This window comes from Xiphophorus couchianus, chromosome 6 (genome assembly GCF_001444195.1).
Source record: "Xiphophorus couchianus chromosome 6, X_couchianus-1.0, whole genome shotgun sequence".
Classification (NCBI taxonomy): domain Eukaryota; kingdom Metazoa; phylum Chordata; class Actinopteri; order Cyprinodontiformes; family Poeciliidae; genus Xiphophorus; species Xiphophorus couchianus.
Window position 1 is genome coordinate 26370623 of NC_040233.1, and position 256746 is coordinate 26627368.

General features: G+C 38.1%; 6 protein-coding genes and 1 long non-coding RNA gene across 13 annotated transcripts; 4 read left to right on the forward strand and 3 right to left on the reverse strand.

The window, feature by feature from the left end:
• Positions 1 to 18540: 18540 nt before the first annotated feature.
• Positions 18541 to 27047, forward strand: LOC114146471 (Krueppel-like factor 6). The gene is made up of 4 exons (XM_028020535.1): positions 18541 to 18884; positions 22046 to 22628; positions 23505 to 23628; positions 24600 to 27047. The coding sequence occupies exons 1-4, from the start codon at positions 18783 to 18785 to the stop codon at positions 24649 to 24651; spliced, it is 861 nt and encodes a 286-aa protein (XP_027876336.1). The 5' UTR covers positions 18541 to 18782; the 3' UTR covers positions 24652 to 27047.
• A 64678-nt stretch (positions 27048 to 91725) lies between these two features.
• LOC114145821 (uncharacterized) lies at positions 91726 to 94358 on the forward strand. Its single transcript, XM_028019448.1, has one exon. The coding sequence runs from the start codon at positions 91877 to 91879 to the stop codon at positions 94109 to 94111; it is 2235 nt and encodes a 744-aa protein (XP_027875249.1). The 5' UTR covers positions 91726 to 91876; the 3' UTR covers positions 94112 to 94358.
• A 25522-nt stretch (positions 94359 to 119880) lies between these two features.
• On the forward strand, positions 119881 to 128534 carry LOC114146114 (uncharacterized). Its single transcript, XR_003595846.1, has 3 exons — positions 119881 to 119952; positions 124067 to 124165; positions 127241 to 128534. It is a non-coding gene; the product is annotated as an uncharacterized LOC114146114 (long non-coding RNA).
• A 13863-nt stretch (positions 128535 to 142397) lies between these two features.
• Positions 142398 to 156037, forward strand: pitrm1 (pitrilysin metallopeptidase 1). The gene is made up of 27 exons (XM_028021847.1): positions 142398 to 142429; positions 143287 to 143392; positions 143698 to 143804; positions 143955 to 144106; positions 144218 to 144332; positions 145078 to 145174; positions 145900 to 146060; positions 146146 to 146272; positions 146365 to 146453; positions 146541 to 146669; positions 146762 to 146875; positions 147994 to 148090; positions 148497 to 148631; positions 148778 to 148916; positions 149524 to 149640; positions 149727 to 149856; positions 151671 to 151791; positions 151906 to 151982; positions 152318 to 152483; positions 152611 to 152711; positions 152891 to 153011; positions 153101 to 153151; positions 153312 to 153424; positions 153628 to 153753; positions 154211 to 154356; positions 154617 to 154719; positions 155640 to 156037. The coding sequence occupies exons 4-27, from the start codon at positions 144064 to 144066 to the stop codon at positions 155731 to 155733; spliced, it is 2712 nt and encodes a 903-aa protein (XP_027877648.1). The 5' UTR covers positions 142398 to 142429; positions 143287 to 143392; positions 143698 to 143804; positions 143955 to 144063; the 3' UTR covers positions 155734 to 156037.
• A 949-nt stretch (positions 156038 to 156986) lies between these two features.
• On the reverse strand, positions 156987 to 186203 carry LOC114147236 (ATP-dependent 6-phosphofructokinase, platelet type-like). 4 transcript variants are annotated; one of them, XM_028021850.1, is made up of 22 exons: positions 185943 to 186203; positions 180088 to 180161; positions 178007 to 178084; positions 176163 to 176352; positions 175918 to 176083; positions 175783 to 175827; positions 175442 to 175550; positions 173305 to 173400; positions 172674 to 172766; positions 172461 to 172586; positions 171535 to 171599; positions 171346 to 171415; positions 169833 to 169979; positions 167544 to 167614; positions 167247 to 167334; positions 163338 to 163490; positions 161845 to 162009; positions 160625 to 160686; positions 159573 to 159684; positions 159302 to 159401; positions 159073 to 159178; positions 156987 to 157958 (listed from the first exon to the last, which is right to left on the reverse strand). In XM_028021850.1, the coding sequence occupies exons 1-22, from the start codon at positions 186049 to 186051 to the stop codon at positions 157802 to 157804; spliced, it is 2382 nt and encodes a 793-aa protein (XP_027877651.1). In that variant the 5' UTR covers positions 186052 to 186203; the 3' UTR covers positions 156987 to 157801. The 4 variants fall into 4 exon arrangements, with proteins under 4 accessions (XP_027877651.1, XP_027877652.1, XP_027877649.1 ...); XM_028021851.1 differs by lacking the exon at positions 173305 to 173400 and adding an exon at positions 173678 to 173773 and having other exon boundaries at positions 185943 to 186202; XM_028021848.1 differs by lacking the exon at positions 163338 to 163490 and adding an exon at positions 165658 to 165810 and having other exon boundaries at positions 185943 to 186200.
• Positions 186204 to 188833: 2630 nt separating this feature from the next.
• On the reverse strand, positions 188834 to 243151 carry LOC114146583 (nuclear receptor coactivator 2-like). 4 transcript variants are annotated; one of them, XM_028020802.1, is made up of 23 exons: positions 242855 to 243151; positions 231610 to 231664; positions 216510 to 216617; positions 215340 to 215512; positions 209996 to 210099; positions 207621 to 207798; positions 207161 to 207349; positions 205906 to 206007; positions 205393 to 205533; positions 205115 to 205262; positions 203689 to 204925; positions 200938 to 201157; positions 200621 to 200821; positions 200315 to 200494; positions 200120 to 200228; positions 199876 to 200038; positions 198773 to 199093; positions 196822 to 196899; positions 195673 to 195931; positions 194270 to 194507; positions 194044 to 194188; positions 193764 to 193838; positions 188834 to 193349 (listed from the first exon to the last, which is right to left on the reverse strand). In XM_028020802.1, the coding sequence occupies exons 3-23, from the start codon at positions 216596 to 216598 to the stop codon at positions 193338 to 193340; spliced, it is 4362 nt and encodes a 1453-aa protein (XP_027876603.1). In that variant the 5' UTR covers positions 216599 to 216617; positions 231610 to 231664; positions 242855 to 243151; the 3' UTR covers positions 188834 to 193337. The 4 variants fall into 4 exon arrangements, with proteins under 4 accessions (XP_027876603.1, XP_027876600.1, XP_027876602.1 ...); XM_028020799.1 differs by having other exon boundaries at positions 195496 to 195931; positions 242855 to 243149; XM_028020801.1 differs by lacking the exon at positions 231610 to 231664 and having other exon boundaries at positions 195496 to 195931; positions 242855 to 243149.
• Positions 243152 to 245217: 2066 nt separating this feature from the next.
• lactb2 (lactamase, beta 2) lies at positions 245218 to 249462 on the reverse strand. The gene is made up of 7 exons (XM_028021793.1): positions 249241 to 249462; positions 248319 to 248479; positions 248070 to 248190; positions 247765 to 247943; positions 246911 to 247059; positions 246224 to 246311; positions 245218 to 246126 (listed from the first exon to the last, which is right to left on the reverse strand). The coding sequence occupies exons 1-7, from the start codon at positions 249360 to 249362 to the stop codon at positions 246083 to 246085; spliced, it is 864 nt and encodes a 287-aa protein (XP_027877594.1). The 5' UTR covers positions 249363 to 249462; the 3' UTR covers positions 245218 to 246082.
• Positions 249463 to 256746: the final 7284 nt, after the last annotated feature.

Genomic DNA, 256746 nt, shown 5'->3' on the forward strand with positions numbered 1-256746 from the left:
ACAAACAAACAAATGGTTACCATTCTTCTAAGAAATCAAACATACACACACACACAGACTAGCACACAAAATGCTCCCACGTGTAATGGCACCAACACACCAGCCCACATACTGAGAAACAATCCCCAGAGCCCAATATAGAGTCCATTACTTTGGAATGCCACACTGCTTTCCTCCAGACTTGAGATGCACTGTACTCAGATTTTGCTGGGCCTGATTGGTGTGACTCACACAAAACAAGCTGACATTAGAGCTACCCAAGTGGTTGCGGTAACTACGTGTTTAAGGACAGAGTGAGTCACAAATGCCCAAGATTACCCTGACATTATAAAGCCGCAGCTCGTGTAAATGTAGTTCTGGGATTCCTGCTGAGTTTTCTCATTCACTGTTTATAGTGGAGTGATTCATAGGGACAGAACACGTGACCAGAGGAGAACCGCTGGATCAGAAAGAAAGCATTTGCACAGAGGGGGATTTCCCTGTAAAATGGACATCAGTGTCAGCCCTTGATAGACTTCATGTGATTTGTGCTGACAGTTTCTGTAGCTGTCAGCACATCAGATACTCAAATCGTAGCTGATGTTAATAACTATTAACATCAGCTACGATTTGAGTATAAGATTATTGCTACAGAAACTGTCAGCACAAATCACATGAAGTTTTTTATTTCTGCTATAGCGAAAAACAGGAGATGATGTTAATTAACATCATCTCCTGTTTTATAACGAATTTTGAGAATACAAGTAAAGGAACCAGTCTTTCTGGGTATGCTATTTGTTATTTATCAATAAAAGAAAGAAAATCCCTAAATGGTCTTATTCTCAACTGATTTGTGAGCCAGACTGTATCCAGAAATTCAATGAATTGGCTCACAATCAGGGTCTATGCCACCAACAATATGAGATTTGTTGGGATAATCATGGGAGGAGGATATATGGCAAAACTGTTCATAGCCATGTTGCCTTGCAGCAAAAGATTTTAGGTTCAAATATAGAAATAGTTTCCTCTGCATTCATTTTGCATGGTATTTTTTGCATGCAGAGACTTTCTCTGGGTACTCAGGCACCGTCCCACAGTCCAAAAATGTACATTTTAGCTTAATTACTCACTCTAATCTACATACAGGCTGTTGCGGTTTTGTGTTTTTGTATTGCCCCGTGATGAACTGGTGATCTGTCTACGGTGTATCATGAACAAGGATAGGTATCACTCCCAAGTACACATCAGCGAACTTTTGTTTTTTACTCCTTCTGAGACAGTTTGTGGTGATTAGACCTCCATCAGTAACCTGCCTGTTTCCTAATGAATGCACCATCAAGTCCTTCATCTCAGAGCAGATGAATAATTTTTAGTCTATTGTAAAATGTTTTTCTCTGAAGCTTCTTACAATCTTTTAAGAAAGATCACAGCAAGAGGCTTAACAGTTCTGCCGTGGTGAAAGACGGAATAGCCTCAGGGCGTCATGAGAGTGATAATGTCTGACAGAAAATAACATGAAATCCAGATTCATGCACAGACTGATGAAATTAACTCTCGTTAGGGTCACTGACCTCTAGGGGCTCTCTTCATCAGACAGCTCTCTCTTGTGTTGCAGGGCTACCTGGCTGCCACAGGTCAGATGTGTTGCAGCTCCATAAAGAGCTCTGTTTTCCCTGGGCCTTGATCTGCAGTGATCTTATCTGTGTGATGTACACTTTTGGCAACTTAATGTGAGGAATTTTAAGAGAACAACTAACAAAGACAAAAAGTGTGTTCACAGTGGAAGTTGGTATGGTTTTTCTGCCATTTTTGTTCAGGACCTTTTTGTGGATGGACAGGAAGCTCAACCTTTGTTCCTTTAAGTTTACTTCTACCAAGTGGTATTTTGTTTCATATAGTCGGAAGAGGCTGTTTTAAAGCTTCCTTGTGTTTATTTTGTTTTTTTCCTCTTATCTTTGATATTTTGCCTAAATTGTAAAATAAACTGTCCTTTTTACTCACATCAACTGTTTAGTGGTTACTAGTTTTTGTACATCTGGTGCCAGAACTGATCCTTTGTTTTCTTGGGGTGGGGTTGTAACAACACCTTTTAATAATTAGCTTTTTTTCTGTCCTGTTTCTTCTTTTTGGATTTTGATAACATATACATCACAATCTAGTTATAGTCCACTTGTATGAAATGTGGATATTTAAACTTTTTTGCCTCCACTACTAAAATTCTAACCAGGAGTGTTTAGTAAAAGCAGGTTCAGACAAAATACAAGTATAGTGGTGCAATTAAAAACCTTTATATTGGCTCTTGGAAAGTTAGAGCAGTTCTGGGAAAGTTCTAAAGCTGAACAGGCTCCGAACGGGCTGGAGCAAGCCGGGCTGCAGCACCTATTATTCCAATACCAGAACACTGTACTCTACCTTCTTTTATGAGATAATCAAGTTACAACATTTCTATCTAGTAAGCAGATATTTTATTGGTAGCAAAATGGAGCAGTGTGGTTAACTGCTGCATCTAGAAATGACAAAGGATTGAGTTGCTGAAAAATTGATGTTGTCATGATCAATTCAAATGGTTTACTTGGAAAATCTGGTTGGATTTGATGAGAATTAGGCCTGACAAGACCAGAACATGAAAGAATCAAATTTCCAAATAAATTTGAGTAATATGATACTGAAAAGGAAGTGAAAAACTCTGATTGAGCACAAACAAACATTTGCAACTTTTAAATATCCTCCACATTTATTTCCGACTGGCTTGTAAGATCTTTTTTGTTCACAGATTTGTAGAGACTCAAACTATGGAGCGAAGCAGCTGTCTGACAGAGTTTAACATTCTTTCTCTCCAGATATGAGTGCAAATTGCCTAAACCTTTGAAAAGCTCTGCATCATTCTCTGATCTCCAACATTCATTGTACTAGCTTTTAAGAAAAAAAAGACACCTCCCTGACTTAATTGCAAAGGAAAAATTAAACAACCTTTTCTAAATATTGGGTTAATATGAGGTTAGAATGTTATTTACATTCCTTTCTAACATGTATAGATGAAGACATGGTTTACTAATTGTCTAGTTATTAAGCAGATTTTTAGTCTTCAGACATTCTTTAGAAAAATGCAGCACTTCACTGCCAAACATGTTTGCAAGCATTACTGGCCAACATGTGTAAAAAAATTTAAATTAATTTACTATATTTTGGCAGTGTCAACTTTACAGCATTTTTTAAAATGTAATCTATAATTTCTATATATACATTCTGTCAAGAAAAACCTTCCATGTAAATTGCACAACAATTTCCTTAAAACAAATAGGACCAAAGTGGTTTTTTAATGTTATTTTAAGATTATCATTGTTTCTGTGTACATTTAATAAACATCAATGTCTTCCTGCTTTCCTAATGTTTGAATTTGAACTACGAGTAGGCAGGTTTGTATTAACCACTGACCATTAGCTTGGATTACAACATAACATATCTTGTCAAAAAAAACTAGGATGTTGTACATCTAATAACAAACCAAAACCTATGGCCAAATCAATACAGCATTTTTTCCCTAAGCACAAAATTCATCTTCATGTCATCATAATAGGTTGTTTTTGTTTGTGTATCCTTGTTATTTATTATTGTTGGTATGGCCATATTTCAGTTCTTTTCTCTGTCTGCATTAATGGTTTTGCCACATGAGTTAATTCCTTTGTGCAATTGGATTTAGTTCTTTTAGATCAGTGTTGCAGTTTTCACTCTTGATTTGTAGTTTATTTGTCTTTCTTTAGCTCCCTTGTGTTAATTAGTCTCCCTCCCTCAGCTTACTTGTCTAGATCTAACCACAGATGTTCTTTATTGCTCCTGATTAGCTCATTCCTTTCACATTTTCCACCCGGCCTCTGTATTTAAGCTTCTGGTTTGTCATTGTTCATTGCTGGATTCTTCCATTACTCTGCCTGCTTAACTCAGATCCAGTTCCCTCCATAACAGTCCTGGGATTCTTTGTTCACTGCAGAAACACAAACACTTATTTTGGTCTAGTTTTTAGAACAAATATTGTAGAACACTTGAAATAAGACAAACTAACTAAGTCACATTTTACCAAGATATATGAGCTTGATTTAAGTTCATAAGTACTAGCTACACTGACATGACATCTTTTGTTGTACATGAAATAATCTGTCAGTGGGACTAATACTTTCTCATCAATAGTTGGTGACTTAAAACAAGTGCCTATATCTTGCAGAAAAGTTACTTGCAAGTTAGTTTTGTTTTATTTCAAGTTTACTAAGATATTTGTAAAGTATCTTGGTACATTTATTATTTTTTTAAATGTCATCTAACAACTCTGTGCCTAATATTCTTTCATTTGGGTTCAACTGAAAACTGAACCATGACACTTTGATGATCTCAGTTTCTGAACCCAAGTCCTGTTGTAACCACATTGGCTGACCTGAAGAGAAGAGAGAACCAGGGATGACCAAGAGCTCTGGGTGATCCTAAAGGTTGTGCAAAGAAAAATGGTCAAGCATCCATCTCTCTGTATGAAACGTTATATTGGTCAAGAGTGTCCTAATTAAGTATTAGCAAAGCCACCTTTTAATTTTATTAGAGAAACAAAATCAAAAGTTGAACTTAAGAAAGTGTTCAGTGTGAGGCTGTGCTACTGCAATAAAAGTTACATCAATTTGAAAGCTTTGAACGCATCCCTGCCTTGGGGGCCAATAAATGTGGCCAGGAATGTATGCCAAAATGGCACACTGCAGACCAAATCTGGGCCTGATTCCCCCATGGAGCCTGTTAGGAAAATTACTGAATGTTCACTGTACTGTCAGCAAAGCTGATTACAGAATCACAACGCTGGGAAATGTTCACATTTTTTCTTTCTCTTTCGTGTTTACTGTGGCAACCCATGTCTTCTGTTCTCTTCACAGAAGAGTTATTCAGACAGGATGTGGAATGTTGCTGGACGGCTGGAGGATTCCCCTTGAAGTGGGGGGACGAGGAGGGCGGAGGAGTGGATTCCGAAGTGTGGGTTGCAGTGGGAAGGAAGGGGTTACGTTCCTGTTTGTTTGCGTTATGGAATGGCAGATTGTGAGGGGTCCTCTGGGGTCATTCACTCCCACATCACATTTGCAGCTGTCGGGGCTGGGCTGACGTGGGGAGAACAAGAGGAGGAAAGACAAATCTCCCATGATGTCCACTCCTTAAGTCTGCTGGACTTGGAGTTGAATTCATACAGTGAGGTGGATAATAATGAATGTGGCTGAGTTGCCGCCCTGTTTTCAATAAAACATCTTTAGAAAAAGGAACTCAACAAACAATAGTGTTGTTATAATGAAGCAGTATATCATCATATGATCCTTTTCCAATTCCAGTTTTATTTAGAGCTTAAACTGTACTACAGTTTGCAATTACTACACAAAACTTTGAATTCTGAAGGAATAAGAGCTAAAACAACTCCAATTAAAACTGGGACAAAGTTGAAACTACTGACATGTTTTTCTGTCTTGGCTGGAGACAGCTTTAAGTATCTTTCCACTCCATGCAGCTTCTCTGCATCAGTGCCATATCCTCTGCAACACTATTAAATGCTTGTTTCCACTACCTGTTTTTCCTATCCTTTCATCGCTGTCTTCTGAATTTCCCATTTGTCGGGATGCAGCAGTTTCCTTCCTCCGTAAGCAACAGGATGTGTGCTACTTGGACCGTACCTGCAAGATTTTGCAACCTACAAATCATTTTTAGCTCCACGTTTTGCTGCTGACTTCATTTAATCTGTGAAGCTGAAAATTCATTCCTGTTAAGGAATGAATACTAAACCATGACATTAGTTGTGCCTATTGGTATGTCTGGTCATGTCGATGTGTCGTTTATATATCATTTTTGAACAAGCCTTCTTAAAATTAAGACTCAAAAATGAAGAGTTGGCAAATTATTGTCTTTAACAAGCAGTACACTGGTGCAAAGCAACCAATTATGGAAAAACCATGTTTTATGTACCACCAAGATTAACAGACCTTGAGCACATCTCATTCGTATGATCCAGTCATAAACTCCCAAGGTGCAGTTTAGTCATTTTAAACTGGCGGTGGTCTGTTTTCTGCTTTGTCAGGTTCAGGTTCTGATGATGCGACTCATTAATTCAAAGTACTGTTGAAGCATAATGCTGACAATGACGCTGAGGAAGATAGCTGAACATGCTTTCTTCTCAGGTGTAGTGCTTGTTTTCATGTCCTTTAAAACATTTCTCATGTTTGCTTCTCTTTGAAGCGAAGCTGCTTTGCTTCTCCACCAAGGCTCAACCGTCCATTTATCTCTCTCTTGCTACAATTCAACTGAGGTGATACATTCACCACAACTAAAGCAAAGCTATAACCAGTGACCTCAGTGCTCACTCGTGATAAGAGCTGCACTCCCCTAAACTGAAATCAATACTTTATCTTTTACATTTTTTCTGGCGCATTTAGCTCACCGTGTGCAGTGAAAGGTTCGTTTTGTTCAGAGATGCTGGATTGTTCAATTTTATTTTCTGTCATCATCTATTGGAACTGTTTTTCTGCTCCATGTAAAGGAAAAATAAAACACAGGTAACAAAAGATGAATTTGAAATCAACCAGTGCCTTGCAATCATAGCTAAATTTCTAGATTTTGTCATCTTACAGCAAACATTATATTACGTTTGTATTTTATGGGATGGACAATTAATTGTGCATAATTGTGAAGCAGAGGGATAATGAAACAATGTTTTATTTTCAAAATAAAAAGATAAAAAGTTTAAGGTATATTTCTATTTAGCCCTCTTTACTCCAATACCCCTATATAAAATCAATTTCAACCAAATATCTTCAGAACTAATCAGTAAGCAGAGCCCAACTGAGTCAGAGGCTGCAGTAGACTTTTTGTCATTTTGACTGACCAAGTCAACATCAACTTGAATTGTGCTTGTGCAAAATCAAATGTCTCAAGTGAGATTCCTGCAGAGACGATTGTCAAGAGGTTTTGGACTTTTGCCCTGGACAGATGACCTCTCATGGGAGTTTTGATGTTTCGCTCTGCTGCCACACTGGAGACTGAAATTACAAGCACTATTTCAGCAAACGTTTAGTAGCAAAGGAAGATTTCTCCAACTGAAGTGATTGGAAGTCAGTAAAGCTCTCTGAATTGAAGGGTTTTCTGATCCTGCAAGTACTGTTTTCAGCAAGAGGAAATCCTGCAGCATGCTCTCCTTCTGCAACAGTAACAGTTGTGCTCTAAAGGTTCTATAACTCTTCAGTGTGTTGTCAGCTCCCAGATAACCAGGTGCATTGAGCACGGTGTTCAGGTCTGAGACGATGCTCTCATGGGAACTTTTTTAGTTGATTTAGTTGCCTGTAGTCTGTGCATAAAATTGAAAATGTCTGCACATCTGCACCACATGGTCAGGGGCATGATTTATGATCTTTACTGTCTTCTTAGTGAACAAACAGCACCATGAAGACGAAATAACACGTTTGCAGTTTGTCACAAACCATGTAGGGCATTGGTTATTTGAAATAGTCATACTATCTTCTCTGCATGCCTTCAAGAGCTGCAGGAGCCTGTGAACCACTGACGTACGGGACAAAGCAAAAACTATGGCACATAGGCTCTGATCGGATGAGTCTAATATTAAACTTTTTAACGTACATGCAAAATGTTATGCGAGACAAAACTTATCACACTGAATAAACAGTACTCACAGTGAAACATGTTGGTAACATCAGGCTGTGGAGGTGCATTTACTCAACAAGAAGAGGGGAGATGGACACCATCAAGAAGAAGTTGGGGGGGGGGGGAAACTGTTACAGGCTACAAAAGGCCTGAGGCTGAGGAATAGATTCACGAATCAATGGGGCAAATATCCTAAACAAGAGACAAAACATAGTTTAGTTTAACTGATATTTATATGGTAGAATGGCCCACTCAAAAACCTTCTTGACTTTGAAACATGATGTTCTCAGATATTCTCTGTCTAATCTAACTGATTTTGAGGTATTCTGCAAACTTTATAGATTTCCACTGTTGGTGAAGGCATGTCCCCACAGAGTTGCAGCTGCAACTGCAGCAGAAGGTGGAAATACAAAGTATTGATTCAGAGGACTGAATAGAGATGCATGCTAAAGGTTTCACATTTTTATTAGTTGAAGAAAAGGATCCCATTCCTCCCACTTCACAGTTGCTGAAGTGGGAGAAGTTTGGTTTGGCCTATCTTCCAACAGTCAAATAAAATACATTAAGGTTTATGGTTGAAAGTCCAAGAGGTCAGGGTATGTGACTCTTTTACAAGAAAGTATAGATTCCAGATATGCAGAGATTTAGTTCTTGAATATTGTCTCTTCCACTGTCATTCAGCAGGAATGTGTTGTTAGGACTGCAGGGCTTGTTTCCCATGGACCAAAACAGAAAACTGACACACTTCATGGTAAATTGGTTAAATTGGACTGGTGGCTCCTGTTTCCATGGAGAAACGGATCACGAGACAGACATGACTCACAGTCAGCTGTTCCTAAGTCTCAACAAGCATGACTAAATCTGGATGCCATTGGTGCACAGGTCAACACGTACGTTTTCACTAAATGGATGCATGACTTTCAGCAGTAAATCACCACTGGATAGTAACTGTATCAACAGCTCTTAGTGACAGAAATCAGGCCCCATCCAGATGGAATACATTACAGACATCAGGTTATATACTTAGGCTGTCCACTGGAAATGGAAAGTATGTTTGGTCCTAGGGTCCTAAATCTGTCTTAATTTTACTTTCTGATGTAACCAATACATCTAAATTTCTAATGATGCTTTCCAAAGCCAGAAACGTTTTATCCAATATGGCTGCTGTTAAGTTAGTGGGAGGCGCGATTGTTTTTTCTTTCACTTCTGCCAATTTCTATCACAAAAAATATTGGCATGCATGTTACTGCACCACATGTATTTGTGTGTGTTTTTCTTTAGTCTTTAGTAAATGTTCCAACCATAACTCAACTTGCTTTGTTAATTAAAGTGAGACTTTCTGTTGAGCAAAACAATTAGCAAACCCCAGCGGCTTTATAAACCAAAACTACTCGAGTTGTTGAATTTCAATTTATGAAACAAATAGAATAAAATAATAATGTTAAGTAACTGAACTCTCACTAATTATCTAAAAACATAATGAAGCAATTGCAAAAAATATGTAAATTCACCAGAAAAATAAGTGACAAATAATGTCCAAAGTGACAAAAACAGAACAAAAACACAAAAAGACTGGCATATTGGAGGACTCTACTTTATTTGTGACTTGCTGTATTAATTATACCAAAATGATGCAACAACCAATAATGACAAAAGAATCAGATTACTGAATTAGTGTCATTCTATATTTAAATAAGTCATCTGTTTCTTGGACCTTATCAATGTGCTCATGCCTCGGTGCTTTTTTTGTGTTCAAGTAATCCCAAAGAGTGTTAACTGCCCAGTACAACTCCGGGTATGAGTCCTAAATATATCACCCAACTGAAAATTATTTCCTGAATGCCTATGAGAACATGGCTAAGATCTGCCAAAGTGCTCGCCTGGGGTTTTAACAGTATAGGTTGAATTTAGTCAACATATGTTAGTCGCATTCAAGAACAAACCTCTTAGTACCTTCTATTTCAATCAAATTTAAAAGTGGGCACACTTACACATGCTGACTGGGCTGCTTTACCACAGTGAGAACAGGAGAGCATTGCACCAGGGTGAAATATATTACTTAGCATAAATTGTTTGAGTCATTTTGAACTCATTGACCTCATATAAAGGATGCATTTTTAGAATTTCCCTCAATACATAATCATTACCAAAGCCACAAGTAGCTAGTTCTTTTGTGAAAAGTAGCTTTTGACTGCTCAAAGTTATACAAGGCTGCCAAACGATGCCGCATATAAATTAGCACATCAATGCATTGGCTGCACCACTTTTGTTTTTGCCAAGCTGGTAGCAGGCAGAGAGCAGAGGAATGTGCAGGACAAAAAAAAGTCTTTCAGCTCACAATCAACTGCACCAATTTGGTTTTAGACACACTGGAACTTCCACACAAGGATCTCCCTGATGGCTGGGAAAGCGCTCTTGCTCTCACCCTTTTAAGTAATGATGTCACTGCTAACAAATTTACCCACACTTGCCAGCGTTTCACTTTGCATCAGTTAAAAGCTTTTCGTGCCTGCTAAGTTTCTCTTCCACTTTTCTCTGTCACGTATTGGCTCTCATTTGTTTCTTCTTTTTTTCAGCCTTGTTTTTATCACCACCCGGGGATTCTCAATCTAAATGTAACACTTTGTAAAATAGTTAACATGTAGTAGTCAGTTGCTTCAGTCATTAACTCTATTTTTTGGGGGGGGAATGGTTGAGATGTGAAGAGAAGCAGAGTCATGAGTCATCTAATGAGCATTTGATAGATATGAGAACTTCTGTGAATTTAGACCGACTTCCTGTGTTGAAGTACAAAGTACATTTGGTTAGTTTGGCAAATGCTTGTTGCTTTTTATAATATCACAATTTGTTGCTTAAGAGCTGAACTATGGGTAACAGGATGTGTAGAAACATATCTATTGACTCATTTGAAATGATCCAAGATTTGTTTGAAAAAGTAACAGATACAAAAACGAAACCCAGACACCACTCTCCCTGAGACACTCTCCAGCTCTTTTTAAGGCAGTGATGTATCCATTAGTGGTCCTTAATTTTATGCTATGCCATGCAAAAGCTCTGTCAACACTGATGAAGGTTCCCTGATCGTGGTACTCTGAGTGTTTCAAGTGGCTTATGTGGTAAATGAGTTTGCCAAATTTTCTGCTTAGTCTTCTTTCTTCCTTTTTGGACATACTTAGCTAGTATTTCTAAGATAGGGGATAAAAATGTGGCCGGATAAAAAGAAAAACATACAAAAAAAAAACCAGTGACATCCAATTGAATATTTATATCAGTTATTCCAAAGAGACACTATAATTGTTTGGTCAACAGTATTTGTTTCCTCTTGATGGCGTATAATAACTTCCTTGTCCATACGTGGTTTCTGGTTCCTGATATAAAGTCCCACACTGATACATGGAAAAAAGTTCAGTTCTTGGCAGAACAATAAGAATAAAACAAAAAAGGTTAAAAAAATATTTCCAGGTCTTACAAGTTAAACTGTGGTTGAATCTCTTCACTCATAAGGTCATTATGAAATGGTAAACTGTGAATATACACCCACATGAACTCATACAACCTTTATTTTATACATAAAGAGATTCCTCTGAAGAGAGGGAAATTTGTACAAGGAAGGAGTGAAAGTCTGAGTAAGAAAGCGAAGGGTAAGTTTTGGGTGTTTTTTTTTACATCAACAATGTTCATGACGTGCGCTGTGTTTATTATGGTAACTATGGCAATAGTGCTCCTCGGTTTATTTCCTGTTTTGTTCTGAAAATGCAAGTTTCTTCTTATTCAAGTGTTTCATTACCTCATCTGTGTTTGTTATCACAGCCACAACAAGGGGTTTCCCCCAGTCTAATCCCGTCCAGTTGTCTCAACAACCATGTTCTTGTATTTACACCTTTCTAAACAAAGGTAGGTCTACAACTCAACTGATATTCAGGCTTTAGGATTTGTGTTTTTTCATTGCTAGGATTTCGGGCCCTTAATTTCAGAATAACTTGTAAACATCAATTAAAGTCCTTTCTGATGTTCCTCCAGCTAAAGTGGACTAAGACTGCTTATTCATGCTCTCCTCACAAATCACTCTCACACTGAGGTCATCCAGTAAAGCTGTACTGACGGGAATTGAAAAGCCCTTTTTTAAAAATAGCACTTTAAGGGTAAGTGTTTTATATTACATGACAACCTCTCGGGCTGTTTCCTCAGAATTCAAAGTAGCATTCCTGTCAAGGATGGCTCCTCTAAACTGTTTTGTCCACTTTCTTTAATGACTAAAGTCTTATGATTTCGATTCATCCACAGCGTGTCAAAACCCAAGATCAGTAGGACATGTGATGCAAGGAGCCAATTAAATTAAGTCTGCTTTTTTTTTGCTACAGTCACCCCACTGTTTTGCATATTGTGCCCGCTCCTCTGCCCTTTAACAATCTATGCTTCTCTTCTCACTGAGTGTTTGCATCAAACTGAATACTTTAGCAAAATTAACTATTACATTTATCTAAATTTGCCAATCCAGTGGCATGTGTTTGGAACACAGTTAATCTAAAATACAGCGACAACAACAAGCACAGCTTTTAAATTAGTGTCAATCCTTATTATGCATTCTGAATTTTTCTTCTTAATGGCTACAGCAAAACTTTCCAGCCTAATTGCAGCTGTGGATTCCTAATCTTGGACCAGATGCAGTTTGCAAATTAAGAATTGGCCATTATCTGCAGTGCAAAGAGTTTTAAGACAGCTAATTAAAAGTGACTGACCATATTTTGGCAACGTTTCCAGATGCTGGATTTCTACAGTTTGCATAATAACAGTAGGTTGTTTTCTCTGTCTAAGTGCTGTCATTGTCTGTTGTTGGAACGTGTGGCCTTTGTGCCATGCTTCGTCTACAAGAGTTACACTTGATCAAATATTAAAGCTGTGGTTTTAGCATGCAGCGTGTACAACAACAAGCAAATTATATTTTAGGCTCAGTTTGATTATGGAGTATACTGCTCAAGTGACATACTCCACTGCACAAAACACTACATGACAAATACACAGCTATGCTGCAGATGTGTTTGTGCTCAATATTTTGTTGCTATGGATTCAATAATGCCAGAGATGAGCACTCTGCGGACACTGAAAGCTGTCTACGTATGAGGTTTCCGCACGGCCGTATGACTCATGTAATCTTGGCATCAGCATGGTAACACCACATAACACTCATTCAAAAAAGACAAATACAGACTTTGGTGGGAGTGGATTTTAGTGATGACAGAACTAAGTGTCCCTTTGTGAATACAGGCAGGTGAGTGTGCAGCATTCTTGGGATTACAGAAACTTGCTGATTTGCATCTCACTTAGGAACAGTACAGGTTTCATTTATTGTTTCTTATGACCTTACATAAAATTCAGTTGGTAATTTATAAAAGGAAAAATCATTCTAGGTGTTCTTTACAAAACTTCAAAGTCCAATCCGTATCCGATTATATACAATTCAACTTTAATTCAGGACATTTAAGTCATTTATAGAATTTGTAGAAATACCAAGTGATTGCACAGAGCCATTGACTCTGTAGTGGTTCTTCACTGTATACAAGCATGTGAAACCAGTAATCAATAAAACTGTTGTTCCTACAAGTCTGCCACAATTCTCAGAGATTAATACTTTGCTTTTCATATGTTGCTTGGCAGATTAATGTGGACACAATGTGGGCAAATTTCATGGAAAAGCTTTCATGAATATATGAAAAAGTAAGAAAGTGTGAGAATTTAAACTGAAAACAAAATAAATAAGTATTTTTGACTAAGTTAAACAACTGCAGCCACTTCCACAGATACTATACATCCACATAAAATACATAAGTATGTTTTGTTTTAGTGAGCCTCATCAACTGACTGCTATATGACATCAAAACCAAATGCAAATGAAATTATAGGTTTGTAACAATAAAATACTACAAACATTAAATTAGTAGTCGTTGCTTTGACCCTTTTCCCCATTTGTGGGCAAACGTGGCTCTTGTGAATATACTTCTTGTAACAGTGTCCCTGATTTACATGTTGATCTTTACAAAACACACAAATATTTGCTGAATACATCTATGTACTGGCTTCGACAACGGCTTTAAAAGGGCAATTTTGAGATAAATTAAGCAGCTAAGTCATTTGGTAGCAAGGTGCACCTTGCATGACAATAGCAATTATTTCATGGAAGGAGTTTTCAATAAAATCTACTCATGAACAGCTTTAAAAAAAATGTTATTATTAAGCCAAATATCTACAGTCTTAACCTTAACTAAAGTTAAGGTACATGGGGTCGATCCATTAGGTCAAACTGCACAAGTAGCAAAATCTGGGGATTGACTGCAAGCGTCGTGGTGTCAGAGAGCACAGAGCATTTCCACAGGCCATGCTGCCAGGCCAAACGTCTTAGACGATGATATAAAGCAGACCAGCAGTTCATTACTGTTTTACAGTCGGTCTGAATGTTGCTGATTGTTTGAAAATTGTTGGTCAGGATGTTACCCACTGACAAATAAGCACATGCTGAAGTAATAGTTATCAGCTGTCAAATGGAAAGTGGAAGCAAACACAAATATATGGCATCCTATTTTCATAACAGTGTGCATAAGCAATCATCTTTTTTCTGCTTCAAGACAAAAGAAGCACAAGTTATTTGTGTAAGAATTACAGAAGATTAAGTTCATATATATATATATATTGTTTTTAAAAACCAGATTTAGAGAAGGTGATTTTGTTCAGCCCTGTCAGTACAAAAAGAACCCACTAAGCATTTTCTCCAAAGTGACATTTTAAAAGTTTTGAATTTAGGTGGGATTTACAGAAAATAACGCATAAGCTAGGTTTTGCTCACTGAAGACAAATTCTATAGGGAGAAAAATTTGGACATATCATTAATTTCAACATTGTGTTACCCACTGCAGCCTACAAAAAGACAGATCTATTATTCTACCTGTCACAAAACATCATCTGCTCTTAATATATTGTACCATCATTATTCACTGGAGTGCATTATGCCTCGCTCTCTATGTAATATTCATCTGTGAATTTGTGGTCCTGGCATGTCATTCTGTCTTTCATCTGCCAGGAGAAAGAGAGAGAGATACATTCTTCGTCTAGATTTACTATTCACACTATTCACACTTAGATTAAAATGCAGAGGGATCCCCTTAAAACCTGTTGCATCAATGGGTGCATTCGACGAGTATGCAACACAAAGAGGAAAAATACAGTTTGAGCTCTATTGTAATGTTAATTCTGTCTTTTCCCCTGCTTATAAGGTCATAAACGAATCATTCGAGCTACAGGGAAACATCTAGCTTCCCTTCAACTACCAGTAATGCATATCACAAACGAGTTCCCATCAGTGTGCTCTCTGTCCTGTCCCTCAGACCCACAGAGTCATGTCCGAATGTGATGCTGCTGAGTGCTGCAAATGTGCCCACTGCCGAGCTCCCAACAAAAGAGACGCCACGGTGGAGGCGCTCGGCCGGCCCCACAGCTCAGACAATAGTCCTCTGTTCCAAATATGCTGTTTGTCACATCGCCTTCCTTTAACTTGTCAATAGTGCTGTTGTCATTCCAAACTTCAACTTTATCCCACATCCTATGCTGCAGGGTATGAGGTTTTACCTTAAGCTGGATTTAAACTGAACAGAGGTTTATGTTTTGAGTATGTATTCACCCATCTTCACTGAGATACTTTTAAATAAAGTCCAGCACAATTTCTAACTTGCCTTCAGAAGTTGTAAATAGTCTTTGTGTGATTTAATCTGTTTAAACATAGCTGTTCTATGAAGACCTGTGAGGTTTGCCAGAGAACATTTGTGAATAACATCATGAATCAGGTATGTCATGGACAACGTTGCAGAAAAGTTTTAAGCAGGGTGAGTTTAGTACATCATTTAAAAATGAAAGGGCACTTCACAACTGCTACCCAGACTTATCAGTCCACCAAAACGTATTGGCTGGACAAGGAGATCCAGTACGTTCTGGCTCAAGGAGAGCCAGAACGTACTGGCTCCACTAACTGAACCACTTAATGGATCAATTAGTGGTTACTAATTGGTCCATTAGTAACCACGTAGCCCTTGGTCACCCTGGAGGAGCGGCAGAGATCCACAGCATGTTTAGGAGAATCTGTTGACATGATAACTATAAGTTATAATAAATGTGTCTTTTCTGTCAGAAAGCTGTATGTCAGAGGTGCAGTTTAATAACTTAGATCAAAGCATGTACATGTGTTAGAATGGCCCAGTCAAAGTCCAGACCATTTATTGGTCACAAGCACTTTCCATCAAATCTGACTGACCTGGAGCTAATTTTAGAACAGATAACAGTCTCTAAATATTTAAAGAGATATAATCCAAAAGACTTGCAGCTGTTCAGAATTGTAGCTAAAGTTATAATTCAGGAGGTATTAATAAAAGTGCACATTTTTCAGATTATTTTTTTAATGTAAAGAATAAAAAAGGGAAACAAAAAAGAAAACATTTTTTTTACTTCACAATCATGTGCTACTTTGCGTTGTTCTGTCACATAGACTCACAGTGAAATATAAAAATGCTTGTGACTGTAATGTGATGCCTCTTAAACATGTTTTTCAAAGAACAAATTCTGAGCTAAGTGAGATTTTTAAATTAGTGTTTTAGTGCTGTAAACGTAAACAATTATGAAATTAACCACACATGAAGAATATGATTCTGTATGATATATAAATATCAACATTTACAATCTCTGATTAATATCCATGTTTTTTGGTTCTTTACTAATTACAGCAAAGCAATGATTATTTACATTCAAAGAGGCGGGAGGATGTGGGGTTTATATTTCCAGAAGTATGTCAGTGTGTATTTATATCATGTCATTCTAGAAATGTGAGAGATATATTACCATCTTTTAATAGAAACTCTCATCATGCACAGTGGGTGGCCACATTTTCCCCTTTTCTAACCTCTTATTTCGAGTGCTTCGACAGAAAACAAATGAAGCAGCAATGTGGTTTCCTGCATATCACAGAATGCTGCGTGTCGCTTTAACAGAGATAGCCACAGGTGATTGAGATTACAACGCACATGTGGACATTATCTCCAACAGAAGCAAACCAGTCCCTCCTGAAGCGCCTCAAGCTGCTGCCACTACAATAACCGCCACAGCATTTCTGTTTTTTTATTTTCTGAATTATCATTTTTATGGCTAGTCTATTATAACTTAATAGGTTATTAAATTGTCTGCACTGCTGTGGAGAGACTCATAATAATCCTCATGGATCTCTGGACAGTCATGAAAAGGAGAAGTCTATCAGATTTGTTTCATAGACCAAGTAGATGGATCAGACTTTTGATGAACCCCCTGAGCTCACTACTGCATCAGAATATTGTTCTGACAATTTGCACTTCGCAAAAAGAAGACAAGTACATCTTTCTTTGCAGCCACTGACATTGGCAGCTTATGTCATCATGCAAAGAGAGACATGGAGCTGTTTTTGACATGTGGAACATGGCTCTTCACTCGGAGCAGCTCTATGAGGAGGGTACAACGAGTACTTGGACTAAAATATATTTTCTGTTATGCTCCAAGCAAATTGCCTATTACCTATCTGTATGCAAACTTTAGAGGTTTGTTCACATGTGAGTTAAACAGAGGCAGAGCTGCGGATGTGCAGTAGAAATCATCTAACTTCTCACCAGCAGGTCCTGTGCATCCCATCCGACCCCCTCTCTTGCCTTCAGCACTGAGTGACCCTTTAAAAAGGTTTGTTGCTTCAGTTTATAAACTGTGTAGTTCAAACTACAGAACTCTGAAAAAGTACTAACCCACACCCAAAGATTAGTCATTTTTACGTTGACTTCATAGGCAGTTCTCCCAGCTTTCTGAACTTTTTTTTTTCTTTTGGACTTAATCTGTTTTTTCCGGTGACCATTTGGAAATAAATGACTGTGGGGTTTTTTATATATATATTGAGCTGCTTAACTCTGTCCCATGGATCATTTAGGCAGAAATCTCAAAAGATAAATCATTGTTCAGCTCAACAAAATACTTTGTGCAATTTCGTCAAAAAAGAAAGAAAAATGCTCGAGATAACAAAGTTAGCAAACACACAATATTATTTTAGCTCTGAGAATGTGATTCCCAAAGAGCAGTTAACTGAAACATTTACATGCAACAGATGATAAACAGAGGAATTATGTATATTTTAGGTCCTGTGTAAAGTGTGTGTGATTTTAAATTTCTTAGGGAAAGAAGATGTTCATTAAACCTTAAAGAACTAATTGCTTTCAAAGATCACAAAAACATATTGTTGCTTGTAAAGAACATACATATTAGATATGAAAACTTTTGGGAGGTATTGTGCATGTTATATATTTTTTAAAATCTTATTTATTCATTTTAAAACAACACTTTTAATATTGTCACATGTGCTTGTTGATTTTGTGATTTTTTTAAAAAAAGGTTATCATTTTAAAAATAAAAAAAGGTTTAACAAATTATTAACTGTGTTGATAATTTTCACTCAAAATATGTTATTGATAACTTTATATATATATATATATATATATATATATATATATATATATATATGTATGTATTCGCAAGTGGTCGTATGAGTGTCATGTCGGGTGATAAAAACATATTTAAATGACTCTATTAAAAGGCAGAAGCAGCCGCTACTCAGTGCCGCTCCAAGCCACCAGCAGCTCAAAATTTTGAATCGGCACTAAACTCCACTTCCTCGTTTTGCTGCTGCTTATATAGCGCTCTAAAAATAGCGCACCAACCACACCACTGAGGGCTGCGCCAGATCCGACAGCATTGGTCAGGCGCTGGTTGTAGGCGGGCCATGCGCTCCGCACACTGATTGGTTCGCGTTCAAAACGTAATGTAATCACATGGGGTTAGTCCGTCTGTAATTTTGAATCGGGGGGGAAGTTTACAGTGCGCTGACAGACTTTTGAGTGAGTTCAGTGTGGAGGGCTCCTCGGTGCGTCACACGCTCAGAGAGCCAGCAGTGAAGTGCGCGTCTATCCCAGGCTGTCATACATGCACATGCAGCAGAGAGCCCAGCTTCTTTCCAAATACAGCATTCTTCTTCTTCTTCTTCTTTTTCACACGCCTCACTTCGCTTCTTGTTTCGGCTGAGACTCGGGAAGGAAATGGATGTCATACCGATGTGCAGCATCTTCCAGGAGCTCCAGATTGTGCACGACACCGGATACTTTTCTGCTTTACCGTCGCTGGAAGAGTACTGGCAGCAGGTAAGGAGACAACACAACCCGCGGCTCATGCGTAACTGCTTAACAAGGAGCGCAGGGAATGTGCGTAATTAGATTTGTGGAAAGCGTGTTTTGCGGTGACAGCTGCCTGTCTCTGTTAAAAGTAGGCGGTTTTAGGGAAGTCATGCAAGTTCCCTTAGAGGCGCTGGACTTTAACTGAGCTAAATAAAGAACAAGCAATTTTCTTTTACAGGTTTACATGGCTGTAAAAGAAAAACACATAACAAAACTTTTCAAACCGTCATATCCACTGTTAAGTACAACGTAGCAGAAATAATCCGAATGTTTTGGAAATGATTTGCACGTCTGCTGTGTTTTCGCTCTGTTACACCATGCTTTATGTTTTCCTGCTGCGGTTTTGCTCATGCAAATATTCATGTAGACGATTTGGTCTCATCGGCATGCAACATCATGAAAACACGCCGTGCTGCAGATAAAACGGCTGAATGGCGAGCTGTGAGTCTTTGCGCGTATCTCCTCCTCCTGTCACGCCTTCTTTCCTTCTCTCGCTTTCTGCCTCTCTCTCTCTTTCTATCTCTCTCTCTCTCACCCGCACGCGTACACTCACAGCACTCACACACATTACTGGCAAAACACACATAAGAGTGACAGGTTGAGAGAGGGAATGACAGCGGAGACTGGTTTTGCTCCAGTGTGGCTCGACCAAGCGGACCCTGGATGACAGAGCAGCCGTTCGAGTTTCAGGCTGGAAAAAGTCTCGTCTTGTTCACGTTGAGACATGAAATGATTTAGCTTTGCTCTCCTTTTTCCAGTCTCTCCGTTTATCAGACCCTTTGCACGCTCCTCGTTCCAAGTCGCCCTCTCAGGCATTTAAAGCTCGCTTGGGATTTGTCCAGCGCTGCTGACAGGGACAGGGGCGCATCCAGAAAGTTTTGGAACGGACACCATTTTAATCTTTAGCTGGCACATCATAAACAAATCAGGGAGTTTGAAATTTAAATCAAATAAAAAAAAGAGAAAATACACAATCCTCCTTAGAAAAACCTACTCTTCATTTAGTTAATATTTTGTGTATATTCCCAAAATCAGCAAATTGACATTCTGCTTTTTAAGGCAAAATGTGCTGTTTTCAAATGAAAAACTGTAAATGCCCTAAATGTTGAGGTAAATATGTGATCCTGGTGTCATTTGAGGGTGGGGCCATGAGTGAGTGACAAGTGATAGACATTGAAAAATGGTTAAATGAAGGACTAAAGAAGAAAACATTAATATACACTAGCAATTGGCCAGAGACTTGATTAAGTTTCTTTCCTTATTGAAAGAATGCATGAAATTTTACAATTTACATATAAAAAATATATTAACCAACAAAATCACCTCAGTAAACACCAGAATAAAGTTAGAGACATACGTTTGATTCCATAAAACATATGAAATCAAAACAAAATCAATGAAATGAATGAATGAAATCAATTCATTGATTCAGCCCAAATCAATTCATTGATTTCATATGTTCATTGATTTTGGATTTTGAAACTACCACTTCTATCAGCAAACCTACAGCATATCTGTTTGTATTATATAGTCTTGGGGGGGGGATCAGAATTGGTCATTACGGGAAATTAGAATCAGCCAGGAAAACTCCCATTAGTGTGTCCCCTAGAGACCCAGAGACCAGTGAATTTCTATCATTAGCCATGGCTGATCTTTTTATTCCCTTGGTGGAGCCATTTGAATTCAGTTCATTTGTTTCCCTTTCTAATTTGCTCCAACCATGTTTGTCATTTAAACTTGGTTTATTCTTTATAGATGTATATTTGTAGCTTATGCCGATTTGAAACAAGACAAATGTAAATCACATCTGTACCATTGTAAAATCCACAATAGTCTTAGTTTAGTTTTTAAAAGTAATATCACATAAATTGGCTACACAAACAGATATGTTTGACCATTTCTTTGCTTATTTCAGTGCACTTTGTATGTTTTCGTACTACATAAAAGTCAACCAAAGAAAGGATCCACTCTTCTCAGTTGACACAGATAAAGCTTTTCCTAACAGATACCAAGTTCAGACTTTTGAAAATGCAGAAACTGTATCAAATATCATGCTAGTTGTTGATACATGCACAGGTTAAATTGTTGAGAGATCTTATTTCTGATGCAATCAATTAATATGGAAAAAAGTGAATGAAAAGATTCTTCATTATTTGGCGCTTTGATAACTGATGAGAGCAGATCAAGAAGAACAGCCAGTTCCCATCTCTGTCTCCCTCTCATTGTTTCTAATTGCTATAATTAATTTTCTATGAAATTCTAACCAAGTTCTCAGTTTGCTTGGACTCAGTCACAATTGTCCCATCCAAGTATGAGACAGAATCATTTTATTGAGTTCCACCAAAGTAACGTTTGACTGAAAACTGGAATGTGCCCCATCACTAGAAACTGCCTGTAAGCAGATGTCACTTCTAGCTTGTGCTCGCAAGCTGCACAGGGTTAAGGAAGTGCTCTCTCACTTCCTTTTTGCAAAAAAAAAAAAAAGCCTACAATCCAGAGCGGCTCTTGCAGTATTCATGCCAGGCTCTTTATGGACCTCCACGAACCAGACCTCCCTCCTCCCAGTCCCCTGTGTGCTATGTTATTTCTAGTGATGCCTCCAAATGCATTATTAAATCCACATTATGCTAAATAATTGATAGATTTAAAAGATCTACAAGCACTTCTCTAACTCAACGAGGGGGCGGCGGCTCTGTAGCATATGTAAATTTCATGACCAACCTCAGCACGCACCTACACACACACACACATCTCTGCGCGCTCGCGCCATCGTGCATGCGTTTACGGGCTAGAGCACCTTGTTCTTGCATGCTCTCAGGACGATACGTGGTGCTTGTAATCCTTGATACAGCCTCAGAGTGCACTTCTGCATAGGACATTGTGTCTTGTCTCATTCCTGCAAGCAGAGAGGAAGTGTAACCTGTAGCATTGCCACAGCGCATTTCTTCCTCCTGCTGCTGCTAAGAGAGAAAAAGCACAACAGTGGAGGACACCAGAGTTTCCTGTAAAAATAAACATAATTGTTGGCCGTTTTAGGAATTTTCCAGTTCAGTAGAAGTATTCCATTACAAGCCTTTAGGCTCTTTGCACCAGCAAACTCACTGCTATCTTGTCCTCTCTCCACACAGACATGCCTGGAGCTGGAAAGGTACCTCCAGAGCGAGCCCTATGTCTCGGCCACTGACCTCAAGTTTGATAACCAGGAGGACCTGTGGAGCAAGCTCATGCTCGCCTGCGGGGACAAGTCAAATGAGACGGACCCAAAGAGCGGCCACGTCAAGGAGGAGGTGGACAGTCACGACATCCAGCCTCTTGACGTCGGCGGTTTCAACTCCGACGCCAGCAGCGAGGCCTCGGACAGCTCGGAGGAGCTCTCCCCGACCCTTGACTTCCCCTCTGGCTCTTTGACTGACATGCTGGGTGACAGCGGAGAAGACTTGGGCTCTGCCATCATCAGCACGCCGCCCTCATCTCCTGAGCTCAGCAAGGAAGGCACCGTGGCCCAGGTGTGGAGTGGGATACAGACAGTGCTAAACTCACCGGGGAAAATAAGGACTGGGAGCACAGAGAGGTCAGTGGAGAGGTCAGGGATGACCAGCGGGGAAACGTCGCCTGACGGGAGGAGGCGGGTGCACAGGTGCCACTTCAACGGATGCAGGAAGGTGTACACCAAGAGCTCGCACCTCAAAGCACACCAGCGCACACACACAGGTAAATATACTCAACAATGAAACCATTGAATACAGAATTCTTGCTCAAATACTCCCACATAGTTTGAATAGTTTTTCAGAAGGAATGCCCTCAACTGTGACCTAATTCACACAGTGAAACGTGACTTGGTGCAGAAGGGAGGGGAAAGGCAAAAGGGGGAGGGATGTACTTTTGTGACCAAGCGGGACCCAGAGGATGTGGATCCTGAAAACAAATCAACAGTTCTCAGATTTCACCATGGGAAAAGACTCAGAAGCTTGGTTGTATGCATTCAGTTTAAAAATAAAGACACAGAGAGATGGCGTTTAATTATGGGAAGCTGACATTTGCAGTCTTTTGTAGGGGGTTCAGATGTTAGCGGTTTCCCTCGTCACCTCTGACCTCTGCCAGGCTGTTTACAGCTGTGCCGCCTATTAGCAAAGGAAGTCACATTCCGATCGTCTCTCTCCAACCGCACTGAGCTTATGTTTAAGAGCCTTCATAGCCTTTAGAAACGGACTCTGTTTTTTTTTTTCTTCTTTTTTTCTCGAACAGCTCCCCTCTATTACATAAGCCTTCCACTCAAGCAGCTCTGTGCAGCTGCATACCACAGATCCCGAGTCTTACAAGGTTGATTTTCTCCTCAGCTTACAGTAGTCAGCCCAGTCCACTTAGGGATCATACTTTCCCAGAAATCAGCATTTTATCAGCTCATGTACAGTAAATATTGGCTCACATTTCAGATGTATTCACTTACAAATACTAAACCATGAACATGCAATTATTATTTATTCATGAAACTGCCAAGAGTTATGCAAGAACTTTTGAACTCATTGACACTGAACCTCTTTTGTGAATGTTTGTATTTGACCTTATTTTGACTTTTTTTTTTTTTAGGTGAGAAGCCCTACAGGTGTTCATGGGAGGGCTGTGACTGGCGCTTTGCACGAAGTGATGAGCTAACCCGACACTTCAGGAAGCACACTGGAGCAAAGCCATTCAAATGCAATCACTGCGACAGGTGAGACCATGAATCAAAAGCTTTTTTTCTTGTTGCCCTTTCTGTTAAACACTCCCTCATTAACATAGAGAGCAAAACGTTGCTTGTAATAACAGGGTTTCTAAGAAGTGGAGTAAATGAAGACCGAATGGAGGTCAAGTTCGAGGAGTTGCCTGAAAACAGACATAGGATTGGAAATAGTTGAAATCATTAGAGCTAGCCGGATCCTAAAACTTGCTTTTCCATTCTGTGCAGTTCAACAAATGTTTTTTTTTTTTACTGAACTCATTCATTTGGATTAAAAGAAAATAAAGTTTGCTGTTAAATTTAAGGTTACTGTACTTTAAAAGCAAAAAATGCATTTCTAAAGTTTAGATTTTAGATGCTAATCACAGCTGACACTGCTGTTTATAACCGGAACCATCAAAATAATTTGACAATTTAAAACGTTTCATTGTTGTTAATTAGTTTTACTGCCTAATAAATTGATGTATATCTAAAGAAAAATGTAGACAATGTACGCATAAGTTCAGTATGTTTTTCTTTCTCTATATATAAAAATAAATTATTTTAAATTTGAACTATTTTAGCTTTTTAGCCTTGATATCTTAACTAGGCTAACATTAATGCTACACCAAATATATATTTTGTAACCATTAATAAACATGCATAAATCAATGTTAAGAAATTCAAATATTTCTTTAGTTTAGTAGTTACTAACTTGTGTAGCTATATTAGTTAACATTGATCATAATATTAATGGTGTTTACCAAAAGCAAATCTGGTATTTTTCATAAATTTAACATTTCTCTACCTATTATTTTTTTTCTTGATTCTTTTAAAATATATATACAGTATTTTTAACAGAGTAAATAAATGATCCAAAACTTGTTTTGCTAACTTTGATGGGACAACAATGGAAATATTTGAAATATTTGTAATTTTTAAAGTGAACATCTCTACATAATTTTTTTTATTTTTCTCTCTACTAGGTGTTTCTCCCGTTCGGACCACCTGGCGCTGCACATGAAGAGGCACATCTAAGATGGCCTCCATGTTGAGAGCTCTGAGGGATGAGTCTGGTTGATTGTCCCGACCAGTTGGGAATCAGCAAGGCCGGTGTATCCGGGGAGCGTTAACAGGGACACCGCTGTGTTCCAGTCAGTGGAACGACATGAAGCAACACAGGCTATTATTTGCACCATACTTTGTGCCTCCAACACCTCGCTGTGGTGATTGCTCTTAAAAGGCTTTTACAGAGGAGCAGGGGGTGAAAAGAGAAGACGGGAAAGATCTTGGCTGGAGTTGATGGAAAGAGACTCTTTTGTATGGTGTTAAATGCTTTTTTTGGGGGGTTTTCTGTTTTTCCTGGAAGATTATGGGACTTCAGGAGTGGGGGTGCTATTCCTCCACTGACAGTGTGTTTGCCTGTACACATGGGACTCTGAGTGCCTGTGACTGGATGCCTGTGCTGGCTTTATGGAGTGGCTGGAGCTTGCGAGTGAATGACATGAACGGGGCGATGTTATACAACCACGGTTTTCTTGTTGGGGAGGGAAGGGAGGAAAAGGGGCGATAGGATGACCTGATGTAAGAATGAATGCAAGCAAAGAATTCTGTCTGTGTTGGTCTGTTCGCTAAGGCAGGGAGTGAGGGGTTGTTTGCTGGAGTTGATTCCTTTTGTTCTTTTTTGGTTTCTTTGTCCAAAGGATGACCCCTTTCTGCCTGGAGGTGGAATTACAGCTCCCTGTCTGAACTTGGGAGGTTGTTTTGTTTAGTGCAGCTATTAAATGTGCAATGTATTACGTGGCCTGTCTCACAACATACACGTTATAAAGCTCATTTTGTTGTTCATTGTGTAAGCCTTGTATCCAAAAAGACAAAAACAAACAAAAAACTATTGTACACTAACACTTATGACCATTATAGCAGCCGTTGCATGGGATCTGGGGATGTCTTGCTCACTTGTGTGCATAGAGGACAACAAAATTCCATTCAAGTGCAGCTACTTTCATGTTACTTGGTATCGTACTATTGTAAAAAACATAAGGCGGTCTTGGTTTTTTGTTATTTTAAGAAATTGGGGATACCACTATTGCTTAGCAACTGTCTTGGTTGAGGGTTTTTATTTTGTTCCTTTTTCTTCACATTTGCTTTTCTCTTTTGTTCTGTCTGTAAATGCACTGTTGACCTTACTGATGCCTTATGTAAGTGGCCTTGTCCTGTTAAAAAGATCACTCCCTCACACATACACGCACCGAACGGCCATTGCTAATGCAATAGTGCGTTTACTGAATAGCTTTACAAAGGCTCTTATCCATGCACTTGCACCTTTCTTTTGTTTCCTCCAAACTTTTGAACAGTAAAAAGAAAACCTACAAAAAATACTATAATATTAGCTTCACAATGACTGCCGCCTTTCCATATCTGTCACTTCGTTTCCTTGAATACATCAGAACAAATCATATTCTAAATGATTCCAATTTGAGACAGAGTTGTGGAGCCTTTGGGCGAAAAAAAAAATCACCTTTATAGTGGTTTACTACTATGTAGTATAAGACGATGTGGATGCACTGCAGATAAACTGTAAGCTGCTGTTAAAGGTACAGAGCCTTGGAAACATGTTCTCGTGTGCATTTGGTCACATAAGCAGTGAGGGGATGGCATTTACAGCAAACACATCAGGGCCGTTTGTAATAGTTGATGTGTTCTCTGGTATAATAGATGTGGTATGAGATGATGACAGCAGTCTTAATCACGAGTCTGTTATTATGTGTGTTTTGTCTCGCTTTGCTCTCAACGTGAGTCAGTATTTTTCCTCAGTCCCAGTTCAAACAACCCTTAATCTGACTAAACGGTACCAAGACCAGTCTAACCAGTTCAGCTGTGCTGTGCTTCAGGTCAACGGGTTTCTGTCTCTGAAGTGGGGACTGAGACCAACTTCACTTGCACATTCAGACCTAAGTTAAAGGTATTTTTTGAGGTAATTTCATCCCCATTTGTCAACTGAGACAAAAGGTTTCCTCCTGGATTATGAACACATCAAACAAAGTGTTAAAAATAAACTTCATTTGTTTGTATCTTCATATCAGTTGGCATCACAGGTAGCCTTGTGACAACCTTTTTGCAGGTTAACCTGTTGTAGATTAATAAAAAAATCAGTTAGTAATGCTTCTTTTTTTACACTGAGAAATGTCAAAAGATGCAATTATGCATTTGTTGTTAAAAAGGCCATTTTGTAAGACAGCATATATTTTAACGGGTATGGGACCAAAAGCAAGCGCAGTGAGTCATTTCTAAATAAAACCGATAAAAGGCTGAAGAATTACTGTAAAATAGATGCACTCCATTTTTGTTTTCATTTGTTTGTGTAACTTTTTTGTCATGGGAGAACAATTAAGTAAGATTGAGTAATGCACATTATCAGATGGCATCAATAGCGCCTACACTTGTGGCCTGTCATTTTTCAAGAGAAAAAAAAACAACTTTATAGATGTGAATTGTTCTGGACACTTGAATTGTCACCATCTTGCATTCTGGTGCCCGTATAATTTTAATGAAACTGTTATTTACCTGTAATTTCTTTCTCTCAACTTTTGAAAGACTTGCAAATATATCCTGTCTTTAGCTAGAATTGAAAAAAAAAATATTGGATAATATGAGGCTCTATTTTTGTTTGTTTTATGGCATAACAAGATTTTTTTTTTCATTTGAAATTGTTTTGTAAAATAGTTTCTGTATGAATGTATTTTTTATTGAAAAATGGATAAAAGACTTTATTGGTTCTACATGTGTCTGTTATTTTTTCTCCTCTGCTTCTTTCATCACATGGGTCCGATGGGAATAACATGTTTATCCCACAGTTTCCATAGGTGGAGTTATTTGTCTCTCCTTCTCTTTACACATAGAGGTTAATGTCAGGGTTCACTGCAGAACTGGAGAAACTGGTAGTGGTTGAGTCACAAGTGTTGTAAAGGGCTCGTTTATGGAAAATATGGATACTTATTTTTAAACCAGCTTGATGTTAGCTTTAACAATGCATGTTTTTCTTTCTGTCTTATGAAATATCTGGAGACCCAATATTGATTTGTGGAATAATATGAAAAAATATTGGTAAAATAAAAGTACACAGAAATGCAGCCTTTTCAGACATAATCCTGGATAAGAAAAAAATACTGTGGGGATGATAGACTGAACACATTTTCCCTTTACTTTTATAAATATTAAAACATCCACCATATCATGCTGCAAACATTCGATTTCTTTGGTGTTTTAAAGTTCATTTAGAAGAACCAAACAACCAACAGCCCAAACAGATTTCATCTAACCTACTAAACCTTACCAACTAAACACGGACTGCCATGCAAAAGAAAAGTGTCTTTCTGCTTGAACGTAATCACATTTTATGCATTTTATTGGTAATATGTAACTGATCAACAGAAACTAGTGAAGAATTATGCAGTTAAAGAAAAATGATTCATGGTTTTCTTTGAATTTTTATCATCAGAAAGACATTCTGAAAATGTGACCTTGATTTGTATTCAGATCACATTGGAAAATAATTCAAACTCCATCCAGTTGTCATAAATTCTCTATTAGATTTAGGTCTGGACTTTGACTTGGCCATTTTAACACATAACTATAAACTGATCTAAAATATTCCATTGTAGCTCTTGCTGTATTTTTCAGTTTTCTGAAAACTTCCCTGACATTCCTGGGATAAAAGCATCCCCACAGCATGATGCTTCCACCACTGTGGGTCACTTTGGGGTTGCTGTGTTCAGAGTGATGTCCAATGTCAATTTTAAAACCCAATGCATTTAGTATGCTGGCCAAAAATGCAGATTTTGGTCTTATTTGACCAGAGGATATATTTTTCTTATTATTTTACACATTTACTGTATTTCCTAGTTTTGACAAAGTTTAAAGTGTATGTGTTTTAGCAATGGCTTTATTTTTGCTGTTCCTCCATAAAGACCCAATTTGAGTTAAGAAATGTTTAGTTTCTGTCATTTAGTCTGACAGAAAATAAAATAAAATTTTACAAAGATGTGTAAATGGTGACGAGGGGAGAATTTTATGTAACGAGTTGTTCCAAGGATAAAAACTGTTTTAAAGTTTGTAACAATTCATTGGACCCAAAGAGTGATTTGACACTCCACAGGGTTTATGCTGTCAAAGTTTTATCTTTTTTTTTCAGTATATAGTTAGTATAGTCTTCCTTGTATTTTCCACAAAAAAGTAACACCATTGCCAGTTATCTGAGGAAACGTAGCATAATGGGCAAAGAAAAGAAGAGGTTATAAGGCGTTCCTTTAAGTACCAAGGCTGTGTTCACAAATGCAACTGAAAATATTGATACATGTAAGCAAAGAAAAACAGTAGGCTGTTTATTCTTCCAGATATATTATTTATCAGGATGATGCATTGATATTTCTATCCCAGATTTAACATTGAACAAGAATACGAGCTGTGTGGAGGAATCCACGTTGCGAGGACAATCTGTTCCTCCTGTTACAGCCAAGAGTACAGAATTTTCATCAAACTCCCCAAGAAATTCATGCAAATGAAGTTGTGCCACAAACAAATCGCTGATAAGAGCTCTGCGCACTACAGAGACAAATAGCCTCTTCATCTCCAATTGCAAGCATAAACTGCCTAAGCTTAAACACTGCTCTGCAGGGCCCGCCGTGCGCCATGCCCCAGAGCTCCTGAATAATTGAAGTGCTCTCAAGAGACTTTCTTTCTTTTTGTGTATGTATTTATTGGTATTTTATTTATTTACACAAGAATAAAACCAGTAATATAGCACCCCAAAAAAGAAAAAAAAAAGTGTTTGCACTGTGTAAGTTAAATAAAAATGACCTCGAATTCAGTAATGATGGTGACTTAATATTTGGGAAGTGGCCAAAACATTTTTCTGCCCTTAGTTATCTAGTATGCAAAACACAGACATTTGTATCAATTAAAAAGTCATGACTGTGACACATTCAAATTGACCTTATTTCCTTCCTCCAGAGGTATTACACTTCCCACTGTGCACAATTAGAGACAGCCATGGTGTGTTAATTTGGTCAGTGTAGCAGAGAAAGTGAATCAGTTTCATTAAAGCAAACCTGAGCATTAGTGCTTTAAATACTTAGATAGCCTTATGTCACAATCACACCAACACTTTGTGCTCATGCTGTAAACTATAGTTACCAAACTGATGCTTTTTTCAGGACATGGAAAAAAGTATGATTTACATTTTTTTTACTTTAATCAAAATATGGCTGTACATTTTGTTTATTTATTTATTCTTTTTTCTCTTTCCCAAGGGAAGGATTACTGATAAGCCTTGAGCCCTTCATTTTTCCATTCCATCTTTAGAGGAAAAGCTGTTCCAAAGCTGTTATAATGATCTGGGATTAAGAAAAGGTTGGGATAACTGTGTAAACTTCACAGAATGGAGTTACACACCACTGCTTTACGTTTTATAACTGTCCCACAAGAGGTAAAACAATTATTAGCAGAAGAAATTTTAAAAATAGCCAATCCAAGCATTCAACATGCTGGAATGAGTGAATATTTCTTGCCATTAAAAGTGAATTGACCCTTTTCAATGTCATTACCTGCTTGTTCATAATAAGAGTTTGCTGCAATGTAATTAACTTGTTCAATTTCCACCATCCAATCAGCTATGAGATTCCAACAGGTAACTGAAGTTGACCCACCAATATTATTGCTCTGATCCACCTCACAAGGCTGCTGCAGACCTGTTACCATAATGAGCTGCAACAATGACACAAAGCAAAGCAGCAGACTCAGCAACCAAGTGTTTTAAGGGAAAAGTGCAGAGACACAGGATCATCCTCCTGGATCTGATCTGAGATACAGGGCTGTGAAAAAGATTTTTTTTTGTGATAATTAAATGTTTCCTATCATTAAAAAGAATTCATATTAGATAACGATAATGAGCGTAAATATAAAAAGCAGTTTTGAAATGATGATTTCATTCATTATTAAGAGGAAAAGCTATTCAAACCAGCCTAGCCCTCAGGGAAAAAGTAATTGCCCCCTTGTTAAATTATGAATTAACTTTAATTAAACATTTTCAAGAATGCTGAACTTAATTTCACAAACCAGACCAATGTCTTTTTATTATCTGACCTGCAGATGTGCTAAAACATTTAATAGAACCTCTCTGACGGCTGAAATGTCTCAGAAAGCAACAAATTATATAAAAGGATAAAAACAGTAGAAAATAAAGTCATTGATATCTATCAAACCATTTCAGTGATCAACCTTCAGGCTTCAGACCAGAAAATGGCATCCATGGGGGGTTTCAAGGCCAAGACCACTGCTGACTAAAAACAACAGAAAAGCACAACTTATATTTATCAGATAAATATATAAATTTTTTAGAAGGGGCGTATCATGTTACATCTGACATGACAAGGCATTTCAGAAAAAGATCCTGACAGCTAATCGTGGTACTGTTAGATGAGGGCTTGGGGCTGCGTTTAACACCTAGACAACTTACTGGAGTTGATGGAATCTGGACTTTTTCAGAAAATCCTACTGGAGAATGTGAAGCCATCAGTACAAAGCATTAAGCCCAGTCATACTTTGACTATGCAGCAGAACAATGATCCAAAGCACAATAGCAAGGCCACCTCTGAATGACTCAACTAAATGAAGTTTTGCAGTAGCCTCGTCAAAGTCTGAACTTAAATCTAACTGAGATTGAATAGTGTGACCTTAAACTGTCAGGTCATGCTGTAAAACCCTCTAAAGTGGCTGAATTAGAACCACTAAGTAAATGAGAGTGTGCCATATTCCTCAGTGAAGGCGTTAACAACTCATTGCCCGTTATCACAAACTCCTGATGTGTTATTGCTGCTCAGGGTAGCACAGCTAGTCATAAGGTTTAAGGACAATTACTTTTTCAGAGAGGGCCAGGTCGGTTTGGGCAAGTTTTTATTGTTAATGAAAGAAATCATTAAAAGTCAGATAACCAGAGGTTTGTGATTATGTGTTTATGGCAGAGTGAGGATCTGAAAAGCTCTGAAGAAACATTCAGAACAAATCTTTGCTACCTTGAGTACAAAAAAAGTCACCAGAATGTCAGATTTTGTACTCATGTAGAGGCAATCAGGATGATTTCAGCATTTCTTTGTTCTTACACTGGCGAGTATTGCAAAATGAAACTGGATTGTTGCATTGAGTTATAACACAAAAATGATTTACCCTCATTCCTCCAGATTGTTGTCATCCTGACAACAAGATTACAAACTTTAACAGTTAAGAAGTCTTACAGCTGTGAATGTAAAATTATTAAATGTTTCTGTACATAGCCGTAGTTTGGTTAAAAAATCCACCATGTGTTATAGGAATACAGTAAGAAACTGCTTGTTCAGTTTTGATTATGCTTCTATTTCCATTCAAGTAATTAATGTACCTGAATTATCTTTGTAAATGTATCAGTGATGCTGAACACTTCAAATAGAAACAAAAAAGACAAGATCTTATATTGGTTAGACATATGGCAATTCCCAAGAGCCAAGGTTACATGTCTCACCTGCTGCATAAATCTGATAAGGAAATGTAGTTTGTTGGGTTTAATTGGGTAACATTTTCTATATTTTCCTATAAAAGCTGCATGGTAGGTGGTATAGTTTACATGCAGCCTCAGTGGAATATAAACCCTGCATAAAGCTTAGCTCTATTTGAACACATTCTCTGATTGATGCTTCAGAAAAACCGCACCAAAGAGAATGTATTGACATTAAGGGTTATTATAGAAATGAATGAGAACACTCAAGGACAGCCAGGGTAGAAAGATCTTCCCCAGAGCAAGGTTTCACCACATGAACACATGTATACACGCACACAAGCACACTCCTCCTCCTCCTCCTCCTCCTCCTACGAGCTCTTATGCCCAGCAGCGCTCCAGGCTAGGGATGGATACAGTTTGCTTATTAAACCAGAAGTAAAAGCGGGGGTCAGTGACCCCACATGGGGATCGTGAACTGTCATATCTCCATCACCTGGAAACCTGAAGGCTATTTTTTTTTTGTTTATATTCAGCCACAAAAAGCTGAAAGCTGTTCTGCGGTTGATACAATCTAATGGGAATTTTGTTGGTCTCCAGTGATTCATAATCCTTCCACTCACATTTGGGTATTTACAGTTTATGATGCTGAGAGCCATTTGCTTGGAGAAAATACAATTAGTATTAAACACTGATGCTGAAGCTGCTGCCACACTGTTTGCTATTCTGAAACATATGTTGATGAAAAAATACCTGCTACAAGTGTCAAAGCTTAAGAAAACTTTGTATAGTGGATGTATATTAGGATGAAGGATGTAAACTTCACAGAGAGCTACACCGTTACTTTATGCTCTATAAGTGTCTCCAGGAGTTAAAACAATTATTAGTAGAAGTAATCAGAAAATAGCTAGTTCAAGTGTACGACATGCTGAACTGAGTGAATTTTTATGAATGCCAAATCCAACAGATGCCTTACATAGCACAGACTGTATTTTATACAATATCTGTGTAGCACTTTGTGTGTATTTGCATTAAATATTATGTCTGAAAGGAAAGCTGGTGACATGGAATATTTCCACATTTCCAAAAAAAAAAGTTGACTGTTTTTTTGGAATAGCCACTTTTGGCTTGTCAGAAAAGTGGGCATGGTACTGCTACAGTAAATACTTAGATAACTCTTTGCTTATCTTGCTGTGTCATTGAATTCCAACGCTAATACCTAGTAGTCAGTTGGACTCCTCCACTCCTTTGGTGTCACAACTGCCTTAATTTTTGTGGCACAGATTCAAGAGAGTATCAAAATATTTCTCTTATATTTGGTCCGTATTGGAATAAAACCCATCATGTAGTTTTATTGGCGCAGGTTTGTAGGATTCACATCCCTTTTGTCACCATACCAAAGGCACTCTACTAGATTTAAATCTGCTGCCTGGAGGTCATTTGCATATGGGGGCCCAATGAAATGTCCTTTGTGTGTTTTTTCTGCTTTATCCCATTTACTTCAAGATTCGATGTATTGTGCATTGGAACAATGATATTCTGCATACTTTGGTTGTAACATGTAGTTATTTGAGATGCTGTTGTAATTTCAGAATCTCAAACCAGTGTACTCGTTCTCATTTTCCTCAACACAACTGGAAAAAAAAAATCAGACCACTACATTAACCTTGGAGATGGTTGTGTCTGAATGCTCTGGCAGGTGAGCAGATGCTACAACCAGCAACAGTTTATGCAGTTTAGTGATGACCATGTTCAAAACAACCTAACTAAAACAGAGATGAACAAATGTAACAGGGTAAGTTGTCTTTATATTTAGAAAACTTTTTGTTTTCAGTTGACTAATCTGTAATTACTTCAAAAAGCCTGAAACATGTAGCAAATTAAAATCCATCATTAAAAACTGAAAACATTGTTAACGTGATGTTTAGGTGGACATTTGTGAGGGGACTGTGGAATGTGGTCTGGACAATTTCTTAGAAATCTAGAAATCTTTCACTTAAAATGGCTTCAGGGAGAAGATCAAGTTTGACAAGATTTGCTAGAAACTATTTTTATTTGACCCATGTAAAATACCCATTAACTTTAGGTGATGTTGACAAGTAATCTAAGTGTCACGCAAAACTACAGAGCTCATCCCCCTTGTGCATTTTATTCATTTTGTCAAATTTTGTGATTTAATAGGAAAAGGTTCCATTTTTAATCCATAGAAACTCTGCAAAGCTGCAGAGATCCACAGCTCAGGTGGGAAAAGAGTGACAAGTGGAAAACAACATGAGCAGTCCTATTTAAAGTTTTCCAGAAATCACAAAGAGGACACAAGTAACATGCAGAAGATGGTACTTGGCTCAGCTTAGACCAAAACAGCTGTTTGTGTCTTATCTCCAAATGTTTAATGAAAAGTATCGCAGCATATAACCCTCTATGTGCCATCCCCACTGCGATGTGACGCATTATGGCAGTAGCATCATGCTGTGAAGGTAATTTTCTTAAGCAGGAACAGGGAAGCTGGCCAGAGCGGATGGGAAGATGAATAAAACTAAATACAAGGTAATCCTGGTACAAAATCTGTTAAAAGTTGGGTAGAAGTGAAACTTTCAGTAGCGCTGTAATGGTTTTAATCATATGTTTTACAATCCAATCTGACTAAAGTTGAGCGAATTTGCATAGCTGGTTGAGATATTCCCCAAAGCACTTGCAGTTACACTCAGGGGCCCTAAATAAAAATATTTGCCACACTTTCCAGATTCTCATTTCCTCAACCCAATTTGTTTTATTCACTTAAAACCCAGCAGGATAAATTGAAGTTTGTGGTTGTAATTTGAAAAACTTTTACAAGAAATTGCATTTCTAACTTTATTTTCATAGTTTGCAATTTTTTTTTATTTTTACTTTTTACATGACTATGTTTCCTGTCTGTTTTCTATTCATCTTGGGATAAAATCAGTAGATTTTCTCTTGGTAATAGTGATCTTGGGTCTTGCTGTTCTTTCCATATATTTTAGAGAATGGCTAGTTAATGTACAGACATTGATAAAGAGGTTTCAATGTGGGAGGGGGCTGTTGCTCTGGCCAGGCTATGATTATGGTGCCTGATGGATGGCCGTTTCTCAGGGTCCCCCTCCCCTAAATCTCCCTCGTCCATACCCCTTTTCTCTCCCTCCCTCTAGGTGATGAACAAGCTCATTACTATGGTGGACTGATAAAAGGAGGCCATTATCTTTCCACAGCGCACTTTGAACTCTGGCAGAGGAATCTACTCCTTCTTGTCTCCTGGTTCAACTCACATAATGCAGTACTTCCTTGGTGTGGAAGGCGGCTCAGGGCCAAGGTGTTCATTCCATCTCACACTCGAGGCCCCCAGTATAACACACAGGACGCTAAATAGTGACATTTGTCCCTTTTCATGTTGAACTGTAACGCTTTGGTCATCACAGATGACAGCTTGTGGTTTTAATGTGAATTAACAGATCATTTTGAAGTTCGTAACAAGAAACTGTCATAAATGAAAAAAAATTGATCTATCCGTTGGATAATCAAGAAGCAGCTGGGAGGGGGAAGCCTTAAAGGGACACGAGCCACAACAAAGTTGAAGATGTTATAAAAATAAAATTATACAATGGGGAAATAATTGTGTTAGTCTGTCAGAGCAATATGAGCTTACTCTGTTTAGTGTACTGTTATTTGCATTTTTATTAAAGAATAAGTTAACTTTTTTTAAATACTGTATTTCGAGAAATGTCAGTACATACTGGTTTGGAGGCTTTAACTGGTTTCATTTTATATGCCATTTTTTTGCAGATCTAATTGTTTATGTGTCCCTTCTTTGCATATTAGTTGAAACATTTGTGAAGCTTTCAGGATAAACTGCAAAGATTTTGGGGGTTTTTTTTTACATTAAAACTCAAAGAAAGTTAAAAAAAAAACAAAAAACGATTTATCACCTCAACGACAGCCAAGGATGAATGAATACATTTTCACAGGACAAGAAGTCAAATACACAGGGGCAAAAACTCTTATTAGACAAAAGAAAAAGATATAATGCCAGTATATACCTGAGGAAAATGTCTGGCTCCAGCTCTGCTGTCGTAGGGACAGATACAGGAAATCCTTCCTGCCACATGCCATCTCACTGTACAATAAAAGCTAAATCATTGTCCTGCACTAATCAGTCCGATTTTGCACAACTGCACTGTGGCACACTGGCTGTACATATATTTACATATACATATCTGCATTTTTTTTTTTTTAATCTTTGCAAGGACTGCTCTTAAGTTGCTTTTTATATTAACAGCATTTCATATTTTTACAATTTATAGACAACTACTACTCAGTGGCTGTTGTTATTGTGTCTTGTCTCTATGCTGTAACTGCGAAGTAATTTCCCTGCTGGGATGAATAAAGTACTTCTATTCTATTCTATTCTATTCTAAACAGATATGTCTTAAAAGTATTTGTAAAAGATTTGAATGATTCAACTGAACATAACTTGCAGGTTGTTCCATCACCTCAGGGCAACGACCTTTACTCATCCTTTACTTCTCAGTCTTGACTGATGAATTTAGATCTTCAGAACAAACAGAACCAGAACCTTAATGTGCTGCTTCAGTTTCTGGTACATTTAAATTTGCACATTTATGAAGTTGATACCAGCAGTAATGTTGATTAAATAAAATAAAAAATAAAAAAAATGCAGACATCACATTTTCTTACCTGCTTGAAGGCAAATAATAAAATTACATTTCATCTGTACTTTAGTACTGCAGTCTGGGAAGATTTATAGAAACAAGTCACTTAAAATAAGCAAGTGCTTAAAATAGTAATACTAATTATTGGTATTGCCAATAATTAGTATTGTTAATACAAATTAATAATACTAATAAATTGTTTATTAAAGGCTGGGCATAAATAATTAAGTGGGGCCTCATTTTGTACCGATTCTTCAACATTCGTAACAAAGTTCCTTTCTCAAATGTGGATGTTTTATTAGCTACAGCAAGCAAACCCCTATGCTCAATTGTTAGTAGAGAACTTATTACATTAACTTATACGCTGTCAAGATTCAAATTAGTTTAGCACAGCAGCACACGAGTTCACAAAGCTAGAATGGTTTTATTGAAACAAAGTGAATTGCTGCCGTGGGCACAGACAAAGTATGATAGTCAAAGTTTGGGAGTAAATGTGGCGTTAGCTTGTGTGTTCCTTCTGGGTCAGACTGAAGGAGGTGACAGAAAGCAAACAGATGAGCAGAAGCATTTTCAGAAATGCTCTGACTAACTCTGAAGAATCCTGTCACTTAAAGGAGACGATGAAGCAAAACCGATGAGAAGCAAAACAATTTAATAAGAACATTTAGTAACCCAGACAGGCTACCAGTCCATAAGTAAGTTATCCTTAAGTGTTATGGTCAATTTACAGTGGCAAATTAACTTACTGGCTATTTTTAAAGTTACGGTTATAACACTCCCTCTAGTGGTACGCAGAATAAATTTTGCTAGTAAGTGTTAAAGGTTAAATTATAAAAATAATAAGCTAAAAGCCTCTTTGCATGTTTGTTCCTGGCCTGTATGTGAATTGTCAGCAAACTCTACATTCCACTTCCTCCCACAGTCCTGACACAAAATGTCAAAATGTCAGGAAATCATGCTTTGCTAATGAGAAAAGTGCTTGAACAATAATGATGTGAATAGGTCGAAGAGTTGGTGCAGTGGAGAGTTAACAGTTATACATGCTCAGTATAAATGTGTCATTTCACTTGTTGTGATTCCTGTTTGTGTGCATTATGTTCGCAGGCAACAAACTGACCTCAATGACAGTCCTCCAGACCAACAGCATTCATTTCTGTTTAATGTCAACCAACAACAGAGGCCAGCTGCGTCATGTTTGACTACAAACAACATGAATCACAAATGGTCAAAGAGATCTTCCTACATCCAGTTTTAGTTTTCCCCTTTAAAAAAATCCAAAAGCTTTACAATTTAATATCAGTATTATGTAACTGAATGTTAGTTTTTAATAAATGCTGACTGAATGAATGCTCTGGATGTTAAAAAATAAAAGAGCTTTCAGAATGGAGGACAAATTGAAAATAAAAGTTTTCTTTTAAACAATTTATGCAATATTTTGGAAACAGGCAGTTATTTGGACTTTGTTTGGCAACAGGAAACTGTTGGTTCCTTAACCCTTTGGTGTACCTGGACAGTCTTTTAAAATTACATGTTTTCTTTTTTTTCTGATTTGATGCAAAATGTTACAAAATTTGGCCAGGTTGTGTGTTTTGGATATTTTTCTGTAAGGTTTTCACATGCCTTTCAAACTAAATCATGATATTTGTGTCTCTTTTGCATTTGCTGTGCTATTAACTTCCCTTTCTTTTCTCTTTGTTTTGTTTATTCATTACAATTTAATTTCTTGGTGTTGAAATCCCTTCAAACTATCATGTTTCATTGTCTTCCACTAGGTGTACATTTAAATTTCATGAACTTCTTTTTACACTCCAAGTATTTAGATGACACTCGTCAGAATATTCCAATTAGCCTATATGAGAAACACAGCGTACCCCGACATTTGTGGGGGTTAGAGATCATAACTGCCTGCAAATTGCTGAAATCCACCAATAAATAAGACATCCTCTAAAAACACTTATGCCTATTTTAAATATTCAAACATCAAATATGCCGTAATATGCATTTATATGCACAGTGGAAACCGTCTCGGCACTGCCATGAAACATCAACGGCCTGCCTCATCTGAGCGGTACAGACCAATCAGCAGGAGGATGAATGCTGTTTCCAGATTGGCTGCTTTGCAAATGGCAGCAGTAGTGTGTGAAGTAGCATTGTGCCATCCCAAGTTGCATTGTCTTTCGAAAATGTCAGATAAGTTCTACAAAAACAGTCTTCGAATAGGAGAATTTTGTTTCACAAAAAACTCAAAGATCCATTCCAAAAAAAAAAAGAAAACTGTTTTGTCACTTTTAAATGTCTAAGAATAGTTGTTGCAACTGTTAAGACAACAACATTCAGAAATGTATGACTGTTTGCTATGTGTGGCGAGGACTGAAGTTCATAATGGCAGTCATAATTTTCCTCTGGAATTCATAAAGTATATGTATTCATTCATCAAGAAAGCAATATTTCTATTGCAATCCTGAAATGAGACATTGTTGTAACCAAGTAACATGAATGAAGCACAAAACGAAGGGGCCCCCAAAGTTTAGCACAGCTGGCTGTGATTGTTTCTAGGCCAGTCAGAACCAAGTATAAGCTGAAGAATTTTGAATCTTTAAATCTTTAACATTATGAAACACTTTCTTGTTTCGCTCAAGTAAAAGTTAGAATGTGGCTGAATGTAGTCAAATTGAAAGCACCTTCGATGTGTGAGTCTTCATCAAGGTCGGAACAACTTCTCTCTCCTTGTTCTCAAGAAGAGTCCCCCATCAGAAACCACTTCTCAACCAAGCACACACACACACACACACACACACACCCATGTACACCCCCACACCTCTTTCCCTAAAGGTTTGCAAACCCCTGTTTGAATTCACCTATCACCATGACAACTACTCTCTCTTTACTGGCTGTGCCCGTGGGAGGTTTTCGCCCAGCCTTTTCTAATTTCACACTGTGTGGATATCTCCATTCAGTAATTACAATCCCATCCATTCTCATTTTCCCTGTCCAGACAATGTGCCCTGGATATACACAGAGAAAAATAGTATCTTTTGCCTCTGTACACACACAAGGTACAAACTGTCCGTGAGGACCCCGCCGAACGCCCCTGTGGTCATGAGCACACAGGGGGGCACAGAGGACATACTTGTGAGTGTGCAAGAGAGAGATACGGCTGCAGAGAGACGGATGTGAACTGTCACAATTCCTAATTTGCCAACGTTCACAATCACATACAAGGGCATCATTCTCCAAATCCAATTACAAGCCAACCTGCAGTTTTTCAAAGTTAAGTCTATTGCTAAAAACTTTATAATTGCAAAATAACAGAAATCTCCCGTCAATATGATTTCTCCTGCAAAGAGGCAACAGTTCAACAGAAACGAAAATTGGTTCAAACATATATTGTTGAGGACGGATGAGACGTAAGCATGGACTTTTGACAAAGTTGTTGTCTCACATTTAATAAATATGCATGTCTTTTCCACTCTGTATTGGTACCACCATGTCTTTATTTTAACCTTCATATTTATTCAATAAGTTCTAAAGGTATAAAGGTCAGAAAAAAGACACAAAGTGAGAGCATCACATAAGTGAAAATTAAACATTGAATTTGACTTTCCACCCCATGCAGTTTTTATAGGAGAATGAGAATGAGAAACGCTAATTAAGTTATTAATATTAACTTGCTAATGCAAACGGCTTGATAAATGTTAATGACTTCACTTCTCATTTGTTTTGGATCAGATAAAGTCGGGCTGCTATTTGTTTTTATTTAGTTTATTTCATGTTTTGGACAGATTCTATTTAAGGGACTTCTTGATTCTAGAGGTCAGAGAGTCATCAATTATTGGTGTTGCTGGTGAAATTGAATGACAAAAATATTAATAAAGTTAGAAAAAACTGAGTTGTAGTTTCTGGCAGCAAGGTCACAGCATCAGCAGTTCAGGCAGGAATGCATCACATCCAGGAAGCGTTCTGAAGAAGCCGGTACAGTTTGGCCCGGTCTGGCCCAGTCTGGCCAGGAGCCTTTCCACCACCGGTTGGGCTCTCACAGGTTAAACTCAAACATCTAACATTGCATCAAAATAGTGTGACAACAAATGTGACGCACTAGCATGTCTTGTTGCAAGCAGTGACATTTTTCTGTTTCCCAATCAATGCTGTTGTGTGACACCAGAAGCTCTACCCTCGCTGAACCTGACCTACAGACCTACAACTGAAGGCGACCCAGTAATGGTGCTGTACGGGTTGGTTGTATGGGCCAGTTTTACAATGAAAACAGACAAAATATCGCACCGATTTGTACTGGTGAGTAGAAACGAGGTGTAACAGTCCTGCTTAAAAACAGGCAGACAATAACCCTGATCTGTTTCACCTGAACAACTCAGTTGCAAATACAGAAACAATTTTCTACAAAAGCAAACTGATGCTTCAGTCCTTGTCCAGCCTTATGTTTAGCCCGGTGGTCTGTCTGAATGAGGCGGATGATTACTGAATTCCCTCCAAGTGAAATAAACAGTCGATTATAATGTATGAAAGAGATGCGTTCCAGCACCATCATTAAAACCATTTAAGATAAAAATAAATAAATTATGGTGCTTCTCAACAAATCTACAACCAAAAGCTGAGAAACAATTATCGACTGTTAAAATAACTACAAAAATCAGTCTAAGAAAATGATTCTGGCTGTTTTTCAAAAGAAAGCAAGTCTACAGAGTATAAATGAAGAAGCAAAGACTTCCAGAGCTGCATCTTTAATTTATGATAATAAGCCCCAATAAAATCAGCCAGAATGATAAACATTCATTTGACCATTTTCTGACCAATGAATAGGCTTCACTATACACACAGTAATGACATCATAGGTTTGACGTGACACCTGGATGTCAGAGACAAACATTTTAGAAAACAGATGAAAGTGTAAGAGTCATCTGAAGCTGAAGTTCATGTTTGCATCACTTGCAAACAATGGAACACACAGGCCTCTATTTTTGGTTTCTCTAGGATTAGAAGGTTGCACAATCATTATTTTCCATGAGTGAGTACAGAAAAAAACATACCTAATCCTCTCCTCTAACACATTTAGTTTTTATTTTTACTTTTTAAACCTTTTTTACTTGAACATTTATATAAAGTAGAAACATTTAAGTGCTGGTATATAAGCACTCTTCTCAAAAGAGGCATTTTCTTCATTCTAAATGACAAAAGGGGGAAGGATATGACCTTACTACATCAGCTTGTTTTCCCAAGATCCCCTCGTTTCTTGTTTACAGCCTGACCCTGCCGTTCACAGGAATCCCAAAGGACTCGCGTTGCAAAAAAAACACTTTGCTACATATAAACACTGGCCCAGCTTAACTTGTGTTTACCCCAAAACTTGTTTAGGTCACTGTTGTGTCTGTCTCCTTCTCACTGAAACAGATGCCAATCCTGAATGACAAGTATGGATGAAGTTTAGGAAGAATTGCTGACTGGAGGTCATTTGCAAATAAAGTTTAGAGAAGTTGGGAATGATCTCATTTCATTCTCTCCCTTTAAGCCGAGGAGCCAATAATTACATGCACATGTCATCTGCTAAGAAAACAGTTTTAATTTTACAGTTTGAAGACGTTAAGTGGAAATAACTGAGGTAGATTTTGTGCTTACACACCATACTTATGATGAAGAATCTCTAGCTTACTCTGTCTGCCTTAAACTATTATTGGTTTCAACTGGAAAATATTGCTGATTGCAGATTTCTTTACACTGTACACTTATATTTGAGAAAAATTGTTCCAAATAATTGATTACGTTTTGGCGTTTTGAATCCAGTGTCTAGAAAAAGAAAAAACACTTTTAGTTTTCCCCCATACTTTTGCTTTTCTCAGGCTATTGCTATGTTGACCTTTGGCTACTATTTGTTACATTTTGCCAAATTGATGTAAATCAGGGATTTCCAAATCCAGTCTTCGAGAGATTTACCTTTTTATGCATCTCTGCTCCTACACACCTGACTTAAACGACTACATTTTCTCATCAACATGTCATGTAGGTTTGCAAAGGACTTTTGTAACAAGTCCTTCATTTGATTCATGCATCTTGGAGAAAGAATGCATCTAAAAGCAGCAGCATACGGAACAAAGGGCTGGACTTCAGCAACCTCCTTTCTGTTGTTTATTCCCTTTTAGACAATTGTTGCAAAATTGCAACAAAAAATAACCTGTTTGTCTATTAAACAAAGGGTTTCCATTTATCAATATGGTATCCTCAAATAAAGAGTGTTACCCCCCTTTGGCCATACTGTGTCATTACTGGAGGAAAAGAGCTTTAGTTATCTGACCAGAGTTCACAGAGGAGCCATCACTCCTTGGTACTAATTAGTTAGTTCAGCTGGCCTTCTTTAAGCAGAGGCTGATTGATGGATGGATGTTAAGATTTGATTATATTATTAATCTTTTCTTTTGAGGGTTTTGGGATCTTGCAATATAAAACAGCAGCTGTGTGCTCTTTTTATTCGCAAGGCCACATTGCAAATTAACTGGTAAGCAGCATGCAGTGAGACGCAAATTTAAATTGAATCAAGTTTGAGTTCCAAAGCAGCAAATGTATAAATGGATTAACCTAACTCATTTGGATCCTTCTGTATGCAACCTTGAAAACTCGCTTTTCTTCTGGGCTGGATTTTTGCTGCCAGATTCTTCAATAGAAACTATAATCAACAGATTGTTTTACAGATCCTCACAGACTGTATCAATAAATAAATAAACTTGTTTATTATAAAGAAACTGTCTAACATCTGACACACGGAGCTGGGCAGAAAGCAGAGCTTGAAAGCTCCTTAATCATCCATCACAAAACCAGCAGAGTGGCTCATCTGACTACAGGGACAGCTTCTGCTGCGCTCCTTTGTTCATGTGTCATATGGAAAATTAATCACAAACTTTCAGTCTGCTGTTATTTCCCTTGTTTCCAACAAGAGGGATGCTCTTATTCTGTTTTCTTGTTAAATTTTCTCTTTGCAACTTTGTCAGGTAGTGCCTTGTAACTACTATTTGTTTTGTTCTCTGTGGAATAGATACTTAGTATTCTTACCAGGTCAAAGGTTGTGACACGATTGTTTGGCCCAACAAATTATTAACCGTCACTTGCTCCCAGCATAATAGATATGCATGACTGACTGACATGTACAGAGGAAACAAGTTAATGGAGCATGAATTACGGCCATGTTTTCTTGCTTCCCTCCCATGATGCTCTGAATAGTTGACCTCCCCCATTCATAACTCCACACCAAAGCAGAGTACACATCATGTCATTTTTATGCCTTTTGAGCGCCTCTGAATGAACCTCCAGAGGTTTCGCAACAGCAGCTGCAAGGTGCAGAGGCAATGCTGTGGTGGAATTACGAAAAGACTCTTTCCACCATTCAGTTCTCTGCTTTACGTTATTAGGAATGAGGTTTTGAAAAGGAATAATAAAACAACGGTTAGCTAATTAGAGAGTGGAATGAACTGCGGAGGAATAAAAAAAACTACAAAGTGACTAAAAAGAAAGAAAAACACACACAGTAAGAACACACACGTAGACATCACAGGGCTTAAAGGGCATAGCAGAACAATCCCTTAGTGAGTACTTTTATGCTTTCAATGTTAAATTTTTTAGTTTTTATTTCAGCACAACACAGATGCTGTATTCGTTATTGAAAAGTAGAATCCTCTGAAAAAAAGTTAACATGGAGTAAAAGCTCTGGCTGATGCCATCAGTGCTGCTAGTTTAGGTTAGTTTGAGTTTTCCAGGTCATATCCACATGTTCACTTTGATAACAGTGATAACATAATATTCACCCGGTTCTTATTGGAAATGCAGGAGTGAAAGTTATATGAAAACTGTTCTGAGATTGAGTGAAAAGTCAAGTTGGGGAAAAAAGCAGCATCAAGCTTCAACGGCCAGAAATGCTTTGCAGCATTTTGAATAAGATGTGTGTGTGGGTTTTTTTTAAAAAAGTGAATAAAAAACTTTTTTCAAGAATATTGAATGAGCAATCTAATATAAAAAAAAGTTAATTTTCTCATAGTTTTTTTGTTGGAATTCTCCATCCATCCATCCATTTTCTGTTCACCCCTGTCCCTAATGGGGTCGGGAGGGTTGCTGGTGCCCATCTCCAGCTACGTTCCGGGCGAGAGGCGGGGTACACCCTGGACAGGTCGCCAGTCTGTCGCAGTGTTGGAATTCTCAACAAATATTAATGCAAGATTTTCTGCTCCTTCCACTTTATTCTACGCTTGTGTTTTAGATATATTTGCAAATATATAGACAAAAAGAATCACTCAACAGATGCACTGAAAGACGAGCACTGCCATATTTTTTCCTTTCGCAGTCCGTGCGACACAATCACATGGCAGGGGGCCACATATGCTCTCTTCTGGTCTGCTAATAATACGCTATCATCGGGCTGAACCACAAATGCAGCGCTCATGGCCATAATCTTGTTGTCAGCTGTCTCACACTGCGGATGACGTGCAGACACTCAAAGCCATTCGGCATGTAGGGCTGAGATCCCAGAGCTGTGGGATAATTGGATTTTGAAATGTGGTGCCTGGGCGCTCATCTGTGAGCGCATGCACATAAGCATCGGTATCCCTGCACATCTGAGTGTTTTCATATGTGTGCATGTGTATGTGCGCTCACGTCTGACAACATAAAACATCACTGTCAGGTGCTAACTTCGTAAATTGCATCTACTCAGAAGCACAGAAAAGCCGCCTTGATCTTAAACAGCCTAGGTTTGGAGTTTACCTAATTGGTTTCAAAAGGATTTCATCATCTTGGACTTTGTGATTTCCTTGCCTCATAGACTAGCAGAGAAACAACAAACCCCTAACCTGGATTGACTTTGGTTTAATCTAATTTCTCATCCACTGAGAGCCTTTTCATACAACCTGTTCAAGCCATGTTCTCTAACACTATTTCTCAACAATTTACAGCTAAAAGTCAACACTTAGATAAAAGAAACATGTTTCCAGAACTGCCAGAACAGAACAATGAGGAAACCCCTTTTCTGATGTTTTAAAGACTTGTGACTTATTTTATTATGTAGTAATAATTTAGGGCTTTAGTCTAAACTCTTCTTGTTCTTTGATTTGAGAACGTGACTTCTCTCGCTGCAGTGATCCTAGAGAGATTATTGTAATTGAGGTTTGGATGCTCCTAAAAGAAATAAAAATAACACTCTGGGGATATAAAAAAATTCAATATACCAATAATACTGATTTATGTACATTAAACATATTAAAATACTCTTTTGCCAGAGGCATCTTGTCTTCTTCACACACATATTTACTTGAGTTATAGCTTAATTTTATTCACAGAGTTTACAATGGAACCTCCTGCATAAATACTGAATAGATCCTTTAGAAATGCTAAGAACTTCTTCTTCTAATTCCTAAAGACAGCAATTATGAGCAATTAATTAATTATGAGCAATTAATATGCATTAATAAATAAAGTGAAAACTATCTTAGCACCACTGCAGAAACTAACACATTCCTTATCTGCACTCTTTGGCAGTACAGCCAATCAGCATGTCAAGTAGAACTGAGCCTAAATATACACGTTTTCTTAGCTGAATTTTCTTTCGAACATTTAGATGTGTCCTGTAAAAACAATATACAAATAGGCAAATTACACAAAATAATCTGCAAACAGGTGAATCTATGAAAACTGAACCGTGAATAGGCAATTGGTAATGGAATACGATCCTGATTTATCCTGTGGAGCTACAACAGCTTCAGCTCCTCTGAGAAGGTTTTAGGAATGTTTATCAAAATTTACCAATTCTTTCAAGATTGTATTTGTGATTTGTGAGGTCAGGCACTGATGTTGGACCAGGAACACCTGATCTGACAGCTATTGCTGTAATTCATCCCAGTATGTTCTGTTTGGTTAAGATTAGGTCTCTGTGTAGACCAGTCAAGTTGCCTTACACCAGAGATGCTCATCCACATCTTTATGAATCTTGCTTTGTGAGATCAACATTCATCCAGGAACAGGAAGACCATCTGTTCCCACAAAGGTGGGAGCATGAAATTTCCCACAGTCTGCTGAAGCATTGCACTCCTCGGCCGTTGGAAACCCATTCTATGAAGCTCTTGAGCTAATCTGAAGGACTCGGTAAGTTTGAAGGTATGTAGCAACTGGGTCTGCAAAACGTTTCCAATCTCTGCCATCTATGTGCCTCGGCATCCTCTGACTGTATGAGACAGAGGGTGCATGTTTGCAAGGTTCTTTTTCCTAAATGTAGAAAATCACATTAACATTTGTGGCCCATTGATTACATTTTATTTACAGACAAGCCTTAAGAAAGATCCAACAAAATAAAATCAGACTTTTACAAATCCATAATTCTTCTACTTTTTATACTTAATTCATTGAGCTTTTCAGTTTAACCATTCAATTGAAAGAGATTTGTTATAGAAATAAAGCACTGAGGTTTTTTTTATTACCTCAATCTCTGTGACATCCACAAAGTGAAATCTGCTTCTGCAGAGCAACTCCAGCTATGCAGAGGTATGAAAACAGCATTCCTCTTTGAAATGACAGATTCCTTCCTTTATTAGTTTAGATGCAGCCATCTACTTTTTCGCCCCTAAAAGCATGAAATCGCCTAAATTGAAAGCAGTTGCCGTACCAATAGCAATGGGTGTTTTCACTTTCCCATTTCCCATGTGCATGTGCTCGCTCTTGCATGCATCAGAGTTCATAAACCCTAAAATGAAAGGTATGAGATAGCTGGATGGAAGCTTGCCAGTGTGTGAGATAGAAGTGGACGCTCCGCTGCCTCTTGGAAAGACAAGGGAGCTGGCGTCTTGTCTGTATTCACCCAAACAGCGTTACCTGCTCTCTCCAGAATTCATTGTCCCTGTTGACTCCAAACAGTAGAGTGTAAGCCTACAGGAAGAGCGCCGATTACAGCTTTTCAGCCTGTCAATGCTCACACTGCTGAGAAATTTCTTTTTCTCCTGAATGAGAAATTTGCACTGAAAAAGTTATATATTTCCCATGAAAGTTTAAAATTCCATATCTCAGCTGAGAAAATAAAATCATATTCCTACTAAGACATTGGAAGAGACAGAGATGCGCATAATCATTAAACTATTTTTTCAGTCTATCATTCTTCGTATAAACAAAGAGAGCTGCATTTTTAAAAAATACTCAGCATCCGTTGAAAACTTAAGAGATGCAGATAAATCAAATGGTAGAGCTCTTCACTGACCTGAACTGAAAGACAGGGAATTACAATAACAACAAAAGCCAGGAAAAGAGGAAAAGAAAAAAACAATAAACATATAAATTAATACCACGACTATTTCTTTTTATACATGAATGTGTGATCAAGCTCACCTGATCCCCAGAAATACATAAATATATATTTTTTAAATATTTTCTCCATATCTACCACACAGACAAACATATCTTAACTGCAACTTTATTGAGTTATTTATTGCCTTTACTGCAGCAGTGGTTGTAACAATCAAACATGTAGTAAAATAAAAATAAATATTATAATATTTATCAGAATTCAATAGTCTAAAAAAATTAAATGTTGGTTAAAGTTTCATTTAAAAGGGAATTTAAAAAACACCTGGCTGTCAAATTTGTGGTGGAAATAAGCCAGTCCTTATTGTCAACTTGTTGAGTCTGTTGGTATCACTGGTTCTGATCCACCAACTACTTTAATAATAATACACAGGCTTCCACCCTCTGGCTGCACAAACTTCCTCAACAACTAGAGTCCATTTGCCCTGTGATTTTATGACTTTGGTGATGGATTCCCAGTCCACTCTGCTGCTGCTGTCTTCCATCTCTTCCTAAATCTTCTCACACATCTTCAGCTGCAGGTGGTTCAGACCAGAGCTCTCCACACTGCTGGCTACTCATGCGCTGTTTTCCCCTCCTGTTTTCATCTACAGCAACTCTCAAAAGTTCGTACATCACTGTTAAGGTGCCTGAAGTTTCAGACTGAGTGGGCGCCTCATTCAGATACAGATTAGTCTTCAGCGCAGCTATCCGGAGTTTGGTTCTCGACCCTGGGACTGTTTTCTTTCCTTCTTCTCTCTCTCAACATTCCCTGTTTTACTACAAATAATCGATATCAGTCAGGATAGAAATCTAATAGATCTGGAAAACGTCTTCAAGGTATTGTATTGACAGATTCCTATCAAAAGAGGCTGATAGAAAATGTGATCAAAAACTGCTTTATTAAATGATTAGTTTAAGAGTGTGCATATTTACTAAACAGAGGAGCAGATTGGTTTCTTTTTCGGTTCTCATGTAACAGTGTTTAGGTTTAAGTTGTAGAATCCCACTTGCTTTATATGGATCAGTGCAATGGGGAAATAGCGCCCCCCTCTTAGTGTGGCTGGTTAAATGTTGCTGGCTCCTGCACTCAGTGCCAGTCTGTGAAAGCTGCACGAGAGGTGAGTTGCGTTTTTCAGCACACAGTAGAAACGTGTTAGCAACATAATTTTCATTAACTTGGACAAATAGTGTGAAATTTATTAATTACTAGATGTGTGCCTAGCACCAATTTTTGTACTTTTAGTTTAGTTAAAATTATCAAACACTTCATGTGCTAAGCTAAAGGCTAACTTAACGCTCTGTTGTAGTGTGCTGAATGAAGCGGAGCCGTTGCACTGATCTGAACTCCCCATATGTTCCCATTCAGGTACATCATTTATTATTTTATTCTTCAATGTACATTGAAAATGTTAAATGTTGCTGGCTCCTGCACTCAGTGCCAGTCTGTGAAAGCTGCACGAGAGGAAATAAACTTGATAAACCAGAAACTTCTCGTCTTCATTAAAAATCTACACAACGCAGAGTCAAGGGGTTACTGGGGCCGGCCTGGTACAGTGGAGTGAAGCAGAACCCGGTTACATTGGTGCCGTGACCCGAGCTTCTGCGATCCTGTATTCAGCGGTGCTGTCTATTTCCTGGACGGTGGTTGGAGTCACCACGTGGACTGTGGGGAAACCCCGTGGGATTTCCCTCCTTCCCACCATTTGCTGTTTTCTGTTGGAACACTGAGGTGGGATTCTGTACATCTGGTTGTAAAAAAAAAAAAAAAAAAAGGAAAAAAAAAGACGAAGCAGATCTGCATCATGTCAGACTTTCCTGGTGTTGGCAGAGGGAGGGGGACAGTTAGTTTTAGCCCACTGCAGTCATTTGGCAGGGGTAGAGCAGGTTTGCTGGCAGCCCCAGTCTCATCCACACCTAGGCCCGTCTTTGCTGAGTTAAATGAGAAACCTGTTGATGGTGACTGTGATGATTCCCATCATTCTAATTCAGATACGAAACCTACCAAAGAGAGCCTTTATGCAGAGATAGCAACGCAAATTGGGGTTTCTATTGGAGAAAGCATTGCCTCTTGTATTGAGTCTCGCTTGGGCTGTGGACTGGGAAACAGTGTTCTTGGGTCTGCCAGTAATGTGCTCTCAGAACCGTCACTTTTGAATGTGATTGTGAAATCTGATGTTAAAGAACCTGTGTGTTTTAGAGGGGATGGTTGTGACACATGCAGTGTTCAGGAATGGGACCTATTTGAAGAAAAAAGGGGTACAGACAGCTGAACAAGCTGATGAAGTACTTAGTAAACTGGCAGGGAGGGCAAGAGAGATAGTCAGGGTGGGCATACGTAGTCAGCCATCCTTGTGTCTTAAGGAAGGCCCGGAACCTATTTTTGAGATCTTAAAACAGCACTTTAGTGACACTGCCTGTTCGAGCATGCCGTTGGCGGATTTTTATGCGACATTACCTAACTTAGGTGAGACGCCTTTCGATTACTGGCTCCGGCTGAACAGAGCCATGGAACTCACAGAGGACTGTCTCAAACGACAGAATAAATCATTTGCGTATCTGACAAAAGAACTGACTGCAATGTTCATTCGTCACTGCCCAGACTCAGAACTGTCTCTTATTTTCAAATGCAAGCCGTTGCAGCAGTGGACGCCTGCTGATGTGCACGAGAAGTTGCTGGAGCACAGCAAAGATCAGAAGTGTGGCCCTCAGCTGAGTGCATCCAGTGCTTTAAGTTTTCAGCAACAGGATGTGCAACAGGTGACATGCAGCAGTAAATGTACCACACCATCACCGACCTCTACCTCTACTGGACTTAATGCACCGGCGCCTGCTGATCGTCTTGATCATGTGATAGCTCTGTTGGAGAGAGTTCTGGAGGGTCAGCCTCGACAAGCAAAGTCACCTGCTAAAGATGATGTCAGAGCTCATCGAAACCAAACACACAAAGTCATGCCCTGTGTAATTTGTGGAGACACAGCACACTCTACCTATTACCACTGTAGAGCCAATCAGCTGTGCTTCATCTGCTATGCTGCTGATCACACACGGGCTCGGTGCCCCAGGGCCGTGTCTAACAAAACCAGAGGGCCTGAATCAGCTGCCCAGCAGCTGGGAAACTAGTTGGCCTACATGTGGAGGGGGCAAGTGTTAGGCCTGAAATTGCGCCCCAAGAGACTGATTTTGATGATTTGGAGTCGGTATACCAAACTGTCTGTGAAGAACGACAGCTTGGTCATCGACCAGTACTTCAGAACACCCAAAGACTGCAACAACACGATAAACTGTTCTATGAAAATGTGACCCTTGGTGGCAAAGTGTCTGTTAAAGCAATGCTTGATAGTGGCTCCATGGCCTGCACCCTCAGTACCAATCTGATGCCCCACCTCTTAGATCATGCAGTGCTGCAGTCCCCCACCTTGCAACCCACTGACGTTGTACTGGTTGGTTGTGGTGGTTCAAAGACAATCCCATCAGGTGTGTGTGACATTACAGTGGAAATGTATGACTGCAAAGTTGTTGTACCTATGCTGGTGGTTGCAGGACAAAGTGAGGACCTTATCATAGGCAGCAACCTTATGCGGCATTTGGTCAATCACCTGAAGACAAAAGATAATTTTGGGGTGAAATGCAGCAAGAGTTTAAATGCAGAAGATGTGTCTGATCACAATGTGCTAAGTTTAATGTCAGAAGTGGTGGTTCCAGAGAGTGCAGGTGATAAAATTGGAACTGTCAAGCTAAAGAAAGCCATAACCTTGGAACCTTTGACAGAGCACCTGGTCTGGGGCAGGCTGCAGCTAGGAGACAATGAGGAAGTCGGCAGTGCTGTAGTGATCGAACCCACAGCAGCAAGGTCAAGGCCAAGGTCAGTTATGGTTGGAAGAACTGTGGCACATCTTAATAGTGATGGGTGGCTCCCGGTAAAGGTGTTGAACCCCTTTGACAAGCCAATGCCTTTAAAACGAAACATGAAGTTGGCTGATGTGTTTACCTGTGCAGCAGTGGAGAGCTTCAGTCCCACTGGCTCCTGCTTACAACAGAATATTCAACGGCCAACTACTGAATCAGCACAGTGCAATGATGTGCAGAGTTTAGTCACTGATGTCTCTACCTTGCCTGATCATCCATCTTCGGAGAGAGCAATGGGGGACAATAGCTCCTTACATGCAGTGCTGCAAAATCTGGGGCTGTCTGACATTGATATCAACTCGTGTGAAGTGTCACAAGCTAGCAAAGAGAAACTAGTTGATCTCATAGCCCAGTTTGAGTCCATTTTCTCGAGAGACAAGCTAGATTGCGGCAAAGCTACAGGCTATCTTCATAGGATTCGAGTAGTTGATGACAAGCCATTCCGGTTGCCTTGCCGACGTGTGCCACCGACTCATTATGACAAATTAAGACAAGCTCTGAATGAAATGGAGGAACGGGAAATAATCCGAAAGTCTTGCAGTGATTTTGCATCACCTTTGGTCTTAGTTTGGAAGAAGTCGGGTGATTTAAGAATATGTAATGACTTTCGCTGGCTTAACGCCAGAACTGTCAAAGATGCCCATCCTCTTCCGCATCCAGCAGATGCACTGGGTGCTTTAGGAGGAAATGGATTTTTCTCTACAATGGACTTGACTTCAGGCTACTATAATGTGGAGGTGCATGAACAGGACCGCAAGTACACAGCATTTACATCACCATTCGGGTTATACGAATACAATCGTATGCCACAGGGACTGTGCAACAGTCCAGCGACCTTTATGAGGATGATGTTGGGCATTTTCGGAGACCAGAACTTCCTCAGTGTGCTGTGTTATCTTGACGATGTCCTGGTTTTTGCCCCCACAGAAGAAGCAGCACTGCAGCACTTGCATATGGTGTTCTAGAGACTGCAGGCTCACAATCTTAAGTTGGCCCCAAAGAAGTGCCACTTCTTGAGGCAGTCTGTGAAATTCCTAGGGCACATTGTTAATGCTGATGGAATAAGGTCAGATCCTGACAAAATTGCATCCATTACGTCCCTTGTGGAAGCAGACCTCATGGATGATGGTTCTAAGGTTCCATCCCAGCGGCGGATCCGCTCATTCCTGGGAATGGTCATGTATTATCAACAATTTATTGAGAACTGTTCATCCATTGCAAAACCTCTGTTCCGGCTGACATCTGGGGGCAAAGGTCCACGTGGTCCAGGGAGAAGGCGCCAGAAAGCACGTGCTAAGCTGTGTGAGGAGGACTGGACAGATGACTGCAGGATGGCGTTCTTCAAGTTAAAGCAGGCTTTGTTGGATCGAGTGCTCCTGGCCCATCCAAACTTCGAGGAGCCCTTCCTTCTATCGGTTGATGCCTCCAGCAGTGGCCTTGGTGCTGTGTTGTCACAAGTTCCGGCTGGAGCTTCAACATCAAGGCCAATCGCCTTTGCCAGTAAGACACTCAGTCATGCACAGTCCAAGTATCCAGCACATAGGCTGGAGTTCTTTGCCTTGAAGTGGGCAGTGTGCGATAAGTTTCATCACTGGCTTAGGGGTCATCGGTTTACAGTATGGACCGACAATAACCCTCTGACTTACATACTGTCTAAGCCAAGATTAGATGCATGTGAGCAGAGGTGGATTGCAAAGCTGGCACCTTTTCAGTTTGACATACAATACATCCCTGGTCCTAAAAATGTGGTTGCTGATGCACTGAGCAGGGAACCCTTTGCGCAACCAACTGCCTCCCATCGTCTCATAAGAGTGCCATACAATGATCTGCTGGTTGAGGCAGAGGTAGTTGCCACAGGCGGGGTGCAGGAGGCCTTCAGATGGACGGTTCACTCACCTGAGGAGACCCAAGGCGATGACCAGCCTATTGTTTCTCAGTGCACAGCTGTTGTACAGGCCGAGGGGCTGACATCTTCTGAGGTGGGCGCTGTTTTCCAGGTTCATACAGAACATGAGTCCAAGGTGTGGCCACATGCTCTCCTTCTGCCTCAGTTCTCTCAGACTTTGCTCACACCAAACCAAACAGATTCTGAAATCTTTTCGCATGACGAACTAGTGAGGCAGCAGCGGTGTGATGATACACTGAGTAGGGCAATCTTCTATGTAGGAAGGGGGCGTAGACCATCAAGGAGAGAGCGTGCCAAAGAAGCGACTGATACAATTAGACTTCTGAAGGCATGGAACAAGTTGACTGTGAAAAATGGTGTATTGTGTCGAATCTCCAAGAATCCTGTAACAAAGACAAAAACCTACCTGTATGTTGTCCCGCCTGCCCTGCGTCCTGCTGTACTGAAGGGAGTCCATGATGAAGCAGCCCATCAAGGCCAACAACGAACTCTTTACCTGGCCAGGCAAAGATTTTATTGGTCTGGCATGGCTAAACATGTGGCAGAGTATGTGAGGTGCTGCAAGCGGTGCATTGTTAGCAAGTCACCGGAACCAGAGGCTAGAGCACCTTTAGAGAACATCAAGACATCAGAGCCCCTTGAACTAGTCTGCATAGACTTCTGGTCGGCTGAGGACTCTGCAAACAAATCAGTGGATGTGCTTGTGGTCACCGACCATTTTACAAAGATGGCGCATGCCTTTTTATGCCCCAACCAGTCTGCCAAGGCAGTGGCGCACCAACTGTGGCATAACTATTTCTGTATCTACGGCTTTCCAACACGCTTACACTCTGATCAGGGAGCGAATTTCGAGAGTGCACTCATCTCTGAACTATTGAGTGTTGCTGGTGTCCAGAAGTCCCACACGACTCCATATCACCCGATGGGTAATGGTTCTTGTGAAAGGATGAACCGCACCTTGGGCAATATGATTCGTGCCTTACCTCCAAAAGCTAAGCAAAGATGGCCTGACGCGCTGAAAGCCCTCACCTTTGCATACAACTGCACTGTCCACGAGACAACTGGCTTTGCTCCATTTCTGTTGATGTTTGGCAGAGTACCAAGACTCCCAATTGATATAATCTTTGGCTCTGTCATTGACCATCATGACGTCACAGATTATGACCGATATGTCCAGACGCTAAGGAAAGACCTTAAGGAGGCAATGGACATTGCACAAAGAACGGCGAGCAAACAATTGCAGCGCCACACAGATCTCTACAATCGGAAGGTCCGGGGATCCCCAGTGGAGATTGGAGACCGTGTTCTTTTGGCCAACAAAAAGGGGCGCGGCAAGAGAAAACTTGCTGATCGCTGGGAGAATGTTGTCTATACAGTTGTGGACAAGAATGACACCAGTCACACCTTTAAGTTGCAGAATGCGTCCACCGGGCAGGTGAAGGTTGTACATCGTAACCTGTTAATGCCAGTGAACTTTCTGCCTGTCGAGGATGCTTCGCTGCAGGATGAAGTGGATGTGTCTTCTGAATCTGGCTCGCGGGTGGCGGATAGCGATGGACAGGCTGTGTGTGGTGTGTCTGTGGCATCTGCTGAGTACAGGACAAGGGCTTGGGTTTCTGACTTGCCATCTGAAGTGTCCAGTGAGTTGCCGTCGACTGAGGATAATGAACCAGAAGACACGGTTGTGGAGCATCAACTGGCCTCCACCTACGTCACCTCTATTGACGCTGATGTACATGAAAATTTGACCAGTGATGAGCAACAATCTGACTTGGTCATATCATTGGATCCAGCTACACGCTCTTCTGCTTTGGAGGCAGCAACGACTGCTGAGCATGATCTGAACTGTTTGCCTTTAGTTACGGTTCCTGTCTCACCTGAAACTGTTGTGCCCACTGGAGACCATACTGTTGTTGACAGGGTGGTGGGTACTCGCACAAGATCAAGGGTGGGAAGGTTACTTAAGCCTGTTTCCAGATTGATTGAGATGATGCACCAGAAAACGGAAACAGTTTGAGTCTTGTTAGAGTGAGGAGAGAGTTTGTTTTATTGTCCTTGTAATAGACAATAGTGTTTTAGAATGAACAAGGTGCTTTTGTTTTAATTTGTCTGTATCAGGATGGCGTATGGTTATAAGATGGAAAAATATGTAATCGGCATGTTTTGGGTTTTTTTTTTATGCTTCCCACACGTGTGATGAAGAGGTCTGGCCAACTTCTTCTTGCACTGATTCTTTTGAGAATAGTCGTCTGACTGGACTTTATTTGTAACTGTACTGCCTGGACTTTGCTGAGCAGAATTATCACATTTCAATGGCTGTGAAGATGCTATTGAAATATTGTCTAGAATATTCATTTTGTTTTTGTTCTCTTTTTCTCTTCTGGTTGCTGTGGTGTACCTGTTTTTTGTTTTTTTTTAGAGGGGATGTTGTTTTTGTTTGTGATGTTTGTTTATTTCAGGGTGCAAGTGGAATTCAGCAGGGGGGAATGTAACAGTGTTTAGGTTTAAGTTGTAGAATCCCACTTGCTTTATATGGATCAGTGCAATGGGGAAATAGCGCCCCCCTCTTAGTGTGGCTGGTTAAATGTTGCTGGCTCCTGCACTCAGTGCCAGTCTGTGAAAGCTGCACGAGAGGTGAGTTGCGTTTTTCAGCACACAGTAGAAACGTGTTAGCAACATAATTTTCATTAACTTGGACAAATAGTGTGAAATTTATTAATTACTAGATGTGTGCCTAGCACCAATTTTTGTACTTTTAGTTTAGTTAAAATTATCAAACACTTCATGTGCTAAGCTAAAGGCTAACTTAACGCTCTGTTGTAGTGTGCTGAATGAAGCGGAGCCGTTGCACTGATCTGAACTCCCCATATGTTCCCATTCAGGTACATCATTTATTATTTTATTCTTCAATGTACATTGAAAATGTTAAATGTTGCTGGCTCCTGCACTCAGTGCCAGTCTGTGAAAGCTGCACGAGAGGAAATAAACTTGATAAACCAGAAACTTCTCGTCTTCATTAAAAATCTACACAACGCAGAGTCAAGGGGTTACTGGGGCCGGCCTGGTACAGTGGAGTGAAGCAGAACCCGGTTACACTCATGTACCAGATATTTCACCAGATAGCATATTGTTTGCCCTCATTTATCCCATATGGGGCCCACCTAGCTATGCCGACTGGGTCCTCTTCGCCTGGACACCCAGAAGCTCCTTTAACAGTAATTTGTTTGTAAATAAACGCTGTACTCTTTTTCATTCTGAGTCATGAGTGTATTCTGCATGTGGGTTAGAAAATGCCCTGGCATCATGACATTTCCTTCATTCACATCTGCAACATTGCCAAAATTACAAAATAACTTATTAGGGTCTAAATTTACATTCCAAAAATGTGTCACTTTAACAGCAGCATGAAGACTTTGAGACCCACCATGCATGACACTAAAGCAAACATCAAATTATCACTCCAGAAATTCTGGTTCATTTCTTTGTAACAAAGTCTTTTTGTTGCAAATGGTGGTTCAAGCAAAGTGGCCACAAGTGTCTCTTCTTAAAGCAGTGAGAGCATCAAAGCAGGCAAACTGATTCCCTTCTAGAGGCATCTATATGGCCAAACTAAAGCAAAATACGGTATATGCATGCATCACATCAAAAGTGGAGCTGATGAGTTAAAGTGTTTGGTTTCATTTGTGTATTTGCTGGTAGGACTCTTATGGTGCCATCAAAGGTCAAATTCATTCCCAGCCTAGTTTTACTGCACAGCCTGTGTGAAAAACCAAACCAAGGGATGCTTAAAAAAAATCACATTTACAGTGTTTTTGTCTTTGACCTCAAAGACTGCATTGAGGTCTTTATTATTATTATTATTATTATTATTATTATTATTATTATTATTATTATTATCAAAATATTGTGTAAACTATTTTTAAGTAATATTTGTAAATCAAGGAAACACCTAATAAAGTTCAAATGTGCAACTTCCTGCCATTAAAGAGGCAGCGTTGTGTTCTATACACTTTCCTGTTTAGGAATTTGAAGAAACTAAACATTTCATATTTTTGGACACTTCTGGTCAGAATCTTTGTGGCTGAGGGATTGCTTTTTGGGGGCAGTTATTCCCTCTGGTTTTGGATGAGATGCAGCTGGAAGGATTTTCGCTCTTGCTTTTTTAAAAAAAAATTCAGACAGTGTAACTGTGGCAACAGGACCAGCTTATAAACGTTTCAAAAGCTCAAATAATGCCTGAGTTAAAAAGAAGGCTTAGCAGGTTGTAAGAGCACAGAGAGGAGGAAGTTTAAACAATGTTTTCCATTGATCATAATGGGCAAGGACTTTATCCCCTACTCCAACATCTCTGCCCACTTTTCTAACTATACAAACAGGCAGAGATTTAAAGACCAGAAACAAAAGCAAATGCCTGCTAAAAACTGATGGTGTCATCACTACGAGCTAGCACAATACTGAGATGTTAGGATGTGATGACAGTCATGAGATTATCATGCAGCAGCAGTCTTCAGTCAGAGACTTCTTGAATGAATGAATTTATTTGTGTCCCAAATAAACTTGAGTAAATCATGTTAGTTGGTTAAGCATTGAATCTGGCATCAAACTCCAGATATTGCACACACAACTAATGCACCGGAATGAAAATGTTTGAAAATAAAGAGAATTATGGATTTTTATATCTTTACAACAATAAATTCCAGATCAAGCCTTACAGAACAAAGCTTTCACCTTTTTCAAGACTTGCACCAAACAAACCCAACAAGTCTGGAAGAAGTTAGAAAGAAAAAGATGACAGCAGTCACCTAGAGGCTGAAATATTGCTGCTGGAACCAACCAAAAGGCAGATTTTTGTCCTTTCTGTATTTTCTTATGACCTTTGATATTCAAAACAAAGTGATTTGTTTAGCCTTAGATTTGTTTACTTCTGTTTAGAAACCCTAAGATGGCTGTTATTATCAGGTGAACAAAAATTCGATCAACAGGGCCAGATTATTTATTGATGTTTATTGGTCAGCAACAGGTATGAAAATGTTATTTTGAACATTTTATGGTGTTATGGTGAGTTTGAGCCATATGACACAAAACTTTGTAGGTCAGGTTATGCCTCTGTTCTCCTCTGGGATCACTGGTTGGAAACAGCCTCTGTGTAAACACAGCTCTGACCTGACTGACTACAGTTTTCGTTTCTGACAGAAAAACCGTATAAATTTTGCAGCTCTAAAGGTACTGTACTCTAACTGCAGAAGAAATAACAGAATATTTTTATCCTTTAGTTCCCTTTTCGCCCTCCTGGCCTGCACCATTTCAAAAGGAAAGTAATCTCTCTAACAGCTGTGCTCAGGTAGCATAGCCCACAAAATGGCCATAGTAGAAAGCGTTTGAAATTTGTAAACTTAATTCAACATAATTTTTGATGTTTACACTCAGCAACAAAACTCGACCAAGATCAACTACAGCAGTGCAAGAAAACATCATAATTAGATCAACAAAATACTGTTATACAGGGTGATTTTGAAAAGCCTTGAATGTCTCTTTGCCATGCACAAAAAAAAGATCATTTTCACCTCTTAGAGGTTGTGGTGAGGAGTTGCTACAGGATTTGATTTTATTTTTTCAGGTGCAAGGTGTTTTTGCTTGGATAGTATGACTGCTGTCAGGCTGATGTGATACAGACATATACAAACAGGAGGATTCCTGCTCCTTATCTCTTCTAATTTCATCTCCCCAACAAGACCAACAATCCTGTCATGTTGACTGTGTAAGCATGTGTTGGGGCTGCAGCTTTGTCTGCGTGTGTGTTTGTGGTACATTGAAGCTTGGACAGAAAAGTGCACATTCAAAGCATGCAGGAAATCCTGAAAAATGTAAAATAGTGACTTGTGGGTCCAGGTGAGTCAGTAAAGCTGATAGTATTTCAGTAAAAATGTTATTGTAGCAAAATGTTGAGCTCTTCTGTGAACTAGTTTGGACTACAAAGCAACGCAAAATATTGTTTTTATAACATAGGAGGGACAGTTGTTTTTTCTTCTCGCCATCTATTGTCTATGCAATGCACAAACGAGTATGAGAATTTTTCTGTTTCAAAAAGAAAACAAAATCATTTAGTTGATTTAAAGTCACATAATGCTTTAGCATAAACAGGTAAATATTGGTGAAAGCCTGGGTAAAATGAGATTTAAAAATAGTCCAGTGACTTCAATTGTTGTTGCTCTGGTAACTATAAGTAATTTTTATATAGAAGTGAAGTAGAGGATGCATTATTAGTGGGGGAAGGTCTCTAAGTGTTTTTGTTAATGATCTTATTTTCCTTAATGTTTAAGAACAGGAGCAGGCCACTGCATTAAGTCAAAGCTCTGCACCAAGCAGCACAAATATTAGGTAACTGTGTAATACATTAGGATGGAAAACAGCACAGCAAATTTAAGGGTCTTAATTGAACAGGAGTATAAGTTCTGTGTCTGCAGCTGACTGGTTGGGAGCAGCAATGTGCCTGAGCTGCTGCCAGACTGTTGCAAGCGCCATTATCAGTAGAAGAAGAACTGAATAGCAATGTGGCAATTAGATGGAGCTCATCTCGTCCTCAGACCAACAGCTGTTTCCAAGAGACCTGCACACAGCCTGCCGCTATAACACGAGGTTTTTCAGGAATGTGGACGTTCAAAGAAGCATTCATGAAGAAGGAGAACAACTATTTTTGTACGTTCTGTCCTTTCAAGATTAATTGGAACAGCATCTAGAAACACGCTGTGAGTTGAATTGTCAGATCTTAACATAGAACAGGAAAGAGGAAACTGGCATTAACCTGGTTTTCTGAAAATCTGTCCTTCTTCTGATATGATTTCCTGGAGTTTGACTGGTTTTCCAGAAACAGGGCTGGTGCCAATCAAACTGAACCCACACAGGGTTGAGTGCTCATCATCATGTGATGTCCACTCTGCCTTTAGCAGGAGAGATTCAGTTTCTACGTTTAGAGGTGCCACTGGACAATTTGAAGAATATCTAGCTTCACAAAGCCTCCTCCTGCGGAGGAGAAGGAAATATAAGCCTAACAGGGAATTGCATGGCCTAAAGCTAGTTGTGATCTTGTTCATATGCAGCTTTATGTTCAGATTGAAGGAATTCAGCAGCAGAGAGGGTTGCTAAGGGAGCTGCAGGGCCATGCAAAAAATAAAGAAAATATATTCAAGGTATGGTGGGATCTGTTTGTTGGGTTAAACGTATTGCAGTACCTTTGGCTCATATGATAAGGGCAGGTGAGGGTATTTTTGGTGTTTTGAATGAAATCTGTCATGACTTCATTCAAGATTTTGTGAGCATTTGGATTTTTATGAACTTGTTTCATCGTCTATTATTTGTTTGCATATAATTTCAAGGTCTAGTAGTTATTTCGGCCTTTAATTTGAGATCAATCATATCAGAGAAAGAATAAATCATAAGCTAATTACCTTAAGGTTTAGTTGAGAAAAAAAATAGACAAGGGACATGTTTACTTTCTGAACAGTTTATATTCTTTATGTTAAGGCGTTTTCTAATGTTTTAATTTTTTGGTATTGGATCTTCCTATATTTTAGGCAAACAAAAAAAAATGATCAGAGTGAAGAGCATACATTCAAGACCATTAAGCTTAATAACTATTACTTTTAGCTCACTTAGTATGGTAGTCAGCCAGGCTCTATATGTGATATGGCTGAAATGCAAAGGCAGGAACAAAAAAATCAAATATGAAAGCAAGAGTAATGAAAAAGCCGGCAACAAAAACCTGGCATGCAGCACCAACAACACAAAAACACCATCATACAAAGGGAAATAATTGCCTAATCTCAAATGTGCATATCAAGTTTTAGAACGTGTTTATTTAAACATGTAGAGATCTCACTTCTGTGCTCGTGTCACTTAAAAAGAATCAAACCTCTCTCAGCCTCAGGTCTGCTCCCTCACTGTAAAAGCACACTGAGACGCCGTCATCTGAAATTTAAATGAGCAATTCGCTGATTAGTTAACAGAGCCAAAAGGTCTCAGTACAGTCAAGTAATGACTGAAATGCAATTTCCATTCAATCAATGTTTTAGTTCCTAATGACTGATATGAAGCTCGGCAGCAGAGCAGGACCACTGACAGAAGCTCATACACACATACATACAAATGCACATTTTGCTCCCAATGTGAGATAATTGGCAAGATACGGGCGGGAAAATGTCTCTTGCTGCTGAGCCTAATTACAGGAAGAGCATTTTCATTGCTGCCAACAACAGCAGACATACTAAAAGGTGCACCGTGGAAAAATCTGTGGCTTCATTATAATATGACAGCAACAGAGTTCATCTGTTGCTGCTGAAGAGGTGGAGCTGTGACAACCTCGACAGCCAGGGATCATGAATGGTAATTTAAAAGTTCTTTTACAGATGAAAACTTGTAAATGTGTGAGGGCGATGTGACTGGGATAAGGCTTTGGAGCGAAACCTCGCTGGAGATCAATACACCAACGCACGCTTCGATCCCAGGGAGGCGGTACATGTGGAGTTTTGATGAAGCACCAGAGGTCAAAGGTCCCTGTTGGCATTGATCAGTAACAACTGAAGACCATCAGAAAGCCTTCCTGTGCGATCAATGCTATATTTCCAAAGAGATGATTTATGGAGGACATTTTTCTTGTCAGAGCTTTGCAGAGAATTGGGAAGTCATTGTTAAAGATCAGAAACTTCTACTCATCTAAGATCACAGTTGTTTTATATATTGTACTGTTTCCGTTTTAAAGGCAAACATTAAAATAATAGCTAAAAAAATCAATATGCATTGATCATTAATATGATTAACTACAGGTTACAACTCAATAAATAAAAATATAATTCATATTAATTTATGAAACTCATAAATTCCTTACAGACAGAGTGATATACTGTAAAAGCCTGTTTCTGTTAATATTGATAATTGTGTCTTACGGTTCATAAAAACTTAAGTCATTTTCTCAAATTATCACACAAGATTATTTAAAAAGAATTATTTAGTTAAACGTGCTGTACATGATTTGCTTTTTTGCAAAAGAAGAAAAAGGGTTTACCTTTTTAACTTAATAGTTCAACCATCAAAAATACATTCACATGCATTACTATGCAGAAGCTAATTCATACAGTTTTCCTTATCAGCACCAACACAAATAGATGGCACTCCTGGATTGGTTGCTTTCAAAATGTCAGCCAATATCATGTAAAGTAGTACGTATGAATGTATGTCACCTTCCCAACCTGGATTTTCTTTCAAATATTATTTCTCTGAATAATTTGGAATTACCTTCCACAGAAAAACTCACCAGTAAGTGGAAATCCACTGTAGCAGTGATCCTCAGCTCATCTGCTTTGTTAGTTTTGGCGTCTTAATTTCTTGACTATATTCCAGAGATTCTCTGAAGAATAAAAGTACCCCATGTTTTCTAGCCAATAAGCTCATTCCCTTGTCATTAAAGCTGGTATTGATACATTTGCCAGTGCTGCCATGTGCTAACTTTTTGTCTAATTAATTAACAGTTGCAACATGTGAAGTGAACTGCATGGCAGGTATTCATGCATCTGTATCTTGTCAGCAAAATGTAGATCCTCCCTCATGCAAGTTTATGAAAAAGTTTTTTAAAATACAGGAATTGTAACTAACAGAAATTGTACAAGCAGAACTGAAGCAACCAAGGATGAATCAGCCGATAGACATTAGCTCTCTGACAGCTTCAAGCAGTGAGTGCAGCTGCAGAGGCAGAGTGGGCTAATGGTTTCTCCCCGTAGCTACAGTAAGACAGCCAGGATTAAATTTGCAATAGAACATGTACAGAAAGATATCGGCTTTTGTAGATACGAGTTATTTTTGGAGGAGCTCAGATTCAGTCTGTGTGGTTCTAACAGTAGATCATTTGTGCTGAGGAAACCCGACGAGGATTACCAACCCAGTTGGGTTAATAGACCCATGTGGCAGAAGGCTCCTTGTTCTGAGGCGCAACTTAGAACCGACTTGGTGAACTTAGAGATTCTGCCATCTGAATACATAGCATGTTTCATCTGACTGCAAGTCAGTAACATTTTGGAGTGGTCCAGTCAGAATTCTGATTTGAATCTAATTGTCTGTATCTTGGGTTGTTTGAGGTTTTTTTCCTAGATTTGTTTATATTTTTATTATATATATTATATTTTTGCTTGCGCCTCCTTGCCACCTCTCTCTCAGCCTGCCTTCTGCTCTCTCCTCACAGCTGCACCATGCTTGTAATTAGTCCCGGTCCATTGTTCAAGTAATCAAGCTCCCAGTATTTAACCTGCTCCTCACTGGTTTCTTCCATTACTTGTTCCTGTGGCTTTTATTCCCTGACTTGCTGCGTTTCATTGCTTTTTTTTTTTTTGAAGTTCATGTTTAATTCTTTATCAAAATCTTCATCATCTATCAGCTGCCTCTTACTTATCTGCACTTTGGGTCCAACCAGAACCACAAACCATTAGATCATTAGTACAGTTAAATTAAAAAATACCACTAGAAACTGATGAGCAACTATAAGAATAGTTACAAGGAAACTCAGGATTTTTCTGTTGATAGTTAAGAAAAGTATAAAGCAAAAAATAATGTTCTTTCTACATTTCTTCCACATTTTAGTAGTACTTGTGAGAAGCTTCTTGGTTAAATGAGGACGACAGAGCAGAGAAAAAGAATATCTGTACACAAGACAGGGTTGCTTGACTTTTTCACTTGAGACAAAGATTGAACCTGAACCCAAAAGGATTAGTCCATTTTTTTCTGACTAAGAAGCAGAGGAAGAAGACCTAACATAGACATGTATTTTCCTGGATTTAGGAACGCTTCCGCTGATGTTTGGGTTTAAATCCCATCAAATAGTGACAGGCTGACATGAAGTCAGTGCAGGCCTTTCTTCAGGGCTCCAACAGGGGAGCACCCTGCCTGGTTATCTCTCGTTACTGGGATGGAAACTGCTGTCCTCGCTCTCCCAGTTCAACAATCAGGCGGTGCATTAGTAGATGTGAGTTTCCTCTATCCAGGACAGATATTCTCAGCAGACATCTTTAATTACAGCAGCATGGAAAGACTGGGAAAATTAATGGCAGCTCAGTTCCATTAAGTCTCTAAGTAAACCATGACAGATAACCAGAACACACAATAGCAAGACCCCCTCTTAATACAAAGCAGCCGTCATTAACGTACCTTTGCTCATTCTTAATGAGAAGAATCAAAATATGTTTTTCATAGAAATATGTTTATACAAAGGGCTCCATGTCAATAAGGTCTGTGTTATTAATCATGTGGACTGCAGATTTTTTCATCCTGCTGGTGTCTGATAGTCAGTGAAACCCACAACTGCATGCTAATGTACTTTTCAGAGCAGAAGCGGCGTGCTCTGAGCTAAATGTGGGGGTCAGCAATGAACCTTGTTGTATTCCACAGTGGAGTTTCATGTAGTGAAATGCAAAAGAGGCGTAGTTCTTAAAATAAAAAGTAGATAATGCCAATGTCTTATGTGCGACAATGCAGTGTTATTAGCTGTGATGACGGATTTGTTTGATAAAAAAAAGAAAAAATACTGTTATTGAGATCGAGACCCAAAGGAAAGGAAACCATGATGACAGGCTGGGGTTCAGAGAGGAGCGTGTGGCTTGTGTGCATCACAACATTCTGTGGTCAAACTTCAACAAATTGCAACTTTGACCGTGGCGCTATATAAAACTTGCTAAGCTACATACTGTCCATTGATTTTGTTCCTCTCTACACAAAACATGTCTTCAATAACACTTAGAATAGCATAAAGTGTTTCTAAAAAGCCTTGACAGAAACAGTTTGACCAGCTGCTTACAGGGATTATTTCTGTAATCAAATATGGAGTTAGGGGTTTTTCTGGCCTTGCAACCTGCCTTCCTTCTGCTGTAATTTTGTCCTCCAACAACACTGATCTCATGAAAAACGGTGATGTGCAAATAAAAAGAGATAAATCTTTTATAACACATTGTTTACGATAACCCCCTAGGGGGTGCGCAGTGCCATTGCGGGGGTGAGGGGGCGCGGGAATGAATGAATGAAAAAAAAGAAAAAACAGTTACACAAAAGTGTTTCACTGTAAAGATGGTTCGTAGCGTGTTTTGTTGCAACCTGAAGTGGGAAATAAACTCCAGTGGAGTTTGAAAAATAATATGTGTATAGGTTTATGTCTGGTTGAACGATGTGTGTGTCCAGCTGATTTTTTTTTTTTTTTCTTCTTTTTGGGGGCAGAAGAAAATCTTTGGGAACCACTGGTTTACTGCAATGTAACAATTTGGAAGCAAAACAACATTTGAATTTTGGAATAGGAGCATGATTTTTATTGCTTTGCTTTGCCATTTTTTATGATAATAGTTTGTAAATATTATAGCACTGGTAATATTTGGTGCTTCGGAGTAAAACATATTTTCTTGTTCATTTATCTAAGATTTGAGCAGCTAAACATTTTTCAGACATCTGTTTTCAAACAAAAGCCTCCAAAGCTTGCATGTGATGTTTGGCGTTAATGTGGAAAGCACAGATGTGCACATAACCGACGGCACATACTCTAATGCTCCCATGAATCCAAATATGTGTAAATACACTTTGACTTGATGCAAGAGATGTTTGGATGTTTTCCATTATTCTTAAATAAAATATGATGCTTCTACATTGAATTTTGGACCTGTAGTATTTTCTCTCCACTTGTTAGATTTGGAATAGATTTAGATCTAGAAGTTGGTAACCTTGGAATACTTTTAAATGTTGTGACTAGTAAGGTAATTGCATACTGGCGCCATGTCTACCCTTATGCTCCTTTCACCTCATCCTGTGGTCATATGACTTTCTTTGCAGCATTTAGCAGCACATTTCCCTCTTAAATCAGGCAAGCAGTGCCTGTCCTTGATGGCAACAGCAGATGTACTAGCGGACAGAAAAGTCGATACTGTGAAGGAAAACAAAACAAACAGAAATACCAGGGAAACGCGGATGGAATCAGGGTTGAGAAATTAGAACACAGCAACATACATTATTCACTTTTCCACAGACTTCCAAATAAACACAAAGCACTGGCTTCAGGTTCAGCAGCTGGCTATTTTTTTTAGCAGAATACAGCATAACAGTGAGCAATGATAAAAGTGCATTAGCGAGACGGATCCGTCCTCAAAATGAAGATTAATTAGAGAAAGAAATGCTGTAGGAGACGAACGAGCTCTTGATGGAGCTGCTTTTTGCTTTTTCTTCCTCAGCCTACTTAAAATGCAATGTCAAACTGCACTGCAATGGCCTGTAATTACAACATCAGTCATTATTGATCATTGTCACTTTAATAAACAGCTCTCAACATTTGGAAGAATTTGTCGAAGATAAAACACGAGGCAACAAAGCCGGCCTCTTTGCATTTATCTCGAGGACATACAATGAATGGGACCAGCCAGAGCGAAGAACTGAGATGTTTTCCGAAGAGCTGCAGAATCAACATTTAAATTGTGCATTTTTTTAAAAAAGAAATGAGAAAGCGTCATGTTGGCTCAGCCTCAAGAAAGGGCTTCAAGGATGCTCTGCTTTTGTTTGCACTGCTCGGTGGACACGTTCGTGTAAAATAGTTGGAGGGAAATGTCAGTGTCATTTCATTGTGTATCAAGGCAAAACACTGAAGGATATGAATTTGAATCTGAGCGAGAGAAAAGCTGCGTGAATGTGTGCTTTTGTATGAATATCCACTCAGGTTTTCAAATGCACACAGAAGTTATGTTTTTTCAGTCCACAAAATTTGTTTTTACACTCTGAATTTGTCACAAATGGTAAAAGCAGGGAAGAAAAGCCATCAACACGATAGTTACTGCATATTCCACAGAAATATGGCTATGACTTGTATAGTTTATTCAGTATAGGGCAATATTTCATCTGTGTGGCAACGTTCCTTTATTTGTCCCACTTCTACAAGGCAAAGAGCTGAAATGTGTTTTCTGTGTAATTTTGCTGAATTTTGTAAAACATGAGAGAACGGCAGAGTGCTGGGAAACATGTCACTATATCTTTCAGGGCACATTTACATCGGCTTTTTTTAAAAGTTATTGGCCTTTATTGATGTTTTCTTATCCCATAATATAATCTGTTGACCTTGAAATTATTTCAGTTTTATTTTAAACCAACACTAGGTAGCACTTTCTTCAGAAGTAAGTAGAATATGATAAATATAATACTCTACTTACTTTTCAACTGAAATCTGAAAAGTGCAGTGTATATTTGTACTTATCCCTCTTTGATCTGACACTCATAAATTAAGTCCAATAAAAGCAACTGGCTTTAAAATTTACTACTTGGTAAACATGGCTGTTCTGTGTTGGCTCCCAAAGGTTTACACAGCCGTCAGCAAAACATCAAACCTACAAAGACATAACAATTCACCTCAACCTTAATAAAAGGGGTGTTAAGCTCCAGTCCGCAAGGACAGGCTTCCTGCAACTTTTAGATGTGTCCCTGCAAACACACCTGAATGAAACGGCTGACTTACCTGCTGAGTACGCTGTGGAGTTCTCAGGGTCCGCCTAATGACCTCATTATTTGATTCAGGTGTGTTGAAGCAGAGACACATCTAGAAGTTGCAGAACACCAACACTCTGGGACTGGAGTTTGACACCTGTGACCTAAACTGACAAGCTGAGGAAGAAAAGTTGAAATCAGAAAAGCAGTCGACCAATGATAAATCTGAATCTATATTCCAGCTGAGGAGGGAGAATCTGAACAGAAAAAGTCAGAAGTCCTGTTAGCCGTTTCCTGTTAGCACTTTCACAAAGACAACTTTAAAAAATCTCAAGTAGTTTTGGAAATGTTTCAGAAAAAAGACTACTGCTGTGACCTTCTCCTCATCCACTCCATTTTTACATATGTGACATTAGCTTCTATCAAGATCTTGTAGCCAAACTAAATACACTGTGATATGTGCAGGTCCTTTGAGTTTTGAAATTAGTTTTTGGTGTCTATTGAGATTATTAAAGAAAATTCTAAGCAAATAGGTCATTGGTTTTTTGCCTTAGAAACATTGTCATAAAGCTGGGTGGCATGGTGACAAAATGGTGAGCATCTCTGTGGTGCATTTAAATCCTGGCTGGGTTAACTAAACATTTTTCATTAAACCGTTTCCCTTTGGATCTAATGTCAAAAGTAAGTGAATAAAGGTGTCACTGCAGCAAAGGTAAAAGTTGTTAGTTGTGAGACAATTATCTACAAACAGATAAAACATCCTTTACTTGGGGAACACAAGCACCTGTGGATACTGCAGCTTCTTCCAGATGAATGGATGGACGGACGGATAGACGGACATGTTAGAGACAACCAACTTCCACCTGGTCACCAGCTCTTACCTCTGCAGGCTTTGATTTAATGTGTTTTGTTCTCCAAGCAAGTTCCTGAAACTCATCTCCCAAAGGATAAGACGACAAAATACAAGGACTATCGTTTAGTAATAAATTATTTCTCTGTATTTATTGGAAAAGCCTTATTTTCCAATAAATAAAGGATTATCAAACTGTCCTGATAATTGCTGATCATCATTTTGCATTTTTTCACACGGTATTTTATAACATTCATTATTTCCAATTAGTTCCAAGTCTTTGAGGTTGTCCTTGGCATCGCCCTGAAACGTCTCTCCATAAATTCTCTATCAGATACAATTTAGGACTCTGGGTGGGCCGGAGAAGGTGACTTTAAATCTAAATCTTCTGGGGGTGTGAATGATTTTGGGCTTTGCTGTATTTCTATAGAAAGATGAGTCATGCCCAAAGCGATGGTCATGCTGCCAAGTACTAAAAATGTTTTGGCGCAGTTTATATTCAAATTGTTATAAACATTTTTCTGGTCTATTCTGATGTTTTGGGTCTCGAGTAACATTTGAGTTAAACTAAATGAACAGAGTCTTTAGTTATATACAGAAGACTAGTAACCCCTCAGGAAAACTTGTTTATCTTAGTTCATGGCTGTCAGGAAAATTCAGCAGACAGAATATTTCTGCAAAATTAAAGGCAGCATCATATTCATTGACTTGTAGTCCCAGACAGAGTGAGATGACTTTGAGGATTATTACGTTCTTTACCACAGAGTTTAAAGTAATAAAGAAGTTATTCCTGCTGAACTTTTTACATTACTGCTTTTGGCTGCACTCTGCTGGATCTGACTCAGGCAAATCTCAATTACGTTACCTCTCAAATTAAAATTACCTTGTCACTCAGTGCCAACAGTGATAAATTAAAATAAAAATCAGCGAGACAAAATGAAATCCACAATATCAGAAATGCAGAGACTGCAGTTTAGAACTTCTCTAAGTATGGTTGGTTTTCCTGCGTTTAAGGACTGACAGCAGCTATTGGTTTCCTCCTGATGATAATATTTGGCAGCAAGCTATTAATTAGGCCAAGCTGTAAAGCCTGAAACTTCAGGATCAGTAAGGGAAGAGCGATGAGGCAGCACTGGAGACAAAGGCAGTCAGCCAGGAGGAGTCAGACGCAGAGCCAACAGTTCGCTTTCAGTTTCCAGAAAAAGACTTATGGAGCAGCACTGAAGGGCAAAATGCTGATCAATTTCATTACACAAAGATGTTCAAGTTGTTTTTACATGTTATAACAAAGAAGACATGTTCTGTGGTGCATGTCATGTGTCTTAATCAACCTTAACCTAATTTAGAGCAGTACTTCATAGGCATTTAGTTGCTAAATCCAGGACTTCAAATGACCCCCGTTTTACAGCTGTCTGGGGGTGAGTACTAAATAAAAACAAGAAATAAACCCTAACATTTTATACCTCCACCAAATGTAAGAAAATACTCTTGGGCACAGCTCGAGAAGTATTTGGTTAATTGGAAAACATTAAAAGTGTCTGCAGGACCATTTTAAAATGCCATCCATCATCCAGGCATATTTGCAAATACTTGGGATATCCTCTAAAAACTGTATATTTTAAAAGTTCAAACACTAAACGTTTACCGCTTTGCTGTATCTTTGTACTTTTGTAATCCCTCAGTTTGTTTTGGTTTTCTTAGGATTTAATCTTGGTCATTCTTTCGATTAAAAGTTTAGTATTCCATTGGACAGTTTTCCTTGATATTTCATTTGTTCTTCTTCCTCTCCATTTTGTGACACCTAGAATCTCCACTGAAAATGGGGCTAAAAACTTACAATGTTTTTTTTGTTGTTTTTTAACACCTAGAATCAAAATCTCGACTGGGAACCTTTTGCTGTCTATTACTCCACCAGTGCTACAGCTTGTTCTAAATGTAGGTGTTCTGAAAGGCAATCACAATCAAATGTATTATTACAGCTTTAATTCAAGACAGGTTCATCCAGCCCAGCCCTTTCAGGAGATATGTAATCCTTTCAGCACAGTCCGAGTCCACTCGCTGTTCTTCCCACGGCTGGAAAACCTCCAAAGGGAATGAGGAAGAATCACAATGAGCTGTCAGCATGGAAGTGCACACTTGGATTAAGGACTTCCCTTCTCCCCAGGAAGTCTGGAAGGGAAAGTCACCAGCGGACTCCTGATGGCACTTTTCTCATCTCAGGCAGGCTTAGTGTGAACTCACTACAGTGTGCAGCCAGTCTGGAGGTTTTTTCAACAAGAAGACAAAATGTGAATATAGCCTGTTAAAAAAGGAAAGACTTCTCTCGCTAAATTCACTGTGATTAGATGTACAAGCAATAAGGACGCTTGATTAATAATATTCAGGAGATTCCAAAGTTGCTTTGTCCTTGTTATTTTGAGATATTTTTGTTATTGAGAATTTTTTAATGTGTCCGATCTGGCAGTGTAACTCTCAGAATTGCTGTCTGAATGTCAAAGGTCAAGGTGAGGTCCAACATATTCACTTCACCAAGTGGAACATTACAGCTTTTGCCATGATGCTCCACTTTAAATATATGGAATACTTTATTTGAAATTGCTTTTTTTTTCTAATTTAATGAACACAGAGAAAGAAAGGGAGAAAGGTGGAAAAAGTTTAAAATGACAGAAGAATTATTGAGAAATGTTTACAGCATGTAAAAATGCTCTACACATGCAGCAAAGATAAGGTGATTTTTATGGTATTTCATTTGATTCCTTCCATCCATCTCTTCCACTTTTTCAAGATCCAGTTGCCGGAGTAACAAGTTCAGATGGAAAACTTTGGCTCTCCAGCTCGTCCTGGTGCCTCTAAAGAACTTTTATGGACAGATTGATTGCATCACCAGTGAGTTAAGGTCCAGAAGTCTCAGTCATCCAAGCGTCCGATAGGCATTGCGATAAAAAAGCCCTCCAGCTGACTCCTATGGATGGATGCAAAGGGACAGCAGTTCTTCCTGAGCTCATGTCCTTATCGCTCAGCTTCCTTCTGGAAGAAGCTCATTTCAGCTGATTGCCTTCAGGACCTCAGGCTTTTGCTTGTGATCCACATCATGACAACATCTTCATGAAGATGTCACCAACAAACTGTTGCTAGAAGCAAAGAACGACCCCCAAACTGGAGAGGGCAGACAACATTTATAAGTTGGCATCTAATTCCTGAGGCTTGGAGGAGCTGGCTCCGAGTACTGAGTACCGAGTACTTTCTAGACCCACTTATGTCCTTTTTTTAATATATACAAATTATACATTGTTGTGTTTGTAGCACTCTTGGATTTGCTTATCAGAAAACATTGACAAAAAAAGAAATTAATTTCCTAAGACTGTCTTTTAGGATGAGTACTAACTTTGATATGAATGGTAATGATAGATAGGAGGTGTTTTGTTCGAGCGGTGACAGTTTCTGGCCGGATGCCAGTAAATAGGACTTATGTAAACTGGACTCCAGCTGAATGAAAAGGAACAACATTTGTGAGATTAATTGGATTGGCAAAACTTCAAACGTGGAGTTAATTCCTTCTCCTTCTTAAGATGTTTTATTTATTGCAATATAAGCTACAAAAAGAAGAAATGGCAGCATGCTAGAAAAATAATTCACATTCAAAGTTTTAAAAACTCTCAATGATAACTTTTGGCAAACAGTGAGCGTTGCGCTGTAAATAATACATTTATTTTGTAGGAAACTTTAAAACAGTCATCTACCTGATGTCCTACATTGTGTTCCTTATTGAGCTCCTCTGAAGATCAGATCAACTTCTGATGTTAGTGTAAAAACTGGTAGCATAACCATTTTATGATATTATGGTCATAAATTTACAGTTCCATTTCCTTGCAACAACAGGTTAAAGAAAAGCCAATTTAATATTTAAAAGCTTTGAGGCGACACTTGTTTTCTTTTCTCCAAGGAGCGGTGTGCATTTTTAATTCAGGGAAAAGGAAACTGGAAAATATGTTGAGACATAACAGGTTCTGATCAACAAAATGCAAAATGATGTTTAATTCAGAATATGTGAACACTTGAGAATTACAAATTTTCAAGTGCAAAACAAATGTCCTAATCTAATGCTTAGGCTCATATTTATTGATGCATTATTGAATACCAAATACTAATTTAAAAATACTTTGTTTAAATATGTATAATATTGTTTGCACATATATACTATTTTGCACAACTTTAATAAGTGTAATATTCTTCACAAGTGTGTTTTTAAAAAGTCAAAACACCCCTGCTTTATGTATTATTGTTATACCATCATTTGAAAATGTTTTTCTTAACTTTATCGCCTATATTTCCATTCATCCTTTTTCTATTCCTGCTTATCCATTCAGGGTCGGGTGGGGGAGGGGAAAGATCCACAGGATGCTCTACAACTGAAAATTGTATGCAGTCTTATTCAATAAATTAGAATAAGCGTTCTGATGAAGTTAGTTTCTCGCATTAGAAGTAGCTATTTTTTTTATTATGAAAACAACAACCTTGGAGCAGGAATTAAACATAAGTTTTTATTTTTTCCTGCTATAAAGCTGTTAATTTATTGATTTGATGCAACATTCTACTGTTAAATGTTCCGTTTTTATAAGATGTGTGTAGAAAATCATCAACATTACAAGGAAAAATCCGTAAAGCTGCAGTAAGTAACTTTTATAAAAATGTGTTTTTTACATATTTGTTAAAACTGTCACAATATCCTGACATTATAATATAAAACAGATAACCTGTGGAAAAAAAACAACGTGGTTCTACTACCATCTGCAGAAATGCAGTTTCCAAACAATCAGAGGCAAGAGGAGTGTCTTAATGCTGTCAATCATGCTTGTGTATACACTTCAAGCACTTGCTGCTCGTGTTGAACCCTGTTCCATATTTAAATTTCATATGGCTTCAGGGTAGAGTAAGCTGCTAAAATATTATAATCATTTGTAATATTGTAATACAAATTTTTATAGCACATTTGTGAGATAAAAAGTGATGCACTTTCAATTTTAAACATGTTTCTCTGGTGCTTTGAAATGGAGAGAAACACATTATCGACTATTGCTAACAATAGTTAGCCCTGTCTCTGACCCCAGCAGTTAGCGAATCCCACTGGTCGTCCTCTGTGCAATTACAACAAACTCAACATCATGTCCAGATTTGAGTTCAGACTTCCAAAGCAAATCGAACAGCATAATTGTGCAGGCCTGAAAGGCGTCCTGTACAAAAAGTTGTATTAAAACAGAATCTTTTTCTAAAGTGTCAGCTTACAGAATGGAAGAGAAGTTTGTGTAGGCGGAAAACAAGATCTGGAAAAAGATCGAACACAAACTACAGCACTAACTGGAAAGTGGATCTTGTTAGCCGAGTCAGACGCCACACACAGAATCACTCATCAGAACTATTCAAGCGGCCCGGTTGGATCAACAAGCAGCAGATGTTAAGCTTTGTGTAGAAGTTTGTCAAAGACTGGCTCACAGTTACTCCATCACCATTTCATACCCTTACATTACCATTTTTTCCTTTCCTATTATCATTTCAATACACAAACCATTTTATACCCTACTCTTTCATCCTGATTTATTTACCGTGTTGTGCTCATGCACTTACCATAATGTGTATTTATATTTCTCTGGGCTGGTGACTTTAGTGAGTTATGGAGAAACATATTGTTGAAAACAAAATGATAAAACAATGCATTTGAAACTCCAAACATACAATCAGACAAACAAATGGAGGAAATAAACATCTACACACTTGACATGCATTGACAGACAGATTATTATTGTGTCTACAAGATATTTGTAAGGCAGGTGAGAAATGGTTGCCACGTGGGAGCAAATTGTCAGCTATTTGCCTAAAATGTCAGAGGTCATTACAAGCCACCCCATAGCAAATCGCTCCTTTTCTAACCCAAAGAAGAAAAGTATGAAATGATAAAACTGTAAAAGTACAAAATTATTGGTACAGGTTAAAGACTTAATGACTGGCACACGATTTCCATTAGGGTCAGTACAAAAAGTCAAGTGTAGAAAATTAGTGCGCACCACTTACCACAAGCTACAAAGTATCTTGTGGTAAGTGGTGCTGAAACATTTGCTAGGTGGGTTCAAAATATGTGAGGTAAATATGAACTGGTTCATGATCAGTAAAAGATGTCCAGTGGCAGGCAGCCTCAGTTTGTAACAAAAAAAAAAGCTGAATGCAAAACAAAATTAGAAAAGCATAAGTAGCAAAGGGAAAATGATCAAATGAAATTAGATAAATTGCTAGTAGAAAACATCCACTAGACGTGCAAAATCTTTGAGGAAGGGATCAATCAATTGCTGGCAAGCAGCTCTCAAATGTTTGCTGGACAGCTACAAACGTCTATGATGTAGCACAAAGTCTTCCATGGCTAATAAGAAATGTGCTGTCAAGAGACAGTTTTCACCCTAAAAAGATTTTTACAAAATGACTAAAACTGCAAAAGTATAAAATGGCAAAGTTTGAAATCAAAATTTCTGAGCTGACACTAAACATCCTTCAGGTGAGTGGAAAATATTCATGAGAAAGGGACAAAGTAATGCATGGTGAGTACAAACACAAAATGACTGCAACAGCAAAACAAAGACATGGTAAATAGCAAAATGGAAGTGACTCGTCAGGAAGGAACAAGGAAGGAACGCTTCTTGATTGGTATGACTGCTTGACTCAGGTCACATGACACAATCAGCCAATAGATTTCTTTAATGACAAGCTTGTTAATTTTTTGTTTCTTTTAACTTGCAAAGCTTTCCCCATACCAGTTTGGCAGATAATTTGTGCTCTTAAAGAAGGAAATGATCAATTATTCACAACTAGGTAATAGTTTGACACAGGAGTATTTGTGCAGTAATTTTTATTTTAAGCATAATAGCGGTTAGCTGTGAATTTGTTTTTTCTTAAACTATGAGAAGATGACTGCACTAATTGCAATTATATTTTAGCAACAAATATTTGTTAAATTAATAGAATTAATTAAATGAAATTTAACTGCAGTGTTTTCCGGTATGCAGACGTTGGGCTGCTTTACGTTCGTTTAACTTTGCCTCCATCCTGTCACAGCTCCACACCCCCTTGTGCATACCCTCCAGGGCTTTCTGCAGGATATCACCTCTCCAGCCTTTGCATAACGCTCCATTCTGACTCCTTTTTACAGTTTCCCTCCCTCATATCACAGTGATTCATCACCAGACCATGCTCGATCCCCATCACAAATGGGCCCTTATCAGTCAAGCACCCCTTCTTAAGGAATCCATCCTTTCTTCGTATGCGCCACTTGCTCGTAAAGGAATTCCAATAAGACGGTGTAAATCAAGGCTAACGTAGCTCCGTTCTCAAGGCTCCTGGAAAATCAACATAAGCTTGGCAGCGGGCCTGAAAGCAAAAGAGTGTTGTGAAGCGGTGCTTGTAAAAGCAGTTATTTGATTTGGCTGGCCAGGCACAACCACTATGGTTATGTTCAACATTCTTTAGCTAATGGCCCATGCTGCAGCCGGACTGCACTCTGAGGCTATTATACAAAAGGAAGGATGAAGAACTGTCAACATTTTCAAACTGCCTTGCTTTGCTGTATCAATCGATGAGCTGACCTGTGGAAAATACAGTTCTGTATGCACACAGTAATCTGGAATGAATGTAGAAAATGGGTGGTTTTGCCTGGAGGTTTGTTATTATACAACCGAACTGTTACTGAATGGATCATTAAGTCTTTCAAAGATTTATATCATCAAATATAAGCTGGTTTCTCTTTGTTTGTTTTTGCTTTTCCTTATCCTCTTTTACTAAATTCCAAAGAACAAAGACAAACGGAGGAAAGGCTTGAAATCAAGACTGTGAAATGTTTGGTTTTTCTGTGGAGTTGCTTATTAAGCATGTCATGGTGAATCTATGTATTGTAAATAAGAAGATGGACTGAAAGATTTCTATTGACTAGTTTTATCATGGAATTACAGTTGTTCAATTAAAACACAAACAAAATGGAGCTAAACGTATAAACTAAAATATATTTTCTTTTTAAAACAAGACATGTAACCATTTTATAGTTGCTTTGTTTCTATTTTAAAAAGAATTTGAAATTGCTTGATCTGTAAACAGATGACAAGCAGTGACAGGATTGAATTTAGGTGAAGATTCAATGCAATTTCTGGATTTTTTAACTGGAGAGTATTTTATAATTTGGTTGTTTATGATTGCTCTTTTGTTTAGTCTGTTTACATACACACCGCGCAACCAGAAGGTTATTCATTTGTGTGCTCTCGGTGGGAATGTGTTGGATTTTCCTCCCACAGCATGTTAGGTTAATGGTATCATCTAATAGTCATTGGATGCAAGTCTGTGCATGAATGGCTCTTTGTCATATGTGTTGACCTTCTAATGGAGTGATGACCTGGCTCGGGTGTCCAGTACCTTCTGCTCAGTGCTCGTACTTACAAGCGGCTGTAGATAATAAAGGGATCATTTGGAGAGTATGAAAGTGGATTTGAGCCTGAATATGACTGCAATTGACAGATTTTTAATCAGAATAAAATAAGTCATGTTGAAACTAATTAAAATGGTGACAAGACTTAAATGAAATCTGCTAACCTTTTTTCTACACCAGCCTGGGTTGATTTTTTTTAATTATTATTAATTATGTCTATTTAAATTAGCTAAATTAACTAAATTTAGGTTGCATGCTGATTAATAATGTTCCCTCAAACTGTTACCTCTTTTAATCTCGTCTTTGGCCTTTGTGTGTCGAGTTCTTCCTCCATATGTACAGGTTCTCTCCAGGTACACCAGTTTTCTCCCACAGCTGAATAAATTGAGCTTTAGGTTAATTGCTGCCTATAATAATAAAGAAAAAAAAATCAAAGATGAACAGAGGTGTTAAGCACCCAAACATAGGGATTTAAAATAATTGCAATTGAGTTTTACTGTTTTTGCAAGAGTGAGGAATGGGAGGCCATATTTACCTTATAAATAGAGTATGGTTACATATCATATATGACAGTGATTCTTGAGAAGTGGGACAAAATGGGTTTGAATTTTCCCCAATTTTAAAAAAAATATTTCTCAAGCTTATGTATACAAATATGACAAATAATATTTTGGAAATGTAAAGATGCTAAGGTGCAGGCTCAAAGTTGCAACATTGTTTTGAAAATTAAATTTTTAATGGACCTGACCCATAACTTTGTCATCACCATCTGACAAAAATAAATATAAAATTATTTTTTAATGACCCTATTAGTGATATTTTTTACTCAGTTTTACAGACAAATGCTTCTCAAGAAACAAAAGAAATATTTAAAACAAAAAACAACATAAAGTCCATCTGACGGAGTTGACAGTGCATGATGGAGTTGACGCAGAACTGAAGATGGTGACAAACTAGTGAGTGAAAAGAAATACTTGATACATGTGAATTAATGCCATTTATGTAAATTACATTAAATGAATTAACAGCACACTTCAGTGAGATTTGTCAACACTATCACTGAAAGAGTCACACTGTCAGTTAAAAACTCTGATGGAGTTGACAAAATGCCAAACTACCTCAATTTATATGATGCTATTCTGAAGGCCATGTTGTAGCTCATCAGGTCCATGAAATCTTTACAATATACTAAAATTAAGCATTTAGTTCACAATATTTCAACGTTTTGTAAATTGGCAGTTATGGTGTTGACACATCATGGTTGTGACGAAAAACTTAGGAATAAAACGGACGAAAAAAACTAAAGAATAACATAAGCTAACTAGAGCTGCTTAGCTTCTTAGCAAAAGAAGAGAAACGAAGTGGTCCTGGGGTCCTCAGAAGTTCTGATGCCCCCCCAATAATGCCTGATTTTTTTTTCTTTACATTCTTTTTATGTCTGACGGTGTTGACAAAAACTTGGGACAAATTTCAATTGAGTTGGAAAATATATATAAATAAATTAAATTTATTGATACTTTTATAACTATTTATTTGAATACTTATACTTAATTGTCATAATATATTATCTTAGTATTCCTTCAATTGTCTTAAACTATTATCATGTATCGGGTTACGCTCCAGGACAAGGGATTTTAAAGACACCATCCACCTACTACAATGTTTAAAATAAAAAATATTCAGCAAACACCAGGAAAACATAAGTAGCATATCTGTAAAGATAACAGTATACTATATTTTCAATCAATATAAATTGATTGTGACCAATAAGGTCAATGGGCTAGTTTTGTCAGAAGGTATATATGACTCATGAAGGAGCAGACAGACTAGACATTTGCAGTTGCAAGTGCTTTGTATTCATAGTGTGAAAAAATATACACATATTTACAACAGCAGTGGAAACATCCAAATGGCCATTTAAATTGCGCAAAAGAGAACAAAACAAAAAAAAGACAAACAAAAAAAACAAAATCAATCAATCGATCGATCCCACAGTTCCACAATTAATGAGCCCACACCCTTTAGTTCATCCACCCCAAGCTGGGTTGATTAAAGGTCCCAAGCAAGGTAATTATAAAGTGCTTGGTGCAGGTCCTGGGCTGACAAAAGTCAGATCAGAGTGGGTACAAAATTGTTTGTTGGCTGCAAGGAGCCTCCTACCAGCCTGGCAGGAGAAGCAGACGTCTTCAAGCACCAAAAGTGCAATCTGTCCTTGGGCTCTAGGCCTGGACTTTTAGCTCACCATCAAACCTGGCCTGAATAATAAAACAGGACTATTTTCAATATATATATATAAAATCAAAACAGTCTAGTGTGCACACAAATTCAATGGCACTCTTTGCACTATAAATAACTCTAAATCATTTTCAGTCAATATGCATTTTCAATAAATATAAAATTCAATATAATTTACATCCATGAAAAAAAATCCAATAAATATGTACCATATAAATTAGTTGACATGAAATGTAAAAACCTAATCTAAACAAGTGCTCAATAAATATTTAAGGCACCTTATTGTTCATCAAATGGGTTTACATAGTCAGTAATTTAGCAGCTACACAAACAGCTAACGCTAAGTCACACACAGAAACAGTCACCAATTCCGCAGTTTTATCTCACACCAACGGGTTTTTTCACCTCCTTTTTGGCTCACAGTAGTTGGCTCCTATAGTTCAGCACATTATGTGATAATCGTACAGATTTAAGGAGAATGAGGGAATGGAGGTTAAAATTTACACCCGGGTTACACATACATTTGAAAAAAATATATTTTGTGTATATTTTATTCAATTTTTGTGCTTTGTCCCTCTTATTTAGTTTTTTAGATCACAAGATTAATACATTTCACAAAAGTACTACTCAAGAGATGGACCAGCCCATGCAAGCTTGGATTAGTGGAAACACAGGATGGATGGATGTTGACGATTACTCACTCTGTCAATTTAGTTCCATCAAACTCGGTGATTATCACCTGTTTCAAGCCCAATTCCTTAATTTTTGTTCTTGTACAGAACAAAAAATATCATTGTAAAAACAAAAGATTAATGTCCCATTCTTGTGGAGATAGTTGTCTTCTTATCTTGATGAAACCTAATAAATGTATATTTAGTGAAGGTGACCAATGTTGGCTTCTGTTGATCATTATGAAGTGTGAAATGATATCATACTTAATCTTATTTAATGTTATTTGTTTTTATGGAGTAGCTTTTTAATAATACGCTTGTGGAAACCACAAATGTATTTATGTTTGACATACAGAGAAGGATGGAAGAGAGTTTGCTCAGTGTTGAAAACAGATTAAGACATCCATCTTAAAATTTTCCACTAAGTCAGAATTTCTAAAATAACTAACATGCAAGTTTGAACCAGAAGAGACTTTACCCCTTATGGTGAAATGAGCAGCTGTACAGTTTTGTTCAGTACAAAACCGAGCATCAAAAGTGTGACCGCCACAAAATACAACCATCACTCTTGCTTATTTCTTTGTATTGCACATCTGCCAACAGTAATCTGGCTCTTGTCACTTCCAGACATCATCCATTACAGTTGCAGTGGTTTCTCTGAGGCCGCAGGAGACGGATTCCCCACATCCAGCGCTGACAGTCAGAATGTAAGTGTTGGCAGCCGGCCAGCATCACTCAGTGAGAGTAAAGGTTGGTGAAACGCTCCCCTGCTTTTCTCACATGTGCTTGCTCACAACTATCATTCATCATTTAGACGAGTCTTTCAACACTTGATGGTGCAGCAGCGGGGCAGACTGAAGTCACAATATGAGTCTGTCACACCGCCGACCAGTCCACTTGAATGCGCCACTCAGTGTAATAATAACACAATTTGGACTCTCAAATACAGTTTGAAGCATGGGAGAGGTTGAACTAAGCCCATAATCTAACCCCATTAACAAACCACAGTGGTGCTAGCAGACTTTAATGGACAAGTATACTTTATAAGTTGCATGAGCTGCAACTAGTAATTCATACAGACTTGTCGCTAGTTAAGATTACCAATCCTAGTGAAGGCAGAAAGCAGCCAAATGAAATTACTCTCATTATTGCTGTCCATGGTCCTGAAACTGGAGCTGCTGATGAATCCCATTAAAATAAATGGATAAGCAGTTCTTTGCTCCAACTGATAAACCTCGTCATTTGCAAAACCTACCAGCTGACCAAAGAGCTTATGGTTAGGATCATGGTTCCAAGTCTTTCACTGCTATATATATATAGCAGTGAATTCCTTTAGTCACACTGCCTTCATTTGGAAACTACAAGAATCATAACTTAGTTATGTCACATAGCAAATCAATGTCAACTCCAAAAAATCAAAAAAATGCATTATTGATATAATGTGAAACACCAGAATCTTGATTCCTAATCAACATATTGAGAAGAATTTGCAGAATGTTTCAAATGTTTGTTATACAGTATAACTTATAGTAAAATTATTCCACTAGGCTAATGTGGGGATTTCTGGTCAGTCTTAGTTTTGGCTGTGCTTAAACACACCTTTCAAATTTCTGAATTTGTTTCTCAGATAATGTATTTCTTACAAATATTAAATTAGATGTGTTGAAGCTGGGAAGCATAAAATATAGAGGACAGTGGCCCTTAATTACTGAAATTATCGGTTCCACGATTAGGGATCTAAATTTAAGTTTAGTCACAAAGCTAAAAAAGATTTTCTTATTTTATGCTGTTTTTAAGCCTTTAGAGATTTCCAAATTCTTCAAGCCCTATTCTGAGTAGATTTTGTTAGAGTTTTTCCGTGACATAAAAACATAGTTACATTTTGTTCTGAATCATTTGCTAAGCCTGTCCATGGACCACATTGATCGAGTCTCCTACAACTTGCATATGTGGAGACCCAAAACTTGATGTTTGCTCAGGTTGAATAGACAATATTCAGACATATGAGAGAAAACAGTAAATGAAGCTCCTAATTAACATGCTTTCCAGCTCTTAAAGTAATAGCCCACTGTGTCACCTCTCCCTTTTTTGAGCTCTGCTCACTTTGATTTTCATTTTTCTTGTCAGCCAATTAACATGTGAGCGGCCTTGTCCTGGATTGGTGGCCACACTTGCCCTCACATTCCACCTCTGCTGTTACTTCTATCCTCCTACAGGCACGGCTGATTGGAACAGTGACCTGTCTCTGCGCTCCAGTCAGGATACAGCAATTACCGGCATCTGCTGCTATAAAACTGAATCTGATTTGTTAGTCACAGTGACTGTGAATCCATATGAACAGCTCAGCACTCTGTTTCTCATGATCACTTGTCTCGATGGACTCATAGTTTGGTAGATTAATTGCAGTTTATGGGAATTAAAGTTTTGGTTATTATTGATTTCTTTTTGGTGTTCAGCATTTCTTTCTTTGTTTTAAGCTTCACTCCACAACCAGTTTTATTGAGTTTTATATTTAAATGTTACTACTTAGTTTCCAAACTGTCATATTTAATATATTGTTGCAGGGTTTTTTTCAAAACAACGGATGTTTTTTTTCTTCCATGTTACAATGCATTTCTTTGTGTTTATCTTAACACAAAAACATAACACCCACATAAAATATAATCAATTTGACAGAATGCAAAAAAGTTTAAAGTGTAAGAATAATTCTGCAAGGCACTAAAGGTGTAGAGAACTGGAAATTAACATGACAAAGTGTTATTAGTACATAAATAAAAATGGAAAGAATGAACTTGATTCATTGTTTTTAATGTTCACAGCTTTGGAAATGTGATTCAGATTGAGAAAATCCTCTGGTGGTTTGGACAATGCGGTTTGATGGATGGCATTTTTCAGCTGTGTGAGGACCACGAAATTGTATCACAATGTGAGTGAGAGGATTCGTGGTGGCTAGCCGTGGCTTATCTGCATCTACAGTGTGTTGCTTTTCAGTGCTTGTGTGTGGGTGGGTTAGCAAATGCACATCCCCTAATCAAATGCACATTCTTCTGTGTGTGACTGTGTTTTCTAGGCTGGTGTGTGGAAGTGCGTGGATGTGTGTGTCAGTTTGAGCTTGCATGCCTCCCTGTCATTGTGGGGGGTCGTGGGTCTGGGTATCTACTCGTGTGAATGCCCCTGATTGCAAACTCTTCTTTTATGGTTATACTGTAAGTGTGTGCTGGAAGGGGAAGGGAGAGGCAGGGGGGGAGATATAGGTCACATCTAATCAAGGGAAAAGACAACTCTATCAATGTCTGCTCTCAACAAATGATTACTCCAACAATGATCTCGCCTGATGTCTTCTCATTGATTTTTAATGCTGTTTGCTTATCGACTGAGGTGAACGAGAGCAGATCTGAGATAAATTGCTCAACAGAGACTTGATCTTACATTGTTTCCCCCCCAGTGAAGACTCTACATGCTTCATATGTTCATAGCTGAAGGCACATGAAGGGTTAAGCCTGCTGCCATTGAGTGACTCTGTTCCTTCATAATAAGTCCATAGTAGAAACTCAGAGGTCAAGTCAGGGTCAATGCTATGATGTGACACGACAAAATCAGTAAGATGTCAGATGACAGATGCTAAAAAGAAAAAGAAAATGTGAAGGAAGACGAAGCAGATATTTAATGCAGGAAAACTTGCTAAATCCATGACAGTCAATATATTTGTAATTGCTGCAACCATTTAAAAAACAAAACCCACTTTACCACTCACATTTAGTAGCAATACCTCTCAAACGTATTCTGATTTGTTCCACATTGTTTAAAGATTTATTTTACATGTTTACCCATTTCATTAAGATTTCTTTTTGTACTGGTCTCTTTAGATTCCACTGCATTTTATTCAGGTTTTGGTCTGGACTTTAACTGAATCATTGGAAAACCTTATTTTTTTCTTGTGAATATTTTCTCTCCTTGTAGAATGATGAACTTTACATAATCTGTAAACCTATTAACCCTTCTCAGATTGATGCAGAAAGAGCAAGACATGGAGAACAGCAGAGTAACTGAAGGAACTTGTACAGAACAATAAAAATCAGAACTTAAACACAGAGGTAAATGAATGACTCTGAATTCAGGTAAGTTAATCAGGAAACTGAGGCACTCCTGTGATGGGAGATTGCTGAGCAAGAGAACTGAGGGAAGGGGAGCAATGAACACAGAGGAAACCAAACTATAAAGAAGGAAACTGTAAACCAAGGAGATAAAAAATATACTGACCTAAGAGAACAAACTAAGATACACAGAAAACAGTATACAAGAAAATTAATTTCAAATATTAAATAAGCAAATCATCAATCCATCAGAAATGAAAATTCATAATTAAACACTCAAGAAACTCAACAGGAAGATTCTGTATGTTTGCTTAATATAAAAAGCCTAAATCATTATTTTCTTCTGACTGTAAAAAGTTTGTAACACCTGAATTAACATGATGTTAGTTTTTATTTTAAACAAACGCGTTTAAGGATCAGATCATTTTCAGCTACAATTTGTTGAAAGGTTGCATCACTCAGCTCATTTCACAGCATAAGGAAAACACATACAGTAAACTACAAAAGGAGGTCCCATCAGAATGCCTTTAAACTTAATCTGTCAGGGGCAAAGTGAATGAACAGATCAGCACTTTGCTCCCCTGTCTTGACTTTCTGGATGTCGTGTCAGCAGAGCCTCACCAACTGTGTCAGGGATTACACGCTGCGAGCCTCTGCGCAGCACCACAAATTCTTCTCCGGCACTGTTGGACCTCCTTTATATTAGACTTTAAATACCTCCTTCCATCTCATTTGACCTCCCTGCCATGGCTCCCCATGAGAGACAGAGGTATTATTTTTGGCCTCTGGGCCCAATGCTTGACATACTAGTTATATAACAGCGATGCAAGCTCGCTTTTTGCTGCTCCATTTCTTTTCTGTGCCATAGTTTACTGTTACAGTGCTTCTTCGTCAGCACACAGCCCTGCAGCACACCATGTGAGTTCTTGGAACTGGTTGTAAGAGAAGTATCTGCCTATATGTTCTCCAGCACATATATATGTTTTGAATGTTTTTATTTGTTATGAATGCCCTGCTCTGTTGATAATGCAAATGTAATTTCTTATCAGAATACTTGTATGAAATGAATATTGATAGCAAGGTTTTGGACACATGCATAATGTCAGATACAAACACGTTAAAGTTTATACAGTACAACATTGCCCAACCTTATCTCCAAAAAAATGCACAAACTAATACCTTTGCAAAGGCACAAGATAAACACATGAATCAATGTACAACAAAGTCAAAGGGCTGCAAATGCTTTTTGGCAACAGCCTTGATGCAAAAAGTAGAAAATTGAGCCATTTTCTTCTTTGAAAATGGTGTGATATTTGGTTGCAAATTACAGCACTTTTATCACTTGAGATAAGTGCCCATGTATGTCAAAACTAGTAAAAGTTGGTGCAGTGAAATATTTTTGCGTGCAGGTGGGTCTGTCAACTAGTTATTTCTCGGAATGTGTTTATAAAAAAAAAAGAAAAAAGAAAAACTGTGCCTTCGCATTATGCATGTCAGAAGTGTTTGTGGCATGTTGGGAGCACGCATTGATGATGAGTTTGGAAGATATTAAGAAGCGTGGGTAAAAGACGATGCAGTAAGCTGTAAATACTGTAAGATCAGCCCATTGAACAACAAGTAGAAGCAATATCTGCTGAGCCTAACAAGCAATTAAGTTCAATATTCATACTGGCCAATTGAAATCTAAAGTCTTTCAGACAATTAACACTTCAAATTAAAAAAAGGCTGGAAAATCAAATATTACGCATGTTGATTTTGAAAAGCATTAGAATATGAGCACTTTTCTCAAATCCTTGTTGTGGTAAGATCATGTAAGTTTTTCTTAAATCCATGGAAACTAATAATTTTTAAGGTAAGTTAGCTCAGCTGGTCAGAGCGTGGTGCTAATAACGCTGAGGTCATGGGTTCAATCCCCATACTGGCCAGTTGAAATCTAAAGTCTTTCAGACAATTAACACTTCAAACTAAAAAAAGGTTGGAAAATAAAATCAACAGTTCAAAATAAAAAAATGCTTTAAAATAAAATCTTCCATCCATCTTCTTCCGCTTATCCGGGGTCGGGTCGCGGGGGTAGCAGCTTCAGAAGGGAGGCCCAGACTTCCCTCTCCCCGGCCACTTCTTCCAGCTCTTCCGGGGGAATCCCGAGGCGTTCCCAGGCCAGCCGAGAGACATAGTCCCTCCAGCGTGTCCTGGGTCTTCCCCGGGGCCTCCTCCCGGTGGGACGTGCCCGGAACACCTCACCAGGGAGCATTAACACTAATGAATGCCTACAGCATTCACACTAATAACATAATCAAGTTTACTAATGCCTCATCATGTTTTATCTAGCTGTGAGCAATATTAACATTTAAATCTAATGGAGGACCTGTGAAGGGAGTTAAAGATTAGGGTGATGACACAGAGGCTTTACAATCTAAGAAAACCTGGAGCTTGTCAGCAAAGACACATTATGAGAAAACTGGTTGGAACATGTAAGAAACTGGTCATTAATCACAAGACTGACTTGATTATGAGCTTAATAAAGATTTTCCCAGTCATTATTTATAAAGATTACTGACAGATTCATATCTCATATTAATAACAAACTTTGCAATAAAAAAAAAAATCAAAATGTCACTAAGGTAAGAATCATTTTGGGCTTAAGTATAGTTTTTGCATCAGAAAAGACTAAAAACTGCAGTAATTTTTATTTTCTTAGTCAAGCATTGTGTAATTTGAGGTTATTTCAGAAAGTTGTACAGCTCTGTTTCCAATGCATTTAAAGTAAGCACTCTGCCTTATCTGTAAATAATGAAGAATGTATTTTCATTCTACTATCTTTCTGTCTTTGCTTGCATCCATGCTTGTCACTGTGAATTTGAGCTTCATGTATGGTTTGCACACGCTTGCATGTCACAGAATGTGTTCTCTGAACATGCGTGTGGGTGTATGAGAATGTGCTGTTAACAAGCAGAGCACGAGCTGACACAGAACATTATTCAAATCATCCTTTCTTTGTCTGACTGTTAAAAACTGACATTCAGCTGCAACGTGAGCCACTGCTGTGAGAAGTGACACACAAACCCTGATTCAGAATCCTGCATGAAGGATTTGGTCCTCTGTTTTCTGACTCCGAGAAGCTTTTGTGGGATTTGACTTTGGACTCTTCCGCAGTTTTGCTTTTGTGTTTCCTTTTCAAATATTTTCTTTGGGGCATTGCCAGATTCAAGAGACAGACAATGAAAATATTTTTACTTGAAGCTTCCTGTTGAGAAATGGCCTTCCTCTGTGTAGTCTCTTGCCTCTTCTGGGAGTGCACTCAAGGGCTGTTTGTTGAGCATCTTTACCAAGTCTGCGGCGCTCCGTCCCTCTGTTTTCACTCAATAGAGCCGCAAGGACAAATTGATCTGGACTGAAGAAAATGTTAAGCTGTATTTCATATCAGCTCCGAGGGGATTATTTGGTGACTGCGTGATGCCTCCTCGCTGAGGGGTCACTTATTAGATAAGTGTTGTTATGATGTGAAAAACTCAACAGCAGGGTATATATTTCTTTGCATTCTTTTCTCAGCTAAAATAAGTTCTATGCAGTTTCATCCATTCAGACATGATTTTGCCATCTGCTCCTTCGTGCCAACTCCTCCATGTCTGAGCCCATGCTTTACAAGTGATGCCAAAATGGATGGGCAGATGGATAGATGGATTGAGGCTTTGTCTGCAGTAATGCGGGTACAACTCAGGTCCATTGTGATGGGGGAAAAAAACTTCAGCCGAAAGACAAAGCTCTCAATTTACTGCCTATGTTCCATCCCACAGTTACATTATAGTTATGTGATATGGATCATGATTGAGATGGGCTTTCTCTGGATAGTGTCTGGGCTAAGCCTTAGAGATAATGGTTGGAGGGAGCGTACACTATCCGTCAGTCACCCCCATTCCTCCACATCGAATGCAGTCAGCTGAGAAAGTTCAAGAAACGTCTTTATGGTTCGTAGATCCCTACTGGCTGTAGCTGCCGTAGGAAAGTATTGACCTGCATGGTGTGTTTCTTCATCTTCATAATAATGTTTGCTCAATCATGACCTTCAATCCACTAGAATGAGAGGGTGGATCCTTGGGTTGATGTTCTGAGGGACTTTTGCTTTAGTTTGCTGTTGGTGGATGATCGCTGGACAGATGAAGGTGAAGAATGTTGATGGATGATGATAAATGAAATCCTGCTGAACTTGGGCAGAAGACACTGAAACAGTCAAGATGTTTGGCAACAGCGTCCCCTGAGCAAAACATTAACTAATGAATGAGCTGAACGAATGATTCAACCATTCACGGTGTTGTTGTTTTTTTTGCATTATATAATTTTCCAAGTCATGCACAGACAACATGCTTTTCTTTGAGGCTGATTCATAAACAATGTTACAAGACCACACATGACCAGCGGACTTCTGTTCAATACCCGTGAAGAATGTTATCTGTTCTTATCTGTTCATAACTGCTATGCAAAGCTGAGGCACTCGGTCAAGGTTGAAGGAACTCCCCCTCGTTCTGCACACAAAGGGGAACAAGCCAAAACAAAAGATCCTGGTTATAAACAGCCTCGATGGGGTTGAGTAAGAAACGGTTTTCTGTTTGCACGTATCCTTTTGAATGAAAAGAACCAGGGAAGAGGAAAGAGACCATGGATTTTCATCTTTGCTCAAGCATGAGCATAAATGATTGATTTCTATTAGAAATATGGAGAAAACGTAAAATGAACATGGCGTTTTTAACTTGATAAAAGGAGCATAATGTATCAGTGCCTTTATTCAGTTTTTTATTGGTGATACTTGTGGAAACATTTCTAAGGGTTATAAAATATTTTCCTTTCTCCACTTTTTGCTACTTGGCTGTTCAGCCAATGTGTCGTAGTGTGCTGTAGAGATTTCTGACAAGACTCCTCTTCTCCAGACCAACCACAGAGCTGAATGAGATGCTGCTGCCTTCACTTATCACTCGGTCTCCCAGATCTTCTCAAGTTCCTGCAGGTTTTGAGTTGTAGTTCATACCTGTTTATTATGCAACACACAGAAATAAAAACAAAATTTAAAAAAGAATAATGTCATCAGCTTAGAAAAACAAATATAAAATGTTGCAGTAACATGTGCAGCAGATGTGTTAAACTTTGTTTTCAGTGTGGAGCTAAGAGGAATAACAGAAGCAAACACAATATCAGACTTTACAAAATGACACAAAGTGCTTGGACTGTAGCATGACTGTCTCATGTTAGAAATTATGCACAATTAAAATATGTATAATCTTTTTTTATTTTCAGGTTAGTTCGTAGTTTGCCAACCTTTCCAAAAACAAAACCATTGTTATTTGTCTAACTGTTTTGGCTAAAATTAGATTTTAAGTTGCTATCTATTTCTCTGTCACATCACAGTGGCAAACTTTGTGTAAATGTTCTGTTTAGAAATTCGTACCCAAGGGTAAGTGTCTAAACTGTTGGTGTCCAGGATCTGTGGGGTCTGTAGAGATGTTAGCTGCCCTTTTCTGACCCTAGACCAGTACAAGTCCTGGATGTAGGGAGTGTCAGCCATGATGATCCTCCCTGCACACCTCTTCTTCACAGTCTGGCCTTGTCCCGGTTTGTGGTCGAACTAAATCGGGACACATAGGAGCACAGCAAATCTGTGGGAGACATTTATCTGAATGGCTTAAACTTTTTCAAGAATGTATTAAAGAAAATTTATAAATTTTATCACTGTAATTGTCTGACTTCTGTTGCTGCTAATCAACCTATGGTTTTGAAATGATAAACGTAACTAATTTCTGAAATTTCTCACCAACCGGTCTCATCATCTGAACCATAAACATCTCATCACTCCAATTGCATCATATTCATCATGTGTGTGTTGACAGGCCAGACTGAACCCAATTTGGTTTATAATAAAAGGTCAATACAGGATCAGCGTCTGCCTGACATCTTATCAAACATATTTGGCTCGGGGGGTGTGGTTAGCAAGCAATGGCATAAAACGTGTTCCGTTTTATATTAAAAGCTAATATGCGGGCGTGCCATGGTGGCGTAGGGGTTAGCGCGACCCATATTTAGAGGCCTTAAGTCCCCTCTGAATTAATCTTTTTCTGATCATTTTTAATTTTGTGAAACAAATATGTAAACCAACAGTGACAAAACCCAAGACAATAAAAGTTGTGGTGACCTGGGATTTCCAAATTTTAGATTATACTATATGGCTGCACACTTAAACATTTTTTTTATTCTGGTGTAGATGCACCCAGAGAGATGACTTGCAGAGGCAGCCCTCATGGTTAGCAGTAGAAAACCTATCGTATAAGAAGAATTACTATATTCATCCCAGCAGGAAAATTATTTCGCAGTTACAGCAAAAAATTTTTATACACAGATTAGCACACACACACACACAACGGGAGCTGCGTCTGCAGGCAGCCAGCCAGCGCCATTTTTGAAGGAGGACATGCGGCAAAGGCCGTCGGGACCGGGAGTCGAACCCGCGACGTCCGCGGGTCTAAGGCCTCCAAATGTGGGGCGTGCTGTGGTGGTGCAGGGGGTTAGCACGCCCCTTACGAGTGGAAATAAAAGCATGCATTAGAGTCTCACTACTAGCGAGAGAGAGAATAAGGCAAACTCTGGCTATATTTTTAAGATGCTAAAATTCTGTTTTAACTATTTGTTTAATGTGCAAAATAAAAGTAAGCTCGGAGTCAAGAAGAATTCCCAGGCCTCTGACTTGTTTTGAAGGTTTAAAAGATGCAGTTTGCAATTTTTGAGTTATAATTTTCTTCTGATCCTCTGGTCCAATGACTAAAATTTCTGTTGGATGTTTACACCGTCTTAGGTGCTCTACACATCAGGGAACTTTCAGTTTGCTCAACAGGCATAACCTGTTTATCACTGAAACCGTGACTCATCAGCTAAACAACCAATCACTGTTCAGCAACACTTCGCTCAGGTGGACTTGACTTCATTCAGGTGTCAAACTATGAGGAAACAAAACATCCTCGCCTTTCCTCAGAACTGATCTGTCTTAGTAACACTCTGAGAGCTGCTAAATCCTGGAGACACGGTGAAGATGACCAGCTTATGGGAGATGATAAAAGTCTCTCAGTTTGTTCTGGTTGAGCTCAGAGGAAGAAGATGATGATAATGGTGTTTGGAATCCTCCTCCACATGTCCCTGCAGGTCTCAGCTGTGGAGACGTATGAAGGACAGTCCATTCTGCTGTTCTGTGAGTTTGAAATTTTTGAACTGGACCGACCCACAGTGAAGTGGAGTCGCTCTGACCTCAGTCCTCCAATTGTCCACCAGCGTCAGGAGGAAGGAGATGAACTGATGGATCAGAACCAGCTTTACACAGGCAGAACCTCCATGAAGGCTGATGCTCTGGAGACCGGAGACCTTAGCCTGAAACTGACCAACTTGCAGACGTCTGACACTGGAACCTACAGCTGCACCGTCAGGAATGTCATGGGAGAACGGAGAGTTAGAGATGAAGAGCTGCTGGTTAAAGAACTGTTTCCATCCTGGGCCAAAGCTCTCTTGGTTCTCTTTGTGCTGGTTCTGACTGTTGCTGCAGGTATTATATTATATTATTTTCGTCATCGTTTGAGACCAGAACTAAAGGTGGAGATGGAGAAGAAGAAGATGGTGGAGGTGCTTTCAGGGGAGGAGTGTGTCCTGCTTCCCTGCAAAATGGTGGGCCACCTGCCTAAAGACGTAAAGGTGAAATGGGTGGATGCAGGCAACAGGGTGGTCCATGTGTATCAGAATGGTTCTGATCAGCCTGAAGAACAAGATCAGCTCTACAGAAACAAAACCAAAGTGAAGAGAGATCTGCAGAAGACTGGAGACTTCAGTCTGACTCTGAGGCATCCTACATATGAAGACAATAACGTCTACACCTGCAGCATCCACAGCTGGTTAAGAAACATCCAAATTATGAAACAAGTTCAGCTGGAGGTCAAAGTCCAACAGGTGGAGGTGGATTCAGGGGCGGAGTCTGTCCTGCTGCCGTGGAGAACCAAAGTGCATCTGAAAGGAAATGGTAAAGTGGAGTGGAGGGACAAAGAGAATGATGTGGTCCATGTGTATCAGAATGGTTCTGATCAGCCTGGAGAACAGGACCTGTACTACAGAAACAGAACCAAGATGAATGAAGACCCACTGAACACTGGAGATCTCAGTCTGACTCTGAAATATCCTGAAGTCAGTGACGGCTGTACTTGCAGGGTCTACAGCAGTGATGGAGAAATCCTGTTGGAGAAACACGTTCAGCTAGAGGTCAAAGATCATGAGGTGGAGGTGGAGGATGGGGTGGAGTCTGTCCTGCTGCCATTCAAAGAAACACTTGAGCTGCTAGCAGGAGATAGAGTGGAGTGGAAGCGCTATGAACCTGAACCACCAATAAAGGTCCATGTGTATCAGATCGGTTCTGATCAGCCTGGAAAATGGAGCCGGCTCTACAGAAACAGAACCAAGATGGATGTAGACCTGCTGAAGACTGGAGACCTCAGTCTGACTCTGAGATGTCCTACAAAGAGAGACAATGGAGATTATCAATGTGTACTCCTGAGAGAGGAAGAACTACTGAGAGTAAAATATTTCTCTCTGAAGGTCAAAGTCCAACAGGTGAAGGTGGAATCAGGGATTGAGTCTGTCCTGCTGCCCTGTAGAACCAAAGTTCATCTGCCTGAAGATGCTACAGTGGAGTGGAAGGACAGACAAGATAGCATAGTCCACGTGTATGAGAATGGTGTTGATCAGCCTACAGAACAGAACCTGGCCTACAGAAGCAGAACCAAGATGAATGAAGACCCGGTGAAGACTGGGGATCTCAGTCTGACTCTGAGATGTCCTGAATTCAGTGACGACTATACTTGCAGGGTCTACAGCAGCGATGGAGAAATCCTGATGGAGAAACAAGTTCAACTACATGTCAAAGATCATGAGGTGGAGGTGGAGGTGGAGGACGGGGTGGAGTCTGTCCTGCTGCCATTCAAAGAAACACTTGAGCTGCTGGCAGGAGATGGAGTGGAGTGGAAGCGCTATGAACCTGAACCGGTGAGAAGTGTCCATGTGTATCAGAATGGTTCTGTTCAGACTAGAGACCAGGACCAGTTCTACAGAACCAGAACCAAGATGGATGCACACCTGCTGAAGATTGGAGACCTCAGTCTGATTCTGACATGGCCCACAAAGAGAGACAGTGGAAAGTATGAATGTAAAGTCTTGAGAGAGCAAAAGGTCCTGAGGAAAAAATGGTTCCATCTGAAGGTCAAAGCAGGGACAGTCCAGATCCAGGTCCAACCAGAGGACATCAGGACCCGCAGCTCAGTTGAATCGACTCCTCTGATGGTCAATCAATCAGTCTGATCAGTTAAATGATACATCACTTATTACTGATCCAGAGAGAAACCAGATCTGGTCACAGTTTGCAGAGTGAGTTTTTATCTAAATCAGGATGTTTTCAATTGAGCTGAGGCTGTTATTAAAATATATTAATATTAATACTAGCGTTCTGCCAAGAAAATATATTGTTCTCACCATCGTGGATTAAATGAATACTTTCTCTGTTGTTAAGGTGTCTAATATACCCAAATTTAAAGTTTTTTTAAACGTGTTTTGCATCATATTTTTGAAAAGGTAAAATTTACTGTTACCTTTAGAAGCATGGCAAGTTAATTTTAATGTTAGTGTTTCCGTATTTAGACCAGATGTATTATTAATTTTTAAAAATCTGGCAGCATTCTAGTTTTATCTACTTTGTTTTTAATGTGATTTTTTATGTTTTCTGTTATATGTTGAATTTTGTTTCAACATATAACATATAAGTATTTGGTTCTTGCGGATATGTAAAAGAGTTAAAAGATCAAAAAAGAAAAATGTTTGGCTCAAGGTTTTCTTGATTTATTTCATTCTTGTCCTGTTTGGTTGTTCGAATATCTTTATCTGTGGCCACATTTCTGCCTGGAGGAAAAATTTCAACATTAACTCGAGGCTCTCAGGAACTCTCCACCTGGCTCCACCCTTGGATTTCTTCTTCCACTGTGTTGCTGTTCCACTCATGTCTCACATTCTCTGAGTGCAGCTGTTTACACCCAATGTTTCCCTTCGTCTTTATTCCAGTTCTCCTTCCTCCATTCACACAGCTCTCTCTGTTGAGTCATTTTTTCTAAATGGCTCAATTACTGCCTAAGTTAAAACAAAACAAAAAAAAAAAACAGAAAAGCAAAAATCTTCCTGGTTTTTGCTTTTCTGTTTTCAGAATTGATTTATATGACACCATATTTTCTCAATGCATTCTTCATTCTAAAAGCATTTAATGTGTATTACTGCTTCTTGCTCTCTTTCTGTTTATATCATTTCCCTTCCATAAAAATGCAACTTGATGGATCTATGCTAAAAAACATTCACATTCATTTATTTAGATGCTTGTTCCAAATATTAGTAACATATTTACAGAATTTTTGTCTCATGATTTTTTAGATTTTCAACACATATTTGGACCGTATGCTATTATGATGGTGAGTTAACGGCTTCTTGTCATGCATACGGTAATTTTAGTGTTCACCAGAAACTTGATTTTTCTGATCAAATATTAATTTGAGTCAAGCATATATTTGTATATCAATATTTATGCTGACATGAAGTATCTCATTAACGTATGAAAATATAAATCATGTTCAGGTACAGACCTTTGTTGAACTGCCACTGGGAATTTTAGATGTGACAGTTTTACACCGCTGAAGATAACACATTGTTTACAGTTTGAAAAGTATGAAGTCAACACTTTTTCTAAGAAATTAAAATGAGACATTATGTTAATAACACACAAGAAACTGTTGTGACCTTTCTGAGGTCTAAAAACACTGTTGCCACATATCCATGTAATAGTTTTGCTCTGGCTGTGTTGTTGTGGTCCTCTGTTTGCTCTTCGGCTCTGTGGTGCTACCTGCTGCGTGGCGTGGCTGTTCCTGCTGGTTCTCTGCACACCTGTGAGCATTTAGGCTCATTACCTGCCTGATTAAAAGAGGCTCACACTCATTCTCCACCTGATGGCTGGCTGTAATGTAGAACTGTTTCATGTCTCACTTCCTTTCCAGTTACTTATCTTTCTGTCTTCTTCTTCTCAGGGCTTCTGAAATTCTCTCTATCCAGCTATCAGTTTTAAGCTACATGCAAACAAACATCTTAACCCTTCTCCAGCCAAAGTTATTAGGCTGAACCCTTTAAGCATTAAAAAATGCAAATCCACCAAACCATGCTGTTTGATTGAATCCACAAAAAATACAACATATATTATTGTCTTTAAATACGTCAAACAATATCAATGTCTCTGCATTTGGGTCAGAAATGTAGCAAATATATGACTTCAACTATTTTGTTGATAAAAATCATTGAAAACTCTGTGGAATGAAAACCACAAAATTCAAACAGCATTGTGTTAAAATAATATAAATATAAGAATCTTTTCTCCTACCCACCCATCTGTTGGAGGAACAATGGGTTTGTTGTTGCTGTGAGAAGATGAGGGAGCCTAAAGAGCTAAATGAAGGAGCAAAGAGAAAGCAGCATGGAGAGGTGAGGTTATGGAATCAGAACCTTTAAAAAGTATTCAACCCCTTGAGAGTTTCACCCTGTCATTGGTTTTACAAATCAATCAAAATCAGATGAATTTGGTTTTCTTGAGCAAGGAAATTTAGCACAAAAAATGTATTGTGGCTGTAAAAACTGATTTCTACAAGATAATGGCCATTAAATGAAGAAAAAAAAAAAGTTTTTGTTGGATAGCCAAATTGTGTTGATCATAATTGATTTGTAAAAGTAATAAAATAGGTGAATACTTAGAGGCACTAAATATTTGTTAGACTTAACAGTACAAGAAAATTGCTTAAAATTTGAGATTTTTTATGACTGAAAATGATTTTAAAAAACTTGGGGAAAGGAAGATTATCATAATTTATGCATGAAAAAGTTACATTTACAGATGAGGTAGTTTGTAATCGACAGATGATTGGCACTAAAGCAATCTAACACATGAATGTCGAGACAGACTATTGCATATTAGGAATAACTGTCTCTCTTTTTACACTGCCACACCTGATAAATCTCTTACTGCTCACCGCTGAATGTCCTCAGCCCTTTGGAGAGTGTTGCACTGATGACCTCTCTGGCTTATGGCTTGGAAGTAGCCTCCCCAGGCTGCTGCTGCTTGCTACCAAAGAATGGAACAAGTGTGTGATGTGCAATCCGCAGTCAGCAATAAACTGGAGCCAATTATTATCTTTGTTTCTCTGCCCCAGGGGCCCCAGTGGGCTCCTCTGGCCCCAGATCTGAAATGGGTGAGCGGTGAGAGCGTGCATGTGGTGATGTGCGTGTCTTGGCCAATGAGGGGTTGTTGGTAGCACACAGTGCAGCAAACATAATGCTGCTCTGGAAAGAAAAAAGAAAAAAGAAATAAAGTCAGTCGCTCAACATTGCAGTTACCATAAAAATATCATGAAACGAGGAACTTGCTTCTCTCTTTAAGAGCAGTTTTGCTATCAGGCATTAAAGAGGCCAAAGCAACGAGTGCACAGTTGCTATAGAAATGAGCAATAAAGGAGTCTGGGAAAATGAGTATTGTGGGGAGGGGTACAAGCAAGGTTGCTCTCAGGGTCGTGTTTGCCCTAACCCCCATGGCCTTGTTACAATATATATGACCCATTTATGTCTCCATCCACTGTAGCGGCTGACCTTGCTGTTTACGAGGCTGCCGCCACAAAGAAGGCCATCATACAATTGGCTTGATTCATGTGACACGTCTGCTAAACAACAGGCTTGATACCCTCAACACATCCACCTGGCTAGCTCGTACCAGCTGCTGTAAACGTGCTCAGTGAGATATATTAGCTCTGGGCTGGAAGCATTATTTTGACAGGTAGATTTAGTTACCTGTTCAGATCAATACAAGCTGCTACTGCAGCTAACCAACGCAGGGCTTAGTATGATGTGTTGGTGACATTTTCCAAAGTGACATAACAGATTTTGTGGATATGAAGTGGCATTATGAAAGTTTCTAATATTTAAGACACATTAAATGGGTAAATAAATGCAATACATAGGCAGCAAGAGATAATTCATCTTTTTTTATTGGATATTCTTCTTAAAATAGACTAGATCTACTTTTGGGTTGTGAAAAAATAATTCCCTGCAACCAAGTAAGGCAGAGATCAAAGATCAGGAAGAATAAATACAGAAAGCCCAGAGTTGAGTTTTGTTATGGCTCATCATCTGAGTTCAGTGCCTGCTTCCTCAGCTCCCGCTGAGGCAACAAGGAAACCGTTTACCTGAACCCAGACCAAAGACAGACGCTCTCAACGTGACTGACACTTGTGAAAAAGTGAGATTGAAAAAGCACCAAGTATGGATTTCAAACAGTGCATTGATACAGAGTAAATAATGGAGAAATATCTTATATAGGACTATTTCATACTGACTTCCCTGAGTCATAGATAGATAGATAGATAGATAGATAGATAGATAGATAGATAGATAGATAGATAGATAGATAGATAGATAGATAGATAGATAGTATTAAGGAGGAAATTTAGATAGATAGATAGATAGATACTTTAAAAATCAACATGTTCTTTCTTATTAGAGAGTGGTTATGCTTTTTATATTCTGCATCAGGTGACATTAGATTATACTCCTCTGTTTATTTTTCTAAAATTCCACAATACAATATTATTATTTCTCAAATTTTAAAAGGATTATTTACTACTATTTATTTATTACTATTTACTAGTACGGGAGTTGTTCCTAATATAGAAACCCTCATATTCATAATAGAGTGCAGCGGTACCCTGCAGCACCACTAATAATAATTACAGACTTCAAGAAGAAAAGATTTATAATAAGATTGTTTAATTAGACTGCATTAGTTCTGGGGTGCTACATAATAAACTGGCAACTGAACAGAAATTCAACCCCTTGAAGTTATGTTTTTAATCTAGGATTTTTATATTTGTCACATTTATCAAACATTGCAAAATCAGTTCAGACATACAAGCGCAGCTTTCACCAAACTGCTGCCAGATCCTGTTAGCTCTCTTTATTGAGATGAAAGAAATTTAAGAGAGAAATTAAGATGAAAGCAGTTTGTTTGTATGTTGTAATGTTTGAATCCCAAAAAATTTAATGATGTCATAAAAACCTGGTCATGAAGCTCTTCCCTGCCTTTCAACGGTTTTCAAAGGTAATCATTTCTTTCCACTACGGACTGAACTTGCAGTTTTCATGACTACTCTGTTATGAAATTGTCTGTCACAATGCAGACGATGCCTCAATGCCTCTCATCCAGAATATGAGACACAAATAAGGCTATTTACATGTTTGTAATATCAGAAAATAACTAGATAAAAATACTGCCTAAAGCACTCCACACCAAAACAATGTCATCAGAATAGTCTCCGATGTTGTTGCACATGGTTCAACGTCCTTATTTTTCTTTGTTAATGAAAACAACATTTCAGCTTCTTGTGATCTGTGATAAAACACATGATGCATTGTTGATAACGTAAAGGTGAAAGTGGCACATATACTCTTGTTTGGTTTTTATGAAGTCTAATAAACACCAATAAATATGCAATAACTGTGTAAGAACCCTGCCTAATTTACGGGTTCGGATTCAAGGACTTTTCTGTGGAATGTACCTCCAAATTATTTGTAGAAAAATCACCTCGGATTTTTTAAAAGAAAAAGCAGATTAGAAGTATCTAGTCGCAATGCTACTTGACATAGTTTATGCTGCCATTCACAAATTCAATCCAAGAACGCCCAGAAGAGAGAACATGAGAAAGGCTGTAGATGTTAGCTTCTGCCGTAGCGCTAAGATATAGGTTCCACAGGACGTATCAATGCATATTAATGTATAGCTGGTCTTTGTACTATCAAAATACACGATTATGAGCATTTTTAGAGGGGGTCTCAAATATTCAAAGATTTCAGTTATTCACAGGCAGCTGTGCTTCATAAGCCCTGCAAAAATGGAGGAGCCACTGTAAAAAATAGCCTAGTAAAATGGTTACAGACAGACAGACAGACGGATCGATTTCATCTTCAGCAAGTATTTTTCCCCCTCAGAATCGAATCCTACTGTTTTAATGAAGAAAATGCAACCATACATCAAAGATTCATACTTGTAAGATTTTTCAGTTGATTCAACATAATTAACTCCCAGTTTACGCCCTCCTAACCTTGATCCCCCACTCCATCTTCCCAACATCTCCCCCTGAGGTCGCAGCACAGCATGGGTCCCAGCTGCGTGGAAGCAAGCTTGAGTGCATCCTGCTGTTGCCATCACAACCCTTATGAGCCACAGGCATTTCTATAAGGGTGTATGCTGTGTTTACACTGAGAAAGAGCAACACAGTGACTAAAAGCCACTGAACAAATAGCAAGAGAGATGACGTCTCATTTGGAAATTCAAACATTCGGAGCTGAGATGTTGGAGCTCTGGTGTCATTTGTATGAATAATTCCTTTTATTTGATTATGCACTTTCAAAAGCTGGGCCTTTTGATCAATGCAGTGCCAAGCTGTTTGCAGGTGCTGCTGTGTTTGAGTCCTGATAGATTTTAAGTGATGTTTTATTTGAAGAGTTTTGTCCTAAAGTAGTTTAAATAACTGGGGAAACAAACATAAAAAGTTACTCATCAGTTTTTGTTTTGTCTAAATCAGGAAAAATATGTTTTATAAAACTGTACAGCTGTCAACTGAAGTCGCACTTCAAACTCTTTTGTAAATTAATTTAGAGTTTTAATTATTTCTCGGTAGTTTTCATTTGAAGAGTTGGGTGTAAATATTGAACAGGAGAAAATGGGCTGTGAAAACTGAGCCGATTTAAGAGATGCAAGACTTGACCGTATGTCACAGAATGTCATATCTGTAAAGGTACCAACAATCATTTCTGGGATAAGTGAGAAGATCTTAAAGTGAGTGGTGACCAACTAACACCTGAATTTCAAAACAGCAACTGAAAGCTGGTGAGAAACAAGAACTTTGACCAAAGTTCACTAACCCCCTTAAGGAGATTACACCAAATCTTTTATGACATCCTGGGTTTCCGACATTTCCCCTTTTTAGATTGTTGATATTCCTCAACTATCTAAAAAATGTTAAGGGAGCTAACTTTGAAATGGGGCATGTTAGGAGTAGTGCTCTGGTACAAGCACTTATCCAAGCACACATTGTCAGTAGATGTGGTTAACTCAAGCAAATAATACGAAAGGCCAAGGTTCAAGAAAAATACAGAAAAATAATTGGTAAATTGCAATTGGTCATGAAAAAATTTCATTTTGTTTAAGTTTGCCAATGTGGCTGAGATCCTCACAGAAAAAATGCAGAAGATAGACGGGATTGTTGTAGGAAATATGCATATCAACAGCTTATGCGTTGTCCATGCTTACCTCACCCATAATGTCAAAATGATTTTTTTTGTCTGAAACTTGATGAAGCCTCAAATGTCATGGCTCAGCTACCCAGCATGCACCAAGGAGCTCAGACCCAACGTCTGCAACAGACTCCATTACCTGACCATGTTCTGTGCTTTTGACCCTTTGAATTACTACTGGTTTACCCTCTACTGACACCAGCTTGTCTTGGGAGACTTACTAGGTAATGAAGATCCAAAAACCTGTATGAATGATCAAAACTCTCCAGTATCTGCAGCTGTGGGGAAGGTAGACTTTATTGGTTTACCTTTATTATTTCTTATATTCAACCTTGTTTGGGCTTGCAAAATATTTTATAAGGCGAATATAACATATTCAGCTTGTTATTTTAGCTTGTCAGATGGGATTATTAGACATTCACCTTATTGTAAATAAACATTTTTCACAGGTTAATTGGATCATAATTTAAAATAAAAATTAATAATGGAAACTTTGTCAATAAAAAAAAATGTTTCAATAGCTCTTTGTGTAAGCATAAATTTGTACATCTTTATGAGCCAAGATGAATCTCACAGCTGGAATAAAGTTCTTCTGAAACACTTTGATTATGAGTTTTTACTGTTTCTGTTTAAAATGATATTCCTTTATAATTTATGCAGTCTTGTAAATAGGAGGGTATTTGTGGGAGTTCATGCTCTTCTTCAACAATCTAAAAAATGTTGAAGATCCCAGATATTGACTTCACTTTGTGTAAAACAATTCAGGTCCTTCTTATACTTCTACTCTGTTTATGAACACATATACAGTCACTGAATTATGACTGTTCTTAAGTTTACTTTTAGTGTCTGTATTTGCATATAAAACATTTTGAGTTGACTAATTTGTTTTTACAATAACTTAGTTTCTGCATTAAATAAAATTTGAACAGTTTTGCCAAGATGAGTGCAATCAAAACAACTTAAAATGAAATTTTTATTCCACAGTCTTGAGACACTTTCACCTCTGTTGCTGTCTGTCTTGCTGTATTTTTATCAACAAATTGAGACAAGAAGGGAAACAAGCCTCAATTATCAGATAATGAGCATGTTGATGATAAGTTACTTAGCAATCAGGGCATCCTAATAAGTATTTATTGGTAGCTAATAGGCTGTGGGCTCACCAATATGCAACCATTAGCAGGTAATTCATAATTAATTAGCTTCACACACTCGTCCAATTAGAAAAATACGAGACCATTAAGGAATAACAGATCGGTCGTTAGTGTCAAATATGCAAATACATGTTTACTCATTAGGGAGAAAAATCTATCTGAGTTAAAATTAGGAGATTTGGCTGGGAGTTTTATCCAACTTAGCAGAATTAATAAAGGAGATGATTGCTATCAAACTAAAGAAAAACTCAAATAAGAAGAAGAAACATTTTAATGAAATAATTTGTTTTAAAGATTAAATATCTGTCCTACATTAATATTTAAACAGTTTTGAATTCAGGTCAGAGTTGTTGTTTCTTACTTTCTTTAATCTGAGGACATTTAGGCTTGCAGGAAAGCTTTCCCTGTAGCAGAAAGGTCCTGCACAGTTTGACACTAAGGTTTAAGCAAAACCTACTTATGGTTTCTCCTTCATTAAACATAAAATAAGACTAAGATACTCTGACTGGGACACAGATGAAAAGAGAAAGCAGGAACTGCTTCAATGAGAATGTGACAGAAAAAGCCTGTCTGTGAGCTATATTTTACATAACTGCACAGTATCATTTTACTTACGTCGTAAATTTGTTCTTACTGTACTGTATCTTACTTTCAGTATTTTTGTCTTTGTATTAATATGGATGTTCACATTTACCTTCAGTTCCCACTGAGACAACTGAATTTCCTCCTCTCTATTCTAATCTGATCGGTGCATCACTGAGGAAGAATGTGGAAAGTCTTTGCAGGTCCTGATAGTAAGTTACGGGGAAAATAATTAATACAGACATCTTGGTGGCAAATCAATACAGTACTATCCTCAACTATCCTTTACTCTTCATTACGCAAAAATCAAACGTTTGTTCCAATCATCGTCAAGCTTCTCGTCCAGAAGGGAGGAAGACTTGTCGAGTTTCTGCACAGAAAACCTTCATGCTCCCAACCTGCTGATGGATTGATTATTCATACTTAAATTAGCTTTCTTCACAATTACTGCTCTTGGAAAACACATTATTTTCTGGATTTTGTCACTTCAGATTTCAGAAGTGTCCTTACTGAAGGACACTGCAGGTGAACTGTGATTGAATTTGAGATTGCTGATTAATTAGTGTTTCAACTTGAATTCAAAACATTTTTCATGTTTCTTTATCAGCTCCTTTTACTGTAGAATGTGCATTCGTTATAACACTTTGTCACTTTCAATTAATATATGTTGTGTTCACATGAAACAGCTTGTCTTTTCTTATCTTGCATGATTTGTAGGAGACATTTTTCATCCAGTGTTTCAAATGTTGAAATAAATGTTTGTGTTTTGAAAGATGAAGTCATGGGGCATCAATGTCATTTCAAGAATTTGCAATCACAGTTTTAATGGAACATCCATGTCTGACAAAAAGAAAGAGTACTCTCAAGATGTGGCTGGAGGGCATCTTTTTCTCCGAGTAAAAACAAATTTAGCATTCAGAGATGAGGACTGTTATCATGGGTTGAAAAGCTAAGTCTGCTTGTCAGAACCTCTTCAGAATTCAGAAAACAACACCTACTCAAGTATAAACCAGGTATTCAAGCAAAACATGAACCACAACACAGCAAAAATGGTAGTTATTTCATCAAAAAAACAACAAGGTCTCAAACTATTTATCCAACCAAGTGTAGTTTATGTTCAGCAGTAACAAAGTTGGCTTCAAAGGAAGGTCAGGGAAATGCTGTGTAAAAGAAGTGACTGCCAAAGTTTTCTTCTCAAGGTGAAAGCGTTTGGTAGAGATGCTATTTTATGATGTCAATTTGTGTTTACAGAGATGAAAGGCAAAAGGACAAAGACAGACTTTCATAGCAGACTGAGTACGAGATGTGAGAGGAGGATGATAGAAGTGGACTGTTTGACTCCACTGTGAACATGATTAATAAAAATGATGGTATGAAAGAATATAGGCTAAGTTAAAGAAATAAAAATAAAGACTGTGAGCAGTGATCTAAGTGGTTCCACAAGCAGAGAATAACGATGGAGCTACTGTTTTCAAACGCTCATCATTGTTTTTAGCTTTAAAATAATGAATTATTGTCTTTTTGGGTGCAATGACAAACATTAAAGGGGACATATTATGCAAAATTCCCATTTCACACATTTTTGTACTTTCATTTGGGTCTCAACTGCTTCTAAGAACAGCCCAAGCATTTAAAAAAAAATAAATAAATTTATCCAGCCAGTTTTTGGCAATAAGTTCATGTTTTTTGGTGTCTGGAAAATGAGTCGCTTCAAAAACATCCAAAATGAAATATCACAAATCAGCTAACATGGCCCACCACCTAGCAAACCCAGTGATGCCCAACTCGTTACCAAGCAACCCAAGCAGATCTCCACTACATTCCGTCAACAGGTTTTACGACTGTCTGCGCTGTACAACTGCTGCAGGAAAAGACAAGTGTTTAGTTTTAGACTTACCATCCAGAAAGCACTTGCTGCTTTCTTGGTGGCTGTTCAGGAGGCTCCACTTATGCTTTTCAAAGAGGTGCGGTTGTATAATTGCGTATATTTAAGTTTGAGGATAAAAGTATGATTCTGACCCTTGGTGGATAATAGTAGTTGTAGAACACCATAATTGCAAATTTGTGAATCTATTACTGATTTTTGATTCAGTACATTTGATCTGGTGTATTCTGGCAACGCCTCCAGAAACCAGTCCAAAGAAAGCCTAAATACCAAAACTGATTTGAAATTCCTGCCAATGATGACTGTAACTATTCCTCAATATGTTATGTTAGATTTTTTTATATCAGAGCTTTGCAGCAGTGTCTTCTAATACAGCTATCAAAGAAGATTGTCTTGTATTTTAAAATAAGTTTCTTTTGAGATTTTTCCTCTCAATGTTTTGTACAAGAAATGAGGAGAACTGAAAGATAGAACAAAAGCTTTCTTTTTAAACCAACACAAATAAAAACAAAGAATTGTGTTCTTTCATCAAAGCAGTATGTAAATGGCGGCACTCTCAGGATATTATTCCTGGAGGACTCACAATAGCAACACAGTTGAGTTGCTGAGGGTTTGCTGTTTATTTCCTTTTTTCAATACCGCTGTCTTCATAAAGGCTCTGTCAAGCCAAATGAAAAAAAAATAAAAATGTCCTGCTGTTGGGTCACAGATAAAAAATATGCCTTTAATTAAGAAGGGTGTGTGGCCTTTGAGAGAAGTTACTCGGTTTGAGTCGTGGGAGCTTGTAAGTCCTGCCCCATGCACAGAAGAGCATGCATGGTGGTTGGTCGTGCGTATTTATTATGATCTTGGGTGTATTCCTTGGAAGAAGCAAATGGAAGATGTGGAAAGAGGAATGCTGTAAATGTTCCTTGAAATATGGAGCCGCTAAAAGCAGAAGTTTCTCATGAGTAGAAATGTTGCTAACAGAAAGCAGCGCTGGAGTCAAACAATTCTTACAGACAAGAAGAATGTTGGCTATAAGGCAGCAGTCAGATTTTTCTTTCGGAAATAAAATAGAATTATATAAATAAATTTTTCATATGAAAGTGATTTATTTAAATGATTCCGGTTGCAAGAGGCTGGGAATTTTCCTGGAACAGGCACCAGAGTCCACAAGTAGAAAGAGAACAGTTGTTCAGGCAGCAACCGAAGCATCTGACAGTCAGAATAGTGAGTGATGGTCCACAGACACAGAGCATACCTCATTAACATATTAAACATCTGGACTTTACAGAGCTTTCTTTTGCTTTTATTCATTAAAACTACATCATTTTCATTACTCACTAGTTAGTTCTGGAAAAACAGTGCTGCCTGTCATTTTAAGTAACTGAAACTTTGGAAACTGAGACGTCCCTAAAAAAGAAATGAAGTAAAGTTTTATAGATTAGAACACTTCTGACCTTTACACAGAGGTAGTGGTGTTGACGTACGCTGCTGAGGGCTTGTTTTCTAACTAATACAACGGTGGAAGAGGCATGTCACTTTCCCCTGCGCCCCCATTTCATTCTAACAGAGCCGTTGTTCACCTCTTTCTCTGCCTCTACATTTGAAGGCGCTACTAAAAGACTGTGTTCATTTCATGTTTAGAAATTTCAATTTCTCATATGCAATCAAGAGCTTCTTCAGTCTTTCAAAGAGCAGCTGTCAAGCTCAAACTTGTCTTTCTGTACCTTGCTCCACATTTAATTAAGCAGTGTTTCTTATCAGCATGCAGTAAACAGACAGCATGTAGAAGCCACTGTTTCTGCAAATAGTGTGAAATAACATCATCATAATATGGTAAAAAAAAAAATTATAAAACACTTCAGCTTTACTTCTTTGTGGCAAGGACAAACATGACTCAGACCTTGCTAAATGTACTGGCTCAGATTTCTAGTTTCCCTTTTTGACCTGCTAATTATGTTGCTTAATAACCACCTAATTATTCACACAGGTTGAAAGATTCAAAATCTGCAGGGGTTTCCTTCAATCAAAATTATGAAAAAAATATAGGATTCAACATTAGAAATAGTAAGTAAAGTGAAGGATGTTCACACTGGAAAATGTCTTTAAATAAATGTACTATTGGAATGAAAGTCGGTTTTTCACCTGCGTTGGAATCCTTTTAAACCTGCAGGTGCATATCCGCTGCTGGCAGCTGGGGGGGGTTTCTGTTGGCCTTTCATCATTTTTTGCTGCCAGGGGACACATCACACTATGATGAATATGTCACTTTGTGTGTGAGGCTGATTAACATTTAAGTAACAATTTGAACAAGGCTTCTTTAGAGAGTCAGGAATGTATGAAGTGTAATCCAACCTGCATGAGCGACACCTCAGGAACAGCTGCAGGTCTTTTTATTTCTCTCTTATTTATAAATGAAGAAATATTTATGTGAATTAAAACAGAACTGTTATGACACATTGAGGCAGTACCATGATAACACTAATGGCTTTGTTTTTAGTAATTTAATCTAAAGATTTCATTTACAGCACCTTAATGTAAGAACCTTGTTTTTCTTTCAATTTCAGAAATAATTGGAAGTAAATATTTCATTTGTCAATATGTTTATTAGGTTTGGTCATGCATTTAAATATGTAAAATGACAAGTGAACAGACACAAAGTGAGATGGAAAGATGGGGTAGGGATGATCTCATCAGGAATGATCTCATCCTCTTTGTATATGTGGGTGATTCCTGGAGGGAGATGCTGGGAAGGTCAACCACTGGAGGAGGGGAGTTACCCTCTCCTTTCTTTCCCACAGAAACTTTGCTCCCCACCCCATGCACACACACGCTGAGCTTTTGTGTCTGACTTTGATCTAGCACTGTTGCCAACATCAAAAAGTTCTCTGTCACCCGTAGCAATGCTGCACAGCGATGTTAAAGAAAAGGTAAATGTGTGCAGAAAATGCAGCAGGAAATATGAGGTTAGTCTACTGGTTGAAGCTAAATTATTCATATTGTTTTTGAAAGCAAAGACAAGGAAGATGAGAGAGCAAGAGATACGTTTGCTCTTTACAGGTTTTGTATGCACAGCCCCATCCACAAAGATGTAGAAAACATCTTGAAAGTTATTGATCTTTTTCCACTGAAAATTGGAGAAAGATCCAGTCTTTAACTGGATCCTATTTAGTTGGGGGGAACTAAATAGGATATATATGTGTATATACTGTATATACACATATAAGTTGTTTTAAGACTAAAATGGTTGCGCTATTTTCAATACTTCTTACAAGCCCCTAAAAATAAATGTAATTTATTGTGATTTGTTTGTCTTGCAAAGTAGAGCCATGCTAGTGTGCAATTCTTATAGATACTAGGATATTTTAGACATAAACCTAGAGACTTCAACTAAAAATCTAAAATGGTTAATTTTGGGTCTTTCAGAAAGATAAAGAACCAAAACATGTGCCCAGATCCACACAGAAATAGTTCATCAGCCACAACAACAACCTTCTTCTTGTGCCATCGCAGCATTCAAGCCTAAATCCTGCGAACATTTTCAATAACAAGAGACTGTTACTACCTTTGCCTAAAATTTGGTAAAGAATAGACCGTTATGTTCAAATTTAAAATTTATTTTTTTAAAAGTATAGTTTGTACATTAATCTGTTTTCATTCATGAAATGTTATTCAAACATTTCATTTCATTCACGACAAAATGACAATATAATTATGAGGCAAACCAGTTTTTTTCTTTTCCCAGGAATATAAGATTTTAAAATGTTTTTCTGTTTTCTCTTCTCCCTTCTTTCCCATTTTGAAGAGTGGCCAAGAAAATTTAGCCACATAGAATGGGAAGAAGACACCATCTTTGGCTCTCTAGATATCCAATAAAGTAGTTTTTCTTTTTTATATGAGTAAAACTTCCTATCATTATTCTCTTATCACTCACATTCTCTGTTGCAGAAATATTTAAAAGGGAACAACATTTTGGTTGCCTGTTTGACAACCTCTTATGGTGTAGGACACAGGATTTGTAAGAGAATCTACACAGTTGCAGTTCAAAGAACAAAATAATGCACACAGTAATAATACAATCATATTTAATAATACACAATAAACATAGAAGAAAACGTTCTTTATGTTCTGAACAGTTAGATTTATATGACAGGGGCTGAAACCACAGAGCCGTCTTTGTCTAAGGCTTCACTTTGAAGTAAAGTGAGTTTTTTTTCTTCCATTTTGTCTGTGCTGAATGCTGCGGAAGAAATCAAGGACGTTTCTCAGAACTTCACCTCTTTCCTTTGTAAGCAGCTGAAGCTGACTAATTTCAGTGGAGATAACTCTTTTCAAATGCTAACTCCTGCAAATTACAGTTAAATGCTGTAAAACCTTTCAGTCATTTCAATTAAATGAACTCAGATAGAAAAGTGAAGGTTACCAATATATGATGTGTATAACCTAAAGTGGTGCAGATGTTTGGTGATATACCTAGAATCCCTGCACAGTTCCATAAATAACTACAAAGCCACTATTGAACTCCAAAGGTTCTTCATTAAGTGAAGAATCTAATTTTCATGTGTGAAATAAAAAGAGGTAGAACAACATAAGTGATTCCAACACATGGCAAGGTCAAAATGATAAGCACATATTCAATAATTATATGTCTATAATGATTCTGACAATTATAGATACCTCTAGTAAAGAGGTGAACGTAAAGAAGCAGTTTTAGTTTGTGCTGCAGTAGTTTTATCTAACAGTGAAGAAGTCATCATCTTTGACATTTGACTCAAATGTGTGCATTGAAAATGCTTTAATGACATTCAATAAGGAAATGTGACGAATGTTATTGTGTGTAGAACCAGATTTTTGTGAAAAGCATTTATTTTTAAATGTGGCAATTTCTCCTACAAAAAAAGTGTAATAAAATCAAAACATGAACTATGTTACAATTATGAGATAAGTGTATTTTAAGTTTATTTTTTGTACATTTTTTACCAGAAGTGGCAATAAATCCATGTTCGAAGAAGAGCTTTTGAACTAATAGGAGAATGTAGAATTACATTTAAGATCAGAACATAATGAGTCAGATTAACAGTACTAAAATCACAACCTCTAAAAATTTTTGTTTTTAGAGGTTTTTGTTAAGTTCTGGATCAAACATGCTGAAGTAATATTTTTAGCTTAACTGTCATCATTTATAAGTTGAAAGTCTTTATCATTAACATAATATAATTAACTTTTCAAGAATATTTCAAGAATATATTATGTTGTATATGAATTTATTTAGCTCAGTTTAATTGCAATCTTTTTTTATGATCATGGGAGTTTGAGGTTTTGGTTCCATTCATGTTTCTGTTTTAATGAGTTACTCGTTATTGGTTCTTCTTGTCTTGTTAATAGCAGTTCATTCCTTTATTTTAGTGTATTCATTCATTCATTCATTCATTTCAAACAGGAGTCAATAGCATGTTAAGTATTATTGCACCAGCTTCTTACGTTGAATTTTCTTTTGAGTATTAGACATACTCTTCAAAAAAACTCTATGAATAGGGACGTTTTCTGCAAAAAAAGAAAATTGAAACTACGTTGCACAAAACAAATCTGGAAATGCTACTAATCTGCTGATACCATGGCGGGAGTCCATGGTATTAGAAATTAAAGATTGTACATTTATGATGCTCCAAAGCACTTCACAATGGGAAATGCAGGTGACCAGAAACAAAATTGAAGCAATGCAAATTGAAGTCTTTAAGTTTGGTAATCTGTGTTGCCTTCCTTATCTGTCTAATTGGACTACATGATATTGGAATATCTTGCGACAGAGATAATAATGATTAATATTGTGATGATCAGTTGCAATCTGTGGGTCTTTTCTTGTTTCCTCTCCTCCTCATCTGCACTTCATTCACTTTAACATTGTGGGCAACACCATTTGTGTCCAGTATGAGCATCTGCTGCCATGAGACTCTGCCCAACTGACTAAAGATTACATTAGCATGAAAAATACAAGTTCATAAAACTTGGAATACGTTAGTCTTTGTGTTATGAGGATTGCTGCGCGCTGATATTGTGATGACGACGTGTTGTGCAGGCCTACCATATAGCGCATTTACCAAGGTAATCAGGTATGTATGTGCCCAGAAACCTATGTTTTCATGAATAGTATCTTGGGTGGTTTGTGTTGTGCTCCAGCTAGTCATCTAGCAAGGACGAGGTTTGCTCATGAGTAATGTCTTTATTCTCAGGGATATAATAAAACTTTGACTCCAATATGTGAGCACCAGAGCTGCAGGAATGAGCATTTTTCTTACAAAATGGTAGAACATGACATACTGGGAATAATTTCAGGGAAACTTAAGGAACATTGCCTTTACTGTTAGAACAGGAAGCTACCAGATCACAGTCTCAGTGTAATGTTTATTCAACCTGATTTGGAGGTTTGTGTTGAAACATAAATGCTCCTTCAGGTGATGATTTCTTAACTCAAAATATACGAGATATTGGCTTTCGTTTTCCTTCCAGGTAACAGCCTTTTGGGACGAAAAAGTTTGTTCAGAGGAGCCAGATTTCTTTTTTAATAACTTCCTGTTTTTTAATCTAATAAAATTCAGTAAGGATTACCATGACCTGAATGAATGAGAATTGATACGGATGAATGCTTAGAATGAATTTATAAAGTTTAAGCAAAATGTCTGGTCTAATCCATTTTTACATTCTTGGTGACTCTGATACGTTTCTTGGGACCCAAGGCTGCAAATGTAAAACAAGGATATTAAATAATGCACAGCGACCAGCACAGCACAACATGAGTATAAAAGTTTATATATCACTTTGAAAGATTTTGAGAACGTAAAAAATATGTTGGTGTCAAAAGCGACAACTGAATTTTTCAACATGTTTACTATTTGTTTGTGTTGTCTTATAAATATTCGAGTTTCAGATTTATCTGGCTGTTCCCAAAGTCCAAAAGTAACAAAATGGAAAAATGATCCAGGAGGCAAAATACCACAGGGCGTGTTAATGTAGTGAATTACTTTTGTAAATAATTTTTGCACAAAATTAAAGGGGAAAATATTCAGAGGGGAGTTTAGTATTCAGGCAGCGAGTTTAAAACATGTTCAGCTATATAATTATTCTCATATTTTTATTCCACTGGAGAAATAATTACAGAAAGCTAAAAGTAGCATATCTGGAGAAATGTTCATCTTATCTTTAGATATGATGCATTTTTAACTTTACCACTAACATGGTTGTTACAGATCAATATACTGAATCTGTTAATCAGATAAAATATAACTGGCAGATAATTATTAAAATGATATCCACATTTAAGCAATCGAGTTATTGAATGTCTTTTGTCTGTATGACATTTAATTATTGTTCGAGTTAAATTGTGCAAAATATAAATTACATTTAAGGCCGGACACTTTTTTAAAGGATTCATCACGGTCCAATTTTACTACACTTCACAAAAGTAAGTCTTTTTCACAACACTGTATGAACTTTATCTCTAATCTTACTGATCATCTTCTCACTCGTCCTGATCTTCTATTACCATGACTAAGGCAAATTTTAACGTTGAAAATTAAGCTGAGAATTGTGATTCCTGCTTTTATACCAACTTGCTACATTTCTACAGTAAAACGTGATGGTGGCAGCATTATGCTTTGGGGTTTCTTAAGTTTCTCCTAAATTTGTTTTCTTAAGGTGGATAAAGTTGTTAATTTCTAATTTGTCCTAAAATACTGATTAATTTTCACCCACATTCATGTTATCCTAGTAGGTTTGATCGTTGCATACCTTACTCTCTCACCATTTACTATCTGCCACGCATTTGGGGAAAACCAAACTTAAAGTAATTTAAAGTAAATAAATACTAATTAAAAAGATAAAAGATTACCAAGAGAAACTCAGGCATATTGAATGCAATAAATTGTATCTGCATGCAGGGAGTTCCTTAAAAATTGTCTGTTTTTCAACAGCACCTATAATGGGTGAAATATCATAAGCGCTGACTGGCCTAAGCAGAGATCAGAACCAAAATAAAAACCCGTAATCAGGTTTTGGTTGACCTGTATCTGGAACTGACCAGAGGAAACGTCCAAACAGGAGATATTATTATATCTCACATATTTTGAGAACGACTGTGAGGAAAAAAAAAAAAATATGCTAAGATGAGGTTTTGTGTGCTGAACCACTTCAACCAAGGGAGACTGAATGCTGTAACTCAAATCAAAGGATGCTTCAATAACAATAGTTTTAGTTCAAGAGTGTGCTCATCTTGCATATGCAAACAAGATTGTTGCACCTTTTTTTATTTAATATATTTCCCCCACATTGTTTTTTTCTGTATTTGTAAAAGAGAATTGCAGGATACATTCACGCATGAAACCTCCATAAACATCAAACTGAGGATCGTCAGTGAAGAGCAGAGAAAAGTTCCTCCCAGTGGAAAATAGCATTCCTCTTCATATCCTAACACTTGTCTCTTTGTTTTCTTCAAGCCTCAGGCTGTAGACAAACACATGCACAGCAGTGTGTGAGTGATCAGAATAAGGAATGAGGTCTGTGGCATTGTACACCTGACCTCCTTACAGCTGAGCCTTGTAACGATATCATGGTGCCCCATGCTGTTGTATCGTGTCAAATGACTGGAGTCTTCTACTGCTCCTGTGGGGATGTAGATGACTGATGTATTATTTCATTTTTCTGCAGGCTGAATGTGTTCGTTTTTGTTTTGAGTAATGTTGTTGCTGCTGGCTAGAAGACCAAATATTCAACAGGAGCAATTCAATGTTTTGGCAACATATTGTTTAAAGGTTTGGAGAATGGCAAATATCCAAACATTAAGTGCAGAAGGAAAGGAAAAATGGCAACCTGTGTAAGAGCATGAGAACAACAAACATAAATATGATGTTAGAGGTTCATTTATAGAGATACCTCATTTAACTTTGCAGTATTTAGAACAAACTGAGCCTAACAAATAACATGCAATGACGGTTTTTTTAACTTTCTGTATGCTGAAAAATAGTCTTAATACTATAATTTATATAACATGCAGCATATTGTCAAACATATTCCCCTTTCTGTCTTCAAACACATGTACACTTCAGTGATGCCATTTGAACATATGACAGCTTCATCTCTTCCAGGAAGGCTACCCAAAAACTTTAGGAGTGTTTACAGGAATTTCTTAATCATTCTTCCAGAAGTGCGTGTGTGAGGTTTAACAAAAATATTAGATTGAGCCTTTTATCAGGTTCAGGACAGGATTCTGGGACGTCCATCAAGTTATCTCATACCACACAACCATATCTTTATGAAATGTGCTTGTGTGAGTGTGAAATTGACTAAAATGTCTCCTTAATGCTAAAGATTAAGGAGTGTACTGGAACTAGGGGACTGAGCCCATTCTCCTGAGAAACACCATGCCATAGTACGCTTTGCACCAAACTATATCCAAGCGACCTCATAGTCAGGCAAGTGTTGATCTCCAGGCAGCTGCCAAAACAAGACTCATCCATTGGACTACCAGACAGATACGCATGATTTGTAACTCAAAGATAACATCCCCACAGCTCCAGAGATGTAAGGGTTGGATACAGCTGCTTGGCCATAGGAATGCATTATGTGAAGCTCTCTACAAAATGTTCTTGTGTTATTCTGGAGGTTTCCACGGAAAAAACAATCCGTAGTGCTACGCTTTGCTTCATCCAGACAATCTGGACTCTCAACTATTGAGAAACAATTGTTACAACTGGCTCAAGGTCATAACAAAAACGGGAGCCCATGCAATGGTTAAAGTGCAGAAAAAGGAATATTTATTAACAAAAACTACATTGGATTGTGAACATCAGTATCAGTGGTGAAAGGCAAATGCTTGGATGTGGTGTATGAGTGCAAATGGAAGTGTTGAAGTGCAAAAACAAAGACAAACTCAAACGTGCAAAAGGAGGGGAGCTGAGGCCTGGCAACAGAACACAAGCGTCAAGTGGCAGAGTGGATGCCGAAGGCCTCCCAGGAGGTGGAGACGGCCGGGTTTAAATACTCTGTGCTCCAAACCAACAGATCAGCAGCACCTGTAAATGGGAGGAGCACAAAGGCAGACAACAACACCTGCAGCCCAGCCCTTAAGGCCCAGGGCTGTAACACAATTGGAGGCGCAGACTCTGCTGAAGTTTAAATTTTACCCAGTCTCTAATGTTTGCCTGTGATGTATGTAATACATGTTCAAAGCATTGCAGTCAGGTATTCCAGATTCCCAAGCTACAGTTTATTTTGTACTATATGAAACGATACACAAACAAGAGTCTCATTCCACAGAAAAATCATTGAATAGGTGAATCCACTGCATATGCTGTTGGATTTCACATTGACTTCAAAGTTTCTGGTGATTTCTGTAGAATTTTCTGACAAGGAAAACAATGTCAGAATCATGCTGGGATGTACTGCCACTGCTACAGCTTGCTTGTTCATACTAACTAAACAGAAGCAGTGTAACATTGCATCGTGTGAGCTGTCAAAGAGACTGCCAGCCAAACAGAGTCGAGAGACTGACAAAGGAATTGTGTCTAGAACAGCGATTCTTGACACTCCAGTTCTTGCTTCAACACATACATTCATTAAATGCAGTGAAAAACTGTTTTGAACAGCATTCCTCCCTTTGCATGACCAAAACCGTATTCCCAGGTATGGAAACAGCAATAATGCTGCCCTGAATGGCAAACATTAAAATGGTCATACATACCTAGAGTTTAAGGTCATTATTTTTATTAAGTGAGGACATCCCAGCAACGTTGATTACTCAGAATTTAATGAAGTGTTGAAAAGGGTCATAAAATAATCTATTGCAAATCTAAACACACAAAGCCTTAAACCAGTTCTACTCTGGGGCGTGCAAAGAAGAATGAACAAAAAGGTCATTCTAGATGGGCAGGGCTGGGAAAGACAATCAGCATCAAGTCTGGCTCTACAAAGTATTGACTGAACACACACATAGTCTAACTACTATTTGTACATTTATGTGTGGAACATTTGGAAAAATGCCTTTTTCTTCCATTTGACAGATTTTCTCCACTTTTTATTGGTCTTTTATATAAATCCCCCCCAAAAAACAGCATGAAATTTCCAGTTGCGGTGTGGTGGGCAAGACAAGGTACAATTTAAATAAAATAAATGCAAAACCCAGAGTTGTCAAAGAGATTTTTCTTTTCTCACTTTCTTGTCCTGCTACTCTTCAACTTATCATTTTACCATCAGCAAAAGCGAAACACATTCCTTTACATTTCTTAAAGCTACTGACTGAAGTGAGTTTAAATCTGACACAAAGTAGAACAAGTGGCTAAATCTCTCCCTTTTCATCTAAAGCCCAGTGAAGAGATGAATCCCCCCTGGCTCTCTCTGCAGCCTAAAGTCAAATATATGTTGGGTTAAAATCTCAGATGAAGAAAGCGTAAAGAGACCCTAATTTGAAGTGAAAAAGAGGGGGAGGGTATGTGGACTTCAAGGCTTTCTTAGCTTCCCCATCCACTTTTGTTGGCAGCTAACTGGAGTAATTGGGATGTGGATGAGACAGTGATCAAACGAAACCTTTGCACCTCCATCACTGTTAATGAAAGCTCAACAAGCAAATACAGAACTGCCAAGCCCTTTGTAGTCACACAAGTATATGTGTTTGAATGCATCTGTGGAAGCAGGCCTGTTTGTGAGGGTGTGTACTGTAAGTGTGGTTGCACAGATCCACTGTGATTGCTGTGGTTATTTTTAAGGCAATTATTTTGTTTTTTGGCAGCGTCAGTCAATCAGACTGACTCGGTCTGCATTCAGATAAGTCGTCTAACAGCACAGATACAAAAAGTCAAGATTTCTCACTGTCTGTGTGTTTGTTCAGTTGGCTTATCGCTTTGGAGGCAATGTAACACCTCAGGGGGTTTGAATTCAATTATCAACAAAATTATAGAGAAAAACAAAATTCACAATGTGTTTATTTCACGGAAAAGTAATTATTCTAGACTCTGGGGGATTTAGATAAAGAACAATACTCTGTGCCTTCTAACATTGTTACTGCTGGGGTGTGTCAGTCTGCGTAAGACTCTTGAGAGATGAGAAGTAGATTTGGGAAGAGGGGATAAAAAAACTTTGTTGACAGTGGATTTTCTGAACTCCAGTACATGTCTGTCATGTATTAATAGTTTCTGCTGTTGAAACTCTTGTTTCATTCTTGACTAAAACATACATAGCATGAAACAAATATGTAGTGTGTAGTGTCCCTCCACACATTTTTAACAGTAAAATGTCATGTTTTGCAGGTTTACATTTCAGATATTTCCACTTTTGGATGGGAGGATGGGTAGAAAATACATACGTACAATATCAATACCAAGAAAACCTTTTCCAAAAATATGATTCTGTACAACTCATCTTAAAAACAAACATTAGTCAGAACAAAAATGTAAAAACTAAGAAACTGCTACAATCTTTTTTTGCATAGTTGTGAGCAGTCATAAACTAATATTTTATAGAAACATCTTTTAGAGTGCAAAGTTATAGATTGTTTACTGTTAATGTTTTTCATTCCAGTGTTTCTATGGCTGGTAGATTCAGAAAGAGAAGTTAATATGTGTAGCAACGTTTCCAAATATTCACAACATTCTTCACAAAGATATTATAAATATCAAAGCCTGACTTAATTAAAAAGTGAATAAAAATATGACAAGCTGGCTTTTCACTGCTCTTTTCTGCAAGGTTTTTTAATGTGTCATTCTCGTAATCATGCAATACATGGAAATTTACTATTAGACTTGAGCAGCTGTGTCCATCGAAATTCTCATAAATAATAACCATCCTTTCAAAGAAATAGCTGGGAGCCAAATGCAGCAGCTGAATGACAGAAAAATGAAGCATTTCTAAAATAAAAAATCCTTATCGTCAGTTTATTAACAACACCACAGCAATATCACTAATTCTAATGAGTTATTCATAACATTATAGCTGCAGGAAACTGAGCAACTGAGAAACAGTGTCATGTGCTGAGCAACTGCTTTATTCTAAATGGCATTAACAGGGAAACCAGGTGAAAAGTAACACCCTATAGCAGAACAACAGGCATAATCTGATAATAAAATATTGCTTAGTTGGTACCTATAGAAGGCTTAATATTTAGTTTCTTTGAACAGCCTTCTTGATCTGACAGCTTAGCTTTTACACAACCTAAATGAAATCACCTCTGAGAACCTCTTGTTACATACACTGTAGCTTCTCAATTCCAATAGTTGACCTGCATCTCTCCACAGTGTCAGTCTGTCAGCGCTCCCACAGGGAGGCTAAAGGCAGTAATAACCAGTGTGATGTCTCTGCTGTCACTCAGTGTTTGTTCAAGTGTGCCTGAGTTTCTTTCTCTGTGTATTACTTCATATGTTTGTCTCAGCATGTTTGATGTTTCACTTAAGTGACAAAGAGAAACACTTCTGTCACATATAGCTGGGGCATTAACTCTTTCCTGCCATACTGCACAGCCATCTGTTTCTCCAACTAACCCCCAGTGGCAACATGTGTCACAAACTGTCGCTGACACTGTAATGACATCTTTCAGAAACTCATGCTATGGACAATACTTGGTAGATTTATTTAAATCTTACAAACAAGTAATTGTTGATAGGTTAGTTTGCATTTGGTAAGCAGACACTAATGCAGTTGGAGCATTTTGGCACACTGTAAAGGCATTTACCTTCAGTTAAATTTTATTTTATTTATATAGAACCAATTGACAAAAAAATTCTTCTAAAGGCAAATGGGTATGATTCATATTCAGTTTTGAACTTTATATGTGAAAGAAACACAAAGGACAGTGAATAATTTTGTCAGTCTTCTGAAAGCAAAAAAGAAACGCATTCAAACAGAGAAGCACTGAGCTAGGAGTACTTACTATGGAAATAAAAACCAATTATGGTTTATAGGTATTGGCAGCAACAGGTCCATCAGTGCTTTCTTCCTTGAAAGAGAAACTGTAAAGTACAGAATGACAGAGGCAGTAGTACTTTTATGGATAAGAAAAACAACAACAGCACACATTGTTAATGACAGCATTAGATTATTTTGGTATTTTACTGCGTTTTGTGGGTAACATGGCACAGCATCGGCAACATTCCTGTACTTGCAGGAGCTGTTTTTTTTACTTGCCATATCCCTGCAAATCCTGAAAATTCCCATTTCTCCTATCCTTTTCACTCTCAGGGCATAGTTGATCTTTTCTTCCTGCATCAGCTACAGAAATCTCATCAGCAATCAGATAACTGCAGCTCAATCTTTTCCAGGCAAAACTTAATTTATCCAATATGCAGGTCTGTTTGGGTCGTGTCATCAATTTTCCACATGCGCTACAGTCATTCAGACTCTGTCACTGTTGAAATTAAAATGTGAGTGTGTAAAAATAAAATGTTTTTTATTATTACTAATTTAATCGACTCTAATATTTAATAAATAAAATAAATAAAGTGTGTTTTTTATCCACTTTGATATTAAAAAAATTTTAATCCACATATTTTTGTCACTAGTTTCTCAATTGTCAACTGTATATCGTTTTTATAACTTCATATTTTGTGTTTTTACGATGCAAAGTACTTTAAACTGCCTTGTTGCGGAAATAAATAAACGTGTGACGGAGCCGTCTCGAGCTGTGACGTAGTCCTACGGTAAAGTCCGACATACAAGCACACACGCACGCAAACAAACATGCACATCCAATGTAACTTACTTTTTGGTTTCAGCACAAACTGGCGCGGTTCGTCGTGGGTGTTCCTGCCTCAGTTGTCATATCCATTATGGCTTGTAATTTTCAGTGTCAAACATTTTCCCGGTTCAGATATTCAAGCAAAGTTATTTCCGAGTTAAAGCGCGCGGGAGGAAATCGCGTGATGGATATTGACGTCATTAGGACGAGTGTTTTCTATTAAATTGAGTATTGTATCTTTTTCAGTATTATGAATAATTTATTTATTTTGTATACTTTGATATGGGTTTACTTGAGTTAGACATAATTTAGTTTTTTTTTATTATTTATTTATTTCTGTTTTGTCTTCTCGTGGGCGGAGTCAGAGGCTATAAAAGAGGGCTAAGCAACGCAAGGAGCCAGTCTGAGTTTATCTTCCCAATAAGTCACACTGAAGGCGATGGACGTTTGAGCTGCTGCAAAGGTATTGCTGTTTATTTTGTCTGTTTGTTAACCTGCCTGGATGTCCATTGTAAACAGGCTGCAAAGTTTCTTCAACTTTTTTTCACCTGAAGACTAGCGCAGTAAATACCATCTGAAATGAATTACGACATTGGCCTGTCATTTTTGTCCAAGCATAACAGAGTGCCGTCACAGATAGATTGATATTTATCTTGTTTTAATTGTGATTTCTAAAAAGAATATTCATAAAATATTTAATTGCATCATGTTTAATAAACACGACTCAAAAATGTTGCATTCTGAAATTCCACACCCTGATCTCAACGACAAATGCGTAATGAGTATGAACTATTATGACTGCAATGGTAAATAAGACCATTTTTTTGTGCATCTTTTGAGTTTGTCAACCAGTTCGTTGCACAAAAGAAAAAAAAATCCAACACATACTTTCCTTGTTTTGCTTAATTTTGGTTGATACAATAAATATTGGTAAACTATTTAACAAACATGAGGCTTTTTGTCTCTGCAGCAGCAAAAGTTCTGCAATAATTCTGTCTGATCTCAATTACAAACACAGATGAGTCTGACCTGCTATGCCTGCAATGGTTCAAAAAGTGCAGCTTCTTTTTCTCCGCCAGCCCAGCTTCAACCTGTAGGCGCTAAGAGAGATGCTATGTTCACTCCATCACATGCTGACAGAACATTTCCATCAGGAGTGATGGCATTGCGGGGCAGATGCCAAATTTCATCTGTATTCAATCATAAGTATTTAAAGCATGAGTTGTCTGACTGAAGTCAGGCAAATCAGAAGCAACCATTTATTAATGGTTTTCAGTTTTATCCAATTCTGGAGTTATTGTCTTACTTCAAACAAGTACAAAGACACCGCAGTGCATTCATGATGTAATATTTAAGAAAGAACTTTACAATGGATGGAGAGCTCAAGGAGTCAGTGTGTGGTATACATGATTTGTGTGTGTGTGAAAGAGAGAGGACTGCCTCCTGGGAGTTTCCCTCACTCAGCAGTAATGAGCTGTGCAGACAACATTTTGCTTATAGGCCTATAAACAACGCACTTATTAAGATGGAAGTCGCCTCGGGCAACCAAGGCTAATTCGGATATATATGCAAGGATTGAGTGCTTTCGGAGGATGGTGTGCGTGTGTGTGTGTGTGTGAGAGTGTGAAAAACGGGAGGCTGGATCCAAGTCAGTCAGGTTGTACACAGTTAAACGATGACAGACAGAGCAGTCTGCAGAGCGTTTGCACCCATATTTGGAGTGATGTGTACAGACAGAGTTAGAGATAATGACACGGTGGATGTTTGTGGAGGTAAAGGGGCAACAGAAAGTGAGTTCTGCAGAATAACAGCGACAGAAGGATAGCCACCAAACAAGAGAGACTGACAGAGTCAGACATAACGGGTATGTCAAGGAAGAAGGGACGCATGCAAACAGAAAGATTTGGAAACTGAAACAGAAAAGAAAGTGGCAAAGCAGTCACAGATGGAGATTAAAATAGAGAGCCGGTGAGTCAGACGTGGAAAGAGGGGCAGAAGGAAAGAGTGAGTCACAGAGATAAAGGGAAGTTGGAGAGAAAAAGTGTAATATACAGAGAGTTTAAACTGAGAGAAGACAGAGACATAAGGACAGAAAAGCTAAAGAAAAGAGGCAAACTGTTAGCGTTAGAGGGGGACCTGAAGTGGAAACTGAGGAGGGCAGAGATGAAAAGAGAATAAAAATCACTTTGTATGGTAAGAATGTTAGATTGAACATCAGAAGCGGTAGGTTTTTTATTTCCAAGTCTTCCTTTTACAAATATCTAAGCTGTTCAACAGATGACACTGTCTAGCCTTCAAGCATTCTTTGTCTCTTTAAATTTTACTAAAAAGAAACTGGTTTCCTTCTAATTTTAAAGTTTTTTTTTATTACAAGTTTGAACTTATAGCACCTGAAATATTATATCCTATGAAATATTACAATGAACTTGGAATCAGGAATGATTCAGCATATTGTGCAGCTCAGCTCTGACCTGCGACTCGTTCATGTTCTGCTATCTTCACTCTGCACACAAAGGTGTTTTTGTCACTCTTACACTGGATAGCAATTAGGAGAAAGAGATTATGCCATTTGTTTTTCAAACACCTTCCTGGAAATTTTTCTCTTCTGTTGGCACCGATTTAACTGTAGGTCTGCTCTTAAATGGCTGGTTAACCTTCTAATGTCCTGGCCAGGCTGTTTTTATTTCTCCTTTTTCTTGTCACCTAGAGAAAATTAACATCTTCTGGCTCTCCAGGGGATGCAGACGTTTTAACTGAGTAGCTTATGGATACGCTGACACTTGCATATTTTAAACTATGTATTTTGGTGCCGACAATAAACATTTCTAAGGAAACCAGTTTGGGGTAAAAGTAAAGAGCTGGCTGCATTTAGCCAGACTGGAATTCCGTAACACAGTGGTTTCCAAATATTTACAAAAGTAGCAAATCACTAAGTAGAGAGAAAGAGATTTTTAAAAAGTGCCACAACCAATTTCACTTTAACTTTTTTCATAAAACGAAGTCATAAATTGAAAGATCAAAAGGTTTTTCACTCACCTCAACCTAGATTGCTGATAAAACCCAATGATTTCCATAGTAAATCACCTGCACTTTTGACCATTTGTACCTTATTAAATTTTTCACATGTGCATGGCACTGTGCAAACCTTTTTTGTGAATATGTCACTATATGAAAATTCAGGCTAAACTGTTCTTAACTTGTGTTACTCTGAACTGGAACACATCTAATTTGGGTTGGATATCACTCTCAGATCCAAGTTCTGACTTCAGAGGAAAATGGATCACAGGGAAAGTAGTCATCACTTCTTGTTCTTCTTTCACTGCCCTCTGCTTTAGTTTAAATTGGGAGTTCCTGAAAATGACTGCTGCACTTCTGTGAAGAAGAAAAGATAAATGTGATTGAACAAATAACCTTTCTGGCTGATACCTCATCATTATAATTCATTTGTTTGTCATTAACTTATGAGAAAATGATACCATTGATATCATTTTTCTGAGTTTGAGAACCATGGCTGTATTCAATACTGACTTAGAGGTCTGGCAATGATTTGAGCACTAAAACTCAGGAGAGGTAAAAGAATATTTATTTACAAAGGAATGCACAAGGCGATCAGCAGATTCTTCTCTGGAACAGCTTCCTAGCCAAACTCTGCAGGAAATACAAATGAGTAATGAGGGCAGCAGAAGGAAATGTTGAAAATGAAGGTGAGGCTTGAACTAACAATATTTTTGTAAAAGGTCTGGATTTAGCAAAATGCTAATTTTCAGAATGAAATGACATTAGACTTACATAGCGCTTTTAGTAGGACACTCAGACACCTGACATGAAATCAGTCATTTCTATTCACGCACACATTTACATGCTGATGATGACAAGCTATGTGGCTGTAGTTCCTCATTACATGATTGAAGTGGATTCTGGGAGTCGGTACCACAGAGACTTAAAATCCAGCATCTGATACTTAAGAAGAAAAAGGGAACTTTTCTGAGAACCAGGAGAAACACAAGTTGTCATTTTACCAGGAACTCTCACCTGCAGGACTGTATAGTGAAGAAAACCTTATGAAGACAGTGAGGTATTAGGATGCCACAACAGGTTGGCCCTCCAAATATGGCTAGGTGCCCTTCCTCACTTTAGGCTCCTTTTCAGAACCAACCATTGCAGAGGCGGAGATTTGTACATGCACAATCCAGAGAGCATTTGTCAAAAACAAGTCATTCACTTAGGAGAGGCAGAATGTTGGTTGGACAATAATCAAAATCTTGAGACATAAGTGGGTTTCAGAGTCACAATAAGAGTTGCTTACAGTACAAAGAGGAAGAAAGCAAGAGGCGGTTGTCAGGGAAACATCATGGACATGACCTGCTCAAAGACTGACAGAAATGACAAACATTCCCACACTGAGTTAAAGCACAGAGAGTTAATATGGGCTGCAGCACAGGTGAGAACAACGAGTTAATCAGCAGGTAAGGGAGGGGCTGTGAGCAGAAAGACCATAAATCATATCAGGAAACACAGTTAGCAGGAAAATCATGACATTCTGTTTATTAAGTGGATTTTCCTACATGTCTTTCCAGTGGTGGAGTCTCAGGTACGTCTCTACGCCGATGATGTAACGCTGATCTGCTAGCTGACATCAAAGGACGTCTGACTGCAGATAAAAAGGCCGGAGGAATGTGAGTTCAAGCAGTCAAAGATCTAATTAAGAGGAGTATAAAAGAAGATCAAAACTCAAAAATAAATACATGGGTGTTAAAGAAATGGACATTAATAAATAATACAACCAAGATCAAAGCTAGTACAAATGAGTATGTATTTAAATAGTCCTCAGATTCTCCTCAGACCCGATTAGGTTTTGATTTTTGCTTTTTCCCCTCCATCAAGGCAGAGCTCAAGTAGAGTTTATGGTGTCAAGTGTGCATATCTGTGTGTCAAATAGGTGAAATGAAATTTCTCTTCTTAAGCACTGAAATGTCACAGGAGATTAATTTTTGTCTGCTGCCTGAGATAGTGAAGCGGTCCTCTGCTGACTTTTGATCATTCAAGGCAATGAAAAGACAGAAGTGTAAATATGTGAGAGAGAGAGAGAGAGAGAGTGAGGGATGAGCAAGGTGATTGCCAGATGTTTTAACAAGATCATTTAACTTTATTAAAAAATCTGTCTTTTCTTCTGCATGTTTTTTGTTGCACTGCAACATACGTTTTCCTCCAGATGTTCTGCCAGCTGATGATAGCATTGCTATCAGTGCTCAGAAATATGAAAGTGTTTGTTAACGTTGGTTCTCTCCTTTTTTTTCTTTCATAGCTGTACGTGTCTTCACACAAACAAATGCAAGCTGATAAACAGGCTCATAAGCGCGTGCTTGTGTAAACAACTGTGCACACATCAACACAAACACTCTGCTGCAGTTTGCACATTCATGCTTACTTGCATAAACAGAATTGAATATGCAAATACATGCATGCATGCAAATATAACAAGCGGTCACACCCGTGTACTGTGACACAGGCAACACACACTTCTCACGTTTGTACGAGGCAGCAGCAATGAAAATGCACGGGCAAACATATGCAGAAAGTAGACCAACTCATGCACATGCTGCTGCTGCCATATGCGCTCCTTCAATCCCCCTTTTTTACTCTCCATCACACACACACAAACACACACACACACACACCCACATGCAGAGTGAGAAGATAGACATTTACGTGTGAAGTCACCAAGCTTGTTTCCATGGAAACCCGAGAGGCAAGATGCTAATGAAAGACTGATTGTGTAACTATGGGAAACATTTACCTGTACACCTGTGTTTGCTAAAACACGCTGCTTAAATCCATGAGAAGGTTCTAAAGTTCACCGGCTGATTCGGGTTTAATAAACAAGAAATGCTTTTCATTAGAAGTGACAGTTCTGTGCTCCTCATCATCAGCAGTTGATCTTAATTTTGCAACAATTAAACACCTAGATTTTATTAAAGCTTTCACAAATCAGCGAAAAATAAATTAACCTCAAACGCCTTATGTTTTCAATTGCCTAATGTTTTCACATTTTGTCACTTGTGTACAACTGAAGTGGAGAGAAAATGATGCATGTTTTTACATTTTTATAAACTCTTGACTGTTTTACCTCTAAATAAAAATTCACATCACTCTCGCTTGCCACATTATTAGTGTTATTTCCTTGCTGGAAGGTGAACCTTTGCCTGAGTCTCAAGTATCTTGGAGTCTTGAAGAGTTGTTTTCGAAGAATGCTTGTGTTCATTATCTTATGACCAGTTTCCCTGTCCCTGCTGAGAAAAAGGCTCTTCATCACCACAATGCTTCATCTGTGTTTTCAAGATGATGTATGTTCTTTTTCACCACATAGCATTAGTATACATCCCAAAAAGTGAAGTCATTGATCTCATCTCTTTTCCCTTCTTGGCTTTTTGCATTTGGCCTCTTGGAGGATTCTCTGGTTGTTTCTTTCTTTGCTGAACCTGCCAGTTCAGGGGGAAGATCATGTCTTGGTATGTTCACAGCAGTTCCATATGCTTCCTATTTTCAAATTATGTACTTGATGGTGGTTTCTTATAACCTGACTCTACTTTAACCATCACACCTTTCTCTGCGGTGTTCATTGGTCTTTCTCTAGCAAATCTCTGAGGACACCACAGTCTAGCTGTAAATTACAGACAGAATCTACTAACTACTGAGGTAAGTTCTGAAAGAAACTGGCAGCACTCCATATATAAAAATAGAAGTATCTAAACAATTATTTGTTACTTCGTGTTGATCTGTTGCATCCCAAGTAAATTTGATGAAACTTCTAGCTGTTATATGATGAAATGTGAAAACATTAAAGGTGCATGGATACTTTACAACATACTGTAGTTTTAAGGACTTAGACTACGGTACATTTTTTTCTTGTTACCTCACTTCCTGAGCCACTCCTATTTGTTGCATATCATTTAGCAAATTTACTCAACATTATGATAAAACAAAATTTAAATTCACTCAAAAAATTGTCTTAAAATAAAGGTTAAAGTTACTTACACATCATCTGATTTCATATGTGAACATCAGGGATATATGTGGAAACAATCCAGGTGTTACAGGCACATCCTGGAGCATCCATCCAAAGACCCTATAGATTTATTACACTGCATGACCAAAGCTTGATGGAGTTTGGCCTGGTCATATTTTGGATTGGATCTAGCTGAGTGATTATATTGGGAAGTTTTAGGGCACATGATTGGTGCCAAATAAAAATAAATGTGTTCTATTGCATCCAGACTGGATCTCTGAGTCTGGAGACCTTCACTTACCAGTTTTGATTGACTGAAAGATGCTCCATCAACTGGCTGCAACAATGTTGTTCTACTCATTTTGCTTCCTAAATATAATATCCATCACTGTTGTTGCAAGTTACCCTAAAATTTAGCACTTCCTTCAAATGCTCAACTTTTTGAGTGTTTAAATTTGTAAGAAGTATTTTTAATTTCACCCTGTGGTTAGAGATGTATACATATTTCTAACTCTTGTGTTGATTTTAATTCAAAATGTGTAACTTGGTTATAAAATCCAGGGAGATTTTAGGATTAATTCCTCATTCCAGTTCGGTTCATCTCCCGATCACTAGCACTTCTCGCCAGACAAACCTGGTTCTCAATGCAACAAATTCTCGAAAATGGACAATTTTCTTGTGTGGGTTGCAGCACTTGAATAAGTCTCTCAGAGAAGCTGTGAAATAGTTTTCTCTATTTCTCCAGGTGAGTGAGCATTGGGGGAGATAAGCCTGTCACAGTTTCCCTGCAGACTGAAGCGCGGGGAGCACATCTCAAACAGCAGGACAACTGGCCAGCAGCGATAGCCAGCCAACATCACAGTGAGAGACTGAGGAGCCGCTGGTGTGTGTGTTTGTGTGTGTGTTTGGGGGGGGATGCATCAAAAACTGGGGTTGCTTTCAGAGGATCTAAGCCACTCAGCAGCAGTATCTGTGACAGAGCCGGCCTAATTGTTTTTGCTTCCAAACAAGATTCACGTTGTTTTCAAAGCAGAGAGGAAAATGGATGATTGATGGAAGTGAGCCGTGGGTGATGATGCTTTTGAGGTTTTACTGGAGGGTGGAAGGTTGAACAATTGCATTAAAAGCCATTTGTATTCACAATCTAAGGACTTGCAATGGCAACATTAAAACAGACAAAACCAGTATGCTAGGCTGCATTATTCTGGTGTTTTATTAAGTTTGGTTGTCAGAACAAAGTTTCTTCCCCCTGTACGGATTTCTTCTCTTATACGTTGATGTTTTTAGATGATGAAATAACTTTTAATATCAGATTGTAATGACCTGAGTAAATGCAAAATGTAGTTTTCAAATAATTTCATTTATCAGAAGAGAAAAGCAATCAAAAAACTAACCTTGTGTAAAAAAAAAAAAAAAAAGGTATTTGCCCCTTAACCTGATATGGATGGTCCATCTTTGGTGGCAAAAATTATCATATGACTGTAAAAACTAACATGCATGTAGGGAGGAAATCTGGTCCACTGTTGTTTATATGATTGTTTTAATTCAGCCAGATTGGAGGGTTTTCTAACATGACCATAAGCATCATAACCAGATTTAAGTCAGAACTTTGACTATGCCATTCCAAGTCCTTAATTTTGTTGTTTAATTTAATGTGGGTAGCGTAGACTTGTATTTCGTGGCCAATATCAACTGCAGAGTGCATATTTGTGTAAACTTTATACATAAAGCAGATGTTAAAATTCACTAAATACAAGCCGAGAACAGCAACTACTTTATGTATCAATGTTAGCATGTTTGGGTTCTAGATGGAGCCAAATCTAAGGAGAACCACATTAGTAATGTTCTCGTGAAATATTTGGAGTACTGTCACTAATAAACAGGACACAGAACTAGGACATTTCTGTCAAAACCTGCCACTAGTAATCGTTTAAAAAAATGTAAATGTCAAGAACACAGTGAGACAACTGAATGAATTAATGATATATGTTACAATACTAATGTAGAATATGTGATACTAATATAATGCAGTTTGTTATTTTCCTGTGCTTTAAAAAACGTTTGTTCAGGATTGAATGCAGGAGTTGTGAATCTGTATTGTATAATCAAATTGTATCTAAAACAGCCACTAACTTAAAAGCATTTTTATTATTTTAGTTTTCATAAAAGTTCCCACTCTGGCCCAAATACTTAAATTCACTTTTACTGTAAAGCCATTAGGGAGATTCTGCATTCACATTAAGCAGGGATATAAATCTCTATCACAGAGAAAAACTCACCCATCCTTCTTTCTTACAGACACCCACACGCATTTTTTCCATTTACTCCCACATCATGCTCCCTGTGCCGTTGGGTCTAATAAACATTCTCCGGGTTAATTATGCGTGCTGCCCGTTACATGACCATCTAGGTCAGAACTGACATGTGTAATTTTTCCAGCACTTATGAATTGAAGCCAACAGCTCACCAGAGGCTTGTGGGAAGCAGGTGACTGCTGGACACCAGCCACCCCAGAAGACTACAGGGGGCTTGTTCATATTTTGAAGTGGTCAGAAAAAAGAGAGAGATGTTTCATCATTAAATCATAAGGGAAATTTCTCAAAGTCATCTTCTGGAATGCAATTAAGTAAACTCTGGGGTGTCTTATAGTTTTAAAAGATCTGTGCTTTTATTGAGTAAAAGGGACACATTTAAAGCTGGCTTAAGTATATCCCAGCTGTGACAGGACCAAATCTAAGTGCTAATATTAATTTCACCATGACCTTGGGTAGTCAAGTATGCAAACAGTAACCTTCTACCCAGTTATTAAAAAACGAGTTCTGAGTTGAGTAAACATGAAGAAGGTCAGATATGGGAGCATAAATGCATACATGAAATTGTCTTAATTTAGGAAAATTCCAGCAGAATTTAATGGAGCTGTTCAACATCTCTGCCCAAGCTGTAAGCAGTTCATGCTAATGCTAATGTTTTGGTACCAAACTAACACTTCACATCAGTAACTTTGAAAGTGGGTTGTAAAGATTTTATAGTAATTAAATAAAGTTCTGTGATGTTTTATTATTATTTTCAGGAGCTATATAAGTTTTGAGGCTGTCAAAAAACTTTTTTTTTCATCTGCAATTTTTTCTTGATGATACGGAAGAGGATTGGAGCCACTGAATTACAAAAAAAAAAATAATAACTCAGACTTTAATCAGAATTCTGAGATTATGACTTTAATTCTCAGATTAAAGTCAGAATTATTTTTTTTTTTCAGTGGCCCTAATCCTCTTCCATATGATGAAGATTGTCCTCTATGGTGTATCAGAATTAATTCTGGACTAGTGTGTTTTCTGAACTAGATCATATTGACATGTCTAATAGTACATTCATAGAAATTAACAAGTTAACCAGAACAGTACATTAGTTGTATACTTTAGGTGATTTTATGATTAAATAAAGCTGCAGGCCAAAGTTTGTATTTTATATTCAATTTGCACACAATATCATACTTTCATTGGTAAACCTTACAGTATAAACTACGTTTATATAAGAAGTCCTTGTCACGACAGTTCTACTGAGCTTTTTTACTTTTGCTCAGGCTTTTCTTTCTTTCAAAATATTCCCTTCTGGTTTGGTAATAAGTGCATGGCATATGAACAATATGCAAAACTGTCAATATAATCTAATATATCGCTCAGCAATGCTTTGGCATTGGCATAAATACAAGCATTGACAAGCTTTGACAGCTTAACAAACTTAAATTAAACCACAAGTATGAATTTGTCCTAGACTTACACATGAACACACTCAGAAACAAATACAATAGATTACCCCCGGAAAAAAATTCTCCTACTTTTCATGAGCTGCTATTGCAGCAGTTCTCCAGGAATATCTTCATTTATTAAACAGCTTCTGCACCATGTTTTCTGATGCCTTTTATAATCTCGGGGCACATGCGGATCTCCAAAGAGCAAAATTAGGTAACTTCTCTCTGTGTTCCTCCAGTTTAAGGTTGAGAGTTGCAGAATAGAAAAAGCTAAGTATATGAAAGTAGGTTGTGTGTTTTTGCACCTCCAAAGTGGTGAGGTTTCAGGGAAGGATAAAACAAACTCTTGAGAATACAGAGATGCAACAGGATGAGATACTTTACCCAAGCGTCACTCTCAACAATCCTGCAACAAAGGCTAAAATGCGACAGAGAGGAGGAAGTTTTGTCTCACACAAAAAGTGGCAGAGAAAGTGAAAAATGGAAGAAAATGATGTTGTGTGTGCATGCGGTACTGACGTTGAGGATTTTGACTTTAGAAACCATTTTTGGTCGATGGAAACCAGAACCTTTTCCAAAGAGGTGCACTGTGGCAGAATTACTGCATATAGCCTATGACAGCGATAACGACTTGGCGCATATTGGGATTATACTGCTGTGTGAAGTCTTTGCGCCCAGCCTATTAAATATGCATGAATGTTTGAAATGAATTTTGGAAGATTTTCACCCCCCTTCTTCACTACCCCCACTTCCTTTTATTGTCAGACTATATAATCATATTCCTGTCTATTAAAATTCAAATGCATAATTTAAACATATGACAACAACAGACTGAGAAAGCGAAGGTTTGTGTTCAGCAGCTGGCAGCAAGGTTGCTTTTGATGAGCGCTGTATGCTAAATTGACATTGTTGTGGTGGAAGAAAAGAAGTGAAACAAAACATTAAAAGAAAAAGAAGAAAAAAAACAACAATCCACCCCAAAAAAGTGTCACCCTGGTGAAATCCGATGGCACCACTTCAAAAGTGTGACACAGAAACATATTGGCGGCTATGAAATATTCAGCAAGGTTACAGCGAGGCTGCAGCAGGTGGAAGTACTCTGCTGTTCAGGCTACGCATGTTTTACACGGTTTCATTTAGACCCAATGACTTTATCAGCACAGCTGTTCACAACCAATTTCACCCAGTGAAGAATGTACAGCAGCGTGCAAAAGTTTTAAACCACCGCTAATATCTTCAGTATTTGCCATGAAGCAGCCAGACTTCCTGTTAATCGCTCAAAGTGGTTCTGATCAATAGTTCTCCAGGGTTCCTGGAGGTTTTTCAAAGTTTTGAAGTATTTTAAATCCACGTTTTTTCCTGTTTTCTTTGTTCTCTTATATTGCATAACTTTTTTGCCATGAATTTCATTTTGTTAATCTGCTCTGTCCTTGTTTTTTCTGCCTCTTTATAATTGCTTCAGGCAATCTAATTTGCTTTATTTTAAAAATATGATTCAGTTTTTGAGCAAAACTGTTGAAAATTATGAAAATCATACAAAAACACCCACAACCAGGCTGTTAAGCAGCGCTTACACAAGGGCTGCCACCAAAAGGAATATCACCATGTATGGGTTCCTTATTTATGCTTTAAAATTGGAGCTGCTTTTAACCTACACAATTCATTTTTATTGTACAATTGTACAATGGCAATACAGGAATATTCAATACAGGTTGTATAATAAGAAGATAATGATGTATTTGACCACTGCCAGAATGCTATCTATGGTTTCAGAAACCAAATATTCCCTCCCTGTTTGTTGGCGTTGTTGGAAACCATGGCAGCAGGTGCAGAAAGGAAAGACACTCATGTACAGGTGTAGATGGAATTACACACAAACAGATATGGAGAAAGATCCAGTGCTGGATGCTCTCACACCGAGATTTACCCTCTGAGAGAGCGAGCGCATAAAAGAGAGAAATTCTGTGGGAATGGAGGAGCGCAAGCTTGAAAGGGAATGCAGAAATTGGAGATATAGCTGTGGGTGGAGGGCAAACTAACTTTGAACATTCATTGCTGTGAAGTTATTATCCATCCTCTCCAGAGGTCACAGACAGGGCTGGTGGGAAGGCTTCTCAAACAGAGGAAAAACCTCTCACGTACTGAGCTCAGAGGGCATAAAATGAGCTTTTTCTTATTCCCCAGACTTAAAAAAATGTCTTTAAATATATAGATGAATAGATATGTGCATGCTGGCTGAATCTGTGAATATAGGACCAGAGTTTTAATAAACTGTAATTGTGATGCCAAAACTGCACTACTTTAAGGATAACTCACTAACCAAATTATCCTCACACAGGATTAAGTCCCGACCACTACAATAAAAATCCACCAGGACTTAGAGGCGGACTTCTGGCCTTCTGGGCTCCCCATTCTGTGTGATAGAGAGATAGAGAGTGGAAATTCTCCGGAGTGTTTTCAGCTTGGACAAAGTTTCACCGGGAGGCCGTATTGTTTTGTTTTTTTTATCCATTTACAAGATGTTATTTATACAGTGGCAGATTTATACTTAAAGTAATCTTTACATTTTACTGACATTCTTCTTCTGACTGAAACTAAGAGAGATGTGAATCAGAATCTGATTATAACATGGTGTTAGTTTTCCAAATGACGTAAATTAATGTGAAAGCCTGTAAAAAAAAAATTACCTCCCTATTTTGAAATCACATTTTTGTGTGTGGATGTGAGGTTTGAAATGAAACATGCTGCTTGGTGCCACAGCTGGCGGGTCCCTCCGTTTTTGAACTGCAGACATTGATTACTGCTCTTGTTTTCTCAATAGCCATCATCAGGGTGAACCTTAAATCCAGTTTTTATTGTTTTTGAAGCCGCCTCGATGATACCTGCGTTTTGAGGTAGTCTGCACTGATCTGTCTGAATCAAGTATGTTTGCTGGTAGAAAATATGTTTAGAAATTTTTTAGAAAATGTTTTAAGATAAAGTGTCCAAGCAACATCTGAAAATCCAGAATGTTCACCAGAAATATGAACTATTGAAACCAATAAATGTATTTTGAATACATAAATCAAACTGACTGAATTTATTTAGAGGATTTCTAGTCATACTGGCTATTCAAAGCACTTCACACTACAGCCACATTCACACTCACAAACGCACACACATTTATATACCCAATATAAAAATTCATAGGTAACTTGAGGTTAAGTGCCTTGCCCAGGGGTACATCATCCTTATAAGAGTCAACTGTAATCAAACCTACAACCTCATCTATATGTATATCTCTCTTCTGAAGCAGTTTTATGACTGCAGCTTCCAGGACTACATGAGCCTCAGTAATAACATACTGTTGAATTTGTCCCTATTGAAAACTAATGTAACATCCAAATGTGTTTTCCTTGGCCCCACTGAAAGCCATTTAGGCACCTAAGGCTAATTAATTTTCTCTCTGAAAATTCTACCTATAAAATTATGTTTAATTTAAACACGTTTTCTAAATTGAACCAACTAAAAACACGTGTAAATGGTAAAATTAGAACATAACCATAAACAGTGGCTACTTTATGTCTGAAATTAGGTTTTATTTATTTTATTATTTGTTTTTTATTATTTTCTTTGGTCCGCTTGGAAATGATAGAATATACTGTTTGATATAAGCAACACATTTCTTTCATTTACTTCCCCAAGTTAAGCTTTCTCATTATCTGTTTTAGAGAAGTCATCAGCAATACATTTCTCCAGGATTTCTGAAGGTTTTTCAATGTTTTTCTTTCAACTTTTGCTTCTTTTCAACTTGTTTTCTGTTCAGTTCTTGTACTTGACCTTTGGAGCATATTATTACAGTGAACAATATGAAGAAATGCTGGGTGCAAGAAGCACAAAGTATTTCTGAACTTTGTATCTTAAAGAAATAGAATTGTAGAATTTGTAGAAAAACATTTATTAGTTTATGGGAAAGTCCTGATTGGATACTAACACCTCAGCCAGAATCTGGATTGTCCCTTTGACCTGGGAACTTTTAAAATTAACAGGATGCCCTAAAAGGAAAGATCTAAAAAGCTGGTGAGCAATCATAAAAATTGTTTGATTAACTATGTAATTCCTATAAAGCCAGTTCCACTGATTATTGGGAATGGCAGATGTATTGTTTGACATTTTTTCTTTCAAAATTGATGCTCATTTGACTTATGTTTTCTTTCTAGACATGTCTGTCTCATTTTCAATCAGAAACAAGTTTTTTTTTATTGTAATCTGCCAAGGGTGTGAATAGTTTTGATGTTTGACTAGTGATTCACTAGTCAAACATCAAAACTGATCTAAAAGTAAACTGTAGAAAAATTAACAACTTGAATTTTTCTACAGTAAAATTAAAGCTGCATTTTGCTGCAAAATATCAATAATATTTTTTGGAATCATCTTGGTTGAGCACTACTTTCTCCATTCTAATACATAATTTAACTCCTACAAAGTAACTCTAAACACAATGCAATAACCTCTGATCTAATTGGTCCCTATCAGTTGTAACTGTCTAATCGAGTTTAGATATTAAGAAGAAGATATATTCCTCCTAACTGCACGTTTTCTGTTTATACCTTGAGCTCCATGTGCAAACAGTGCAGAACACTTTAACACATGGATATCTCCTCTTTATCTGGATTTCTGACTGCATGAGATGCTACAAGGTTAAGTGGAATGATGGATAGATTAATTTTACACATGCACAAACCTTTCCTTCACACTATTTTTTCTCAAGGTTACAAAGCTTCATTTGAAGCACAGTATGAACTGTAAATAAGATTTGAAACTCTACCCAGCTTGAAAAACAAGCTACTCATGAGACCTTTTCTTCGCTATGTTAAGAGGGTTTTTTTTTTTGTTGTTGTTTTATATATGTTGTTGCATAGGAGTTGGAATCAATCCCAATTCAAAACCAGCACGATGTGAGCAGACAAGCCCACTGTGGGGCTTTTTTAAGAGCCAACAAAAAGCTCAATAATGAAGCTAAAACACTCAACCAAGAGAATTCACAGCCAGAACTGTTTTAAACCCAGTGGCGTCACTTGCCATTGATTTTTGTTTCTGTGCAGACACTCTGTGTGGCGTGCCTATGCTCAGGTGGCTGCATTGTGTTCATGTTTGATGTTCTGCTTTTTAATTTTTGTTTTGCCACAGTCCAAATAAAGTTCACAGAAGCCTCAGGCTGTGTGTCCAGGGAGTCTTCTGACTCTATGGAACGCAGGCAAACGGCTCTCTGCAAAATCCATTCAGATTAGCATCAGAAGGCTATAGACTTACCTGGCAGATTTGTAGATTTAACGTGAGAAAAGTAAAGTGAGGGTGCTTTCAGAAAGTTATTCCATCAATGGATTTATTTAGAACCAAAAATGAGACATAATGGGCTAAGGAACAAAAATCTTGAATTTAATCAATATTTGTTTGAGCCATGCTTAATCTTCAAAGCAATAAATCCTCCAGGTACTTTTACTCAGGACTTCTCAAGGTAGTTGGCAGGTGGTATTGTATGTGCTTCTGTTAATTTAAGTCTCCTCATTGCATTCTGCTTCTTTGTTTTTCCCCAGATGGACTCCATGTTCTTGAGATCCATCCTCTGCGGAGATAAGGCCATCTGTTGGAGCAATACGCGCTCTTCTTGTTGACTTCTTCTTCTACTTTAGTTGAATGTTTGGTATATGTCTTACTTGCGATTTGTCACAATCTGTGACTTATCTGCAACCTTTGTGTTTACGTTGCGAAGCAGCACTAATGAAGGTGTGAACCTTGAATCTACATAGAGAAAACACAAAATCGTACCATTATAAATGAAACAAAACTGAAGTTATTATTTTTGGACCTAAAGAGGAACGATCTAGAGTCAATGCACAGCTTCAGTTATTACAACTGAAAACCAACGATCAGGCCCGAAACCTGGGAGTAGTGATGGACTCTGACCTGAACCTCCAGAGCCACATAAAGACAGTTACAAAGTCGGCCTTCTATCACCTGAAGAACATTTCCAGGATTAAAGGACTAATGTCTCAGCCAGATCTAGAGAAACTCATCCATGCGTTCATCTTCAGTCGTGTTGATTATTGCAACAGCGTCTTCACAGGTCTGTCCAACAAATCAATCAAACAGCTGCAGCTGATCCAGATGCTGCTGCTTGCGTTCTTACTAAAACCAGGAAGATAGAGCACATAACACCAGTTTTAAAGTCCCTCCACTGGCTCCCTGTAGCTCAAAGAATAGACTTTAAAATACTGTTGTTAGTTTATAAATCACTGAACGGCTTAGCACCACAATACATTAAAGATCTGCTTTTATTGTATCAACCTTCCAGACCTCTCAGGTCTTCTGGTTCTGGTCTGCTCTGCATCCCCAGAACCAGAACCAAACGAGGAGAAGCAGCTTTCAGCATCTATGCACCACAAATTTGGAACAAACTTCCAGAAAACTGTAAAACAGCTGAAACACTGACTTCCTTTAAATCTCAACTGAAAACCCACCTGTTTAGAATTGCATTTGAAATGTAATCAATTACAAATTTATTGATGTAACTTGACTTAATGATTGATTCTATACTGCATTGTGATTCTGTGTTTGTAATGATGTAAAGCACTTTGAAATGTCTTGCTGCTGAAATGTGCTATACAAATAAAATTTGATTGATGATTGATTGAAATAATTTGCCAGTGAATAAGTACTTTTTTATGAATATTAATGAGAATCCTATTAGTTGATTTTTCTGGCTTGTTTTCCTACAGTAAAGTTATTACTGAGTTTGTTTTTATTTATGAAAGGACAACAACCTTTAATAAAAGTGATAAACTGAGAGATATGCAGCTGAGTTAGGGCATTCCTTCCTACACACTCTAAAGGTGTTTGTCTGTGGTCTTCACACATTTAACACCAAATGTTTCAATAAGTTTCACCTCACTCAATAAGTTTCGAATGCACATTTCTGAAAGATCAAACGACATACCACCTGCTAATTCCTCTTCAGATCTGAGAGGGATCTGCAAATTAGGCATGAGGTTTTGAAGTAAACGCTGTTTTGCCACCACGTTTCATTTATTTTCAGCTCCAACACTCTAATTGGCCCCGGAGGTGAGGAGGAAAGTGGATGCGATACAAGTATGGACTACGGCCAGATATTCACCTAATGCACGCACTTATAGAAAAGTCTGTGAGAACTTCTGACATTTCAAGGCAGGAATTCCTTATCAGATGGTCAAAATTGCAAACAAATCTCAAGCAAGACTGAAAGCCACTAACAATCGGCAATCAGTATTAATTAGTGAGATTTTGACTCTTCTGTAATGAAATGTGTCTGAACACTGAGTCTCACCTTCTGGACATAAAAAATCTGTGAAACTACTTCCATTTGTCCAGGTGCATGAGGTTAAAATCTAATACCATTGTTTCATCTGTGAAGTTGTATAACAGCAACACATACACAGAGTTAAATAGACATTAAATAGTATCATGTTAAAAAGTCGGAAAGAGCTTTTCGGATAAATATCCAAGATTTGTTTAATTTAGGGGTAACTGATAGCTTCCCTGACACTTTCTGGGAAAGCCATATAAACCCTAAATAATGCTCAATATTACTAATGTAATATTTAATATTGACATGTGGGGTATATTTTGAAAAAAAAGGCCACATTTTTTCTCTGTGTAATGTTTTACACTAATTGCATATTCTTTAAAATATGTGAAACCTTTCCTCTACTTATAAAAACCAAGAAATGCAACTTTCAGTTTTCCAGCCTCGGAGGTAGTTGGGTTTTCCTGTTCATTCTGTTCACAGCCCTCTTTGGTTTAAGGAATGCATAATGCTGCAACTCTGGTGGGACTCAAACCTACAACCTTTGAATTACCTCATTCTGTCTAGAAGTCCAATGCACTATCCATTGCGCCACAGAGCTGTTTTTTGGGGGGGTTTTGGGTTGCAAAGAAAATACTCAGAAATATGATTATTGTGTTTACCTTCCTATAAGTTATGTATGCATCACAGGCAACTTTTTTGAACATTTTGATTGAACAATTTGATTGTATGAACAACTTGTATGAACACTTTTATTTATCTTGAGGAAAGACCCATTCTGAGTTTTTTCTTTAAAAGGACGTCGCCTGGTGGAAAATTCACCTGTTCACAGATTTTTCCATAGAATATATCTGAAATACTCTAAATAAAATGCAGCTACAGAAAAATGTTTGAGATGTGACTGGTTAGCATTTGTTTGCTCCCTTGAGTCAATTGGTTTTTCCTGGTAGAATAAAGTTTACAAATTTTAAATTTTTTAAAATTTAAACAAGCCAGTTCAAGAGTTCTATTCGTTTTCCTTGGTGCTGATTGGCTTTACTCCCGTGGGTGGAGATAAGGACAACCGTGGATGTTAGCTTCTGCAGTAGCGCTACTGCTTTCAGAAATTAATGCTGCACGTCTTTTAGAACATGTCTCTACCAGTTGTGAACATCATATTTAAAATCTTGCCAAATATTATCAGTTGGATTTAGGTTTGGGCTTTGACTGGGCCATTCTAATTATGTATTGAGCAAAATCACTTCATGTAGATCTTGCTTTTTGTTTCCCATTGCCCTGCCTGTCTCAGGGCTTTTGTAGCCAGATCCAGATTATTCATGGTTTATTATTTTTCCTTCCACCTTCCAACTGTGCATTACTTTGAGTCTTCAGAAATCCACTGAAATGCATTTCAGTTACTGTTTCTAATTTAGGCAACATGTTGAAAAAATTCAGTTTACATCAGTCAAAGCCTCTGTACTTTGATGATTGTTTTTAATATTGCTGTTATATTTGAAACAAACATACTGAGCTGTAGCCTTTCTGCAAAGTGGCCTAACCTGTCATGTCATTTTTATCCATAAATCCTGCCTGATTGTAAATATGGAGGCAGTTGTTGCTGGGGAAAGAAACACAGACTCGTAGAAACTGCTGATGGATGGCGAAGCAGTAAAAGACGAAAGGAGGCGGAAGAGCTGGGGGTTTTGTTTTCTATTTGACACTGATGGATCGCCCGGGCCTGGATGAACCCACGTCTGGACAGTCCAGACATTTATAAAATCCTGAGGATTACAGAGAGGGAAGGAGCAGATGAACAACAGCAGGATCATCCACTTACATCCATGCCAATATCTTACACACAGTCTAAGCAATTTGATTTTTGCATTATCTATGTCTACTTGCATTTGGTTTGAAGACTGTTTTTGGTTGTTACAGTTGTTTGCCGACTTAATCCTGTTTCTTTCAGCTTTGCAAAAATCTAATTTATAGCTTGACCAGCATCTATTTAATGCTTTATTTAAATAATGGCTTCAAAAGCAGCAGGTGTGTAATATTTGGTCAGCCTAAAAGAGGCCTACATAATCCTTCTGCCTAACTTCAAGTCACCATGAAATGAAAAATGACTTTGTAAAATTGTTTGTTAATTTTCCACCCCCACAGTTTTATCCTTCGTATTCAAAACCTGCAAAATATGAACACTATTTTCCTCTTTCTAATGCATTTTCTTTCAAAGTAGTGCCAGTTTTGGCTTTTTCATTAATTCATTCCAGCATAAGCCAAGACTCAAGACGTAAGTATTAACATTCAATCCACGTCATGCTTTATCATAGTTTCTTTTCATGTAATAAAGTTTTTTATACCTTTTATTAATCTGCTCCACACACTTTTGTGCTATCTCTTTTCTTTCTTTTGATAACAAACATGCAGAAACTCTGTGAAGTTGAAGTCGGAGGAGTCTGCTGCTCTGTCGAAAAGCCTCTTGCCTCCTCGCCAAGGCCTCCTATTCATGCTGCTGGAAAGTCTCCCACATGCTGTCAGTGGAAACACAAGGGATGACCGTGGGTGCCTCAAAAGATATTCACAGAAAAAAAATGAAAGCCAGTCACTGCAGTCGCTGTCGCAGTTGTGCTCAGTACAGGCAGGCTGATTTTTGCAGAAAGTGTGCATAAGGGAAATGACTTCTATTCCAGTCCCCCAGGATCTCATGGTGGTTCTACGGTTTACATCCTTTTTATGACATCCCTTTATGATATCCAGTAAGACTGCTTTCCTTGCTTTTTCCCATCTGAAAGTGCAGACACATGCTGTAATAATGGGGTTTGTGTTTTGATATGCCATGAAACTACCTTAGCAGTCCCCCCATAGAGAGATTATTAAGTGGAAAGGGTTTGGGATAATTACCTAAAAGCACAAAACCTTTGGGTCCTGATAAATTCTCAGGTTGGTATGTTTGTCTGTCTACAACCAGGTGATTTTGTTTAGTCACCCTGAGTGCAAAATTATTAATATTAACAGAAGTATTAATAGTTGTATTTTGGATTATAGTCACTGCCGTCCAAAGAACCACACCTCATAAATTTATTTCTTAAAGTGCTTTGCCAAAGCAGAGACAGCACATTATTCTTCATGAACTATCTTATCCTCAGGCAATTTGGGTAGGGAGCATCTGTGAACATCAGTTCTCCATTGGATTTAGGTCTGGACTTTGACTATGCCAGTCTAATACATAAATATACTTTGTTCTAATGTATTCCATTGTAGTTCAGGTTGTATGTGTATCGTCAGTGGCCTGCTGGAAGGTTGGTCTTTTGGTTTTGCTCCAGGATGGTCCTGTACGTTCCTCGATCCATCTTCCCATCAACTCTGACTAGTTTCCTTGTTTCTTCTGTAGCTAGGCATCCCCACAGCATGATGCTGCCACCCACATCTTACATGAGGGATGCTGCATTCAGGACAATGTGAAATCTTAGTTTTGTATTTGTCTTTATCACACCCAACGGTCAAAAAGCTCCGCTTGGTCAAAAGAAAAAAAAATTCTCGTATCATGATAATATTAAAAGCACTTGAATATAAAGTTGAATTGAGATGATCAATCAAAAATAATAATTCTAATGTTTCTCATATTAAAAAGCAGTTTACATTTGCAGTTCAATTCCATTTCATCACATATTTCATCATGAAATTAAGGACTGATATAAAAAGGTGAACAGTTTTCACAATAAAAAATAAAAAGGACTGCACATTGATAACACTTTCCTTGCAAGGTTCCAATCCCAGTTTGGGGTCTTTCTGCATGGAGTTTGCATATTCTCCCTGTGCATTCTTAGGTTCTCTCCGGGTACTCTGTCTTCCTCTCACAATACAAAAACACGACTACTGGGATCGCTCTAAATGGCGATGTAAATGTTAATGTGTGTGCATCTGTCAGTTGCTCTTCAAGGATAAGTGGCTGTAGAAAATGGATGGATGGATGGATGGATGGATGGATGGATGGATGGATGGATGGAAAAAATAAAATCACCTATAATTATGCTAGTGTATAGGAAAAAACGCATATTTTTCTTTCAAAAAATTAAAGACAACGAACGAATGTTTTATATTATATTTAATTCAGTAAATACTATAATATTATTCAGTAAACAATAGACAAATGGTGGAAGTTTACCTTCATTTAGCTACGTTTGGTAATAAAATATAACGGCCAAAATGAGAAATGCCCTAAAAGTATTAGTTACCAAAATATGTTCACATGGCGTCACCTCGTGGAAGTAAATTGTAATTGCATTTTCTTTCTCCATATGATTAATGTAAATGAGGAAACGTGGTGTTTTTTTGTTTTTTGTTTTTGTTTTGTTTTTTTCATGTGTTGTTAAAACACCGTCCAAAGTTTAGTGTATTATAAGCGTAGTTAATTCTCTAAATGCTCTGCTGATTTAAGTCAAGTCATCGTTTGGTAAGCTTAGAGATCTTATGTTACTCAACCAATCATATAGTTTCTTCTTTACAAGCTGACCAATCAAAAATGAGGACGTTTAAACGTCATTTGCCCTCTCACTCGTGTAAAAAATTGCGCAACATCTAACAGTAGAGCGCCATTACTGCTGGATCGGTTAAAGTGGATTGCAGATGGTTTAGAAATCTGCGATTAGCGCCGGCGTGGCGGCCATTTTTACATGCGTGGTTGAACCAACATGTCAGCTACACAACACACAGCATGAGAGGACACAAACCAGGGATGTTGAGCCTAAATACAGTGAATTTGTTCAAAATATGGTAGAAATGTTTGGGTTGTAGCTGGACACAAGCAGAAAATAGTTTATTTTTACAACTGGTATAAAAATAATGTTTCGGCTTACGAAGACTGTGCTCCAGAGACTTCATGTTCGGTGAGTTAGTGTATAACGGCACTGTTGGAAAAAAGCCAATGTTTATTTCATGCTTGTTTAAGGTTGTAAATCCATGTCATTCATTATTGACACAGCTGTGCTATTACAATTATGTGAAAGCACACCCGTTTGCATAATGAATTTAAAGACTTTGCTTTAGTTTTTAATTTTTTGTTAGACTTTGTTTAGCCCGTTCAACCTCTGAGATTAAAACTTCGTATATTAATTTAACCTGCATTAGACACGACGTGTTTAAAAAGGTCGTTAAATTAAGGATATTTAACTGCGACACAAGATCCTGTGAATTTGACCACCTGGGCTTTTTGACATCAATAAATTCCTACACACCTTATTGTAGTGGCGGCGTCAGGCCTCTTTTTGACAAAATACAAGCAGGATCTAATTCTAAAATAAAAAACTAACATACATACATTAACCTAAATGAGAGGAAATCATAAAATAGATATTTGTATCAACATGTGAACTTTGAAAAGAGGGGGCTCAGTGGAAGGTCATGTGACCTGGGTTTAACCTGATTTTGCTGTCATTGATTATATTAATCGCTGAGGTGTTATTTTAGAAAAAAAAACAAACATTTATGTTCAACCTGACAACCCCATTAAATGACTCAAATCTGAGGAGTAGATGGAGTTGTCATTATATTGCCATTTTAAATTGTACAAGTGTTGTAGCATATTTGGTGGACATGTTAATTCCGTAACATAATTATGTTCTTTTTAAAATAGAGTTGTCTCTTAATTCTGAAGTTTCAAAGAAAATGGGAAATATATGCATGCACGGTTTCTTTCCAAATTCTCTGGAGTCCTGATTGAGCATGGATGTGCTTGATCCTCCAGGTTGAATGGACGTCACCAAGCATGGAGGCTGAGGAGCTCCTCAGCTAGAGAACAGGCTCTGGAGTACCAGCCGGGGCAGAAAATCCACGGCTTCACTGTCCGAGAGGTAGAAGCGGCTTTCGCCTGGCTGATGCAGTAATTGATCATCTGAGAGTTTTGTTTCTTCTCTGAAAATTCGGATGTTGTTTTAGAATTTTTTCTCCCTCAGTATAAAAGCTCAAATGACAAGATTAAATCAGTAAATTTTTACTGCCTTATAATCCACTGCGGATCTCAATAAGACAATAATATTCGAAATATGCTACATGCTTGTACTTCCTGTGGTGTGTTAACTGTCTTGTATCAGGACATTTTTAGTTTTTATGTCTGTAACCTTGCAGTTAAACTCGGTGCTTCTTATCCCGACCTCAGGTTGCGGCTGTCCCTGACCTTTGTCTCACAGCTGTGACGTTAACCCACGATAAAACTGGAGCGCAGTATCTGCATGCAGCCCGAGATGACTCAAACAACCTCTTCAGGTTGGTTAGCTCTTAGTGTTAAACTGGTGGCAACGTCTGCTTAATCTGTGGAGTTTTTAACAGTATTACAGCTGTGTCTTATTTGTAAATAGAATCAGAAGTGGTTTCCTGGTTTCTTAGTTTTTCTTATTTGCTCTTGCTGTTGTTCAGTGTCCAGTTTAGGACGACCCCGAGGGACAGCACAGGGGTCCCCCACATCCTGGAGCACACAGTGCTGTGTGGATCTGAAAAGTACCCCTGCAGAGATCCCTTCTTCAAGATGCTCAACCACTCGCTGTCCACCTTCATGAATGCCTTCACAGGTTCGCTATTATTTGGTTGTAAATATATTGAGACACCTGTGCTGAGATTGTGTTTATTAATCCTCGGATAAATCCATGTAAGAGACCTGCTTTATGTTTCTGTGTGAACAGCCAGTGACTTCACAATGTATCCGTTCTCCACCCAAAATGGGAAAGACTTCCAGAACCTTCTTTCAGTTTATCTGGATGCAGTTTTCTTCCCTTGTTTACGAGAACAAGATTTCCGGTGAGATTCAGCTGCATGACTGCACTCTTCACATTGCCCATAAGCAACTAGAGTAAATTAACTCGAGTTTAGCTCTGTTTTTATTCTGATGTTAAGTTAAATTAAGGTGTTGTAAATTCATAAATTCAATTTTTTAAATGAAAATATACTTTTGGCATGCAGACGGTGGTACTCTGTTTAGGAGTAGTTTAGGATCTTGCTTTAAGTTGTATACGCTGCAAAGCTCTTAATAAACATTACAGATGTAATAGTGAATTGTTGCTCTTGCAGATTTTGTTTTATCTTGTTCTTTACTTGTCTGATTAGTTTTTCAGTGGAGCTAACAAAAATCACATGCACACTATAATCAATTAATAATTCAAGTGATTAGTAGACACTCATTTTCTTCTGTTGAATAAAAACAAAACTGAAGAAACAATCACTAGTTGGCACACAGCTTCAGCTATTACAGATAGAAACTAGAGATCAGGCCTGAAATCTGGGTCTAGTGATGGACTGAGACCTTCAGAGTCACATAGAGACAGTCACAAAGTCGGCCTTCTGTCACCTGAAGAACACTTCCAGGATTAAAGCTCTAATGTCCCAGCAAGATGTAGAAAGTCAGCCATGTATTTATCTTTAATTAAATTCATTTTTTTTAAATTACTGAAAATCAAGACGGGAAGCCCATTTGTTTTGATTCACCTTTGGTGAATAATAACTGGAACATCACTAACTATAGTCTGGATTCCAACATTTCATTCAGGCAGGAAGGCTGGAGGCTGGAGAATGAAGATCCGACCAATCCCAGCTCCCCGCTGGTGTTTAAGGGAGTTGTGTTCAATGAGATGAAAGGAGCCTTTGTAAGTCACTATCACATGCATTTCAGCGTGCACACAATTACTGTTGCATTTTTAGTTTATTTAAACACAATTCTACTGCTTTTAGACCACCATATAACTGACAGTCATAATTTGTCATCAAACTACAATGTTTCATCTTAGCTTTGTCTTTTCCTTGATCTCATTTCAAAATGGAAGGAGGTTGATAGGAGATGGGGAGTGGGGAGGTTTCCAGTTCTCAAACCACATCAGTTTACTAAATGTGCTCAACCAAACTTCCAAATGCATCATTTAGCTGATTTATTTTTATTTTTTTACCAGTTCTTCCAAGCACCATTGACACTTGAATATTTATTAGTAACTTTACTTGGGTTAGATTTTTCATTAGCGTTGATTAATGGAATATTAATTTTTATACATTGTCCATTTTTACTAAGATTTATGAACACAGCAACAAAACCAACAGATCAAATAGTGAGTGATTTTGTTTTTAGAGGCATAATGTGAAACAGTGATATCAGGAATTGTAAAATGTAATATTATTCTTAATACTTAGGAATAATGTGCCTAATCTTGACGTATGTGTATATCACCATTTTAGCTTTTCCTCTCTAGTTATTAATATTTTTCATCTTAAATCTTGAGTATTTAGATCAGGACTTCTCCTTTGTTCAAATTTATTTGGAGGATTACATTCAACCTTATGTAAAATGAAACCACTGATCTTTTTTTGTGTGTTTTTCTAGTCAGACAGTGAGCGTTTATATGCGCAGCACCTTCAAAACAAGCTGTACCCTGACCACACCTACTCTGTGGTGTCGGGCGGAGAACCGCTGGCCATTCCAGACCTGACCTGGGAACAGCTTAAGCAGTTTCACGCCACACACTACCATCCCAGTAACGCTCGGTAAGGAAGCACGGCGTCCTAACACTGCGGCACAGGAATGGAAACTGGGAGTTAAAGAATATCCTTCATTCTCTTAAATGTTCAGGTTCTTCACTTATGGAGATTTGCCTTTGGAAAACCATCTGAAGCAGATCCAAGAAGAGGCTCTTTGCAAGTTTGATCGCATCAATGCAAGGACAGGAGTCCCATCTCAGCCTCACTGGAGCAGTCCAGTAAGCACACGTGTCAAACATACGTTTACGTAAAATCATAAACATCAGAAATGGCTCTGATATTACTGTGGATTTCAACTGTTTTTGTCCAGAGAGAAGACCATGTGACTTGCAGCCCTGATGTTTTGGCTCCAGATCCAACTAAACAGAACACTCTCTGTATGAGTTACCTGCTGGGAGAGTAAGATCCGACTTTAATCGATAGTCTTGGAAAATTAAAGTCCAATTGTGTGATTTCAGCCTGACTTGTTTCTGTTTCTCTTCTTAGCATCACAGATTTCTTCGAAGGATTCACTCTCAGCCTGCTGTCTTCGCTCATGGTCTCTGGACCAAACTCGCCCTTCTACAAATCCCTCATCGAACCCAAGATAGGAAGTGACTTCTCCTCCGTTGTTGGGTTTGTACATAAACTTTGCTTGGAAGAATAGTTGACCAAGCAAATGTTGCATCATCGAGGTTTTATGAAAAAATGTTTTTGTTGTCCCACAGATATGACGGAAGCACCAAAGAGGCGTCCTTCAGCATCGGCCTGCAGGGGATGGCTGAACACGACACAGAACGGGTCAAACAAATCATCAGCCAAACTATCGACGATATCATAGAGTGAGTCCCATTACTTTGAGTTCTTCTTTTAACCAAGTGAATCATGTGGGGCAGGGAAATTCTGTTTTCTCATTTGCATATTGTAGTTGATGCTGTAGTTTGCAGCAAAGTTACAAAGGATTAAAAGTATCTCCTGGTATCAGTCAGCATTAAATATGCAGTGGAATCATAATGAACGTCATAAATAAATGGAGGACATGAGGAACATGGTGGTCAGGGAAGCCGACAGCAGCACTAAATGAGCTGCAGGGTTTTAAACCAGAGCTGGTTGGTCTACAGGTCACAGCAGTATTCTATATCGTCTTTACTATATTTTCTTACCTCTATGGAGGCTGTTATGGTCTGATGATACTAAAGTACAGTGAATTAACAAAAAACATGTTTTAAAAGGAGCAATTAGGACACAAAAGCAACTAAACAAGTTTGGATTTTGATTTCAGTGTTTTCCAGATCTGGATAAGTATGGACAGAAAATAAAAATAATTCAATTTCTAGTCTTTATTTTTTGTCACATTATCTAAATGTTTTCCTTCAGTTTTTCCTCCCTTTGGTGTATCCTTTCTACCTACTTTGTATCCAGGGAAATTATGTTTCCTTCCATCCTTTTGTGTATCCCTGTTTTTGTCAAGGAGGATGAAATTGTCCAAATATCACTCAGTTTGAATTCAAAGCAGTCAAATATTTTATAGCTGAAGATAAAGAATGTTGTATCATTATTCGGCACTAGTCTTAAACAAAAACCATAAACAACCAAATAATTACGTACTTTGCTTGAAGACAGTCCAGCTTTAGTAAGTCCAAGCCAGAGAACAGAACTAAACCTGACAGATAAGCTGTGGTGTGACCTCAAGAGCGCCGTGGGAAAGACTTTCTCACAGTTTGGGGTCAAGAAGTGAGAACATATCAAAGCTGATGGACTCAAAGCAAAAAGTGTAGAATGTCCCACAGATATGTGGGACGAGTGTAGTGAGATGGTGCTTGAAGATGTGTTTTTTTGCTGTTCATTTTTTTTGTTGTTGAACTGAACAGGTTATATCTTACATTATCAAGTTATTTAACAATAAGCATGTAGCTAAATAACCTGACTTTATGCCTTCTTGTTTTGGGTTTTGTGGCAGGAACGGCTTTGAGGATGAGAGAATCGAAGCTCTCCTTCATAAGATTGAGATCCAGATGAAGCATCAGTCCACAAACTTCGGCCTGGCTCTGGCCTCTGTGAGTTCATCGTTCAGATTGTTTCATGAATCCAGGGACTCAGACACTCAGACATTTTGGGTAGTGTGTTTGTGTTTTCTGTTTAAAATCTGGAATTAATCTTTTATGATTTGAATATTTCTACACAAATCAAGAATTTAAACATGCTGTCATTGATTTCCCTGGAAACCTTTTTATTTACACTAAATATTCTGTTATTGCTGTTTGCTTCTAACCCTTTAATCACCTGTGATTTGAGGTTTACATTCCTAGTAATTTATTCAAGGGCTTTTAGGTGTCACAAAGTAAATGCCATGCATAAAAAATTACTTGCAGAATTAGAGCTGTTTCAGTTTGACCTTCAGTTTTTTTCTGTCGGGTACATCTTCCTTCATTATGGGCTTTTTTTTCTGCATGTTTCTAATAGTATATAGCTTCATCCTGGAACCACGATGGAGATCCTGTAGAGCTGCTCCGAATCAGCGACAGCGTTGCAAAGTTCAGGAAGGCTCTGAAAGAAAACCCTCACTTCCTCCAGGACAAAGTCAGATACTACTTCAAGGTAAATAAATGAATTTAACCTAAGTTTAGGCAAAAAAAAGGTCTATCAACGGTGCTTGGCATATGTTATTTGAGTATTTATGGATATAAAACACATTAGATTTTAATTCCATGCTAATTATTGCCTTGAATGGATTATTTGTGCAGGAGAACACGCATCGTTTGACGCTGAAGATGAGTCCTGACGAGGCGTTCCTGGAGAAACAAGCCAAGGCTGAAGAGGAGAAGCTTCAGGAAAAGATCTCAGTTCTGACCGACAGCGATAGAAAAGAGATTTATCAGAAAGGTAACATCTTCACTTCAACACATCTGATTCCTGCTCTCTTGAGCCTGGTTATAGATTTATAGTGTTTACTGTTTATTTCTGCTTTTATATTTTAGTATTGGTGGAAAAATAACTATAGATTTTTACAATCTTTTCCATTTTGTGAAACATGGATGAGTCTCCTCCCATGTGAATGCAGATATTTGATCCCTTAGGATATACTTCTTATATTAAGCAGTATAAAACCAGTAGTGTTCCTGTTGCCATAAGCTTCCAAAATTCGACTTGGAATATTCTAAATATTGTTTTATTTTCAATTTTTTCTTTTTCTTTTTTAAACTTGTCCTTTTGAGAACGTTGTACTTCAGTTATCTTTTTCTTTTTTATTGTTTTATTGGTTTTTAATTTTTTAACATATGATCACCAGACCATTTTGAATCATGTTATTGTTGTGTTGATGTAAAGTTTCCCTGTCTGGCAATAAAGCAGACTCACCTCACTGTAGCCAAATCTACCTAACGGTATAAATAAAGTTGATTGATTGATTGCTCAGTATCCTTCAGGCATGAGGCTAAACTAGAAGATTTAATAATGTTTTTATTGAGTTGCATGTTTTCTTGTTGAAAAGGTCTGGAGTTGCTGGAAACTCAGAGTAAAACTCAGGATGCCTCGAGTCTCCCTGCTCTCAAAGTGTCTGACATCCAGCCAACGATGCCCTTCACTGCCTTTCAGATGAGCACTGCAGGTACAGCAGTTCTCTCCTTATCTCATTTAATCGTAACAAAACCAGCCAATTTGTTTCTAACGGGTTGTGTGTACTCATGGCTTAAGGTTATGTCCCGGTTCAGTTCTGTGAGCAGCCCACAAACGGTTTGGTGTACTTCAGAGCCATGTGCAGTCTGAACACTCTGCCAGAGGACCTGAGGGTTTACGTCCCGCTCTTCTGCAGCATTATCACCAAGTGAGTTCCAACGTACGAGCCAAAGCCCCGGCCTGGGCTTGGAGATAAACCCTACTAGTGAACATGGAAAGACACTTTAATATGAAATGTTTCTTCCTCTTCTTGAGCAACTTTGAATTGAATTTAATCTCTTTTTTATTGAAGTAAAAATAAAATTGGGAGCAATGCTTTTCCATACGGTGCAAACAGAAGACAGGCACAGACATTCACACAAGCAGATATAATAACATAATGACTAGCAACAGATAAAACACAAAACTAAAGCCACAGGAAACTGGATCCTGTGTATCAGGGACAGGGCGGCGGTGTGAGGTCTTGGTGGTTTATCCTCCAGCTCTGTCAACAACACAGTCTGGGCCCGTAAAGCTGCAATATGTAACTTTTATTAAAAAAATATTTTCTGAATACTTGTTGAAACTATCACTTTGTTATGACAGTATGGTATGAGACAAATAATCTGTAAAAAATAAAAATATATCTGGCTGCTCCCAGTGCAAACTAGCCCTCTGCTGTGCTACAGCTGCTTCCTACCCTGTGGATGCTCAGGCTAGTTAGCATGGCACTGATGATGGTGGATAAATAGTTTTCCTGGAATAACAAGTTACTTCTCCAGCATTAGCGCATTTAGCAGCTCGTACATGCCGTGATTAATAGCGTGATTAAAACTGCAGCTTTAAAATCTACAGCACAACTCAAGTCAAGAGTTTAATTCAAAATCAGTAAACTTGATTTTTTTTAAAATGATATGTTCAGTAAATTTGCAGCTTTGTAGAAACCTGTTGACTTGCTCAGCCCCATTGAGACTATATTCTGTTTATTAACATTAATATCTGTTTTGAAATTCATAAAACAGAATGTCAAAATTCTTTCCTAGACTATGCTTTCTAGGAAATGTGGAGAAGTTCTTTTAAAAGCAATTTGCTTTGATTTGATTGGAATGAGAACTTATTTTCTTGCAAGTGTAAATAAAAAGTATCTTCATTAGATGTCTATAAACTAATTAAGCGCCATATAAATGAGATTGCTGCATCAAGACTTTCCATCTGTTTGTATTTGCTCAGCCTGACTAGATCAGCTGATTGAACAGCTCTAGTAACATCAAGGACTTTACAAGCTAAAAATAATCCAATTTTATTTCCAACTATAAGCAATCTAGTTTGGTCCAGACTGAATTCAAGTCAAATCATTTCAATTAAATGCAACTTGTAGTCAGATTCATATTCAATAGCAAACAGTTTATGTTAATCCGTATAATGATACAATACAAACTCAGTTGATTAGGTAATACTAAATCATAAAAAAGAAGCACACCTGATTTTGTCGTCAATCTGCTGCAAACAGCTGTAGGTGGAGATGACAGGAAGTAAACATGGAAACACGGAGCCAGGAGAACTTCCTGTGAGATAGAAAAACAAGGTCTAAAGATTTGTATTATTTTAACGCTTTTTAGTAACATCGGATGGTCTTGTTGCAAATTGAAACACTTTTTTGCCTCAACTAGATTTGGGTCCTTTTGGTGGCTTTGCTGTTATTCTTGCAGTTAGATTAATTCACTCAAGAAGATTTCTGAATTGTGCTAAGTGTGTTTAAAGGAACATTCATACAATTCTTCATAAAAAATACTTTTTGTTAATACTTACTGTTAAATCCTTACTGAATATTATGAACACAGTTGCTTTAACTAAATAATTGTTTTTGTTTACTGCATGTTTTACCTTAAATTTGCTTTGAAAACTAACAATCAATAAGACTGGATGTCGATTTTCCATTCCAAGCTGCAACAGCGGATTAAAAGTTGTATTGTTTTTGGGCAGAATGGGCTGTGGAGATCTGGATTACAGGCAGCAGGCCCAGCAGATGGAGATGAGGACAGGAGGAATGTCTGTCTCAACGCAGGTCATCCCTGACTGCACCCAGATGGACACGTTTGAGCAGGTTAGCCAAAAACACATTCATCCTTTTGTCTTCTTCTGCTTTTAGATGAAGGATAAAGCTAAGTTCTGTTTATAAAGGGAAATTGTCAGCTTATTGTTGCTGTTTCTCTTACAGGGGGTTCTCCTGTTCTCCTCCTGCCTGGAAAGAAATCTTCCTCACATGTTTAAACTATGGAGCGACATTTTCAGCAGGTTAATAAAACTCCAGGATGCAAATGCACTTTCTGTCAATCTTCTCTGGTTTTTCTGGCTAGATATTTGACTATTTTTCTTATCATAAATTATGAGACTTATTTCATGTAAATTGATTGGTTTCTTGCTATAGATTGGACCTTTAAGCATTGTTGACCATGTTCTGTAATGGGGAGATAAGGAAGCTTTACCTTTTCTAATCCAGTCTAAAACTAGTTTTGGAAGAAAAATGTTATGGTCAGATGACAGAAATAGAATTGTTTTTCCATAGTGAACTACATGTGGATGATTATTGCTTTGCATGAAATAACAAAAGACTGGTGGTTCTCCTACAGCCCTCATTTTGACAGCGAAGAGCGCCTTCGCGTTCTGGTGATGATGGCGGCGCAGGAGTTGGCAAATGGGATCTCTTACTCTGGTCACATGTACGCCATGACCAGAGCGGGCCGGCACCTGACACCAGCTGGGGAACTCCAGGAGACCTTTGGTGGGATGGAGCAGGTAATCCTGATTTTGGGCAGCATTGACTGAAAGATGGAATAGTTTGTTGTCTATAGTCTTTGTTTTGTTGTAACATCACTCTGCTGTGGTTTACTGATCAGGTTTTATGTTTTTATTTGAACATTAGGTGAAGTTTTTGAAGAGAATAGCAGAGATGCCAGATCTTAGTCAAGTCATCCGAGTATTACCCAGGATCAAAAAGCACCTTCTGAACCCCGAGAACATGAGGTGGGATCATTGCTAGATTTTCTAGTCACTTAACAATAAAGTTTGGTTGAATCTGAGAAGTTTATTGTTTTGTTTTTTTTCTTTCTGTGGTTGCATCTTATCACATTTGTGATTTAAGTTTTAGCTACAGAATGCTTACCATTTCATTTTCATTTCCTGCTTCCTTCATATTCTAACAGGTGTGCAATCAATGCAACGCCACAGATAATCTCTGACTCAGAAAAAGAGTTGGAAAGGTTTATTAAAGACGTTGCTGAAAACAGAAAAGAGCGCAAACTTATCAGAGCAAATATTATAAAGGTAAGATATTCCTGACAGATTGAAGCAATGCTCTGCTTAGAAAATATATTTATTATTATGCATTATGTGTTTTTGTTTCTTTGCTACAGAAACCACTTGACCCTCTGGATGATTCAGGTCCAACTAGAAAACTAATAACAGTAAGTTCAATATAATCAATAAGTTTGGATGTATAGAAAAATGTTTTCTAGTTGTTGCATTTGTTATTAGTGAGAAATCTAGAATTATAATTACATGCTGGATTGAACACTCATGTCTATATTAACTGAAGTTTAAACTTATTTTTTTATGCTGCTACAGGAGCCAAATTTCCAGCCATGTCAAATGAAAACGTTCTTCCAGATGCCCTTCCCTGTTAACTTTGTCAGTGAGAGTATTCGTACAGTCCCTTTCTGCCACCAGGATTATGCCAGGTAACTATAAAACAAATACAGAAAATCCACTGATAAGTGATTGCTTCTTTATTCTAACTTTTATTTTAGCTTACTTAATGGAACTACAGGATGTACTCTACGATACATGTCAAAATGATCGCGTTACGGTAATTATGTACCGTTTGAGTCACATTTCTTCATTGTTTATCCTCTCCACTTGCTGCCATCTTCTTCTGAGTCAGTTTGTGCATCTTGGCAAGAATGATGACGGCTAAATTCCTCCACGGAGAAATTCGGGAGAAGGGCGGAGCCTATGGAGGCGGAGCCAAAATGGGAGGAAGTGGCGTGTTCTCCTTTTACTCTTACAGGTGGGCAGCAGTTCACACATTCGATCAGCCTTACTTCATTTTGTAATAAAAAATGAAAATTATTACAATATAAGAATGTAAAAATCATTCTTTGATTGTATTTGGTACTTAAATTTTGAAGGAAAAAAACATTCTGGTGATAAATTCAACCTCTGTGTGCTTTCAGGAGCATGTCAGCGTTTTAGAAACCCTTCGATATTATCATTTATTTCTGTTAATTTTGATGATTGGGTCTCAAAGCTAATGAAAACCCAAATTCAGTTTAAGAAAAATGTGAACATTACTATTATACTCGGTTTAAAAAAATACACCTGAACATTCCTGTATCCTAACTCAGATGATGAGTGGATAACTCGGCTGAGCTGCTTGATTTTTTTTTTCCCTAAATTACTAATTAGGAATCATAAACTATAAAACCAATAAAGGACATTTGTTAAGCCTCTCTTCTGTGTCTAAGGGATCCGAACTCAGTGCAGACGTTATCTGCATTTCGAAAAGGCGTCGACTGGGCGAAATCAGGCCAGTTCTCTCAGCAGGACATCGATGAAGCCAAGCTTTCCGTTTTCTCCGCTGTAGATTCACCTGTGGCTCCTTCAGATAAAGGTGATGATGCGACACTTTAATGGCTTTTGTCACAGAATCTTTTTGTAACCTTTTAGATGCTTTTTTTAATGGAGTGGAATCTGCTAGGTAGTTTTAATAACTTTTTCTGGATTTTCTTTTCCCTTAACTTCATTTTCAATATGGTATCCAAATGTTTGCTCTTTATTTATTAACTTGTGGTTTGAATAAAGCAGAGTTAAAAGGTTGGAAACTGATTTGATGTTTAAGTTGGTAGCTGATCCCTTCTCTTTGTGGAGCAGGAACGAGTCGCTTCCTCAGTGGAGTCACAGATGAGATGAAGCAGAGTTACAGAGAACAGCTCTTTGCTGTGGATCATAAAAGCCTGGTGGAAGTGGCAGAGAGGTAAAACAGTTCAGGATGAATGATTGTTTCATTCTTTGTTTATTCTATATAATACACTCATTGCACCACACCTGACATATTGTGTGGAAGTCTGGGGGAATACATACAAAACAAATTTACAGCAATTATACCTCTTACAAAAACAATCCATCCGAATATTACATAAAGTGGGATACTGGGAACACACAAACCAGTTATTTATTAAATCAAATATACTGAAATTCTGGGACCTGGTAACATTTAAAACGACACAATTCATGTTTAAGGTCAGACATCAAAAACTTCCACACAGTATACAGGAAATGTTTGCTGACAGAGAGGGTGGGTATTATCTAAGAGGTGAAGGATATTTTAAAAAACAACATATTAGAACAACAAGGAAGAGTTTTTGTTTATCTGTGTGTGGAGTAAATGTCTGGAATGGATTGAATGATGAGTTAAAACAAATTACAAATGTAAACCAATTTAAAAAGCTGATTAAAGCAGAGCTCATTTCAAAATATGCTGTATAAGATGTTTAATATCCAATAGGCTATAATGTAATTGATGATATAAATAGTACTTAAAATAATTTTGTATAGTTATACATGATGGAAAAATGGAAAAAATTTTCTTTTTGATGTTATGACAGTTCATTGTAAATACATTGACAAGTAGGAAAGGGGCAGGACATTATAAGATGTATCTTCTACCTGCTCCTTTTCGAACAGAAAAATTTTGCATGTCACATGGGCATAATAATTTGTTTCATATTTTATTTCTTAAGTTGTTTCATTCCATTTTATTTTATTTTCTTTTTGATTGTTTTAAAGTCTGTTCGAAATAAATAAATAAATAAATGTCGTCACCGTTGAAATCTGAGTTTGCCTTTGGGAAACTCTTGCACACGAAGCGGAAATCAGCTGATTGTTTCCCTGCAGGTACCTCAGTGTCGGTCAGAGCACGTGTGGAGTCGCCATCCTGGGTCCAGAGAACGATGCAATCAAGAAAGATCCAACGTGGATATTAAAATAATGTTCTTTTCATAACTGGACACAAAGCTTGAATGAACTTTGTACTGAAAACCAAACAAAAATGTAAGTTGTTTTTTTTGTGTGTGTTTTTTCGTATTGCTGGCGAGAGACAGAAACACACAACATGAAGACAACTAAAGCTGATGGCTGTCATTTTAAACGGGCAGTAGAAACCTTTTTATATTCCATCATGTACATATGACTGATGGAAAATATTTGTTACAGTAACACATTGAATATAAAACTAGATCTGAGTTTTGTGAAAGTAAAATCACTTTGTCATTAAATCATTAAGTTTAATGGGATTTCTTGTCATAAAGTGGTTTTGTTTGTCCAACACAACCTTTTATTTACCAAGACAAACTCTAAAAATGAAACCCTTCTGTTGGGTTCAGGGCTACAAATACAGCTCATTACATTAGAATATAAAAATAAAATTACAGTGAAACTCATATCATTACAGAGAGTGGTCTTTCAGGCATTATAATTTAGATGACTATGGTGCAGAACTAATGAAAACTCAAAACCAATGCAAATCAGTGTGAATATAATGTTTTAGGTTACAGTTATTAGAAATTTTCGCTCTGATTTCCTAGTGTTCTGCTGTAACGTACACAGCATAGAAAGCTGGATAATTACCTTTTTTTAAAGGTAATTTTTGAACTACAACATGAATTTCTAAAGGCCTAAAGATCAAATTCCTACCTTCTGCCGTTTCTCTGAAATACTGAAGAACTTAAAAATGGAAGATTCTTTGAAAGTAGTTACAGCATTGTCTCGTAAAGATGTACCATAAGGAAATTTTCTCTCAGGTTTGGAACCCTAAAATGAACTAAAAGGTTATTAAAAATGGTCAGACAGCACAAGGTCATGGGGAAGTGGATATTTCTTCAGACTCAAAGCCGTATGTCAGCTCAAGGCGACAGAATTGGGTAGGACTGGATTCTTTAAGAAAAAGCCAATTGAGGCTAGGATAATATTAAAGGCTAAATTTACTTTTGGTGTTAATATGAATTCCCCACTTTAATGACCAATATTTAACACTAAATCATACAACAAATCTGAGATTTAATAAAAAATTTGAGAGCACAATACAGATCAACCAATGAAAGCGATTTTAATAATTTACTAAGGCTCAGAACCTCAAAAGAACTGTAACTTTTGTTAACTTTCCAATCTGGTTTCCTGAATACAAAATCCATAAAAATAATTTTTTTAATCCATGTTCCTATTATGTACCAAATGAACACAACATTCAGCATTTCCACACCATAAAAGCTTTATTTACTCTGAAACAGGACACTCACGTCACGTTAACGCTATCAATGAGCTGTTCCACACATCCTCCAAATACTTTGCTTTGCTACAGCAACAGCCTGCATGAATAAAAACTATACGGTGAAAACACAGAAAGCCCAGGATGGATACAAGCAGCTAAGGCAACAACACAACACACACATACAGTTAGCTTTCGACCGTACACACACCTGCTCACTCTGAAGCCTTCAGGGTTACAGCATTTTCCAGGACATTCTCGAGAGTGCGCGTGATTGGCCAGACATTGATTCCCTTTTTAAAAGCAGCTTTTGGGTGATAACATTGACTACGTAGTTCAAAGTGCAGGTGAAGGTGATAAAAGCCAAATTTAATCAAAGATTTTCATCCCTGGCTGAGATGTGTTCACACAAAACAATAATTAGACATGGCTACATTTGGGGCACTAAAACCTAAATACATCGTGAGTAGTGCATATATTATATTATATTTATGTATAATAACTTTGGATATCTAAGCTTTCTTAGATGTTAGCTTGCTTAAAATAAATACTCTTTCCAAATGACCCTCATCAAATTTTAACTAAAACTGTAACATTCCTTCTGAAAAGTGCCACACTCATTCAATAAATCCTTTTCTAAATTTTACCTCTATCCTTTATAATATTTCCTTATATATATATATATATATATACTGTATGTACAGTATATATATGCAGGAATCAATCAGTGTGAGCAGCTGCCACTGAAATGTGAAGCAGGTTTCCTGTGGGAGTAAAGCCGTTTGTCAGTGGTTCAGATCGCGGCTGAGGCGTCGTTCTCTTTGGGCCGCACCCGGGTCACATGTTCCAGCTGGCCGGCATCCGACACGTCGTAACTCGTCTTGTACTTGGCCAGGATTTTCATCAAAGGACGGAGCTTGAGCCACCACTGCTCCTTCGGGATCCGGTGGCTAAAACGAAGAAACTGAGTGTGAGGATTTTTTTTTAGAGTTGAACATTTCACCTGAGACAAAACTAACAAGAGTAAATCCCTGTTGATGCGATTTGTACAAATTCAAGCACAGTAACTTGCAAAAAAATTAAGACCCTTATATTAAAATTGACCATGCTGATATACAGTTTTCAAAATGTTTTGCAAAGAAAACCCCCCGTACCCTGAAATCAACTATTCATCCTCCATAACAAAAAACTTTATCTTGCACTGCAGTTCCAGCTTTACACATTTTTCTTTACGAAATAGCCCAAGCTTTGTCACATTTGATGGAAAGCGTCTAGAAAAACTCTGAGACCTTCACAAAACAAATAAAAAAACAAAATGGGTGATAAATTATTCAAGGTTTCAGGGGTTTGAATACTTTGGCAAGGAGATGTAGGTCTCACCTTCAGCACATTACTAGAAGGACATGCAGAGTGTCTGTGGGGCTAAATTTGGGACACAAACTCTTTTTGTTCAGTGTATGGAAGCAGTGGTGGAGCTGCAGCTCTAAAACAGCTGCAACATTACCCAACACACACAGCTAGCAGTAAAGGCAGCACAGACCACTGGAAATCTGAGTAACCTGAAGGAATGCTACTTCAAACTGAAAACAAGTAATTAAGAGTTCATTAATTGTGACTGTTATAAGAAGGGAACATCTAATGTAAAAAGAACTTTAAATAATAAATTCAGTTTTTGCTCTGTAGTGGATGTTGTAACAATGGCATCTCCAAACATAGAAGTCAGTGAAGGTCTGAAATCTTCACTGACTCAATGATACCAAACAGAAACACCAGGAATCCAACCAGCTTAACCTGTTTGGATCATTTTGACGCATTGTGTATTAGGGTCAAAATTAATACATTGATTGCCAAGAAGAGTGTACATAGCTGTAACCAGGAAAATACTCTTCTGCAATCTAAATGACACTAAACTCAGGCTTGGAACTATATGCTAAGATATGGCTTGCATAATTTTGTGCTGGATGTAATAGTTCTCTTTTAATCCTAAACATATTTGCTTTTTAAAGTAGATATAAGTCTTTGGACAGACTGACTGTAAGGATGAAGATAGAATCTTTATCTTACACAAAGTCGGTCTCTTCCCTGAGTTGAGCTACAGGTTGAAAGACCATCGCCCTTCGGCGCATCCCCAGCAGGCAGGCGGTGTCCTCTGAGTTGGTGAACACTTTCCCTGTATATAAGAAAAATGTAAACTTTTACAGCCAAGACATAACACAGTGAAAATCTCTCAAAAACATTAATATGTAATGAATCCTTCTCAGACTTAAGTACATAAGTAGGTAGTGTGACACACCTTCTTTGTATGACTCCTTGAGTGTCCGTGTGATCCACTGTATGGCTTTAGCTGCAACCTTGGTGCCAAAGTTTCTGTCGAAGGGAGACGGAGCGCCGCCCTGTTGAAGGGAAGACAATCGCACGGCATTATATATTTTATAAGATTTAGTAAAAGAAAAGTTTTATCTTTAAAATACTATGAACACTTTAAAAGATATACTTCGATTGACCATTATAAATCAACATTCAAGGGATAATTAAACCATTAGACTAGACTTTATAAGTCGGACCTGCTGCATGTGACCCAGGATGTTCTTCCTGCAGTCAAACACGCCTCGACCTTCTTCAGAGTACAGCTGGTAGATGAAGTCAGTGGTGAAGTTTTCGTTGCAATTCTCATTTCTAAGATAAACAACAGAGGCAAAAATGAAAACAGGGAAAAGAAGACATACTTGACGTGCAGAAGATGCCCCACATTGCAATATATTTAGGTATATGATTTAAGAAGACTGCAGACATGAAGGCAAATCTCTGGCTCAACATCCTTTTTAAGGTCAAAGTGACTGAAAACGTCTACTTTGCTTTTTGCTCGTTACAAGACAGATAACTCTAGATGTTAGAACATATTTCTGAACATCAAAGACACAGACAGCTATGGGTTTTACATTGTTCATTTAAAAAAACTACAGCTCACGAGCTAAAAACTAAAACAGGAAGCACTACCTGAGCAGATAGCCTTACTAAGTATTCAGTTAATATCAGCTAAATGAGGAAATAGCAGCCAGAGTCCAAGAAAAAAGCAATTGAAAGATCTTCAGAAAACTGTTGATTAGATGGGATTATATGTGGTTTAAAACTTTTTCCACATAATATATCAATAGAAGTTGTTATTGTGTTAAATTAGATCAGTTCATCCTGTTTTTAAGTTCATTAAACTGCAGTGTTCTGTGTTTTACAGCCTGCAGATTCCCTCCATCCATTATTGTTCTGGTTTTGGTGTGCTGTAGTAAATTATTATGCAGGTTCACCCCTCAGCACAGCCTCACAATGTCACCTAGGCTCTGTTCAAAATATTACATTTGTCCTATTTCTACAGAGCTTCATCCTGCTGGGAGCATTTTAAACACTGCAGTGGACTAAAATAACCGCAACACACAACATCACAGGAAGTCTAAAGGGTCACTTCAAAGGCTGGAAAATAACATAACAGTTTTCAACAATGGAGACATTTTCATGACAGTTTAACATTTTCATCTGTTAGACTTTAGTGTGTTGACTAAAGCTAGACCGACATCAGCAAACTGAAAACATCCTAATCTTTCACAAACAGAATGAAACTCACCGGAGCACCAAGCCTCTCTGGATGCTCGTCTTCATTTTCTGCGTCAGATGCTCCACGTTGGCCTGGAAACAGAGGGAAGACTTAACGTGAACCTGAGGGAAGAACGCCTGCTGCCTCCAACCTGGACAAGCAACTGCAACTCTGAGACTCCTCAGTGTGCTGCTCCACATGACACAGAGGCGCAGTGCAACAAAAGCACCACCAGAGGGCACCACAACCAGTTTTCTTTAGCAACTGAACACATAAGGAGAGATAACGTTAGTTTAATGTTTGTTTAGGTGTTAAGAGTCCATGAAGGTTCTTCTGTGAGATTTTAATCACTTCTCCACATGAAAGAATATTTAAAAGTTTAAATATTTTCCAAAAGTTAGGACACATTTAACATTTTTAACATTTTTTACAATTTTATCAAATTATAAAAAATATATCTTATGGTATTTGCTTATCTTACTTTATTGAAATCATTCATAGGTTCTTGTTATTGTATTTTTGTACAGCACATTGTTAAAGTGTGGTTGTTTTAAATGTGAAATGAACGGCATGTGCATGCCATTCCTCCTGCACATACTGCTCTCCTTCACATCGCTGTGTTTGTTGTTGCTTCTGTGTATGCAAGTCTATTTTAGGCAATGTTTTAAATTTTACTCCATTTATTCTTTAGCCGTCTCTTTCTATCATCACCGTTCTGTTGTCTGCTACACATAAAGTCAATATGACTGAAAGCAGTTTTCTCATCTGTTTATAATAGAGTGTATTGATCATTTAACCAAAACCTTAAAAACTTCTCATGGAAACTTACATTTTTAATAAATGCCTCAAGCCTTCCACTACTGGTTAGTAAAACATTACAATGTTTTCACTTCAAAAGAAACCATTTGAAAACAAAAACGTGTAATTTATTTACATTCTTATCAGTAAATTTAAAGAAAACAGTTTTTGGGACAATCTAATGGTAACAACGAACACTGACAGTCCTGCCGTCTCTAATCCTCTAAAGAGATCTGGCTGTTATGGAATGAATGATGCAGCTCAGAGGTTATTTATAAATTCCCTTGTATGCATATCTTTAATCTGCCTCACGTGCAAATTCCTGACACATCCTGATCGCAGCAGAAGCAAGACGCATGTGAACTAATTTCTGATATACCAAGTTGTTGTAAACAATGTGTGCAATTTACCCAGCAGGTTCATAAATGTATTAAAATGTATTTGAATCTGACCTGCAGGTCACGGATGTCAAACGGCTCCTCGTAGATGTAGACCGTGTCGGCTCCTGCAGCCAGACCGCCCACCGTGGCCAAGTAGCCGCAGTAGCCCCCCATGGTCTCAATGATAAAGACCCGCCGCTTGGTGCCGCTGGCAGACTGCTTGATGCGATCGCATGTCTGATTCACACAGAAGTTACGGGGTTAAAAAACTAAACATTTCCGTCTCTGTTCGGGCATGCAGCTGCAGAGAACGCATTTCAAAAGCACAGCTGAGACGAGTCAAACTGGATCATTTCAGATACTATAGAAAATACGATGGATTGATGTACCAATGATCCCTTTGGAATCAGAGAACTGGAGGATAAAATAACAACAAATGGCATAATTGTGACAGATGAAAAGATGACAAAAAACAGCAGCAGCTCTGCTTTAGAGTGGATAAAATTCCTGCAGGGTAAAAATATCACAATGATACACAGGTTGACTCCTCATATGGTGCTGCAGTAATGTTAAAATCATGAGCTTTATATTCAAGTGTTTGCATAAAAATTAGACACTAAAGTTTAACTGCTTAAAATGGCGAATATATTCTTTAATTTCGTGACAGAAAACAATATCAATTGAAAATAAGAAATAAAAGAAATAATCAAGCCTTAATTTAAAACCTCCTGATGGTAAATAATGCCAGTCAACCTTGTTATGTTGAAGCACAATTACTTGAATACGTAATTCTTTCTAAGTGGAGTCAGTCTTTAATTTCTGAAGGTGTAAGAGCATTCAAAGTGAAATCAACCAAATCAGAAAAATGTATCTCCATAACATCAGTGAAAACCTCCTTTTGGCAAAATGCAATCCATCAAAACATGCAGATTTCAACACAATAATATATAGTTACACAGTAAACAACTTATACAGAAACACAGACACTCAGTTAAACATGCAGGTACTCACAAGCTTCTGTTTGTCCATTGATATTTGAAGTGGTACTGAGGGGTTCAGCAGACATGCTACCAGCTTAATTTGGGCTTTTTCTTATTGCCTTGAACCTGTAGGTATTTTTAAGGTGGTTGTACAAGAAAACCTCAATAATTTGAATTTAAAATGATTAGATACCCTAAAATATGCAATAATGAAGCATTTGCCGGATTTTACCTGGACTGTCAGGCATAGTTTAGATAACAATGATAAAACTTCCTTTGCGACTATATTTTCATTTGCTCACCAATAAGTGAGAAAGTTTAGGTTTATGATTTTAAATCTGTACATGGATATTCTGGGGCATTAAACCCTTAAAACCATCAAAATCTATCCTAAAAAAAACCAAGCAGTTACTGTTACGTTTTTTTCTGAAGGAAAATACCAAACGGCATCATCTCAGATTCTGCTGCACCTCTGTTGTAAACGTCTGTCACTATGGAGACATTAATGTGCTTGTTATCATTAATATACTGTCTTCTCATTATTTTTTCTAGACCATTAGTTGTGTTTCTGTTTTTGGGCCTTACCTCCACAATGGCGTTGAGCGACGTGTCGGCTCCCAGACTGTGGTCAGTGCCCGGCACATTGTTACTAATGGTGGCAGGCAGTATGCACATGGGAATGCAAAACTCCTTGTAGTTGGCCCGGGCCTCACACAGCTCCAGCAGGGACTCAAAGGCCTGATGGTGGTGGCCCGTAATATGCAGTTAGACCACTAGGGGGGGAACTTACAGCTCTACGTATCTTTACTAAGTGATCATGGTGCCCTGGGGCTCCGTCATCCTGTATCCTTCTTTTCTGTGGACATATGTTGGGTTTAAACTCAACTCTGTTTTGTTTACAAAACAAGCCGTGCTAAAAGTAATTTTATGTTTTATATGAACTAGAAGGGAGCTGTGACTTAGAAAGCAATAGAAAATGAAGGATACATGAATGGGGCAGCCTCTTTACTTTAACTGGAACCATGAACATTCAGCTCTGTAATGGGTGGGCTGCTTAGCTGACTCTCTCCAGGATGTCAGGGATGGGGCTTTGGCTTCTCATTGGCTGAGAGGGGACAGAGTGGGGTGCAGGGGTGAGGTCAACACCGTGACAAGTCACGGTGATGACACACAGAGATAAAGGCAGAGGAGGGACTGCAGAGGATCTGTCTCCATTTATGTCCATCCAGCGAAGAGTCTTGAAACAGAAAGCGTCAGCAGGCTTGACTTTAAATGAGCCTTTCAGAGGAACTTAATAGTCTGTGTTGTTTGGAGGAGAAATAAGCTGAGTCGGAGCGCTGCCCACTTACTGAGTGTTTATGAGCACACAAACAGCAAACTGCACTGACACAACACACCAAGACTACAACGACCGTGGTGCAAACATGCAACAAGTCCCTGCATGCTCTGACTTACCTGGCACCTCTGCAGACCAACTCACCTCCAGCAACCAACAGCAGAAACATGTTTCTAACTCATCAGCTCCATTTAGGGAGAATTAAACTCATCAGGTGTGTTGAGAGAACTACACACTGTATGACTTTTATTTTTTATTTATATCTACTGTACTATGTTTATCCATCACTGGTATTTAATGTTTTTTTTGCTTTGTGAGGGTAGGTGTATTTTGATTTTTCCTCCAAGGTCAGCCAAGGTTAAGCGGCTAAAGCTAAAGGCTAAAGGTCAAGCAGAAGGTCGACCGTGTTAACTATATATTTTTCCAAATATTTAAGCTGTGAGCCATTTTTAACAACCAGTCAGCAAAGAAGGAGGACTGGAAAGCAAAACATCACAACAGAATAAAACTTAACACACTGACTGCATCTGTGATCCGTATGTCAAGTAGCAAAAACTAGAAGTAATATCTTGGCCCTACTGAATAATTCATCCTTAATAATATCTGGTCAGGTATGTCTCGCTGGATGAGAGATGTATCTTAAAAAATGCAACCTCATCATAATATGTGGTTCACACAGTAGGCCAAACCACATATTTTAAAATGACCATAACAAATATACTGATTGTAGATGTTCACACAATTTAGTTTTGTTTTTGTTTAAACCTCTTTACAGACTCATAGTATGTTTGTATTGTTTTATCCGGCTCAAATAAGCGCCGTGGTAACAATGTTTCTATTGAACCTGCATTTAGCAAAGCAGCTAACTAACAATGGCTTACCCACAGTGAGGATGTTTGAAGCTTTAATAGCTCACTTCAGAATAAATGTTGTTATTTGTTGTATTATTTTGGATGAACCATAACAAAAGTGTAGACATGTTAGCAAAACCTTGGTGCAAAAAGCTCCAACTTATAGGAAGAACCTTGATAGCTGAATAAGATTCACGATCAGCTCAAAAACTGAATTGGATTGTGTATGTTGGAAACATGGACCAAAAATGGACCCATTTTTAGGTCCAAAAATGTTTTTTTGTTTGTTTTTACGCTGAATCAAATACATCCAACCCCATAACCAACTGACTCACTACAGGAGGTAATTATACCCAAATCTGGTATCTGACTTAAACCCAGAAACCAAGTTCTACTGCTTAGTTTGACAACCATTACAAAAATGTTTTTTCTCCCTGTTAATTTGACATATTGTACCACTTTTCTGTCTAAATACACTAATCTAACTTTGTAAAATTATCTCAGTATGACTTGAAGAAAGCCATATCATTCAGTTGCATGAGTTTTCTCTGATACTAGAGCTCTATTAATAATAAAAACACTTCAATTTCCACTTCCTGTTTGTTGATTCTTGGAAGCGAGCTGGTAGTTAGAAGAGTCCCAAACTCTGATCGACTGGACGGCGTTTGACTGACACATCCACAAACACTCGCAGGCGCTCAAAGCCAGCCACACTTACGTCAGTAATGGCATTCAGAGCTGTGTCTGAGCCAATGCTGAGATCTGAACCAGGTATGTTATTGGAGACTGTGGCTGGGATCATAACCATGGGCACGCAGAACTCGGCGTATTTGTCCCGTGCCGAGGAGAGTTCCAGTAATCCAACGTATGCCTGCAGCGTGGAGAGCCAGCATCTTATTGGTTGGGATCAGGAGATGAATGGTAGAATAGTGAGGCGTAACGCTGAGATATTAACGTAGCAGAATGAGAACAAGGATACAGGAAAGCTTTTAGGTAAGAAAAAGTCCAGGAAGAAGCTGCAACAGCAATAAGATCCAAAGGAAGATAGTCATTAGCTTAACTCTTTGGTTCAATGTTAAATTCTTCTTTTTTGGATACAAAAGTCTGTACAGTTTAAAAGGAGGGAATTCTAACAGAAAGATTTTAATAACTTTTGGGTCCAAACATGCTGGAAAATGTTCATATCTTCTGATCTGTAATGTGAAAATTGAGTGAGGAGAGAATAAATGGGGAGACAAAACTCATGATGAATGTGGCTTGTGTCCAAACAGGGAGGGAGGGAGTATGATGTAGGACGGGGGGCTGCTGATGGGAGAAATGCGGTGGGAAAATTACAGGCACTCTTGGGAAAAACAAAGTTCAGCCGACGAGCATAGTGGAGGGAGAAGCCAAAGGGAGAGAGCCAAGCCAATCACTGCAGGCGCCAGACATGCACAGGAAGCTGATGTTGCTTGTTGCATAAAAAAGATACAAAGATGAAAAAAAAATTTGCTTTTCTTTTATTGGCAAAGCTGCACTGATCTGTCAGGGGACACCTGGAAAAATATTTTATCCATTATCTCATGGAATCAGTAAATAACTATGATTATTCTAGGCACTGCAGGCAGTGCTATGCACAACAGGTGTTGCAGCTTTGCCAATAAATAAAAACTGTGCAAAGGTTTTAAACCAAACCTAATTTCTTTAGAAGTTGCTTCCAGGGCACCAGATTTCTGAAAATGACTTCATGTCATTTCAATACTTTGCACAGTCATATGTTTAAAATAAAGCCTGAAACAATTCCTTATACATCAATTAGTGTTAAGTTTAAATAGTTAAGCAGTCAAGACATGTTTTTACTAGCTAAAATGTTAAATAGCGATGGCTAGTGAAAGCAAAAAACTCAAACAGGCTTGAAATGAAGAGCAGGTCGCCAATGAATCGAAAAAGTGTACAAACACCGTTTAAAATGCCAGGCTTTCAAAATCTGCTTAATGTGACACATATCACATTACAGAAATAAATAAAGTAAAATAAAAAAAAAACTAACAAATCTGTTAGACTGAAATGCCTGTCAGTTTAGCAGTGATGTGTACACTTTAAGATCCACTGTAAAATACAGGACAGCAGCAGTGGAAACAGGTTACAATGATTAAAATGAACAAAATCAATAACTGATCGATCATAACAGAACATGAACATTAAACAACAGAATGAAATTCTAAGAGTGTTAGCAATACTTTCTGGTATATTTAAAAATATCAAAATAAAAACTTAAGTTTCAATAAAAAAGACAACTTTGTCTAATAAATAAAAAAAGCAACATACCTCAAATCCCCCTATAACAAGTAAAGCAGTGATGTTATGGATCCTCATCTGCTCAGCAATTGCATCCAGATGTTTTGCTGGAAGAGTTCTTAATGGGGAACAGAGAAAATCTGCTTTATTTAGAACTTTGTTTTATAGGAAATAACACGTCACTCAATCCCAACTATAAAATTATCAAAGATACAGCAAAAGAAACTGAAAGTGATAAATTAAATATTAGCAAATAATTTTTCTTTGCCATGTCTTCTTCATACTGAAGATGTTACAAACTTAAGGCCTACATGTTTTTGTTCTCACCTTTTTGTTCCCAGCAGAGATCCTCCTTGGCCAGTCCAACCTCCAACATCTCCCCATTTGATCTCCTTGATCTGAGAAGAACAAAACAAAAACTGCAGAGGTGCTTCTAAAAGACTGCAAAGGAATTACAGAAAAATATTTCATGATTACATCAACACAAGATTCCCTGTTAACAGTTGCCAACTAACAAAGTGTTGAGGCTGTTCATGAGGTGTGCTGTATTAACAAAGATGTTTGCTTTTTCAAAGCAGCAAACTGCAGTGATACATATTTATTTAGATTTGTTATATGACAGAAAAGACCAATATTAATAAGCTAAAACAACATTTACTAATAATGTTATGAAAAGATTAATATTTTATTGCTATTATTATATTTCAAAGCAACAAAGTAAAAAGAGTGGCTCATTTTTACCCCCTTTACTCTTTTCATATCGCATGAATGCAAGCAGAGTTTTACCAAACAAGCTGCTCTTCACCGCAGTCTGTGTCCTATTTAGAAGAGCTTTTACTCAGGGATCACTGCTTCACGTCTCAATCATGTCTAATCTTCCTCTGTGACCACTCACCTCGGAGAGTAATCACTTCCCACAGGTCACCATGGCTCTGCTGGAACATCCAAACACACGTAGGCGTGTATCTGCGTGTGTGTGTGTGTATGAGGGCGTTTACAAGCAAGTGTTTGTCAACGGTCAGCAGAGCATGTTGGAGACCGCTTCTTTGCATGAATGGAATTGCTGCTGGGGAAGGTTCTGTAATTGGCTTACAGTAAGCAGAACTGTTTACAGGACACTGTTGTTGTCACTGTGGTCATTAGGGCTCAGAGGAGGCGGTTAGTGACGGAGCATTCATGTCCTACATCTGGGCTCAGCCGAGTCTGTTCATCAGGCTGCATGCAGACTGAATTTTAAAGTTGTCGTATCAAGCAGGATACTAAAATTATTGTTTCTTTTTATGACAAAACATAACTTTTATTCAATTGTAATAAACAGCCTATTGCCTGCATACTGTGAGTGGTAAACTAACATCTGCCTTTCATTTCAGTACTCTGGGTATTCCTTAGGAAATTAACACTACATCACCTTACAATGCAGGTAACATCATATAAGCAGTCTGATCTACACATCATCCAGGCTGTCACAGACTTTTTGGAGATATCAAAACATTCTAATTAATGAGCATGTTAGTCTTCACATGCAATGCAAATGTTGCAACAAAGAATCAATAATTATTTTAGGTAATCTCACACAAAGATGTGTAGACGTAGCACTTACTGTCAGATTAGTTGATCTAACAATCAACTACAGTATCAGTGGGTAGAGAATTATTTTTTATTATCAGATGGTTAGATCGTCCTTAAAAATGATCAAATTGAAACTATTAAATGAATGATGCCACACGAAAATAATATATCCACTCATGGCGTAGGATGGAGTTAAATAAACACCACTGATCCCCGTAGACATGAACTGTTCAGAGCAGGAGCGCATCAAAGCGTATTCAAACACTTTCCTTACTTTTCTCCTGTTTTCTTACATTTTGACCCAGTCAGATTCCAATTTTAGTATTTGTGTAGATTCATCTAGATATGCTGACACTTTCTCAAAACCTGAGTGTAGTCTTTCTACAGCGGAGTCAAACGTTTTACCTGTGGCGTAAACAACTGCATCGTCACCGTATGCCTGAAGCTGATTATAGGAAACTCATCTATAAATAGCAATTAAACTGAAAAGAATCGGAGCTAAAAATTGTTCCATGTGGAATTCCTGAAGACTCCATTTTTGGAGATAAAGATTTAATATTATCCGTTACAACACACAATTTGTTTTCCAGATATAATTCAAATCATGAGAATGATTTCTTAGTAAAATTATATTTTGAGAAAAAAAAATGCTTTCTTCCATTCTGAAAGCAACTCATGTATTTCCTTAAACAAGTGGTGGTTTAAGGATTTTTGACAAGAGGAAGGCTCTGTTAAAAGCCTTTGTTTTAATAGTTTTATCTATTAAGAAAATATAGAAAATTTATTCTAGCTAATCAACAGTTACTCTGAAACAATGTGCTACAGTAGTTTGGAGGCTGGAAGGAGGTTTTAATGTGAACAAACTGTAGTTTTGTGACCAAGGAACAGTTTCAGAATTCATATTTTGCTCAGCGCTTTGCCTATCAATAAAATACTGGTGCATCCTTTGAGTTTGGCAGCCTTTTTAGGTCCGTACAATTTTTATAGTTAATTGGACAAAGAAAAAAATGTTTATTTTTGTTTGTTTGTTTGTCTGTGGTGACTCACCTGTCCTTTGTAGAAGCCCTCAAAGCCGTCGTTGACAGCAAACATTTTGTGGCCTTCTGTGATTCCCACCCTGACGGCAGAACGCACGGCGGCATTCATACCGGCAGCCGGAGCGCCGACGTTCATCACCGCCACGTTAAAGGAGCTCTGAGGATAATGAAGGGCAGATATTTCACACAAAGACACGCAACCCTGAAAGGTGCTAAATATGCAGTAGATGAATCAGAATCCGGCTGCTCTGCGTATGCTAAGGCCGTATGTTCTAACACCAAGCATTGCCATATCTTTTAGTCACACCTAATGCATGAATTTCACATTTAGTGTTTGAACATATGTAAACCTCAGCATTAAAAATGTTTGAGGAAATGAAACAGTTCCTGCAATGAGAACTTTACATGCAAGAAGCCACATGCTTCTAGAAATGCAGAGAAGCAGCAACTTTTGTTTTCTCATGACAACCACAGAAAACATCAGCATTAAGAATCTGCTGAGCACTAAGGATCAATAACACGTTCAAGACGTCAGAACCTCAAAAAGAAGGCGTTTCAGAACTTCTGCTGATAAATAAACTAAAACTTACGTTTTATTGAAAATTGACTAAGTAGCTCCTGACTGTGAAAAAAAACTTTTATTAAAAACTGTCAAATTTCTGACTCTGATATTAACATTGGAACACAACAGTGACTTAGAAAAAAGTCATATTTTCAGAATCATTTTTATGTAGACTAACATTTTCATCTGAAATTTTTAAGGCACAGCATCAAATTCATATAGGTAATAAGTGTTGTCAGTTGTCTCTTGAATTCAGCTTAAGCTAAGCTCTAAAACACAAATGTATGTCATGCGCTTAAAAACTCTAACATAATTTTGAGCTATGCGTATTTTTCTCTTCAGACTCAATGCTTATTTTTTATGCTTATGTGAAGCATAGAAGTCATTACCTGTGTGTCTATGCTTCAGAACCATTTGTCTATAAGAATGCAATTCTACAACAAAGCGGAGCCATGAAAAAATAAGAAAAGATGGACAGAGCAACTGGTGGGGAGCACTGACCCTTTTGTGGCACTCTGTTACCATGACAAAATGAAAATATGAATTTAAAGAGATTTATTTCTGACATGAATACACAAAACCCTTTTCATTTTTTGTCAGCATGGTAATTAGAAGCCGGCAGCTTGATAAGGAGTCTGAGCTAATTTGCCTAAAACTAATGGTGCGAACTACACCTGCACAAGCTGCAGAAGCTGACCCATCACATACATGAGATTGCTCTTCTTCCCCTGCCTCCTTCTCTTCCTCTCCCTCAAGTCAGTCACAGAAAAACAGAGACTCTGTTAGTGTCACAAAAAGACTGCAGCACCCAGGATGCACCTGACCAGGCGGTACCTTATGCTAATGTACAAATCTCAGAGCAGCTGTTGGAAAAGATGCATCAAAGAAATTAAAAGAGTGGATTTCTGGTTTGTTTGTATTCTTCATTTTTTTTGTGGTGTTTGTTTGCAGTGGCGCTTACATTTTGGAGTTCGGAGCGAGCAGTTTGAGAAGCAAGCAGTCTGTAGGTGCTCAGATTATTTTCAAAGCTCCTGCACATTGAAAATAGAGTTAAAGTTTTTAGATAACGCAAATCCATTGCATACCTTGCTTTACAATTTCTTTGCAGATGGCTTATTTGCACATTTCATGAGTTTTGTCTCAGACCTACCTGCCGCGCAGTCTGACCGCCTCATCAAATTTCTTCTCGTCCATGGCCTTCTGTACCTCTTGAGTCTGATGGCAAAACAGAAGAGCTGCTTTACTGAAAAACAAATGATTTCAGCATGTAGCTGGTCTTCTCTTTGAGCACGTCTGTTGGTAACTACTGATATATGGTGAGTAAAGTTCAGTGAAACTGGAAGCACCTGGGAATAATTTCAGAAAATAACTTTAAAAAAAGTTATTTTTCATTTTGATTTTACTTACAAAACACAAGGAGGTTGTGGGTACCCTAGTCCTGAATGACAGATCAATCAACCACCACCTATTACCTTGATTCACCATGGCAACTACATCAATCTAACACGTGGAGAGAATATTCATAAAAGTAAAGTTAAGGAAACTGGGGTACTTGGGAGGAAAAGGTGTAGTGGGGGAAAGCTAAAACTCTCATTGTCGTAAGTCAAAAGAAAAAAGTAATAAGATAAGTCGTACTTGGAGTGCATCCTAGCTTTTTTCACAATTCATTAATGAGCTCCACCATGTTCTGAGCACATGTGAAGTTTCTGAAATAGAGCTGGAATTGCAAAAACCAGAGGAGGAGTAGACTGAAACTCTGCAGGGTTGACATGGAGGGCTAACAGTGATAATGGGTGTATTCCCTCCTGAAGGGCGACACATATCTACTGCATGGCACTTTATCAGTTCAGTTCTATTTTCAAAAACATGACTGTTGTCTGAAGCTCAGTGGTGTGTTCTGTCATGGCACACCTCGGTGCAACCTGTCGAGCCACAATAGAGCTATAACCACCGTTTGATGGTTCAGACTTCAACCTCACTCTCATCCTTTTAGAAAACAGAATGAGATGATAAACAGGAGTCTGAATCACTGTGTAAAGTTTTGAGAAATTGGCGAACATGAACAAGCCAACTTACCATCTGAACACACTCCATAAGCGGTAGTCGAACAGCCTGGTTGCCAACTAGAGACACAACACAGGCAGGTGTGTCGGTGGACGCCTCCAGTAATGCCAACACTGCCTCCACGCCCATTCGACTGGCCTGGAAATTCATTTCAGCAGGGGTTTACCAATCCATCTCCATAAAAGTGAAAAAAAAAGGAATTGTAATTGATTTATGATGATTTACCAAAATCCTGTCAAAGGCAGATGGAGTCCCACCTCTCTGTACGTGGCCCAAGATAGTGACCCTGGTGTCAAAACCCAGGCAGCTCACGACCAGCTATTGACAGAGACATTATAGATTAACAGTCGTAACAGAATTGCTTTTAAAATGAATATATTCTGCCATAATGTCTATAGATGCAGCATATATTATAATATAGACATTAACTCAAGGTTCCCATTGAAACAACAATGCCTCCTATTAGTTTGATATTTGTAAGACTTTATCACTTCTCAAAATGAAACAGACTTAAAAAAAAAAAGGTAGGACAAATCACAAAAAGTAACAGAGGAGAAATCATGCAAAACATCTCCTGTCATGTTGGTGTGTGCCAAATGATGGACATGCAAGGTCAACTTTCCAGAACAAAAATAGGGCAGAAACAAAAAATGATGCGGGAACGGAGCAAAAAAAAAAGGAAAATTAAATGGTGCATTTTTTATTTTATTTTTAGAAATGACCACATGTGAAGCATAAATTGTTGTAAGTGTTTCCATCGTGAGGAAACCAAAACCATAAAGAGAAGAAAAAACTCATGCTTATGAGGGAGAATTCGAGCATCCACCAGACGACGAGGCTTCGCGACCATACTCACGTCCTTGATATAATCAGGGGTTATTGCCTTGTTGTGGCAATCAATGGCACCCTCAGCTACAATAATAATGTTCAGCCTTTTCTTATCAGCACGGTTCTAGAGAAATATAAAAAGCACAAGTATTTGAAAACATGACAGAAAACGTTTTGCAGTGCCACAAGCTGGATCGAACAATGGAGGATGATCTCAGAACAAAACGCGAGGAAACTTCGACTTGTTGCTTATTGTCATCTGTACTTTGCCACATTCCTGGCAGTGTGACAAGCATCTCAACCAACCTGAAATTATTTACGTAAACCTCTTGAGAATCATCCACTTAGTGTTCCAGCTGTTGGTTCTCCTCTGCGTCAGCCTGAGACTGAGCTTTACTCACTTTCTTCACTAAATCAGAGGTAATGTGTTGTCCTTGTCTGTCAATGGCTCCTTCAGCAACTATGATAATGTTCAACCTGGAACCTCGAGATCGACTCTAGACAATAGCAAAAGCACAATGAAGTATGTTGGAAAGTAATGACAGCGCAATACATGGAACACTGTGTTCAAACCGCCCAGTTTTAATTTACAAGTCCTATAACAATAGATGTTACAATGAAAAATTCTTGATGAAAGAAACATTTCATGATATCTTCTTGAGACTATGCTATCTCAGAGTTGACCTGCTTTTTAATTTCTAGCCAAGGTTGGATTTAATTGCTCCCTTGTCTATGTTTAGAGCAATGACTGATTCCTTAAATGAAAATATATTCTCAAAAAGTAATTTTGATCCCATTACAGCTGTCTTCCTAAAGTGACTAATATTCTACCTAAAACTGGACTGAACAATGTGAACTCTAATGCGACTAGCTCAAGTTGATATGAAATGTATTAGATATTTGTACAAATAACTCATCCCTCTGTATTTTTATTACTGTGGTTCATTTTGTTTCTAAAATATTTTTAACACTTTTGGGACTTTTGTTTGACAGTCTGCAATAAAACAATCGCTACAGAGTACCGAAACAGGAGCTTAGCAATATTCTAGTTTTTCGTGGGCAGCTCAGTGGGGAAGCTGCTTTTTACTTCTAGTGCAAACATCAGGTGTAGTTCACAGGGCCAGAGTTTGAGTCCAAGCACTATTTTACGTTGAAGTTTATGGTTAGTGCAGCTTTTTGACTTATGGCTTCATAAGCACAACTGCCATCGATTTGCGTTTTCATTCTCCTTCTTGCAACATCATTATTTGACACAGATATCGACATGACTGCCGAGATATGGAGCTTTACACCTGTTTGAATCACTGACCAGTGGGTCATGTACTGTTCACATTAAAGTGACTAAAATACTCTGTGGTACAGACAAGAACATCTTAGACTTCTAATGACCTATAATACCTGTGAATATCATTCACAGGTTGTGGGTTTGAATCTCTCTGTAGCAGCAGTGTTATTGAGCTTTCCTAAACATTAGGACATTTTTAATGATAGGACAGAGGATTGACTTCTTATTACAAGCAATGATCTCACACAGCCTTTATTTAGCTCACATTCCTCAGGGAACTATTAAGTTTGAATTTATGATCAGGATTGCTTGTTCTTTGTTTGTTAGACTTGAAGCCTCGGAGATCTTGTAAAATCTACACTCCTTCACTCAGACATACGGAGGAGGTCCAAAATTCTCATCTTGATGTCTGGAAGGATTTTTCCATGATATCACACAATAGAGCAGAATGGTTTAGGTGTTACCTTTAAAAACATCTGTAAGTTTACCTCATTGTTCCTTAAAAGCTATGAATTAACCAGAATCGTACAAAACCATGACTTCATCATATAGGCAACCTTAGTGCATGTAATCTTCTAACTTTAAAGAAATTGTGGGGGGGTTTTATAAACAGTATGTAAATAAATGGTTCCAACTGTGACTGTGTTACAGACCACAAAATGACCAATTGAACTGAACTGATTGTGTTTGAGAAAGACATCATGGTATGATTTCATAAGTAAACTATTAACAGATACTGTAAGTCCATGCCATTCATTTTCTTATTGCTGACTGACTGTGTGCCCCAAAGAGTGGTGATAAAGAAAACCTCCAGGAGTTTTATGCATTTGTAATGAAAACATCTTCTAAGATGATTGGTCTTTTAAAAAATAAAGGTTACCTCAGACAGTTTCTGACACATGTTGTCTTCCCAGCCATCCTCAGGAGGCATCTCTGGAATAAAAACCCAATCTGCTCCACATGCGAGGGCACTGACTAAGGCAAGGTATCTAAACACACACATAGATGTCCAAATTATTTTGATGTAAGATGGACTTTAGCCTGAAATGCATTTAGTAAAAACATAGGCAGCCAAATTGGCACCATAACATCATATATCTTAGAACAACCTTGATAAAGAAAAAGATAAGCTTCCAAAACTTGCAACATGTTTTTAAGAGTTTGCATTTAGTATCTTTTTCAGTAATGTATAATTCATACATGCATCTTTAATTCATTTACCCGCAGTGTCTGCCCATGACTTCCAGCACAAATGTCCTCTGGTGACTGGAAAACAAAGAAAACAAACAGTTCTATCAATTTATGGAGTTACTCATATCTTCTGGTCTTTTTGCAACTATGAAGGGATATAATCACCTCCCAGCTGTAGTCATGATAGCATCCACCACCTCAATGATCCGATGCAAGGCTGAGTCAGTGCCAATGGTCATGTCTGTGCCACAGAAGTCGTTGTCGATAGAGCCAACCATACCGACAATGTGAAGATGAGAATGACTTCTGGCTGCCTCTTCATCTATGAGCCCTGCACACAGAGAAAGGACAAAGAGTTCAGGTATGTAAAGCTGAAACACAGAAATTCTGAGTTTAAGATGAACAATCACCTTGCTGTATGAGTTCATTCAAAAGGCCACTCCACTCTTCTCTGAACAGGTTGGCTCCGGTCAAGCTGCCGTCGCCACCAATCACACACAGGTAAGTGATGCCCCTCTGAACGAGGTTGTGAGCAGCTTTTAGTCTGCCCTCATGGGAGCGAAACTCTTTACAACGAGCACTGCCGATGACAGTGCCACCCTAGAGACAGAGACAATCATAGCAATTACTCTAAATATGATTCAGTAGTTCTGACACACTTATGACACTGAAACACTAAGTTTCTGGACAACTGTGATTTTTTGCTTTTGCAAAGGCTAGTGTGCAATCTTTGGGATTGGAAACATTTTGGGTTGGAAAAAGGACTTAATCATGAATTCTATGGTGCAATACATGGGATTCTTATAATGAGTTCTTTCCATAAACTACCGTAGTTGGTACTTTAAAAAGTAGTTGTACATAAAGATGGATTAACATTGTGCAAAGGTCAATTGCAGAACCACCTTTTAGCAAAAAAACATCTTTCAAAAAACCCACACAACAAAGTGTTTGAAAAGGAAAGAGTATTAATTACATGGATAACATGAACTTGACCTAAAACTTCCTTTTGCTATACTATTAGAGCTGTGATCCAATAGTTTGACCATTTGCAAGTGCCAATGAAATCATAAACAGTTTGCATTGCTGGTTTTCCCTTATATTCTGCTATATCATAATTGTTTGACCATCTACAAGTCACATTACAAAGAAAAACAATCAGATATTCAAAGTGTCAACTAGATAGATACAGTATTTCTTCAAGACATTGGAATACAAACAGGATGAAGCCCATGCAAAACATGACAGAAGGCTCTGTGGTGCAACGGATAGCACATTGGACTTCTAGACAGACTGACGTTATTCAAAGGTTGTAGGTTTGAGTCCCACTAGAGTCGCTGCTTGCTTTTTTTATATATAAATGCTTTTTGCATTTATAAAAAAGGAAAGCCATTCTATATTAGACGGATTATGGTGAAAAACCGCAATAGTATTTAACTACTATAGAAGTTGTACTTAGCTGAAAACCTGTTTTAAAATCTACTCTGCTGCATTTTCCTTGTATTCTGCCATATTATAATTGTTTGACCATTTACAAGTAGCAATGAAAAGACAAACCTTAAGTTACATTACATATTTGAGATCTTTTTTGAATAATTTCAGATATCTGCTGGTGTGATTGGATAAGTCATGTTTTTCTATTTCAAAGACTTGAAAAATAAGGTCAGTTGTGATTTTAGATCCAGATTTTTACAGGAAAAATAAACTTTGCATAATCAGAGACTTACTAAAAAAACATTTATTGCAGTATTTAAGCAAGATTATTTCAGAAATATTTGCCTAATAGGCAATTTAAACATTTAATTAAGACTAACAATTTCTATGTACATTTTTCTTCCTTTTGAGTGTCCATGTAGAAAGAAAATCAACTTCCTTCACATTCATTCCTCAATAGTATCTTAGTTACCAAGATGCTGCGTTCAAGGATCTGAGGTGAATCTGAGACAAAGGAGGAAACGCTTAGAAATCTCAGCATTAATTAATGATTTAAAGAGACACTTGACATAAACTTAAAGTAATATAATTTTTTTTTTTTAATTTAATTGTATTTATTCAGACACTGCCAGTATGACGTTACAGTTGAGACACACAATGTGAAACTTCCTCCAGATAATAAGGTCCACAACCACAGCCTGCTTTTCATGCAAATAACATTTGTACCACAGTTTATGACACATGAGAGTACCATGATTTACAGCAGAATAAGGGAACATGAAGAGCAAAGTGAGCAGAAACGTAAACAGCAGGTTGTGCTCACCACTTGCAGAACGCTGGAGACACTTTCCCACGTCGCCTCTTTGATGTAGTCTCCACCGTCTACCATCCCCTGATACCCCTGAGAGGAAAAAACAACAAAAAGGCAAGAAATCATTCATTTCTTATTTTAAAAAGAAAATCCAAATTTTAAAGCAATAAGCAGCATTTAAAGACAAACCCTGCTTTAAGACGTTTTTGGGGCTTAATATGCTCGTATAGTTACAAAGATGACAAAAAGTGCATTTATTATTATACAAGAGAACATTTGACTGTATAAAACAATTTCAAGACTATTTTTCTTTAATCAGTAACATTATTGTAAAATTTATTTTTCATCAATTGAATAGAATACTAATCCTATGGCCTGTATTGTAAAAAGAGAAAACAAAGTGACTTAATCCATACACTGTAGAAATCATTGTTGAGATTTCACTGTTTCCATAGACACACCAAAGGCTTAAAAATCACCAGGAGACATCCAGAGTAAAAGTGAAGCATCTTTACTAACAGCTCAGTGGTTTCACCTGGTTGATGGGAAACAAAATGTGATCAGTGAAGGATGAATCATGCCTCTGGTAATTTAACTCCTCACCGTCACCAGGTTGGCTCTACCTGGAGCCGTTTTTGTTTGTTCTAAAACAGTCAGACAACTGGATTATTGTTAATTCAATTTCCCTGTAGTAATCTGCTTTCACACCTGCAGTTTAATGTATGCTTTATGTTTCACATGGTTAACCCGGACTCACCGCACAGTTTAGCTGAAGTTAAGTAAATGTTGCACAAAAGCAATTTAATTCTTCCTGTGGAACCATCATTGCAAATGTTTTTTTGAAAATTATGCAACATAATACATGTAAACACACTTTGAAAATGGCTTGATATCAATACATGAATCAGAATCCTATTTATACATGATTTATTCTAATATTGTCTGCAATTAATTGTGAGTAACCCATGTATTATCAACTGCTCTGTCATCAAATTTAACACATTAGAAGATGGAGCTAAATAACATGCAAGCTTCATAAAACATAATGCCACACCTGTCAGGCTGACTGTGGGTTATAAACATATGCAAAACATATAGAGGGATCAGATGCCTTTCTGGTGACCCTATAGCCAAAAAAAAAAAATAGAATATAGACTGAAAGATATTCAAAAACACCACTTAAAGACAAAAGTGTAAGAGTGTTTCATTCAAAGGAGGGAAAATATTATTTGGTTATTTGTTTCAATGCAATAAACATCTGAATTTAAGAATGTAACAACAAACCACTTCTAAAATAACCTCTGACCATATTTCTGCAAGTTAGAAATCATCCATTTACTCACTTTATAATCATGTTACTTCAAGCTCTTAAATAAAACCTGGTTTCCAAAAAATGGAAATAGTGTTTCCAGTTTGCAAAGGGGCATATTATAAAACCAACCTTAATCTTTGAAATACAAATCATTGCTCTCTAAAATGATTTAATAAAATGTTGAGTACAAAAAACTGAATCTAGCCAGTCTACCAAACACATTAAAATGACTCTTTATATTGACAAAATTGTGCAGGTTGTGTGAATGTTGGCCTATTTTTGTCTTATACCTCAAAGTATTTAAAATAAGAATATGTCAAAATAAAAGAAATGGAATTAAAAAAACATTCAAATGAGAGCTTCTATCAGTGTTTGATCTACTTTAATATAATGTTTTATGTTTTATTCATTTGTTGTTGCTTGTGCCATTTAAATCATCATATTTTTGAGCCTGATGTGAAATAATAACTGTAAATGTTTAGATGTTATTACTTATATTAATGTTCCCCAACACAGCTCAGTTATATATTAATTATTTTATAGCACGTTTTAGTGTATAAAAGCTAAAATAAAAGTGAATTAGTGCTCAGGAATAAAATGTAATGTTACGTTTAAAATGTTTTCAGGCCAGACTGGGGAAGTCAGCTTGCCTCATGCTGGTCCCTGATTCCCAGTGATAGCCCAGTACAGAGGAGCTGTCAGCACAGATTTAGTGAGCAGCTGAGAGTGGCAGATACTGCAGACTCTCCATGGTCATGTCTGGACTCTGAGTCATTCTCACCTCGTGAATAAAGTAGACTTTGGCTCCCACATAAATCCCCATTCGGACCACAGCCCGGACAGCTCCATTCATGCCTGGGAACAAAGAGAAAATCAGAGGCTTTTCAAGCATTTTCAGAAAGTTTATTATTACTACAGACATAAAATTAGTGCTATATGACAAACAGTAAGCTCATGTGTCACAAATGAGTCTCATGCTTGTGTTTCCCTAAACAACCAAGAGAGACTGTATCCAGAAGGTACTTTATTTAACATATTAACTTGCTTATATTCAAGAGCTAAAAGTTCTTTAAAGGCACTCTGGTTCAAACACACTGCATAAATAAAGTCCCATAACTCCATAACTCTCTTGATTTAAGAAGAGCTGGAGTGTGGTGAAAAAATCTTCACACTTCTGAAGATATATATAGAACATTCTATAACCACAAACCTCAGTGAGCTGTGAGGTTTTATCTGATAAAGCCTCATACTGACACATGACCAGGAAGGCCAGATCTGGGAATGCGCATCTTTGCAGCTCCTCCGGCGTTACCATACACTCTTTAACTCCTTCCCTGATTAACTCTTTCCATGACCTGTCAAGTTTAGGTTTATAGATCTCCTTCTGTATTCTACTATTTTCATATGTTGGATTGAACAGTAACCTGTGAGTTGTTTCAAGCTTAGAAGATTATTCTAAAAGCTGATCTCGCACTGCTCTCTAACTTTATTCTTGATCTATTTAGTGTTTTTCTCAGTCTTAATGGGATAATTTATTTGTTCCCCACAACTATGTGCTAATTCTGTTGGTCTACATCATAAAATCTCTGTTTCACACTTGGTTGTAATGTGACAAAATGTGAAAAAGCTGAAAGCACTGAATGAAAAACTGTCGAAAAAGTTTAATGAATTTTGTCTGCAACACATATTCATTTTAAATTAACTTTTACAGATTTTCATAATGTCAATCCTGTCATCATAATAACCATGTAGTGAAAATCTGACGCCGTCATGGCCTCGCTGACCTATCTATCGAGTGACCTCAGTGACCTGCTGCATAAACAGGGAGGGGCAAGTTGAAGGCTGGGGGAAAGGAGGTCAAAACAGAGTGAAGCTGAGACAGAGAGAGAGCCGGAGAGCCGGATAGTCGGAGAGCCGGAGAGCCCAGAGGACGTTGTGCCAAATCAGAAGAAAAGTCTGTCAGAGCACTTAGTGCAATTAGACATGAGACAGGCTTTAAATCTCAGACTAAGTCTGGGATCACAGAGCTACTGCTGATTTACATTAACAGGTTGATCATTACACACCAGCTTGTTTATGTGTTAGTTGATAGATGGTCTTTTTCTGAGGTAAATGTGGATTGAAGACAGGATTTTAGGTTTACATTGTTCCTCAGACTCAGAGACGAAGGTGATGAGTCTTGCAATCCAAAGGTTGTGGGTTTGATTCCAGCTTTCTCTTGCCACATATAGATTTGTGTTAAAAGCAACTCAGGCTTTTAGCCCTGAGTTTCCTACCAATCTGTGTATTGGTATCTGCTGGGTGAATGTGGGTCTGGTGCAAACGGTTTTTGTTGGTCATTATGACTGGAAAAATACAACATAAACTGGGGGGTTTTTCCAACACAAAAGAATAAAAACATGTATTTTAATAATAAAAAAGTGTAATTTATAATCACGTATTAATGTGTTTTGTTGATTAAAAAGCACTTTTTTAATGCAGTTGTACAATTTACAATGTTTAATTTAAGTACGTTTATTTAGTGAGGAAAACGTAAGATGTTAAAAATAATAATTCTCATGGCCCTAAGCTCTGTAGTCCAGTGGAGTATTTCCTGTGCTGCTGCTAAATGTTGCTGTGACCCTTTGACCTTACAGTATTCTGTGGTGAAGTGACTGCAGAACATGTTGTTCATACTATTAAAAGAGGATAATTTAATGTTAACTTTGGACAAAACGTTTGGCTCTTTCCTCCTTAATGTCCCGGATCCTCAGCAGGCGGCGGCGTGCTACTAAAGTGAAACAACAACAAAGCGCGTTGACGTCACAGATCACAGAGTTTAATCTCATACAAAGCAATCAACAACAAAACTGCAGAGGAACAGAGATATGCATTTTTCTCATAAAAATAAAGACAGACAAGGGGAAGACAGACAAACACAAAACAAAGACAAACAAAAGGCAAAGACGCGTCTTTGGAGAGAGCCGATGTAAAAAAAGGCAAAATGGTGGCCGCTCTCTGTATTTTTTCTCCTGACACGTAATCTTATAGCAAGGAGGTGTTTTTCTATTTAATTTATGCACTCAAGGCGTTCCTCCTGTTGACCAACTGGAAACTCCCTTAAGCACTCAGAGAAACTTGGAACTCCCCCTGATCTACGCAAAGATCAAAGGACCATCTGTCTTCTGGCGAGACAAAGATCAAAGGACCATCTGTCTTCTGGCGAGACAAAGAGCGCCTCGTGCTCTGACCCCCCGTGGCTCCCACGGTCATTCTGAGTACAGAACGATCCTGAGATAAGACCTCACAGATACCTGTGAAATCTAAAGTCCCTCTGCCCTGCCGGGAATGCTAATTTTATGGCCTCCTATGGCCAGGCCTCACAGTGGGGAGGCTCCTGCCTGTCTGAATGCCTGCTCATCTGCTCAATCCCAAATGCTCAACAGAAAACTGTTCCAAATAAGAGTGCTGAATATACCTTTTACACATGTCGTAAGATTAACTGTATTAAGCACTAAAAATAATCATTTTTCCTTAACAATACACAACGTTCAGCTGCACAGAGCATTCCCCATAGCACCGTATGACGTTTATCTCAGTGCACAATAACAGACTTCCTGTAGCCAACCATATATTTCCTGGGAGACTGAATGTTTTGTTTGGTATTATACTTTTTAGACAGATAATGCAATTATTTATAAAAAAAATAAAAATAAAAAAAACTACTTTTTTTTTTTACTTCTTGTACATATGTGACTCCTGTTGATGTTTCTTGGTTTGATTTTTTCCCTTGTTTTTTGGAGGCGTTTTCTACATTGTCTTATCTTGATAGCTTTTCTTCCTGTTTCATTTGTAAAGCATGTTCCTTGAATAACTTCTGACCTTTGACATCTGGTCATTGTTTACTAACTGTCACATACGTCTTGTTAATCCATCACTTCCTGGATGCCCGTACCTGGCATCCTTTGGTTCACCATCAGGTGTTTTTGTGAGACAGATGGAAAATCTAGCAAATCGTGAAAATGCAGTTAGGTTATCACCTCCCATCATCAATCATCAACACGTCCTGGTGAAAACATGACACATCTGATCCTGATTGAGCCGCGACACAGCGGTTACAGCAGCTGCTGCTAGCTCAGACACCAAACCAGACTTCAAACCGAAAGATGCAGAGCATTTTATAAAAGCGGGATATGACTAACGTGTTCATTTATTTATAATTATTCAGATACATTAGAAATAATCCTTTTCAAGGCTTTTTGTGGCATTTTATGAAGATGTGTATGTATTTAAAATATCTTAATTTTCTTTCTTTTTTATTTAATTTATAATCAAATCAGATTCACAACTGAACATTGGTCACATGATTATGTTTTGTTATAAATTATTTAATTAATTCTGGTCATTTGTTTTAAATAACCTAACCTTAAACGTCCTCTTCAAGTCTTCTGCAGCTTATAAGTTTTCAAAGGACAAAAATACAAAAACAAACTGACTTTGTGAGTCTGTTTTTCTATCCACGTGCTTCAGAAGCCCTGTCTGCCTCTCTTTAACCTTGGTTTATGTACCTGTTAATCATAAGATCTTTTTTTTATTATTGTTTATTTATTTATTTATTTATATTTTTACCAGGATAAAAACCCATAGAGAATAATAAGGGAGTCCTGGTCAAGATGCAGTAACAAATACAACATCCCTTACATCTTAATGATGTCCGTCCCGAAGCGTACAGTGTCCCATGATATTTGATTTAGATGGATTATAATCATGCATAAAGCTTGTGCATGGAGAGCATTTATACAGTAACATCCAGACTACAAACATTACCTCTCCAGTAGTATTTGCTCAGGGCTTCAGATGCAGACAGACATCAGACAGAGCTCATTGAGCTCCCAGATGAGTTCAATGAGTCTGACGCTGCATCACTTTCACACTGGCTGCCCAGTTTTAAAGGTGCAGTTATAATTAAATCTCAGCTGCTGCCACAAGGAGCCTGTCCAAAATACAAAGACTGTCCACGATGCACAGCAGGGGCTCTGACAACTGAGAAAGAGCATCTCCCTCCACTCTCACTGCAGCCTATAGGAACACGGTGTTGTGTAACAGCCAACAATAGCACTGGTTTAACTGGTGCATGTGTGTGTCCTACATGGCAAAGTACAACATGTTCTATGCATATGGAGAGCAGATCAGTAAAAACACACTCTAATGAGGTTAAAGGTGCATTCTGTGCAGGCTGCAGGGATGCAGTTCGATCATTGATTACATAAAAATCATCCAAAAGTTGCCTTTTAATGGCAATCATTATTATACTGCTTTAAGCGCAACTTTTTTATGTATTACACACGTTATTTTTGCTCTACGAATTCAGAATTCAGTCTTTCCATCACACCATCATTTCTGTAAATACTCGCTGCTCCTCACGTAGTCGGCTTGACCTTCAGTGACAGCGGACGTTAAGTCACTGAAGGTCACCGGAAGTAGATTCCGAACTCTTTCTAAATAAAAAGGCAAACTCTAACAGCGACACTGAGCCGTTTTAATCTGAAAAGCTGCACCGGATGTAGATAGTTTTATTCAGATAAATTGATGTTGGTTCAGTCGTGACTCAGCTTCCGTGATGCGGGAGGATTTATTTCTGAGGCAAAAAAAAACAACAAAAAAAAAACAGCTGACAGGAAGTCCAAACCACAACACTTTACAGCTGGTAAATGAAATAAGGCGCACTTTCAGAGCTTTTATATAAATAAGAAATATATATGACTAATACATATTCTAAATCCATAACCCAAAAAATCTACATAAAACTCTTCAGAAATAAGTTGGAGTGTAGTTAAATCTCGTCATGTGGGGTTGCGTTGCTGGAGCTGCTGCACCGACTCGTGGAAATTGTAGATAATTAAGGCTCTGAAATGCCGATCAGGTTGGGTAACAACGCCATGCCCCCTGGGGGGTGCGCGCGCGAGCCTGCGCCATCTGTGCATACATACATGGCGCAGGTGACGTTTCATATTTAGAACACCTCGCATTAAAGAGATACGACTTGATCAGTCACCTGTTGATACTGTACCCGCTTCTGAATGTATGCACGAGCCTTGAGTCACGCGCTGGAGGTGTTTCCAGCAGACTGAGAGTCTTTATTAAAACTTGTAACATTTCCCTCTGCAGAGAATGCTGCAGCATCCCCGCAGGAAGCAGAGACACCGCGGGGTGAGCGCAGGCTGTTGCGTAACAGTCCGGGAGACTCCAGAGCACACACTTAAATCCCTAGCAGAAAAATATTTGATATATAAAATATGAAAATGTATTAGGAGGAACTTCTTTCTCCTTCACTTGTTGTTGCGACGCGCTGATATCAAAGCACACGCTGTTCCTGCTCCCCGGGCAATGCGCAATTTGGGAAGCTTAGCCAGGTACATCCTTTATCGGACAGATGCCTGTCTGTAGTGTTTTTCAAATTAGAAATAACCAACTGATACACTAAAATCAACATAAAATACGGATGAATTATTAGGCTTTTATACTTGAATGTTTCCAGACGGTTTAGACAGAAAGTGCCCTGACAGGCTGCGTTATGAGCGGAGTTAGATTCAGCTCTCTGACCCTGCGCTGATCCTGACTCCAGCTCGCTCTTACAGCCCAACTTGACTCTGTTACCTTGAGCATCTCCGCCGCTGGTCAGCACGGCGATGCATTTCCCAGCTCCAGAAAGATTCTCGAAAAATTTCCGGGTGTCCTGCCGCTTCGGTCCCGTCGCTCCGGCCATCTCTCAGTCTGCCCGGGGTCTCTGCGCGGCTGTCGGTGAAGTTCAGCTGAACTCCTCAGGAGGCCCACGGGAGGGTAACACTGGGGGTATCTGTGGCAGAAGAGAGGCTGGCAGTTGAAGGGCCGCAGCGGGTACCGCCCCCCTCCTCCTCCACCTCTCCTCCAAAGATCCTACAATAGGACAGATTACTGCCTCCTTTCCTTACAAGGATGAGGATTTTCCACCGCATCTCTGTGGAAAAGTAAGAGACAGAGGAAAAACAGCAACATGTAAAAATAAAAATAAAAAATGTTTTTTTGTTGTTGAGATGCAACGATTTTGTTCTTTGCGCTTTAAAAACAGACGATATAAAGTAACTTTCCTGTAACTCTACTTATGCGCTTCTTGCGCGTTTCCCCGTTTCCTCAGGATAATCCTTCATGTAAATTTCAAGTGGCTCAAACAGGATTCAGAACCACAATCAGCTGAAACAGGATCTCAGAATGAAGAAGTGGCTGTTTTTGTTTGCTAACGTATTTTGCGTATCTGTTATCTCCACTGTCACTGCCGGTCTTATTTTTTTTTTATTTTCTACATTGATACATTCTTTGAAAATGTTTCTATTTTATTCATGTCATCTTAAGACATAAATAAAGCATGTCTGATGAAACATGTTTTATTGTGGTTTTGTTCTCATACTTTTGATGTTGAAGTTGAGGGATTTAATTTTCCTTCTCAAAGATTGACTGAACATTTGTTTTCTTTGCCATCTGTTTCTAATTTTTAAAAAGGTTATGTTACTATGAAAGCTTCTGTGTTTCTGATCTATTTTAAAATTCTAGATGTTTTTGGAAACGCAAGTTTAATCTCTGCCCACAGAGGGCGCTGTTTTTCTGACTTCAAGGTGAACTTCCCACCAAATTTTTGTGATTTTGTGAGTTACTCTATCATAGAAAGCTATATAATAACCAGCTACAACAAATGCATTCATCTCCAAACCCCTGCAAGAGACTACAAAATGGCATAGCTTTACAAAGTGGTAGGAGACATATCACTTAAGCTTTACATGCTGGAAGATTAAAAAGTTATCAAAATGACACCATTTCTGAAATTAATTCAACAAGTTGAACAACCTTTAATAATGACCTTTAAGAAAAACCCAGAGTACCATCTACTTTGCAAATAGTTAACTGTCTAGTCAGGCAGACCATGTGGCAGAGCAAAACTTTTTTGCTTTTACAAATGATGTATTTAAGATGTCCTGAAGTTACTATATTTTGCTTTTCAGTAATGTTAAAAATAGAAGTTTTGGTGTTCATAATCACAGTTCCACTTTTGAATTTGTTTCAGTACAAATTCACACAAACCAGTAAAAGTAATTGCAAATGTGGTAATTAAAACATCTGATCATTTATGACAAGGACCAAAAGAGATAAAAACATAAAAAGAAACATAAATATTAAAAATATATATATCAGTGTCAATTCCTCAAATACATCAGTTACATAACTGCTAAAATATAACATTTTGCTACCACCCTTCTGCTAATTTGAATTTAATTTCTGATTTCAGTTGTGGAAAAGGAAGGAGAGTGGTAGGTCTTCATTTTTTTATCTGCCTTTGGTTATCACTATCTGCAATAGAGAGCAAAGCCGAAGTCGGAAAGCCTCTGACGCAGGTATCCACTTGACTGGCGGCTGAACGCACCAATCAGCTCCGAGGTCTCTTCCAGGACGGGAAGTGACCTCCCATTCCAACTTCATAACCAGGAAGTCCTTCACTATCAGCCTCAATTCACAACTTTCATCACAATCCAAACACTGGAAGCACAAGGGGATTGTTACGGCACGGAGAGCTGACTGGATATCTGGATGCAGTTATGTAACTGCTGCAAAAGGAGCTGATTGCAGACACAATAGTCTCAGATATACTACTCAATACTTGCCATGCAGTGACCTTGAACATGTCTGGTTCCAGTATTACAATGTCAGACTGAAATGACCATGTTGGCTTTGTGTGTCTGTGTTGGCGGCACACTATCTCTCTGACTGCCGGTACGACGTGTTCCCTCACACCAGTGACACCAAATCAACCAGTTTCGTCATTTTTTCTTTTTACTCATTGGATTGTGTGAAGATGGAAACCTGGGAGCTTTGGATTGAAAGGGCCACGCTGAGGACACTGGATATTTGGCTGCTTTCAAAATTCTACTTGCAGCACAAAAAGATGTCTTGTGATATAACTGCTTCTCCTCACTTCTTCAATTTTCATTCCAAGATCCAAAATGAGGAACTGCTTAAGTTATTTACCTCTAGAATTTGGGTGCCAAGCCTTCATATTTGTAACAACTTTAGTGATGCACATTTAAAATAAAAATTCAAAATAATTTTGAACCTACACTCTGACCTTTCCCAGATGCTGATATTTTTGGAAATTACTAACTTTTGGATCTCAGTGAAAATGAGAAACAAGTTTCTTTAAACACAGAGCTTACGTTTGGTTTGATCAGAGGGAAAATGAATTTAAATAGATGAAATTGTAGAGTTTCTTAACTGAAACACTCCAGTTTTGAAATGCAACTGGAGTGCAAATAAAAACGTTTTGAAATAGGAAAACCAAATTAAGTGTGTTAATGTTATTCCTAATATAACACCAAGCAGTGAAAAAAGAAAAACATTTTCACTTTCTGTCACAACATGGATTTTAACACAAGTAGAACGGCGCCACCTGCTGGTGGATAATGGAAATTGCTTTCTAGTTGTAAGACAATGTATTTATGGAGGCAATGAAACTCAGGGGCAAATCAGGTCAATAAAAATAGTTTATTTACAGTGGCATCAATCAGAAATCAACCAGCAGCATTGGCAGAAGCAACATCAGAGTCGACAGTTTGCATAAAGTTGGTGAACAACTGGTGGGTAAAACCTCACACTAAATGAACAGTTTAAACTGGACTGTGCAGCTGCTGAGGCGTTTCAGTTCAACTTCACAGCAGAGACAATACTTCAAATAAGATTTTTAAAAATACCAAATTTGAACATCAACACTCTGTAGCTGACTTATTATTTAGATTTACAGCATTTAATATCTTACAGTGGCCTCAGTCAAAAGGAGTTTGCAGCACATTGTGGTGCCTAACAAGAAAAACAAAAAAATCCCACTGGAAATCTGCTTCATTTGCTTTACTGTGCTGTTAGTAATGTAGACCATGATCCTGAGACTAAGGAGTGGAGTGGAACATTTTAATCAAATCTAACAAAATTTACTTATGTTAAAGTTTTAATGTAAATATTTACAAATCAGAAGAAGAAAAACAGGACATTTCTGACTATTTAGTTCTTTGCTGTTTGAAACAGCTTGAATTTTGGTTTGATTTCCTTGAAGTGAATCTACAAATGTTTTAATTTTCATTACTAAGTAAATCTCTTGCAAATCAACAGGAATATAAAATCAAGTTGGCAGTTTAAGCCAGATGATATCTGTGAAGCGGTCCAACCGTGAGATAAAGTGGTCAAAATCATCTAAACATAGCAAGTGCTTGAACTGATGGAAATATTTTTAGCAGGTTCAAATATGTTTTGGGGACTGGCTATGGCTGTTTTCCCAAAATGATTATTATTTTTGTTTTTTATTTTTTTACAGCAGGAAACAGAGATTTGAAAAAAGTCAAATTTTATATATACTCACTCTTCTCAATTTTTAAAACATCCTTTAAGGTTTAAAGTTTTGAAAAAATACATTAAATCTGTTGGTATAAGTAGAAAAACCTTGATGTTATGGAGTCTAAAATCAAGTCAAGTATATTTAAGTAGACTCAGCAGATAACTCAATGAATATCTGACTATAATGTTATCATAATTCATGGCCCACTGTAGTTTAATTAGCTTAAATAGCCATGTCAAGGAGGGAAAAAAATAATAAAGTAAATTATCCTTTAAAACCAAAATCTTGTACTAATCAGGGAGTATTTCAGTACATGCAAACAATGTGATGAGAAACAGCTGGATTTGCTAGCATAACAGATCTTAAGAGGTTTATCACAACTTGTAAAGTCTCATTTTTTGTGAGAAAACCTAATATTCCTGCTTATAAACTGCATAAAGTGGAGCATCACCAAGTCAGCAGAGTTTGACACACCAGATACTCTGTAAAACCAAACAACTACACACCAAACAAAACAAAAAAATCACAAAGCTAAGGCATTACTCTATGCATATTTACATAAAATACAGTTGTATGCAATTGATAAAAATATACAAAATTATCCAGTATGTATTCTTGTCTCAGTTTAAATCAAGACAAACAGTTTACCTTCATATAAGACATCTGGAAAAAATGTACACGAATGTTCATCTTCACCGTAATCTCACTGAGTGTTTCAGAGATTCAGAACATTTCTATGGCCTACATTTAATCTCTGAGGTTTTTTATGTTATAATATGAGGATAAAGAACAAAGTAATAATAATTGTTGTACCAACAGGGAGACAAAACTAAATTCCAACTTTCTTTACAGTGTTCCAGTTTTCATTTCCCAGTTTTCCTCATGCTACAGAATGTTAAGCAGGGAATTCAAGAAAAACATGTTGAATTTAAACAATTTCATTCACAATTAAAAGCTTATTATGAAAAAGCACCTAATGAATAGCACCGAAACTAGCTGAGCTATTCACGAAACGTTCCCGACTTTCAGTTTGAATTGTAGAGGCTCTTAGTCAAATAGTTTGAGGGAAAAGTAAAATAAGTAAGTAAAACTTAAGTAAATTCTGAATCTTTAATGATTTATCTTCATTAAACAAGTATCTAAAGTAAGTATAAACAAAAAGTTAAAAAGATAAAATACAAAAACGTGTAAATCTGCTTTTAGAGTTAGATTATTCTAAACTAGAAAAGTCACACTACAAAGGAGTTTTGTTGCTTATTATGGGTAAAGGAGATCTAATTGCAAGTACAATTAAATTAAAGAAAAAATATAACATAGTTTTACTGCTACATGCTAGTAATTAGCTTGCTAACATTGTTGTCATGCCCTCCAGTGGCAGTTGAACACTAAAGATTTAAGATTCAATTTAAAATTAAAAGTTTGAAAGGATAAACAAAAAAAAAGGTGTCGCATCATCTACATTGGCATATTTAAAATAGCATATTATGCAGCAAATTTAACTGATTATGTGGAACATCGAGTTCCATCAGATCTTTGAAGGATGAATGTTACTTTTGGTTTGAATAGTGTGGGATTTACAGTGTTCAGCTGCAGAAATGTTACTTTAATCACAGTCTGTGTGTGATTTTTCTGTATTTAGGGATAATCTGGGAATAAAAGTTTTCATACACTGAATTTCTAACAAACTATATATGGCAATCAGTTTCACTTTCAGCTTCAAACATGCAACATCGGGAAGCTAATGAATCTTCATCAGCACAGACAAAGCATTTGCATAGTATTACATGAGATAAGTAATGTTGTCAATGATTTGTTCCATTATTTGAGTAGCAATGACAATCCTGGTAGTGATGTGTATGTATGAAATAGACGCAATGTGAGAGCTAATAATGCAGAGTTTTGACATGTAAAAAAACATCAGTATTCAAGATTATCTATGTGAAAACTGTTAAATGCATAGAAAAGCAATGATGATGGAGCATTATTTATCTAAAGCAGTGTTCCTTAGCTGCTACTCTCTTCCACATGGAGGATACACTGTACTGGGGCACAAAACAAAAATAACTACAACATGTAAAAGCTATTCCTCACTGAGGGATTGGACACAAATTTTTAAAAAAGTGTGGAGTTTTGTTGGTTGCACATGCATTTAAGTCACAATGACAGAAAAATAATTACTATACGTGGGCAAATTTGGTCAAAATGCAACAACAGTCAGAATAAAATGCAAGTTGTGACATTGTTCACCGCTACATGCTAACAATTAGCATATTAACAGTGCTATTTAGCTAAAGACTAGCACTCCCCATTACAGAACAACTGAGGCTTTTGTCATTTGTTTGTTTTGAGCTTCATAATAATACATCCACCAGGAAGTTTGTTTGAATCAAAAGAGACAATGTGCTTAATTTAACCTATGGCATATTTCTACTCTCTATCAATCATTTATGAAAATCCAAACTGCTGCTTCATGATACCACTTAAGGAAAAGGGGTGATAAAGATCTATGTACACTATTTATACACATTCACCTTTATTTGAAAAGTCATTAAATAGGGGATACATGTCCTATGTACTACAGCAGTTCAAATATATATTACTTTTAAAATTAACATCAATGAGTACCATTTCAAAAGATCTACAAGATATAATTGATTTTCTTCCATACAAATAATCTAAAACATTTTTAAAACTATAAATAACTGTAAAATCTTTCATATAGTTTTCCTTTTACGTTCAGTCGGGCTCTAAAATAGAACCAGGAGTTAAAAAAAAAATCTAAAGATTCATTTCATACATCTCTGCAGTGTGAAATTGTGACAGTTTGAGTTTCACATACATACACACACACTAACACACACATAGTAGTCAAGCAGAAACATTTCACCTCAGAGACTAAAGGATCAAACCTGGGAAAACTGTACCACCTCCTTACAGCAAACACCCACTGTAAGCAGCTCGTCTATAGAGGCATACACCCTGTGTGTCATTAAACTGACTACCTAAAAGCTTTTGTAGACACAGTTTATGTGCTGGTTTTACAGCAGCAATTCATGGAGTCAAATATATTCAGCAAGAAAATATACATATATTTTTTTAAAAGATGCCACAAACCACATTCTGGAGACAAAAAGCTCCTTTTTGGGCTAATTCAGCCCCAAAAGGCCATTGGATGTTTTTGTTTATTGGTTGAATAAGTGCCACCTAACTTTCTTCATCATAAAGTTAGGTGATATCTGTTCAGTTGCGTGTTCAGTTCAGTAAATTACAATGGAGTCTCTTCATACTGTTGCAGAAAAAATGGAAGCTAAATGGAATATTGAAACCCAGAGATAATGACTAAAATGTGTTCCTGAACACAGAATCAGAAATATATTCTGTTGTAATGACTGTCCTACAGTTGTGTTTGCTGCCAGAGTGGTTCAGGTGACAGTTTTCATGGTATTTCAAACTGTGTTTGATTTAATGAAGAACTGGAACTGGACCAGTCTGAGTGAAGTTCAGAAGTTTTTACATTTTGTGTTTTGTCCTCTGAGATGAATGTAAGTATTTCCTTTAAAATCTTCACACTTCTCTGTGAGTTCAGTGAGTGTCTGTTTTAGCTGGGGCCCGTGTGTCATACCGTGTCCCAACTGAGGCCGTGGTCAGCAAAAATTCTACAAAAAACACAGAATCACACAGTGGAGAAAGATTAGTTACTGAATAATTAGAAATGCTATAAGAGTAATGCATTTTTAAAATATTTATTTAACTTTTTTTAATAGCATATTGCTAAGTAAAGGGAAAGTTTTACTTACTAAGCACAAAGATTACAAAGTACAATGTTCTTATTACAAGATGACAATTTGTACCAAAAAATATTGTAGCAATATTTGAATGTCCCTCAAATATTGCTTCAATAAATTTCCACGGCAGCTTTAACATTGCAGGAGTTTCATTTGTTTTTTTTATTTTGGAAATAATAAAAGGGAAACTTTGAGGGACACTTCTGTAAAAGAGCTCTTTTGTTTAGTACAATGTCTGTGTGTATTTTTTTTAGATTAAGAAAAGAATTGGAAAATAATACTCACAGAATTGACGTTGCTCTCTTGGGTCAACATATCGATTCCTCCAAACTGTTCCAGCATCAGGCTGCTGTCGCCCACCTGCACCAACAGTGACACAAACAAACCAAGTTATATCTCCTCAGTTACTTATATGTAAAAAAACAACACAGGGTTCATACACAAGTCAAAAATCAACACTTTTCCAGACTCAAATCCCCAGAGTTTTCATGGCTGGATAGATTTCATGCCCAACAAACTGCTGAAATATCGAAGCTTTTTAAATGTGAAACAGTGATTTTGTCACCTGTTCGTTCATGGAACCCATTTGTCCCGCCACTGAATTCATGTTGCTGCTGCTGGCCATGGTGACTCCCAGGTTCATGTTGCTGCTGCTGTACATTCCACTGGATTGTGTCGAGTACTGAGACTGGGACTGCTGGGAGTACACACTGAGAGGAGCACAGAAAAGTGACGCAGAGCTTTAAGAAAGCTTGACTGTGATGTCGTTGACCCGGAGAAGCTGCTGCTACCTGTTGCTGGTGGGAATGTTTGCAGGCTGCGACCACCCGTTTAGGTCGGCGCTCGTCTGGTAGCTTGGCGGTCCGCCCTGGTTCGGAGCCTGGGGTTGGGTTTGCGTTTGGCCCTGGTTCTGCTGCAGCATGGGGCTCTGACCCTGCACCATCCTGGGGGACAGCAGGGGGCTCTGCGGCGTGCCAGCCCCACATGGAAAGCATGACGCTGGGTCCTGGTGTTGCTGCTGACTCATTCCTACAAAAGCAGAAAACATAAGATGCAGGTGAGCTCAAGTTCAACATTAAAGCAACATATAAAAATACATTTTCAGTTCCTGATTTATAGAAATTACATAAATTGGAATATCTGACCAAAATACACAAAAGATTGTGACTGATTTAAATCGCTAGCATCCAAAGAGCAGATATATAACAAAGTCACGTTTATTTATATAAAATGCTTTACATCATAAAAACTTCATACAGTCATCAATTATGAAAGAAGCAATAAACATTACATGTTGTCAAATATCATCAAAATCATGAAGCAAATGCACAACATATATGTTGATTAATGTTTCCATCTAATCAGGTGGGTTTTCAGTTCATATTTAAAAGAACTCGGTGTTTCGGCTGTTTTGCAGTTTTCTGGAAGTTTGTTCCAGATTTGTGGTCCGTAGAAGCTGAAAGCTGCTTCTCCATGTTTGGTTCTGGTTCTGGGGATGCAGAGCGGACCAGAACCAGAAGACCTGAGAGGTCTTGAAGGTTGCTATGACAACAGCACATCTTTAATGTATTGTGATGCTAAGCCTTTCATAGATTTATAAACTATCAGGAATGTTTTAAAAGTCTATTCTCTGAGCTCCAGGGAGCTCCAGAAGGACTTTAGGACTTCTGTGAGGTGCTCTATCTTCCACGTTTTAGTCAGAACGCCAGCAGCAGCGTTCTGGATCAGCTGCAGCTGGAGGATGATTTTTTAACATTTTTTTTTAGGCAGACCTGTAAGGACACTTGAAGTAATCAATGTGACTAAAGATTATTAATTTTCTATGCCTGGAAATGTTCTTCCAGCGATAAAACACTGGTATTACATGACTCTGAAGGTTAAGGTCAGAGTTCGTCACTATACCCAGATTTCAGCCTGATCTCTAGTTTCTAGCTGCAGTAACTGAAGCTGTTTGACTCTAGATCACCACCACCAACTGAAACAACATCCTCCATAAAGCACATCATTAATCCAATACCTGAATTGCTGAACTGGAAGGCACTGTGCTGTGATGGTGGGCTCATTGCGCCGCTGTATTGCCCGCCTACATTTCCCATCATGCCCTGGCTTGCCAGGAGATGACTCGGGGAGAGAGGGGAGGAGAAGGGGCTGGAGGAGCCGGGATGAGAAGGAGGAGGAGATGACAGTCCTGTACCGTAACCGGAGGCCGGGTAGGGGAACCGCTGCATGCTGCCCTGTGGCACCCGGGTGTTGGCACCCCCCATGGGCATCGGTGAGGGAGCAGCACCCCCGCTGGGCATGTTGGGCGGCAGGTTGATGCCCTGAGTCCGCATCATCATGGCACGCTGCTGATGCGCGTGGTGCTGCTGCTGCTGCTGCTGTTGCCGCTGACGCAAGTGGTTGCTGAGGTACTCGCGCTGACGCTGCGCCAGCATGTGGGCGTTGACAGGTCCCTGATGGAGCAAACACAGCCGGGTCATTTCTGGCAGTACCATGAAACAGGAAGAGGACATAGTCTGCTAGAAAACACTGCACAGGAAGTTCACTGCAAAAACACTAAATCTTACCAAGTATTTTTGGTCTAGTAAAGCAAGTACAACCCTAACTTACAAGTAACTTTTCAACCAGATATAGGAACTAGATTTTAGTCAGCAATTCTTTTATTTTGATGGAAATATACGAGTTCCACTGGCAGATTATTTCACTTGTAACACTGCAAAAATATTGTTATAAATGAAATAATCTGCCAGTGGAACTAATACTTTTTCATCATCAATAAGTAATTATAGATTTAAAACAAACTCCTATTTCTTCAGGAAAGTTACTAGTAAGTTAGTTTTGTCTTATTTCTGAGTGTACTGAGATATTTGCAGTGTTTACATTGTACAAGGCTGCACCATCAAAACACACTGACTTTTTTACATTTTGTCACCATAAAAAATGTACAAGTTATGTGAAAAAGCAACAAAAAGCAGTGCATTACTGTTAAAAAGTTTGGCTGATGGCTGGCATTCTTTTTACAAATAAAAATCTGAAAAGTTTGGTTTGTATTTCTATTCAGCCCAATCAATGTTTTATAAAACATGTGATAACAATTGTTGGAGGAAAGGAGTAATTGGGAACATCAATTTTTAAGTCTCGTCACAAATTATTTGTTGGATTTAGGTTTAGATTTTGACTGGAAAACTCTAACAAATGCATATTCCTTGATCTAAACCATTTCACTGGACCATTAATGTCCATGGCTGTACCACAACTACATGTGGAAATGTTTAAGAAATAAAAAGAAAAGAAAAGTCACAGGGGAGCAGATGGTTAAGGTTTATGTATGCAAGCAGCTGACCTGGGTCGACACATTAGATCTTAGAGGTAGATTCATATTTCCAACTCCACCCATCTGGTTCATCACTGGCTGACGGTTCTACAGCAGACACAAAACCCAAAGCTTTAACAGAACCAAGACTTCATCAGACTCCTCTGTGTGAAGGGCAGAAACGTTCTACCATAGCAGTCATAGACCTCAAATGATGAAAAAATGAAGCCCATCAAATGTTGATAACATAAATCTTCCTGTATGTTAAAATCATACAGGAAGATTTTTCCACTTGACCAAAAGCTAACGGGGATTTTTTGTTTTGGCTAGAAACAAGCTGTCAAAATTCTGCTTATGATTATCATCTTACAATTTGGGTAACAATTATTTCAGTCACGATGATCAATAAATCAATTTAATATGCTCCAAATGTATCTATATATTTTTTTGTCTATTAAAATAGTAATAAAAAAGTAAATGACTCTGTCTTTTGTCATAATCATACCAAGAGTGACGGTACGTGTTTTTCTTCAACTTTCCACCAGGTGGCAGCTTGTACCAATGTCACATACAGTATGAACCTGAGTTAAACAGTAGTGAAGAGTCTTTCGTCAAAGACTCGGGTTCGTGAGTTATACAGTAATAAAAAGGCCAGATTGTGAATAATAAGTATGTATGGAGTTTGTGCAGGAGTTTGTTTATTGCAAAGTGTTTCAGGGACACTGTGCTGATTAAACAGGAAAGGTGAAACGTTTTTTGTTGTTTGTTTGTTTTTGTTTTTTTGCTGCAGTTTAAACCCAGCGAACCCCAACGACCTGCCTGTTTGCTTCAGTCAATCTTCTTTACTTAGAAAAATGGTTGCAGTTTCAGAATGAAGTTGAACATTCTGCAATGACATGGTTTCAGATTAAATGGCAGCGAAGATAAGCACTGGATTAAAAAGAGAAAACAATTCAGACTGGATTTTTAAAACAGTATTTGGTGTATAGAAGCAATAAATTAAATGACTAATAACTGCAGTAAAACATATAAATCTTCCCTTTTGAAATACTGAAAACAAAAATAAGAACAAAATGCCTTTTTTAAAAAAATTACATTTAACTCTGATTCCAATTACACTCCAGCATGTTATGTGGCTGAGATTAGTCATATTACACCACCACAGACCAGATCATTTTGTATCACGTTTACTTCTCAACCTTCGGATTTGCTCATTTAGCCACCAGTTAACATCGTGTGTGATGCATTCCAGAGTGTGATTACATTTTTTTGTAATAATCAATCAAAATTAGTAAAGTCCCAGCAATAGTTTCTGCATATTAAGTTATGCGCCTTTGTATACCAGACTGTGTTCAGCATGGAACCACAAAGTGAGATCCAGAGTAACAGTGTTCAGCACTGGTTTTCCTAATTGTACCAAATATCGGGCCACTTTACAGTGGTTACAATAATTTAAATTAATTACATCTAAAACGTAATTAAAATGTTAACATATAAATAGCACCCCCATCCACTATTTTGTTTTACATGTTTTCAATGTTTGTCTTTACTTGCATATTGTAGAAAACATATTTATAGATATTCACATGTCTGCTGCATTCAATTTTAATCTAAAATAACAGTAGTATTAATATTCAGCAGTTCCCTTTAGGATGCTTAAGATGACCTCATAGTTAAACATTAAAAACTACAATGTTTTCCTGCCATGCGGACATTTTTAAAATTAGTCAAATCCATAAATTACAAATTTTACTTAATTTAAAGCTAAAATATCAAAAAATTGCTTTTACACATATAATTTAAAAACAAATGTTTTAAATGCCAAAGCAGAAATATTTTGTACTAATCTGCCCACATTAAAAAAAAAAAAAAAATATATATATATATATATATATATATATATATATATATATATATATATATATATATATATATATAGGCTGCTTTTATCAGACACTTCAAAACTAAAGGCGCCGCCTACCAGCTGGGCCTGGAGTCTGTGCTGTAGCTGGAGCCTCAGGTTGTTGGGCTGCGGCGGTACCATTGGATTGGGACCACTAGGTCTCATGCCAGGGGCCCGGGGTACTGGGGAGCCCGGCATTCTCATCATGGGCGGGTAGCCTGCCGGGGCCATCCTTTGAGGCCCCATTTGGCCCCCCATGGATGGGGCAGGGTACAAGCCATCAGGGGGCATGCCGCCATAACTGGGCTGCCCTCCATACTGCTGACTGTAGAGGGGAGGTTTCAGGCTGGAGGGAGAGTCCGACGGACCCAGGTACTGGTCCTGGTCTGAAAGAGGACCCTGCAGGGGGAGATGGAGGAGTTTTTTGTTTTTGTTGTACAACACCTGGAAAAAGTACCAACATAGTTTGAGCTTTTCAAAATTTTGTGGCAACAAAGACCAATTTTATTAGGACTTTACGTCACAGACAAACACAAACTGATGTGAAATTGTGAAGCAGATGAAAAAGTTTAGACAGAAACCTTTTAGACTTTATTGATCTTATTGTGCTGTTTGATAACTAAGATCAGTTGGAATGTGTGTATGTTTGAAATTAAATTATATTTTGTAAAGTGCCTCAAGATGATATTTACTGTGAATTATGAATAAAACTCAATTGAATTGAAAAATTATGCACAATTTGAATACAAATCCACAGTTATAAAAAAAATTAAATTGTTGTTATTAGTTAAAAAATTGAAACTACTGGAAAACCACCGGTCTCTCCCTGTCCACTTCTCAGTTATGCACCGCTGTGTTTTGAAAATCCAAGAAAAATGTTAAACAAAAACACTGAAATTCATGATTGTAATGATTAAAAACAAAGATTTAAAGAGCATTTGTACTGCTGTATGGAAGTATAGTATCCAAAGTTTGTTTATTTTAATGAAGAATGGTATAAATTCAAAAACATTTCATTTTATTGTTGGTTTATTCTCAATACGGGTGAAGTTTATTTGTCAAGAACAATACATAAACAATAATACATACTAAATCATGTAGCTCCAGAAATACATTCAGGATTTCTGGCTGTACCTAATAAGAAGGCACTGTCTCTTTAAGGCAAACTGGACCAAGCTCACCTGTCCAGCCAGAGTGGGTATTCCCAGCATCTTATCTATCTCCTCCAGACCCTCATAGTCCTTCAGCACCGAACACAGCTGGTTCAGCAGAGCACCTTCATCCGTCTGTCCTTCAGAACCACAGCAACTAATCCCGTCCTCCTGACGGACGCCATACGGTGGCCTGCAAGGCAACTTCTCATCAGACTAAACAAACCCAAAACTGGTTCTTCCTTTATGCTTTAAGCTGGACTGAATGTCAAACCTGCTTTGGTTTCCATAGTGATCCATCATCATCATTCGGTCTGGCCATGGAGCCGTCTGATTGGGCAGAACCTGCTGCTGGTGGTAGGGCGGAGTTGCCATGTCTAACTCTAAAGTGGCAAACAAAGGAAAAATATCAACGTCTGCACAAACTGGATGCCAGTTTGGGAGTGTCTGATTGGTTGATTCTTCCCACCATTGCCCATCATCTGCATGCTGACCAAAGCTCTGGAGACATTTGGACCAGTGCTTCTTGGGGGGAGTGCAGAATTCATGTTGGGTACCATTCGACCCACTCCATGGGCCATCATGGGTCCTGCACTGCCCCCTGTTGGAGCATGGGGACCCCAGGCCTGCTGCATGGAGCTTCGAAGGCCTGCAGAAAGAAAGAAGATTCATATGATATCATTTAATTTTTCACAATTAAGAGACACATTTTCCACTTTCCCAAAGCTTTGGGGAAGACAAAGTGTTTAGAAATTCACTGACTGTTCAGTCTGACCTGTGTTGGTTACTGCTGCCTGGTTCATGCTGGTGTGGGTTCCCATCATACCTTGCTGCTGCAAGGAATATGGCCCATTGTTTCTGTGCTGAGGAGGGAAAGGCCTGGTGGGGCTGGAGCCCATACTGCTGTCCAGAGACATGCTCCTGCCTGGAGGAGCCCCCTGACCGGCCTGGCCTGGCCTGACACCGTTAAAGCTCGCTGCAATGACAAAATGTTTTCATTCCTATTAAAATTTTGGTAGAAGTGATTAGATTTAATCCATCTGGTTTATTTTAAAGACCTGCACATATTGAAACATCCTGCTAAAGACGTACCTGCGGCTCCAATGGGAGGGAAGGCTCTGTGCTGGCTGGGGGAGCTGCTGCTGCTGGTGTCGTTCATCTGCAGGATGTCACTGATGATGGTCTGTTTGTCCACAGAGGAGCCAGCTGGCACAGCTGATGAAGAGGATGAAGAGGATGGAGGCTGACTGGGAAACAGCTGCTGCTGGCTGCTGTTTTGCAGGTCCTCCAGCAGGTCCTCCAGCTCAGATGCCTGGAAGCAGCCACAATTATAAGAGTCATTTATTACAGAAATTTATTTCTATGACATCCTCTCATATTCAAGACATTAATGAAAATCCTGCTAAGCAAATTTTGTAATCAATCAAAATTGATTTGCACAACTAAACTGCAGAACATTGCCTTTTATCAGAAAAATTCACATTTTCACTGAGTCTTTTACAAGTATAAGTTTGGTTTTAATAAGATTTTAAACTAAAACTACTTCAGGAGATCACCTGCAGAACCACCACAAAAATCTTTATATTCTAAAAGATTTTCTTATTTTAAAAAAAAAGTATTGATGTAACAATTGGGCCTCCTGATTTTAAAATGCCTCTCCTTTAAAAAGTGTTTGACTTAAGTTCAGATTGTTTTATTACATTTAATCTAACATCATTTTATCATATTTTATTTCACTTTATTTAATTTTATTTCACTTTTAATATAGTTTCTTTTTTTTTTTTTACATTTTTCTTTATTTTCTTTAACTTTATTTAAATGCATTAAAATATATTTATTTTCTAAAATGTTTTTTTTTCTTCTCCAAACTGATTTTAAGCAAAGAAGCATTAGTCAGGTATGATGACAACTTTGACAGAAACGGAAACCCCACTCAACCCTCACCAGTAACACATCGTAACCCAACTCTTTACACACACACACACACACACACACACACACACACACACACACACACACACACACACACACACACACACACACACACACAGAGTGGACAGATATGGTTTCCTAGGGCTGTTTGGCTGATGAATAGAGTGGGGAGCTAAAAATAAACTTCCAGCACTAATGAGGTCATATGTGATGTACAGTAGGACACACAGAGGTTTGGGAAGCATTACATGTGAGGACAGCAAAATACTTAAAGGTTATATTTGAAATCATTGATATAATGGTCGACAAAAGCATTGCATCTGCATCAATGCAATGAGACACAACATATCATGAGACAATATGATGAACACTCACTGATATGTTAAGAAATTGGGGATCAAACCACCTCTAATAAGCTCCTCCTCTTCCTTTTGAACTACACCTCCTATTACATTTTTAAAATGCTATATTTACTCCATATATTATGTTTTTCTTTGGTCCGAAAACACCTAAACTGAGCAGTACTGCAATATCATCAGCAGATCATTTTAAAACATACTTTCCTTGGACAGCAGGAGGCTGTGGTGGCCAACCTGACAGTGGCCTCCAGCGACTGTCCGTGTATGAAGTGTTTATGAAATGACTGAGTGCTCTTCTTGTCAAAATCCAGCAAAGCATGGCAGTGGTTGAAGTAAATTAATGTTAACATGTGGATGTTATTAATGCTTACAGCAGTTGATACAGATCAAAGATTGATTAGTTCTAATTCTTATAAAACTTAACTGCATGTCAGCTCCCAATTTTTCTTGTTTAGAAACAATAGTTCAAGAATTTGAAATCTTTAGGAAGAATAAATGATTTTGCTTTCTGCATTTTTCTTATAATTTCAATAATTTAATTGATATTTAATTTGTTTTTAAAAACTGCATGATATTAAACTATCCAAATTTATATTTAGGTAAGCTGATAAGTCACAATTGCAATAGATTTAATAACCACTTAACAAACCCCCTTCCTGGAAAAGCTCAAAAAGGCTTTCTTTTGTGGAGTTTGGGTATAGCTCTCTTCTTCTCTGGCTCCAACTTCCCCTTCGCCGGACGCACCACTGGTTGGGTGGTCAGACCCTTTGTTTGGAAACTGAATCTCTGCCATCTGCCTTTCACTCAGTGAACTGTCTTAACGTTTGCCAATCCACATGCTCTTTCCAAACAAGAAAAAAAGGGCAAACTCAATGAACTTTGCTTTACATGAAATCATCCATTTTCTGACTCTCTATGTGAATTTACTCCTGACTCCTGTCAGCTGCAAGTAAGACATTTATCAGTCAGAATCACTTTAAACAATCTCACTTTTAAAGACAAGGCAGGGCTGTTGATCTGGGCTGGCGTTTGAAACCTGGTCTCTTTAATATTCTAGAGCAGCCAAATGAGCAGCCATCTAGTTTGAAGATGTTAAACCAATCAAAGTCCAAGTCTCAACTTAATAGGAATGGCCTCTTTGTCAACAGATTTCAATAAACTACAAAGGTATGTTAATTGGAGTAAAACCATTTCTTATTGTACCAATGGGAAAGACTGATGAGGGGTTAACCATAACCATAACCCTTTCAGTGGAAAAGATGGTTTAACTGACGCAAGGCGTTTGCTAAGTTTGTCACATGTTGTTTCTACATCTTTTTTTTCTTGTTTCAGTAAAATAAAATGACTGTGTAATAATTTATGTAGATTTCTCACTTTAATACCTGATTATTGAGACATGATGAAGATGTGGTTCTTTTTTCTTGTTTCTTTGCCAAGTTTCATCAAAATTATGAAAGCCATTCTTAATGAAAACTCTACCCAGATTAGTTAATAGGTAGACACCCTGTAGAATATGTTTTTTTCTCTCTACATAAACTGCTTGAATTCTTACCTGTTCAGCCAAATTAAAACCTTCATCCTGTTTCTCCGTCTTAACGCAGGTCAGCTTGAGTCCGTCGCTTGGTTCCATTTTGATGGCTTTGTCGAGGATGCCATTATCATCCCTATCCAGAAGATAGCGAAGCAATGCATTGTCTTTCTTTCCCTGGCTCCCCGGCTCCTGTTTGGTGCAGAGTTCACTAAGAGCAGCCATGCTGTCTCCTGAGGCAGACTCTGGACCAATAGGATCTTTTCCCGTAGCCTCTGCCGTCAGCTTGGCCAGCTCCACAGGTGAGGTGCTGTTCTGCAGTAACCTGTGGAGAATTTTGTGTTTTTCCTTTAATGAGGTGGTTTGGTTGTTATGTCCGGCCCCCCCACACATCTGGTCCTTACAGTTCTGGTCATCTCCAATGGGACCTGGTGGTGAGGAAGGATCAGAGGGTTCTAATTTAGTGGTGAGGAGCTGCAGCAACTTGGTGTGGCCTTTGGTGGTCAGATGGTGGTTTGCAGCATCGGCAAGATTGCCAAGGTTTCCGTTTACTCCCAGGGTGTCAGGATCAACATCTTTCCCATCTGCCTGTGTACCGTCATGGGTGTGGGACGACAAAAACTCTTCCTGCTCTTCAAAAGTTCCAAACAAGTCAGTCTCTAAGCTGAGATTGCTCTTGCTAATTTGGCTACCAGGTTTGTTGCTGTGAAGATTACTCTGAAGAGCGGCTGGTTTTCTGTCAGGTGACTCTGGATGCTGTCCATCAGAGAGCTCTGGGGAAATCCTGGCGCCCTGGCTGAGAGCCTGCAGCGCACTGAGGGAGTTAAAACTTTGGTTGTTTCCTGTGGTGCTGCCCACGGATGGAGGTGAGTGCAAACCAGCTGCAGGAGAGAAAGATCCAGGTGGATGTTGGAGAAGATGAGGGCTACTGCAGTTGCTGCTACTTGCGGCAGCGCTGGGACTCTGCCGATGACGAGGAGACAACATGGCACTCTGGACCCCTGAGCTGACGCTTGGACTTCCTTGGCCAGAAGGGCTGCCCAGCTTCAGAGTGTGGCTGTTTCCCTGAGGCGTGATGGCCCTTCCTGGAACAGACCCAAAACCACGTCCAGGGGTGGTGGAGGCTCCAGTGGAGTGATGGCTGTTGCTGGTGACACTGGCATCAGGTGAGGGGAAGGACCCGCTCATACTCGTTGGGGTCATTGACTTGCCCGAGTCCTGACCACTGGGAATGTCTGTAGCCATGCCCCCCAGGTTTTCCCTGAAAAAAAGTTGAGAACTGGTTTGTACCATTTGAGTTCAAAGGAACTTTTTTCTATTGACTTTTTAATGTCCACAGTATTCCCAGATATGATTTTCAGTGGGTGTTTGATACAGGACTGCAGTGGCTGACGGTTTTACTACCAGGTTTGTCTGTGAAAGGAGAGTAAAAGTCAGGAAACGGGGTTACCTCTGCAGGATGTGCATCGACATGTAGAGCTGCGGTTCATTGGTGCCTGGAGAACGGACCAGTTTGCTCTTTGTGTGAGCAGAAACTATGGTGCCGTCTGCCAGGGAGAATCTGTACAATGGGCTGAGGGCATGGCCGTTCTTCAATACTGCATACAGACAGAAAAAAACAGAGTGTCAATTAAAGAAACCTGCTGTGATATTTGACCTTTTTGGATCTTTCAGATCCAAAAACTCACAAAATGTAATGTATATTTTGTGAGGAGACATTATGCCAACCTTCTTGCTGGTGTTTCTTGGCAAAGGAAATCTCCCCATCACTCTGCAGGTGGAACTTCTGGATGCAGCGCCGGACCAGGTCTTCCCAGCCCGGTTTCATAGATGCCCGAAGCACACTGGTGTCCAGAGAGGTGATCTTACCTGAACAGATATACAAAGCAAATTGGCATCTAGAATTTTAAAGCCAAGAAAACAAGCCTTTAGCCTAACCCATCAAAGACTACAGTAGTCTTTAAAGCAAAGCATAAAATGCCTCTCAGGCTCCAGACAGGTCTAATCCAGTTCTATGAAACTTTCTTAAAAAAAGGACCTTGAATACCTCAGACAAAATAGCTACAGATAGATAGATACACAAATTACATTTGTTTTCATAACCTTGGTTGTGAACACGGGGCATGTTGGTTTTGAGTGCCAAATATTAATATGTAGACTAATATTACGTTATGGAAATTGACTCGCAAGGTGCAAAACTTTACAGTATTTTTACAGCCCAGTGTGTCAGCCAGGTCGTACCTTGAAGGTCCTGTCGTGTTGTGAAGCTCTCATACGCCGGCATCACAGGCCTCTCTTTGACAGGAACCCTTCTTGCCACACAGATGAGACACGACTGGAAATCTACATTTTTGAGGAACAAATGTCAGTAATTCCATAACTATATATGGCAAAGGCCCTATCACAACACTGCAACACTGTTTGTGTGTGGCTGTCTCTGTTGGATAGAATTATTTTACCTCTGAGCCCTTTATAATTTTAGCATTTTCACAAATTAGAATACAACGCAAGCTATCTGTCTGTACCTCTACATTATTTGCATTAACAAAAATTAAAAACACCTCTGACCTAACAACCAACAGCCATCATTAACTTCCACCTCAGTGTTAGTGTATCTACAATCCTCTAAACAAATCTTGACTCAACATTAATTTTTTACATTTTGCTCCTGAAGGTTTCTAGTCATCTTTTTAAGTGGATTGATCAATAGTTTTCCAATTATTCTCAGAATGCTAATTGCCATTAGTGTGAGTTTTCAGAAGAAATTACATTTTATTACATGTCAAGATTCTTCTGCAGGTCATCTAGGCTATGAGAGAGATGCATGATCCTAAATAGGGAATTCATGTTCAAAAACCTTCCACTTGGTCTGAATTAACACAGGATTCATTACTGACAAATAAATCACAGTCTATCTGGTCCTACTAGCAAGTCCACCAACAGAGTGATGCAACTTCAAGTCAGCCTGCAACCCTCTGTCTGTCCACCAGATATCCTCATCGTGTCAGGGGAGAGATTGGCAAAATATCTGGCTGTCAGACGTCTAAAATTAGAGTGGCAGACACATTCTTCTCCCCCGTGTTCATGTGTGTGTGATTGGATTAGATGGGAAGCTGACAAAGTGCCACACACTAATTAGTCTCTCCCAGTGGATGGGATGGGAGGCAGAGAGAAGTGGTGACGGAAGGAGGACAGGACACAGGAGACTGGGAGGGCAGCACTGGGAAGAGTGATGGGAAAGTGACAGAAAGTCAAGGCTCAGATGAAGAGATGAGGAAAAGCAGCAGAAAAATGATTTCTTGAGCAGTGGAAAAGGCAAATAAAAGAAAATTCACAACCATAATAAGATGGTTTTCGAAAGGCAGACCAAATCCAGGTAAAAAAGAAAAACCGAAGCAATGACGGCTAATTAGCAGGACAAACAAGAATGAGAAGAAAAAACATTTGAAGTACAAAGTAGACAAAATTAGAGACAAGATTAAAAAAACCAGTATACCTTCCCCCTCTTCCTTGATAGACTTTGGTTCAGAGACGGCAAAACACTGCATGGTCTCGTATTTCTGCTGCGCTGCGTCCTGCTGATCGACGGCCTGGCGAGCTTCGCCGCCGGCGTGAGGGTTGACCAACATACGACAGTTAAAGGTGTGACTGTTCCTGTTGGAGGAGTCGGTGCTGCGATGATTGACTGCATGACAAAGATACAAAAAAAAGGGAAATGTAAGAAACAGTTATTTATAAAGTTTGTCATGAATCTACCCTCCAATACAACACAATTGATATGTTTAAAGAAATCAGAAACACTAAAATGACACTAAAACATACTACTTTAGGAGAATTTAGAGATAATTATAAAATATGTTCGCAAATAAAAGTTAACTTACACATTTAAAAAACATTTGATAACTCCAAAATGAAGTAAATACACTCTATTGTGGCAAATGTACCAATTTTCTCACCCAGACTCTTAGGCAAAAGGTTCTTGATGAACTCTGCGTGGTCTCCAACATGCAGCACACTGTAGACGCTGGTGTTCATCAGCTCCTCCTGCTGGTAGCGCAAATACTGGCTGACGTTCTCCGACACAAACACGATGTTTCCCTCCATGTTCACAACAAAGAAGAAGCCGTCCAGGGCCTGAGGGGAGAAAAGATTAGCAAAAGGGACGGGGGTGATGGTAAAATATAAAAAAGGATAAATGACAAAGAAAAAGAAAAATATAGTTAAAAATGTCTGGGGAAGTATAAGAGTGGACGTAATAAGGAAATTAATTAATTGCAAATATGGTTTATTTGGTTTTATTAAGAGAAAAGAAGAAACATTGATGAGACGACAATGTAAACATACAAAAGAAGATTAGCTCAAAATATATTGTAAAACATTTATGGCTTCACAGCAATGAAACTCAACATTCTGTTGGTTATAAACAGCTTCCATCATACATTGTACTTTAAAAATAAATATGCCAGAAACATTACCCGAGTTACATAATTTTTGTCTGTGCAGAATATTAAGTAGTGAAGGATATCCGCGTATAGAAAATGGATGGATGAATATATATCTATCATAACATTGTGAAAATGAATAAGTTCAATGGAGGAAACACCTTTGTTGCATTTTATTTTGTTTTACATAACTCAATCTCTGCAAACATTTTTGTTTTTGCACTGCTGCTGAACAACATACATTTGAAATGTTGACTGCATGTTAATGTTTATCTTCCAGACCCCAAGCAGACACCTTTGCCAAAGTTGGTGCTTCTGAATACTATATATAGCTAGTCTGTGTGTATGGGGTCAGACTCCGCCCCTTCTTTTCTAATCTGGCTTTTCCCAAAGGTATTTATACCTCGCCAGGTCCCATGGTAAACGTCATCTCTCACTCGTGCACAGACACACATAGGCTCCACTGTCAGTCAGCGGAGCTCTTATCTCCATTAGTCACGTGTAGAGAACGCTAGATCCAGTCAGAAAGGTGTTCTCAGGCTGAACGTCTCTCTCAGGATGGAATTTGTGCTGCTTGTTCAGGAGTATGGCTACACTTTGATGCATTCAGAGTGAATTAGATCTATGGAGAACTACTGCTCAGAATATATAGAGTAACTTTACATTTAGATGTCAAAGTAAAAACTGAACAACTGGATTACATTTCCAAATAGTATATTAATTTCCTGAGCTACATGACATTCAAAAGACACAGTAAGAGCCCCATTTAAATATGAGACTTTACATATTGTGCATATATCTGTTTTTTTTTCAGTACTTACATTTTGTTTTTGTTAAATAAATAATGACATGATGCAATCTGTGCTGTGTCTTTTTGCACAGCTAATGTAAACCTTAGGTTAGGAAACATGACTTAGAGACATGCAACTGATCTAATAATTATTCTGAAATCTAAGTAAGTTACTAGACTATTTCAAGAATGGCAGCACTCACATCTACAGCAGCCTGTCTTTTTCAAGGAAAATTAAGTCGGTTTTTGCCTCTACACTCTAATAAAGAGTGTAGAGTCTTTATTATTTTTAATAAAGATAAGCATGGCCTTCAGGGATGTATGTAGGGCAGAGACAATGAGAGACATGCCTATCTCCTGAAGGGCGGCCCGACAGGCTGAACTGGCCCAATGAATGCAATAATGCAGTGTCTTCGAGATAAAGGCTGGCAGCCGAGACTAGTTCAGAGTTGACTGAAACATTGCTTTTCTCTGCCCACAAAAAACATTTGCACCAGCAATAGGGAGACTGCTGTATTTTTGTTTACTAGCGTTCACATAGCAACATGTCTGGCACTAGAGCTTCCTATTACCTCATTTTCAATCAAGATGGCAGTGCAGCGTGTCTACTGTGAAATATGTTAATCTTGTGGTGAGTAACTGATTTAAAACTTGATCTGGTAATGGCAGCGGAGGAGCCAGCCATTGGTTACCATGGAGACTGATCGCAGCTTGCTGCACAGGCATTACTGCTGATCAAGGAGTCACACCAGGTTCTTACACAAATCTTCCAGGAAGTATCATCACTTTCAAGAAAGAATGAGAATTTTTTATTTTTATTTTCTAACACCAGAAAAAAGACTTGAAAAATTGCAGGTTACATTAAAGCAATTTTTAAAGTTATACCTGTTTTGATTTTTTTATTATTTACCCTAACAATAAGATCAAAGTTTTTCTTAAAGGTCTGCAGGATTGAAAACTTGTTGGTGTAACGTGCTTTTTCCAGCATGAGAATCTTCCACATTAGATTGCACTCACCTTCAAGGTAGAACACATTCACAAAATATTGAGAGATGAGTTTAAAAAAAACAAAAAAAAAAACAATGACAGTTAGACCTACCTCCAGCATCATTGGCCCAAGAGTGTCTTTATCAATGACGGCCTGCCCTGTGGAGGAGACATCTGCCTTCTGCACCTCCTCTGCATTAGTCACCAGGGTCTTTTCTGTGATGAGCAACATAAAAGCAGGTGGTTCAAAAGGGAATCAGGGGATTTTTGTCATGTTTTTATCTCGCATCACCTTTACGTAAAGATAATAGAACCTGTCAGTGAAAAAAGAATGTTATAAATGCATGAATAATTGCTGCTGTGGTCAAAGGGACATGTCAAATCTGAAGACACAGATCAAAATAAATAATTTAGTATGTTAAATATCTCCTTGTAGGAAAAGCAGTTTGTTATGGTAAAGCTTTTGCCGTAGGTTGTCTGTTTAAGCAGACAATGCTGACAGTGTTGTTTTTATCTTGATGAAGCCCTCACCCACGCACCCACTTTGTGTTTTCATACACAAGACATGAAGACCTTCCACATACTACATTCCTTGGAAAGCCGTTCTCTTCTGGTAAAGTTGACATGGTCATTTTTATACTTCAACTCTAAAATAAAGAGTGGAAATCAGTGAGAGGACATGGAGATTTGAGTGGCTGGCATGTTACTCACAGCACGGCTCGTTGCACAATTTTCCTGTACATTTTTGCACCAACTTTTTCCCTTTCCTTCATGGCCGTACCACCGGACTGTTAAGCCTCCCATGGCCCCATTCGGCCACATAGCTGACATTCCTTTTGTGGGACTGGAGCTGTGGAGTCATCAGCCTTTAAAACTCTGTCACTGCAGAGTCCGGAATGGCACTACAGTGCAAGCTGGAGGGAATTCAAGTCATTGCCAAAGTTTATTTAATCGATAAAATGTGTTATTACAATTTATTTCACCTGACATGATTCTATGTTTGCGTTTCCTATTTTTTTTCCCTCAAAAAGAACAAAAGAATCATCTCTAGTGAATAAATATACTTTAAAAACAAATCCTCTGAACTTCTCGACAGCTGACATCTTTGAGGATTGCACATAAACGACTTAACAGTTTGGTGCCGCATATCTTCCTTATTACCCAATGCACAACTCATTAGCTCAAATTAACTTCATTCAGCAGCACTTCCAGCACACGAGCCAAGGTTAAGACCTTAAAGCAGCAGTTTTCATTTACACAACTCATAAAAGCAAGGGATATTCAGCTTTCAGATGAACCGAAACCACACTGTAACCTTTACAGGTGCACTTAATGTGACCTTCCTTAAACTTTTGAATGCACATGTCGAACAGTTCAATGTTCAAGTACTTCTTGCACAACTTGCTGTTCTCCAACAAGAAGCTTAACGACAAAATACACAAGTGTTTGATTCATGAATCAACCAATACATTTTCTGGTTCAATCAGAATTGGTATTTAAAAGGCAACCATACTGTTGGCATTTTGACATCATTAGACCAAGAAGACATCTAACAACTGATACACAATACCTCACCATTGCAAGGTTTCAAAGAGGGTGCTCTCAGACGGAAATGGCCGCTGAGATTAGAGTGTCATCAAAAGATTGCAACAGAGACAAAGAGACACTTAAAAAGTCATAGAAACTTTTAGAAATTTCCAGTTGGATGACATTTAACTCCCAGGAAATTTGAGGGAGGCGAGAGGCACCCAGGAGTCACGTCAGGCCTGCAAGGCACCTGACCACAGTGCAAGGTACGGATGTCAATGTCTTGCACGGATGTCAGTCGGCCTCAGTGATGTTCTATGATAAGTCGATCCATGTTGAGCAGAAACGATGGCCGCCAATGATAAGATCAAGGAGAGCACTATGCAGCAGCCACCGTTGTCACCAAATGAGCCTTTGGTGTCAATAGTTTTATAGTGTGGACAGGTCCGACTACTGAATACAGAACTGCCCTTCATTTTGAGAATGCTTTAGTGAAAAGTTGATACTACCTGAATAACGTTATTAATCCATTGTACCATTGTCATTGCAATCCTGTATGAACAACCCAGACCTAATTTCATCTTTACGGACGACAATGCTCCAGCATCACTAGGGAACAGCTGCTGTAGACTGTTGAACCTTTAACAAAGTGATCTGAAACTTTCTCCAGACCTGGATTTCATAGAAAACCCCTCAGATCAGCTGAGACATTCAGTAGAGGTTTGTAACTCTGTACCCCAGACTCCAATGACCTCAGGGCTGCCCTTCATGAAGAGTGGGATGTCTCAGCAGACAATAAGTCGACTTGTGAATGGCATGAGATGTCGTTGTCAAGCTGTAATTGAAGCAACTCCTCAAGGACACATGACACCTGGTAGTGAGACATTGAGATTTTTTGTTTTGGCACAACCCACTGTTGGCTTTTGTTCCAATACATTGTGTGACAGAGGGGACTCATCATTGCATGCTTCTACTTAAATACCCTACTGTCATCGTGTCATTGTATTGAAGTTTTTAAGTTTTCCATTAATTTTACCCAAAAGCTAAAACTCCCTAACTTTTTATGAGTTGTGTCATTTGGATAATGGTTATGAATAAACAGATTGGTCAGGAACCTTGATGATTTTGTGTCAATCTGTCCTAATAAACAAACAGGACAGAACTATCTGTCATTTCAGGTAAAAAAGTATTTACATCTAACAAACTAAATATTAGGAATTGCACCATAATATTTATGTAGTATTTGTATACTACACAAATACATGCTTTTATTCCTTTGCAATCTGAGAGTGGGGTCAACCTAAAGATTCGTGTAAAAACTAACATGAGGCTCATAAACACCTTATCACTGGAAACTGATTTGAGCACAGGATGAACATTTTTCCAGTAGTGGCATTATTTTCCTCATTCTCTATTCCTTTTTACCGTTTTTAAAAAAAAATTCTGCTTATCAGTTAAATGTTCCTCAACAATAGTGTGTTTTTCTGCTGTTGACCTCACAGCTGTGTGACTTGAGCATTATCCCCGTGCGCGAGTCTGTGCTTATTCAGCTGTTGTTTTCAGATGCAAACAGTGCAATGACACATGGACACCAACTGGGTGACTGCAGGCACAAAAGGAGGAGATGAGCAAGCGAGAGACGAACAGATGAAAGGAAAGTTGACAGGACGCGCTTTCAAGTCCGAAGTTTCTACACTCACAACAGGCATAAATGTCATATGTGTGTAAATATAAATTTTGAGTTATTACGGATTCTTTTTAAGAAAATAAAAATTAATAGAATAACTTTAAACAAAAGAATTTCCACACAGTACAGAAGAATTCAATCATTTAAATCATTTAATAACTGGTGATAAAGGCCAAGTGCAGCTAGTAGTTTCTCTGTTTCACTATAATATAATTATTTTGGCAACTGTCACTGAACTGAACAGACTTTAGAATAATGACAAAATCCAAGTCCAGAAATGATTTTAATGATTTTATGTCCTTTAAATACTGTATGTCTGAGTTTCTCAAGGTCTGGGGAAACTTTCCCTCCTCAGGGGAAAAATACTTGAACGAAATTTCAAATTCTTACAACACTAGATCTCATCTATCAAACATGGTGATGGTAGAGTTGTTTTCAACCCAATTTAAATGCAATTATGTGTTGTATAATATTAAGTAAATATCAATGAAATCACCCATATTGCGTTCACATTCATGTCCATATATTTTGTATTCAAACGTGGAGGTGTGGGATAAAAAAAATAAGATTAGAATATAAAAGAAAAATCTAAATAGGTAAAAGTGGATGAGCAACACATCAGATATTAAAAAGAAAGGAGAGAGAAAGCCAAAAAGAAAAAAAATGAAGGAGAAAATGTGTCTAATGAATAGAATAACCAAGACAAAAGGGAAAAAAAGACCAAGAAAAAGAACTGGAACCAAACAGGAAGAGGAATCAAGTAAAGAGAAAGAGAGAAGATTGCAGACAAAATCTGAAAACAGAACAGATAAGAGGAAGAACAAAAATAATGAGAAATCCATTAAGTGAGTGGAAATGTATATTAAAATGATGGTTTATAAAATTGTGACATTTATGCAAAGAGGATTAAATACGAGGCAGAGAAGTGTAAAAAGGTGAGAACATTGTGAAGAAATAGTAAAGCTTAAGAGAAAGTGAGGGACGAATCAGAGAAGCAGATCCTCCTGCTTCTCTCTGCAGGCTCATTTCATGTTGGTCACTGTTATATAAGCGCTCCAGCAGAGGCTGTCTCACCATTACAGTCCTTTCACAGTCTGTGGGCTCCCACAGTGAAGTGGATTGTTTTCTATTTACTTTTTAAAGTTAAGGAGTCCACATTGGCTCTTGAGATTTCAGTTTTATAAACATCACTTCTGAGCTCTTCTAGTACCCACAGCTATCACACTCTCTACCAGCAGATGTTCCCCTTTCATGGTGGGAAACACTGGAAGGCCCATTTAGTAATAAATAAATGGTTATCTGAGGAAATAAGCGGCTTGTGACATTCTAATGGAAAAACAAATTAAATAGCTTATGCAGCCTTTCAATTTCTTTATTCAGGACATCTGAAACTGGAAAGTCCAGAACCTACCATACCATTGCAGATCCCTCCCTTTAAAAAGGGAGGGATCTGCAAAATGCATAAAAGACAAAAAGCACACTGTGAAAATGAAGATACTGCTACATCTAACAATTTTTTTTATTATTACAAGGTCTTTCACCTGGGTCCCAGGAGGTCTGACTGACAGTCTTTCCTCTTCACAGATTTATTTATAAGCTGGGAAAAGTGGCATCTGTTCTAAAAACTGCCTTAAAATTATAGAGTTAAAAGCTAGCTAACGCTAATGGCTAACTGTAGCAACCAATCAGCCCAAACTCAGTGCATCGTATAAAATGCTGTTCTGAGGATTTTCCCCAACAGCTAAACATGTTGCCTCCAGGAACAGCTGAAAATTTCTAAACCTCAACATTGATCATTTTTTAAGAACCAGAAAAATATGATGTGAACTGCCTTGTTGCTGAAATGTGCTATATAATTAAACTTTAAGTGGTTAAATTATTGTATGATCTGTCTATCCAGGCATCGGCTATGCTACTTTACTCACTGAAAAACATCCAACCCAATATTCAGTAAATTATATACTTTTTTAAATTTTAGACAGTATTAATCTAAATAATTTCAGAAATTGAAAACTATTCTCTGTTTACTGCTGCCCAAGGTAGAATAAAATCATAATAATTGTACTAATTGTATATTGTACTGTCCTGAATAGGTACACAGCAGTGATTTTTGTGAACCAATGCTCTCCTATTTAATCTGCATTATTTTTTCAGTAATACTTGAGGTTGGTAGGGTCAACTAGCGGGGTTGAGGATCTAACACCAAATCCTTCAAAAAAGAAGAAGTGACAAAAAAGCTCACCCTGCTCCTTGATCTGCCTGATCTGCTTCACCGTCTCTTTGAGGATGGCACATTTGTCGGGCTTGACGTTGAGGTCGTCTATGTCGTTGATGTTGGCAAAGATCAGCTCTGCCAGCTCCTCAATGTATTTGTTCTCCTGCTCCCTGTTGCGCCTCTCGGTACTTCGTTTTGGGCTGCAGGACAGCAAGGAATGATGGCAAAACCATGAATCAACCTCAACTGGAGAAAAAAGAACTAAGTGGTGGAAATTGTCAAGACAAACATCACTGTACAATGCTGGACATTACATCTGAAAAGCTTTTGTCTTTGTGCACTGACCAGCTTTTTTGTGAGACAAAGACCTCCCCGGTGACCCTGAATTAACTTTGTGACCTCTTGGTGACCTGACATTAATGAGACATATGACCTCTGTGCAAAGAACTGAGCATCATTATGACAACTTTTGTGTCGTTACAAAACTATTGTCTGTAAAAATGAACCACAACTGTTTTCTTCCGAAAGTGCCATTAACAGCAATTCATCATTTACAAAAGATTTGGAATAACTTTAAAGTGCTTCACATTTTGTAAGATCACATTCTTTATACATTTCCCCTGTTCATTGGTCTTCATGATGCTGTATTTTCTGTAATAGTATATAAGAACCCTTTGTTTCTGTTTTTAAACTGAGACTAAATTAGTTGTAGAAGAGAAAATGGGGTTGAAATGTAAAACAAAATTTCAGAATTTAATTTGTTAAGAAAAGGTAAGAATTATGTACCCTATTTCTTCTACTTAATTACTTTAAAATCGTAAGAATATAAATTGACATTTTGTGTGTGTGTGTGTTTTTTTTTTTTGCTGGTAACATAATAAAATGCAAAACAGGTCAAGGTGTACAAAGGCATTGTGTCTGTGCTTCTCCTACGAGAAGAGATTTCAGATTTAAAACTAATGTCCAAATCCTTATTAGCTTTTCAGAGTTTGGTTTGTTCTTAGTTCTAGTTCTTTACTTGAGAAGAAATGTCTCCCTTTTAAATCCTCAAGTAAAAAAACCCAAAGATTAAAAAAGTTAAGGATCTGCTAAATGCATAAAAGACTAAAAGAACACTGTGAAAATGAAGATACTGCTACATCTAAAAATGTTCTATCATTATTTTTTATTATTATTATTGAAGACAAGGTCTTTCACCTGGGTCCCAGGAGGTCTGACTGACAGTCTTTCCTCTTCACAGATTCCCCTTTGGGGGGCTCAGGAGTGTCCCCCCCACCACTACTCATCTTCAGCAGTTATCAGCAGCTAAACCAAAGGAAGACAGGAAAGCAAAGCAGACACTTAGTGATAACATACCAAATGACAAACCTTTGATTCTCTTTGATTCTAAAAGGGAATCAAAGAATCTCTTTAAGCGATTCTTTGATTCTCCAGCAGCGGCAGAAATCAGGCTAATAAATATAAACTTTGCTGTTTTTGTTTTATGTCTGACAAAATAGCCAAAAATTGCAGAAATCTGTAGGTTGGTAAATACATTTTCAGAGTACTTTATTTGGTTAGGATTCCCTTCACATTTAAGGAGGTTCCACAATCCAACCATGTAGGACCAGGTCAGAGACCAGGGCTGTTTAAACAGGCCCTGCCTGGGCATGCTCATTATATTTGACAGCAGTAGACTAATTAACTCCCAAGTTCAAACATCCATCTCTTTACTTTCTTTATTAATAGTAATGTTTGCCTCATTACAATGTATACTCTTCTCTGAGTGTTTGAAGTTTCCAGTCATACGAGTAAGCAGAGTTAAGATCAAAACCCTAACAATAAAAACAAAGATGATGGTAAAGTTGAAAATAAAATTTAAAAAGCCATTTGTCTCCTCTGAGTTTCAGTCAGCACAATTAATCACAATATTTTAAAAAGGTAAGTTTTTAATCTCCTGGTGATGTAAACAACCCGCAGAGTGCATTATCAAACACAGATTATGAGTCACAAAAAACAATGTATCACTGTAATGAGCCTGAAGGCAATATGTGGGCAGCCCAGTGGGAATACAGTGGGTGTCAGTAATTACTTCAGATAGAAATAGCTAATTCACGTAGGCACTATCACTGTTCCCTCATTCACTTTAACATGTCAGTCTTCAATATGAATGATGGTTGGGATGTTTGGAGAATATTCCTGTAATCTCAATCAAAAATAGGGACAAAACATAACTTAGGTCACACTGAAATAAAGCTTTCATGGAGCAAGAAAGATGCACCATATGGCCGTATCATGCTGCTAGACTTGCCCCATATGGTTCAGTAAAAGGGACACAATTTAGACAAGTGAGCTGCCAGAGCTGCTGGTACAGTGGAGCCACAAAGCTGCTGGTGGTGGAATAAGAATCAAAATCAGCTTTATTTGACAAATTTCTGCACCCAAAAATGAATAAAAATGAACAAATATATATTTTTTGTAAATATGTATGCATGCAATTCACACGTTGTGATTTGGAACTTCAGTAAAGGGCTATTTCACAGCTTTTAAGATTCTGGACTAGTTTTATCAGCTCTGATTTAAAATCTAAAATGGATAGACAAATCAAATCTGGACTAAATCATGGACTTGTGATTTAGTATGGATATTCATGAATGAATTGTCAAATTGAAAAAATCTTTTTACATTAGTTGACCATCCAAAAGATCTTCAGCTGCAGCAACAATATGAAGCAAGGCCCACTTTTCATGATGCAAACAATTAATCTTGCTTTGTCAATTTGTTTTTCTATATATTTTAGCCAATTTTCTATTCTAGTTGGTCTTCCTGACACTGCCCTCTACCTCTGTTTGAGTTACTTCATAGGCCTGCACAATATACATCAAGTTGTAAAAATATTTTCTCCAGCAAACATTTAGTGAAACGTATGCTATAGATAAAGTTTGCAAGTTGGTAAGCAACTTCTATCATTAAACCCACATTTTAGTGTTTATTACGTTTCAAAATAAAAATACACATTTCATTCCTTCCTTAAAATGAACTTCTGAATACAAAAACATGGCTGGTTGTGGAGGTTTGTTTTCTGGAATATATTTTAATTTAACATCTGCTACCAGCTTTTGTTTCCAATATCCAGCTTCTCATCATCCCCTGAGAACCACTGAAAGAAATGACGAAACCTCAGAAGAAGACACTGAGCACAACTTCCTTCTTTGCAAAATATACACAAAACTGTAAAGCGTCTCTCTTTTGTTTTTGGCAAAAGACCAGAATTCACTTTTTTGATCCACATTAGAGTTTGATTACACATTTACACCTCCAAATGAACAGGACTGGTGAAAACACACCTTAAAACCAAAGACGTGGTAACAAACAAAATACCACATTCAGGACCTTAGAATCCCCGTTCAATAAGGAACAAGTTCTAATGCATTCAGTGAGCAGTGAGAGCCAATTTACTATTTTCCAACCAACCTGATGGCTAAAAGAAGAGATAAAGCGTTTCCAGTAAAGCTCAACGTGTGCCCAGACTCTCATTTCCCGCCATCAGTTTTTCTCTGGGTTTGCCTACAACTGGCATCCGCAAGGAGAGTAAAATCTCATTTTACAACCAAAAATATTAGAAAGGATCAGTTTTATTCTGCAAGAGTGCATCTAAGACAATCATTTTCACACAATCAGACAATAATGAAGACGTCCAATAATTAAATGCAGGGGAGAGGTGGTGTTTATAGGGATAGTGGGCCTTTAAGGCCCTTCAACAGGCGGCATCACCTGACAGTTACATAAGAGCCGGTCAGTGGGACTGATACTGCGCAGATGAAGGCAGAAGAGAGGGATAAGCAAAAGGGAAAACAACAGGGAGAGAGAGAGAAAGGAGATTAGCAAGAAAGAATTGGTGTAAGAAAGAGAGAAGAGGAGACAGAGAAAGAAATATTTTAAAATGGTATCAGGGGAAATAAACGAATGGACAAGCTGTCAGTTTTTGTGTCGTTAGGGAAAATGTTTCCGACACAGATATTATGTTGACAAGAACAAATGCTGTACAATGATACAGGCGGGGATAAACAGAGTGACAGCAGGAAGAAAATGGGAGGTGGGTCATTTGTTGCTCTAAATAATCAGGCCTGAAGGCAGAGGAAAGCATGGCCTAATTACACCATACGGGATAAGAGGATGGGAGGAAACGGCAGATAGCATGATACTGACAACACAAATGAAAAACTTTAAGACAACTAGTGCAGAAAGTATGTTAGTTAATATCATCAACGCTTCTTTTCACGACTGAACTTTCACGCTAGCATCATTGTTTCAGCATCGAAAATCATCTTTCCACACACAGAGAGCGAAAATTTGGTGAAGCACTGTAACATCCATCATCTGATTGCCAGAAGGCAACCACTTGATAAGAGAAAAATTGAAGCGTTGTGCAGAGAAAGTATCCGGAAAACACAGCGTGAGAATTTTGGGGATTCCCTGACTTTTTGCCTGTGGTCCAGGCAGCACGTACTCCCAATACTGAGCATTCATATCGCAATAAGAGGCCAGCAACCTTTCAGACAAAGAGGCCTTCCATCTGAGCTTCAGGATATACAATTAAAGCCAGAAGACAACACACACCCATTAGTAAGACACACATACCTTTTTTCTCTGTCTGAATTAAATCAGACCAAACTTCTCTGGATTAAGTTCAGCTGGAATCAGCAAGATTTTTCCCATTTGCTAAATGCCACAATAATTAGGGAAAGAATATGTCAGAGATTTATTAATGTCTACAAAATTTAATTTTTACATTATTTCCTTAGAATTTAATCTCGCAATTCAATTCAATTTTGATTCTTCAATTTAAAATTGCTTTAAATGCTTCAACATCGTTTTAGGGTTAGTGGAAATTTCCTCGACTGCAATGCAACTGTCGAATTTTAAACGTACCCAACCCCAGAGCCAGGCTTTCACAGCAGAATCTCAGGAGATGACGCCAGAATGAACTAGTTATATATTAATTATGATCATACTGAGAGGAAACAGGTGAGCTTAAGAGGTAATATCACACAACATTGAAGTCCTCATGTTTCACGGCTGCAGAGCATGCAACAGTCCCACATGATGGTGTCAGAAATCGATACAAAAAGGCTCCTTTAAACTTTCAATCAATCACAAAGAAGCTCCACACACAGACACAAAGTCTGAGCACTCACAACTGACATCGCTTGGATGTTCATGTCAATATTTGTGTGCTTCACAATACACAGACACATGCGCAAAGGTACACATATGGCGCGTAAACATGTGCATTATAAATTAACACTAATGCAGGCTGCAACAAAAGCCTTTATCCAGCTCTGCCCGATGCTAATGCAATCAGAGGAGCTGAGAGCTTTGCAAAGCGAAGCCATTTAAAAACAATTTGAGCTGGAGAGAAGGGACAGGGCCAGAGGGTCAATGCTGCCATTAAGAAATTAAAGCTGAGGATTGATCACTGCCTGCTTAAGTGGGCCTCGTCTCCAATAGAAGCCAAGCATGTGTTTGGGTTTGGGTTCCGCAAACCTAAAGTCAGAAGGCAAAACTGTTCCTCACAAAGCAAAGTAATATTTCTGTGAAATACATATACAAAACTTCTTTAGTCTCTACAAATTTTGTGAATGAACTCATACGAAAGTGTCAGGATTGCGGTTCTGAAAGTGTTAGCAGTCATTTATTACCAAATCGTCTTTCTGGTTTTCAAAAAACAAACCCCTGTGGTTTCTCTATGCTGCTGTGCTGCAGCGGACAGAGAGCATGTAGGTGTCAGATTACACTCAGATGGAGGTCAGGCTTGGGGAAGAGATAGAAACACGGAGCTGCTCTTGATTTTAGCTTCATTTATGCAGATAAAAAACAGCAAAACATGAGTAAAAGTTCTACAAAATGCATCAATAAGTAACAGCCCCTTCATTTGCGACTGAGCTAATGGTTGGTCTTTCACAAGCCGCTCTTGTGAAAGACCAAAGACTCTCAAAATGATAGTTGTCATAGGAGTACAGTACATTACGGGCTGTTATTAAGGTAATGAGTCATCCTCAAGCCTTAGCTTGCACACTAATTGAGGTTTTGAGCTTGTAACAAAAAACGTGGACCATGATGTCTTATGTAATGACAGAGAGCAGAAAATTAAAGCTGATAGTGGGATAACGGAGAGCCTCTCTATGCCTAATGTGATAACACCTTCACTGAGTAAATGTCAGAGCTTTTATCCCCAGAAATGAATTGAGTCAATCAGTTTAGCAGCAGCTTCACTCCCTTTAGGTCTGTGTGTTTGTTGAGACGAATTGCTTCCGAGAAACTTTTTCAAAGAAGCGCCTTCATTAATTAGTTGGAATTAAATGAACCTCACATCAACAGAGCCATTGTGCATTTTATTCTTCCTAATGTTTCTATCAACTTTTTAACATTTTGTTTTCAGATACTGTCATTTCCTCTCTCACTTATTAGCTCCTCTGTACAAAGATCAGATCTCAGTGACAAAAGAAATAAAGAAGATACAATCTTTGATTATTTCATGTTGAAGAAAATTCCCAGATTAATTTTATTTAAAATTATTAACAAACCATTTAAAACAACAATAAGAATCCATAAAACTCATTTTTTTAAATGTACCATTTTTTCAAATAAATCTACTTAGAAAGTTAGATCAGTCTGTAGATTTTAAAGTTAAATTCACTTACTTTTAGGTATAAATACGACAATATGGCATAAGGGTCTATTTCTCCCAGGCACTGTTCAAAATTGCGACCTTTAGGTATAAATGTCAGGTAAGACATTTATACATATTCAGGTTAATCTTAATGGCAGGTAGAAAAAAATCTACTCTCTTAAAACTAATCTACAAACAAGAAGAAGATTACCTACTTGTATCTCAACACAGTGAACATGATGGAAAAAAGCCGCTGCTGATTAATGTTAAAGCTCTGCAGCAAAGTGTGGCATCAGAAAGTCTCCAAGTCTGCAGAAAAATCTTCTGATGCTGTATGCCAACTGTTTGCTTGTGAGTTATACCAGGAAAAAATATATATTTTCTTTCCTACCATCCTCATCATAAACATGTGTGGTTTCAGTTAAACCAAAGTGTGAGCTGATGTGGTCAGCAACACAGGACTCCCTCAGGGGACGGTCTTCTCACCGTTCCTTTTCACTCTGTACACATCGGATTTCTGGTAAAACTCAGTCTCTCCCAGTAGAAACACTGAGATGAGTCTTCAGTGGTTGGGTTTACCAGGGATGGATAAGACAATGGACTGGATTGGAGGATCAACACAGATGCTGTGTACAAGAAAGGGATGAGTTAATTCTACTTCCTGAGGTGGCTTCGATCCTTTCATGTTTGAACAAGATGTCGTTGATCTTCTACCAGCCTGCGGTAGAGAGTGGATCAACAAACTGATTCACAAAGCTGGAAAAATCCTTGGTCCAGGACAGGAAGTCTCTGAACAATCTGGTCTCCATCATGAAGAATCCATCACACCTATTACACGACACTGTGGAGCAACAGCAGAGCTCTTTTTCTAACACACTGCTGCAGCTCCGCTGGCACAAAGAACAGTTCAGGAAATTATTTCTCCTTATTCTCAAAAACTCTTATGTGTGACAGAGGTGGTCACACCTCTTTATTGTGAATTGAAACCACCACATTAATTTCGGCAGTACTCCTACTCCCTAAATGACTCCTTCCATGGCTCACCAGCACTGACGTACATTCAGCCTCTGGTTCTGTCTGTCTGTCTGTTTGTCTATCACCACAGTTGAAAAATGCTGTAAACCATTTTTTTGTTTGTTTGTTTTTTTGGATGAGATTTTCACAATAAAGTTTACATCTTCTAAAATCAAAAATTTTAGGCACAACATAAAGTTTTTTGTCTGAATAATCATACTCAGATAGAAATGTGTGTTTTGCTCACATTCAACTAAAATTGAACATTTTTATCAAAAAGCACAGGTTTAAAGCCTAATGAGAGACTGTGGTGTAAAACAAAGTGTATTGTGAAAAGCAAACATAGTTTTTTAAATGTTGTGGAGTTTCAGTGATAGTGCTTTTCTTTTAAACATCCTGGTAAACATGACGGAGTGCATGGCAACATGTTCTCTTTCAAATATCTGGATATTTTTAATAAAAATCCAGTTGTCTCTGCTGGAAAACTGAAAATGGGTCAGCATGGGCATGAGTCGACAGGATAATGATTCAAAAATAGATCTACGTAAATTATATCAACAACCTGTGGGGTGAGATGAGAAAAGAGATTAAAGAGACAATCCAGAGATAATGTGCAAAGTAATGGTCAAAGATCTCCCTGTCCGTACACACTAACTTATAGAAGTGTAGCGGTGTTGGTCTGTTAAAAGGGGGCGGTTACCAAAGTAAATCAATCTAACTATTCTAAGATTATTCTAAGATTCTGGCCTATTGTTTTCCTACTCAACATTTTATACATATTTCCAATGAAGATCTTTTATCCCATCTCTTTCATAAAAAAGGGTCTTCGGCATTTAAGTTCCCCTGGTATGTTATAATTTGGATCTGACCTCATCCTCTGCCAGTAAATAAAATAATCAAAGGGAAAGTTAGCTTATGTATAAACAATTCACTACTTGCTTTTAAAAACCATAAATAAACAGATGAATCAGCAACTTAAGTAAGGAATCAATCCATCACATAGCACCAATTAGGATCATTTAAGGACTTAAGGACTTTGACACCAGCGGATTAGACAATTGGGAGGAGGGACCCCCCTCCTGTTTGTTTCCCAGCTTCTGTTAAAGCAGCAGAGCAAAAACCAACAAACCCTCTGATCACACACAAGTGCACAGTAAAGTAGACCTAATGCCCTGCAGAGGCTGTATTATGACATGGGTTCCTCCCATGACGAACGACCTAAAGCCAGGTCAGTCGTTTTGTCTACGCATACATCTGTGTGCAGCACTTTCCATATCAGTAAATCAAAGTTTATGTACTTCTCAGGTGTTTGGTGTGGTGATGCTATGCTGAGGCGCTGCCTTAATGACTGGTGGCTTGTTGCCACTTCAGAGACAGTACTGGAGAAAGATTTCGACTGCTGCTTCCTTTCACAACCCAGAGGCTCACGGGAGTTGACTCAGCAAATAATCACAAAGCAAATAAGACCTACAAAGAAATGTTTGGCTGAACTAGCAAACTTTTAAAGAGGCCCCAGTTAGACCACTATGTGTCCTGTAAAAAGATCTAATTAACTTTAGTGTTATTTAAAGTAAAAATAACATTCACCTAGTGGGTTCCTACCAATCGGGATTGATACATATGGCCAGTCGACAAGCTTCCAATGGCTAAAGAAAAACAAAATCCTTTTGATTTAAGAGAAAGGAAAAAAAAACATGAAAAACCATGCTAAGTGCCCACACAGCCCAGAGACAGTTTCTTAGTGTGTGACCCACTGGCACATAGTGGCCACAACATATGGGGCTGAAAATGTTTGACCCAAGTATTGGCTTAGTTTTGGGATGCCCCTCCTCAGCCCACATGAACATGTATGCTAGGTACTAGCAGCAATCACAATTTTGAAGTTGGAAGTGTTTGAATTTGAGTAAATTACAAAATAAAGCTGTTGACCCGACACTAAAAAAGGCACTACCACTTAAACTGGAATATTGTTAAAAGACCAAGCAACATTGAAGAGCTATGGGACACGTTGGAAAGGTTTCAGTAATTAAGTTTGACAATTGGACCAAGACTCTCTCTCAGTTAAGTTTATTAGTTTGGCCACATAAGCTGTATGTGTTAACCAAATCTCATTAATCATGCTGCTGGACAAAGAGGTATTAAAAGGTGTTAACACAAAGTGTGCAGCAGCTAAAACTCTTAATGCAAATTAAAACATCCAGTATAATTTAATCTGAAATCCATCTGAAGCTAAAGAAGAAGAAGAAAAAATTCAGGCTTAAAGACAAAATGTAGACAACTTTTTATACTTTGTTCAACACTATTTTTAATCAGGTTGTCTTATCAAAACCTAACAAAAAACTACCAGTTTTACAAATCAGGTTGAACATCCAACATTGCGGTCGTAAATGAACAAAGGACTTGATAAGAAAGAAACCCTCACCTACAAAAACCCACAACTTTTTATTAGGTTTCCAAAGACTTCTGGCACCAGTGTGCTGGAAAGAAAAGTAAATGTTTGTCTGTGTGCTGAGAATTGAGTCCACTTAAAATCCATCTGTACAAATTGACCCACTTCAACAATTGCTCACCTTTCGGACCAGCCGCTCCGTATTTTTTTTTTGTCTAGCAAATAACACTAATTGGTATTTGTGTAGCAGCGTGATCCGGTGTCACCGGGGCACGGTTGGAAGGCTTGGCCATTGTTACTTTTCCATTTTTAGTCTACGTCAACAGAAATCAATTAACATGTTGTTTTCATTTCTAAATGAAGAAAAAATGAATAAACTCATTATACGAATTACTTCATAGAAAAGAGAGAAAGGTTAAGAGTAAATCATTTAGGAACTAAACTGTTTGATTTAAAAGTGATTTTATGCAACAACAAGAAAGCTAATCACGAACGGAGACTAAATAAAATAACACCTTTAAAACTAACAGTTGTGTGTGGATGGTTGCAGTAGATAACCGTCACTCTGCATGAGCAACCTCATGTAATACTAGAGCCAGATCGATTATAGACCAGAATCAATAACATTGAACATGCCTGCCCGGATGCTAACTCAGTTGACACGCTGGTGTGCAGCCACATCAAGACAATCACAAAAATAAGAAATTGTTTTAAAATTGCAATTAAATAGAAATAAAAAACCCTCAAAGAAGTACTAAATGTTATGTAGGCGAGGAAATTAAACCAAGTCGAATCTTGGTGTCCATAGTTAGCTTCTTTAGAAAAGTCGAATACATGCAGGAGAAATCACTCTCAGGCAGTCAGAGTGAAACTTGTAGCGTTAGTGGGAAGAAGAGAGGGAAGCTTTGCTTATTGACAGAAACACTCGCCGTCTTCTGTCCCCTGTGTAATAACTGCAGGATTGCACTGCTAACACAAATACAGTGGTGTCTCAGTGTGCACACACATGCTCCAGAGCAGGATTTCTTCATCTTCAGCTCAAGTTTCACAGTTATTTCATAACACAAGGCTGGTAGTCTGATACTGTCATTATCTCTAAAAATGCATTGTGACACAACTAAAGACCTTTTCCGTTCGGTATGCGACATACATGCAGAAAACAATCCCAACCACTCTGGCCCACCAGATAAACACTAAAATAAGCTCAAACGTGCTTTGGAATACATTGATATCTCTGAAGAATGCAAGAGTAAATCACATGATGTAAAAAGGGAGATATGGTAAAAAGGGATTTATGTTGTCCTGTTGACCAGTCGGTCAAAGTCCAGCTACAGCTCACTGATTAACTGAAATGCAGCAGGAGCTGCAGGTTGTGTCAGTGAGAAAATTAACATACAGTCACAGCTGAGTGACTTCTTGACACTCAGACTTTTTATTCTGGTCAGATAAGAATGCAAAGAGCAATGCGGCTCATCAGTTCTGGGATAAATATTCAGTTCTGACTGTCTTTCATCTATGACCAGGTCACTTTTCAGTCCTTCTGTTTAGTTTCTTTTGTGTGCCATTTGAATCTCTCGGCCACAAGCTTTGATTCCAAAGACATATTTCAGGTTTCGGGTGATTTTGTAATAATAAATCAAAAAGGACAATCTTCCTGCACCTCACAGTAACTACAGGTGCTCCACAGGGATCTATTCTAACCCCCATTTTATGCTCTTGGTGTTCTCTTACTATAAGAGAACATTTTATGTTAAGAAAACATTGAGCTTCATCCAATGATAGATAGTCACTGTCATGGGACAACAATGACTTTATCCAGGAAAAATACTTTTATATGCTGATGATAGTGAGCGTGTATTTGACCTGAGCTCCCATTGTGGATTTATTTTTTATTAATTAACTATGACTACATGTGGAATCTGTGGTGAAATAATGACAGAACATGGTTGAGACAGTATTATTTGTAAATTTAAAGACTAGCACTGATAAATCATTTTTACAATCATTTAATGCACAGAGAAAATTCACAAAAATGCCTTCTCATGTGGTTTCTCCAAAAGCTACAATTCAATGTTCATATTTCTAACAAAGGTAGATTACTAGATGTTTAAGTAGCAGGAACTAGTATTACCAGACCTTAATAGATGTTTTATAAGTAGTTTCCCATTGCCAAGAATTTAATTTCTCTGTTTTTAGACCTTGGAAACATTTAGAAATTCATTCCTACTTTTAAAAAACTAGATTCACCACATCCTGCTACACCACACATTCCAACGTCCGCGTTATGAATTCTTTAGTGAATCTTCCATTTAAAATGACTGTAAGTCTAGCGGAAAATAATTTCCATTTGTATTTAAGGAAATAAAAATGATCAATGGCTATTTTGTTGTGGTCATTCTACCAATTATTCAGATTATACGTAACAAATTTTGCATAAATTTCAAACATGCAAAATTCATGTGGGAGCTATAAATGTACCTTTGGATGCAATAATCACTATTGTCCTGGTTTTTTTCTTTGATATCTCACCTGCCAATTTAGACTTATAATTTTTTTTTAAATTCTAAGATCTACTACATAAACAAATTATGCACATAACACTAAGGAATTACGTGCAGGTTAATTTAATTTAATTTCTTTTTTGTAGAATTTTTGGCACTATTGGCCTTTATTGAACAGTAAATAGACAGGAAGTTGGGTGGAGCAAGAGGAGGAAGACATGCAGCAAATGGCCCAAGACTGGGAATCAAAAATGGAACAACCACATTAAAGACTATAGTCTCTAGACAACAAACTGAGCCACACAGAGCGAAAGGAAAGGAATTTTAAAATATTTTTCAAGTTGTGATTAAAATTTATCCCTCTAATGTTTGACTTCCAAAAGACAACATTCACAACATTCATTTATTCATGTTTCAGGTCAGCCAGTCTTCTTACTTTTATCCAAGAATAGCACAGTTTAAATTGGACCTGCAAAGGCAATACATCTCGTTTAACCTTAGCTTAAGCAAAGACGTTGAAAGTCAGGCTTGTTAAGCCCATCTGAGCAACACTAAAAATTACATTCAGAGATCAGTAAACCTCTTTATCTAGACCGCTTTTGACATTTCAACCACAGTTCACATTGTTTGGACTGGAGATGGGGCATTTTTAGTAAAAGTGGGCATTTTTCATTTTCATAAACCAGACAAAAGAATCAGATTTTTCAAAGTTTTACCTGCCGAACACTAGCCACAGATTTCTAGGAAAACCAGCTACATTTAAGCATCTAAATGCAGTTAAGATGACTTGTTGAAGTTCAAACAAGTTCGAACTGTGCCTTCGAACGGAGAAGAAATTGTATTTCAACTTAGCATGGATGTTGCCAAGAGATGGTGTTGTTGAAGCATTTCATAAAAGACTGAGATTTTTCTTCACAACCTTCTCCAGGGTTCAAAGAGAATTATGAAAATAGAGAAAATATTTTGTTGATGTCAGAGGTTAGCAGACATTGGGCAGACTGGTTCAAGTTTATAGAAAGGCAACAGTTGCTCAGATAGCCTCCTCCAACAAACAAGGTTTGCAGAAAACTGTCTCTTAAAGCACAACACATCAAACCTTGAACGAGCTACAGCAGCAGACGACCACACCACTCCTGTCAGCTGAAAGTAGGAATCTGAGGATATTCAGGCAGAGTCACCAAAATTGGACAATTATAGATTGAAAAGATGTTGCCTGGCCTGATCAGTCTTGTTTTTAGTTGTGAATTTCAGATGAACGATTAAAATTTTACATAAGCAACAGATTCAACCCACCTCAAATCAATGCTTTAAGATGACACTTGTAACGGTGCGAAATATATTTTCCTGACCCCTTAGAACCAACTGAGTATTGTTTAACAGCCACAATCAACCTGATAATTATTTTGACATGTCAAAAAAACGTATGTGGCAGCCTGGCCAAGCTGTTGATCAGATTGTGTGTGGTGCCGTGTCAAATGCAACTTACATAATTAAAAAGCAAGACTGACACACCATGGAGTGATAACAGTAAGGGAAATATAAGAACTTATAACCTTTTATTTTGTAGACTGGGTATAAACAAAATTATTAGTACATCTCTACATTTTAAACTAAACTACAAACCTGTAATAAAACCCTCTTCAATGTAACCCTCTACCTAATACTGGGTTTTTACCTGTAAATTCTGGGAATCTGCTTTTTAATGAAAACAGTTGTTTTTTTGGACGTGAAGCAAACTGAGTAAACAGTCGGCTGGTTAGACCTTAGGTGACAGGGCAGCTTCAGGCCTGCTGACTCCACAATCTGTGAGCCACCAGTCCATCATAACCACTCCCCTTCGCAACACACACACGCACACACACCGTGTCACAACCCACAACAACAATACATGACAGCTCAAAGTCCAGGACTGAGTAAGACAACCACACCAACTGGGTGAATTGAATTCATCCCCATTTGGTAATAATGAAACATAATGACAATATGGTGACTAACAAGTCACATAGTTTAAGATAAATGAAAGTTTCTCAGTGCTCTAAAAGTATTTTCTTTGATATAAAAACAGAGAGATTTGGAAATGCAATGAATCTAAGAACAATAAAGATCCAAAACTGAATATTTATCAAATGAACATTTTCTGAGGTAAATATTTAGCTTCCAGTTTGCTCTTCCAATATTTAACTTGTATACAAGAACAGAAAACCACCAAATAGATTCATAAAGTTGAACCACTTCAACTTTCCGGACTGTGCCTTTAAATCTGCTGTCATATATATTCTTATAGTAACTCACCTCTGCCAATAATTGAAGCAGTCCATAACAAGTCGCAAGCCGGCTGAAAATCTCATGCCAACCGGGCCAGCGTACTGGTTTTCACACGGTCCGCGCAGTAAACACACACACGCATGCACACACGCGCCACTGTCATCTGCACGTTGTGTATTCCCCCCTCTCTTCTCTGTGAGATTACCCGTGTGTGTGTCATCTGCATCTAATGACAGCTGACTAACTACATGCCACAAATCCTCTCTGCTCCCTGTCCCCTCCCCCTGCCTCTCTCTCTCTGTCTCTCTCTCTACCACACACACACCCATGCACACACAAACGTCTCTCTGTCTCCTCCCACCACACACACATACACACTCCTCCCTCCTATTAGCTGATGTCCAGAAAAAAAACCTGTCTCTCCATTATCTCTCACCGCCTTTCTAGGTACAAAAGGATTTGCATGACCTGTTGTTCTTTTGTTTTGGTGTATCGTTCTGTGGATGGTTTTCATTTTCCAATGCAATTGTTCAAGACCTACTTTTTTGTAAAACTACCTTTAACTAGTGGAAGCAAATACCAAAGCCGGTGAAAGCAGAAGAATACACACTTGATTTGCATCCGCCACCTTCATAATAAACCTCATCGCTGCTTTGATAATAAGCTCTAAACTAAATGACAGGGCAGAACACAAAAGAGTCGAGTGGTAGAGAAAGACACAGTGATGAAGGTAGTTCAGCGAACAACTGCAGCTTCCCACATAAACAGGACTACACACACACGCACGTATTCACACACACAAATACTGTCAGCCTAACTGCCTCCCTCACATCTTTCTCAGCTTTCACTTTCTATGTTGTCATGTCAGGGTGTTCCTGTTTGCTTCAGTAGCTTGTTGCGCGTTCCGGAAATTTCTACTTTCAAAGCTTGGCTCTATAAACTCCAGCATGAGCACTCATAATTTAGTCTCCCCATTCAGGAAATCATGTTGTACACTTGAGATAACACATTTATGGTCACCCACCGCTGAGCTCTGTTAGGCTGCTCAATTGAAATTTAATGAAGAGACTAGAAATAATTTGCAGAAACTAGCTGTTGATAAAGGAAGTGTACCGAGAAATGTGCTGGAGAGCAGGGGAAGGCCTAGATTTTAAACTCAGATCTGCCACCATATTAGCTAATGCACTATATCTAAGTGCTAAGATGAACTAACAAGTTCTGGTCAGTGACCAAATGGGTGGAAACTAAAACGCAAATCTTTTCTTTAGATAAGTAAACACTTAGTGTGTCAAAATATCCTGCTTACTGTAATACTCTTCAGTGTGGAAGTTGTAATAGAGCGAAGGTGATATAACATCACAAAGGTTGATGTTATATCTAAATTATTTATTTAGTATGATGATTTTAAAATATGGGTAACAAATGAGACACAAAGCAAGGAAGAAAAAAACAGGCAGAAAACAAAAGCACACCAACCTCTTACACAAAGCATCCTGGTAAGCATCCACTTTGGAAGATTAGTCTGTCCTCTCTGTAAAAAACAACAAAACATCTAATTTAATATAAAGGTCCAGAGTGTCAGTTTAATGTGTAAATATGGAGATTAAATTACCCCTAGGAGGATTCAAGTGGCATCAGAAGACAAATTTTTGAACTGGCTTTTATTTTTGGGTTTCAGAGAAAAAGAGGCTGGATAAAAACACATGCAACACAATTCAAACTTTGATACATTGACATTTGTAGTTGTAATGCGACAAAATATGACTGTGAACGAAAGAAAGGTATGAATACTTTGGAAGGTTAATGTTTTGTAACAATAAATAACGTTTCTTTAGTAACGTTATTTTTTGTTTTTCAGATGTTACTGACTGCAAAAAGTAAAATATTTTCCATAACAATATATGGTAACTCTGAAAGGACTTGTCCTGCTGGTTAGTCAAAGTTTGGCCACATAGACACTGATACTAAAGCAACCACACTCAATCTGAGAACACAACCTGTTTCACCACCAGGCCAACCGGTGGGTCAAAACCCGTCAGGCAGCAGCAGGTGGACCCAGACAACACCAGCAGGACGTTTGACCTGTTTTGATGAATCATACGCAAAGTGGTAAAATAAACACCTTTGAAACAGTAAATGTGTACTTTTCGTAAATAAGTAAAAGCAAATGTTTCCAAATATTCCTAGAAGAATCTCAGAATTAAAAAGATGTTTAACTGCTTTGTGATCCATTGGCCACGCCTGGGATCACATGTGTGACTCGGCACTTTATAAATACTATGCTGAGCTTTCATAATAAAATAGTTGGGCTGAATATCACCTTAATCGTCCCCCACTGGTAATTCTGGAAATCTCACGCCAGCTAGCAGCAACAAGAAAACCTGGAGCTTTTCCCAGATAATGACAGCAGCCTGAGAGGACGAGCCCGAGCGCTTTCAGGCATTTTTCACACCACCAGCTTGACCTGGACCAGTGTGGTGCTGGTCCAGGTTCACAGAGTTCCCACTGGTCATGGGGTTCAGATTTATGGGAAAAAAAGATGTCTCCTTTTTATTTGAACAGCTGATGCTGAAAGAAAACCTGCTTGAATCGGACTTTAATCGGCACACTTTTGCCGTTCTTCTGTTTTCAAGAAACACAGAGCTGTATTGTGACTGATGAGTCGGGGATGGAGTGTCACGTTGCAGTTCCCATAACAAAAACACCAGAGAGCCTACCTGCTCGCCAGGCGTTGGTAACAGCATGCAGCTCTGCCTCACCTTGAATAATCTGGATGATAAACCTCACCTTTTCAGGAAATATTACAATCTTCTCTGGTGAATCACTTCCTGTCCTCAATCTCTTTTAAACAAACTGAGTGATTACAAATAAAAGTGTCCAGTGTATTTGCATTTAGCACCCATTACTCTGATACCCTGAAGTAAAATCAAGTGCAATCTTTAGAAGTCCCCTAGTCAATAAAAGGAATCCTCATCTAATCTCAGTGTAAATCTTAAAAAGAGAAAATATAATCTGTGAAAGTTCTGTGAAGTCCTCAGAGATTTACACAAATTGGGATTCTGAAAATAAATTTGCTTAATGGAAACAAGGCAGGGCTGCTCAGTGGCACAGTTGGCAGAACTGTTGCTTTGCAGCAAGAAGGTCCTGGGTTCGACTCCCGGCCTGGGCCATGTTCTCCCCAGGTGTGTGTGCATGGTTGTTTGTCCTGTCTGTCTCTGTTGCCCTGTGACAGACTGGCGACCTGTCCATGGTGACCCCGCCTCTCACCCCAAACGTTCGCTGGAGATAAGGCACCAGCATCCCTGCCGACCCCACTAGGGACAACACAGCAATTCTTGCGCTAGGATGAGATGGTTTTTCAGGCGTATTGACATTAGTGTATTCCGTAAAATTGCAATGGGAACTCTTATAAAGTAATTACAAGCAGGGTTGGACAAAATCCCATTTGGTCATAATTGGACCACAGCAAGCATGAGGAAGAAGGTGCTCTGCTTAGGTAAGAGAGAAACTTAACGTTTGTCCTACACACAAAGTTTCACGTGATGGAAAACTAAAACTGTGCAACATCCCAGAGGTAAAACTTGGTGGTGGGGATGCTGTTCCTACAATATACATGACAACAATGAAAGAAATCTTATGAGAGGCTACAAAAAACTTAAAATATACACAGAGGTTCAAAGATCCAGTTAATGTCCAGACTTAAATTTCATTAAGAATATGTATCAAGGCTTGAAAATTACAACTTATGACTTACTGTATGTACTACTGTGCATTGGTGTATGATAAATCCCAATAAAATACATTGGTGTTTTAGTTTATAACACAACAAAATGTAAACCAGTTCAAGGGGTATGAAAACTTTTGCAGCATTGTGTTTGGCTTAAAAATTGATCAGTTAAGTTTTTTTAATCTAATTTATGCAGCTCATCTTAACCAAGTCTTATGAGCTCTTAGTGTTCAGTCCAATATTTGGGCCAGTGAGAAAGAGGGGGCGGGGCTAGAGTAACCAAAAAACACCAAATGAAAAAGCAGCAAAAAGAAGAAGTTGGTTTTTTGGTTGGCGTCCAAAGCCAAAGCATCTGCTGCCGCCTCCTCCCAGCGCGTGCACATCTCAGGGCAGATGATAGGTCGTTCCTGTACATGTGGGACTGCGGCCTTCACAGTCATCCTGGAGAACTCAAACCGCTGAAACTTCAGCATGCACCTGCCACTGCTGGGAGGGTTGCATGTTTTCAGAGCTCGTCAGTTAGTGCGTGTGCATCAGTGTGTGTCCGTGTAGGAGGGACGGACAGCTGATCTCTTCCCAACTGCTGTGCAAACTTCACAAATCGCACACACAAGCACAGATGTCGTTCCTGTATGCACAATGACACAAGAACTCCATGTGCTTCAGATTGATGATTAATTTCAGGAAGACGTTTGTGTTAACCATTGCAGACAGACAAAGTTGGATAAAAAATAAACAAATGGCATGATCTGTTAAAAAGACTCGTTTACTAGATAATGCGCTACTATAACTCACTGAAACATGCAGAAAAAAGTTATTTAATTGAGTTTGATTAGACCTTAGGACATGAGGACAGAACATCACTTAGTCTTCTTCAACAACATTTCAAAGCAATAGGAAGTGTGATCTCATTTATTTCCTTCTTGTATAAATTTCTCTTTCATTTCTGCATGGGGTTTTTGATTACCAAGGAAGAAGGTTGTGTTTATACCTTGTGAAACATTCCTGTCTATATTTGGTCATAAAGTGTGGATCATTATCCAGCAGAATAAAACAAATAACCCGTTTCAGTTTTCTGCTAAAATCCACCAGAATGTCTTGGTATTAGAAAGAGTTTGATCAGCATAGTAAAATAACATTTTCAAATGTATCAATCACATTAATTTTTAAAGCGGGCTATTGTTTATAATACTGCCATTTTATACCAGAATCGAGTAACTCTGTTACCTACACTTGTAATAAAATGCTGTGTATATCAAAGTCAATTTTTTATATTTTTTACTTCGCATCATAACCATACCTGATGCCTTTAAATTGGATTCTGCTCCTTTAAGAACCTCCTATTCTTTCCGACACTCCCCCTTCAGCAGGTCATCACACCAACGCTTCTACATGCTGTCCACTGATGTCGTTAATTGTTCTAAGGAGCACTGCAGTTTGCATGATAAGCTCCACCACATGTTTGCTCTCTGCTGCTGCCACTAGTCTGGAGGAGTTGTGTGGGAGCTGCCATCCCCCCTGTGTGGAGGACTGACGCTCAAAGATGGAGTTTTGGGTAAATGGGCGGAGCATTGTATGTTGCAGTTGTTAGGACACCCCCAAATGGCTGCAGCGGGATATTCAAGGATTCCTTAAACATGAATGACTGAGTCAAAGCAACACTGGTTATATTTTGGATGAGGGGAAAGCATTATAACATGATATAAAACTCAAGAAGTCGATTTTCCATAATCCTTTCCCTTTAAAGAGATTATTAGGGATATTAATATTTGTACCACCTTTAACTTTGTCAAAATAATTATTTATTAAGATGGAATTCTTTCCCTTTTGAATAAATGGATTAAAGTTGAATGTTTAACTTTTCTAAATTTTTAAGTGTTGTATAATGTTGTTGCAACATCCATTTTTGTTGGAGACGGCAGCAAATGTCCCTGTGTCTGTACCATCTCTGTTATGTGCAGCTTAATTCACTAAACATCCCCATGTTTCAACACAAGTCAAAGTTCATCCTGCACAGACAAAGCCACAGGTACATGCTGCAGGATGCTGTGGAACGTTTGACTGTTAATTATTTGCATACTCGACACTGTGGTAAGAAAACTCTACGGCGCAGGCACACGCGTTGATGGGAGAGCACAGGGGAGCTGTGGAGAGTCAACGAGGGCCACGCAGAGAGACGGCCTACTTCCTGGCTGTGATTAATTTCTGTTACCAAGCAGCTCTATGGTAACACAGACATCAGTAGCTGCGCTGAGCTGCTTTACAGTGCAACCACACATCAGACACGTATCAGTCCTGGTCAGAGTTACATTTATGAAAAATGCACAACACAGTGACGTGCTAATATATTCTTGCACCTTTTTTTGAATTTTGTCACATTATAACCACAACGTTCAGTAGCTTTTCTTATTTATATGTGATTCACCAATACAAAGTAGTGAAAAGTTGAAATGTCATCCTGAACCTTTTTTGCAGAACCAGCTCCAGCTGCAAGTCATCTACCAGCTTTGCACAGAGACTTTTTTCTCTCCATTTTTCTTAGCAACATAATTCACGATCTGTCTGATTAGATGGTGAGTGCCTGAGATTCTCTGGACTTTAACTAAGCCATTCTAACACATGAATATTCTTTAATCTAAACACCTTCATTTTGACAGTAAGTATATCTTGAATTATCTTTCTGGACTGTAATATGTAAAACACTTTTATCAGATCACTGTGTGAACTCTCACTTTACCTTTCAGGATAAAAGTCAGAAAAATAAATTGAAGCCATATATTTGGAAGAGTTTGTATTGGATCGGTTTTAAAAGTCACAATATAATCCCTATTAGAGATTTTCTTCTTGTCTCGTTGATTCTCAGTGCTAATGTAGTATAGATGAGTCTCTTTTGCTGTGAGACCCATTTCATTTTTACAATTGTTCTGTTTCCTGAAATGCCTCGCAGCACGTGCCCTCCAGCTACAAATGAAAACAATAAACCGAGCTGCGACACATTCTACGAGTCTTTGACATCATCTGGGGACAGGAAAGTTCTGTGCTGACTCATTCATCTAAATAAAAAACAACAAACAAACAAAAACAAAACTTTCATCTTTAAAAAAAAGTCACATTAAAAAAAAAAAGAAGCTCACAGTAGTGAATAGCGGCATTTCAATCTGGCCTGAATGAATTTTGCCCATTGTGTGGATAACCCATCTCACTGGGGAACATCTGAATGAGCTCTGGCCAGCGGCAGTGTTTGCTCTACAAAAGCTTGTTATGCCATTAGCTTGTAACATCCAACTGCAAGCCTGTGCAGTCACTCGCTCCCTGCACCTCAGCTCTGCTGTCATAGTGCTGGAGAATTACAGCCGCCGTCAAATCCAGCTAACCAAATTAGCACCTGTTATGCAACCTGCTGCACTTGGCTCCCTGGTCTGGAGCGTAATCCTGCACAGCTCTCAGTACGGTGGTCTGCACATAGAAGGCTCCTGCAGACTGTACAAACAGAACTGTTCATGTTCCGTAAGAAAGCAACTTTGCTGCCATTCCTAACGATTTTTTATATTTAATGAGAAAGTCAGAGTTTCAACAATAAAATGTTGGAATATGAGAAATTATTGATGTTTTCTGCAAGAAAATATACTGAGGGGGAGAGATTGGCTCATTTACACTGATTCATTGTGTTCAATAAATAGTACAATTTTTACATTGGAAAAATACATAGAAAATCCAACAATACAGCCAGCTTCAAATTTGCACACACAAAAAAAATTATAATAATTTTCTTCCTGTTCACACATGCCATTAAAATCCTTATGGATGGACTTTTAATGCCATAGTTTATCCAAAAAAGTCCATGTGTCTGCTAGAATTTAAAAAATAACACCCTTAAGTATCCTTATGGGGGCTTTTTCTAAACTTTGCTGAGAGAATGTTGCTGTGATTGTGGTGTTGGAGTTAAACAGGAGGCTCTGACAGGAGCCATGGCACGGCTCTGGGAGTGAGTGAGTGCGTCTGTGCATGTGCCTGTGATGGTTAATTAGAGCACTTGGTCCCAGGAGGATCAGACATGGAAGACGACTGTCTCTGCTACGTGACAGAAAGCCAGGGCAGCGTGCGGTTGATTAGTTAGTGGCAGCAAGAAAGGCTGGACGTAAACAAACATAGATTAGCAGACAAGCTGACACACGCCCATGGTACATTTAAATAAATGAAAAAATGAACCGGACGTGTGGAACTTCATGGACAAAGTGGACCTCGAAACACACACATGCTAAAGTTATCTCTTTTTGTGTGGTAAAGATGCATTTACTTGAGTGTTGGTTGTTGGGTTATTAGGATTTCAGCAATTGGAGTGAGGATGTTGCTCTGTGAAGTAAAGAGGATAAAAAACCGAAGGAAAGTAGTTTCTAGGAAAAGAACAAACATGAAATTCTGTTAAACGTGAAGATAACTTTCAGTGGCAGTGGCTACAGACGTCTCACAATCACAAGGTTGTTGATTACACTGCGGTTTGCCCAGCGCCATAATCAAAGTGTCCTTGGGCAAAGCACTGCTTCCAAACTATTCCTAAAAGACCCATATATAAAATATAATAGATTTGGTTGTCACCCTGTAAATGCATCAACAATCCTGGAAAAAAGGAAGTAAAAATGAAGTTAAATTGATGGTGGCCAAAATGGTGAACTTTAACATACCTAGGGTTCTTTACAGTAGGGCTGGGGTTTTTATATATATTGTTTGTACTTTTTGTTTCATGTGGTAACACTGTTATTAACAGAGTTCAACACATGGTAGCAGAGGGTGGTTTGTGGTTCACCATACACTGAAAAGCTTTATACCAAAATAAAGAAAAATAACACCTAACAGCCAAACAATTGCAGTTTCAGAAGAAGTAAAGTTATCACAAAGTGGAAACTAAAGCAAAACGTGAGCTATAACTACAGGAAATGGATATCCCTAACACCAGTGAGATGTTAGATACACATAAATGCAACTTCTGTACTGCGGTGCTAGGTTTCACTGGTAAAACTTGATGTAAACAGGCAAAACATTTTTGCAACAAAATCTTGCAAACGATAGCCCATAGCAATTCACGTAGCATCGCACCTAGCTGCATTTCCAGGCTGCATTGTCTTCCAATATTTTAGAAAAATCCACACCTTTTTCCACAAATAATTTGGAGTCACAGAAAATACCATACTAAGGTGAATCTGCAAAAACTGAAATATAAATAGTTGGGTGTCCACTGTGAATTAAAGTTATGGATATTTCCGATATCCATAACTTTCCAGCGCCATAATCAAAGTGTCCTTGGGCAAAACACTAATCAACATCATATTTACTAGATTATAATATATTATTATGTCATTTTAACAGTAGCAATGAATTCTTATCCCATTTGTTTGTACTTTAAGTCTTTGTGTAAATATCATAAATTTGTGTTGGATTCTACTCCAGGTTTTTATGGTGTTATAACTTTATATCCTACAGGTATTTTTGTGTTTTTTGTATTTCGTAGGTGATTTAACAGTTGTTTAGCTAGCAAACAACTGTCAGCTAACCATTCATGTTAAAAGCATGAATGGTTAGCTGATTATTATCAATAAGCCAATAACTTTTAATGTCTAATTGTCTTACATAAGTAAAAATTTGACTAAAAAACCACAGACAGCTATTGCGTAAATTTGGCCAAGTTTAATGTCCACAGAACCTTTAATATTTTCTCATGTTATGACCACAAACTTCACTACACGTATGTGACAAACTAAAACAAAGCAGCTTTTCTTGGATTTTCAACCTTTTCGCAAATAAAAATCTAAAAAGTGTGGTGTGCCTTTCTCTGGAATTCCAGGTAAAAGTCTTTAACGCTAAAATTGTGTCCATTCGTCTTTGCAGAATAGCTTGAATTTAGCTCAGTCGATTTTCCCATAAACTCTTGACTCTCCTGTTCCTGCTGAACAAAAACACCCCAACACCATGATGCTGCCACCACCATGCATCACCACTGGGATGAGACCCTGTAGTATCACCAGTGATGTCTTAGTAGGCATGTAGTTGTGCCATACTTTCTCCAACTTTAAAATGATGAATTGAACAGGGCTCAGTGATACATTAGTCATATAGTTTTATAACTTCACTGTCTGCAATGATGCTGTTTGCACAGGCAGCCAGTCCTCAGCCCTTCCTCCTCCTGTCTGCCATTGGCCAGGACTTCACGTGATCTGTCACATGGTTCAGTCAATTCAAGCCACTAAGGATCCCTCCCTGGGAAAGCTGCCAACCTGAAGTTAAGATCTTGATCTGGAGTACATTCCTGCACTCTTCCAGCAAGACTACAGGTTGGTTTTTAGAATAGACAAACACTTTTCTAAACCACATGCTTCAAGGGTGAAATTACTACCCTGGTAGTGAAAGTAAGGTCAATTATACCAAAGGCATTTGGAAAACACAATTATGTCACATCCAGGTGGATCCCTGAACAACAACAAACAGTGGAAGAGGGTTTTTTTCCATCTTGTGGAACAGTCAAAGTTCACACTTGCTCCAAATTCCTAACAAGAGAACAAAGCATCTGAAGAATCAGGTATCCTCCAAGGCAGGAGGCTAAACGCCAAGAGGCTCTGGAAACCTGCTATACATGTTGTAATCCTTTACAAAGTTCACCATTGGCTGCTGGGAAGAGCAAATAGGTTTTAAAAAGAGCCTAAAAAACTAAATCAAGAGTCCAGCCCTCAAAGATAACACAACCAGACGAGTCAGATGGCACCTGTCACGTAGGCAAACTGACAGGTTTCTTACATGAACATACCAGCACAACAGCAAACACAGGCACATTCTTGTTCCACCGCTGACAGAGCGAAACCTCAGAGTTAAACAATAAGTCAGGACCTGCGCTTAATTTCTAGTCTATAATAACTCGAATAACACGTTTGGCCGGTGTCACGATCCTCAACAGATGCCATGATCCAAGAATGCATTCAAGCACAATGTGATAGATGGGATTCTGAGAGGAAGAATGTCACTGGGAAAATACGGGAAAATACTCTCTGCGGAGCAAATGATTTATGTTTTGGTATGTCAATTGCCTTCGAAGAGCTTTAACCAGCCACCACAAAGAATGCAAAACATGCAGTCGTATATCAATAAAAAATGTGTTTTTAAGCCATGACATCCATGTTGGATTGTGAATTCTGAACAGAGTGCATGGGACTCCTCAGCCACGCAAGAAGACCTGTGCAGAAATGTGTCACCTCTTATTAAAATTGGATGAAGTCTTTATTGGTTGTATTAAAATAAACATATTGGGTCAGCAGTCCAGAGATTCCTTCTGCACAGTGTCATTATTGATTTACATAGATTATTGAAAAGAAAATTACATATAAAGTAAAAAAAACAAAATACCTGACACTTCATTACATTTTGTATTAATGCTTTCTAGCAACTTCCTAACAAATCTCTATAAAAGTCACTTTCTTATTTAGAGGAACACCGGATATGTACTTTCAAAATAAGTGCATATTAAGTTATCAATAATATTAAGATACTTGCTGCATAAAAATGTACAAGTATTTATGAAAATTATCCTTAAAATGCTGAATTTCTTGAAGAAGGTCAAACCACAGCATTTAAGCTAAATTTAAGGATGGACTTTGACTAAGCCTCTCCAAAATACTCAGTTAATTTTATTTTATTTTATTGATGTGCTTGTTTACTTTGAGCTATTCAGATGTGAACTTGCTGGTGTCCTTTGGAGAATTGTTCACTAGGGTTAAGCGAAACAAATCTATGTCTAGACTTTTTCTTTCAAGATATCCTGGTATAGCCAGCAGAATTTATGGTTCTATAAATTATATGCAGGCCCTGAAGAAACAAATAGGATGCAGACAATAAAACTGCATCCTAAATTTGCTATGATGTCGTTTTCCCAAATTTAGTTTTAATTCTATGCCAATTGTAATTGGAAGCACACCTCCCAAAAAGTTCCACTTTTGTGACTTGTCACGCTGCAGTTTTTCCAGAAGTCCTGGGAATCTACATGGCTTTTGGTAAATGTGAAAAACTTGCCTCAACCTTAGCACCATACTGAATCTATGATTTTTTTGCCAAGAGGAAGAGGAGAGATCCCAGACAAAACCAGGGCTGATCATCTGTGACACTATTGCACCAAGTCTCACTGATGCAGCTATTCATGCAAAAAGTGCCTCAACCAAATACTGAACTCAGTATAGAAATACTTGTCAGAATGCAGAAATGTCTTTATTAAAAATTCTAAACAGTCTTGGGAAATATTAAACTTTTCTGAGGTACAGAATTGTGGGTTTTCACTGCAAGTCATAACTTTACCCTTGAAATATATCAATGTGTGAATAATGTGTAAATAATAAATTAAATTAATTTCCTGACTCCAATTACTGAAAAAATAATCATTTCTGTTCACACCAATCTAAATGAAACCGTAAAATTAATTCAATTTTAGGGATCAGAACTATTTCGCGTTTTATTTTGAAACCTTAAACCGGAAGTCTTGAGTTATGTTGATTTGAATTGACGGTTGAGATGTTTGAGGAAGTCCTAGATAAACGAACCTGTCACGGAATAACTTGAGATGTCAAGTGTAAATATGAGTGTCTTCTTCTTCTCAGTCATATTTCATCCATGTTGAACTCAAACAAGTTAAATTTGTTAGCGATTAAATCCAACTTGAAAGAATTAAACGAAAAGAGCGACGCTTATAAATAAAACCCCGCAGCTGCCGCTTCTCTCGGTCAGAAACGTTATTTTCCGACGGCTGTTGTTATTCCCATGTTAAATCTTTATTATCGTACCATAAATGTCGTATCTTTACTGTCGCGCCGTAGACGGCACAAAATAAATTAAGCCTAAAGTAGGTTAACCTTGATGTTAACTGACAGACACTTTGCACAAGCCCCTCCACCACTGTCGGTGCTGGAAATTACCGAGGGGGTGGGACTGGAGGAGCAGGTTGGGGGTCGAGCAGAGACTTACCTGGGAGTTGAGGTGCCATGGGCGGCTGTAGACCGGGGACTTCGTCGGTGCTGTAATGGTCAGCGGGACGGAGCGGCAGGAGCGTCCAGAACCGGAGCCGCCATGTTCATCTGGCTCAGAGGCTCTTCGGCTGTTTATCTTTACTAGTAGACCCCCTCCTCCTCCTCCTCTTCCTCCTGCCTGCTACACCTCCACCTCCTCTCTTCTCGTAACACCACCAGCTCAGCTCCACGCCGCTTCTTTGCGTCTAAAGTTTAAAATTGAACTTGAGAAAGCAAGTCTTTGTGGTTGTAAATGAATACGCTGCTCGCTGCGGGGGGAGAAACGGATGAGAACATTTGCTGCTTTGAATATTATGTCATTTACATTAGCTTACATTAAAAGATTAAGATTTAATATATATTCTAATTCTGAACGTTGGAAATAATATAAAACAACCAATTTAAGAGCATTTCCTGAAAGCCAAAGCTAAAATCAGTCTTCAGTAAACGCTTTAAGGATTATATTTTAATTCCTTTATGACTGATATAACCTTACAAGCGACCTTTAAGGACATTTCCTCAAGTTTCCTGAAGTTCAAACTGGGGGATTGTAACCAATCTTTTGAATAATACAGTAAATAACATTCAGAACGTCATACTGAATATTCCAGTTAAGTATTAGGGTAGGGGTGTACAAACTTTTTGCCACAATCCCAAAGTTGAAAGTAATTGGGGGCCATTTTACTTTTCTAACGCAAAATCATTTTGTTGGGATTTTTTTTACCTGCTAATTTTAATGAGAAAAATTGGCATTTCCTTTATCTTAATAAAAGGCAGACACTTTCCTAAATTTTGGGGTATATTTGGTCTAAAAATCTTTTAGTCAATTTCTAGCAACAAAAATGAGAACTTTCTTCAAAAGCCCTTCTAGGAACAACTCCTGCAGATTCTGTAACTGTTATAAAGCAACCTACTTACAGGGAACCTACAGGGAATGCTTCCTCAAATTCCTTAAAAGTCACGCTAAGAAGTTGCAACAGTACCAAGGTGTTTATCTGCCATAGTTGGTAAATAAACACAGGAACATCATCTTGTTAAATCAATAAATTTTCTTGTTATAACTATGTTGCAGCCAAACTTAATGAAAACAACACTTAGGAAAGGTGCCCAGAAGGTCACACCATGTATGTGACAACCTACATCTTTGTAAGCTTTGAGAAACATTTCATTAAGATTTATCTAAAGTCAAACTGAAAGTGGACACCAACCTACCCTACAATTGTTGCAACCAACTTGCGGGCTTTTAAGGAACCTCTCGACTTCCCTAAAAGTCACTCTGAAAAGTAGCAGTCAACCTTCAGGAAAACAAAACACTGAATGTCATAAGGTCAAACAATCTTCAGGGAACAATCAGTCAGTTTCCTTAGCTTTTAGGAAACCGTTGTTGGAGGAAGGTATGTGTATGTCCCTCTATGTATGTTGGAACAGTCCTGCATGTTTTCTAAAGGTCAAGCTGAGAAGGATGGAACAAACATTTTGCAGACATTTAAGGACCATTCTGTGTTCTTCAAAGCCAACACTTAGATTGTTGCAACCAACTTTCAGAAAAAGTTCCATGGAGGTTCCTACAAATTCAAACTACATATGTTAAAACTAGTTTCGAGAGCATTCCTCAAAGGTTCCCAGAAGGTCAAGTTACAATTGGTACAACTGATCTTGTATATATTCTCAGGGAAGAGTTCATAAAGACATATCATGGCTGCTGGATCTAACCTTCACAAGAACATTTTCAGTAAATGTTACCTGAAGTTTCTTCAAAGATCTTGAAGTTGCATTTACCTCTCTTGAAATCTTCACAGAATATTGTTGAAAGGTTTCCACAAGGCCACACTGTGAACCTTACAAGTAATTTTAAGGTTTAAGGTAGGACAATGGTTTTCAGGAAACCATTAGGCATATCAGGAAACATATGTCATGTTTTAATCTTCAATTAGCTTTCAGGGAACCTCCCAATACATTCCCTGAAAGTTGGACTGTGAAAGTTGGAACCAAGAGTCAGGGAACCGTTAAATTCTGCAATCTGGTATCCAAATGCAGCACATCAAGACCTGTGTGTTCTTCATGTATCTGTCATTAAAGTCTTTCATAATGACATTTGCTAACTTCAAGTAAAATCACCAGTCAAATACTAAAAAGGTTTGTGTTCAAAACAGCAGCACTGACACAAAGAAAGTCCCCATGTAGTCAGACTGCATCATCACCATCAGTCAATATAGAAACAGATGAGATCTGCAAAGTTCAAGAGGTCAACCCAACAGAACCAATGAAGGAACTCTAAATAGTGGTTCTTCATAATGATTTAGTCGGAATCGTGTTCAGCTGTTCAAATTCCAAATGTCATATTTTATTAGAATTAAATTAGTTAAACATTAGTTTAACAATGAAAAATAGATTAACTCACATACAACATGCATCAAAGACAGACAATAAGTCTCAATGTGAATCTTATTTATTTACAACCTCATCAAGAAAAATAGAACCTTTTTACTCTACTTTATATTACTGGATTCTTATTTTATTTTTTCTTAAATAACAACTGACAGATCAGGTTATTAAACAGATGCTGCCACCTAGTGATAACCTGGATACGAGTTCACCTTTTTTTATACAGACGTCACATTATGGTCCAGAACGAGTGTTAAAGGGACGAAATCTACCAAGTTAAGGAGAGAAATTGGTAATGTAAAAAATAATAACCACGGTTGTAAAAAAAAAAAAAAAAGAAAGTCCATTTGTATGACGCATTAGCTAAAGTGATCTGATAAGCAGTTAAGAGTAAGACAAATTTTCAGTTGGGCAGGAAAAGTCTGTAGAAAATATGTATGATAAGAACAATTTTTAAGAAGCTTGGAAAATTCAAGCAGACAGGAGCTCACTCTGTAGGAGATATCTCACTCTGTAGGAGATATCCAAGTCAAGGTTGTAAATGACCTTTGGATTAATTTTAAATCTGTGATGCAAGCAACAGCTCAGTCCATAAAAGACGTTTACCCCTTTAAAAACATGTAAAGCAACATGTTTAAAAAAAACATGCAATATTTTCCATTCACAGGCTTTCAATTACACCCATCACTTCGTAATGTGATCACTTGGTTTCAAAAAGGATTCCCAGACGTCGTCTGGATGGATTTTCATCACTCAGGTTGCACGTTGGGTTTACATGATTTCATCTACGTTTGGCTGGATATCATAGATTACTTCTCCACTTGCTGCTCGTAGAAGAGTGATGCACTGGGGGGGACATGTGTTTGATTTAGACCAGAATGAGAACTGAAATGGTTTATGGATTGTTGCATTAACTATTGCAGCAGAGAACGTGATAAAGTACCTAAAGTGATCTTGCCTTCCTTCTCCAGTTTCTTGAGGTGATGAACCAGGTTGACATTAGCTGCTTGGTGCAGGTTTTCAGGGGTGTCCTGGAGAAAAACAGGCACAAAGGTTAAATGTAATGTTTCTTTGAACACAATGCAGAGTAGGGAATGAAATTGGGACGGCCATAAAGGTTTGGCCATTCATGTTCAGATAACCTTCACCAACAAGACAGACAAATTCATCAGAAAATATTTCCAACTTTGTAAAATACAGACAGTGTGAAAGTTAAAAGGAGGACAGTTAGTACTTTTAATAAATAATGCACAATAACTTGAAAGCCTTTGCTGAATTGAGTCTGAAAGTCTGTTTATCAAAATAAATAAAACATACATGGTAGGTATAACACTATGATACCTGTAATGTGTTGAAATACTCAGGGAGGAGAAGGTAATTTTCATTTTAAAGTTTGTAATAAAAACAATTGGATCACTTACACTTTTTGTTTTTAAATATTTCTGTACCACCTCTGGTTCTGCAAAACCGTGAGTTTTTTTAATAGACAAATCTAACGTAGAAAAGCAGACTGTGTGTGTTTATTTATGGTTAGCATGCTCCATAATAACAAGTTTAGCACCACTCACACCTGTGTGCTTTCAAGAGCTTAAAATAAAAAGCTTCAAAGAGACCAAGCATTCTTCCTGACCTTATAGACGATTTTTACAAGCTCCATTGAAGAAAAAGGCTTTCCTGCTCCATCCTGAACAGCTTCCAGGATCTGTTGTTCTCTTTGGTCTCGGTGGGTGATGTAGTGTTTGATCTTGGCGCCAGCATCCTGAACCACAGGTCCGTGTCCTGCACAGGAACACGAGGAAAACTGTGCTATCTACACTGTCACCACCCAGCGGTGTAGTGAAAAACCTGGCTTTTTTTGGCTCTCAGCAGTTTAGTATAGACACATTGCCTGTTATTGTTTACATATGGAGGTTTCAGGCATGCACACAGAGCTGGAGGGCAAAAAGACAATTTCTTTTACTTGCCATCTACAGCTGCACAGCCAAGGTCGAACAATTTCATTAACTAAATGAAACCTGGAAATATAGGTATTATTAATGCAGTGCGCAAAAAAAAAATTAAAATCTGAAAAGTTGTTGAAGAACAACTCAAAACCACTCATTCTTTTTTCCTTGCTTTCTGCATCAGCTATGCTACACACAGACCCCAAAACTGACCTACTTCTCTCTTCCTTGCTATTTTTTTGATTAAAACTGCTTCCTGATCTCGCTATCTATTTGTTGGAGTATTGACAATTAGTAGAAAAGCACTGCGTCCCTTTTTTTCTTTTACATAGCATGCATACATTTAAGATTTAACACGTTGTGTGAACAACTTAACAGCTAAAACCAACGCTTGTCATCGTCGGTGAGCAGCTTTTTGCCCCGCAGCAGGGAGATGGGGGGCGGGCTCAAGCATCTGCGACATCACATTGCAACGTGTCCAAAGAATAACTTTCTGGGGTAATATGTATAAGCATGTTGCCAAAGCTAATTTTCTACACACCGGGGTAAATGAGGTCAGCCTGTGTGTCCAGCAGGATCTTCAGAGACTTCATGTAGTCGTATAGATCTTCGAACACGGCCGTGCCCTCGCCCAGGATGCAGTCTCCGGAGAAGATAGCCCGCTCCTCCTCCAGCACCAGGGCCATGTGGTCATCAGTGTGGCCTGGGGTGAAAAGCACTCTGAAATGTGGAAATTTGGCTCAGATATAACTAACCTCCCATTCAAACATGTTTCACCTTTAGAAGTTGTAACTTATTTTTTAGTTTACTCAATATGCTAATTCCCAGTGAAAGATGTGAACTGACTTGAGAGTGGCTCCTTCAGTCTGGATAACATCTCCGTCTTTTAGGTAAGAATACGTCTTGCTTCCAGCCATTTCTGTGACCCGGGTGGCGTGTGGGAGTTTGCTGACCCTGACGTCAGATCCTGCAGGATAGAAAAACTGTTTTCATTCATTTCATCCCCTTCAGTAAGCAATCATGCAGGAACACACAATGATTAAAAACGGAATCAAACAGCCCGGCCCTGTTTGAACCCACAGAAACAAACCAAACCGGTTATATCTCTGCAGATGTCTTCCACTCCGCCGGTGTGGTCGTGATGCCAGTGAGTGACGATGATCTCCTGGATGCTGGTGCTGAACTGTCCCAAAGCATTTTTCAGGTTGCTGATGTATTCAGGAATAGCAGGTTCTCCAGTGTCTATAAGCACACGTCTGAAACCAAAGTTAGAAAGAAATTCAATGTTTTTTTGTTTGGTTGAAGTTCAAGGAGCTTAAGTTCAGCAAATAACTGTTAGTGAATAGTGACATACTGAAATGTTACAGGCCATCTCAAGGTATTACATAAAAAAACAATTAATGCAAAATTATCTGCAAGGATTGCTTAGAATTTAGCTCCATTCATCTTCCCATCATTTCTGACCAGCTTGCCCACACCATGATGCAGCCGCTGCTGTTCCACTGTGGGGATGCTGGTTAACCATGATGGTTCGTTTTCTATTAGACAGCATTTTGAATGTAGGCAAACAGTTTTCTTTGTATCACTGCTCCATGAAGGTCAGATTTGTGGAGTGCATGATTAGTACTTGTCCTATTTTCCTACCTGATCCTCCAGAGTTAGCATGGACCACTTGGCTGCTTTTATTAATAACTATTTCCCCAGAATACGACTTCTGCAGGAATTTGAATGCCCTGGATTTGATTTAGGGGTATCATAAGGGGATAAAAGCTGACGCAATCAACAGAGACTGACAGTTCATGGTGCAATCGTTCTCATACTAATTAAACACATTTTCTGTATTTTTGAGCAAGTATTGCTGAAATTCAGGATTTTTTTCCGCTGAATTTGGTTAACAAGAGTTGAAAGTAGCATAAAATACGACCAGTCACTGTTCCTCTGACTTCATAACGGTTATTTCTGAATAAAACAACGACAAAAGCCCAAAAACATGAATTAACGTGTCGACAGCAGTCACCTTTGCCCGGTACCGACCAGGTAGGTGTTGGTTCCCTGCAGTGTCATCGGGCCCGGGTTGCAGCCTAGAACCCGAACCACTCTAGCAGACAGCTGCTCTATCCGAGGAATAATGGCGCTCATCGCTACGGCGCTTTCTCTACAGCAAAAAACAAAATTAAAGAGGTGAAAGTTCAAAATAGAAACCTTAAAGCGTCGCTAAACAGGAAACGCACGTGTTTACTTCCGGTGGATGTGCCCACTTCAAAATAAAAGGTTTGGTTTGAATATATTTTTTAAACAATGAATTTTTTAAACAATGAAAAATAAACATTGCTAAATTAATACATTATTATTTACAATTACATTTGATTTTTTTTTTTTTAAAAAAAAAGAAAAGTATATGCTCTAAAATAAAAAAATATATAAGTGAAAATGGAAATTTAAAGTTAGCAAGTTAAGCTTGCTAACTTTTTAGATTGCTGATGTTGCTAACAATTAAAGCTTTAGTTTTAATTGTATTTTTAAAGCATTCAAATTAGTCAATCAGTTTTTTAAAATATTTAAAACAAAAATAAAAATGTAAAAAATGTAATGTTTCCAATATTATCTATTTTGCATTGACAATTATTATCTATTTTAATTTGAAACCTTTACAGAAAACCAGCAACAGGTTTTAGAACTTAGATTACGCTCCAAAAGCAAGCCTAATTTAAAAATGTCAAATGATTTAAATTCAATGATCTAATCGTTTGTGTTCAATTTCTTGTTATGGCATTTTTATCAAACCACTAATAAAAAGTTGGGTTATGTTTAACTGTGGGACTTCCGGTCCTCGTTGCTGCTGTGTTAACTATATTTACACCTTCACAATGTTGGGTCGTTTCTTAATACTAATTGACTATTATAAAAATCTCGTTCTGCATTGTGCAATTGTTATTTCCGTTTGGGATTTTTTCTTCCGTGATTTTTACATGATTATGTTCTTACAGACAGCTGTTCCTGGCCGGAGATGTGAAAGCTTTGCATTCAGTACAGCAAAAAAAGAAAAGAAAAAAAAAGCACTAGGTGGAGCCATTGATCAGTTTATGCAATTTGTTTGCCTCTCTGTAGACTGTTTTGATGTAATAAAGATGTTTTTTAAAGAGACATCAGTTTAAAGCAGATGCGACATAAATAGATCTTGAATGAGTTTAACAACAAAAACGTTTCCAAAGCTCTCAAAGTTTACGTAATAAAACTTTATGACTGAATGCCTGTAATTACCGTTCATTACTCCTGAAAAACAAAATAAATGTTTCTTATTGGACAGTGGTTGGTGTCATTTTTAGGCTTGTGTTGCATTGATCTGATAGTCAAACAATAATGAAAATAAAAACTTTTGTATCTAAATTACTAGTGTACTTTTTTCAGTTTATTTGAATGATACAAGCTGAAGTCTATTTGTCTTTTACGGTGAGCACATTTTTTAGACACATGTTGGGATTTAGGCTTGCTGAACGTTTGTTCAGCTTTAACTCAGAGAAAGTTAGTAATCACCCTCTGATCTGCTGCATGTTTCTCCTCTCCACACCTTGTGGTAAACTGCTGCCATAAGGTGCCTGCTCCTGTCTAATCTAACATTGGTGTATTATGAACAGTCCTGGACATTAGTTTGTATCTCAGAACATAAATATGTTTGTTGTTATGAAAAATATGTTTGTTGTCAGTTACCAACAAGGGGTTTGAAGAGAGGTTTATTCTCTGGAAAGATGCTAAATCCATTAACAATTAAATATTTCTGCTAATGTTGGCAAATTGTATCAGTGTATTTGAATGCAAACTCTGTAAAACACAGTGATATTCATCTTGAGTGACAGGGTTTCAATGTTATGTTTGCAAACAAAACTGCAGAACTCCTGCAGTGGAGGCCTGAAATAAAATACTGAGGATATTCAACCAGTGAGAAATATTTAGCATCCTCCCACCATGAAGCTCTATGTTTAGTTCAGGTCCTCTCCAAAAAGTACTGCCTCCCTAGCAGGGCTGATTTCAAGGCAGATATCTGACCAGCTTGTCTGATTTATTTCTGTTTCCTGCAGTGAAAATGCAGAGGCTAGAAAAACCGGAGCATAAAATTACTCTGGTTCCTCAAAAGGTTTCTGCTGTTGAAACAGAACTGAAGTCATTTCTTGATTCTGCATTCTATGCTTTGTCTATAAATATTGTATAGACATTGATATATAAAGGTACAAAACAGCAAAAGAGTTAAAGTACAAGTGCCTTACCCCATCATTTTACCTCTGCCATGCTTTAGAAAGGAAGCTCATTTGAAATAGGACCTTTTGGTTATGATTCACATAATGTTCAGGTTTTTCTTCACCACAGCAGACAGGAGCAAAGCCTGCTTAACAGCAAATGAAACTTCTCTCCATTTATCAGTGTTGTATTTTATTCTGCCATCACTTTCAAAAAAGACGCTAAAGTAGTTTAACTCTTCTGCTTGAGGCAAAGACCGGCCTCCTGCCTGGAAGGAGAAGTCCACCTTTTCTAGTAAAGAAACAGCCTTAGACCTCAGGTCTGCACATATTCTGCAAGAACAGGGAAATTTGTTCTTTTATTTGAGTTTCTCTGACCAGCACATTTTATACTGTACAAGAAACCCAAGAGCCAAACTCCTGGGAAGTCATCACAGAGCCCTTCATACTGCTGCATGAATCAGAGTACCAACCTCGCCCACTTCAAATTTCTGACTAATGGCGCAGTGTTTGTCAGAGCCCACAGCAGAGAAAAGTTCAGCCAGGATGATGTGTCAAGAACAAACTGCAAGAACAGAATAGTGTCATTTTTTCTTGTCGCCCCGTGAGAGAGAACATATTTCTCTCATCTGGTGGAGAATGTATAAACCTGTGGAGGAACTGACACGCTCAACACGCTGTAGGTCATAACTTGAGGAAACCTCAGAACTACATCACCAAAAAAAGGAACAAAGACAGTCACTCAAAGGTTCCCACTTATCCTCACCTGTGCCTCGACATCCTGCACATTACCACCACTAACAGGATCCAGGAGAAGTGTCCCTAATGGAGCCTGCATTGCTTTGAATGTCTTTGACTAACATGCAAGATTGTCCACCAGATGCTTTTAAAGATAATAATGGAACTGCTGAAGCTTTTATTCTGCAGAATTGAGAGAACTCATCCAGTACTCACCATTTAGATACATACAAACTAATTTGGGTAGTTAGAAACCCTCCTAAGCATTACTGACTGCTCTTTAGTTTAATTATCTACCATATTATATGTGGGAGTCATAAGATGCTATGATTACACTCCTGCGGTGAGCAGACTTCCTCCTGGGTGCTCACGGTATTGAGAAAATCATGTTGTTCTAATGTGCTAACTGCTTTGAACATCATCCAATGATCCCTGAGTGAGAACAGATAATGAACAACAGATCCCGCTCTATCTGCTGGACTGCTGATAGTCAGAGCAACGGCAACCCTTTGGAGAGCTTTGGGAGTGTTACACTACAATGTTCAATTTAAATCCATGGTTTTGTGAGATCGGCGTTAGAATGGCAGAATGAACTGCAGCCACAGTGAAAACCCCTCTGCCATCTTCCCCTGTCTGTTCACACCTTCAAAGGTACAGCCAATAAAGACAATTAGGACAGAAGCTTGTGCAGCATCAGAAGACTTCTGCACTGCCATTATACAAAAGCAAAGAAAGAAGGGGGGCAGTGTGGACATTGATTTGTGTAATTCTTAAGTTTATTCTGCAGAGCAGTCTGCTGGAAGCTGGGATACTGTAACCTCTTTACAGCTGGAGCTGCCTTGGGAGGCATTAGTGCACAAGCTTGAGGTGATCAAACAACACAAACTGCATTTCCTTTACAAATGTGTGCAAATCTTTGTTGATATTCTGCTCTTGTCAAAAAAACACAATTTTGTGTTTAAATCAGAAATTAAATTACAATCACACGCGAATAAGTTTGTTCATGCAATAAGTCATTAAAAATCATCTTGTGTGTCTGTAAGAATATTCTGTTGATTATTGATGAGCAAATATCTGAATCAGATGTGCTGAAGCAGAAAAATGTCAGAAAGTTGAACTCTGACAGAGGAACTGTTCTCAAGACTTAAATCAGTTCTGTTAAAGTCAAAAGTTCAAGAATTTCTGCAGTGTTGTTTACTTCGATAAAGCTTCGCTGCTAATCTGCTTTGTGACATTCTAATCACTTTCAATCTGATTACATAATGGAACATTTTTGGTACTCCTGTTCTTCCATGTTCAGTTTTTTTTTTGTTATTGTTTGTGTATATCTTGAGTCAAGTAAGATAACTCTTTTAAATTCAGAATTTTTTAAAAAGTTCTGACCCCAAATATTGGTGACAATATATAACACACAGATTTACTTACAGGTTACGTTCCTGAAGTTTAAGCAACGTAATGCCTTTAAATGGTCTTAGCTTTTTAACAGAACCTATTTTCAAAACATCTGGATTCTTTAGGCTGATCTGTTTTTAAATGCTAACATATGTTTTGTTGTTCAGTTTGTCTTTTAAGTATCATTGTATTAGAGAACTCAAACAACTCAAGTGTAAGCTGCAGAAAAAACCCATGAAACGCTTTTTTACTTTGTTTTTTAATTGACTGCAAGAAACAAATTATTTGCAAGTAATGCGACTAAAACTTTAGTTGGGTGTATAAATTCAAGAAAACCCTAAACCCCTGACCTTAAAGCATTTGTGTTTATTGATTAACTCTGATATATTGGTATTGCTGTGCAGTGTTGATCCAGCCTGAAAAGCTTTAAATGAGGTTAGAAAAAATGGAAGACTTGTCTTTGCTTCTCTTCTTTAAACCTATCGTTAGCTACACAATTGCTTTCTGGTTTGTGTTAATTGTCTGCCAGAGATAACTTGTGGATCGCCTTTAATGTTCTGCAACACCTCCATATGATCCAGGATGAGACTCCATCACCCACAGTTGTTGTTTTCTGTCCAGGTGTTAAAAGTGCTGTGAGACATATTGTTCAAACATCCATGCAAATTGAGTTAATTGCATTTGATTTGATGGGAGCTGGGTAAATTAGGTAATGTTATATGCTGGCTTTTAACTCTTAGTTGCTTTTTAAATGTAAGCATATAACTGATTTGCGCTCCCTGTAATTTCCTGTTTAAGTTAGCAGTGCATCCCTTCCCATTACTGCTCCCATAATATAGAATTTACTCAAACTGCCAATAGAATTACTAGACACTCTTCATTCAAGTTGCCACCTAGTTTATAAGCAGAAACACAATGGATGATCTTTTCCAACAGGCTTTACATTATGTTGAAGCCATTAGAGCCTCTCTAGAGTGCATGACCAGTAATCCTACATGCATTATACCACCAGATCAATGCAATCAAATGAAGCTATAAAGTGGGTCGAGCTGCAGCTGTAAAAACCTTATGGAGGGGAGAATCCACACATCCTCCTTAGTGCCTCGTGTGATATTTGTCTTCAATAAATTGTGACCCATAAAGAGTGATGTAACAGCAGGAGGCATTCAGCCCTGTATAATATTTACAGGTAGAATAAGTGGAGGAGAAAGCAGAGAGACAGTATTTCCCTAAATGAAATAGATCCTGGCATCTGGGAATCCAGTGCCCCTTCCCTCTCCTGGTCCCCCCCACCCAGCTCTTTGTAATTACACGACATAATGGTGGTGCAGTCGGCCCATAATCTCCCATTATAATCAGTTTCGGCTGCCTCCACTCGCTCTCCACCATAGCTTCTAATTCAATATAAATGTAAATGACTGGAGGGCGGGAGAAGAGGCTCGGGAAGAGTATAGAGTGTGAAAGTGGGAGTCTAATTTCTCAGTAAACCTGCATCCCTGTTTCTGAGTGTCTGTGTTTGTAGCTATGCTGACCTCACCCTGCCAGAGGAGGGGCTGCAAAGACCAAAAATTACAAACATGTCCAAAGAGATAGATAGTTTGCACCATTCCTGGTCAAAAACAACCAGTCAGAGCAAGGAGGAGTGTCCTAGTGCTGTCTATCACACTTGTCTATATGCTGCTCAATGTGCTAAATGCAACTTAACGTTTATGCGATGTCATCGGTGGCCATGTTAACTAGCCTTAGCATTTGTACCAGGCTCTGCCGATGGGACAAATGTTTTTAAAGGCTGTAGTGTAGCAGAGTGTAAGGGAGAGAGTATGAGCAGCACATACACAAGAATGATTGCCAGCGCTAAGACCCGCCTCAGCCCCATCTCTGATTGCTTGTTTCTGGTGTACTCCAGCAGTTAGTTCTGGGAGCACTGGAAAAAGGCAGAGGAGAGCATTTGAATTTTTTTGAATCTTTGGATATTGACTCTGATGCTTTTCGCCAAGCAGTGTCTAAAAGCTTAATGTGAAAGTTGGGCTTCTGTCGAAAGACCTAGGCTTTCGTGAAAAGCCTAGGTCTTGAAACAAGTTTGCAATAAGCTGTCTGACCTCGGCTCTCTTAGTAGTGGACCCATGAGGAGTCCTGGACTGGAAGGATTCCTTTCTGAACGGTCAGAATGAGCTGCTTGTTCTGAAGTTCCAGCTTCAGGTCAACATCTGAGGACTTTAGATCTGTTTTGCATGACTGTGCCTGTCTTACCAATGTGCTTGCTTTTGACTCTTTGTTGAGATGGTGGAAGTCAGATAAAGTAAGCCATAGTTAACCTGTAGTTGATAGATTCTGATGTCAGCATAAAAAAAGAATCCACATCCTGTCCAGGAACCTGTTTTCATACAGCTTGGGGAAAGTCAAGACATGCTGCCACCCTGAAGCAAATCTTCATTTATCTTGACATTAACTGCTGCAACATCTGCAAAAATAAATTCCCCCAGCAACTTCAGTTGAATAGCAGACTTTGCCTGTAGTCTGGAAATACTGAAGAATGTGAAAAGCTTTGTTTTAATTCCTGACATTTGTATTTTTATTGTCTAGCTGACTGCCCACAACGGCGATTAAAATAAAAGTGGTGCCACAGCAACAAGGGACTAAATGAGCTTAGATTTGTTTCAGAGTCAACTTGTATGTTTCTTGTTTAATGATTTCGGATGCATCCACTTCTATGTTCACAGCAGGAATAGACAGCAGTGTGTGTGTACAGTTGTATGCGCTGTGAGTGGACTTGTGACTCAGACTGCTTGACTTAACCACCTTTTTCTATTTCATTCAATCATCTTCTGCGTGACTAATCCTAACGTCAAACAGTGAGTAAGGTCTAGTAACATCTTTATTTATGGCTTGTTTGTAAATAAAAACAAACAAAACACGATGAAATGTGTATCCAAAAATTTGGGATTTTAATAATAAAACTAAATTGAATTTAATTTGAATCTTGGATCAACATAATGTAAAGTGTGAAAGTTTGAAATGACTGCAGTCAAAGATAGCAATAACTTACAGCTAAGCAAGAAAAAAATGCCTATAAGGAATGTCACTTCGAACTTTTTTTAATCTTCATCTTTAATTTATATATCATTTTGGAATAAAGGACTTCATCTGTCAGAAGATGATAT

What these genes read in the sequence shown, in the direction of transcription:
- LOC114146471 (XM_028020535.1), top strand. Translation starts at nt 18,783, where the DNA reads ATGGATGTCATACCGATGTGCAGCATCTTCCAGGAGCTCCAGATTGTG. An exon ending in ACACCAGCGCACACACACAG is followed by an intron (nt 22,629 to 23,504) that starts GTAAATATACTC and finishes TTTTTTTTTTAG; the next exon opens with GTGAGAAGCCCTACAGGTGT. An exon ending in AAATGCAATCACTGCGACAG is followed by an intron (nt 23,629 to 24,599) that starts GTGAGACCATGA and finishes TCTCTCTACTAG; the next exon opens with GTGTTTCTCCCGTTCGGACC.
- lactb2 (XM_028021793.1), bottom strand. Translation starts at nt 249,362, where the DNA reads ATGAGCGCCATTATTCCTCGGATAGAGCAGCTGTCTGCTAGAGTGGTT. An exon ending in CTGGTCGGTACCGGGCAAAG is followed by an intron (nt 248,480 to 249,240) that starts GTGACTGCTGTC and finishes CTTTGGTTTCAG; the next exon opens with ACGTGTGCTTATAGACACTG. An exon ending in GGAAGGCAAGATCACTTTAG is followed by an intron (nt 246,127 to 246,223) that starts GTACTTTATCAC and finishes TGTCCCCCCCAG; the next exon opens with TGCATCACTCTTCTACGAGC.
- LOC114145821 (XM_028019448.1), top strand. Translation starts at nt 91,877, where the DNA reads ATGATGATAATGGTGTTTGGAATCCTCCTCCACATGTCCCTGCAGGTC.
- pitrm1 (XM_028021847.1), top strand. Translation starts at nt 144,064, where the DNA reads ATGCTCAACCACTCGCTGTCCACCTTCATGAATGCCTTCACAG. An exon ending in CTTTCAGATGAGCACTGCAG is followed by an intron (nt 149,641 to 149,726) that starts GTACAGCAGTTC and finishes TCATGGCTTAAG; the next exon opens with GTTATGTCCCGGTTCAGTTC. An exon ending in TGCCACCAGGATTATGCCAG is followed by an intron (nt 153,425 to 153,627) that starts GTAACTATAAAA and finishes CTTCTGAGTCAG; the next exon opens with TTTGTGCATCTTGGCAAGAA.
- LOC114147236 (XM_028021850.1), bottom strand. Translation starts at nt 186,051, where the DNA reads ATGGCCGGAGCGACGGGACCGAAGCGGCAGGACACCCGGAAATTTTTC. An exon ending in TGTGTCAGAAACTGTCTGAG is followed by an intron (nt 173,401 to 175,441) that starts GTAACCTTTATT and finishes ATATTTCTCTAG; the next exon opens with AACCGTGCTGATAAGAAAAG. An exon ending in CTCGCTCCGAACTCCAAAAT is followed by an intron (nt 169,980 to 171,345) that starts GTAAGCGCCACT and finishes CATTATCCTCAG; the next exon opens with AGCTCCTTTAACGTGGCGGT.
- LOC114146583 (XM_028020801.1), bottom strand. Translation starts at nt 216,598, where the DNA reads ATGAGTAGTGGTGGGGGGGACACTCCTGAGCCCCCCAAAGGGGAATCT. An exon ending in GTTTTAATTTGGCTGAACAG is followed by an intron (nt 201,158 to 203,688) that starts GTAAGAATTCAA and finishes GGCTGCTTCCAG; the next exon opens with GCATCTGAGCTGGAGGACCT. An exon ending in CCCTCCCATTGGAGCCGCAG is followed by an intron (nt 200,822 to 200,937) that starts GTACGTCTTTAG and finishes TTGTCATTGCAG; the next exon opens with CGAGCTTTAACGGTGTCAGG.